Source organism: Daucus carota, chromosome 4 (genome assembly GCF_001625215.2).
Source record: "Daucus carota subsp. sativus chromosome 4, DH1 v3.0, whole genome shotgun sequence".
NCBI lineage: Eukaryota > Viridiplantae > Streptophyta > Magnoliopsida > Apiales > Apiaceae > Daucus > Daucus carota.
In genome coordinates this window covers 42,498,617-42,772,105 of record NC_030384.2, presented here as the reverse complement: position 1 = coordinate 42,772,105, position 273,489 = coordinate 42,498,617, and the positions used below count along the sequence as shown (strand labels likewise).

Below are 273,489 nucleotides of genomic sequence, written 5' to 3'. Positions count from 1 at the left end.
GTGCTAAATTATCAGTTTCAGTTCAAGTGTCTGCAAGCACTTGTCTTTTGATCAAAGAAATCATGCAGTAACATCATTATTTTTGCTATTTTTTATGTTTTCTGGGTCCAGAAACCTTTTAGCTCTAAACATAATATTATAAACGAGGCCAATATGACATGCACAATTATCTTATCCTGTACAGTGAAAAGATAGATATAAAGGAGGGGCTACTGTTCTTGTGGATATACTACAGCATAAAGCTGCTATTTTAGTTGAGTTTGAAGCAGGGATGCAAATGCTTACTACATATCTGAGACCAGAGAAGAGGCTGGAAAGATGAGATGTAAATCTTATCCGGTTTTGTATAAAGATATCTTTTCATATCAGATATGGCTATCCACTATAGTTTCTGCAGTTTCATCCTCGACACTGATTTTCTTATTCTTTAGTTTTAAATTTTAATGTATCATTGATGTAACTCATATAAGAAAAAAGTCATTGATGTAGTAGCTAGAGTGCACGATTTTACAATACGCTTGGCTAGAAGGTGACATTTTGAGGATAACTATTTGCCTATTTTGTTGTATATTGTAAGTCTATGTTTATTTAAATGAAATACAATGAGCTGAGAATATAATATATTTTTTACTAGAAATTTGGAGTGATTAGATGAAATATTTTAAAAAAAAAATTTCATCATTTCATTTCAAATTATTAGAATTATAAATTTAACACATATTTCGAAAGGAATTTTTATTTCATTTCATCTAAATTAACACAACCCAAGTGTTTGTTATTCACGCACGAGTGTTGCAATAATCTTTGTTAATCCACCTATATTTATATGCATTGAAAGGAGAAGCTCTGTCTCTTAAAGAAATAGAACATGCGTAAGGTTGACTTGTTTGAACTCTCGTTTTTAAGTAATGTCAAAACATTAATCTATAGTTACGAAACTACTTCCTCTCCCCTCATTTCTTTACGTTACTTTTTGACACATTTTTCAATACTCATTTAAAGTATAATTACATAATACATTTTTAAAATTTTTTGTTCTGAATAAAAATTTGATATATAAATTTTTATTAAAAATTTTTTTTTTTGAAAAACGATTATGAAACTATATTTTTTAGGAGCATCAAAATACGTGCAAACAGTGAACGTAAACAACCTAGAGGGACGGAGGTAGCACTTTCTGTTATTCAAAGCTTTAGACCGGAGAAGATATCAGACAGCCACCAACCCTGCAATCATCTTTACTCTTTAGAAGCTAGAATGATAAACGTGGGTGTTGAGATATTACAATGGAGGCTCTTTTCTCTTAATTTCCAACCCCTTATTATGAGATCTAAGACTCCTATATATAATATCCTATTAGTTCTAGAACCTTCCTTCTTTGTGGGCTTTGCCTTCTTGGGCTGGAGGCCCAACATTAGTCCCCCTCCAACATAGTACCAGATCTTTAGATGTGGATTGTCGGGCTTATCTTTGGAGGCGATGTCATTGGGCAGATGAAGCCTTGGGGCGTGATACCTAAGACCAGTGTGGAGCTGTTGAACCATTTTCCTAAAACTCTACTTAATAATTGTTTCGATAAATTTCACGGGATATCTGAACAACTAGGAAGTCAGAGCCACCCGGTGACACGTTGCAAGCTTTCGAGAACTTGAGAGTTGGAAGTAGATTGGAGCTTTGAAAGTCGCAACTAATAAGAATCCTCCTATGAGGCAAGGAGCTTCATAACCTTGGAAATCATGGACGACTAGAGCTTCGGACGTTTGAGGAGCCGATGAAGTAAAGAGGTAGAAGCGCTGAAGCGAAGAGGCGATTCGACCTTGAAGGTCAAGGAAGCTGTTGAAATAATGAACTAGAGCCGCTGAAGCAAAGATGCTGATCATTGAACCATTTTAGCGTCGACTTCCCGAGACAAATGTAGAAACATTTTCAAGCTTCATTCAGGTTTAGGGCTTCCAACATCTTCTAATAAAGGATTATTGGTGGGGACCTTGAGGCCTCCCGGAAGTATACAGATCTTTAGATGTGCTTTCCAATATAAAAGGAGTAATGTTCCAGCTGTTACAAAGATAAAAAATGTCATCGCCATGATGGAGAAGAGTACTCATGTCATCTTCACAAAGAGTCTAAAGATGTGATGAAGCCTCGAACTGAAGAGGCGGCGAAGATAACTCTTTCTGGATTTTATTTTTTCTTGATTTCTATTGAGGTCTCCACAGTGTGACTTGGTGAAGTGTTTATCCACTGTAATATCATCATCTAAGAGAGCTCTTAGAGTCCAAGAGTTGGGCGCTCCAAGAGTTGTAATTTGTATTGAAGGATACGTCAAAAACGTGACATTTAAGAATTTGTAATTTGTATTGAAGAATTGTAAGTTGTATTGAAGAATCGTAATTTGTAATTTGTGTTGGAGAATTGTAAGTTGTATTGAAGAATCGTAATTTGTAATTTGTATTGAAGAATTGTAATTTGTAATTTGTATTGAAGAATTGTAAGTTGTATTGAAGAATCATAATTTGTAATTTGTATTGAAGAATTGTAATTTGTGTTGAAGAATTGTAATTGGACGCTCAAAGAGCCATTAATGATGCTTCAAAAATTGGACGCTCAAAGAGCAATTAGTAATGCTTCGAGAGTTGTATTTAAGGACGCTTCGCAAGCAGGATGCCTTACAAGCGGGACTCCTCACAATCGAGACGCCTCACAGGCATGGCGTCTCACAGAGGAGCGCTTTAAATTTTTGGACGCTCAAAGAGCAATTGATAATGTTTCAAAAATTGGACGCTCAAAGAGCAATTAATAATGCTTCAAAAGTTGGACGCTCGAAGAGCAATTAATAATGTTTCAAAAATTGGACGCTCAAAGAGTTAGTGGAGAGAGCCGAATTACGAATTCGTGATTTTTGTAGTCCCATCGGGATATATGTTTGTTTCTTTTGGATCCAGATGGAATTCAGTTTCTGTATGCTTCAGGAGCCGATGGAGTGTGGAGTCAGATTATTGAACTTCTTGAAGGTTGTATTTGGTACCTTTTTTTTTTCAAAGGACTTCAACGCTTCACTGATTCCACAGCTCAGCGCTTACTTCTTCGAGTTAGATACATGATATTTTATTGTGAGTTTTAAGAAAATTCTAGGAGCTGGATTTAAGGATGCTTCACAAGCGGGGACGCTTCACAGAGAGACGCTTCACAGGTAGCACGCTTCACAGACGGGACGCTTCTCAAGCTGGATTTAACAACATTTTAGGCTCTGACTTTTAAGGACGCTTCATGAGCAAAATTTGAGGACGTTGATGAACTGCTTCTTTGAGTCTGGTACTTATTTCGGATGAATTCAATACTTCATTGGTTCAATAGTTCAGCGCCTCCTTTTCCGATCAGATCTGAGAACATCATCTCTCTGCTCAAACTCAATTGCAGCTCCTTATCTTATTCATCATATCATCAATTTAATATTTCTTGTGCAGCCTGAGAGTATTGAAGTACTGCTTCTACCGTGGTTTCACTTCAAGCAGCCTTCACTTCATGTATGTCCCTCTTTCAGATCTAATTTTCCTCATGTAGTCTCTATCAAACTTGGTGGCGTCGGATCTCTTAGCTTGGCAGCTCTTATATCACCCACCGTGGTAGCGCATAGATCAGCCATCGTAGTGGCGCCTAGCTCAACAACAATGACAAAAGTATCTGAAAACAGATCGCCAAACAACGTAGAGCATACAGGAACAGAGCTTCTTCATTGGAGATCTCAAATGTCTTCGTTGAGGTCTCGTTGGTGCTCTCTCCGGCGGCAGATTTCTTCATCCTTTCCTCCGGTAATGGCATCGTCGTGATCAGCGGCATTTTATCCAGCCAGCGGGGTCAGAAGCCGTCGGGCCTTCTTCCTCACTAACCTGCATCTCGTCGTTTTCATCAAACAAACGCCTGGAAAAGAAATTTGAAAGAGAAGTTTTGTTTGCAAGACATGGCTTCTCGGGAACAGGGAGCATCTCTCTCGTCGCCGGATCTGGCGGCGATTTGTAGAGCTCATCCTCGTTTCCGGTAGTAGCGTTCCGATCGGAGATATGAGTTTTTGTATGCTCCAAGAGCTGATGGAGTGAAGAGGCGAGACGCCTCATAAGCGAGACGCAACATAAGCGAAATGCCTCACAAGCGGGGCGCCTCACAGGCGAGACGCCTCACATAGGGGCACTTCAAAAATTGGACGCTCCAAGAGCTGTTGGAGCGAAGAGCCGATGAGCTGGTGAGCCGATGAACCATGAGAGGCGATAGAGCATTTGGGCAAATCGTTGAACCACCTAAGGCCTGTGCTAGATACTTTTCTGAAAATTTTAATGCTATCTCGGTTCAATGGCTCCACGCCTCCATTTTCGATCAGATCTAAAGAGATCAATTCTCTGCTCAAACTCGGTTATGGCTCCTCATCGAAGATTTCTTATGCTTTAACTCACACCTGGACAAATCGAGCTCTTACTTGCCTTTACTCCTTCTTTTCCGATTGTAATAGATCCACTTGATTTGGTTGATCTACCTTGCTCTTTATAAAAATTTTGTATGCATACATATAGTTATATCTTCCAACTGAATCTGAATATGCATGCTCGTTGTCCGAACTCGCTTGCGGCTCATCTTCGAAAAGCTCCGTATATTGTAATTCATGTGTGTGATTTGCCTTGAGAGATCTTCATTTTTGTTTCTGAAAATAGCTTTTGTTCACCTTTTCAATCGGAGCTTCCATCCTAGCCATCCTTGGTTGACTCGTATCTATATTTCTTGTGTGTATTGTTTATGTGTGTGGTTGGATGAAAAGAGCCCCCTCCTTCTAGCGCCAAATGTTGAGATATTACAATGGAGGCTCTTTTCTCTTAATTTCCAACCCCTTATTATGAGATCTAAGACTCCTATATATAATATCCTATTAGTTCTAGAACCTTCCTTCTTTGTGGGCTTTGCCTTCTTGGGCTGGAGGCCCAACAGTGGGATGACAAAAGAGATCATACAGCTCAATACTCAATGTAATGCAGGGTGCTTTATTTCTCCGAGCACGAGCATGACAATGTTACATCAATCAAACACTATAATCATCAACTTACCAATTATATGTGCAATCCGCACATATAATTAAGGCAAAATCAAAATATGATTTTATTAGTTTTAAACAGTATCTTAAAAATTCATGATTTAAAAAATCCCTAATTATTAATTTTTATCAATTTCTTGATTACACTCTGATTTCACTAAAAATCCCCGATAAATTTGTTTAGGCTAGATAGAGTGATAAGTAGGCAGGTAAAGAGCATGCAGGTGTGAGGAGGCTAGATGGAGATGATGACCGTTTGTGGCATATGCCTTGAAAAGCCCATCAAGGTAAAGCCCACAAGCTACAACACATGAGCAAGCAGTATAAATAACACAGGAGTAGATCGGGAAAAGGGGTTGGAAACTTGAGGCTACCTCCTCCTGTAACAAACTATGAGATATAATATATACACACAACATATTTACTCTTTTATGTCCAACATTTGGCGCTAGAAGGAGGGGGACTAATGTTGGGCCTCCAGCCCAAGACTGAAAAGCCCATCAAGGTAAAGCCCACAAGCTACAACACATGAGCAAGCAGTATAAATAACACAGGAGTAGATCGGGAAAAGGGGTTGGAAACTTGAGGCTACCTCCTCCTGTAACAAACTATGAGATATAATATATACACACAACATATTTACTCTTTTATGTCCAACATTTGGCGCTAGAAGGAGGGGCCTCTTCATCCAACCACACACATAAACGATACACACAAGAAAATATACATACAGAGCCAACCAAGCATGGCTCGGAGGAAAGCTCAGATTGAAAAAGGAGACTCACACACTTTTTATCTCTACAATGGAAAAGCAAATCGGAGCAGTAGATCGAACACCTGTAAGACAGCCTACAACAATATCATCGGAAAAAATGGAGGAAGATGAAGCTTTGAGATCTGAAAACAGATCGACGCCAAAAACACATGAGATCTGGACTATACGGTCGCCGGAGGTAAGTCGACAACGAGAACTTGATCCTCGGAGGTTGTTTGACGACAACACCATCCAACACGCTCAGAGATTCGGTGTGTGGACGCCGCCGTCGAACTCCGAAAATGACGATCTAGTACAACCGGAAAAGAAGGAATAAAGGCAAGATAGACTCGATTTTGAGAATGATATTGGAAGCAACAATGAAATCTCCGGTACGAATTAAAGCATAAGCAATCTTCGATGAGACGCCGCCAATGAGTTTGAGCAGAGATTTGATGTACTCAGATCTGATTGGAAAATGAGGCGTGGAGCCATTGAACCGATATAATATTGAAATTTTCAAAAAATTATCTAGCACGGCCCTCAAGTGGTTCAACGATTTGCCTCCATGCTTTATCGCCTCTCGTAGTTCATCGGCTCACCAGCTCACCAGCTCATCGGCCCGCCAGCTCATCAGCGTCCTTAAATCCAGCTCCTAGAACTTTCTTAGAACTCACAATGAAATATCATATATCTTACTCGAAGAAGGAAGCGCTGAGCCGTGGAGTTAGTGAAGCGCTGAAGTATTTTTCAAAAAAAGTATCAATTACAACCTCCAAGAGGTTCAACAATCTGGCTCCATACTCCATCAGCTCTTGGAGCATACAAAAATTGAATCCCAACGGGATCCAAAGGAAAAATACATATATCCCGATGGGATCGAATCCAAAAATCATCAATCTAGAATTCGTTCCTTCGCTCCATCAGCTCTTGGAGCATCCTTGAAAGTAAAAGGCATAGCCTCAAATAACTCCATATCGCCTCTTCGCTCCATCAGCTCTCGGAGCATCCTTGAGGCCCTGATATAGAGTGAAGGCTGCTTGGAACTGATATGGAGTGAAGGCTGCTTGGAGTGAATGTTCTCAGATCTGATCGAAAAAGGAGGCGTGGAGCCATTGAACCGAGATAGTATTGAAATTTTAAGAAAAGTATCTAAAACAGCCCTCAAGTGGTTCATCAGCTCACAAGCTCATCGCCTCTTCGCTCCATCAGCTCTTGGAGCATACAGAAATTTAAATCCTAGCGGGATTCAAGGGAAACAAACATATATCCCTATGAGAATCCAAAAAAAAAAAAAAAAAAACTTGAATCTAGAATTCGCCCCTTCACTCTATCAGCTCTTGGAGCATACAAAAATTTGAATCCCAACGGGATCTAAAGGAAACAAACATACATCCCTATGGGAATCCAAAAAACATGAATCTAGAATTCGCCTCTTTGCTCCATCAGCTCTTGGAGCATCCTTAAAAGTAAAAGGCATAGCCTCAAAATGACTCCATATTTCGTCTCTTCGCTCCATCAGCTCTTGGAGCATCCTTAAAAGTAAAAGGCATAGCCTCAAAACGACTGCATATTTCGCCTCTTCGCTCCATCAGCTCTCAGGGCATGCTTGAAAGTAAAAGGCATAGCCTCAAAATGACTCCATATTTCGCCTCTTCGCTCCATCAGCTCTTGGAGCATCATTAAAAGTAAAAGGCATAGCCTCAAAATGACTGCATATTTCGCCTCTTCGCTCCATCAGCTCTCAGGGCATGCTTGAAAGTAAAAGGCATAGCCTCAAAATGACTCCGTATTTCGCCTCTTCGCTCCATCAACTCGGAGCATCCTTGAAAGTAAAAGGCATAGCCTCAAAATGGCTCCAATCGGCTCTTTGCTCCAACAGCTCTTGCAGTGTCCAATTTTTGAAGTGCCCCTCTATGAGGCACCCCGCTTGTGAGGCGTCTCGCTTGTGAAGCGTCTCGCTGGTGAAGCGCCCTTAAATACAGCTCTTGGAGCGTCCTTAATTGCTCTTTGAGCGTCCAATTCATGAAGCATTCTCAATTGCTCATTGAGCGTCCGAGCATTCTTAATTGCTCTTTGAGCTACCAATTTTTAAAGTGCCCCTCTGTGAAGCGCTTTTAAATCTCTCTTAGATGATGATATTACAGTGGATAAACACCTCACCAGGTAACACTTTGGAGGCCTCAAGGTCCCCACCGATATTCCTTTATGAGAAGATGTTGGAAGCCCAAAAAAAAACTGAAACTTGAAGATTTTTATACATTTGTCTCGAGAAGAGGACGCTAAAGTGCCTCAACAACACGCATCTTCACTTCAGCGGCTCGGCTTCATTATTTCTCCGGCCTCTAAAGTATTTTAAGTTCTAGTTGTCCTTGACCTTCAAGGTCAAATCGCCTCTTCGCTTCAGCGGCTCTGCCTCCTTACTTCATCGGCTCCTCCGACGTTCGAAGCTCTAGTCATCCATGACTTTCAAAGCTAGCAAGCTCCTTGCCTCATAGGAGGATGCCTATTAGTTGCTTTTTGAAGAGTTCGAGTAGAGAGATGATATTTTCAAATCTGATCGAAAAGGGAGGCACTGAAATATTGAACCGATGAACCAAGTGGCTCTGTTGTCTGCCTCCTCACTACATCGCTTCACTAACTAGGCGAGCATCCTTTAAATGGCAGGCAAAACCCTACAACGGATCCCAAGTATCACGCCCCCTCACTACATCGCTCCACCAGCTCGGTGAGCGTCCCTGAAATGGCAAGCAAAGCCCTACAACTGATCTCAGGCATCATGCCTCCTCACTACATCGCTTCACTAGCTCGACGAACGTCCTTTAAATGACATGCAAAACCTTACAACAGGTCTCAGGTATCACGCCCCAAAGCTTCATCTGCCTAAACACATCATCTCCAATGTAAGCCCGCTTCGCGGGCAAACAAGTATGTGAATCAAGGTAATCTCTACAAGATGACCTCTTATTCATGCTGAAATCGATCATCAAACCTAAAAGCCTGAAGTAACAACATCGATATCATCACCGAAACGGTTCTCCAAGCTCACAGCTAACAGCCCCTCTGCTTCACTGCAAAGATGGTTCCCTGAGCTAAGCTCACAGCCCCTCTACTTCACTCGGCAGTTTATTCTTTTAGCCATTATGTTCTTTCAGCAATTATCACCATCATCAGATTGGCTTCGATTGTTTGGTAGAAAGCAACTAGAGAGGAAAGAGACTCTTTGTCCGCAGGAATCTCATCAACCTTCACGACAAGTTCCAGCTCCTCAACTTCTATGCTTCAATCTCTTCCCCAGTTTAGTACAAGTTTTTCTACAAGTCAACAGTCCTCGCCACAACGGTCACCATCAACCTCACCACCTCATGCACCTCCTTACAGGAATGTCACACCGCCTCCACGCCACAATAAACTTGTCAAGCAACAAAAGTCACATGCGATAAAGATGCTTTCCAAAATAATCCAATCCACATCTAAAGATCTGGAACTACTTTTGAGGGGGACTAATGTTGGGCCTCCAGCCCAAGACTGAAAAGCCCATCAAGATAAAGCCCACAAGCTACAACACATGAGCAAGCAGTATAAATAACACAGGAGTAGATCGGGAAAAGGGGTTGAAAACTTGAGGCTACCTCCTCCTGTAACAAACTATGAGATATAATATATACACACAACATATTTACTCTTTTATGTCCAACAGTGGGATAGATTAAAATGGGGGTGGTTTGTGACAATGAAGTTGCACGATTCATCGTTCATTTATTCTTGGACATGGCCCTTAACCAGCCAGCCACTCTATTATTTCTTTGCCTCTTAACACATCACCCTCGCTTCTCCATCATTGTTTTCTAGATTTTCACCACCGCCCCTCCTTTTTAGGCTTTCAAGTCTGAGGCTTTCAGCAATTACCAACTCACTATCAACCACGCACAAACACGTAGATGACAGACCCTCCTTTTGTACGGATGCATCCATCCTCGTCTTCACGCCGCTAATTCAACAAATTCATCGTTTAACGCGGATCTAAAGAGGAAGTATGGTAGTATTCAGATTTCTGAATACAATCTCGACTAGACCTCAATATTTATCGACATATATATTTTTCTTAAACTTTAACTTGTAACTAAAAATTATGCTCACATTGACCATCTACATTTTTTATATTAGAGATGGAGGGATTATCACACATTTTAATGCTCGTAAAATATAATATTATATATATATATTTTTTATTTTTTGTCGGTATGTATAATGTTTAAATTTTTTTATGAAAAAATTTAAAAATAAAATATGAAAAAATTATTTATAAAAGTCTTGAAATATGTACTGAACATTGGAAAAAATTCATAAAAAAAATGAGAGAGACAAAGGAAATAATTTTTTTAATCTTAATTATCATTAAAACTTACAATTATACTTGTCGAAAAATATAGATGTAGGTGTTGTTTGGAGTTGCTGTTGCAGACAGCAACAACAGCTTTTTGCTGAAAAGCAGCTGAAAAACTGTTTGGTAAATCTAAAAGCAGCTTTTCTGAACAGCAGTTTTTAGTTGAAAAGCTGCTTTTAGAAAAAGCAGGTCCTCCCATACTTTTGGAAAAGCTGTTTTTTGCTTTTGCAGGAAGCTGTTACAAATTTCATTATCAAACCTCACCAAAAAAAATAATTTGTTTTATATTACAACTCAAAATAAATAAATATCAAAAAAATCACCAAACAGTTATCTGATTTCTACAACAGCATTTTTTTTACCAGCACTTTTTCTGACCGCACAACAATTTTTAACAGCACTCTCAAACAGACCCGTATTGTGTTGTGGATTCATAGGAGGTAGACAGCAGGTATTTTAAAGTTGAATCAAGTGGCGTTGTACTCTCTGTCTCTGGTCAGAGTGATAATATAAAATGGAAGAGTTATAATTTTAGTACTCCCTCCGTCTCTAGATACTTTTCCTATTTGTACTTTTCACGTTTGCCAATACACGTTTTTGATCGTTCGTATCTTTCATTTCGTAGTAGCATTAAATATAAAAACTTCACCGTATTAAAGTACTTGTGAATACGAATCTAACAAGATCACTCATGACTATATTTAGTTTTATAGATTAGATGTAAATTAGTAATTTGTCTCATGTTATGAACAGTACCGACATCCCAAACAGGAAAAGAAAAAAGAAGCGGAGGGAGTATAGGCAAAGAAAAGTGGTGGTTGTACACTGTACTGATAGCCACCCCTTCGTTGTTAGCATGAGCGGATTTAGGAAGAGACCCGGGGACATGTGCTCTCTGATTTTTTTTTTTTACATTTTTAATCACTCTAAATTTTACAAGATTATAGAAGTGCTCTTCAAAATTTGAAAATATACCAGTGTTTTCCGAAAATTTGCTCCGTGTCCCCTCTAAGATTTTGTGTCTAGATCCGCCCTTGCTTGTTAGTAATAATGGTTTAATCAAAATAGCGAGGCATCATTGTCATGCACACAAAGTACCCCCGATTCATCATTCGCCAAGGCAAGTAGCCAACATATCCGACCACTTGTCAATTAGAAATGGGTCCAAATTCAACCGCAACATGATATTCTCAATACTTGATTACAATGAATACCGTAATGAATATATTTAAGTGAAGTTAACCTAAACTATAAATATGAGCTATCGAGTACATTTATATACATATGGCGACTACACGATCGTACCTACGAGTAGATGTGGGAACATAGGTCAGCGAAACATTCGGGCTTTGTTTTGTTATTACTCCTAACTTTATACTCCCTCCGCTTCTTTTTTCTTTTCCTGTTTGGGATGTCGGTACTGTTCATAACATGAGACAAATTACTAATTTACATCTAATCTATAAAACTAAATATAGTCATGAGTGATCTTGTTAGATTCGTATTCACAAGTACTTTAATACGGTGAAATTTTTATATTTAATGCTACTACGAAATGAAAGATACGAACGATCAAAAACGTGTATTGGCAAACGTGAAAAGTACAAACAGGAAAAGTATTTAGAGACGGAGGGAGTAGTAGATTAACTTGAGTGAAAGTGAGGTACGTAGCAGAGGCCAGAACCAAGAGGTGGCTTCATGTCAGCGTCTTTCCTTGACCGGGCCAAACTCCAATGGCCTGTCAACTTCGTGGTGCTTCTCTATGTTGGCCCATAGGAGTTCAATCCCTCAGCTATTTTCGTTTTTCCAGTAGCTAATTTACCATTTTATTAGCTATATACATTGAAGCAGAAGCTTCACAATATGGCTAGCTGGTCAAAGATTCCCACTACCTTAAAGCTAGAATCTTGGTGATGATCATTCAAATTCCTAACCGGTCTTAGAATTTAGAAATCGAAACTAATCATTGACTATCGAGCATTTTTCAATTTTTTTTGATAAATATGTGATTTTTTCACAATCTTTTTTAAAAACACATATTTCTATCCTGTAAAAAACTGCTTCTACAAAAAAAAAATGATGTAATTTGACATTTGTATAAACTGAGTGGGGACTGAGTGTCTTGAAAAGGTTTTGTAATGACATCAATCTGCGAAACTTTGCAACAACTTTTAATGAATACGAAAGGTCGGAGTTGTAGTGTCTTCAGCGGATGAACCGAATCTGGTAGACATGCAACAATATTGGTATGCCAACGATATTGCTATGTCATTTTAATACCAAACTCTGTACATGAATTATTTAAGTTATCCTGCAAAACTATACTCTACTAGTATTTCTTTCCTTCCATTAAAGAATTCCATTCATCCATTCGCCCCTTTCATTCATTGCTAGTGTCTGTGGACAATGATTTCTCATCTTTTATACTATTTGTTCTCTCCGCATGTTTTAAGACGATGGATACATATATTTAGGGTTAATTATCAAGTTGGTCACTGAAATGGACTTAATGTATCAAGTTGGTCACTGAACTCAAAATGGTATCAAGATGGTCACTGAAGTGGCCATAATTATCAAGTAAGTACCTTGAAATATGAGTTCAAGTTGTAAAAAAATTATTTATAAAGTTTTACACATTATTTTTAAATGTTATCACAACCAACTAAAAGGTTATGACTTCTATTATTTAAAATAATATATTTATATTTTACCACGTTTATTTATTATTTATATTTTATTATATAGTTATTTTTTTTATTTTAATTAAAAATAAATAATAAATAAACTTGATAAAATCTAAATATATTATCATAAATATTAGAAGTTATAACCTTTTACTTGGTTTTGGTAAAATTTAAAAATAATGTGTAAAATTTTATAAATAATATTTTTACTGCTTAAACTTATATTTCAAGGTACTTGTTTGATATTTATGGCCACTTCAGTAACCATCTTGATACCGTTTTGAGTTCAGTGACCAACTTGATACATTAAGCCCACTTCAGTGACCAACTTGATAATTAACCCCATATATTTATTTCAAGTTTCAACGGATCGCTTGATTATCATTCATGAAGTAAGTTTAATCACCAATATAGTGTGTTCAATATTTATTTAACTCGATTATTTTTTAAATATCGTATAATTTTTTATTATTGAATTACTTTCTGTTAAAAGGAGAAGTCAAATATATATTATCACCTAGTTAAAGTTTTGTGGAATTACAGGGTTTTTTAATTTGAATTAATTAAGTTTACTCAAGTTCGGCGAATGTTGAATTTTAGGCTAACAAATCACAGGAATTTAAAATCCAATGGTTCCCGGCCGCCTCCCTCCTCTCTTCATCCTCCATTAGGGTTTGTCATTTTTCAAGTAAATCGAGGGGTTTCCACCGGTTTTCTCCGGTGGAAAGCCCCAACCCTTTTATTATCTATCTTTTACTCTCGTTAATTTTTTTTTAATAAAACTCAATCTTTTGGGTGTTTGCGTGTCTCTCCTCTTGGAGTGTGTGTTTTGTCTCTACTTTTGGAGTGTTTGTTATGTTTTTATTTAATCATGATTGGGTTTATTACGTGTTGGATCTGTTGAGAACGAGTTTATTGATATTTTTGGTGATCTACAAAAACTAGAATTGTAAACGAACCGAGCTGGTCGTTAAGAAACTCGACTCGGTAAGAAGCTCGACTCGGTTCGGCTCGGCTCGTTAACGAGCTCGAGTTCGAACAACGAAATCTATTCGATAAGCTTAACGAGTCGATCCGAGCTTTTTAGATGTCCGACTCGACTCGACTCGATTTTGACTCTAACTCGAGTTCGACTCGTTAAACTCGAACTCGAACTCGACTCGGTAAGCTATATACATTAAAAAAATAATATTATTTATATTATTTAAAGAATGGATTAATAATAAGATTTTTGGTTTTTGTTTTTTTTATTTTAAACTTTTAAGTTTTAATATTCTTTAAGTGTGTAGACAGAATCAAAGCCAAGAAAAGAAAAAAAGTTAGAAATTTTTATCGATCAACTCGGTTTCGACTCGACTCGGTATCGACTCGACTCGGTTCGTTAAGAACTCGAACTCGACTCGGTCGTTAACGAACTCGAGTTCGAACCAAGAAAAAAGATCGATAAGATAATCGAGTTTGGCTCGACTCGGTAAAAAAAAGCTCGACTCTAGAGATGGCAATTTGTACCGAACCGGTGGATACCCGACGGCCGACCCGTACCGACCCGATTGGGTTTTACCGAACCCGAATATTTCGGGTCTGGGTTCGGGTTTGGGTTTAATTTTTAAACCCGAACTATTTTCGGGTCGGGTTCGGGTTTATGCCATACCGTTTCGAACCCGACCCGAAAATCCGAAACCCGTTCAAACCGAACCCGAACCCGAACCCGAACCGAAAACCCGTGTATATATATATATATATATATATATATATTATTAATATTAATATATTACTAATTAATAATTAATAATATACTAATATGTACATACGTTAATAATATATTTATTTATTAGACTTGGTCTTGGAGTCGGTCAGATCTCACAACACATGAGTCATGAGCTCAATACCTAAAACCTAATTTCTAAATCCCAGTATCCCACTTCTAAATTATAATTTGCTTTCAAATTTTCCGACTTTGTAATATTTTTGTTCTAAATTATTGAATTTTTGAATTTTCATCTTTGCTAAACAAATATGTATTTCGGGTTTCGGGTTAACCCGAACCCGAATAAAACCCGATGGGTTCGGGTTCGGGTTTACATAATTCGGGTTTTTTCGGGTTCGGTTCGGGTTCGGGTTTACTATGTAAAATCGGGTTTGGGTTTGGTTTTTGTAAAACCCGTTTCGACCGACCCGTTTGCCATCTCTACTCGACTCGAACTCGAACTCGGTAAAACTCGACTCGACTCGGTTCGTTTACAGCCCTAACAAAAACTGTATCGAATCTGGGACGGTGGTGATTATTGCAAGAGCTCACCTTTCACAATCAAAGATTGTTCATCATTCACAGGTTTACACTTTCGGCATGTCTATAGCTGGTATCCGGCATGTAGATAGCTGTGATGCCACTTCTCCAATCTCGATTTATGCGATTGGTGTTTCTGAACATTGGGGTAACAATAGTTTTAATGTGATATGGTCAATTGCGATGTTACTGTTTCCAGAGATTTTGGTGCAATTTGGATCGCTTCGGATGTCTTTGATTTCGTTTTTAGCTTCAAGAATTTTTAAATTCTATGTGTTAAACGAACAGGAAACAAATCATCTAATTATTTTTAGCATTATATTTGTTTTACCACCTGGTTGTATCGACAGTTGGGGGTTTGTCCCGACTGTATTATATTCAAGTTAATGAAATCTTCTTGCATTTGTCAAAAAAAATAAATCACAGGAATTTGAATGGCCGACAAATAAATTGATAATTTAGACCCTATGATCTTGTACATATTTGATTATGAAAGCGTGTTTGTGTTAGTTATTTCGTGCGATCAAGTGTTCATCCTAGGCATCTCAGATTGAGATGGATCATCGTATCGTAGTGGGTCTTCGGGTCCAGGCTTACAAAGATCGATCATTGTATGTATTTATTATTCACAAAAAGAATAAAGATATCTCTGATATGAGGTCAATAATTATAGTAAACAAATTATCTTGAAGATGCCAGAGACTGAGAGAGCGAAGAATTTACACACAACTGGAAATCGCTGTTGGATGTGGGCATCGATGATCATGAATTGCAATTGCGAATAGTCGAGTGACCATATGTAGCCCATGCCATGTCTGTTTCCAACGGGGCTTTTAATCTCATATTATGCCGGACCATCAAACTTATCATTCTTCAATAATGTACACAACTAGCTACTTAATCTACCTCTATTTTACTAGATATTAAATTCCTTCAAATGCAACTTGCACCTTCTTCTTCTTCTTCTTCTGAAATCTACAACTTGCTCACGTTCTCTGCTCTTACCAACGTTATCAGCTGGTTGCACTCACCTTAAATGTAGGTAAGCACACGGACAACCATAATTTCATGATAATATAACATTATCTTGAATTTCTTAATTTATTTCCATACATATCACTCGAAGTCTTATATATTACTCCCTGTATCTTGAAACATATGAATTGTTTGATTTTTTGACGCGCCTTCTATGATTGTTAAATTTATTATTGTTAAAATTTTATTTTTTAGAATAAAAATATATGGCTAATATTATAATTCAAGTTTTATAAAAAATAATAATTTAAGGTGTGCAATCATAAAACTTAAAAGTGCGTGTCAAAAAATTAAGCGATCCCTATTTCAAAATGAAGAGAGTAATACAATTTTTTAGTTACAATTTTCCTTTTCAATTATTTCTTCAAAAATATGTTAATTGTTGGGATTATCTATCAATACATGTATGTTAATAGTATACTCCCTCAGTCCCACTGAGATGTATATAGTTCCACGATGTTTTCTATTTTTTTTTAAATAAAAAATTTAAATATCAATTTTTTATTAAAAAAATTTAAAAAAATTATCATAAAATTATATTTTAAAGACATCTTAAATAACGTGTCAAAAATTAATGTATAAAATTCAATGGGAAGGAGGTAGTATGATGTAAAATATGGGGTCTTGTAACACATAAGTAAAGAAAGCACATTTTGTGACGGGCAATTTGTGAGCCAAAAAGTAAAGAGAGTAGAAATTGCGAGCATGGAGGAGGAAATGAAGGAAAAGGTGGGTGAAATGAGGTGGCTTGTAGGACAACATGGCCAGAGGAAAAGGTGAGTGCGTCAGCGCACAGTGCCGACATGGAACAATTATATTATAGAATAATCAAAGCAAAACCACGTCATTTCATTATTACACCCTCACTCTCAGGCGTCACCACCGTCCCCGCCTGACACGCGTCGCCGGTTTATGCTGCAATTTGCATGGCCATCCCCTCTAATTCGTTTCTTGCAATTTACGTTGTGTAACATGTGCAGTTGTTCGAAAATAAGTCGAGTAAAATGATATAAAATACGTGAAATTTAATTGGATGTTGTGGATAATAATTAATATTATGTTAATTATATATTACAATAATATATTTTCTGTTCTCCTCATTTGTTTACATTTTTTTCTTTCAAGGCGCATATAAATCTATAAATTATTTTAAAATTTTTTCTTTTCTATAAAAATTTAAATATCAAATTTTTATTCAGAAAGAAAAGTTCAGAATAATTTATCGAACTACATTTTACGAGAGAATTAGAATGTGTGCCAAACCCCGTCCCCCAATGTAAACAAATGAGGGGGGCGGAGGGAGTATTATTTTTTTCAGAAAAGTAATATATTATTATTCGAAGTTATTATATATATGTTATAATTTATTATCGTAATTAATGTTGTTGAAGCCACCACTAGATTGACCAGTAACTTCTTAGACAATGAAAACCCGTGTTTGAAGTGGAGATTTTTTTTATATAATCTATATCATTTTTTTACGATATTATTCATATAATTTTAGTTAAAGATTTTGGAGGGCTAGAGATGATTTAAGATCACATTTGATTTATATTATTTTTTAAAAATATATTATTTAGTTTTAATAAATATATGTAAATTTGTATTATTCATTTTTGAAAATAAGTTATTCTAATTTACGTCAATATAAAATGTTAAATATATATTTATTATTTAATACTAAAATTATTGTGTAATGTAAATTTCTCGCAGAATAAGTCCGGCTAAATTCAGCGAGACACGGGGAAACAGTTTTCATGTGTTAGTGTTTTTTTGGTTCGAGTTAGTTTCTTATTTTTCCTTTTTTCCCTATAAAATATCAACAATATAAATATTAAAATAAATAAAATTTAAAATTATAATTTCTGGCAATTTTTTTTAAAATTATAATAATGCAATTGTTTATATTGAGAATTTGATTTTTCAGTCTCCGTTTAAAATAATCATTTAAGTTACATTTAGATGATTTCATCAATTATTTTTTATTAAAATTCGGTATATAAATTTATAAAAAAACTTAAATAATTATAAGAATAACATTAAAATACCTTCCTATAAATTTAGCCGAAAACTATTCTTGAATTTACTTCTCAAGGTAACACACTAAAATATTGATGAAGGACTACTATAGCGTCATATGACGTGTGTCCTTTATATTATTGCAACCGTCTTCGTAGAAACATTAATTTCACATGATCAAAACAGAATGCAGCGGTCTAAGAGCATCTACCAAGGTGATTTCTAAATTTGTTAGCTATAATGATTATGTAAATTGTTTATATAAGTTTGGGATCTTTTTAAAAATACCCATCTGTAAAATTATTTTTTTAAAAATACTACCATCTTTTTCATTGTTTTTAAAAATACCTTTTCATAAATTTTTTTTTTCAAAAATACGATTTGCAACTTATGCAACCTCATTTGCAACCTTGGGCGGCGCAGCCGTAAAAGTTGCAAATGAGGTTGCAAAAGTTGCAAATGAGTTTGCAAAAGTTGCAAATGAGGTTGCAAAAGTTGCAAATAAAAATGGAAAGTTGCAACTGTTGCAACTGCAATTGCAACTAGTTCAACTGAAAACTGTAAGTTGCAAAAGTTGCAAATGAGGTTGGAAAAATTGCAAATGAGGTTGCAAAAGTTGCAAATGAGGTTGCAAATGAAGTTGCAACTGCAGTTGCAACTTTTGCAACTGCAGTTGCAACTTCATTTGCAACCTCAGTTGCAACCAAATGCAATTGAAAACTATATATAGTTGTAAATGAGGTTGCAAAAGTTGCAAATGAGGTTGCAACTGCAGTTGCAAAAGTTGCTACTGCAGTTGCAACTTCATTTGCAACCTCAGTTGCAACCAAATGCAACTGAAAACTATATATAGTTGTAAATGAGGTTGCAAAAGTTGCAAATGAGGTTGCAACTGCAGTTGCAACTTTTGCAACCTCAGTTGCAACTAAATGCAACTGAAAACTGTAAGTAACAACAGATGTATGGTGTGCCCCTGGCGGGGCCATTAGATTACAATAGAATCAACTGAATGCAACCATATGCAACTGAATACAACCATATGCAACCATATATGCAATTATATATATATATATATATATATATATATATATATATATATATATATATATATATATATATATATATATATATATATATATATATATATCGATTCCGAAAATGAGGTCGAAAATGACATTTGAAAACTGGCACTTGAAATCAGGTTGCAACACGGCTGGCGCCGCCTGTAGTTGCAAATGAGGTTGCAAAAGTTGCAAACAGTATTTTCGAAAACAATAAAAGAAAAGGTAGGTAGTTTTGTAGATTTCCCTACAAGTTTTTGGCTAACAGGTGAGAAAAATTCTCTAATAAGATTATGTATAAATATGTCAAGTTAAAATTATACATAATAGCTTTACTAGTTCAACAAATTTATTGAAACAAACATGATTATCTATATTTTAGTTCAACAAATTTATTGAAACAAATATGATTATTTATATTTTTTTTACTAAAAGATGATGGTTGGAGAACATTTTTTTTACATATCATCTAAAAATGCCACATGACACGTGAGATGACACATAGATATTTTAACTAACAAGTCCCAGCTCTTGGAGATGCTATAATGACATTTCATCCTTAATTACCTACGACAGTATAATGACCCGAAACAAAATTCAATTTCTCGGGATAAATGATTGTTCAATTATTGAATTTGTTCGGATCAAATCAAAACACAGACAAATACCTACGACATCTTAATTTGAACGGTCTTTCTAATTTCTAATGTGTGCCCATGGGCACACAATAAGCATCAACTTTCATGAAAATGGTTTGTTTTGATTGGTGGAATTGATGTGAATGCAGGGGGTCATTTACATTTATTATCCATCCACCAATCAAAAGCTAGTATTCTCATGAATGTTAGTGACTATTGTGTGCCCTTAGGCACACCATAGAAAATTTGTAATTTGAATTTGTGATGTTTCCTACTCCCTCTTCCCTCTTATTTCTTTACGGTTACTCCCTCCGTCCCCCCATTTCTTTACACTTTCCATTTTGGGATGTCTCATTCATTTCTTTACATTTCAAAACTTACCCAAAATAGTCAACGAGTCCCACCACTTCTTCACTTTTCTTTTCTTTTCACACTAGTTTTACTCCACTATCTTCTTTTTATACATTAAAAATCAATAGGTTCCACCACTTCACCCACTTTTCTTTCTCTTTTCCACTACTTTATACATATTTCTTAACCTCCGTGCCCAACCGAAATGATAAGAAATGGGAGGGACGGAGGGAGTACTATTTTAGGATGTAGTTCTCATTTTTTTACGTTATTATAAATAGTAAGTTTTTCCCATCATTACACCCACTATTTTCCCCCTACTATCTCATATTTAACAATAAAAACTACTATTACACCCACTATCTCAAATTTATTATTAAATATTGATAGATCCCACCATTTTACCCACTTTTCATCTAACTTTACTCATTTTTTATACATTGTCTTGGTCTCCGTGTCCCCCTCCAATGTAAACAATTCCGGGGGACGGAGGGGAGGGAGTATTACTTTGCGTAGATAAAAACAAAGGATTGATTCAGTGCGTTGAATTAGAATTTTAATCATTTATGTACAAATTTAACAAATCATAATTTCATTTAACGTCAAGTTTTTTGCAAAATTGAATAAAATGGATGCCGTGTTTGACAAAATTCATCCAAGAATTATCAAAATTTAAAATAAAATATGTTAAATACATGTCCAGTTTATACGGCGTTATAAACCAGAGCTGAAGATCTGATAGCATAAAGTAAGCTCCCAATTAATTTTTGGAATTTTGAAAACTCCGGTGCTTTTTTGTTATTTTTGTGAGATGCGTATTGAGAAAATTAATATAATCTTTTACTTTTTTCGAAAATGAAATATAATTTTACAACATAATAACTTCCAAAATAAACATGCAAGCAAAGTTAAATTGGATCTTTTCATTTTAAGATATTGTATTGGATTACATTAGTTTGCAAATCCTATAAAAAATTTGCTTTGAGTTACAAAATTTATATTGCCATAGTTTTTGAAAAAAATAATATAATCACAAAATATTTAAAATGAAACATGATATTTAATTGGTTTTTTTTAATTTAACTTTTAAAGTGTTAAATTGATCAAATTTGACCGTAGTTTATAATTATATTATATAACTGAAATATATATAAGATATATCAATATTAAGTATATCTAGTATATTTTAAAATATAATTGTTCATGTTTTATAAGTAGTAAAAGAATAAATTTAAATCTCTGACAGAAATATAGGTTAATTTGACTAGGAAAAGTCGATTATTATTTGAGACAGGGAAGTATTTTGATTTTTATTTTTTGAAGTAAGACAGGGAAGTATTTTTATAATTTCACTTAATTTTTAACCCGAACACCTTGAAAAAAATATTAAAAAATGTAATTATATCTTTCTTTCACAGGATTCTTCCTCATCTTCTGAATTGTGCTATAAATAGCTAAGCATTGCCACCAAGCCATGTGTTCATCTGCCTCTCACTCTGCTCCCCTACACAGTACAATACCAACTCATCTCCTTCTCTTAGTTCCTCATAATTCTCTAAACCCTCATCATATTCATATTATCATTGCTTATTTCTCATCTTCTTACAATACTTATCCAACATGGTACTCTCACAGCTTCAACAACAAGAGTTCGATGTTGTCCAGTCCTCCATAACTCCTACAGTGTTCCAAGGCATTCCTGTCATCGACCTCTCCAACCCGGACTCTAAATCTTGCCTCGTTAAGGCCTGCGAAGATTTTGGCTTCTTCAAAGTTGTCAACCATGACATCCCAACTCAACTTATTTCCAATCTTGAATCACAAGCAATCCAATTCTTTTCGTTACCTCTGTGTGAAAAAGAAAAGTCAGGCCCTCCTAACCCTTTTGGCTACGGGAATAAGAGCATTGGACGTAACGGAGACATCAGTTGGCTCGAATATCTTCTGCTAACAACCGGCCCTGAATTTGATTATCACACACTTTCCTCTGTTTCTGCTCAAACACCCCAAACCTTTAGGTAATATTTCATATATATAATTAAATGCAACAAGTTTCTTTTTTAAAATGCAAGAAGGTATCATAATAACATGAAATTGTAAAGGGTAATGCTACGTAACCCAAATTCTGTCCCAAACAACGTGTCAGATAGATGACTAATTTTCCTTGTGTTATATTACTACTACTAGTATTATAAAACTCAACATTTTTATAAATATTGTTGGATTTGCGTTGCAGGGGTGCTGTGAATGATTATGTATCAGCTGTGAAGACAATGGCATGTCAGATACTTGAGCTTTTGGCTGATGGTTTGAGGATTGAACAGAAGAATGTGTTTAGCAAACTTCTGATGGATAAACAGAGTGACTCTGTTTTCAGGCTGAATCACTATCCTCCATCTCCAGATATAAACATGATTGGATTCGGAGAGCACACCGACCCACAAATCATCTCTGTTCTAAGGTCTAACAACACCTCAGGCCTGCAAATCTCTCTGAGAGAGCACGGCTCCTGGTTCTCCGTTCCGCCAGACCAGGACTCATTCTTCATCAACGTTGGTGACTCTTTACAGGTACTAATTAATATATCTTTGTCACTTTCACGTATTCAAAAGATGATACTAGAAGTTCCCAACATTCTGCACGGGGTAAAATTAATGTAATAACAACACTATCTCACTATCTGCATGGTGATTTGTAGGTTTCTTTACTTGCTGTAGTTGTCGAAATTTCGTTTTCTTGAAATGGACTATTCGTTGCCTATTTAACGATGATTATGTTAATAATACAGGTGATGACTAATGGGAGGTTCAAGAGTGTGAAGCATAGGGTTTTGGCAAATAGCGAAAAATCAAGGGTGTCAATGATTTATTTCGGAGGACCACCACTGAATGAGAAGATAGCTCCGTTGCCTTCGTTGCTTATGCAAGGAGAGGACAGCAGCTTGTACAAGGAATTCACTTGGTTTGAGTACAAAAAATCTGCCTATGAGTCCAGGCTTGCTGATAACAGACTCTGCCTCTTTGAGAAATTTGCAGCCTCATAATATTTTGCTAGTCGTAAATTAATAAATCTCGAAAATATTGTTCTTCTTTCGTATTTGTACATGATTGTGAGTTTTTCTAAATATATTGAGAGCCATGTTTTGCAGAAAATCATCTACATACACCTGTGCTACATCCATAAAATTGGATACAAAATTTTACACAAAATGATGACAATTGAGATGAGATGTTTTAATCAACGCTATTAATGCTTATAGGGTTAATTATCAAGTTGAAGTGGGCTTAATGTATCAAATTGGTCACTGAACTCAAAACGGTATCAAGATGGTCACTGAAGTGGCCATAAATATCAAACAAGTACTTTGAAATATAAGTTGAAGCAGTAAAAATATTATTTATAAAGTTTTACACATTAATTTTAAATGTTACGGCAACCAACTAAAAGATTATGACTTTTAGTATTTAAAATAATATATTTATATTTTATCAAGTTTATTTATTATTTATATTTTATTATATAGTTATTTTTTTGTTTTAATTAAAATAAATTATAAATAAACTTGATAAAATCTAAATATATTATCATAAATATTAGAAGTCATAACTTTTTACTTGGTTTTGGTAACATTCAAAAATAATGTGTGAAACTTTATAAATAATATTTTTACTACTTGAACTTATATTTGAAGGTACTTGTTTGATATTTATGGCCACTTCAGTGATCATCTTGATACCGTTTTGAGTTCAGTGACCAATTTGATACATTAATCCCACTTCAGTGACCAACTAGATAATTAACCCAATGCTTATATATGAGGCCTATTCGGCTGAAAACTTAAAGCATGTCATTTTGTGAAAGATTTTGTACCTAATTTCGCCATATATGTATGTACTGCAATTCGGTAATAAAGAACAGTGTATATTAGATTAAAATTGGAAAATTATAACTAGTATATATTTCAGGCGAGATTAATGAGGTAAAATTTCATAATTTCACAGTTAGAAAAGATCTGTGAAACATGGAATTATTACATGAGATGTCTGATTCAAAGTATGGGAAAGAGAGGAGGGACCAGAAATCTGCAAAGGAATATAAATTTGAAGAAGTGTTGAAACAGTGGTGGAGTACGTACAGTACTAGCATTGTTTATGAAATGAATGAGAAATGGATGAACTGGCATGGAGATGGATGAATGGAGTATGGTATATTGGTATGGGGCAGAGTAAATTTTCATTCGAGTCCTGTACTATCCAGTCTTGTAACTGGATAATGGTCCCTTTGAACAAGTAGAGCTCTGGCTTTGGTTGGCAGGCATGGGCTTCACTTCAGTCTCTGTGCTTTCAGTCACTCATCTTTCAGAAATTTGCACTCCACTCATGGACACTGAATGCGAAGTTTCATTGAAGCCCTCTTCTTCATCGTGTACTTCCTTTTTTGATATTTTTTGAATAAAATCCCACAAATATCTAGCATCTCTGGTGGATGTAATATTTAGGGGCCAGTTGTACTTTCAGTTCTAGGAAACTACCTTTCTGCTTGAGGTGAGATTTGCCTACTATTAACCCTCTCAAGTCTCAATTTTTAAACCCTACTTCCGTAGTTGACTAGTGAGATATGTCGGATATGTTTGGTTTCTGGGTGGTTCTTGCGGGATTGATAAAGAGAAGGGCAACATCCTAAGCAATGAACTACGATAGTATATATTCCGACTAACTCCTTTTTCTAGCGCCTTAAAATTTTAGAAGAGTTCGTAACTTAACATGACATTAGATTGAGACCATTTGTATTTCACAAATTGTCACGCTGATCACAACACATGCAATGCCGAAAGGTAAAGGTTCTAAATGCAGATTTGTGATACACATAACATATTTATTTTGAGCAAGCGGCCAATTTCATTACAAATCAGTAAACATGCAGTGACAAACTAGTAAATATGAGTTTTACTTTCTTGCCAATGAGATAACTAAGTGCGAGCTTTTTTTTTTCTAGGCAACTATGATCATCCTCACTTTTGGCTCTTCTTCTTCCACAAGTCTCCGAACATTCTAACACCTGAACTTTTCTTCTTTCCATTTCCATAACCATCATCAGAGTCATTATCTAATCCTTGTGAATCCAGAAATCCAGCATATCCACCAAGTGGTGGCTCAAACGCGCTGCAGTAGTGCTTATCCATGGATTCAAACCTTGTAGACAGACCTCTTGCATTCATCTCCGCGTCCCCTGCTAGTACTAATGCAGCAGCATCGGCTGCTTTTCTCCATTGCTCCGTTTGCACTCTGAGCCTCGTCATTTCTGTTTCCAGTGCCTCCTTTTCTCCTTCCACCGTTTCAAGCAACGCATTGGAATGAAGAATTCGGCCTTGCGCACTTCTCAGCTCTTCTTCTACTTGTCTCAACCTCAATTTTAGCTCCTCTTCCTTGACGCGAGCTGATGATATCTCCTCAGTTGCCTCATGCAACTGAGTTTTTAGCTTTTCATTTTCTTGAGAAACAGAAGCTAGTTCACTTTCCTTCTCTCCCATTTTGGCTACTAACAAACTTATCTCCTCATTCTTTAAAGCTAACTCATTGACTATTTGTTCCCCTGGTTCAGAAATGGCTGTCGTTATTGTCGATAAGTTGAGCTCACTATCTTCGTTTGGTTGGCTGATTCCAAGTGACTTCTCTACTAGAACTTCGAAAACATCAGTTTCCTGCTGACAAGCACTATCATTCTCATTAGCATCTGTTTCATTGGATTCTTCAATTTCAATTGGAGGGGAATGTTCTTCAAGAAGTTCTTCAGCCTCTGGAATAACCGAATCTGTGGCTTTATTCTCCAGTTCCTGTTGAGCTTGTTCCTTTGCTGCCTGAGCAAAGGTTAACTGATCTTTCAGATTCTTGAGCTCCTCTTGCGCTAGCTGGAGTTGAGATTCCAAACCTGCAATACGACTTCCAAATCGTTTCTGATTAACAGGATCAGACTGAGAACCTCGAGGGGATCGACCACCTCTCAACTTTGAACTCCTTTCACTGACAGTACTCCGACGAGAAGGATCTAATTCAGAGTTAGATTTCCTCAGTTGAGATGAACCTCTGCCATCCCCCAAGTTCGGGCTCCTTTGAGTCAGTTCTGAACCTCGGCTGTACAAACAATAAATTTTAGCTACTCACAATCAGGTACATTAACGAAGATGGATAAACAAGTATGTTTAAATTGAGGCTATATACTAATCCGATCTTGCAGAAAAGTTTCTATGATCTTATTAATTATTATCAGCGAGAAACTATGTGAAATTCTTTTACACATCTTTTTGACCCCTGAAGCTCATAATTCTAGTACAGAATTGCCGAAAACTACATCGTAAAGCAGAGAATGGGGATAGATCTCAGGACTACTTGTGTATACATCAAAGATGAATACATGGAGCGATTTAGCAGAGTTTCCAACATTATAACAGCATCAAACACAAAATATTGCATGGAAAAATAATCTCATTTTCATATCACGTTAATGTGACTAGTACACATCTACCGCATGAATAATCTGCATAAGTATGAAGTATGAACCAAGACGAGTGAAACTCTAACCTTAATCTTGGCATTTGATCTGCTTATACAAAACTCTGTGAGGAGCAAAATGAATGGGAAACTCGAGATCTGCAAAACCAAACGAATGTTACAGTTAAACAAGATAATATGTATAGACGAAAAGTAACAAAAGTTGATCACATACTGAAGCTGTGGAGTCACAATGTCTTGCAGATTTGGGTGCATAAGTGGTACAGAGAGATCAAGAATGCAAGTGAACAAAAATATATGACCAAACCAATTAAATCACAGACTATTTTCTGTCAAAACTAGAGTAGATTATAGTGGTAAAAGCCAAGAAACATAGATTGAGATATGCAAAGACAAGAAAACAATGAATCCATCAGTGATGTTATGCATGCGCAGTGTAAAAGTGTTTTTATCCACTTTATTGCAAATCTCTGTACTTGTCCAGTAACATACTACAGCATATTAAAAGATGTGCAAGCTCATTCAACCAAAACTAGCAGTACTAGTAGTCCAGTACATAATTGTTGGTTCTGATAATTCTTTACGATATCTAAATTATTTTCAGCAACATAAATCTTAAATAACAGACACACAACACAAGTGAGTTGAAAGATTTCACTATAAGAGATGATTTTGAGGAAAATATGGAGCTCACCTTCAACTTCTTTTCTATGAAGAAGCTTCAGCTAATGTTATAGAGTAGAGACCTCTTCACATAAATGTGAATGCACACACAACGCTATATAAATGGCTTTCTCCGGAACAGGAGCAGAGGACAGGGTGTGAAGTTTGAATTTAAAATGGAGGTGGAAAGGTGGGGTCAAATCGCAAGGAATTTACGAATATATCAATCTCTCCAAATTACATTGTCAATCTCGAATGAGGCCTATACTCCGGAATGTTAACTTGTAAATCAAAAGCAGTTAAAATGAGACGGATATAATTTTATTTTATAATTGTCCTCACTTTGTGTTGGCATTTAATGGACCCGAGAGGGAGAGTTGAAAGAAATAACTCTGTCCTGTGAGACAAGCCAACGGAGAAGTGTTGCGTTTGGGAATTAGCATTAAATAGAGACACATAGAGTGTGAGAGATTGGTAGAATTTTTCACTGCCTATGTTCCAAAATCCAAACTACAAAAATACTAGTACTAGTATTTGGCTTTACAACTCTCATCATTTTCAACTCGCTTCTCTGATCACACCAGGCAGATGAAACTTGTGACCCATACTATTCAAAACTCCACCCACAAAATTCAATACCACCACTACTAATAAATAAAAGGAGATCCATCTGCATGTGATTTTTGCCCAGCCAAATTTAAACGGTGTCCTTCACCTACCTCATCTAACAACCTTATTGCTCCTCCTCCGTCACTCTCAGCTTTTAATTCCTTTTTTATCGCACCACAATGGATTTAATACTGTGTCAATAATTCATATCAGCTTTCCTTTTTCCACATGCAAGGGGAAGGGGATTTTAAAATTCATTCATCATGTATGGTCTTTTTAGTTACAGGCCACCCCAGTGAAGTATGTAGCCACACAGAGCCTGGGTCAGCCTGCAACTCCAATGACAACACTGGTCCAACCAATTAAAAGGTAATCATGCATTTTATCCTGTAAATATTTATAGTAAATTAATAAAATTCAAGCATCACGTGAATGTATTTAAGGAAAAAGAATAGCAACGACCTTGAAGAAGTTATATCTGGGATTATATATTTTAAAATTTGACAGTTTAATCAGCTAAACCAAGATATTGTAGTGTACAGACTTTTGTGATACTGTTAGAGGGTAAAAACGTTTTGGGTGAGAATGCAAGGAGGATGTTGGATCTCTGCTTTGTGAATCAGAACCAGAACAAATTTTAATATTTACTTATAATCAACCTTTCTATTACATGATTACACAGACCAATCAACCTTTCTCTTTCATGATTATGCAGACCTGTATACTGGAGAAGCAGAAAGAGTGTGGTCAGTGGACGGAAAAATCCAACATTCCCTCGATCTAAGACCTAATACTGCCATGTCACGCTAGGGGAACTGGTGCAGGCCCGAGCCTCAGCTAGCGATACTGCCATGGCCAGCATCATCTGCTCCTCGAAGCTCTCGGGAACAACGGCTGCAGCTGAAGTTTGAGAATTACTTCCATTTTCATCCTGTTCTGGGAAAGAGTTATTGTTCTCGACCATATCTTCGGCTGCGTCATGCCCTGCATAACTCGGTCCAACTTCAGTCCCCCATTCTTCCCTTATAATGGGGGCCACTTCGATGGAGCTTGATGCAAAATACTGATGATGCACCGGCTCATTTATATTCGAAAAGCTGCTGCATACAGGAACCGTATTGAACGTCGAAGTGTTTTCGTTATAGTTACCGGAAGAATCTTCACTTCCTTGCTGACGCTCTGCTAAAGCAGCAATTGCACAAGCTAGACCACCCGAAGGGGACGATGAAGATGTTGCTGTCTCAACTGGTGCTGCCACACATTGATCCTCTGATATGAATTGTTCTAATGGAGCAGTATCCCCGGAGGTTGGATTCCCATGTCTGTCATTCCCCTGTTTGCATCATTGATTTAAAATTAATGAGCAACAAAGATTAGGAAATAAGTACATCACAAAATAATAAAGAAAAAAACGTCCACTCCAAACCAGACGCCAGATGGTAAAAGAAGGATAGCATGATCATATATTTCTAGTACATAGAGGAATGCATGCTAAACAATATTAAGCTAGCAATATACACTACCAACAACCTGAGACACTTATAGATCATTAGCGTGATAAAGGACTTGTCAACTTAACATCCAATTTTCGTGTTTCAGATTCCAAAAGTAATGCAGATATGTGCAAAAACACTGCGGTCTGAACTTCCAGTGACAACGATTGGAAGTAGAAGTATAGAAGTAATTTACTTCATATAGTATACAATTTCCACCAGACCTAATTTCAAATTAAAAGTACATCAGCAGAAGGTCACTAAAATAGAAAAAAATAAGAGGATCTGGGGTTAAAACCTGAATGGACAACCAAATTGCTTCCATGATCATTATATCCTCAAGATCAAGATCAAATTCATCTTCCCTGTATACAAAGTCAGAATGTTAGTAATAGATCATCATGACAATTATCGAATTTTAAATGTATGATATCCGCATAGTGCAGGCAGAAGTGGTAACAGACTAGCCAACATCAAATAAGAGCACTTTCAATCAACAATTATTGACCGAATTATTATCCAAATATTTTTAACTCTACAAGAAAATCCATTCAATGCAGTGATACTACATACATGTTCTTATTGAGTGCACATGTTGTAACTTGCGACCTGGTATCATATAGCAGAAGCTATCCTGCTTGATGGTGCATGGAAAGAAAATAAAAGGAGTCTTTTATTTTATTAGTTTATGGTCTAATCCTATTTTAGTGTGTGGAAATCAGTGTATTTATTTATTTTATATGGCGAGGCTAGTAGATTATTATATAAGTAGTTTACTTATAAAAAAGCCCAATTGTTTGTGGGCCGTAGCCCCTTAGGTTATAAATTTAGGGTTTCCATTACCTAGACAAACATTGTAATCCCCACATTCTTTTAGTCTTGACAATTGGAACATTTTTAAATACTGAATCGGGTCTCCTTCATGCGTTTCGATCCATAGTTTTTATTTCTTTCACGGTTAGGAAACCCTTGGGGTAGTGGGTGTTCCGCGGTTCATGCACCCAAGATTATCTTTTCATTGTTTTTTGTTCATATAGCCATTGTTTTACAAGCCTCCTGCATCACTACTCTTCCTGAAAAGCACTTACAATATTCCATGACATGATTTGTCCAAGTACATAGTAAAATAAACCAATAAATGACTCGTATAAGTAAATTGTAAGTAGTATATAGCTATATGAGTAAATAATGTGATACTGCACATAGAAATGTTAACACTAACAGAATTATAAATATATAACAATGACATTTGATAAACAAGGGTTGTAGTAATACAATTACATATCCTAAACCCCCCCCCCCCCCCCCCCCCCCCCCCCCCCAAAAAAAAAAAAAGGAAAAAAGAAACAACTTTCTTATAACGGCTCTTGTAATATAGTCTTCAGTTATGAGTTTTTTTAGCCATATGGCAACTAGAAGTTATTCTACAGATATATGCAGTCAAACTTTATCCGGCTGGAATAAATTTAAAACTCATTAAGCTAGGCACATGTACAGGACAGGAATATATCGCTAAATAGGACTCACATATTACATCTCATCGCACATGCATAGGCACAAAAATGAATCACAAATAACTGAACACTCGCTCGGATAAGCCATTTACATGATGCGTTGCTAGATTCAAGTGTTTCTACTTCAAATCTTTTTACCACTACTGTGCTCTGAAACATCACGTTATCTTATGATGAAATCACAGATAGATCATTGTTATACAGAATACTAAATAACAGACCATGCGTGGAGGTTTCACTTCCATTAGAAAGATAGATGCTTCATATGATGCATTTAGCTTAGATTGGTACTACGTCTATCGGATTCTACTAATTTGCCGTCCCTAACGTTGCTAACACAACAAAACATGTCATAAGATTTTCATTTGGGTTTACCAATAAATTTATAATAATCTACAAGGTCAGGAAAGAAGCTTTGCAGAGCCATACTAGAAAACACATAAACTCCTCAACAGTTGCTGTCTCCTACTGCATTTCAAGTACAGATTATAATTAATTTTAACTTCCCCAACTCACAAACATCTAAAATCAGTGAAAACATTATCCCAGTTCCCTACTTCCAGCAATATTATCTATAGCCATATATGGAGTTTCATAGGATGAAGGTCTATCAGCACTGGAGAAGTGCATATGAAGCACAAAAATAGCTACTAACATCAGAAATACTAGCACTAGAGGCTCAGATAGATAATAAACACTTCAAAAATGTAACACACCATAATAACACAATGCAAAGTTTTCTTGAGTGCTGTCCCAACTCAAAACTACTACAACATGCTTCTCAACATAAGTAAGCAGAAGGACTGAATTTAAATAATTTGACTACACAGTCTACCCTTTCTATGCCAAATACGTCTCGATGCCTAATACTTTACTTTCTCCCTTAGCTCCTTTGTTTTTCCTCGACGGGGTGATTACTATTACAGGTAACAGTTAAAGCTCTTCAACATGCACAATCAATCAAATAATGCTACTAAAGAAAAACTTAAGAGGAAACAAAGGGTCAGTAATTTCCCCCAGAAGTATTAGTTTCTTGGATGAAAACAGTAGGCAAAGACAGACACTCTAGTTACATAACTATACAAAAGAAATAACAAAAAGAAGGTTGACATCAAAGTGTCCAGATTGTTTATAACAAGTACGAGGGGTGGTTCGTAAATATAACTGTAATTGATACACAAAAGGTCATGGAATAGAGTGTACCTATTCTGCCTAGGGGGTAAAGGCTGCCTCATTGATGGCATAGCAGATAGGTATTGAGGAGAATTTGTTCCCTCACCTTCTACAAAGGATGATGAGTCTGCCAATAAATAAGAAAAGAAAAGAGAGCAGCCAATTAATTATCGACTAGAAAGAAGACAAGTACAGAACAATGAAAAGGCAAATCCATATATAAGAAATCAGGCACATAGTTGCAGATTATGATTAAGCCAGGGATATAATACAGTACCTGCTATTGAGCTATACTCAATCTCCCCCGATCTGCTTCTGCTTGACGAATTTACAAGTTGGCGTTTCTGCATCCTCTCCTCTTCATCCTTTAGTTCTTGTTGTCGCATTCTTATATTAGCTTCAATCACTCGTTGTTCTTCCTACATGAAAGAGTTATATAATTGTCATTGAACACTGATAGTGAATGGCTTTCCACTTTCCAGGAAATTGAAATGCACTTGAGATATCCAAAATCTCACAATTTGTTCGATGCCTTTTTCCTCCTTTGTCTTCATACCCCGATACTCCACAGCATAGTTAGAGGTCTTACAGAAGGGACACCTTTTGCATAGTTATAAAACAAAGAAGCTATAAATTGCCAAATTCTAAAAGCAGGATAAGGAAAGAAGGAAAATAACATAGTCAACTGACTTCAAAACATACTGTGTAGGACGAGTAGAATTGGGAGTTTTCATCTGCAGAAAACACTCTGGTTCAAAAAGGAAGTTAAGAATTAGTCAAACTGGTAGAAACTACTGACCTATGTAGAAAATAGACTGCAAATATATATTACCGGTGCATATGCCTTTGGAGCAACATCTTGAGCGATTAAGACTTGGATAATACTGTAAGATTTTGAGTAAAAAAATTAATTGGCTATCCGGACTCAAACTATCAACTACATATATAAACATGTTTTGAATTGCCATTAAACAACATATCCAATAGTTACTTTTATGTAAACTGATAGTCTTCAGATAAGTAAAGAGCTGGCTAAGTCAAATTATATATACAATACTCAATTGGGAGCATAAAACAAATGGAAAAAACAAGAAGTAATAGGACACAAACCAAGAAGCAAATTGGGCATTCCTCGAGATCAAAGGCATTGTGATCATCGTCACCGGGGTAACATGGGGCAAGCTTAGAATCAAGAATAAGCTTTCTAAGCTTCTTCTGATCCACATCTTTGTGCTGATACAACCCTTGTGGTTTTGTGTACTTCTCATCCACCGCTTCTCTCTTTCTCCCCAATTTATTCCCCATTTATTATCTTAAACAATCAATCCAATCCCTTAAAACAACAAATATTCACAATTCAAAATCAATACAACTGCAATTCAAGAATGAACTTTCAAGAACACCCAAAAATAAAAACAAGAACTTGGTAACAAAAGATTAAAAGAATCAGAGAATTAGAAAGAACCTTAAATAATTGACGGCGGAGAAAGAAGAAGGGGCATGGAGATGGAGCGACAGGAAACAAGATCAGAAGTTTCTGTGCTGTTGATACATATAGACAATACAGACATACATGTACGTATAAGTATGTGTAAGAGTGTGTGATAATGATCTGTAGATGTTTTGTCTGAACGTAAGATGTTTGTATCTTCCGGAAAACCTAAGTTAATACACAAGTATTTAGTAGTTGTAGTTGTGTACTGCCGCAGGAAAGAATCTATAAAGCTTTCGCCTTTAATTAATAACGATGCTCTTACATAAATGGATGTATCAATGTATGTCTTCACACAAAGTCTTTCTTATACTTGTTTAATAATGGCAAAATAAATTATAGGACGGCAAATGAACTACCCCATTTTATAATGTTATTTCCTATCTTTTGAAATTTTGTAAGTGATTATTATTTTTCTTGGCTCTTCTCATTTTTTATGATTTTTTCATTATTGACACGTATTTAAAATATATAAAACAAAATTTTATACTTCAAGATTTTTTCTTATTGACACGTATTTTAAAATATATAAAACAAAATTTTATAATTCAATTTCTAAATTTTTTATAAAATATTTAAATACTAAAATTTAACAAAAAAACTAAATAATCATAAATTATTCATTATAAAACTTTTAAAATACGTGTCAGATCCCGCAAAATAAACGAGACATGGAAAAGGAAGTTGATATTCATAAGTTACCAGTTTAATCTAATAAACCAAGTTTCGAAAATTGTGGATGGGGTCACGCTTAGTTTGCACGGGATGGTTATATACTCAATTTTCTTATAGTTTTTTGGTGCGTGTATTTGGCAATAACCGATTTGTCCATGTATAAACTTGGTTGGTTGTTTTGTTTATTTATAGATTTGTTGCATTTTTTTTTCCCTTGTCTTGCACATTAAGTTCCATATATGTTGTATATATGTTGACTTTTTTAAATAATATCAACACACGGATCATAATATTGTTAATATTTAATCAAGTGAGTCGTAATTTCTATGGGGATCACAAAGACTAGACAGGCCTGATTAATCGATAATTATATACATTGGTAATTTATGTACGTTTTCTTAAATAGTGACAGTAATTGATTAAGTATCACACACAACTTAATCTAATCCCTCACTCAATCTTCTTCTGCGTCATGCTTGTTACTTGCTCGTTGCTTCCTTCCAATCTTCCGTAATATAATATTATAGTACCCTTTTATGATTTAAAATAAATTTAAATTTCTATTGAATAGTTTATGATTTGTAATGATCATATATGTTTAAAAATATACTGTAAAATGCCTGACAAAAAAAATATACTGTAAATATATTTAATTTATAAATAACTATAAATTTAATTATTTATAAAATAAACGAAACAGACGTGAGCCGGTCCCTTCATGTTTTGTTAAGAGTATGAAAGTCCAAATTCGTAAGACTGCCCAGACTAATTAGCTTACATAATCAGGTGATTAATTAGTTTACATGTGGAATAAACTAAGAGAGTTGTATGTACTTTGATTAGGTAAGCGTTTGGTTCAACCGATTAGTTGGATAGTGGATGACCCATTATTCAACCAGATTCAATCTATCAACGTATAACATCAGGATGTTTGTTTGCGGCTTTGCGCATTACTATAGTACCGACTTCTAATTGCTGAATATTTTACGCTGATATATAGAAACTGTTGGAAATTTGTCATTTTGAGCACCAATTTGAGTGAGGCTCGGCTACGTGCTCGTGGCGGGTTATGCTTGGATTATGTTCTCCTCCGAGAGAGCTTTCCAATGCATGTTTATTCACTCAAAACGACTAAGGAATGGATGAGTTGTGATGATCCAAAGTTGCTTCCTTGGTAGTGGAAAAATGGAAAAGAGAACTAGTATCCCACGTAGAAAAGAATATGGGCCTTTAATGGGTTTATATAGTAGAACACTCTTGTAGTGTTTAACTTGTGTTAGTGTGTTATGCTCCACCACCTACGTGCGCGCAGGGGGGGTGCAAATTGTGGGATTTCGAGGCAAATCTCGTGGCTTCGCAAGCCTCGGGCTTTTCCGCGTGTGCGACCTGCGGACACGAATGCAGCAAAATCTGGGCCCGAAGAATTACGGACTAGTTTTGCTGAATTTAATTTTCCACTGGGCTTGGGCTCAATTAAATTGACAGAAATTAATTCCGATTTGATTTCGGATTAATTGTTTGGTTTTAAATTAATTCGATTTGATTTCGGATTTAATTTATAACCGTGTGAATTAATTAACGCGTCTTAATTAATTACAAAGCGTAGCGCACAAGTCTTGCATTACCTATATATATTCATTATAGTTTAGGGTTTGCACACACGAAAAATACACAGCCTCTCGCACCAAAACCCTAGCCGCGTCGGTGATAGTTTCAGTTCTTGTTCTTGTTCGTCGAAGGTGCTTACTGCATCGTTCAATCCGTTTTATCCTGGGAGGCGATCGTTCATCACATACGGTGAGGGCGAAATACGCTTTAAGGAGACAGTTACGCACTGGACTCGGATTCCGTTTTTGTATCCTTCGTTTTGCTTTGTCTCCTTACTGGTTTTGTTTTGTCACGCACACACAAACGCACGTATTGTATTATTGGTTTTTCCACAGATTGTATAACAATCTTAAAGCGTATTTGTATTCTGTTTTACATCTGTGGTTGATTTGATTTGGTTTGTTTGCGTGTTGATTCACAGTATAATGGAGAATGTTAACAATGCTATCCCCACGAGCGGTACGGCTGTTGATCCCAACGCACTGGTTAATCCAGATGGGGGTCAGACGCAGCAGTCGCAGGCTAACCCCAACGCACTGGTTAATCCAGATGGGGGTGTGCCATCTGGTTCTGGACCTACGCCTGCGGGCTCTGGTTCTGGACCTACACCTGCGGGCTTCGGCTTCGGGACTACGCCTCCGGGCTACGGTTCTGGGACTACGCCTCCGGGCTATGGTCCTGCGGGACAGATGACCTTTGGTCAGTTCAGTGTTCCACTTACACACTGTCCGGCAGGACATGTTCCTCAGCCGATTGGGACTGCTGTGCATACAGCGCCTGTTGCGCCTGTTGCGCCCTTTGCGCCAGCTGTGCCTCATGTGCCTACCTCTCACGCTGAAAGGCCGGAAAAGTTCAACGGAACGAACTTCAAACAGTGGCAGCAGAAGATGTTGTTCTACCTGACCACACTGAATTTGTCTCGCTATCTGAGAGAAGAGACACCTATGCTCACTGCTGAGAGCGATACGCAGGCGGTATTTGCCGTTGATGCATGGAAGCACTCCGACTATATCTGTCGGAACTATGTGCTTAATGGTTTGACTGGCCCGCTGTATGATGTGTACAGTTCGAAGGTCACATCTAAGGACTTATGGGAATCACTTGACCGTAAGTATAAAACCGAAGATGCCGGGGCCAAGAAGTGGATTGTTGGACGCTTTCTTGACTACAAGATGGTGGATTCCAAGACTGTTGACAGTCAGGTGCAAGAGTTGCAGCTGATTATTCATGAGATGCATGCCGAGCGGATGGGTCTCACGGAATCTTTCCAAGTTGCTGCTGTGATAGAGAAGCTGCCTCCTGGATGGAAAGATTTTCAAAACTACCTTAAGCATAAGCGAAAGGAGATGACTATGGAGGATCTGATTGTTAGACTTCGCATTGAAGAAAATAACAGGGGATCCGGAAAGAAGCCTATTGTTGGTGAAAAGGCAAATGTGGTGGAGCATGCACAAAGCTCCAAGTCCAAGAAGACCAGTTCCGGGAAAGGGGCTAAACTGGCACCCAAAGGAGGAGTTTCGAAGCCTTCGAAGTTCCAAGGGAAGTGCTTCAATTGTGATAAAGTTGGTCATAGGTCTGCTGACTGCAGGAAGCCTAAGAAGACAAACAAGAAGAAGGAAGCAAACATGGTTGATCATATCTCCAAGGAGATAGGTGATATAGACCTCTGTGCTACGGTCTCTGAGGTGAACCTGGTTGGATCTAATCCGCGAGAATGGTGGATTGATACAGGAGCATCTAGGCATATTTGCTCCGACAAGGCGACTTTCTCTAGCCTTGTAGCTTCTGATGCTGGTGAGAAGCTCTACATGGGAAACTCTGCGACTTCTACCATTGAAGGGGAAGGCACGGTGATTCTGAAGATGACCTCTGGGAAGAATCTGACTTTGAAGAATGTACTTTATGTGCCTGATATTCGCAAGAACCTTGTGTCCGGTTCTTTGTTGAGTAAACATGGCTTTCGCATTGTAATAGAGTCAGATAAAGTTGTTTTGTCTAAGAGTGGTATGTATGTAGGCAAGGGCTATGCTAGTGATGGGCTGTTTAAGCTCAATGCAATATCCGTTAAGGAAAATAATGAAATGAAGAATTCTTCTGCTTACTTGCTTGAGTCTCCTAATTTATGGCATGCTAGATTAGGACATGTGAATTATGACACTTTACGAAGATTAAGTGCAAAAGAATACATACCAAAATTAACTATCGATTCAAAACATAAGTGTGAAACTTGTGTTGAGGCAAAATTAACGAGATCATCTTTTAAACGTATGGAAAGAAACACCAAGGTGCTGGACCTAATACATAGCGATATATGTGATTTAAAATTCGCTCCAACAAGAGGAGGAAATAAGTATTTTATTACATTCATAGATGATTGTACAAAATACTGCTATGTATATTTGCTGAAAAGCAAAGATGAAGCTATAGATAAATTTAAAATCTATAAGGAAGAAGTCGAGAGACAACAAACTGAGAAAATCAAAAGGATTCGTAGCGATCGTGGAGGTGAATATGTTGAACCGTTTGGGGAATTCTGTTCACAACATGGTATAATCCATGAGGTCACTGCACCATACTCCCCTCAGTCAAATGGAGTGGCTGAGAGGAAGAATCGCACTCTCAAAGAGATGATGAATGCGATGTTGCTAAGCTCTGGACTTCCGCAATCGATGTGGGGGGAAGCCATCTTAAGCGCAAATAATATTTTAAATATTACGATGCGCAAGAATAAGGATGTGAGTCCTTATGAAATGTGGGAGAAAAAGAAACCGAGCTACAAACACCTGAAAGTGTGGGGGTGCCTTGCTAAGGTACTGATCCCTACACCTAAGAAGGTGAAGATTGGTCCGAAAACCGTGGATTGTATCTTCATCGGATATCCTCCGCGTAGTACAGCATATCGGTTTCTTGTGTATGATTCTAAGATTCCTGAGATTCAAAAGAATACGATCATGGAATCAAGAAATGCCTCATTCTTTGAGACTACGTTTCCTTGTAATCCAAGAAACGAGTACCCTACGACATCTAAACGAACTCATGAATCTGTAGATGATGAAAATGAGAATGATGAAAGTGATGATGAAAATGTGGGGGTTGTGAGGAGGAGCAAAAGACAACGAACGGAGAAATCTTTTGGGTCAGACTTCATGACCTATTTGCTCGAAGAAGGTGATCCGAAAACCTACAAGGAAGCAATCACCTCACCTGATGGACCTATGTGGAAAGAGGCCATCAAAAGCGAAATTGATTCTATATTACAGAATCACACTTGGGAATTAGTGGACCTGCCACCTGGTTGTAAAGCACTAGGCAGCAAATGGGTTTTCAAAAAGAAATTGAAACCTGACGGAACCATTGATAAGTATAAGGCCAGACTTGTAATCAAAGGATACAAGCAACATAAAGGCCTTGATTATTTTGATACGTATTCTCCTGTGACGAGAATCACGTCTATAAGGATGATGTTTGCAATCGCTGCGATGCGAAACTTAACAGTGCATCAGATGGATGTGAAAACAGCTTTTCTAAATGGGGATATAGATGAGGAAATCTATATGGAACAACCTGAAGGGTTTGCTGTCCCTGGGCAAGAAAGGAAAGTCTGTAAATTAGTGAAATCACTATATGGCTTGAAGCAAGCGCCTATGAAATGGCATGAGAAATTTGATGAGGTCGTGTTAGCACACAACTTCAAGATCAACGAATGTGATAGCTGTGCCTATTACAAGGATGACGAGAGCGGTTATGTCATGATGACATTGTATGTGGATGATCTACTTATTGCCGGAAGCAATGAAAAAGTGATCAAATCCACAAAGGACATGTTAAAATCAAGATTTGACATGAAAGACATGGGACTCGCAAATGTAATTCTAGGAATCCAAATTTCTAGAACATCAGAGGGTCTCGCACTAAGTCAACCTCATTACGTTGACAAGATCCTTGAGAGGTTTCTTAAGGATGATACTGAGAAAGCTAGGACACCTGTGGATATGACTTTACATCTATCCAAGAATAAAGGTGAGGGGGTCTCTCAGTTGGAGTACTCTAGGATAATTGGAAGTCTGATGTACTTAATGAGTTGTACAAGACCAGACATTGCGTACTCAATTAGCAAGTTGAGTAGGTTCACGAGTAATCCTGGAGATGATCACTGGAAAGCGATCATAAGGGTACTAAGGTACCTAAGGGGAACTCGAGACTATGGATTGCACTATGGCAGATACCCAGCAGTATTAGAAGGATATACTGACGCAAACTGGATATCTAGCAAGAAGGCACTAAAGTCTACGAGTGGCTACGTGTTTACACTAGCTGGAGCAGCAGTATCATGGAAATCCTCCAAGCAAACGGTTATAACTCACTCCACAATGGAAGCTGAGTTTGTGGCTTTAGATAAATGCGCTGAAGAGGCTGAATATCTACGCCAATTTCTGGAGGATATTCCAAGATGGCCGAGGCCTGTGACTGCAATAGGGATACACTGTGATAGTCAATCCGCTATTGGCAGAGCACAGAGCACAATGTATAATGGAAAGTCCCGTCATATACGACGACGACATAGTTCCATTAGACAACTAATCTCAACCGGAATTATCACTATTGACTATATACCGTCAAAGGATAATATTGCGGATCCGCTAACCAAAGGGTTACCAAGAGAAGTGGTTGAGAAATCATCGAGAGGAATGGGTCTTAAGCCTATAGCTTAACGGCATCATGGTGGACACCCAACCATTGCTGACTGGAGATCCCAAGAACTTGGTTCAATGGGACAACTAAATCATGATGACCTAATCACTGTGGGGGTAACCCCTGGCCTGTTCCTATGATGAAGAAACAGTGAGACCCGTAAGGTACGAGGTTAAGCCTTGAGCTTTTAATGATCTTTGGTGAATACATGGAGTGGTACACGCATGGAATTCAGTTGAGTAAACGCGGGTTACTCTATAAGATAAAGATCACCTATGTAGGAGAGAAGTGGGGCCGCTTCAAAGGAGAATTGCAAGGCACAATTCTTTAGAAACTCCCGCAGAACCAGGACGATGTTCCATGGCCAAAATGGACATACTCATGAGAACTGAACAAGTCAGAACGGATATAGTGATAAGTATATCATCGTTTACACAAACGGTCGAACAGTTCAAGGACAAGCACGTCCACTGTCTACCAGTAAAGTCGATGTGCTTAATCGAGCGAAGGTTCAAGGAGCATTCTCTACCTATCGTATGCTATATCTGATCGCAGAAACTATCACCAAAAGTCAAACCCCGTGTCTGTCTGTCTGGTGTGTGCTACTGAAAATCATCAATCTCACCCATGTGGGGGATTGTTGGAAATTTGTCATTTTGAGCACCAATTTGAGTGAGGCTCGGCTACGTGCTCGTGGCGGGTTATGCTTGGATTATGTTCTCCTCCGAGAGAGCTTTCCAATGCATGTTTATTCACTCAAAACGACTAAGGAATGGATGAGTTGTGATGATCCAAAGTTGCTTCCTTGGTAGTGGAAAAATGGAAAAGAGAACTAGTATCCCACGTAGAAAAGAATATGGGCCTTTAATGGGTTTATATAGTAGAACACTCTTGTAGTGTTTAACTTGTGTTAGTGTGTTATGCTCCACCACCTACGTGCGCGCAGGGGGGGGGTGCAAATTGTGGGATTTCGAGGCAAATCTCGTGGCTTCGCAAGCCTCGGGCTTTTCCGCGTGTGCGACCTGCGGACACGAATGCAGCAAAATCTGGGCCCGAAGAATTACGGACTAGTTTTGCTGAATTTAATTTTCCACTGGGCTTGGGCTCAATTAAATTGACAGAAATTAATTCCGATTTGATTTCGGATTAATTGTTTGGTTTTAAATTAATTCGATTTGATTTCGGATTTAATTTATAACCGTGTGAATTAATTAACGCGTCTTAATTAATTACAAAGCGTAGCGCACAAGTCTTGCATTACCTATATATATTCATTATAGTTTAGGGTTTGCACACACGAAAAATACACAGCCTCTCGCACCAAAACCCTAGCCGCGTCGGTGATAGTTTCAGTTCTTGTTCTTGTTCGTCGAAGGTGCTTACTGCATCGTTCAATCCGTTTTATCCTGGGAGGCGATCGTTCATCACATACGGTGAGGGCGAAATACGCTTTAAGGAGACAGTTACGCACTGGACTCGGATTCCGTTTTTGTATCCTTCGTTTTGCTTTGTCTCCTTACTGGTTTTGTTTTGTCACGCACACACAAACGCACGTATTGTATTATTGGTTTTTCCACAGATTGTATAACAGAAACATTGGTTTATGTTTAATGAGTTTGGCTAAGCACACAATTTCGTAAGTGTTTTGATTAGTTAGTTGTTTGCATAAAATTTGAATCTTAGTCTTTTTAAATGGTTAAATCATATATTTTTTTATCACTTTGGTTTTCATAACATTCTCGTTATTAATCTCATTTTCATATTTTTGTTCTCAGATCGGATTTAAATGTCCCTTACTGATAGTTAGAAGTTGCTAGTGAGATATGTGAGCCATTTTATCCTAAGGTTCTAATCTCAATAGAATCCCACATGGTAATGCCTTGAAATCAGCACATACACAAGTACGTATGTAGATGTGGTCACGGTGGCCAAACCGGAACAAGAAGGGTCAATCTGCACTCTTAACAGAGATTTTTTTAAAAAATTGTTTTTCAAATTCACGACATGTTTTTTTTTTTTTTTTAAATTTGGTTCTCTGGACTTGTGATTTCCATCATTGTGGCATTGCAAGACAATTATTAGAGTGGTGGGGGTATTGAAGATCTGCTTCGCGGGCCGGGGAAGCAGTGAAATGAGATTATGGTTCATACATGTTCTGTGTGGCAACACGGCAAGTGGTGTGGGCTGGCTCCAGGAGCCCACTCTGTACTCTGCATAAAGGGCCAAGACATCAGACACCAAAGATTACTTGTTTAGCCTGAATTTCTTAACATGTTCTCTGCTGTGATAATTGAGTCCATTTACAACATTTTTTCAATTCTGAATCCGTCGCCAAATAGAATATCTGAGATGAAATGTACACTCGTTTTTGCTCATGTAAAAAATAAAAACTTCTCATGAGTGAAATTACACCCGATAAAATTGTACACAATTTAAGACGTCCGGTTTCATCACAATTCGCAAGTTTGACTTGCTACCGTTTCGTGATAGCTTTGTATCACTAATTCAATTTATTTCGTGATAGATGAAATAGTTGTATATTTAGTTGCCAGTCCCATTTTTTATACTTATTTCTATTTAAAGTAAAATAAAATGAATAAATCTGAAATTTAGTGACTAAATCTAAGTAATTTTAAACTCTCTATAAAAAAGATCGTAGAAACATGAAGAAGTGTACTGAGCATTCTCCCGTGCGAGTTACTGAAAAAAGAATGAAAATTTTAAATATTTTTTTTTAATAAATGATTAAATGATACACAACTGAGAAAGCTCATTCCATGAAGGCAGCTCCTCCACGACTAGTCCATCCAAGTCGTTAATCGCAACTCCACTAGCACCTATTCCTTCTTCCCCACAGCCCGGAGCCACTTTCGATTGCGATGGTGGTGCGAATCTTCGACGTACCGCACGTTTCGGATGCGGCGGTGGCAAGTCGTGAGAATGTTTTCCAGTAAGGCTCTGAACAACGGACTTAAAGCTGGCCGGGTCAGTCTCAATGTATTGAGTGCTTACTATCACCACCCTCACAGGCTCCCTTCCGATATTTCTTCCTTCTGCTGCTGACATGACAAGTTACTTGCTTATGTGTTTGTGCAGCAACTGCAACAACGTGTGTTTCTCTGTCTGAATGACTAATGAGTGCTGGTTCATATGATATGAGCAGCGGCTGGGGACGGGAACTATATATGCATGAGGAAGTGATCAAAAGATGGACTTTGTATTAAAGGAATTTTAAAAAAATTAATGTGCATGGGGTAGCAAGTTTAGATTTTTTGGATGATTGGGTCAGTGTGTCCTAGAAACAGTATATGGATGCTTGGAAAATTTTACATCCAATTTAATTCAGAAAAGTGATATGATTTTATTTCATTTTTTATAATTAACACGTTCACATACTCGCAACTTGGTTTTTCAAGACTCAAATCTCTCATGCACCATCTTTACAAGAAAAGTGGAGAGAGGAGATTGATTTAATTTAAGATGATCAATGTATATGTGGACTTTGGTGTAAGGATAACAACGAGAATTAATTGTTTTAACTTTTCAGTAGCTAAACCTTAAAAAAAGGTTTAAGCAGTCGTGGATTGATAGCATCGTCTTCCCTTCCCTCCTCTTTCAAATAAATGATACTTTTGAATTAAAACTATCTGTATCATAAATTGTTTGGAATAATCATGAGAGATACTTTAAAATCTTGCAGCATCACTCTGACTACAACAAAACTGGCCAAAAGCCACCAATTAAAAGCCACTAAGTATAAAAGCAACCGCTAGCGGTTGCTTTTAAAGTCAATTCAAATTTTCAGAGACGGAAGCATAAAAGCGAACGGATTCGGTGACTTGATCGCTTTTGTTTGGTCGCTTTTACTGTTGGTCTTGATTCTCTTACTAATCCCAAAACAGATCATTCTTAATTTTTTTTAATATATGACTGGATCACTCCTAATTCTGTTAATACTGAATCTCATAATGACTTGGCTATATAAATTTGAAATTTGGAAGGTGGAGCTGAAGAAATATTCCAACATTTGTCACACCCGTATACTGGACTGCTAGTACATTCTGCAAACTACCTATTAACAACAATTTTCGGCGATTCAGACTTTAATTCGTATGTACGTATTGCATGGACGAGCTACACTAGCGTGTGATTCGTAATACTACATTTATTTATTGTGATGGTTCTCGCCAAGTCTCTTCCACTTTATTTGACTATTTACATGTTGTGATTATATGTTTACCTGATTAGAAAACGACTAATAGAAGACTTGCACCTTAGCAGCAGATACATAGAGCTAGAGAATGACATAGGCCGATTTAACAAGGCGTAGATGAGCTTACCAAGATTGACCTAATACTTACAGTAACTGTTTTACAAGGTCAGCTTCGGCAAAACATTCTCTGGAAGCTGACGTTTTCAACTCCGAAAAAATAGACTCATGTTTTCAACTACGTATAGAATCGGAAGGTTTTTTCTAATGTTTGAGTCGGGTTGTTTAAGCTACCAGCACCAGCAGTAGATTACGTGGAAATGTTTGAAATAATAAAATCAAAAACGAGAAAGAAATCAACTTCAGATATATGGTCCCCTTCAAAACTTCGAATGAGGAGCAGGGCAAAACACAGGATGTTTCGATTTTGTAGAAAGTGAAACCATTTGGCGTTTGCTTTAGGAAAGATTACAATAACATAAACAACAAAAAAAGGTACTCCCACCGTTTCAAATTAGATATTCATTTTAAAAAAATCACACAGTTTAAGAAAATTGGATATTCACAAATTAATTGAATTAAATGATCAAAATATGTGGAGTGAGATTAATCTAGAAAATATAAATAAGAGATATGTGGAGTAGAATTGACTATAGAAATATGATTTTGCATTGAAAGTTAAAATGGACAAATAATTTGAAACAAAATTTTTTCTTGAATGTGAACATGTAAATTGAAACGGAGGAAGTACCAAGACCAATTGATCACTGAAAATGTCTCCCCGTTCTTTCTATTTCCGGTGGTTGGACTACTTTGTATTTCATATCATTACAAAGAGCATCTTCGACCAATATTATATAAAATTTAATTTAATTTATACATCAAATCTCATATAGTAATCTCATCAAATCGAGAGTCTCTTCGACTCATCTATGCCAAGTTATACACAAAAGATTTTTCATGTAAACTGGTCATATTACTTGAAGAAAAAGAAAACTGTAAAGTCCGTAGTTTACTTCACTTGGCCCATCAGCGTTGGGCTTCAGAAATAATGCCTAGAAGGCTTGAAGTGACCAAACCGTGTTTCTTTTTTGTTGTGAACCAGCTCTTATAAATTAGGTATCCTTTTATATTAGTTTTCAAAGTTAGTTCTAGTTATTAGCAAAAAAATCAGTTGAAGTTCTAGTTCGTTTGTTTAGTTTGTTTTTTAGGGATCTATTACAAATATGGGAAGATATTAGCTAATTTATTTTTATATTCTACTTGTATTTAAAAATATTAAATACAAATATAATAATATTCTAACATACCAATTCTATTATAATAAGAAGTGCCGAATGTAATAAATCAAACAACAATATATATTCAAATTGTTGAATCTTTTGAATCGACTTGTAATGAATTGACTTAAAATTTCATAATTTTAGATACTTTAATTGTAAAATTATCTTTTATTCGCAACAACATAATTCTTTATTTTCCGTCGTCACCTTTTCGGTTGCTTTTCTCGATTAGCGACAAAAAATACTTGAGAATTCTTATAGGTGAATATTCTGAGCTATGAATTCTATTTAATTAAATAAAAAGAAATCTTAAAATGGTGTGTTTGCCAGCTTTTAAAAAAATGGCTAACAGAGAAAAAAAAAATACATTTTGAACAAAATATCCAAAAACACGTAATAGAAATACAATCAATTGCTTTTCTGACGAGTTTATCATCATCCACAAAAATCCTCGATGACATGAATTACATTATTTGTGTATACAGAACTGCCACCCTAAAGGAAAAGCGGGCAAAAAAAAAAATAAAAAATCAGAGACTCGTAGACGTAGTGACGTGTGAGGTCATTGCAGATGTAATAGATCGTGTACTTTAGTTTAAAAAAGCTTAACTAACTATCTCGATTTCTTATTTTCTTCGTCAGTTTCGTATGCGGAAGTTTCTCACCTAAAAAAAGAAGATGCATTCATTACCTAAACAGGTTTAATTATTTCAATTAAATAATCAGACAAGACGGTTAGGTAATTATAATCCAAATTCAAATCCTCCTGGAAGATTCCAGAAACATAGTTGTGGTGATCTTTTCCACCGAAAATATTACTCCAGCATATGTAGAAGACAAAGCCTATTTGTCGATTTATGTTTTACGCGTGCAAGTAACTGTCACTGGTAGGCGTTTACTTATGATCAACGACGCGCCGTCGAACACGTGTCACTACTTTTATTTATGAAACTAGTGAATCAATTGCATGTAATAACGAATAGGAGTACTAAACACGTTGTAATCAGGTAGGTGCGTGGTTGTGATTGTCGCCTACATTTACAATACGTGGCACGATTATGTACAAAAAACCTGGAATGCATAAAATGACAGTGTTAATAGAAATATATAGGTATGTATTTCTAACGAATTGATCTCGTTAGAAACGAATTTATGACCTAAGAACGGAAAAGATTAGTTCAATCTATTATGCTGTCGAAGAACGTAAGCAATTTCTTTAAGGTACGCATGCTTATAGAAAACTGTCCGGACGTCAAAAGTTTCCGTTTTAAGCATGGTTGAAGTATTTTATTTGAATAACTAGATGTGATTATTACCTAATTATTATCCAGGATAACATCTGAATTTATGACTTCAAGTTTCTTTAACAAATTAGTCAAATGAGGTTACGGGGAGGAATGAAATTCATTTTATTCATTTTGGAAGGTGACAAGGATTCCATAATTCTAAATTCTTTTAATTAATATAACGTAGTAGGTATGTAAAGTCTTCAGAGGTTTTTTCTTTAATAATCTCAATTTTCGCTTAATACAAATAAATTAACATGAAATATATAGTAGATAAACTTTTATAGGTCTAAATCAGTTATATATGTAAGTTGAGAATGAGGAATATTAATGATTTGCCACTTGGTTGTTTTTCTTCATGGACATCGATAATTAGAAGGAAAGCGTCCGAAGCCACTTGTTGCTTTATGAAAAATTTGTCTGCATTTATTTGCATTACGGAACTATTTGTCCCAGTTGCCATGTTATGTTATGCAACAAGCCTGGATGGTGCTGACTGCTGAGCCATTATACACACTGAGATTGATGGGATGATCGAAAAATGATGCCTAGGGCTACCTACACCTAGCTCCCTGGTTTTGTCTTGGTCCTTGCTCGTTTTTTCTGGAGATCGATTAGAACGGCATCCCTTATTGGATTCAGATATTTCCCATCGGTTTTGTGATTTTTTTCTTTCTTGAAAATATCACGATTTCATGCAATGCAACCAAAATATCATAATCACGTACAAGGCTCCAACTTGTTGCATGCATTATGTACACACATGATATATTTGTGTGTATATGAGTTAGGGCTGTAAATCGATACGGACTATCCGGTGTCTCGGCTCATATCCGGCTCGAAAATATGATACATGTCTCATATTCGTTTTGAAAACGATCCAGATCTGGCGGAAAAATTAAGCCCGTATAATATATGATCCCGGATACGAGCACATCTATACCCGCTCAGATTCGGGCTCATATAACTTTTCATAATATGATCCTACCCGAATATCCGAATATGATCCGCGGTTCATATTCGATTCAAACTCATATACATATTATATTTTAACACCATCATATTTGCAAGTAAATAGTTATCATTTTATAAAATTTTAATATCTTATTTAAGTTTATATCTTCATAAAATATGATTTATTTAATGTGATCATACTTATTATCTTCATATATATTTAATAAATGATATATATCAATATATAACTATAAGTTTTAATTTAAAATTATTATACTTTATAATATTATGTTTACTTAGACTAATGATAGTTATTTGAACAAATGAAATAATAATGATACTTAGTGTTAGTGGATCATATCCGGCTCATATTCGATGGATCATAAACTATCCGGTTAAAAAATAGAAAATACGATACTGGATCATATCCGGTTCAGATCCGAATCTCAAATACCCGGGATCGGTTTAGATCCGAATAAAACGATCCCGAACCCAAATCTGGACAAGCTAAAAATAATATGATCCGGTACTTGAGCAGAGGGGTACCCGGGATCACCCGGATCATTTTACAGCCCTAATATGAGTATTCATTGCATTATCCAGATGCTCAATGATTGTCCCATTGAATATACAAGCAGCTCATCTCAATTTCGTTTTCATTAATAACTTGATAGATAAATGATTAATTTTAATTTAATAATTTATATGCATGGTCAACTAGATTTTTCATGAATTCGTTTCATTGTTATTGTTATTAGTGTGGATAACCAATTATATGTTGACAACTAGATTTAGAGAAAAAAAATTGAAAACATATTTCAAATACCTAACATTTTTCAATATTTCATGAACGAAAAATCTATAATTGCGGCTTGATTTTAGATTTAATGAACAGATATCTTAAATGAAACTGGTCACAATAAGCAGCAGGCAGTTTATTTATAAATTTTTAAGGAAAGAAATCGGAGCAGAGTAAATTTGCGAATGAAATGGGAATATTATATCAGGTTCTTCATGTATGCAAACAAGCTACTTTAGATGATGCAAACTAAACACAACTTGCTGAAAAAAGTTGGTCTGCAAAGTATGAATGACAACGTCGTGTTTAATTACATGTCTACTAGTCCCCTCGATCGGTCCCGTATGGCCATTATTATTATTTATTTATTCTAACTATATATTTCATGCATATTTTTGTTCCATTCACTTGGTTTTAACTTTTAAAAAAACGAGGGATAAATAAAAAGAATATCCAACTCATACTAGTAGTCGTGCTCCGTTAGAGTATATATAGAGGCCGTTTGTTTTCAAAAACCAGAATCTGCTTCTTAATTGTGTTTTTTTTAACCTGTTTGTATAAATATGTACAAGCATTTTTAAGAAGATGAGACTAATCTTAATTTTTTGAGTTCTGTTTTTTTCCCAAACACTTTATTAATTTAAATTTTACTTTTCTCTTTTAAACCGCTTCTTATTTAAGAAAGAAATCAATTTTTTAATTTTGCCCTAACGGCCTTAGAGCATCTCCAACCATCTAAAACCCTTGGCTAAAAGGTGAGTTGGCATACTTAAAATAGAAAAATTTAGCCAACAGCTCCAAAAACTCAACTCCAACCATGCTCACATGTTGTCTATAAATTTAGCCAACCTCCTATGGATGACTAAATTTGTCGAACCTCTACATGTCTGTAAGAAGATTGTACATCATTTATTATCATATTGAACGGATATATTCTATTTTAACAATTTAAAATATTAATAACATACTATTTTTAAATTATAGCCAACCAATATAGCCAATACCATTCAAGCAAAATGTCTCACAGTTTCAGCAAATTTTACATAATGTCTTGCAGGTCCAATTTAGCCAACGATTATAGCCAACGCCGTCGGAGATGCTGTTATGGTGGTAAATGGTAATAACGGAAAGCACTGTTTTAGTGTTAAGAGAAGATTACTGATTAGCGTCTTTTTGACAGTCAACTCCAGACCAACATACCTGGGCCGGAAATCTGTGGGCCACTAGACAAAAAACCGACCGTGAAAATAACTTTAATATTGTCCATTTCATACGAGTCGAGTCAAATATACATGGAGTCTCCTATTATTTTTGTTAATCATGGTAATGTTGACGACTCTACGTACCAGCTTTATAATTTCCCAAACTATAGGACCCAGGAATTCCACCCCATTCTGCCACCCAATCATCGCCAGACAACGCATCACCACCTTAATTAACTAGTTTTCGTTTCTCTATCATTAAGATTTTTAAACAACTGAATTATACTGTATACACGATTGTCCTTCTTGCAAAATATTGAATCAAAATTTAGTTATTTTTCCTTTGGCCAATAGTATCAGAGAAGTTAATGGGAAAAAGAGAAGATTACTCCTTCCATCCACTCAATTGTTTATACAAGAAAAGGGTGCTCGACACAAATTATAATACTCTCATAAACTATATTTTGATAAAGTATTTTGAATTTTTTTTCAAAATAAAAATTTATTATCTATACTTTTATATGAAAATGAAAAAATTCAAATAAAAGTTATGAAACTATGTTTTATATGCGCAATAAAATGCGTGTCAGAGTAATGAAAAAAGTGTAATGAAATGAGGAGAGAGTAAAATATTAGGCAAGGATATGCAAACAGATTCATCAAACATGAAATTATACTCTCTCGTCCCGGTCAATTCTATACAGTTTCTTTTTTGAGATGTCCCATCATTTCTATACACTCTCAAAATAGCAACTTTTTACAATCTCCATTCTATAATAACAAAAACACAATTACACCCACTGCTTTGCTCCACTATCTCAAATCTATTATTAAAAATGAATTACCCACTTTTCATCTAAATTTACTTATTTCTTACACTTTTTCTTCGTCTCTCTATCCAATCCCAATGTATATTATTCATCGGGACGGAGTGAGTATAACCTTTTGAGAGAAAGTCCTACGAATAAAAAGCTAAATAGCTAAAATTCAGGAGTCTTTTCAATAATTGTGGGCATATACACATCATATACACATAGGCCTGGCAATTTGACACGTAACACACTAACACGAAACGAAACGACACGAAAAAAATGGATACGGGTTTTGATTTTCGATACACGAAACACGAAAGTACACGAACACGAAATTACACGATAGATTTCGTGTCGGATATGGGTTTTCATTTGGGGTACACGAAATACACGAAAGTACACGAAATATTTGTAGATTATATATCTTATATATATGTAATGATATATTAAATATATAATTGAGTATAAAGTATATATTTATATGTATGTGTGGGTATATATTGTAGATACATTAACAAATTTATAAAGAATTGTATATAAGTATAATATATATTATTCACATTTAATAAATTAATAAAGGAAAATATATATTAAATCCATTTTTTGATTAAAAAATATATTAATATTTATATATATAATATACACGAAAAGTATACGAAATATACACGAAACGATTCGAAACGGATACGGGTTTCAAATTAGGTACACGAAATTAATAACAGACGGATACGGGTTTCACCTTCGAGTACACGAAACACGAAAATACACGAAATGAAAGTACACGAAACGAAACGATTGCCACCTCTATATACACACAATACACAAGTATACAAAAACCTTTTTTCACACCGAGTAAGCAATAATAAATCTTGTGTTTTTTTTGCCAGAACAAATCCTGTGTTTAGTGAAGTGAGAATTAAAAATGAAGGGAAATAATACACGGATGGGTAGAAAAATGAACTGACTATCTGAAAATACATACATGTCGATCATGAGATAGAACATTATTGGAGCGAAACATGACCAAGAGCGATGCATGTGTCCATGATTGTAATAAAGACATGAAATGACTGCATGCAGCAATATGGACGATTAAGCGATGCTTATAATTTTGTACAAATGGACGATCGATCTCACTTCCTATCCATATGGCCTACGACTCGCCTGCCACGTAACCACATTCGCAGTTTCAATCATACTTATTTCCATGTAATTCACGCAGTGATCGCTTCCTATAATATACTCCCTCCGTCTCTAAATACTTTTCATGTTTGTACTTTTCACGTTTGCCAACACACACTTTTAATCGTTAATATCTTTCATTTCGTAGTAGCATTAAATATAAAAACTTCACTGTATTAAAGTACTTGTGAATACGAATCTAACAAGATCACTCATGACTATATTTAGTTTTATAGATTAGATGTAAATTAGTAATTTGTCTCATGTTATGAACAGTACCGACATCACAAACAGGAAAAGAAAAAAGAAACGGAGGGAGTATCCTTTTCGACACTTTCTGCAGTTTCGAACTTTCGGTGAACTCTGACGTGTCCAAAAGCTAGGGAAGCAGTACTTGAACTATTTATACGGTGTTCTCGTAATCTCATTGTCTTCTTTGGAGTAAACGTCGACCGAGTTGAAGTTGGAAGGCATAGGTTAATCATTTGTAAGATAAAACTATTTAAAAGTAAGAAAATAATTATCCAATTCATGATCGTTTGAATTATATACATTGAATTTTGTATACCAGAGTAAAAATTGAGTAGTATTAAATGAAAAGTGCATAATATGATGAAATTAATTTTTATTTGACAATAGATTTCAGATACTGAAGAAGAATAGTAAATTTAATATTTTAGATATTAAACAAAAATGAATGTTTGTTATCAAATAATATTAGAGTAATAAAATTGGAAGTTAATTAGATAAAATATCTACGACGGTTTGTCGAAACAGACAAAACGTCCGTGAATTAAAAGTTTTTTTCTCCCTGTGCATCGTCATTCGTCCATGTGCCTTGCGGATGGTTCTCCATGTGCCTTGTGGCGTGATTCCCTTGGAATGGGATTCCTAAAGGGCGAGGCCACATCCATCTATTTCTACGGATTCTACTTACAAATTAGAAGCCTCTGATAAAACATTTCATATAATCTACAGACGTCGCAGGTAGATAATCGAAGGAGTTCTGACAAGTGTTGTTTAAATGAGGTCTGTATAGTAATTGTATGCTTTAAATAAAGAATGAGTTTTTGTAATTAAATATGTGATGTATAACTGGAAATAGTTTTTTCTTGAGGAAATATGGGTGATCTGTTTTCTCTAAAAATTATCAAAGAAAAATGCTATTTAGGAAAATTATTTTTTGATTTGTCAAAAAGAAAAATCAGTTGTTGATCAATAAAAAATGTTATTATTGGTTACAACATCAAAAGGATTCTCTGGGAGGGTTCCTGGCTAACTAATCCAGTAAGTATAAAAAAAGGGTTTTTCAGTTTCTACTCTTCCTTCTTCAAACGGAGGAAATTAGATATCCTGGGACTGGGCAGTTTAACGTTGAAAAGGCTGGAAGAATCTCAACGAAAGAACATGATCAAGCCAATAATCAGATGTGAAGTAGAGGCTGCACTCCATAGCATGGCAGATGACAAAGCCCCAGGCCCAGATGGACTGAATGTTAGAAGTCTCAAATTTTTATGGCCTCTGATTGCACCAAAGGTTATGGATTTTTTCGAAAAATTTCATTCCTCAGCCTTTATACCTTCAGGGCTGAATTCATCTTTTATAACTCTGGTTCCAAAGTGTGCATCTCCGGAGTCAATTAAAGACTTCAGACCCATAAGTCTCATCAACACAACGTTCAAGCTGCTCAGCAAGGTGTTGGCTAACAGATTGGCTAAACACATAAAGATTCTCACAAGTGATACACAAACAGGATTTGTTAAGGGTAGACAGGCCTCAGAGGGCATTTTGATAGTGAAGGAAATAGTTCATGCCCTCCAAAAAGGGAGAAGAAAGGGGCTGGTGTTTAAGCTAGATTTTGAGAAAGCTTTTGACACAATAAATTGGGAGTTTCTATTTGAGGTCTTGGCACGAATGAATTTCGATCAAAAATGGATTGGATGGATGAGGGCCTTGTTAAAATCTTCAAGAATTTCTGTGCTTGTTAATGGATCGCCTTCCAAGGAGTTTGAACCAGGTAGAGGTTTGAGGCAGGGGGATCCACTATCGCCACTGCTCTTCAACTTAGCTGGAGAGGTCCTCAGTGCAATGCTTACTAAAGCTGCTGGAAAAGGTATTTTCTCAGGAATTCCCTTAGGTGACTCATCTCAGAATATCACCCACCTGCAGTTTGCAGATGACACGGTAGTTTTTGTAAACAATTCCTTAGAATCTGTAAGAGGGGTCAAATCAGTACTTCAATGCTTTCAAATGATATCAGGGCTCAAAATAAATTTTATGAAAAGTGAGATCTTTGCCCACAAAGATTGCATGGATACTCAGCTTTTAGCTTCGCAAATTCTAAGGTGCAAGGTAGGAACCTGGCCTATGACCTATCTAGGAATTCCCATTGGGATCTCGAGCAGAAGACAAATCTTTTGGAAGCCCCTGATTAACAAATTCTCCCAAAAGCTAGCATCCTGGAAGGCAGACTTTCTAAATCTAGCAGGAAAGACTACGTTGGTTAAGGCTGTATTGGATAGTCTGCCTCTGCACTGGCTTGGAATGCACTTACTTCCAAATATGGTATGTGACAGGTTAGAGCGAATTAGGAGGGATTTTCTTTGGGGAAACTATAATACTCAAGGTGAAATAAGGAGGAAAATCCATCTTGTTAAATGGAGTAGAGTGTGTGCTCCAAAAGATCAGGGTGGACTTGGTCTGGTCCCCATTAAAATCAAGAATCTAGCCTTGTTAGGTAAATGGTCTTTCAGATGGGAAGTGGAACGGAAGAGGAGCTGGAATATCTGGATCAGAGATAAGTATGGCTGCTCAAATCATGAAAGTCTGCAAGAAAGTTTGGAGGGTTCTAAAGCTTCCAATAGTTTACAAGATATGGTAAAAGCTGCTAATCATCCTGCTTATAAAGGAAGTCTGAAAAAGAGATGTTTTAAATGGATCATTGGTGATGGCATGCAAACGTTATTCTGGGAGGACAACTGGTTTGAGGATTGTGCTCTAATGATTAAGTTTAGGAGACTTTATGGGCTTTCAACTCTGCAGGGAGTGTCAGTGTCTTGCTTTCTAAGGCATTGGAGTGAGCCTTGCCCCGAAAAGCCATTGTGGAAAAGAAACCTCAGATCCTGGGAGGAGGAAGAGCAGGTTAAGCTAAATCTGGTGGTAAGTAGCATTAAACTCTCCAAAAAGATTGATAAGATGGTGTGGCAAGTCACTGGTAAGGAATTCTCTGTCAATAATGCTGTAAAAGAAATGACTGCTTCCCATGGCAAAGTTAACTGGGAGTTCATCTGGAAGCTTAAAGTGCCTCAAAAAATCAAGTTTTTTCTATGGAAAATGCATTTAGACATTCTAACTACTAGAGATTTCTTCTCTAAAAGAGATATATTTCTCCCAGGGGATGACAAGTGTTTTTTATGCGGAAAATGTGAAGAAACTTCTGGGCATCTCTTCTATAATTGCGATATTGCTATAGCTCAATGGAAAATGATTTCCAGATGGTGGCTAGTCTGTGAAGTTTGGTCTCAGGATTTCAACTCGCAGAAGCTGTGGGAAAGCGCAAAGCTATTTCAACATAAGAAAGCTAAATGTGCATGGAAAATAGTAATTGGTGCAACTCTTTGGGTAATTTGGACTTCAAGAAATGCAGTGGTTTTTAAGGGGGAAAAAGTAAATATCGGCTTCATGATGTCAGCTATCAAACAGCATGCGAAAGAATGGTGCCTGGCAGCTGAACTCATTACAGATAGCTCCCTGGCTTGGTGGGATTGGAATCCCATGGGAACAATCACAAGGTCCGAAACACTTCAATTACAATCACTTACGCAGGTCAAATGGGATCTTATCGGATTTGTTGATGGCTCATGGAAAAATAAGCAGGGACAGTCCTTAGCAGGAATAGGGGGATTTATCCAGAAGAAAAATGGGGATTGTATTTTTACGTTTGCAGGGCCGTGTGGTGCCAATGGCGCATTAGAGGCTGAGTGGCTCGCTCTAACGTATCTAATCCAGAATTTTCTGACTTCCAAATGGGCCAGCAAATCACTTATTATATACACAGACTGCAGTGCAGTAATTCACAAGTTCATGGACTCCTATGTGGATAGGAGTGAGGAAGCCCGCTGGCCTTTTGATGGTCTGGCCCAAGTTCAGAATATCCAAGTCAGGTGTATTCCCAGAGATCTTAATTCCAAAGCGGATTTTCTAGCAAAATCCGGAGCGCAAAAAAATCAAATATCCCTATTCTGGGCCCAAGTCTAGCGTCATCATAAGCTGCCTGCATGGGAACTGTAATTTTGCTGCTATCTATGCTAAGCTAAAGATATTGCTTGGGAGATGAAAGGATTTTGTTCACCCAATTAACAGGCGCGCGTGCCACTAGTGTAGTTGCATGCTTCTCTGGTGCGGCTATATAAACTGTGTAACCCTCTCATACCTCCCCATAACCACAATACTTTAGAGTCCCAGCCTTTTCTGCAGGTGCTACCTTCCCTTCCAGATGGAGCAAGTGGAGAATGTGGACGCAAGCCCTAGATGGAGAATGCCCCGCAAGGGCATGGTTAAAATCAACGTGCACAGCTGCTTCCTGGTCGAGCGCCTTCCCAATGGCAACATCTCAGGTATTGGTGTAGTGATTCGTAACAGCAAAGGTAAAATACTAAGAATGCTTTCAGGGTCTCTGGGAATTGAAGACCAGCGTCGCAATGAGTTTCAAGCACTCCTTGAAGGCTGTAGGCGTGCTTATGCGGATATCTGGGAGCACTACTATCTGGAGACAGATCATTTTGAGGCTTTCTGGGAATGGCGCAACTCTCCTATGGAAGGAGCGAACCCAAACCATGCTGATCTAGTCCAGCAGCTTAATCAGCGTAAAGCTGACCCCAATGTTGAGCTGATTCCAACACTCTGTGACCCAAATGCTAATGAGTTGGCAGCCTATCTTGCACTCCATGGAGCCCAGAACTTCAAGAACATGGTGATCATCAGCCAGCCGTTTGGTGAGATATTTGAACTTTGGAACCGTGATATGGGTTTGGGTTCGGCCGATCCTCGTTTTGATGCTATCCTCGAGGATGACCTAAACCCAGCAGTGGTAAATGAGGAAGATGCTCCTCCAGAAGTGGAAGATGAAGTTCAGGAGAATGCTGCTGATGCGTTAGTGGAGGTGATCGAGATTGATGACTAGGCGTGCTAACTTGGGACGTGTGATCACTTGGGAAGTGATGCTACAATCTATCTGCAGCTTTTATTATAGTCTTGTAGTCTTTTTTTAGACCTAATGCTGTTATGTTGGAAGTTAGTAGGGTGGAGTATGTTTCTATCTCTAAAGCTGATTGGTGGGCTTAGTTATTTTGTCTAAATATGTCTAGTGGTTTGGCTTCAAAGTGTGTAGGCTTCGTCAGTTCTAGTTGCTAGGAATCTTTTGTATCTTTGATTATCAATGAAATCCTTTGTCTTCCAAAAAAAAAAACAATATTAACATCAAACACGACTCATATGTGACTATAAATAGGTCCAACGATAAACTCAATTTTTTTTTGACAAACTGTTTTACTTCAAATCGATAAATATAATGACACTATTGTTGTGAGTTGGAGAAAAATATAATGAAATCATATTAGAAAGTAGCTCGACATGAAAAACCAAATTCAAAATGAAGAGAATATATAGGATCATATTTGTTTATTTATCAAACACATGAACAAACATGATTGCTCATGGTTCATTGAACTAATGGTAAGTTCGTGGTATATTAAGGAAGTAGGTGCCGTTAGGTAATTAAAGATACGCAACACCAGCTTTTGTTCCCCTGATGAAGACTAATTTGAAAGTTTTGTTAAATTAAACTAAACTAACAGAAATGTCGTAGTTTCTTTAAGCTGATCTGTCCTATTAGGATTTCTTAATTGATTCATTTGCTCGATCTCAGGAAAAACGTGTCTTACAATTGGATTTGGCTCTAGATTCTGCCGACATTGACCGTATGTTCAGGTATCTGTTAATTTTTTTTAAAAAAATTATGTATGTGCCGGTCTGATTGAAAAACAGCCCGAAAGATATTCAAATTTTAGGAAACAGTACTCTTTTGTTAAAAAACATTTTTCCGTTAACCTGATATATTCAATTATATTATATTAGCAATTTTGATGACTAATAAATCTGCCAGTTTTAAAATTATTAATTTCTCGATAATTTGTTATTATTGAGATTTTTCTTTGTGAATTTAATATATAGAAAAAAAGGAAGACACATAATCATAAAATTTGTCTATGTACTAATACAATTATTATTCTTGAATCCACAAAAGTTTATTTAATGATTAATACAAAAGGAGTGATAGAATGAAGAGCTTCGTATTCCTTGAAAAGATAACATGCCGAAGAGCGGTGCACGCTCAAATCTAAGACCCAGGAACCCGTTTGTCAAATATTAAAGTTATGAAATTATTGTGTTAACAATTTGAAAAACAACTAAGAATATTTTTGTTAAATTTTATAGATTTTTTCCTTTGTTTGATAAAGTTATATCATTACTTACATTCAAATGCAAAATTTAAACTTTAAGATTAATTTTTTTTTATAATATCTTAACTCATGGGCGATATGTGATAATATAACTATCTCATGAGACTTTAATTCAATATCAATTTTTTTTATTAATTTAGATATATTAAGTGGTTAGCTGTTAACGAATTCAATTAGATATTTTGACTAATTTATTGAAACACATGTTTTGACTAGCGAATTAAATTAGCGATTTTTTGTAAACTGTTTGATTATCTTTTACGACACATGTCAAAAGTTCAACCCAAAAAACTCCTCAAAATAATTTTTTGAACACAAACTCTATTTCAAACTGCTAACTATCAAACATTAATATTAGAAGATTGGAATATTCAAACATCTAATAACACCCTAAATATCTAACTTTCAAATACGATCTTTTTCTAGATTCATCCTGACATTATTATTTTATATATGTTATTAATTTAATCTTATATAATACATCCACATGTGTATGCTTGAGTATAATAGAAGATAATAAAAATAGATCTTATTCATTTATATGCATGATTTAAATATGAGATTCGAGATTTGACATATGAACTTCTTTATTACTCGGAAAAAAGTCTAAAACGAAATGAAGAAAAATAGCAATAACAAGCAATGACACAAAAATTAAATTTATCAGTTATATAAAATATCCCAGAAACACTTTACATCTTCAATTTAAATTTGTGTTATTTAAAAAAATTTAAGCCACGTCATGTTAGTATCTCTGTCTCGTAAAATTTAATATAAACTTATCGATTCTGGTTTGGAATCAGCATAAATCACTACACGACTCTCATAATCTTTACTTAATTATTAGTGAAAGCAAAAACAAAATATAAGACTAAAAGTTCATGGAATGTCTAACGAGGAATGAAGAGTGTTAGAGACATATGAAACACGACCACCACCGAAAACTAAAAAGAGACAAAAAAAGCGCGTTGGGATAATTATATGACGTGACCTTATTAATCAGAGGATGATTTGAGTGGCCACGAAGCCATAAACGCGGTATTTAGGCATTTAAGTTTCGAACTCATTTATTATTTTATGATTAATTTTCCCCACTCGCACCGTCCAATCTTTCATTACCTCTAACTTTGCTTACTCTGCTCATGTAACAATCCAATATCTTAACTGATCTTCAAACTACTACCTAACATAACCACCATTCTCTACTTATCTGGTAATCTCTCTAATCTCAAATTATTGTTTAATTAATCTTACTTTTATATAACTACGCAGACCATATCATCTCCTTAATCTTGTTTTAATGACCTTCCCTAGGCCCTAACCATCTTGTCTGATTTCAAAGTCATTTCCAATTTTTAAGTTAAAAAGCGTCTGTATTATATATCTAAAATTGTAAGTTAGTAAGATGTGTTTCATTAATATCATTATTTTTCTTTTTAAATCTGTTATTAATATTATCATGTTTTAAGAACTCGTACACATAATAAAAAATATTTAAACACGTAATCTATTTTATGATTATTATTAAATCATAAATTATTATTTTAAATTAATCCAAGCACCCTTTAGTTCAGAAGAACTATTTTTTTGTTGGATAATGTCTCCCCGTAAAAAGAAGTCTCCTTCATTTGCCTTTCTTAACAGTTCGTATACATAATATTATTTTTTTTTGATTTAACGGATTAATTCCTGATTAATCTCTCCAAAGAGACTCCCGATTTGATTTTTAAAATTTAATTAATTACTATAAATTTTATTAAATAATACTTTAATCAGTACGTGCCGCGTCCCCGTCCCCCTCCCCAATGTATATAACTCAGGGGAACGGAGGGAGTATGTTATATAGCAAATTAAATTAATATCAAATATGATTATAATATTATACAATTTTTAATATGTTTAATCTCTAATCAGCACCTCCACCAAATAATCCTTTTTATAATTATGTAGTATAAAATCTTAAATTTTCCATGGTAATTTTTTTTGTGTAATCTAACACATTTCTTTATGTTCTAGTTTACAATTTCTTGTCTCTAATGTTGCCAAACCTAATCAACCTCACGTATTTAATTATTATCAGGACGTTATTTAATTTGTTATGTTAATAATAGTGAAATGGAATATGTTATAATTTTAGATTTTTATATTCTTAATTTTGAAGGGAGGAGGGTTTAATTGACGCCAAACCATGTAGGCCGATTAAAATCTAGTCATAAAAAATTAAATATAGTTTTGATCATATTTTAAAATTAATAATTTATAAATTGTTATAAATTAAATATATCATTTATTATGCTAAAATAGTTGGTGTGAAGTTTTTCTTACATTTATTAATTCCTTATTAAATTAGAGTGATGAATTGTTTATAACATGTATTTTATCCTAATTATATTGTAGTGAAAAACTCCACACTTGAGAGATTGAAGTATACGTTCCCAATTTCACGACAGATATTTATACCAGACCTAACAATTCACTACCATTTAAAAATGCTAATATTTTGATATATATTAATTATTTACCTGTATAAGGTCAGAATATTTTTATATAACTAATGTGAGATGTTATAAATACTCTTTTATATGCTCGAAGTTCACGTCAAGCCGCAATCAAGCTTACGGTCAAGCCGCAATCAAGCTTACGATAAATATATGTTGGGAATTATTTAGAGAAATAGTTTCCTTTCTAGTTATCCCATCTTTTGAAAGAAGCCTTGTAAACAAACTTGTTAGAATTTTCTTCTTAATTTAACTTTCTTAGAAAAACAAGAGAAAAATTTGGCATCGATACTGAAGAGATATTTCTCCCTGCACCTGGTGTCTATCAAATCAAATACCAACAATTATGGCACTAATTCAAAAAAATAGGGAAGAATTTGGTCACATTGTAAATACGTAGAATTGGTGAAATGAATGTGACTTAAAAGAGAGAAACAGAGTATATTATTGGTTGATTGAGAAGGAGAGTGAAGTGGGGAGGTAATCGTGTCAAAGTGTGAAGCATCTAATATACCTTCACTTGGTTTATTGGTGCTTCTCTTTTCATGAATCTAACACGTGGTATTCTCCTACATCTTTGAGCTGTACATCTCCCCCACTATATATACACTCCCACTCTCTCCCTCTATATTATCACTCCCTTCAACAACGTTAACTCATCCCATCTCTCTCCCTCTCTCTCTCTCAAAATCTCTCTCATTTCTTACCACAACTAAACTACCAAACTCAGCTTGTCAAAATAGATACATAACACACTCATCATGGCTGCTTCTGCCACTTCTGCAAGTACATGGGCTAAACCCAAAATCTATTCTTCACAGAGAGATTCACCTAGAAAAACCAATGTAAATTGTGCTATACAATCATCGCCTTCTATTCTTCATTTCCCGAAACAATCCAAGCAAAAATATCAAACGCCTTCGATTCCCACTACCATTGTACAACCAAAACATCAAGATTCTTCATCTTCTGCGACCCCAAAATGGAATTTTCTGCAAAAAGCAGCTTCGATGGCCTTAGATGCTGTCGAAAACATAATCATTTCACAAGAACAAAGCCACCCTTTACCAAAAACAGCTGACCCACAAGTACAAATCTCCGGGAATTTTGCTCCTGTACAAGAACAACCAGTCCAGCACCACCTCCCTGTCACCGGGAAAATACCCGAATGCATTTCCGGTGTCTACGTTCGAAACGGGGCTAATCCTCATTTTGAACCAACCGGAGGGCACCATTTTTTTGACGGGGATGGCATGGTCCATGCCGTCAAATTTAAAGACGGGGAAGCTAGCTATGCTTGCAGGTACACTGAAACAGAGAGACTCATCCAGGAGCGTAATTTGGGTCGAACTGTTTTTCCCAAAGCCATTGGTGAGCTCCATGGCCATTCAGGGATAGCTCGACTTGCTCTGTTTTATGCTCGTGGCCTTTTCGGACTTGTTGATCATTCTCAGGGCACCGGAGTGGCTAATGCTGGCCTGGTTTATTTTAACAACAGGCTGTTAGCTATGTCGGAAGATGACTTGCCTTATCATGTTCAAATCACTCCTAAGGGTGATCTTAGGACTGTCGAGAGATATAGTTTTGATGGTCAGTTGGATTCTACTATGATTGCTCACCCGAAAATTGATCCTGAGACCAATGAGCTTATTGCATTAACATATAATGTTATTCAAAAGCCTTATCTCAAGTATTTTCGGGTTTCGCCTGATGGTGTGAAGTCCTCGGATGTGGATATTGAATTGGCTGATCCAACTATGATGCATGATTTTGCAATTACGGAGAATTTTGTGGTAATTCCTGATCAGCAAGTTGTTTTCAAGATTTCAGAAATGATACAAGGTGGATCGCCTGTTGTGTATGATAAGGAGAAAGTTTCGCGTTTCGGTGTGTTGGACAAGTATGCGAAAGATGGGTCGGGGATCAAGTGGGTTGAGGTTCCAGACTGTTTTTGCTTTCACTTGTGGAATGCTTGGGAGGATAAAGAGAGTGATGAAATTGTGGTGATTGGGTCTTGTATGACTCCAGCTGATTCGATTTTTAATGAATGTGATGAAGGGTTAGAAAGTGTTCTTTCTGAAATCAGGCTGAATTTGAAGACCGGAAAATCGACCCGTAGGGCAATCATTTCGCCTGAAGATCAAGTTAATTTAGAGGCAGGGATGGTGAATAGAAACAAGTTGGGAAGAAAGACACAATTTGCGTACTTGGCTATTGCCGAGCCGTGGCCTAAAGTGTCTGGTTTTGCAAAAGTAGACCTTTTTAATGGCGAAATCAAGAAGTTCTTCTATGGGGACAACAAATATGGAGGCGAGCCTCTTTTCCTTCCAAGAAACCCCAATTCGGAGAATGAAGATGATGGGTACATATTAGCTTTTGTTCATGACGAAAAGGCATGGAAATCAGAGCTTCAAATAGTTAATGCCATGACTCTAGAGTTGGAGGCCACAGTGAAGCTTCCATCAAGGGTGCCATATGGTTTCCATGGCACTTTCGTAAGTGAAAAAGATCTAGAAAAACAAGCCTAATCCCCAGATTGGCTTGTTACAGTTAGTTTATTAGTTTGATTGTGATTGCTTGCAGCCGAGATTTACCAGAGGGATTGATCACATATTTGTCCCCGGAAATCTCCGAGCTGTTATAAATACGAACCTTCTTTGTCACAGAAGCGTTCTGATAGTATTAGTGTTTATTTGTAATGATTTCATGGGAAGTTTTGAAGCGGCAGCTTGTAGCTTGGGGTGTAGGTAGAATTTGAGCTCAGCTGCTTTCTTCCTTATTCTTTCCCATTGTTGTTGTGCATAAATTACAAGTACTATATGAAATATGATAATTTACTACTAAGTTCCTGATTCTTACTTTTAGTCTCCCCTTCCCCCGTCAAGATTAACCGGAAATTTAAAAACTCACGCAATCACAGCGAAGACTCAAACCCTCAAGCTCGCCGCTTTGACAATCTCAGGGTCCTGCCATGTGAGACTAAACTTTCTAGAATCACTATATAATATAACCAACATATAATTTACAACAAAATATGTCTGATTCGTTTATAAAGAATTAAAAAAATCCCGGACCTTGGAACTTAATTATATTTCTGGGAACACAAAAACGGCAACATCACATGCCCTGAGAAGAAGGCAATTTATATTAGTCACTGATACCAACAGAGCAGTGTTTGTGTTGTAGAATTGTAGTATTTTTATATATTATATATATTATAGTCGAGCGACATATTTGTCCATTCTAGGATGATACCCCGACAAGCACTCTACTTCTAAAATCAATAATACCCCATATATAACAAATGTCTCTCTCACACTCTCTCTGCTTCTCCCCTCTTTGTTTATATTATAATATTAAATAAATAATGTACATACTGTTTGTAGATAAAATTATGTTGCAACAGCAAATTATTGGCTGTTGGAATTGTAAAGGGGGCTTTTTAAATGAGGGTGATAGCGGGTTGTGTGGCAGGAGATGATTTGAATACGTTCAAATCAGTGAGATTGGGGGTTGTTTTATAGCTTGTGATGAATAACCAATTAGATTTGCACAACAGGATACTACAGGTTATGTTGTTAAATTTACTGGAGCTTTATTTGAAAAGCTCATATCAAGATATTATTAGCCTTCAAGATTAAAGATGTGATTTTGACATCTTACCGGTTTGTTCATTTCTAACAATGTTATCATCAACTTTTTGCTGCTGCATTTATTTTGTTTATGTACTGTAGTGTATAGTTTTAACTATAATTGACGTTATGCACATGGAGATGTGCGCATTTGTCCCTAAGTTATTTTGCTATAGGGCGACCTGTGTCTTAGCTTCTATATGTTCATGGCAGGCACAGCGAACTTCGATCCCACGGGGTTCCTTAAGGACCCCTTAAGTTTGATATGAAGATGACTTGTGCTTTATATGCCTGGATTACATCCATATGGCTAAATTGTTTCCCAAGCATTTAAAAGATAATTATAAATTTGGATGAAACGGATGAGAAGAGAATTGAATGAAAAATTATAAAGAAGTTTTACGAAGAAAGAAGAATATACAAGATAGTGACCGAATGAGTGAGTGTAAAAGTTTATGATAAAAATTGCTGGAAACATGATGAAGTGGAACGGTATGTTCCTTCCAAAATGATTGAAGAATTAAAAATTATATACATATACATTTTCTAATCATCCCGGAATTAGATAAAACTTTCATTTCATTCTCTCATCATTCTAGTTGACGCAACCAAACTGATTTCAAAAAATTTCCCAACTACATAGGATATTGGATAGGATAAAGTACAACTACTTCATTTATTTTCACCGGCCATATTGTGATATTACTAAGCTACATTCCTCAAGAAACTAGTATGTGTAATGTGTAAATACAGGAGTCCGTGAAAAAGACACATGACTGCAGTCTGTAGGTTTCCAATAATAATTACTACTGAATAGTGACTACATAAAAGTTGGATTCTCATCTGAAATTGATGTCCCCTACCCCGAGCAGAGAATGAATGCAACAGTCAGTAAGCTGCATGTGAGCGTCCCATGAAGGACCATGACCCCATCACCTGTTTCTAAATTATATACATTGTTCTCTATAGCCTACTCTCATGAATCAGATTACTAATCACCATATGGTATAAGACTTTACTGTGAAAATGAGGGACACACCATTACACGAAGCCCCCTTCGACTTTAGATTAGAGATAGGAGAATGAAGGGCAATGCATGCGATGCCCATTTTGTAGCCCATGCTACGTCATGTGGTCTCATCTGTAGGGGGAGATATATAGATGATGATGATGAAGAAGATAAGCTAGCCCTTGGGCATCTGAAATGACCTTTGTTTCATCCTATACCATTCCTTTGCCAAAACTAGTAAAAACTATTATCATATCCACAACTTCAATGTCTGTCGGCCAAAACATTACTATTATGAACTACATTACACCGCCTCAACAATATTGGAATTTGGAATAATTGTACTCGCTACTACTATTTTGTTGCAGTACATGTCTATTTTCAAGGAATATGCTCATAGTTATCCTCTCCACATTTTCGAAACACTATGTACCAACGATAAGTAACAATTTTAGTAACAGTTGCTATTAGTTGCACTTCTCTTAGACAAGGTTGCATGCACTAATGCATGATTGAAGGACCAAACCCAATCAACATCACCAGTATTTTTCACGCTCTATGTGAACATTATCAATATAAAGGGTTCTCTTATGCAGTCGCATATGCAACTCTTTATGATCACTAGAGTAGATATATAATTCTTGTGGAAATTTCAGTCTTTTCAATGCTCTTGCCTATGATTGAACCCCACTATATAAATCAACCTAGTTCTAAGAAAGCAGCAAGTTAATTATCGAAACTTGAAAGTTACTGGAAAAAAAGGCAAGGTGCTTGATTTTCCAACAAATTGAAAGAAATGATGTGGATAGTCCCAAGAAGAGATCAATTGACCTTTAAATAAGATTAAGAAGCTGCAGGTTTATGCACTATCATACACAATACTATATGTATGTAGCCAACATTTTGCATAGTAATTAAGGAGTACTAGTAAATAGTATAGACCAGTAGATTCCCTAAATTTCTGTAGCTCCTTACTGCCTGCCTGCTGTTATCACCCTGCCTATAGTTTCTCTAAATCTGCATATACTGCAATCTGCAGCAGTCAGCACTTGGCTTTCTTGTACATATCACATGGTCTGTTCTTCAATTCTACACCATTTGTTCCTGAATCTTATCATTTCCCGCTATAATTTCAGAAATATATATATATATATATGTATATATTTAGTTGATTATAAATTTAATTTAAGTTTGTTTGTATATTCTTTAAACACGTAAATCATTCTTAATCATCTTTTTATTTTTTTGGGATTCATTTAATAACATGGGAAGACTTGCATTAAATTTTACTACTTTTTAAAAACGAGACGGTACTTAAATTATTTTTGTATTATTTTTCCCAGATTTGTTCAACCTGGGTTAACCTTTCATGTTTCTGCCCAGACGAAGATAGTCTGAAGTATTCAGAGTATTGTAAACATGGAAAAGAGGATATAATCTGTACTTATAAGTCAGAATATTAGAAAAGCTTGCTACAACATAAAAATATTTATAATAATAATAAGAAGTAGTGGAACAAAATTGCCAGGTAATATTATATGCCTTGTTAGCATCTACAGCTATATAATCTCTTGAAAATATAAATGTTCAATCAATGGTAATCCTAAATCTTCCATATATTTGTAGTTTTCGAGATGATCTATTAAAATTAGTACAGCAAACCTCCAGCTGGCGAAGTAGTTACAGCCTTACAGGAATTCAATAGTACTAGATACAAAAGAAAAAAGAGGTAAGTTTACCAGGTGAAGACATAGGTGTTTAATTCACATACAAAATCTAACTGCAATTTCTAGACCAAAGCCCAGAATCTGCTGGCACAAGAAACACTATTATGTCTACTCACCCGACAAGAACCACAGAGACCTGTTTGTGTTTTTATTTATTTACAAAACTTTTTAATATCCATTCTTTTAACTACCTAATAAACGAATAAATATTGGGGAAAAATGGTCCCCGACTATTGTCAGAATATAAAATATTGGGAACTCCTATGTCACTCTCAAATAATGGTCACATGTTTCTTTTATTCATTCACCTTAGCAAGTATTGTCTAGACGAGTGCGTCAAAAACCCATGAGTTACATTTAAGGGTTATCTTGAACAGGTCAAAAAATTTGTGCCAGTTTGATCTGGATCTGGATCAAGACTACTATATTTGCATTATGTTTGATCCGTAAAGGAAACACAATCTAACCTATTTGACTCAACTGACTGCCCGATTTTTTTGTGTAGTCCAACATGATCTTATGTGAATGCTTCAGCTCTAGGAACTTAATTAACTATGCACATCAGATGACCCAAAATGAAGTTTTTTGACTAAACAAGATTAACATGCTTGCCCGGAAACGTTTCAGCTAAACTAACTCGGCTTGTTTGACCTACAAATTAAATTTTTTGATACAATCTAAATATATAAAAGAGAAATACAGAAGATCTCTTTCCCAAACTCTTCTCAGCAATGAACTCATGACCTTATATGTTCTCAGTTACAATTCCGCTTAACATTCTAATCTTTACAAGAAAAATACTTTACAAGAGAATATAACTTAATTAAACTTCTGGATCCATTTTCGATTATTATTCCGGACCTGAAAATGTTTCGAACCAACTTTGGACTGGACCCAAAATAAAGAGCCTATTACCTCTAACTCTATATCTAAGCTGTTGGGTTCACATATATTCATTCCATTCAGATACATAATAATTGAATCATACTTTAATTTATAACAAGAGAAAAAAGATTTAAATTTCACTCACAGCAATAGTCACATCTGCAAAGTTTGTGTCATCAGAAATTTCCAGAGATAACCTGCATATGACCCTTACGATCAGTCTTGTATTGTGAATCATAAAGAAGGTTTTAGCGAAAAAGTTGATCTTGCCTCATTTACTAAGGGCTTTGCTTTTGCTTCCCATTCAGTTTCCCAACTCACAGAAGACCTTGTTTCGTGTACACCTTTTCTCAACAACTTCAAAGCATCACATTCATCTGGATACCCCTTAAATAGCATCTGCATAGAGTTTTTGACGAAACTCATTATACATCAAAAACAAATTTTAAACCAACAGTAATCACTTTTGCATATGTAGAAACACCAATCATTTATTTTAATGAAAAGTTTAGTATACAACTGATCGTTATCTGGTCTTACCATTAGCTCATCAGCTAGCTCTGACGAAGACGAGAAAAGCAAACCATTTTTTTCAACTTTTACAAGCTCCTTGATGCTTCATATTAAAAAGAACAAATGTAAAAAAAAAAAAAAGACTTAATATATAGTTTAGTCATTCATGAAATCACAAAAATTGATAGAAAACGGCGCATACTAACTTAAACCCAACGTGCCAAACAAATAAGATATCCACAAAACCTTTACCATGAATATGAAACGGCACAAACAGGCAGCCCACAGCCAAACATATCAACAACCTGACAAATTAACAAGGACAAAACTTGTTATACTGGAAAATGATATATATCACTCAAGAATGTCCAACCAGTAAAGGCATCCAGAACTTCAAAAAATTATACCTTCATAGGAAGATCCAACCCGGATGATGAGGTATGCAGGCAAACACCCAGATCCGCTGATCCTACACATTGCAACGCAGAAGGGTAAAGAAGCAGTTAAAAGATGACCACACACACACACACACAAACATACACACACACACACATTTATACTTACCGAGAAGCAATGGGTAATCTTCAGCTGACAGCCACATAGTACGAAATGCTACACGTTTGAGTTTTAATTTCCGTAATTTTTCTTCATATTTTTGTTTCTCAGGTCCTTTACCTACAGGATACCCCAAAAGGGTTATTTCCTAGACTAACAAACCTGATAGATATACCATTAATGAGTCTAAGACAAGAAATCAAGTACCAGTAATAATGAATAGCAACCTAGGGTACAAGAATTGCTTCCCCTCACAATATTCCCTCGAAAGAACATCCTCTGGGGTTGAGTCATCCTCGTTTAATATTGCAGCAACACGTCTATCATACATAAGTGCTGCTTCGAGAAGTATATTAAAATCTTCATCTGGAGTCCTGGAAAAGGAGCATTATTTCTACATTATTCTATTAATTCAGATAACCTTCCTACAAGAAGTTGCTTCGAGTACATCACAAAAGACTTGCAAGGTGCAGGTTTGTTTCTTACTATGAGTTAGTAAAGAGGTTTCTTGGTTATAATGCCATGAAAATATGTCTAATGCCTTTTAACTTTTCTAGCACGACACAAACTATGTTAATGTTAAGGCGGTACTGAGGACCTACTTTAAAACGCAAAGCATTGCATGCTTTCAGGAAAAACCATTATGCTTTCCACTGTGCAGTAGTGCTTGAAGAATTAATTAAAGAATCCGACTTGATTTGGGTCCCAATCTAATTAGGTGTCCTACTTTGTAGATATTATCAATCATAACGGAGAAAAAAAAACAGTGGAGCCAGCTTGAAAATCAATTGATGCCAGAATCCAGAAGAAATTTCAATAGAAAGTTCTGAATCTAAACAAGCAGAAAATTTCAAAACAAAATAGACATTGCTTATACTCACATGTAATGAGCTGATATATGGATCTGAGAAGATATGGACTGCATGCATTACCGCATCTTAATATATTATCATGTTAAATATCTATGATCAAAGTATGTCCATAAGCAATATAATTAGTTTGGTAACTATCTGTGTGTGAGTGAGAGAAAGACTTCGCTTTTTTGTTTCTGATTAAGAAGGCATGGATAACTACTGTAATGCTTATATACTAATTTGAAGGACGGGTACTTAAATTTATTATTACATAAGTCTATCAATTTATCTTGATTTCCTAAGAATATCTTTACGATTTACGTTGTTTAATATATACTTAATATAACTAGAAACTCATGAGTCATGATTAGTTTATATGTAAATGGAATATGGAGCACGACCTGTTAGAGATTTCCAGTGTGAAAGTTAGTTTTGTGTTCACTGAGAACAGGGGCTAATTTTTTATTTTCTTTTACAATGGTCTTCGAATTTTGAATAAGAAAACTATTTTCTACTACATATCATTTTTGAAGGCAAGGCAAGAACAACATGAATTTTAAAATCATAGAAACGATGCCTACTTTAAAATATACAATGAGGAAGAACTATAGCATATAGGGAATGGATGTTTTTCAAGACACAGCCGTACAATTTTTTGTAGATCAATTCTTCTGCCACAGCAACATATTTTTATGTTGAAATTTATAACATATAGTACAAATAACCGAGTGGGAGAAGCAGCTCAAAAATTTGTCAAAATTGACATCTGTTAAAACAAAGAAAAGTAGGTAAAAATCTGCTACGCTAGAATGAAAAAGAAAAAGTTGATATGGTCAAAGCAAATAAAACAATTTAACTTTCAGTTTTTTGGCTCCAAAATTTATGGGGCTTACATAAAACATAATACTCCAACCATAGCATTACTAGAGACCATGATATATTTTACGAGAGTATGAAGGTACAGATTTCTGCTCAGTACAGACACTTCTTGTCGTTATTATCTTATTATTTCTCCTCATAGTATCACAGTATTCTTACTGTAGGTCATTGAAGAATAATAATTAACTAAAATTTCTTTGTAATGGCCTATTGTAGAAAAATAATGCTCGCCACAAGTGCCACCACTGAGGCCTGAACCCTCAACCTGTAGTTACCACAAAATGAGAAGGATCCACTAGGCTATAAGTGAAAAGAAATGATTCTAGTGGTTGGTCAAAAAAAAATATCACTAGCAGCCTAGCGGGAGGCAATGAAACATGTCCACAACAACAAAAAATAAAAAGTAATATGACAAGCTGCTACAATTAAGATTGTAGATATAGTAATGCCTAGTAATGCCTCACTAAAGCAAAACAGACTTGCAGCACATTCTGCAATATGACTGAAGAGAGATACATCACAGAGAACATACATAAACTAAAAAATCATTAGTTGCAAGATCATCAACTCACCAGCTTGTACTGCTAACAATAAGTGCTGGACGATTCTGATTCAATTTTATATCATTGCCAACCTGGGTAGTAAATAGAGTTGCATTCGGGTTATGTTCATCTTTACCTGTCAACCATACATAGTTTACACGTTCAGTTAGATTCTATCTTGCTCAAGCTTACTCAGCACAGAACCAAAGATTGGATTGGTTACATTACCATTGCTGATGCAGTCTCGATGACCGGAAGGCTCGTTTAGATTTTTCTCAATCCTACAAAACAGCTAGAATCCAACTCAATCATAATTTGTCAAGAAATGCGCTTTTGAAGATGTGTGAGAAGAAAAACAAGGCTTACCTTGTGTTTCTCTTCGAGTAAAGTAGGATGAAAAAACTCAGGAGGCTGATCATATAAAACGGTAGCTCTACAAATAGAAACACCGCCGATACTCAAATCTTTTATCATTACACAGAAATAAAATGTCAAAAAGCAAAATGCAAGAGACTTTGAACTGGTGAGCAGAATCCCATACTTGATTCCCCAATTTTGAGCCAATTCAAGTTGCATTGCCTGTGTCACGCATAGGGAACCATTTGCCATCTTTCCATAATGTTTCTCAAACCTATGAAAGCAGGTCATCTATATAGCATTTATAACCTCAAATTCACTATAAATTTTGTACGTAAAGGAGGTTTTACCAGCGATACACTGCCACAAAAGGACTACTTCTTCCAAGAGACAATGCAAGCAATGTATATCCAAAATTATGCCAATCAACTATGAATTTGGAGCGCCTCAGCCAGCTGGCCCATTTCACAGCCACTAAAGTAGGAACAGAAGGTGGATTCTAGAGAAGAAGAAAACATGTACAACATACTAGATTATGATTAAGGACAGATACTTTGATGGTATATAAATTATTGTAAAATTATCAACATAACATGTGCGGGAAGAATAAAAGACCATATTAATGTCACAGTATGATACTCCAAAAATTTGAAACCTTGCAACATTGAACTCACCTGTACAATGAAAACATCTGGAGCGGGTATTTTAACACAAAGAAACCAAAGAAGCATTAAAAATTGAAACACAGGCTTAAATAAAAGCATCAAAGGCTGAAGTATCTTTGGCAAATGAGGGATTGCTGGCCAGGGTTTCTGCAGAACCAGAAAACTCATATTAAGTGAAGGACATAACAATCCTTTGATGAATACACGAGTCTCATGTTAACTTGGTATAGTTATCGACAAAAAGCAGTACCATTTTATGAATATGGATAGATTGGTGCTCTAATACAGCTGAGTGAGGGTCTGAACCTATTCATACATCCAAGAAAAAAGTTTAGCACGAAAGATTGTTACAAAATTTTGAACTCATTTTCCAGATTGCTATGGTTTCCCTATAACTAAACAAAGAGATATATGATTTAAATTATGCATAAAAGTTAACAAAATATCTTATAATTTGGAAAGAACAAATTCTACTCCAAATATAATATATTATACCTCCGTATGCAACTATATCCACTTCTAAGCATGCCTGCAAGAGAATGTGAGGTCAGAAACTAATCAATATATATACATATATAAACTGGCATCATACTTGAATTAATCAAACTATTATACATCTTCACCGCAGCTTCTCAGACCAATTTACTTTCTGTTATGAAAGGAAAGTTCAATACATGACGTAATAGAACGTGATGACGACAGCTGGACATGACGGTGACAACGTGACAAGAATAGCTGAAAGGACGAGCTGGAAGCAGTCAAGAGCGTGGAGTAAATGTCGGAGCAGTTGAAACCGTGCGTGCAATAAGGGATAAGCATCAGGAAGGTGGGCAACGGGCTTGGATAAGGTCCATTTGAATTAAGAGATTTGTACTATAAATAGGACTCAAATGTAAGTAGGAAAGACACAAGTTACAACTCCACATCTGTACCAATCTCTTTCGATCATAGTGATTATTTTTGGCAGGGTACACCCCTCCCGCGGTTTTTACCTCACAAGGGTTTTCCGCGTTACCAACTCTTGGTCTTTATTTACTCTATTTCGTATTATATTAATCAAAAAATCACTTGGCAATTAACCCTAAAAAAGCATGTTCGAACACTTTCTTACAGAACAAAAATCCTCATAGACTTCAAAAATTCTAAACTTTCAAGGCTTTCCTCGAAAGTCGAAAGTCTTCCCCGAAAAACCTATTGTATAGAGTACAGTAGGTCTGCACATAACTCATCCTTCTCGACCCTACTAATTAATGTGTTATCCGGTAATTCAAATTTCTTCGCTCCTCTACATGATCAACGAAATACCGTCCCAATAAATCACTTATAAAGTCTCTTGGACATACATCGAAATCCAAATTAATGAAAACGACCAATACAGTTGTCAGGTGTAATTCTAATTATAAAACAACACAAGTACATTTATCAACTACATACACATACATACAACTGAGTGAGCACTTTTATGAAAGTAAGATCGGAAGTGACCTGACGAGCAAGAGAAAGAGCGTGATACTGCATACGAGGACTGCGACCGATATCGCCGAGAACTACCAGAGCTGCTCTCCCTCTCCTCTCACCTTTCCCTGAAATCACCATCAATTGATCATCAAGTTTCAATCTATATTCACTTAGATCACATGACCTAGCGGAAATCATAAGAATTTTGATTTCGATTCCGCGAATTAGGTTGAGTTAAAGAGTGAATCAGCAAAAAAGAGCGTAAGAACCTGGCATTGATCGACTTGTTATCGGAAAAGCAAGAATTGTATATACGTGCGAATTGAGAGTAATTGAGATGGTGATCAGAGGGTAGCGGCGGAGCTGTTAAACGGGTCAAGTACCCGGTTCTGTTTTGTTGCGACTTGCAAGTTGCACTGCAGTTCTGCGGCAAAAAATTATAATTATAATAAATCCAACCAAATATAATTTTTCATGATTTTGTCAGATTTACGCCTTCTGCAGTAGTTCTGCTCTATTATCTATTTATCTCCCTGTCCCCGGGTAGTTTGTGTTCCGCAAGTGCTCTTAAGAAGTAATATGATTCAGTAATTTATTTTTTATTTTTTATTTTGAATAAAAATTTGATATTTGAATTTTTTTTATAAAAAAAAAATTAAAAATAAGTTACGGAACTATATTTTATAAGAGTTTTAAAATACGTCTCGAGCAGTGGAAAAAAATAGTAAACAAATGAAAAGAACGAAGGGAGCAGTATTTTGCCTTTGTGAATTCACAAAAATTCATTATCAACCCATTTACTTTTGATTAAATTCACCTCAACATACAAAAGAATAGATTATCAAATTAGTCTTATTATAATTGATATTTAATTATTTATTTTTTTGTGTGATTATAGAAATTAGAAATACAAACTAGTTACTTGATTTATCGCTTTAGACTTTGCTAGAATTTTTTTGATAAATTAAAAATGTTTTAAATCAATTTAGTGTAATTGATAAAATAATTTTTAAATTAATCAGAAAAGTTTTAATGAGCTGGATAACGTTAAAATACTAGTGTATTAGTTATTTGTACTGAATAAATAATATACATTAATATATTATAAATTATAAATGACTAATATATATCACATGACTTTTCATCTATATTTAAAATATTAACTCAATAGTTAAATTAATATTTCTCATTTAATTTAGTTTTCTAATAATTTATGTGTTTCTTTTCTCACATAACATATTGTGCATTACTCCTTTCGTCCCCTTTTGTGTCGGTCAAATTGATCAAAGTTTGACTGAAATTTATTAATATTTTATTAATTGATAAAATAGAAAAAATATATCACCCGAAATAACTTTTAATCTACTTTAAAATGCAATTTTTAGTTTTTCAAAATTCAAAATAATGAAATAGTGTCCTGTAATCTTTGGTCATAAATTAGTCAATTTAACCAATAAAAATATAAATACCGAGGAAATATATTTTTGTCAATTTTAATTGAGTATTTTGCTTGAGCAGCCCTGAACCTGAGGCACTCACGCGCATAACATGAACAATACTCCCTCTCTTGACTTTAACCCGTTTTTAAGCAGCATTCCATTAGCATGATACAGTGAGCAGCAGTACTTAAATAGCGGCAGCGTTTAATCAAATCCCAGGAGAAACATTTATTGAAAATGGCAGAGGGTCGAATGAGAAGAATGGTGGGCAAAGAGTATATAACATATGCTTACATTCTCCTCTACATCTGCCTCTCCGCTGGTCAGATCTTCTTTAACAAGGTACCCCAAATCTATGTTGTACCTACATATTATCTTGCTATTGCAATTTTGTATCAATTGGGTTGCTTAATTTTTTGCAAACAAGAAAGTATGTTGGAAAAGTTGCCATTTTTATTGAAATGAATTTCAACTTGAATCGTGGTGTTGTTGTGTTTGATTAATGTAATTGCCGAGGAGGGCACTTTACGTTATAATCATACTGGTGAGTTCCCAGATAAGTCACTTGGCAATTTTGTGGTTGTGGGTTTTAAGGAGTGCTGATGTATCAGCCTCGGCGGAAAAAAGAACAAAAAATGATGATGGATTCATTACTAGTTTGTATCTTTATGTATTAGTAGTTTGTGTTTTTATGTAGTTATATCTGGCTTTTGTTTGCTTCTCTCTGGCCGATGGTCATGTCTTTTTCTATTGGTATCTGTTATCTATATCCATCTTTCCGTCCCCAATTCTAAAGAATTTTAATGGGGTTTTATGATCCCAGTGTATAAGATCCAATTTAGGGCTCTTCCCAACAATATAAGGTCTAAAATAGAGTCGCTTATTACCATTGTATGAGAGCATTGCTGTGAATATTGATATGGATCAGATTCCAGGGTACTACCGTAACAACTTGATCAATGCAACAACCAAAAGGACGGCAACCTTCCAACTTTATCTCATGGTGTTCATCCATGGGAATGCATGAATACAATGATCTAAGTATACTATATATGAAGTAGAACTCAAATAAAGTATCTGTAATGTGGATTAGAGCAACAACCTTACATTCAATAGTTTTCAGGCTTCAACTTCCATCATCAAATTTTAGACCCAACCATTCACACAATTTGTTCTAAGAAGCACTACAGAGCTAGGAGGCAGAAGAAGCTTTGGGAACCTCAGCTTGTAAGCAGAACCTAGGCAGCTTTAGTTCCAACATAAAAAATTTAATCAATCTATACGGTCTTGGAGTATTATGCGGAACCCCTGTGCATGATACCATCCATGGACTTGTTGAAATTTCTCCAACCAATGCACAGGCCTAAACTACAACTAATTTCTCTACCAATATATATAGATGCATCCACATCGGAAGAACTGAATACGTATACCGTTCACCGATAATGGAGTGCATGCAGCATGTGTGCATTTCTTGTTTGACAGGCTTGAACTGAAACTCACAAAAATTTTAAATTGTAATTTCAACGTTGGCTGAAGATTAGTGGTTAATCAATGAGATATGTCTAGCTGGTGCCAAAATTCCCTGCCTTTTGCATTTAATCAGGTAATTGTGACCCTGAGTACCGAGATTTGAACTTATGAGTTATGACCCTGAGTTCACTCATCTTATCGACAGACTTTTTTTCTTTACTATCATCCTTTATAATATTTAGCACCTTAAGCCTAGAGTTGCAAGAATGGCCCAGAGGTCTATATATCTATAGCAATAAAACTAGCACATAGTTGGAAGCTTTTACATCTGGCACGAGGTGTTCAACCCACAAAAATGACATGGACAATCAATTTAAATTATTGAAGTAGAAAAGAGCTCGTTCGGATGCACATTCTATCAGCAACTCTTTTTGGAAAAAGTTATGGCATTCTTTGGCTGAACAGGTATTGTAATATGTCTTCAGATGTTATACTGTGGAACCTTTGTATGTTAGAAGTTCAGGAGAGATACTTTTTATGGTCATCCTATGCTGTATCTTCTTACAACTAAGAGTAATGACCATCAAGAGAGCAGTAATTATGTTTATATTGCCCCTGAGTCTTCAAGTACGACAAATAGAAAGGATTTAGACGTCAGTAGAGGATATAGAGTTTGATGTGGCTTCTTATCGATGTCATTGAGTTTTTAGTGTGTTGCAGCCCATACATCAATGTTCAAAAATAGTCACATACTTGATTTCAGTAGTGTTGTTTATATAAGATACTTGCTCTATATTGTGATACTTACCCTGAGTTTTTAACTTGCAGTGGGTTTTGTCATCAAAGGAAATAAATTTCCCATACCCTCTTGGATTAACTCTACTTCATATGATCTTCTCCTCTGTATTATGTTTCGGTTTGACCAAATTTTTCAAGGTAATATTGCCAATTTATGACGCCTTTTTTCCCACCTAAGGTATACTATCTGGTTTTACAACTGTGTAATTTCAATCACACCTCCTTGCAGATATTGAAAGTTGAAGAAGGGATGACTGCGGAAATGTATGTACTATCTATGCAGTGATTTGCATTACCTACACATAGTACCTGCCATTGTTATTCTAAAAACATTAAAACTAACTGTGTGAAATTATATACAATCCTACACTCCTGGCAACTCGATTTCTCAAGAACCACTTTTATGCTTGTGCTAAGCGTATCTGGTTTCTCTTTTCTATTTATGTATGAAAGTTTGTATGAATGAATACCTCATAAACATTAGAGTAGCAGTGGCATTTGGGAAGAACATATCAATTACTTGTTTGTTATCATACATCTGTTTCTGCTTTAATTATTTAACGAAACAATAAAAAGAAAAAAAAAATTGATTGCATTTTGTATACATGCAGATATGCCACTTCAGTTGTCCCAATTGGTGCAATGTTTGCAATGACTCTTTGGCTTGGAAACACTGCTTACCTCTATATCTCTGTTTCATTTGCACAAATGTTGAAAGCAATTAGTAAGTAAATCTATTCTCTCAAATTTCGACTTAGTTTATGTTATAATGTTGCTTCCTTAGATATGAATCTGATAATCTGTACATGACATCTATATATCAAGGCACTACTTGCTTTATTTGAACAGTCTCCCGATAGCAACTAGTGATTAAGCATAAGGCTTTTTTATTAAAATTTGCAGTGCCAGTAGCTGTTTTCATTTTGGGAGTAGCTGCAGGACTTGAAGTAATGAGCTGCCGCATGCTTCTCATAATGTCTGTGATAAGTTTTGGTGTTCTGGTGGCTTCGTATGGAGAAATTAATATTAATTGGATTGGTGTTGTTTACCAAATGGGGGGTGTTGTGGGTGAAGCTTTAAGGCTTATATTCATGGAAATTTTTGTTAAGAAAAAGGGCCTCAAATTAAACCCTATATCTATGATGTACTACGTTAGCCCCTGCAGGTATGTACTTCCCTGGTCAAAGCTTAAGTTCTATAATTCCTGGCGACCATATTGTGTGTACATATATAATCATGTTGTTTTGTATAAATTTGTTCTCCGATGCAGCGCTCTTTGCCTGCTGATTCCATGGATATTTTTGGAGAAGTCGAAGATGGATGCACAAGGGTCATGGAGTTTTCAACCTCTAGTGCTTATACTTAACTCACTTTGTACTTTTGCTCTAAATCTCTCTGTGTTCCTAGTTATCTCCCATACAAGTGCTTTGACCATTCGTGTGGCCGGAGTTGTGAAGGATTGGGTGGTCGTTTTGTTATCAGCCCTTCTTTTTGCTGATACAAAGCTGACTCTCATCAATTTGTTTGGTTATGCCATCGGTAAGTATTTAAATAGAAGCAAGCAATTTTACAGCTCTCGGGTCAGTCAAGTGGACTTTTCTGTCATTGAAATGTGGTTTCATTTTAAGCTTCATATTCAGCGCTTGCAGATGCAAAAATAAATTAGCTTAGCAAAAAATTAAATATATGAATAAAGAGGCATTCTCTCTCTAGTGTTGTCAGTTAATATACTAAACCATGCATTTTAGTACATAACCATTGTAAAACTGACATCTACTCGTGTTTAGTTCTAGTTCTCCTGAAACCTTGAGGTGTTAGGACTTGGATGATGGCTTACCAGGATCATATGATAATGACACTTTATGAAGCTTGTGCTATTAATGGTCTACGATTAAAACGTAACTCTGATATTTTAACTGACAAAAGTATCTATAATTATAGGGTGGAGTCATATAATATTAAATCCTGTAAAATTTATTCCTTCGATCTTTATGTATAGATGTAGATGCATTTGGGCTTTGTTATCTGATACATTATGTTCATACTGAAATGAATTATCATTTCTATGCAGCCATTGCTGGTGTAGCTGTTTACAACAATTCCAAGTTAAGAAAAGAAGTTGGTCAAAGCACCCCTGATGAGTCACAGCATGATGAATCTGAACCATTGACTTCTTCGGCAGTCTCTACTAAATAGATGCACCGAGTAAAACCAGCTGTTAGGGTGTTTCTTCTCTGAGGCGGCATCATATAGCAGCATATACGCCCATTACCTCCAAGGAAGCCACAAATGTACTTGGAAGTTACTTTCAGTTACCTGACACTGTTCTTTTACCAAGCATTGCAGTTTTAGTTACAAATGCAGCAAGGAATCAGTAGAAATGTGGGTGTCTTCCCGTCTGAAATAGCTCAGAAAGGGTTGGACATTTTTCAATGTGTTTGATCTATTTGTGTACATTATACCGAACAGTTGTCACACAGATGACTTTGTGAAAAGAAAGATTTACAAGTATTACCATATACATCTTGTGGGCTGTGGCATATGATATAAAATTTAAGTGTAAAGCTTTCTTCTTCTTCTTTTTTCCCGCCAAGTCAAGTGTCTTAAGTTACCAGCTTACCATAACAATTTTCTGAGTCCGAATTTTCATGGTAACAAATTTTTTTAGGAGGTTATGAGAATGTTCACAATACTGTTTTTTGGCTGTAATCAAATCGAAATCATTTACTTAATATATTATTATCCACAAATTATAACTAAATTAAAAATTAACAGGGTGTATTCGATTGAGATTTTAAAAAATTGTTTTTAGTCCATTGATTTTAATGGATTGTATTTGATTTTGATTTTGTGCTGATTTTTGATAAAATATATAGCATTTGAACACAATGCGTCAAAAATCCATTGATTTTGGTGGGATTTCAAAAAATATAAAATACGCTAAAGAATACCACAAAATCCATCATTTTATGAAATCCAAAAAAATCCATCAGCATTTGAATACCATCAGATTTTAATGATTTTTAAACAATCTCAATTGATTAACATCGGATTTTAAAGCATAATTTAAAATCTTAATTGAATACCACCAGATTTTATAGCATAATTTAACATCCCAATTGAATACCTCGAGATTTTAATGGATTTCAAACAATCCCGATGGAATACATGAATGAAAAAAATGCTTTAAAATCTCAATCCAATACACCCCTATAAGAAAATACTTTTGATTATATTTCATATTATTTAGTATTTCAATTAAAATTATGAAAGAATTATTTTTGAAAAAATAAGGTGAAGTTTTTTTTTTGTTACACAAATATAAGGTGAAATTGTTTGTTTTTTTTTAAATCTAACAACGTGGATCATTTATGATCATGCTTAATAAAGTGTTATTAATATTTTTATCAATGATATATATTTTATTAAAAATTATAACTTGAAGATTTTATTGAATAAGAATTCAATTTGTTACATATAAATATATTATATACAATAAAACGATTTTTAGTTGATCGGGTCTATTGTAATATTCTATGGTTTGTCTATTGATATATTTGTTAGAGTTTAATATACATTAATTTAAAATAATGTTAAAATTATTTTTTTATTGTGATCAAAATTTGCATGTAAATGAATAAAAAAATCATAATTAATTTCATTATTTATATTTACGTCCCATATTCACCTTGACAAGTATTGGAATCCTGAAATTATTATATTAATAATCAAGAGGATTTGAATGAATTACTGAACCAGATAATATTTGTAAATATGTATTATTATTTATACAAATAAGTCAAATATTTTAAAACTTTTTTGAATTTACAAAGTTTTATAATAATTACATTAAGTCATAAACTCAAAATAATTCTACACAAATGAATTAAATCAAATTTAATAATTCATAAAATGTATTGTCTTTAAACATCTATTAATCTTTAAAAAATATTTAAAAAGATAATATTTTTATAAATCTAAAGGAATATTTATAAATATACCAATTATTTACAAAAATACTATAGAAATAAAAAAAATTCAAATTATTTACAAAAATACGACTTGTAACTTCCGCAATCTCATTTATAAAAAAATGATATTTTTAAAATATTGAAAATTTGCAACAGTATTTTTGTAAAAAAATTTAAGAGATCATGCGGTTATGAAAAAAACCCAAATGTTAATGTTAAACACCAAACAAGTTGAAAAACGGTAACACAAGTGAAGTGAATTTGATAGTTAAAAAGTAATTTAACAACATTAAATATGTAAGGATAAGAATATCGAAAATAATTATAAATTAGAAAAACACAAATCAATTCATTTTAAAATAATTTTATAAACTAAATTCAGGAATTGTTACAAGTTGCTCCGCTGAACCAACTCACAGTGATCGCACACTCCCTATAAAACAAACCACATCATTTATTAGTAACTCTATACAATATACTCCTATTCAGAAATGAAAAATACCCGTAATCTCTCTTTTACTTTTCAAAGTAGCCAAGTATATCATATTTTAAGATACGTAAAAACACACACAAACTCACAGAGTGCCCAACCAAACCAGAAGATTTCAAAACAAACACACAAACAACACAAAACCCCCTCTTCTCTGGACTCGCCTGAGTGTGTACGGACGGCGGAGGAGGAGCGTGGAGATCGGTAATCAATGCGGAGGAGTCCGGTGAGAGAGGTCGTTCATGGCCTTGCAAATGACTTGGCAACAACAATCTAATAATTCCAAGCAGCGCAAAATCAATCGCCCTCCGTTAGGTTTGAAAAATCTCGGCAACTCGTGTTATCTCAACTCCGTTCTTCAGTGCTTGACCTACACTCCTCCGCTCGCTAATTTTTGCCTCAAATCTCAACACACCTCTCTCTGTAAGCTTTTTTTTATGTTTATTCACTCTTTTCTTTTAATTGATTGATTTCGTTTTTGTAGGTTTAATTGATTGAATTGTGGGGATTGTTTAGGTGATTTAGCTGTTGCGGAGCGGGATAGGAAGAGTGATTGTCCGTTTTGTATACTGGAGAGGAGAATTGTGCGGTCTCTGTCTAGTGACCTAACCCTAGATGCTCCGTACAAGCTAAATAATTGCTTGAGGTTGTTTGCTGAGCATTTTCGTCTCGGGCGACAGGAGGATGCTCATGAGTTTTTGCGGTATGTTATTGATGCGTGTCATAACACGTGTTTACGGCTTAAGAAGCTTCAGCAGCACAGGCGCAAGGCGGTTGTGAATGGGGGGAAGGCGGTGGTGAATGGAGGTGGTGGCGGGAGTGACGGAATTGGGGGTAGTTCGGTAGTTAAGGATATTTTCGGGGGTGCTTTGCAGAGTCAGGTGAAGTGTTTGTCGTGTGGGAAGGAGTCGAATAAGGTAGATGAGATTATGGATATAAGCCTTGATGTCATGCATTCTGGTTCCCTTAAAGAAGCCTTGCATAAGTTTTTTCAGGCTGAGGTTTTGGATGGTAATAACAAGTACAAATGTGATAAGTAAGTCTCTCCTCTACTTTTTTAATTAAATATAGGTTGGTTGTTCATATGCATTCATAATTTACTCTGTGCTTGTTTAGTTGTAAGAAACTAGTTGCGGCAAAGAAGCAAATGTCAATTTTACAAGCTCCAAATGTCCTTGTGATTCAACTTAAGGTAGCACTCTTTTTTGTTATTATTATTGTGCGGTTTTTGTTCACATGGATTACCTGTGGTTAAAGGTTTTTGTGTATGATAATGTTGGACAGAGGTTTGAGGGCATATTTGGGGGGAAAATTGACAAGGCAATTGCATTCGAGGAGGTTTTGGTGCTTTCGAGCTACATGTGCAAAGCAAGCCAGGTGTGTAGTGCTTTCCAGCTACATATTGTTTTTTGTTTAGAATTCAGTTGTTACTTGATATTATAGTTTAGTATATAATACTTCAGTGTTTGTTATTTTTTAGTTTCTTGAAATGTCATATTATATCTGTATTATACAAGTATTTTTATGCTTTAGAAGCTGGGGCTTTTTAGGGAAGAGCCCCTGGAGTAGAGGTAAATTCTGTGTACATCTTACCCTCCCACCCTCCCTATACCTCCCTGATTTTCATAGACCTTATAGGAACAGTCTGTAGTGCTCGTCACAAAAAGAGGTCCGGACTAGTTGTCAAAAAAAAAAAACACTGGTCACTAGCGGGACTAGTCTTCCATCACAGAAGTGAAGAATTATGTCCATAGGCTGAGAATCATTTAAATGTTCAAATTCTTAATCTTTAACGAAGGCCAATAAATGAAGCTACTCCCATCCGTCAAAATTCACGCTATCTTTACACAATTCACAATCTTCGACCTCTCATGGGCAGCTTTAAATATTGACATATTGAGGGGAGGCATTGGTGGATGGACGTCCGTATCTTGGTGGTGACTGTTGATTTAGTTATGAAATTGTATTGGGCTGAAGTGGAGGATTGTTAGGTATCAGCCCATTACAATGGTAGCATGGCTTGGGTGATTCGAAACATATATGGATAATAATTGTATGTTTTAACAATTATTATAAAAGGTATGTCTTGGTCACAAATATGGGAAGGATTGTTGGATATTGATCCAATATGAATTGGATTCTGGTTTGAGTTAGATTTCAGAATTGGATTCTAATTGGAGTAAGGTATTTCAGAATTAGATTCTGATTTAACTAAGTTTGAGATGACTATATATACATAGTCATATTGTGTTTGATAGGTGTGCTCAAGATGTAGACTTAGGTGTCGCTTGTGAGCGGATGCTTGAGTGCTGTTAGGCTTGAGTATCCAAGTTTGGTTGATTGTATTATTGATAACGGTTTTTATTAATAATACAAGTTGGGACGTGGGTTTTCCGCGTAATATATTTTTGTGAGTGCGCTTTGCATTAGAAGCCGAATCTCGTATTTTTATCCCTAACAGTATGGTCTGTGTACCCAGACCCTGCTTCCTAGTGGGATATAAATAACAACTATGTTTGGTTTGGTTTAGTTAGGGCTTTAGCGTGAGAAAAACTGTTGTTTCATACTTCGATCCAAAGTAATTTACTGGATTTATCACTGTAATGATACTGTCTGCCGTACTTATATACTGGATACCGTGTTAGATAACTATAATTAAGCCATCATTTTGGCTGTTCGTGGTCTGTATTTATTGTAATTATTACACTAAAGTTGGTGTAATAGCTATTGCATGTGCCAGATTAATTGGTGTTGTACCATTCTGGCTAATCTGTTTATTTTGGTATTATGAATGGGTTGTTTTTCACTGAATTTCTTTGTAAGATGCATCTGAAGTTTTGTGTCTGATATGGTTGCTTTTGATCTGCTTTTGTCATTTATTTGGTACATTTTTAATACAATATACTTCTTAAATGCATCAGGATCCACATCCAGAGTATAATCTTTTTGCATCCATTGTTCATTCTGGCTTCTCCCCGGATTCTGGACACTACTACGCATACATCAAGGTCTTTAAACTGTTACTGATATATCTCATATTATTACGATATTTTGTGATGTAATAATCAGATTTAAAAATTTGCTTTCTTTATGTGTACAGGATCCAATGAATCGTTGGTATTGCTGCAATGATTCCTTTGTTACTCTTTCAACACTTAAGGAAGTGTTATCGGAGAAAGTTTATATTCTTTTTTTCTCTCGTACAAAACAGAGGCCAGTAACTACCAGCACGGAGTCGACTACCAATGGTATAAAGTACAATGGTATCAATGGCAATGGTACATCTAAAGTTCTAAAAGCAGGTCCACATAAAGTAGTGAGTATGAAACAAGCTGGCGATCCTTCTTGTGATGAGGATAAACTAACTCTATCCAAGGTCGATAATGCACCTTCTAGTCCAAAGATGCCAATTAAAAACAATGGGAAGTCCAATGTGAAGCAGATATCTACACCAGTTAATAATGTGAAACTTGTTTTTCATAAGAAAGAATCCAGTGAAAAGAATGGAGATGTGAAATCCCTAAATTTCAAGAAGAAAACCGAGAGTAATGGCCTACCATTTAAGGACACGAACGGTATCTCTAAAAGTTCAGATATTGTAATTGATGGTGAGAGAAGTCATTCAGTTTTATTACCAAATGGAAAAGATAGTATCGTAAGCACTAGCAATAATTCCTCTGCAGCGAAAAGTAATAGTCCTAGTCAACAACTATTGGGAAATGGCAGCATAAGTTCCCTTGAACCTACGCTGGCGTTCACCCAAAAACTTCAAGAAGAAAACTCTTGCACTTTGTCTGCTGAAGATGCCATGTCTAATTTGGGCATTGAAAACTCAAACTCAAATGAGAGAACAGCGGAATCCTGCAATGATGGCCAGACTCATTTAAACCTTGACAAAATGAGCTTCAAGAGAAAGTTACAGCCAGAAGATTCATACATATCATTAGCTGAAGGCAACAAATCCTATGCACGACCTGGAGAAACAAATTTCAAGAGTGAATTACAGGGTAATGACATGTGCATCTTGTTAGCTGATGATGCTGAATCTCGCAGAAAACTTCAAGAACTGAAAGCAACGTACGTTATTCTTATATATAATGCAATGGTTCTTTATTTTTTGCAGATATCTTATAATAGTTTTGGTCTGACATCTTGACATGTTTTAACTGAAATTTGGCCATATATATATTTTTATATTTGTAATCTACTTAGCTATAATTCTACACTTATATACATAAAGTCAAAAGCACAATGAGTAACATTGTTTATTATGTTATGTTGCATACATCATGGATCCACTTCTTTCCCACAACTGAAAAGGAAAAGGACTAGTATGGAGCATATTCATGATTTTATTGTGCATAGAGATGATTTTTGTTATCAACATGTAGCAAAAGAGAATGTGGTGCAGCTTATGGTTATTGTGTTTGCCAACTTGTCGGTCCGTCGTGCCTTTCAACTATTCGAATGGCTAATGGTACTGGGTGATGATGGATTTTACCGCTGCCTGGACAGAAAACCCAGACCCAGAACTAAAAAAAGGGTTCAAAGCGAAAAATTGCGCATACTATAGTTTGTAACTTATATAGACTCTTGATATATGACCTACATCTTCTCTAATATCTCCTCCATTGTTCTCTTTCTCCTCTCTTCTGGTCAGCACGGCTTCCTCTGCCGAGCAAATCTAAAATCGCATATTACTAGCGCTCTTTCCATATAATTTGTCAAATGATTGTATCCAATAATTTTCTATTTAGTGATAAAAGCATATCTATAGAAGTAATTCATAATTTTACACAGTTTTATACAGCTTGATTTCTATTTTATATTTCTAATTTTTATATTTGTATTATTGAATCAGGAAAAAATGTTTCATTTGCTAAAAATGCCTTATAAATATAATCTGATTTCTAGTATTATACTTGAAATGGAATTGCATTTCATTTACTAGAGTGCTTAAATTCAAGCACAGAAGAAGGATTGGTTAGAATGTCGTCTTGAAATGACTTGCTTGAAATATCTGAGTTTACAGGCTAAATATATTTGGTATTAAGATGTTATTAATGAGTGATTTAGATCTATTATAGATATTTGTTTAATTTAAACTGACATATATATATATATGTATATATATATATATATATATATTATTACTTTGATCTAGCCTATGAAAGTGATATGTATGCAGTTACATAATATGTTTGAATATATGTATATGAACAACTTGTTGACTTGTTGTGATGGGTGACTTGGCTCCTAGTTGTCTCAAAGGTACTCAAGCAACTTCTTTTTGACTGGGCTCTGTAGGATGTTAGTGTTTGGGTTGAATTTGTGTGTGAAGTGCATATATAGGATTGCCCCTCCAACTGTAGCCTGAGCTGCTCCAGATCTGATCTGATCTCTATTTACATGTGATCTTCTAATTGTTTTATAGTTCAACGTCTAGTTAAAAAGAAGTTACAATTTTTCCTGCTACTTTTTTGTACCAATAGTTAAACTAGTTCTGACACTTGTGGTACAGCAAGATTATTAAATGAAGTTATGTAAGTCCTCTAAAATACTATTTGCAGGGACGGAACTGAAGGGGGCACGGGTTGGCCGCCGTCCCCCCAAAACCTATGCATTTTTCAATTTTTTATATTTACAATTATGAAATTTATAATTTAGTCCCACCATTTTGTAAGTATTTAAGATGAGAGAAATAGTTAAAACCAAGTTTGATCTATTAATAATATAAAATAGTTTCTATTCACATCACTTAATAACAATCCCCAGGTTTGAAACTAGTGTAAAATGAAACACGAGAAGAGAAATAGGAGTAAACCCTCCATATTTTTCAATTTTGTTTGGCAAATAAGAGCAAATCCATGGAACTTTTTTTATTTGGCCCCCTCGTTATGTGTTTTTCTGGTTCCATCCCTGACAATTTGCTGTGCTTATAAAGAGTGAGGTGCTATGTGAAGTTACAAACATTCACACAAGCTGAACATTTTAATTTACCATGGGCAAGCTTCATTATGGAAGCAGTGGAATGATAAACCAGGTAGAATGTAATAAATGTGTGCATAAGTGTTAGGTAGCATGCCTACTATATATAAGTTATTAATTTGTGCAACCTAAATATTTCATAGGGTTTGTGGCTGAAAGATGATAGGTTAGTTGAGGCGGTGTTATACCTCATTATGATTCTGGAAACTTGATTGCTTTTCAAAATCTTAATGGATACAAATTTTGCTTTTGCCAGGGGTTAGAAATTAAAAAAATTGTTCAAGTCAAAATTGCGAATTTGTGACTGCATAGTTCAGTTTTCAGGAGTAAAAAGCAATTATAAGATATAGCTAGTCAAATTTGAGGGATGGTTGGGGTATTTTGACCCCACTGGATATGTGTATAACTAATAAGAATTGATCGACCAGTTCTAATTTCACTACTGGTTTAGGAAAAATGCTGGGCTGGTATGAAGTTTACAGGTCAAGAAAAAACAGAACAAGTCAGTCTGCGGTAATTTAGGCTACACAGATGCAAGTGTGGAGTAATTGGAAGCATTAAAGGCCATGGGTAGAGATCTGGGAATCGTTTTGTGAAAGAATGATGGACTGGTTTAGGAGGTCACAGTTGAAGAAAGAACAGAATGAGTCTTGTCTGTGGAAAAATAACTTGCACAGAAGCAATTGTGAAGTAATTGGAAGCATTAAAGAACCCGGGTGGAGAACTCTAAATCGTTATAAGCAATGTCAAAAATTACATTTAAGTAGATGGAATTGGTGATGTATATCATGCAAATATGAGGCTTTTAGGTTAAGTTCATGGATTTGGAGGTGTTGTGTATAATGGCTTTTGGGGCAAGTACATGGAATCGCTGATGTCTATCATGCAAATATGAGGCTTTTGGGCTTGAACGGTTGTTACTACTTATTAGGAATGGATTCTTCATTTAGGTGCTAGAATACTTTGGAGCTAGTGTTTCTATAATGGATTTATGACTGCTTTGATGTGGTCATCTTTTTCCAAAGCATAGATCATTTTTTTTGTTAGGATGCAAAGACTATATTTTCCCGCATGTAAGTTAATACTTCTCTGACTCCTTGAGTACCATTAGTCGGTGATACATGCCTTCAAAAGTTGATGCTCAGGGGTGGTCCTATGGGCAGACAAGACTTGCACCTAGGACCCTAAAATTCCTGAATTCTTTCTATAAAAAATGTATGAAATTCGCAGATTAAGGCCCCTGAAAAATGATTTTGACTTGGGCCACGTAAATCCCCAGGGCAGCCCCGATGCTTGTAAGTAATACTGGTGGCATAGGGCAGTGTTTAACTGTAACTATAGCTTAATAGGAAGAAACATAAACAGCAGCATGTGAGATGCACAATTTGCTGTTTCTGCCTCTGTAATGTGTATCACATTGTTATTTATGTGCTTTGATTGTCTTTTAATTTTTTATATATTTCCCTTTGACCAGATTTGTGGTGCTGTGTTTCCTTCACAAAATTTAATATGGTTCTGTTGCTTCTTGATAGTGCTTCCATAGTACCTCAAAAAATTCTTGATATGTTTTTTCTTGGTTTGTTTCAGTCTGGAGAAAGAAGCTTCTCAAGTTTTGCGATCATGTGGTTGGTCAGATGATGTTCATGATTTTATGCGATCTAAAATTTTTTGTGAAGCTGGTAGCGAATCAGTAAGCAGAAACTATAAGAAGTGAGTTCTCTAGTAGTATGCATAGATTCAATAGGTGTTGTGCTTTTTTTCATCCATTCTTTATGCAATTTTGTAAGTTCAGTAGCTATCACTTGAATATTCATGCTTGTTTATTAAATAATACTGAAAACTATGAAAAAACTCTTCGAGTAATTTTAAAATTACTGTTAAGTGGAGAAAGTTGAGATTATATATATCTTCGATTTGTTACGGGTATGCCTATAGTTAGTACATTTTGCAGTTTTGAGCATACTGTATTTAGTATTATCATTTATTGGTTACATGATCTTGAATTTTTTTTATGTGGATTGTGGAGCTCTAAACTACTTAACAAGTTTAGTCAAGGGTAGAGAAGTTAATTTGAGGTTGAAATTTCAAAACCATGTTTGCCTGTTATAGGAAATTATGGTGGCAGATATTGATTATTAATTTAACCAATTAAATGTCATTAAAATAAGTCTGATGGAAATTTAACATATACAACTATAAATTATATATTATAACACGAGGCCATAGGGTTAACGCATTCCGTTTCCGGCTCAGGGTACTGTTAGGAAGATTTGTAGATCAACAAAAAGGATTCTATTAATGATAGTAGAGAGCATGTATAGGCGGTACACGGATCTTAGTCTTCTTCTTATATTGATTACAGCAGTTCCGCTTGATCTTATTTTCAGCCACATATTGTACTCATCTTTTCTACTTCTGCTGTCATGCAGGAGATCTTTGATAGAGGAGGCCAGAAAAAAATTTGCCCCGCGAATTCCAGAGTCATTGAAAGGGAACCTTATTAAACGTTTAAGGTCATTCAGTGAGGATAAGCAATTTTCATGCCCTTGAATAACATGACACGGTATGTCTACTGCTTGCTTTTTATATACAGTAGTTTCCAAAAAGAATTGATTTATTTGAGACGATAAACTTGGGAACTGACTTTTTCTGGAACAACCTAAGAATTTTTTAGTTTAAGCTGTTGTGACTACCCTATTGACAATAAAGTGAAGTTACCCATCAAATCTTATGAAAAGTTAGTTTGTGATCTGCTACTCTCTCTTAGGGCTCTTAGGGCACTGGTCCTGAGTTCTACCCATTTGTATGCCTGTCAGAATTTGTCCACGTTATTTTATATTCTCACCCGCAATATATTATTGTCCTTCTTTTGTCTAATAAAACATTTTGGGTAGTTTTCTTATTGCACAGACAGTGTTAATGTTGATAGTGTAGTAGTAATAAGGTTTCATAATAATAAAATTCTAGGGTGATGAAAGGCAGCGTCCTATGCAAATGGTGAAATGCTGGTTTAGTCACCAAGTTGGGAGCTAAGGACCTAATTATATATTTCCTCCATTCCACTCATTTCTATACAGTTTTTTTGTTTTGCTTGTCACGCATTTTACGACTTCTATAAAATACTATAACCTTTTTTCCTTTTCTTTTTAAATTCTGTTTATGAATAAAAATTTAAACATTAAATTTTTATTCATAAACAAAAATATTTTAAAATAAGTTATAGACTATATTTTATAAGAACCTTAAAATGCGTGCGAGTCCTATGTCCCAACGTATACAACTCAACGGGATAGATGGAGTATCAATAGAAAAGAAAAGAATGATGTAGTACGTAGAATGTAGTTTATGGAAGTTTTGTTTTTTTAGTTTCTAATAAACTTCTAAGGTATGCATCTTTACACAAGTAAAATGAATTTATATACTGACTGGCACCCGGTATGTGTTACTTGCAGAGTTGCATGGTTTAGGTGTAATATCTGTAGTACTGAATGATGAATCATCTGTGGTGATTTATGCTTTAAGATGATTAGGGACATTTCCGCCTAGATCTCCTGGCAACTTCTGGTAGGACAAGATTATTGCATATAGAAATCCCTTACCGTCGACACGGTATCTGTACATGTCAATGAGAGCATCAGCCAAATTTGAGAGGGTTGTAGCTAGTTTTGAAACTTTTGGTCTTGAAATTTAATTTTATGAATTCATACAAATTTTGCATATTAAATGTGGCGGAGTTATTAACCTGATGTAAACGAGTTTTCCTTTATATATGAGATATAGCTTAATGTTTCTGTTCATCCACATTTATGAAATCCTCTTGAAAGGAACAGACGTGATTGGGTTTTTTGGAGGAATGCCCTGCATCAACCACCCTATTAGGACAAGCATAACTCTGTATGGTAGAAAATCTTTTGGTTCGAGCTTTTTAGACATTATGTATGCGTTTTCTTCGTTCCAACCTTTGGATTTTTTTCATTCGAAATTCATACCCAATGTTTGATGGAAAAAAAAATGTATTTTGAAACTCATACCTTAACCACACAAAATATGAGTTTTTCATGCCCGAATGAGAAGTTTCATTATTGGGTATAAGATATCAAAGTTTTCTTTCTCCCTTGTTTCAACTTTATTTAAATTAAACAGCTACATGCATAATTTTTACATAAAAATAAATCAACAGCTCAAATATATATATACATATGTATGTATATATATAAATTAATGTAATATTTTAATTTTATAAATATTAATCATTCAGAAATAATTAAATTAATATATATTCATTCTACACAAACAAACAAGTTTAATGATTTCACTCCCTACATTATCTTATTCCTAACACTTTTTTATTCACTTGTTTCACTCCATTTTATTCATATATATTTGGATTTGATAGTAAAATCTTAAATCATATGAGCGTGATTTTCCTTATTTTATAAACGTTGACTTGTTTGTAGAAAAATTTATATTTACATACATCTTTTTAGAATTTAGTATTTATAAAGCATTAATAGGTATTATTTTTTTTTGGATAGAAAAAGAACACATTTATACTTTTTAAGAGACTAAGAAGTAATTCTTTTTTTAAAAATGTTTGGAATTAAAAACAATACTACTTCCATCAATATACGTTCATTTTGATTTTTGACCGGTTAACTTGACTATAATTTGATTGAAGTTTATATGTATTATATAATTGGAAAAGAAAAAAAATGATATCATTTAAAAGTATATATAGTTTATTTTAAAATTAAAAATTTCAAAATAATAAAAATAGTTTTATTACTCAGTCAAAAATTGCGGCCAATCTTTTTTACAGAAAGTTGAAATATACATATAATAAATGAAAAAAAAAAAGGGTAAGCGGAAAAGAAGCCTGCGAGAACCCCACCTTAAAATTATGTAATTTAGAAATTATAAATGGTCGAGAGCAGAGAACGTGGTCAATGAAGAGATTAAAGGGAGATTAAGGCCATAAAGAGTTGACATTGGCCTTTCTTGTTATTTGTTGTCTTTCACATTAAGGTCTTAACAACTCTCCCGCGTGTGAAGGGGGCCTAGATCTGATGAATTTTGTTTTAGTCTAGTTTAGTAACTTGAGGGCATGTGAAATTTGGTCTAGTTTAATATTAATAATCTATTATATATCTAAATAGAGCAAGACTGAGTAATTTAATTCGAAATGCTAAATTTGCCCTTTGCCCATACATATATTTATATATATAAAAGGTTATTATTGACTTTTAATCCTAACGTATTTATTAGTCATTAATGTCTAATTATTAATTACATTAATTACCCTATAATTAAAACTTCAATATATATATGTATATTATATTTATAATCACGATTTAATAATAAATAAATAAATATCCAATGTTGTAAAAAGCATAAATCAGAAAATCTGTAATTTTAGTTATCGATTTAACCGATTTTTACCAAATCGTATTAAAAATCCGTCTATTTATCGATTATTCGGTTAATCGGCCGATTTTTGGAATATTTAATTATTATGATTTAATAAAATTATATATATATATATATATATATTAGAATAATTATAAATATAATATATAACTATACGGAAAAGACTCTGATTCGACAAGAATCTCATTTTTATATTAAACATTCTATAATTTTAGGTGAGTGATAATTTAATTATATAATAAAATTTTAAAAAGTGCATATTTTTTTTATTTATATTTTAATAAATTTCATCATAGTGAGGATATATGTACATTTAGACATCAAGATAATATGACTTAAAATACAAATAAATATAAATTTTAAATGATTTTACTAATTTAATATTATATATAAATAATATATATCTAATCATTTTTAAAATTTTAAACTTTCCCCGCAAATTTTGTAAATTTTAATATTCTACCCGATTTTTGACTTACTAATCCTGTTTTGACCAATTAACCATCGACTTAAGCGAAGTTTGCCAAATCGGATTAAAAATCCGTCTGATTATCGGTTATTCGGTTAATCGACCGATTTTTAGAATATATAATTATTATGGTTTAATAAAATTATATATATATATATATATATATATAATAAAACAACTAAAAATATAATATATAACTATACGATAAAGATTTCGATTCGGTTAGAATCTTATTTTTTATATTAAATTCTCAATAAGTTTAGATGAGTGACAATTTAATTATATAATAAAAATTTAAATAGTGTATATTTTTTATATTTATATTTTAATAAATATGTGAGGATATGTGTACATTTAGATATCAAGATAATATGACTTAAAATATAAATAAATGTAAAATTTAAATTATGTTTTTAATACAAATAATCTCAATTTTAAAAAAATAAACAAAAAGATATAACATACATTAAAAATATAATTTAAAATATCCCGTGCTTTGCACGGGTTAAGAAGCTAGTTTTGGATAATATGGTGATATGTGGCATGTAAATAAGTATTAATATTTAAATTTGAGAAGATAATTATAATTTACTGTCATTTTTAAAATATTGGATTCCTGTCTGGGTGGGAAACTGTGAAAATGAATGACACAAACCAAAGAAAGAGAGATGAAATTGTGATCTCATTGCATATGTCAGTTATGTTTTTTTTTTTTTGATAAGCCAATAATTAATAGAGAAAACTGGGCTACTAGCCCTACAGGAGTCCCAGCAAGGTCTCTACAACCTTGAGAACCTTGTGGAAAAGATAGAAAGCAGAACTAGACTAAAACCAGGCAAACAGAGAGACTAACAATACCAGGCTAAAAACCTAAACACATACATAGAAACTAGTTGGAAGCCAACTAGAACAACCACTTGGCTACAGCCCTAAGCAAGCGAGCTGGTAGAGACAGAAACCTCCAAAGGAAGGGGGGGGCATCCCTTTGGTCTTGACATAACAGGATGCGACCGACCACCTGCGGTTCCTCACCATCAATGACCTCACCCAGACCATAGTTGGCTGGAGGGTGCTCATCAAACAGAAGACCCATGTCTCTGTCGAGCATGAACTGCTTTTCGCCAAAAGAGCCAGGAGTTTCAGCAAAATGGTTCATGTGTTCCAAACCATATCTGGCAAGATAAGCTGCCGTACCATTTCTCGTTACAGGGATACGAGTAATTTCACGTTCAGTAGTCCCAATCTTGAAATTGTTTGAGTGTAACGTGTTATAGAGGCGAAGGACTTCCCGAATATCTTCCTGTTGATGCACTTCCTCTTGGAAGCTGATGGCTTCGAGGGCACCCCAATGGTCAGTTTCAATGTGCGTTTTCCATTCTTCCAGCTTATAGCACTGCAATGCACCATGATAGATGCCCCAAAGTGTTGCTTGGAGCTTAGATTTTCCTGGCATTGGGCCGGCAGCACTCCAGATTTCTTGACCTGCTTTGTTGCGAACCATAACTCCCACACTGTTGCTATTACCGTTGGGGAGTGGATCAGTGGTGGTGATGCAATGGACATTGATTTTCAAAGCCTCACCCTCGGGAGGATCCCACAGGTAGTCCATCAAAAGAGAGAAAAAGTTTAGAAAGGAGAGATGCATCTTACAGAAGTGCCAGAATAGAGCATTTATACACTAGCAAGGACGAGGGAAAACAGTCTCTGGACTGTAGAATAAGGAGAGAAGCCAGTATCCAACGGTTAAAGATCCAAGAATCCCCAAAAAGCTGGAAGGGCCATAACAGCTAGAATCCATCTCGCAAAGCGTGAAGATTTATCTAGTAGAGGCCTATATGAAATTAAATGTTATTCTGTCACCCAGAAGATGGCTTCAGCGTCTCTGGAGAGACCCTCCTTAGCCAACTCATCAGCCTCAGAGTTAAGTTCACGAGGAACAAAGTAGAGACTGACATGAGAAGCCAAAATGGATGAGTAGTCAGGGAATGGTCTACTCAACACTGCACTTTTATCATCTCCACTCCTAATGAGCTGTAGTGCTTCTGTAGAATCCGAGCAAACGGCTATACTAGGATATTTATTGAAATATCGATCAATTTGGTCTAGAATATAGAGTAGGGCCTCCACTTCAGCTTGGAGTCCATTCACTGCATTTACTGGAATCGAAAAAACATGTAACACCCTCTTCTTTTTGTTTAAAATACGACCACCTATAGCTCCCCTAAGCTGGCCATCCTTACTTGCACCCCATGCCCCATCAGTTGCACAAACTATATCATGTGTTAGGAATTTGTAGTTCCAAAAATCTGCATGCATCTTATTAAAGTAAATTGCCACTGCACCTGTTGGATTAGAAGTCCATAAAGGGTCTGAGGTGAATGGAATCAGTTTTGAGGCCTCTCCCCATTTGTTAATTCTGGTAAAGAGCAAGCTTAGTAACACTGATTTTTTCATGACTGACTGCTGAAAAATAGAGTCATTACGCGCAAGCCAGATGGTCCATATGCTTGCTGCAACAACTGTGTACCAAATTTTTGACGCTGGAGGGCGTTGTAATGCCAAAATAGTCTCAAGAGAGAAGAAGTTTAACCTTTGGAATTGTAATTTTAGGCTCCACCAGTTGGCTATAAATTCCCAAACCCACTTGGCATACTTGCAGTCCCACAGGAGATGATTCTGAGATTCAACTGAGTTTTCACAATTGTCACAGAACGGGCTTACTTCTGACATTCGCGAGGAGAGAAGTTGCTTAGTAGGCAGTATTCCCCATTGAACTTTCCACAAGAAGATTCGAATCTTCGGAGGAATCTTTATACTCCAAATTAGTGACCAAATTCTCGAGTGAGGTGATATACTGCAACCAGGATTTAACATACATTGCATGAGACCTTTCGACGTGAACGAGCCCTTGTACCCAAGCCAATGTAGAGTGTCATTCTGTTGTCTAATTTGGATGCCTTCTATAATCTCCTTGAATTGTGAAATTAGCACCCGGTCCGAGGGGAGGAGATTAGGATTCCATATACGCGTAATTGAATCAATTTCATGCCATAAAGATAGAAAGTTGGAGATTGTACTGAGTTTGAGCTTTGAGATTGAATATAACCTTGAGCAGCTCTTTGCTAGAGGTCCGTCACCCCTCCACCAGTCTTCCCAGAAATAAATCGAATTGCCATTTCCTAGGGTCCATTTGAAGTTTTGAGGTTTTAGCATTGATTCCACTCTTCTGTTTTGTCCTAGTTCCGCAATGCCTTTAATAATTGGGGAGATTGACGATCCCTCCACTAGTTGACAAAGGTTAAACCGGATAAACTCACCATATTTGCTCAACAGGATGTTGTTCCACCAGTGGCTTCTTTGCGAATAGCATCGCCACCACCATTTGGTCAACAGTGAGATATTTCTTGCTTCGAGAGAGGCAATTCCCAATCCTCCAACTGATTTAGGCTGGCAGAGACGATCCCAGTTTATTAGATGCAATTTCCTTGGACCGTTGGTTTTTCCCCCCCACAGAAAATGTCTCCTCTTTTTGTCTATGCTTTGGATGGACTTTTGCGGCATTTTGAACAGGCTGAACCAGTACGCAGGGGTACTGTCCAGAACCGATTGTAATAGTACTAACCGTCCCGCCATTGAAATATTGGAAGCATTCCACTTCTGCAATTTTGAAGCAATCCTAAGTTCCAGTGGTCTCCAGAAAATGGATTTTTTGGGAGATTGTCCTATAGGGGCTCCTAGATACGAGAACTGATCGGAACCGATGGAACACCCTAACCAATCTGACCAGAGATGTAGTTGGTCCGAGTTTTCTTTGAATCCGTATAGTTTACTTTTCCCGTAATTGATTTTTAGGCCTGAGATGAGTTCGAACACTTGTAAGGTTGCCTTCATACCTTTAACCGAATGTGTGTCATTTTTAAGGAATAAAATGACGTCATCTGCAAATTGGAGGTGGGTCACTTCCTCCGTTAAGCTAGCTATACTCACACCACTGAACAGCCCCTTACAATGTGCAGCTTTGATCAGACACGATAGGGCTTCCCCAATGATGTTGAACAGAAGCGGAGACAGAGGATCACCTTGACGGAGTCCTCGTGTTGGGTGGAATTCCTCCGTTGGGCTGCCATTCACCAAAACTGACACCCTAGTGGAATCAAACAAATTACGGATCCATTTGATCCACTTGACATCAAATTTCATGACCACCAGAACATGATACAAAAATTCCCAGTTGATGCTGTCGAAAGCTTTTGCAAAGTCGATCTTAAGAATGAGTCCCTTGCTTTTTCCTGTTTTCAAGGAATGGTAGATTTCAGAAGTAATAAGTATACCATCCGAAATCTGCCTACCTTTGACAAAAGCGGTTTGAGTAGGGGAAATAAGTTTGTTCATGCAAGCACTAAGTCTTCGAGCCAAGACTTTTGAGATGAGCTTCATACTGGTATTCATCAATGAAATTGGACGGAATTCTGAGGGAATAGAGGCTGAGTTAGATTTTGGGATGAGAGCGATGAAGGATGAATTGGAACCTGGTGGAATCAACGCCGAAGAATGGAAGGATTGAAAAGCATTGAAAATGTCACTCTTGATTGTGTGCCACATTGATTTTAATACCCCAGAATTGATACCATCGGGCCCCGGCGCCTTATTAGAGTCCGTTACTTGCAGAGCATCCCAAATTTCAGTTTCTGTAAACACCTCAACTAACTGCTTGCTCTCTTCAGACGTTAAGGATGGCAGGAATCCTGGGCTCAGGGAGAAAATGCGTGCAATTGGAGGCTTGCAGAAGAAATTCCTAAAGTGATCTAGAAAAGCTCTCTTGATGGTAGAAGGTTCTGAGATCCAATTTGATCCAATCTGAAGTCCATGGATGAGCCTGGTTCTGTTTCTACCTGCAATTGCTCTGTGAAAGAATCCTGTGTTTCGCTCACCATGTAGCTGCCAATTTAATCTTGAAATTTGACACATCATGCTAGCCTTTTGCTCATACGCTTGATTTAGTTCCATGGCAATCTTTTTCTTTATTGGCAGAGCTGCATTAGAGTTATCTGCATGACCTTGCTCTTTTTCTAGATTTTTGATCTTAACATCTAGATTGCCATTTGTAGTCAGGTTCCAAACTTTGGCATATTTTCTAATCTCTCTGAATCTGAAACTTAGAGAGGAATTTGGATGGTCTTGCCATATCTTTTTCAGGTTATGAAGAAGAGCTTCATCTTTTAACCAACAGTGGAAAAATTTGAAAGGGCGGGGACCCCAGTCAGTTTTGGAGTTCGCTAACAAAATAGGCCTATGATCAGAGGAGTTTCTGTTAAAGCTCTGAAGTGACCAACTGCCAGAATTGTTCCAGATTGTGTTGATCAATGCCCGGTCAAGACGACTCTTCCTGTGATCAGGTCCAAACCATGTAAATCTGCCGTTGCAGAGTGGGATGTCTAACAATTCATTTTCTTGCATGAATGACAGGAGAGCGTCCGTATCCCTGTGATTGTACACACAGAATTCCCTTTCGAGGTCTGAAAGTACCACGTTAAAATCTCCGATTAAAACTGTTGGTAGGTTGGATTTGCTAGAAAGAAAGGAGGACAATTCCGACCACAGCTCCTGCTTGGGCGAACTTTTTTGCGGGGCATAAATATTCACACATAGGAAGTCTTGAGGGTATCCTGCCGTAGAGCCTATGATCCACTGCCAGTGTTGGTTACAACCTGAATTTTTAGCCTTGATATAGGAGTTATCCCATACCATTAAGAGGCCTCCTGAGAGCCCTAGAGAAGGGGAGTCTATCCATTTTGCCTCTCCCGGCATCCCTAATGAGCCTATAGATTTATCACACCAATTGGCCCTTTTGGTTTCTTGAATACAGAGTATTGTGGCCTTAGTATCTGACATTAAAGCACGGATATTTTGTCTATTTACCACTTTGTTGGTGCCTCTCGCATTCCAGCTTAGTATATTAATCTTATCCATAAAAGAAGTTGAGTTGGGGAAGGAGGAGGAGCTCAATTACCCAGATTGTCTCTGATTAACTGGAGACTTTTCTCCTCAGAGTGTTCCGAGATGAGTCCCATATTCATGGCTGAATCGAACACAAACTTAGCTTCATCAAAAATCATCTTGTCTGCAGCAATCACCGGCAATCCCAGTTTCATTCCTCTGATTTTCCGTCTTCTAGGTACTTTGAAAGCTTTATTCTCTTTAACCTTAGCTTTACTTTTAGAGGGCCTTCCTCTTCTGCTCTTGATACTCATTTTATTGATGCTGCTGATTATTAGACTGTTCTCGACTTCCAGACTTTCCTCTACCATGTCATCTAGGATTGAGGATTTTTGTGATTGGAGGGATTGTGATGCAGTCGCTTCATCACTAGAGACATCTCTTTCTTGCCATTTGAGCCTCCAGTCCTCACTTCCTTCGTCTGCTTCTATTACATTTGGGTTCTTTGGAATGCTGTCCTTTAGTTCTGATGTTTGATCCTCTAAAAGTCCTTCCACCATCATTGCAGGGGGCGTGGTAGGGTTAATTAGGGACCCTGAGCAATCCTCATGATCCGAGGGATCTCTAAGTACTTGAACATTTTGTGTTCTTTGAGTCTCATTGTCATCATCCATTTCCTTGAACTGATCTTCGACCTTCCCCTGCTGTGAAGTAGTATAAACTGCCTCCACAGTGACTGACCCCTGGTGTGAAATACCATGAACTGCCTCCACATTGATTGTATCAGGCAGATTCAATATGGTGGCCTTTCTAGTGTTATGGACAGCTTCCGATCTCATAGTGTTGGCATTCTTTTTTGATGAATTGTCGTTGCTACTAGTTTCTACCTTCACTATTTCTTCTATCTTCAAATCGTCCTTCGCATTGTGATCCTTTGAAAGTGTCGGCTCCTCAACCTCCATCCCCTTCGCTTCCTCCAAAAAATGCTGGGAGTCACTTGTTAATTCCACAATTTGTATGTTCCAAGATTTACCTTCTACTGTAATGGTCAAGTGCTCCATTATACTAGAGGTAGAGCTAGTTTCCAGACGGATTCTGGGCACTTGATAAACCCCTTCAGGATCAACTATAGGGTAATAATTGAGAATATCACCCCATTTCTCAGTTAGCATTTGGCAGTTCTTATCAGTCCATGCAATAAGAGGTAACCCTCTTATTTCAACATCAACTCTTCTGCGTGGTACCGTATCCTCCCATTCTACTTTCTTTATTGATTTAAAGCCAATGTTCATGAAGTCTATATCTAACTCATCCAGATTATTCATACCAGGGAAATGAGCTATGAATGTATTGAGAGACAAACCTCTTATGATAGCTTCCCCAAAGCCTAAGCCGGCCATAATCGATTCAACAGAGTCCACTCTCATGTTAATTGCTGTTTCCAGTAGTAGGCTCGAACTAAGTTCAGATAAGAAGTCTCCATCTTTCCCCAGCTCACAATGCCTGACTTCCTCCTTACTGGCCTGATTTTCCTTCATATAGATGCTTCCTTTGATATGAGCATTCACATGACGTTCTTGACTCCTCTTGAATTCCTTTGAGATTTTTGGGGAAGGCTGGTCCAGTCTTGAGTTATATCCTTTCTTCAAAATTGGCCTGTTTCTTCTAGGCTTTGCAAACTCCAGGTGTAGTGTGCAATTGTTGACAATTTGCTTGTGGAACTTATCAATTAATTTTGAGGCTTGGAGTGGGTTTTCAGTGATTATAAACCCAAATCTTTTACCTGAAGTGCCCGTCTTCCTGGGAAGGATGATGTCCTTTATATTCACCATTCGCCTGAACAGGATCCAGAGGTCTCGTAGTTGCAGGCTATTTTCGAATCCTTTTATATAGACAGTATTGCTTTTGAAAGGGGCAGACTTCTCTTTTTGCTGTGAATCTGGGGACTTAGTCTGAGCTGAAGTCTGTGGATTGGACTTTGTCAAAGCTTCTTTAAATGAGTTGAAGGTGCTTTTCGAAGGGCTTGAAGAACTCTTCTCCTCAAGAGTCTTGTGATGAATTAGTCCTAGGGCGAAAGAGATTGCTCTGTTGTCCCCTTCTAACACTTCTTTCAGTATACTTGCTTCTATCTTCTCTTGATGACTTTTGTTATCGCAGTAACCAGATCAGGCTCTAGTAGGAACCAATATTTAAGGATCCCCTTGCTTGTGTCCTCTGCATCCTGTAGCTTTCCGGCGATGTCGTTGTCGGTCTTCGATTGGTGGGTGTCTTCAACGGTCGGCTTCTTTTGAATTTTCTCCATAGCATTCACTTACAGTCAATTTGTTGACGTTTACTTCTTTACCGTTAACCGCTAAATTCGTCTATTTTCTTAGAAAGACAAAACCTTTTTATATGTCAGTTATGTTAATAATTTATTTATTGATTGAACACGCCAGGCAAAAAGTAGATGCGACGATTAATGAAGCGATGACTAATGAGTAAAACAGTAAAATGTTTATTTACTACTGTGATAGAGAGGGGTGTATTGGATTGGGATTTTAAAGCATTTTTTTGCATTCATCAAATCCGAGGGTATTCGATTGGGATTGTTTGAAATCCATTAAAATCTTGAGGTATTCAATTGGGATTTTAAATTATGCTACAAAATCTGGTGGTATTCAATTGGGATTTTAAATTATGCTTTAAAATCCGATGGTATTCAATTGGGATTGTTTAAAATCCATTAAAATCTGATGGTATTCAAATGCTGATGGATTTTTTTTCATTTCATAAAATGATGGATTTTGTGGCATTCTTCAGTGTATTTTAAGTTTTTTGAAATCCCACCAAATTCAATGGGATTTTGAAGTATTGTACCTAAATCCTATCAACTCTGCGACATTTCATCAAGAATCCGCACAAAATCAAAATCCCATACAATCCATTAAAATCCATAGACTAAAAACAATTCATTAAAATCCCAATCGAATACACCCCTGAGAGTCTCGCTGTGGCGGCACCGCATATTAAAGGTCCAATGACATAAATAAGTTTCTTTTTTTTACAAACACGTACTCCCTCCGTCCCTATTTATTGGAAGTAAAAATTTGTTCTTATTTATCTGTCCATTTATACTTTCAAAATTAATTTAATGATAGTTTTTCAAATATATCTCCATAATTTCAATTTTCAAGGCTTGACTTATTTAAAACTTGGTTGAATTCATGTTTTCAAGACATAAAGTAGGGATATCCCACCATTTTAAAGATATTAATTAGAGGTATTTAATGAAAAAGTTTATACAATCAATTATTCTTTGATATGTATTTTTTTTTCCAAAATAGACAGATAAAAAGGGACGGAGGGAGTAGTATTCTTATCAAAATTTCTGACAAAATAAATTTTTATATTTAGTGAAAATAGACGCTCAACGCCCACCGACTTGTCCACATAGTATGTTGACTCATAGTGGGGCTGGACTTTCATGTTTGTCAATACTTATTTCACACCGTGTAATTCCTCCCTCTCCAACTTTATTTGCCGTTTCTTTGATTTATTTGACTTCGTTTGTTCTCACTTCTCACAAAGGTAATCAGTTATTTGCCGTTTCTTTGATTTATTTGACTTCGTTTGTTCTCACTTCTCACAAAGGTAATCAGCGTTTCAGAACCGTGTCAAAATACTTACTCCCTCTGTTTTGAAATATAGGTACTTTTTTACACGTATTTTTAAGTCCTTTAACCGCAGGTTAAGAATCATTATTTTTGAAATTTTCTTTTTCTAAATAAAAATATAAATCAAATATTTTTATTCAAAAATTTTTTTTTAAAAAAATAATAATTTTTAACATACGGTCAAAGCACTCAGAAATTGCGTGCAAAAAATATAAGCGACTTATATTTCAAAATAGATGGAGTATATCGTTTAAAAAGCCCATGCAAGTCTCAGGAAGGTCCTAGAAGCTTATGGCGCAATCAAAATTGACCATGTTTTACTTCCTAAAGTCTAAAATAAATTGAAAGTGAATGTCCTCGACTCTATAAATGCAGCACGAGCCATCCATATAAGTCACACTTAACTCTGCAATAACATTTATCTATATCTGTATTATTTCTTCCTCTCTACAACTTCAAACACAAACAATGGCAAACAAGGTTGTTCTCCTAGATTTCTGGGTGAGTATGTTCGGCATGAGGGCTAGAATTGCTCTAGCTGAAAAATGCGTTGAATATGAATACGTTGAGGAAGATTTGAGGAATAAAAGCCCTCGTCTCCTTCAGGCCAACCCGATTAACAAGAAAATACCGGTTCTTCTTCACAACGACAAGCCCATCTGCGAGTCTCTGATTATTGTTCAGTATATTGATGAAGTTTGGACCAACAAACCTTCATTGTTGCCTTCTGATCCTTATGAGAGAGCTCAAGCTAGGTTCTGGGCTGATTATGTCGACAAGAAGGTATCTTTTCGATCTATCTATGCATATATATAGATCAAGATTTGTCTCAATCATTTTTTATTTCATTCTTTGATGAATGAGTACTATTGAGATCCAAGACTTTTATTGGTACTGTTGTGTAATGATAGAACAGAAATTTAATCCATCATCTTAAAAAGTACTTTTGGCACTTGATACATTAAAGATTAATAACATAATTGTTTTGCTTCTAATATTAGTCAACTATTTGAAGAAAATATGTAATGCATTTTAGAATATTATCCTGTACTTATTGCTAACTTGATTAAGAAAATATTATGGGCAGATCTATGATGGTGGGAGGAAGACAACATGGTCCAAAGGGGAAGAAAAAGAGGCGGGGAAGAAGGATTTGATCGAAAGCCTCAAGGTGCTGGAGAAGGAGCTGGGTGACAAGCCTTATTTTGGTGGTGAATCTTTCGGGTTTGTGGATATTGCACTTGTTCCATTCTCCAGCTGGTTTGCAGCCTATGAAGCAGAGGGTAACTTCAGCATCGAAGCTGAATGCCCCAAGCTGATTGCATGGGTGAAGAGGTGTTTGGAGAGGGAAAGTGTCTCCAAGGCCCTTGCTGACCCCAAGAAAGTTGTTGACTTTGTGAATACTCTCAAACAGAAGATGGCAGCTTGAGTTTGCAAGTTGAGTTGATGATTTTGAGTGCTCTGGTTGCTGTTAGTTTGGTTGAGAGCACTAGTTTCTTTGTTTTGTTTTGCTTTGGTTGTTTTCTTGTTTAGTGCTACTTGAAAAGGAGATACTTGACTGTGTCTACTGAGTTGTAATGTTTTATCAATAAAATTTCAGAATTTCTAGTCCTAACTATTTCTATTTTACCAACTATATATTTTGTACTGTTTGAGATAATCATGTAACTCTTAGACCACATCGCTATAAAATGAATAATGTGACATGAACCAGACGAAACGCACTGGCTTTTCTAGAATAACAGAAGCTTTTAAGAATTTAATACGACTCTAAATAGAACAAACTTTTTCTTGCACGGACGGACTTGAGAGGGAAGGTAAAAGACTTGGGACTGCGTGGTTGAAGTTGCTTGCTATGCGTCAGCATCTTCAGACGCATCTACGATCATATAGAATCACCGTATAAAACTAGTTGATAATGGTAATATGACACATATAAATAAAAGATATAAAAATTATATTATTATAAATAAATATTATAGACATCACGTAAAACTAAGTATTACTCCCTCTGTCCCTCTCATTTCTTTACGGTTACTATTTGGGATGTCCCTCTCATTTCTTTGCGTTACTATAAATATTAAGTTTTTCTCATCATTACCCCCACTATCTTCCCCTACTATCTCATACTCCCTCCGTCTCTTTTTATCTGTCCATTTCGGGAAAAAAAACACATACCAAGGAATAATTGATTGCATAAACTATTTCATTAAGTACCTCTAATTAATATCTTGAAAATGGTGGAAAACCCAACTTTATGTCTTGAAAACATGAATTCAACCAAGTTTTAAATAAGTCAAGCCTTGACAATTGAAATTATGGAGATATATTTGAAAAACTATCATTAAATTAGTTTTGAAAGTATAAATTGACAGATAAATAGGGACAAAATTTTACTTTCAAAGTGGACATATAAATAGGGACGGAGGGAGTATTTAACAATAAAAACTACTATTACACCCACTACTTTCCTCCACTATCACAAATCTATTATTAAATATTGATAGGTCCCACCACTTTACCCATTTTTCATCTAACTTTACTCATTTTTTATACATTGTCTTGGTCTCCGTGTCCTCCTCCAATGTAAACAATTGAGGGGGACGGAGGGAGTACATATTAATTGACATATATTGTCAATAAATTATATATATTATAATGAAAATTATAGAGATTACATAAAAAGATATTACATAAAAATTTAAATCACATAAACCGTCTGGGACTCGTGACCCTTGAATTTATCTCATGCTCAATAGAATCTCCTCAAAACTTTGGCATGCCCGAATACATTTTAAACAAACAAAAACTAGCAAGTATCTGTGCGTAGTCGAGTCGGATAAGCCGATTTTCGAGTCGAGTTTAATTCGAGTCAAATTTAATTGAGTTGAGTCGAGCCAGCTCGTTTAGTTAATTGAGCTTGAACATCTGCACGAACTCGACTCGTTTAATTTCACGAGTCGAGTCGAGCTTCGTTTAGCTAAACAAGCCGATTTTAACGAGTAGAGCGAGTTAGCTCGTATAATTACCACTCATAAACGGAGACAATATGTAAGAGCATCTCCAACCAAGAGAAGTCCATAGCTAAAAGCTTACTTGGCATACCAAAAATAAAAATTATAACCAATGCCTTCAAAAACGACACTCCAACCAGACCCACCTCTTGTCCATAATTATAGCCAACATCTTGTGGTTGGCTATATTTGCCGATCCACTGCAGGTCTGTAAGAAATCTGTAAAAATATTATACATTACTTATTACGATATTAAAGTGATAGATTCTATTTATAACAATCTAAAATATTAATAACATACTACTATTTTTAAATTATAATAATCGAATATAACCAATACCATTGAAATAAAATGTCTTAGAGCATCTCCAACGGCGTTGGCTAAATTGAACCTGTAAGACGTTATGTAAAATTTACTGAACCTATAAGACGTTGTACTTCAATGGTATCGGCTTTGTTGGTTGGCTATAATTTAAAAATGAAATGTTATTAATATTTTAGTCTGTCAAAATAGAATATATCAATTTAATATGGTAATAAATGATATGCAATCATCCTACAGATTTCTTACAGATCTGTAGATATTCGGCAAATATAGCCATCCATAGGAGATTGGCTGAAATTATAGACAACAGGTTCAAGTGGTTGGAGTATGAATTTTTCAACAAGTTGGCTAAATTTTTTATATTTGAAATGCTAACTCATCTTTTAGCTAAAGATTTTGTATAGTTGAAAATACTTTTATAGAATTAACAAATTTTATATAATATTCATCCAATTTAGCCAACAACTAAATCGATAAACGTACAGTTTAATAACAGGACGGCATACCGGATATTAGGGGTGTACACGGTTCGGGTTGGTCGGTTTACCGGAATTGAACAACCCAACCCAATTAAATCGGATTTTCAAAATTTTAAACCAACCCAAATCGTGTAAACTTTAAAACCAAACCAATTTGTAGTGTTTCGGTTTGGATTGGTTAGTCGGTTTATTAAATATATAATAAAAAAAATTAAACAGATGCTCAACTCTCCTATTCATACTAGATTAAGTATAATCAGATCAGACTACTCGGTAAAACTAAAACATGTACGGTCAATATATTAAATATTTCATAATAAATTCTCTGATATATTCAGGTTAAGAAACTTTATCTTTGAAAACATTGCAGAAGATATACATTTGGTGAACAATAATCATATATTTGCAACACTAATCACTAATTTAGACAGCAGAATATATTTAAAATATATTTGAGGTGCTGGGCTATGCATATATATATATATATATATATATATATATATATATATATATATATATATATATATATATATAGAGGGTAGCACTCCATAGCATACCCTCTTATATGGAGTTACGTAGCACACCATTATAAATATATACATAATATATATTCTATTATATTTTTTATGAAATATAATTGCAAATTTTGATTATTAAACCGAAAACGAAGTTATACAATTTTTTTATTCCAAAGATCATCTAAAATTATGCAATTTCTCAACATGATTCTATAACAGAATAATAATCATCCAGAATTATTCTGTTGTAGAATCAGTTTCGAAAATATATTTTTTTTTAATCAAATTTTAAGTGTTAAATTACTTAAAATAGATTTATTTTATAGTATTCTATATTAGAATCACGTTTTATATGTATTCTATAACAGAATTTATAATAAAATTGATGATTTATAGTGGCGCACTATGTAACTCCATATAAGGAGTTCCTCTCTGGAACGTTGGCCTATATATATATAATATTTAAAAAATATATATATATAATATTTAAAATATTTTATTTTTTATTCGGGTTGGTTTGGTTCGGCCTAAAAAAACTGAAACCCGTAACCAACCCAATTAAATCGGGGTTATATTTTTTTAAACCAAATACATATCGAGTTAAGAAAATTCGGGTTGGTTCGGTCAAAAAATATCGGTTCGGATTGGTTTGGTCTGTTTTACCGAACCAAAGTGACAGAGACTAGGAAAGTGAGAGATGAAATATTATATCATTGCTTACGTCGGGGTTTCATCGACACAATAACTTTTTATATTAATGCTCTACGCATGGAGAAGATACGATAATGTAAACAATGAGCCAAGGACCCATCAAAAAAAATGTACAGTTCTGATTTCTCTGCTGTCCAGGGATGAGTATTCATCTCGTCCCGCTCGATCCCGACCCAATCCCCGTCTCGTTCGGGTTGAAAATATGGGAAATTTTTTAGGAGCAGAAATGAGGAAAGTTCTGAAAAAAAATTCGGGATCGGGGCCGGGCCGTGGATTCGTGTCTCTCCGCCTCCGATCCCCGACCCTGAATGTATATATAAATAATAATAAATATATTTATATATATTATACTAAATAAATTATTAAAAATAGATATATTTTATAATATTAATAAAATTTAAAAACAATTTGTTATTTTTATTGGTTGATCATAATTATATTGTAATATAATATATTTTAAAATTATAAAATGGTCTTTTATTTATATTATAAATTAATTTTAATATGGTTTGATATTGAAAATATGAGATAATATCATTTTATTAGTATATTAGGAGTTAGTAATTTATTTTTTATTGAAAATTATATTATATATTATAAAGTCATTATTTTTTTTATAAAAAAAAATTTCTCCGAATGTCGCGGGGATCTCTATTCGGGGCGGGGATTCGTGTCTCCCAGCCTCCGATCCCCGACCCTGATTGTATATATAGATAATAATAATATATTTATATATATTATACTAAATAAATTATTAAAAAAAGATATATTTTATAATATTAATAAAATTTAAAAACAATTTGTTTGGTGGATCATAATTATATTGTAATATAATATATTTTAAAATTTTAAAATCGTCTTTAATTTATATTATAAATCAATTTTAATATGGTTTGATTTTGAAAATATGAGATAATATCATTTTATTAGTATATTAGGAGTTAGTATTTTATTTTTTTATTGAAAAGTATATTATATATAATAAATTATTATTTTTTTATAAAAAATTTTCTTTCTGCGAATGTCACGGGGATCCCTGTCCGGGCCGGGATTGGGGAGGAAAAAAAAATCTCCTTTTGATATTCGGGTCAGAATCGGGGATGATTTTTGAATTTGAGATCGAGAACGAGAATAACACTCCCCTTGAAATGCCCAGCCGCCCATCCCTACTGCTATCCCACTGCCCACAGCAGTTGGTAACCAAAGCGTCTATCAGAAAAAAAAAAATGAGAAAATTACCAAAGCCAAGCCCACCGACCGACAGTATGGCAGTATGCGTCCTTATCTCCATACGAATAATTGTATTTGTACATGTTCGGGCTTTCATGTTTTATCTTTCACACTATTGATATAAAACAATCGCACATATAATAAAAAGAGGAAATTTTAAAATAAGTTAATTCTTTATTATATAATATTATAATATTTAATACATTATAAATTTGGTATTAAATCATTCATCTGATAAAACCTGTTGATAATTAATATTATCATGAAGTTTATATATTATATCCGAATTCATGTAATTTTGCCCTTGTAAAAATGTGATAAAATAGGTTAACTCTTATTTTCATGTGCAGATTAAAAGTAATTAAAATAATTTTAATACAATTAAAGATAGTTGAATAAAAATCGTGTGAACCCTTTAATTCCCTTTGACATGACGCAAATCCAACGAAGGTCCCAGAAGATTGTAGTTGTACCCAAAATTGACCCTGGTTCACTACTAAAACTCTAGAATAAATAAAAAATCTACAGAGATATGGCTCGAACGGTCTCTATAAATACACCTATCCCATGCATCATTGCATCTCACTACACTATTGCATTCATCAATTATTGCATTATCATTATCTCTTGAGAAAACACACACACAGAAACAAAAATGGCTAATGAAGTTGTTCTCTTGGATGCCTGGGTGAGCATGTTCGGCATGAGGGCTAGAATTGCACTCGCTGAAAAATGCGTAAAATATGAATACGTTGAGGAAGATTTGAGGAATAAAAGCCCTCGTCTCCTTCAGGCCAACCCGATTAACAAGAAAATACCGGTTCTTATTCACAACGGCAAGCCCATCTGCGAGTCTCTGATTATTGTTCAGTATATTGATGAAGTTTGGACTGACAAGCCTTCATTGTTGCCTTCTGATGCTTATCAGAGAGCTCAAGCTAGGTTCTGGGCTGATTTTATCGACAAGAAGGTATTTTCTTTTCGATCTATTTAACTTTTGCTATATAGTTAAAGCTCAGTTAATTAATTAATATATCCTGCAAGATATTTTTTTTTTTGCTAATTATCCTGCAAGACTTTGTTGGTTTAGCTGTGTGGTTGATATTACAGAAGGTGTATACATCATCTTTAAAGATTTTTTTTAGCCCTTGCATCAATATTAAATTATTACTATGCTAATATTATAAATGTTATTCTATACTTTGTGCTATCATGATTAAAATAAAATGAAATGGGCAGATTTATGATGCTGGGAGGAAGATATGGACCACCAAAGGGGAAGAACAAGAGGCGGCGAAGAAGGATTTGATCGATAACCTCAAGGTGTTGGAAAGTGAGCTAGGCGACAAGCCTTATTTTGGGGGAGAAAGTTTCGGGTTTCTGGATGTTGCGCTTGTGACTTACTCAAGCTGGTTTGAAGCCTATGAGACTGTGGGGAACTTCAGCATTGAAGCTGAATGCCCCAAGTTGATTGCATGGGTGAAGAGGTGTTTGGAGAGGGAAAGTGTGGCCAAGGCGCTTCCTGAATCCAAGAAAGTTGTTGACTTTGTCATGGGTCTCAAACAGAGAATGGGAATTTAAATCAGTGGTCCTAAGAAGTATGCAAGTTGATTTATGATTTCGAGTGTTTTGGTTGGTTGCAAGTATGGTGCGAGTTCCTTTGCTTTTGTTTGTGTTACCTTCTTGTCTAGTTTCCTTGGGAAGGAGATACTTGATTGTGTCTTCTTAGTTGTAATGTTGTAACAGTAATAATAATAATTATTATAATAATATGTTTTCAAGTAATTTTTGTATATAAAAGAATTATAAAAATGTTAAGTTACTATCTCAAACTAACTTTTAATTTTAGATCAGTTTTAGACTTATTTTTTATTTTAAGTCAATTATTCACATATTGCACAAACAAATATTTTTCAGTTTTAAAATAAAAAACAGCTTTTAAGTCCATGACTTGAAACGTAGATAAACAGGCTATGTTGCATGGATGGATTTTTTTACACTGATCATATCAAACACGTTGGCTTTTGTAGAGTTCAAGTAGAAATAGCCAACACAGGAATGAATAAACAATGAAGGACAATAAACGTGAAACCAACTCAATAGGACCAATTACTTTTTGCACGCACAAAACATGTGAATATAACGACCGTTAGATTAATATTTTCTTGTAGAAACCATTAGATTTTTTTTAAAAAATAATTCCTTTGGTTTGTTTTCATGTTTTATGCAACGGCTTTGTCATTGCGCCGTGTCCCTTTTTTTTTTTTATCTAACTTTTTTCAATAAAAGGTTTATTAGGAAGGAGCTTCAATCTAACACCCATCAATATTTACAACACAGATAGCATTGAACAATTTACCTACGAAGGGTCATTTTTCGGGACAAGTAATATATTGTGCTTTGATGTTATCCCTCAATTCCTAGTTCTTCAAGCACTGTTGCCATTGACGCTGATGCCTCTTCAAGTGTTCGGTGCTTCTGTACTGTGTTGAAAGCCTCCAGAGTGTCTCCAGCCTCCCAATCGTTAAAGCCATCAATTCCAATGCCACACTCTAACCCGGCACTTACCTGTCCAAGTTGGCGATTAAGTAGCACTCATTAAACTAAACACCAAAAGTTGAGAAATTCAAGCATTGTGCATCACAGTAGAAACGAAATATATCAACATTATTATTCAACTCTTGTTAAGAACACTAGCTTTTTCATTTTATTAAATAATGAATAAGATGTTAATGTTTGTGCACACTACAAAACACAAAATTTAAAACACAACCAAGGAAATAATGCAATATAGGTGATGAATTAGAAGGCAATGGCATCAAATTAAAATGAAATAGCAGTAACCACAACTGGCAGAGGCATAATATTATATTTAATGTTGAACATTTTTAAGTGCATTCCTTGACTTCTGGCTATCACACAGTATCAGTTTAAGCTGAAGATACAAATTGAACAAGTGCATAGTCTACAACTTATTTGAGGAACTGAGAAAAAAAATGAAATCCAGAAAGTTGCTGCTATCCATTTACAAAGCATAACAATTGCCTGCGTCTGAAGTATTATTAACTGGAGAGGAGTTTCAAATGTAACTGAAAAAATTAAGTTGATAGTTCACAAAACATATAGAAACCAGACAATCTTAATGGTATACAGCACCCATTACAAGGTGCGGAACAGCGGGAGGGAGGGGGATATTAGCAACTGAAATTTTCCTAAAATTATAGGATGCTGAATTTTTTATAAATTATAGACTGCTGCTATACAGTATCTTAAAGATGGAACTAAAAGTAAGAACAGATTCAAGATATACTGCAAGGCGGGCTAATAAACCACCGTATTTAATTTATTTATTTTTATGTAATTCTAGAGCAAAGAAATTGCAGACCTAGTAGTGTCATTAATCATGCTTAAAAAATGAAAAGAACAAAAGGGCAAACTTAAATAGATTTTACAAGCGTACCTCTCTGACAGTCTCCTTAATCCGTCTCAAGGAGTTGAGAGCTCCAACGATGACTGTTTTACCCTTTCTACAAACCCGAATTCCACAATCTTTCGCTACTTTTCCTTCTGTTACCATACATCCAGCAAAACGACCACTACCACCGCTGAATACAGCTCGTACTTCTACTGAACCAATTGGTATCTGATCCTGTTAAGGTAAAAGAAAAGTAGTTATGAACGTATTACTACCACAATTAAAGGCCAGAACATACAACAAGAAGTACACAATAATTGCACACTTTATTAAACCTCTCAGAAAGGAGGACGAAGGAATTCAAACTTTATATAATGTATATATACCTCAACAGTGTCCAAGAGTCCCTCCATTGCAGTTCGCACGTTGTCAACGAGTTCATATATAACTTTGTACAGTCGGATCTCAACTCCTTTATTGTCAGCATAGCTCTTCACAGAACCTGCTGCTCTGACATTAAATCCAAAACAAATTGCTTTACTGGCGACTGCAAGATCAACATCGCTCTTGCTGATATCTCCAGTTGCTTGCAGGAGGAACTTAATAGTGACATTATCTTGGGGAAGCACCTGTAGTGCCTGTGTGATGGCCTCAGTAGATCCCTAGACAAATTTGACACAACCCAAATTAATTAAAAATGATAAAAGAAAAAAAATGGAATATAAAACACAACATGCATTCGGTTAAAACTATATGCAGGTTAATTTGCTTCAAATGCAAGTAATATTAAGCAAGTATATTCTTCAAGTTTATTATCCTTTTAAAATCGATCTTACAATTAACTTTGCTGATAAAGAAGATAATATAAAATAACATTCAAACAAGTGCATCCCTCCAATCTCTAAAAAGATCAGTGGTGTCCTTGCCTCAAAGTGGTTCTATGTCTCCGAGTAACAAAATGATGATGAGGTAAAAAGATACTCCCTTAGTCGGCAAATAACATCAATACTTGATTATTGACTTTTTTGATGCATGCATTGTTTATGTATATGCTTTCAAGTCTCTCAATTGATGCTTTCATTACCTCTTTTGACAAAAGCGCAAGTTAACATTTTTCTGGGATGCAAATAATTTTAAGATTCCCTTAGCCATAAGTTGAATACAAATAGCTAAATGTAGTTTACTTCAAAAAAATAAAAAAAATTAGTTAAGTGTACTCTGTCTATGATGAGAGGCAGCAATTCTATTTTAACTTTGATACATATACAAGCTTTTTAACTCCATCCCAACTAAACGCATCATCATATGTTTCAGAATAAATTTGTCATGCTTACCTGAAGATCAACCTTCATTATGATAACCAGTTGGTGCAGATCTAACCCAGTATGCGTTCTTGATGAAACGGCGGAAGCAAAGGACGAAAGTGTAACCTTTCCATCTCCAGCTTTAGCTGAAATGCGTTCAAGTCGTATTGAATCAGCTCTTGACTCTGCCCTTTCCCGTGCAATATCAAGGGCACCAACAACCTCAAACTCATCACCAGCAAATGGAACATTATTTAATCCAATGACCTGGAGATGTATGCTAATTATAAACAAGTGCGTAGGAAAATATCCATTCACATATATGAATGCTATAGCAAGATAGATAAACTGCAACATCATTAAAACATGTGACGGGAACTTTCTCTACTCTCTCTCTCTCTCTCTCTCTCTCTCTACTCTTTAGGAGTAGAAGGTCTGTGTACATCTTACCCTCCGGAGACACTGCTCTACGAGCAGGATAAACTGGGTATGTTTAATGTATGCGACCGGATCTCTAATGAAGAGCTCTTTGCATGGCCATTTGAAGTTAGAGGCTCTCATATCAATGAGCAATTGAGCTTGGCAACTATAGAAAGAGGATCCTATTACATACAGAAAAAGATTTTAACATACTTAAAATAAGACGTACACACAAACTAATTGCTATTGTTATGCTTCTATGAAGATCTAAAGCTATTGTTCGTGTTTTGCATTCAGGGGACACCTAAACTACCCAACACAGCTCAGCTTCTCAAACAGTTACAAAAAAAATAACAGAAAGAATAAAAATACATAGAAGACTGCTATTTAAAAGCAGATCCAGCTCATAATTTCCCATATCTTTCTCCAGACTGTAAATAACATGAAATATCATTTTAAATGTAGTGGGGAAAAACAGAAGTTGCAGTATCCAGATTACGAACCTGTATTGGAAAGGAGGGACCAGCTTCACTGACTAGCTTTCCACCATCATCATATAATGCCCGAACCTGAACAAATACAAATTGACAAAGCACTTCTAGATAGGCTCGGTGTAAAATAACCATATAAATACTTTTTCATCCTAGGTGGAAAAAGGGATCATGTTTCCATCCAAGAAGGTTTACCTTTCCAAAAGCTTCGCCAGACACTATTATATCTCCTTTTTTGAGTGTGCCATTCTGCACAATGAATGTAGCTACTGGTCCTTTACATTTATCAAGACCAGCCTCAACAACTGTGCCTTTGGCATTTCTGTGAGGATTAGCCTTCAATTCTTGCAACTAGAATGACAATGAAACAGAATTTAGAATGCATATATTTCTTAGAAAGTAAGAAATTATTAGAGGCCATAAGAGCAGGGGCATTCCTTTAATCTTTTCTAATACATTGAGTAAATAATATGTTAGCACCTAGCCTAGTTCAAAGGCCTTCACAGATATAATACAGCCAGGAGACGATTAATTTGCTGATACCAGAAATCATTGCGTATGAAGTAGATCTAAAGCAGCTTGGAACAAGATTTGGAATGAAAAACAAGCAACTTACCTCCGCGACAAGCATTACAGTTTCCAGAAGGTCATCCACGTTATCTCCTTTAAGAGCACTGATCTATTCAAGTGAAAGCCCAAAACTAAAATTTTAATTAGAAGACATATAATAATGTCACCAGATAATTCAATTCTATTATATGTTCCATTTTACATACTTGAACCATTGGGATATCACCACCCCAGTCTTCTGGAATCATACCAATTGAGGAAAGCTCTTGCATCACCCGCTCCGGATTAGCGCCATCTTTATCAATCTGGAGGGAAGATGGAGGTGTGTGTATATAAAAAAAATGTGTGCGACGTTGAGATACTGACAGAAAGCTAATTGCGACATGTAAGATGCCCGGGAAAAGAAGAAATTACCTTGTTAATGGCAACCACGATTGGCACTCCTGCTGCTTTGGCATGAGCTATGGCCTCATTTGTTTGGGGGCGAATCCCATCATCAGCTGCAACTACAATTATAGCAATGTCTGTGACCCTGGCTCCACGGGCTCTCATTGCCCCAAATGCCTACGGGAGCAACAAAAACATATAGCATCTCTAGGAGAGTGAGACTACTTACTGTTATAACTAAATTAATAATTTCTTTTTCAATAAAGCCTAAAACAGAAATGACATAATACCTCATGTCCAGGAGTATCTAAAAATACACATGGTTGAAACCCTCCGTCAATTGGCACTTGAACCTTATAAGCACCAATTCTTTGAGTAATACCTCCAGCTTCAGAGGCCGCAACCTGTAAATGGCAGTCAAACTTTAAAAGTGGACAACTGTAGAACACTCAGAACATCTCCTTAGTTATTATACAAGTTACACAGCAATAGGTAAGATAAAACTGTAGAACACTCAGAACATCGCCTTAGTTATTATTACAAGTTACACAGCATTAGGTAAGATAAAATATATATATTCTACTATTCCCAACTTTTAGCGGGTGCATTGGTGTCTAAGAAAGCCAATGGATTTACATGCAATTCAAATATCATAATGACAAAGATACAACACAATATACCTTGGTATTTCGAATATGATCCAACAAAGTTGTCTGCCAATGTACAACATCAAAACGTATCAACATATGCCATATAGCAAAAACTTAACTACAAATTAGTAACAGACAGAGTTTATGATAGAATAGAGCCGAGTTATCTACCTTTCCATGATCTACATGGCCCATTATAGTGAGCACTGGAGGTCTCTGTTCTAATTTGTCCAGGTCATCTTCATCCAAAATTTCCTTCCTTTTTGCCATTTCCTCCACTCTAATTGGAGCAGCATCAATTACTTCTACATCATACTCTTTGCAGACCATTTTCACAATGTCTTTGTCAAGAGTCTGCACACCGTCAGGCTTAATCCCCTTCGAGTACAAAAACCCAAGAATTTCACCTTCACTGACAGCCAAGTTGTAGGCTAACTCCATGGTCAACATACCATCTTCCTCTACCTCCAAAATTTCAGCTTTCACTGGTTCGGCATCTCTAGCTGCCTGAAGTCTAGCTGCTTTCCTACTCGCCTTGCTCCATTTCCTGCCTTTCCTTGATGTAACAACACCATGAATAAAACCATCAAGTTCTGATGCCTCCTCATCAGGAATATCATTCTTAGCCATACGCCTACGTGATCCTCCAGATAGACCAGTTTTTCTACTGAAGTCATCCCTGAACCTCCCAGACGAAGAAGCTTTTTTAGGTTTGGGAGGTGCCAATACAGATTCTGCAATCAAAGGATCTACTGCAGACTTCTTAGACGCAAACCTGTCAATCAATATTGGCTTGTGTTCTTTTGTTGTTGCAGCGGAGGTGGCTCCAACAGCTGATAACGCTGTTGCTGCACCATCTTTCAAAATGGGTCTCTCAATTATCGGCTTTGGAGCTGCAGATGGTCTCACTTGCAGTTCTGGTTGGACTTTTAAAGACGATTGATCTGGTCTAAAAGGAGCAGCAAGTGGTGACTCAACCCTCACGACTGTTTTTGTAATTATTTCTCCTTTGTCAACATCCCCATTCTTTGGTTGTTTTTTAACCACCTTTATAACTGTGGCGACTGGGTTTCCCTTTCGCCACACACTCTTTAAAGTCTTTGACTTTTTAACTGTTCTACGAGTAACCGGTGCATTTCTCTGGTTGGCGCCTGTAAATGTTGGTGGCCTTCTAGCTGATGTGACAGCTTTCTTACTTGTTTCTAGCTTCTCAGCCTTCTCTAGTACCTCTCCAAGAGACTCAATCACCATATTTCTCTCTTCTTCTTCAACTTTTAACTTCTCATCCTCCCAATTAGGTTTTAAACGGTCCCACTTCACACCATTGATGCCCAAAAGGAGCTCAGCCTTAGGCCCAGATTCTAATACATGTCTAGGCGATGCATTCCTAACGAGATCACTTTCATCCACATTACTACCTCTAAATGTAGTATCAAGCGATACCGAATTCTCTTGAGCAATGCACTCAGTGGTGATCGAACATTTACAAATACACTCATACCTCCATTTCTTCCCAAACCTTACTTCCCGAAAACTACAAGAATTTCTAGAAAAGCAAATACGACTAGAAAACGAAAGGGAGCCCTCAAATTGGGCAGAAGAACAAGTACATCCTAAACTAGCTAATGAAGCAATAGAACTCATATTAACACTAAATAACATTCCAACATCAGCTTTCACCGACTAGTAATTTAACAATGCAAATGCCAGAACATAAATACTGCACTCTGTTCTTAATCAGATGACAAACATACTTATCAATCCGGTGTTATGAATGATCCCATGACACTGGCCTTAAATTCAACAAGCAAATACATGGGGCACATCACAGAAACTGAATTTTTTCACGGTAGATTAAGTGACACAAATATAACTCTAAAAACACACAGCCATTGAGTAGGAGTTAAAATTGAGAAGATTGAAGAGTAAAAACCTGACCTTTGAGATATTGGAATTGCGAGTTTCTTGCAGCGGATAAGAAAATAAAAAGGGGATGGGTGAAGTTTAAAATCAAGAATGAGGAGGTATTCGGTAAAAGCAGAGAGTGTTTTTCAGATTAATTTTTTTTCATATTTTTTCTTATAAGAAAATACATTGTATAGTGAAAGATTAATTATAATTTCTCACCAAAAAAGGTTTGAATATAGATAAGGATTTTTTTTGTTCGGACATATATCAAAAACTTACTTTTTGAGAAAACATCAATCAAATAAATTAATAAGAATATTTTCTTCCTTTCAAAAAAAGAAATTTGTGAAACACAATGTTAATGTTAACATCTTCATATGATATTATATGCAAAATTTTTATCATAATTTAAAATAGCTGAATATTTTTTTTGTTATAATATTAGTATTATAAATATATTGACATATTAAATTAAATTTACATATTTATTTATATATATATTATTAATTTAAATCTAAATTATTAATCCATAATCCACACCGATAATCCCCCCCTCCCCAATAATTAAAGTTTAGGTACCGATGAATAAAGTAAGTTAATATATAATGATGATTTTTGTACATTTATATTTTGATAAACAGATAAAGTACTAGCAATTACCAAACCACTACCTACGAAAATGCCACTTTGAGTATGTATACAACGTATGACTTGCTTTTTTACGAGTGCGTTAGAGAGCAGCAGACACAGTGTGAGGCATATGCGAGTAATTTTAGTTCTGAGATAGAGACTACACAGAGTCACACACTACAGTAGCAGTATTGTACAAATAGATATAAGGATCGAGATATGAACGAGATGAGCTCAAGTGGAGGAGGAGATCTATTAATGGCTCCGGCTAAATCTTCTTCTTCACCTCCTACCCCTGCTGCCAGGTATTTCCCCATACCCACTTCAATTTTGTATACTCACTTATTAATATATGTGTATTGATGTTTGTTAATGGGGTTTTAGTCTTTAACTTGTGCCAAAATCATTGCTTTTTTGGTTTCTTGATTGTATTTCGGACTTTGCAGATCTGTAAAGTTCTTGATTTTGTTGTTTTATATTCTTATAATCTTGGGTTTTTAATTAAGGTGGCCCCTTCTTGTTATATGTATAAAAATCAAATCTTTGTTACAGCTTATTATTCAAGAAACCTTGGTGATAGCCATAATTTAACCAATTTCATCCGTGGAATGTGTTGCTATTTGTAGTACGTCAATTACTGTTGAAGAAATTACATATTTTCTGGAATTTAGATTGATATGTAGTTTTGTGTTAAGCACCTAGGGTTTTGTCCGCTGCTTCGCAAAACTATTAAAATTCTGTTTTTTTGATTTTAGTTCTGCAGGAGCTTCATCTCCTGTCATTCCTGTAAATGCTGGCAGTACCGACTGGTTAGGCCATGGACAGGGTTCCAAAGCAGATTCAGTATCACATGTTGGTTCACAGCCTGTGCGGGCTTCGTTGAGTACGACTGCCGGTGGTTCAGCCATTGGATATTCACTGTCATCATGCAGACCATGGGAGAGAAATGACTTACTAAAACGGCTCGCAACATTTAAGCCTTCAAGCTGGTCTTCAAAGCCCAAGGTTTGGAACCACTCTTATTTCTTGTGGTGCTTAACCTAACCTAGTTTTTTGTAATCTTTTAAGTAAGATAATGGTGTATTTAATATTATTTTTTCAACGCGGAAGTAGTCTCTAGATTGCTAAAACTGCAGATTATGCCAAGTAATAGTGTAATACAATGTTATAGGTGGGACTTTTTGGCAAATGAGTTTAGGAAATGTTTTTGATTGAAAGTTCTTATATATCATACCCTTTAAATCATAAGCACCGGATCTGTGTTTCTTTTTTGAAATTTAGAAATTTTAAAGTTTCTTTACGTGGAGTCTTGGAATTTTGTTCCTGTATTCTATTACCCAATTTAGCTCAAGGAATCTAGTAAAATTAAGTCCCAGGCAAGACCGCAAGAGAGTAACTATTATATATATATATTCCTATTATGCTATCTGGAAAACAATGGTGATACATGACAGCTTAATAGGAATTCCCAACTTTTAGTTCTGATGACCAAGAATATTCACATATATCCTGTTTATTCACTTAAGGTTTTAATAGTCTAGAGCCTGTGATTGTCTCGTGCCTGTGATTGTGAGCTGGATCAAATCCAGGATCACTGGATCAGTGTTAAATTTACTTGAACTTCAGTTGCACACTCAATCTAATGAAGTTTCCTCACATCAGTAAGTCCAGTCTTTATACGCCGGAGTTGATTGAATGAAATATTGACCTAAAATTTATGTGGTATCCTCCAAACATAAAATAACCTATTTGAACAGCCTCATCTATACAAAAATAGCAATTAGAATATTCGAGTAACACTCCAAAGCAAGTTTACAATAAACAATTACCTCAATAAGCAGATGACCCAATTCATTATAAAATTTAATATATTATTATGACTTTACAAATCTGTATTTATGCAAGCATGATTCTTTATAGGCTTCCAGTAATTTGGCATGTGCCAGAAGAGGCTGGGTTAATGGGGATGTTGATAATATCGAGTGCGAGTCTTGCGGTGCAAACTTGAAACTTTTTACAGCTGCTTCTGGGAAGTCAATAGAAGGTGAATAATTCTGTTAATTTACTCGGCATGATATTGGTTTTGTTCTTTTTTTTCTTTTTCTTTTTTTTTGTTGGGGGGGGGGGGGGGGGGGGGAATGTGTGTTATATCTCCTACCGGCTTACTTGTGAATTAGATACAGAATATTTTCTATATTACATAAATGCCATTCCTGCATTGATTTAATGAAGTCTCATGACTTTCTGTTTGGATCAAATTGGGCTATCACGTGATTACTTACTCGTACCATTTCAAAGTGATTTTCGAACAATGCATGCAAATAGACATAATTTGTAGTTTCGATAATTAACTGCCAAGATTTTTCTGCATTAAGAGTTACCGTACACTTCTTAATGAAGGTTGTACTCATTACGCATTGCATATGACGTAGACTGATAAACAAGTTGTTAGCAGTCTCTGTGCTTGTATACATATGACACAAATGGGCTTTGCATGTTTTGTTAAATATTTTTAATAGCTGAAAGTTCTGGGGAAGAGTTTGCTCGGTTGCTTGATGAAGGACACAAAACCGATTGCCCCTGGAAAGGAAACGTATGTGCTGAGAGCTTGGTGCAGTTCCCTGCTACTCCGTCAGCGCTGATTGGTGGTTATAAGGATCGCTGCGAAGGGCTTCTACAGTTTCCTTCCCTCCCTATCGTAGCTACATCTGCAATCGAACAAATGCGAATTTCAGGCGGTCTGCAAATAGACCACTTTCTGGTTCACCTACAGGCTTTTACAGTTGAGGAATCTGCCTTTAAAGCTGACATTATGCCACATGAGGAGAAAACGAGAGAGGAGTTTGTCTGTAACTATGCTCGTGTAAGATTATCTATGATGGTAAATTAACAATGCTTTAATTCACTGTTCTTTAGATCACTCTTCATTTAACGAAGTTTCCTCGAACTTAGGCCCAAAAGCTGATTAGCTTATGTGGATGGGAGCCAAGGTGGCTTCCAGTTGTTCAAGATTTTGAAGAGCATTCTGCTCAATCTGCTAAGAATGGACACTCATTTGGTCCTAAAGAATCTCACCGTCTTCGTGGCCGCAAGCCTAGCAAGACAGCATTGTCTGCTTCAACTAACATTAGCTCTAGAAAGCATGAAGTGATGGGTCCCAAGTCGACATGTGAATCCAGGTCTCCACTGCTAGATTGTAGCTTATGTGGAGCAACAGTTAGGGTCTTAGATTTTCTAAATGTTGCTCGTCCCGCATCCATAGCTCCCAGTAGTGCTGATATTCCTGAAACAAGTAAGAAAATAGCATTGACACGTGGAGTAAGTGCAGCAAGTGGAATTAGTGGATGGGCTGCTACAAATGGTATAGAAAAAGAGCAGACCGAAGACCATGACTGCGCCGCGATTACAGATGAGGGTAAACTGTTGTCCAGTGCTGTTGTGGATCTTAAAATGGTTGATCTGTTATCCTCTGCAGAACTGCAGACAGCTGGAATATCTGAACACCATGATGATGTAGCTATTGGCAGAGATCTGATTATGAGGAAGCCTTCTAACAGTGAAGTTGGTGATCATGCACAATCATATGAGTCACGTGGTCCTACTCACGACTCTCACAAACGGAACTTAGAAGGTGGAAGCACAGTTGATGGGCCACATGTAATGACGAGACAAGTGGACCGTATTGCAGGTACTGTTATTGACCGTGATGGTCAGGAGGGAAAGATTGATGATCAGTTCTCCGGCGGCCCTTCCAAACGTGCTCGTGATTCTTATGCTTTCGAAACCCATCACCCGTCATATAAGCGGGATTCATCGGTCAATGGTCCTAGCCAGTCAGTGGCTTTTGAGATCGGTAGAGATCATAGCAGAGAATATCCTTCTCGCTCGAGGAATGATCAACATATTGGTGTCCCATCCACTATAGATTCAACACGTGCTTCCTCTGTTATTGCAATGGATACAGGCTATCATAGTGCGGACAATGATTCTATGGAAAGTGTTGACAATCGTCCTGGAGATATGGATGATGTCCACTTTCCCTCCATGCCTTTGTTTAGGAATCCAGAAATAAATGAGGCCTCAGAACTGAACTACAGTAATCAAGCACAGCAGAGTGTTTCTCCTGCTCCAGTGAGGTATGATGGTGAAATAGGTATTAGCAGCACCAACGAAGGGGAAGAAGTAATGAAGACAGACATTATGGCTGCTAGTGCAAGAGATAGGCCTTGCTTTGAAATGAGCGGTGGAAATCTTGGTATGAGGGCTAGTCTTGAAAATGAAATTCATTGTAATGATCTATCTATCCATAAAGTTGATAGTGTTGTTGGTGATATAGAACCTGGTGCTGAAGTAAATGAAAATCAGGGTCAAACCAGCGACTACGCCACAGATCCAGGCTTGATGGGTGATTTTGTGCCTCAAGAAATGGTTGTAGAATATCCTCAAGGTGGTAGCCAAGGTCTAGTGGCGCAGTCTGTAGAAAGGGCTGGCAGTGGCTTGAAAATTATTGGGTCTGCCAGAGCAGAATCTATTGAGAGTGGTGAAAAGACCAATGACATGCATCTCCTGCCTAATGAGCACAGTAACCATCCTTCTCTCTCTTGCAATGCAAATATATTTTCTACCTGTGAAGCCTCAAAAGAAGAAGTTACTCAGGTTGTCAAGCAATTACCCTCTGACGAATGTGGATACCCTAGGCCAGAGTACATTGCTGCAAATAACACTGGTATATATATTAAACTCCTCAACTTCAAAGCTGAACATCACCAAATATATTATTGTAGATTCTCCCAATGTTTAGCACAATGTCAGAGTCCAGCGTTTGTTTTGGACTGAAATTGACTTCTAATCTAGCTTCATATGTTACTGGCCTTTTACATATGTTTTAGTAATTATATATAATAAAATTATGTTGCTGTTTATATATATCCCTTAAAATGTTTTCAGGGCCTCCAAACTTTGAAAGCAACTATGAAGAAGCTGTGGAATTTGATCCAATCAAGCACCACAGTTATTTCTGCCCTTGGGTGAACGAGAATGTAGCTGGAGCTGGTTGCGGGAGTGGCTCCACTGGTGTGAGTGCTATACCTCTATGTGGTTGGAAGCTAACATTAGATGCGCTAGATGAATTTCAGTCACTCGGACATGTTCCTAATCAAATCCGAGAGTCTGAATCAGCTGCATCTCTTTTTAAGGTTAGTCATTTATGCTGGGTTGGCTAGTGAGTTACCTTTTCTTTCCCTTTTCTTTTGTAATTATAAGTACTATAATTTTGGTATGCACTTGTGTTGGTTTTATAGATTTCCTGCATACGTTTTCCCATTTAACGGTGGATTTTCAGTTTCATTTGTCTTGTTACCATGTCTGTATGTGATTAAATTTTTTTAGATATATATCTTGAAGTTATTCCATTTCTCTGTAAGATGACATGTCTTGACTTGGTAGCTGAAAGGTCTTGGATACTTCTTCCTGCCACTATACAGCCTCATATATTACTAAATTTGAATCTAAAGCTGTATCATTTTTTTTTTTAATATTTAAATACACTCATACACCCATACATCTTGTCTTCGACAAGATTCGAACCCTCGGCCTTCATCAAGTACAGCGAGAGTGATACCATCTGACCAAGTGTTTGAGGCTGATCATTTGATTACTGGTCCTAAACTTGTGACACACAACTCCTTTAGCAGAAGCCATGAACAGAACTGACTGAAAATATAGAGATGCAATTATTCAACTGGTATTGTTTTTCCTATCAAGAATTTACTTCTAACATATTTTAACATCTGGCTGGCTATATGTGATGCAAGTCTGTGGCAAAATCTTAACACAAAAAAATAAAGTCTGTGGCAAAGTTCTATGCCTGTGTTTCTGAGCAACAGGGATCAGAAAACATGCACACTGTGTTCCTGAGTTTTTTAGATAAAGAAAAACGAAGAAAGAAAATTGAAGTTGAGAGAGAACAATGGGGAAAAAAAAACTGTGTATGATTTTCTTTCTTATGTTGAGGAGTTTCTTGAGAGAAGAAAAGGATGTGGAGATATGTAAAATGAATTATACATATCATTGTAACATATCTCTCTCCTAGTCTTCCTATTTTTCAGGAAGAAAGTTTTAGGGAGAATCGAGTCGTATTTTTACCTGCCTTTCTTTCCTTAACAATAATCAGAAACACTAGAGAACAATAAATAATCATATTTCTTTCCCTTTCTCTACAACACTTTCTCGGGAATACATTGGTAGAGCTTTGGAGTATGCAACCTGGCTGTTAAGTGGAGCAGCCATCTTCCCTCTTATATATTTTTCTTGTTAGTGCAATGGATGGAGAAAATTGTAACTTGAACACTTGTGCTTGGTATATGTAACTTGTGAAGTGATTTTCTTTAAGGATAATGTAGTCAAAATTTGCAGCAGTGCAATGTTCAACTATGAACATTTGTTCGTTTACATGTAGAAAATGGTGTGCTCGCTCCTTCAGTGTTGTTTCATTTTTTCTTGCAGAATTAGTTGGGCTATGCCTGCCGTCGTTTGCGGTTGTAAGCAGTGCTATCTGTCTACTTGAGATGTGCAAGTTGTTACCATTAAAGTGTTGCTTTGTGTACAAACCGGGATTCTGCTGGCTTGTGGATCGAGACTTGAAGAATTGATAGATATCCTATTTCAACAACATTGTTGTTTCTTGTGGTTAAAAGATTTGGATTTTGGACATATTTAGTCAGCGCAAATAATTATATGTTGTCTAAAATTTGTAAACACCGAGACGAGAATGAAATAATTTGAATTTCATTTTTCGCCATTTGCTATTGTTGCTGATGGATTCTTTGTGACAATGTTTTATATTATTAAATGAGAACGAAAATATAAGAATCTTTGCTGGTCGACATTTGGAGTTGTATTATTTTTATTTAGCCCTAAGGGCTATCGGAAGTGACTGGAAATGAAATGTTAACTATCAGAATATTACGAAGACAAAGAAGTTGTTGGTTATATTCCAAAGGATATCAGGGTTTTACTTGGCAAGGCCATCATAGTTAAAAACTAAAAGGCTTGCTTTGTGTTGATGCTTCTTTATAAACAATGAGCATACATTATTACTTGCATGTCACTACTGTTTTATTATTCTGTTGCAGGGTTTAGCAAGTTCTACATAGCAGAAGACACATCTCCAGGCTAAATCATGTGCTCAGGCGCGGAATGCAGGTGTGATCTCGATTCCTTTGTTAGAGTAAGCAACTGGTGCATCATATTTGCTGAAGAGCCTGTAGGAAGACATGAGCGAGAGCAGGGCGTAGCAAACGACGACTCCAAAAGTGAGGATCAGTGCTGCTGTGGCTTTGTGACAGAAAATTCCGAAGGATTCACAAGCTGAACTCCATGTCGTCGCTGCATTTCCCTTGTATGCAAGGTATATCACCTCCGTCGATATTGCCCCAGCTCCCAGTACTATGTAAGTAAACATCTGTACATATGAGATACTGTAATCAGTTGATAATCAATTGCAGTTAGTTAAAAGTGTTTCTATATTAAGACTATGTAAGATTCTGTGGGATTCGATAAACGACGTAATTGAAGAACCTGGTCGAGGAGGAAGAAGGTCCAGGCTCTTGGCATGGTAGATGGACGAGGAACAGCTGATACAATTGCTGAGAGGAGGGAATAAGCTGCACAGACGCCATTGGCGTGTACCAAGTACCTGTAATTATTAGCAGGCCGGTTAATAAGAACTCGGGTTATTTCTCTCCCCGTCTCCCTCATTTCTATACCGTTTATTCCATTGTTTTGACACATATTTCAAAGTTTCTAATATCCTGACGTAAACATAATATATAAAAATTTTAAGATCGAAGGGTTTATTCCATTTCTAGTACCTTAACGTAGAATATGACACGACAAATGTTTGAACGAGTATTTAAATTTTTGTAATCGAGTCGACCTTGCCCTACCACAAAATTAATGGTTACAGAAATTTAACTAGAAAAGGGAGTTGCGGGGGGACCTGAAAGCGGCAAGATCGGAATAAGAGACGGAACCAAAGTCATTGGATTGGGAGTTTTTGAGCATGAGAACAAGAGCAGAGAGACAGAGAGCCATGGGCAGCAAACGCAGCAAAGTCTCCACAATATTATTATTCTTTCTTTCTTCATCTTGCCTTGATGCTTGCATCCCCATCCCGGCTGGTGAATTTGCAACAATGTTACTACTCTTGATGTCTGCCATATCAATGCAGAAAGAGTGGGTAGCGAATTGCTTAAGGAGGTGAATGAAGAAAATAGTAGAGGAGAGGGGGTTGGGGGATGATTAAAGATTGATGATGGAGTGTGGAGGTTAGTTGATAGCAACTTCAAATTATTAATGAAGGGGGGAGGATTTAGGTAGTAGGGGTGGGGGTGGTTGAGAGAAATGAATGTCTCATCATCATCATGTAGCATTGAATGCTAAACTTCACACTTTTCCATGCCATGCATTTCCTCCACGCTTGCTCGTCGTGCGCAACCCTTCATTCAATTTTCATCCCCTCTTGCTATACCCTCTGCTACGAACAATTGTCTTACACGTACTTCTCCGTCCCTTTTTAGTTGTCACATCTGGTTTTGTGCCGATCAAATTGACTAAAGTTTGACTGAAATTTATTAATATTTTATCAACTAAAAAAATATAAAAAATATGTCATCGGAAATAATTTTAAATCTACTTTAAGATGTAATTTTTAGTTTTTTAAAATAATAAAAGAGTGACTTGTAATTTTTGGTCAAAAATTAGTCAATTTGACCAACAAAAAAGAAAATGTGACAACTAAAATGGGATGGAGGGAGTATTTTATTTATAAAAATTTTAATGTTATATGATAGAATATAATAATAATAATATCATATATTTTTTTTCATGATTAATTTTAAATTGAATTATATTATTTTAACTCATATTTATTATTAAACATGTTAGATATTATTACTATTTATAATAAAGTAATTGATATAAAATCTGAAATAGAATATGATAAAATAGATGAATATATAAATATAGGTCAGTTGTTCGTGTCATAGGTATACCGTAGCATGCTATCAACGTTTTTTTTGTGTTAGATGATATTAATCTTAGATTTTTGATGAAAATACATAGATTTTTATATTTTCTCCGATATTTTTTAATAAAAAATATCACTCATTCTAGAATTATTATTATGTAGCGATCTTTTCGGCATCGTATAATCCATTACTGTGGACTAAGAGCATCTTCAACCATACAAACCCCTTAGCTAAAAAATGAGTTGGCATTCCATATATAAAAAATTTAGCCAACTTGTTGAAAAAATCATACTCCAACCATGTGAACCTGTTGTCTATAATTTTAGCCAACCTCCTATGGATGACTATATTTGTCGAACCTCTACGAGTCTGTAAAAAATCTGTAGGATGATTGCACATCATTTATTATCATATTAAACTGATATATTCTATCTTAACAAACTAAAATATTAATAACATTCTATTTTTAAATTATAGCCAATCAATATAGCCAATGTTCAACAAATTTTACATAATGCCTTGCAGGTTTGGTTTAGCCAACGATTAGTGCTCTGAGGAGTAGATCTTATTCTATGAAAACAAAAAGAGCTGTTTTCAACTTCGCCAACAAAGCATCCATGGCCGCTTTCGCTACAACAGCTGACAAATCACGTTCCAGAATTGCTACCATGTCCATAGATGCCATCCTAGTCCTAGCCGACGCTGCTGCCATATTAGCCATCAATATTTTTTTTTAACCGCTGCTTTGGACATTTTAGCTGCAAATTGCTGCTTCCTCAGGCTGCTCCAGCCGCCAACACTTTCACTTTTAATTCCAGGCGGAACATACACATCGAAGTTGAATTTATGTACCAAATCTCGTATTGTATCAAAACAAATTATCATAACATAAATATTTACAGCACACTTGACATAAAAAATATAATTACATACCACATACTGGTATAAAATCTTAAGAGCTAACATACTAGTTACAGATTTGTGACGTAAGTTATGAAATTCGACTCCTATAAACTGGATATTTTTGTGCTATAAATCGTAATATGACGGTTTCTTACGTAGATCTCCGCGAGACTATTAACAATGATGCAAACCTGTAATGTCAGGGTTGAATGGAGAAGCTGGCTCTATGAATGAAAAATAGATAAAGAAAATTCAAAACCAAGAAGTGCGAATAGTGATTTATAATGGGTCTGAGTGTGTTAAAGACATGAATGAACATGCACGTTGGGTCGTTCAACTTGAAGCCCAAAGCTCCCGTACAGAAGTAATACAGTATTGACAACTGACAAGGAAACACTTGTGCATTCCCTTTGTTTTATGTTTGGATGGATCTAGGATTGAGTTCTTCGGAGTACTAAATAAATTTTTGAAAAATATGTATATATTTAAAAAAATTTGAAGATAGTTTTGTAATTTTGTTAAACTAAAATTAATGAAATTGTGTCACTTGTTTTTTTTTCTAAAATATGTTCATGTGTTATTAGCTCCGTCCCTGTTCATGACAAAAATTTCACATTCCGTTCATCCCGATTCAGTATTATGTATTTCCAGATCCAATATAACATTTACCCGAGATAATGGCGGTTATTTGTGCTTTTAAATTATCAAATGACCATTTAGAAATATATATATGACTTGTGTTCATACTTTGTAGGAGCTCTAATCTATGCATTTCCTAACCACTGCCTGTCCATACTCAAAACAATAATGCAAGACGAAACAATATAGCCTAACCGCTGCCTATCCACACCAGCCAGAAGAGAATTGTTTCCAAATAAAATATCACGGAATATAACACGATCAAGCTACTACGTAATATTTTGATTATTCTTATGCTGCATTGTGTAATTTTTTAGTCTGCAAAGACCAAATTGGTGGTGTAACGTAAGGTACAACAGAATCAATGATAAACCCAAAAGTACGTACAATTGACTATTTGAGTTCAACGAAATTGTTTTCTGCCCAATTATTAAAAGAAAATTCCCAAAATGTATATACTATAGTCTATATATCAAGGTGCAGACTGCAGAGTCTGAAACTCCAAAATATACCTACATATATGATTCATAAACTTACACCCGTTCAGTAACAAGTTACTTAACAAAAAAAAAACTTAATACCATAAGCCTAGTTATATAGGTGACTTGTAATTTTTTTTATAAGATTTTTACAAATTCACGTTTAGAAGTGTAATTATAATAAGGTTCTGGATAGCATATTGAGCATTTATCTAGAACCTAATCGAGTCTAAACTCGCAAGAGCAGCCTATTAATTTGTTTAATTAGGGGAGTCCATAAATAAAATAATTAACATTGCACCCTGAAGTTAAGGTAACCCACTCATTTCATTTCTAGCTAATGCATGCTTCTCAACTCTCAAGGATAACAACTGCTGCTTCTCTCAAATCATTACAAAAGTCTCCCACTCAATCATTTCTTGTTGATATTCGCAAGAGTATAATTGGTAGACTAAACTCACCCCAACATGTGCTATATGTATGAACACACTTTGACAAATGCAAGTTCGCTTATTATATACACAGAAACAGTTATGGTTAGAGATTCATTCCACAATGATAACTTATCATGACTTCTGATTTTGTTTTTTAAAGTACAAAACAATCATGAGTACTATAATCGTACTCCAAAGGATTAATTGTTTCTCCGCGGCAGTTATCCCGTATAAATAGCCCCATGATCTGATCAACTCCCACAACTCAAATCTCTCTCATTCTCATTCTCATTCTCTCCTTATTTCAAATCTAACCTGCTGGAAGTTAAAGAATGAGTAGCACAGCAATAAGTTGTTTGGTTATGACACTTTGCTTCACTTTGTTCGCGCATTCGACTTATTCGCAAAATATATCATCTTTCAATGTTCAGAAACTGGGAGCCAAGGCCGACGGTACGCTAGACGCGTCACAGTTTTTTCTCACTGCTTGGCGCTTGGCCTGCGCTTCTAATAATTCCGCCCAGGTGTACGTTCCACCCGGGCGGTACTTGATCAGCACTGCCGTAGTCTTTAGCGGCTACTACTGCAAGAGGACTATGGTGATGCGCATTGATGGCACCATCGTAGCTCCCACGAATTATAATCTCATTGCCAATTCCGAAAACTGGATCAAGTTCGACAATGTCAGAGGACTGTATATCACTGGTGGAACCTTGGATGCTCAAGGAGCCGCGCTATGGGCTTGCAAAGCCTCCGGCAAAACCTGCCCACAAGGCGCAACGGTATGTTGAGCCGAATGAAATGTGCGCAAGTAGAATAAATAATGAATTATTTATATGTTGTGCATTTTAATTTACGATACGATATTTTGCATTGCAGAGCGTAGGATTCTACAGCTCAAGAAACATTGTGGTGAGTGGACTAAGGTCAATTAACAGCCAAATGTTTCATATGATCGTGTATAAATGCAATAACACGAAGCTACAAGGAATCAAGATTTCAGCCCCTGCGGATAGTCCCAACACCGACGGCATTCACGTACAATTGTCGACGGGAGTCAGCATACTGAGTTCTCAAATTGGTACCGGTGATGATTGTATCTCGATTGGACCTGGCACTGTTAACACATGGATCGAAAGCGTTTCCTGCGGCCCTGGTCACGGCATCAGGTACATATATATTTACATTATTTCTTCATTATTAGCCAGCAATATTTCGGCAAATTATTCAACACATGGGGGTAGACTGTAGAGATATATTTAGTGTATTGTCTCTAATGTAAAAATTGTTATTGCAGTATCGGGAGTCTTGGCTGGGATTTGCAAGAACCCGGAGTCCAGAATCTGACAGTCAAAACAGTTACTTTACGCGATACTGACAATGGTCTCCGAATAAAGACATGGGCAAGGTCGAGCACCGGATTTGTTAAGAACGTTCTATTTCAGCACATTGCGATGGGGAATGTCAGAAACCCGATTCTAATTGATCAAGACTACTGTCCTAACAATTTAAATTGCCCCGGCCAGGTAGATTTTGTTTAAAAAACATTTGCTAACCTATATTTAAAGGCATATATCATCATGGCTTAAAAAAAGTACTAATAGTATTACTCTTTTCATAAATTCTTATTCAAGGTATCGGGCGTAAAAATAAGCAATGTGATATATCAAGATGTTCACGGAACATCTGCAACACCGGTAGCATTGAGTTTGCAGTGCAGCAGAGATTATCCTTGCAGTGGAATAAGGTTAGAAGATGTGGTGCTAACTTACAACGGTCTGCCCACGACGGCGTCATGCTCTTATGCGGCAGGAACAGCTTCCGGCGTTATGAATCCCACCAGCTGTTTATAAATAAAGAAGCGGCTGAGTTGAATATATATATTTGTACAGAAAGATTAGGCAAAGTACAAAAAATAAAAAAGAAAATGATTAGTATACTCCCATCGGAATTCAGTTAGCCAGGTACAGGAGTATATTACATTTACAAGTTATTGTAGATTTCAATCGGCAAGTTTTAATCAACATCTTCAATCAACATAACACGAGCACATTTGATTGTACATTTTATACTTTGAATATATGGGGCCGTTTGGGTGAGTTTAAAATAAATGCTTATTGCTTAAAATAAATAAGTGGAGTAGAAGTTAGAAGCAAGATAAGACTTATAAATGATTAAAATGTTTAGGAAATAAGTAGAAGTCTTGAAACAAAACCTAGCATTCCTAGGTTTTTATAAATGCTTCTTATTTTTTACACAAACGCTACGAATAAGTGCTTCTAACTTATAAATCGAGAAGTCCGGCTTAAAATGGGTTGCCAAACACCCACATAGTATGATCACATTGTATTTCAAAAAATTTACAAACTCGTGATTTGCATATCACATCTTTCATATTAGTGATTCTTTGATCATCATTTTATTTTCAATTCTAATCATTTTTGGTCAAGATAAATGTAGTAATGAAATGTAGAATAACTAAAAAAGAAAGTTGGTTAAGTAACAAGATGGCCGTTGTAGAGATGAGGAAACATTGGTCGTGAAGTATTCAAACACATATGGGATGATTTTTCTCATTTTCATTAATATATAACTTAACTAAAAGATCGTTTTCATAACATGTTTCTTAATATTTGGATATGAATGTGAAAATACAAATAAATTTTTATGTGATAAATTTAAGTTTAAACCACACAACTCAAAAGTGAACCTCACTTATAGAAACCGGATTGTGCCAATAATTTTTGGTATGATTTTGATTGGTGGTTGCTACTTTTTAAAGTCTCAACTTATTGATTACGATGCATTTTAAACTTGAAACATATTATATTACACCATGTTATATATTCTCAGACTTTGGGATGCTAGATACAATGCCGAAAGTATTAATACTTAGATGTAATTTGCCAAAATTAAAGAAATATAATACTATAATTTTTTTTGATACTTTTGATGTTCCCATCTTTGGCAACCTAATATATGTCATATTGTAGATTCAAAAATCATCTTTAATGCAGGGATAGGTGTTGCGGATCTTATTGGGCACAATTGGATCTTATAAATTTAGTTTAGTTTACATGCGGGTTTTTCATATCTTTGATAGAGTATTTTAGTTGGGATGATGGATGATAAAGGTACATTTTATAAAGATTGGATTTTCGTATTTACGAAGATATAGATCTTTGATCAAGAGATTAATTTTCAAGAAAACACTCTCTTGATACGAGGATGAAAGAAGTATCTTGCAGAAACAAGTAAATTATTTATTTATTTTTTGCCAAAAAATTATGCATTTCATCAAAAAGACTTAATCCAGCTTGGACAGACCCCAAAACTGGTGATACGATCAGGCTGACAAACAAATAAACGAGCTAAATGAATAGCCGTTTTGTTTCCGGATCTCGTAACATACAGAATATATATATTCTTCAAACTGAAAAAAATTACAATAGTTTCCCTAGAAATCCATCCTACACCATCTCCAAAATCAATAGCATCACAATTGACCTTCACATAATTAATTCCAGTTGTAATCCAATGTTCAGAACTTATTGGAGGTACATATGCCCTCCTAATATGAACAATCATCCATTGTGAAAAGTGAGTTTTTGCGATTTTCACCACCGATTCAGACTCGATGCGAGCTTTCAAGATTTCCCAAACACCTGTTGAATCATTCTCAAAGATACAAACCAACAAGTCAAAAATACCAAAAACATACGGACCACTCCAAAAAGGAGGACAAACAACCACTCCAAAAGGAGGACGAAACAAGTAAATTATTAATTGCATGTAAAGAGAACATAGATTGTTACTCTAAGAAATCAGCACACAAAGATCAATTGTCTGAATACATAGATAATCATCAATGTTCTCAAGTTACAATCCCACAGTTCTTTGCCCAGTAAAGTTCAATCGAAGTTGCCTCTTTCTGATCACGAAACACACAAAAAAAAAAAGAAAAAGAAAAAGAAAAAAGGAAAGACAGGTTGATTCTTTCTGGATCTCATATCCATCGCTGACTGATGAAGACATTCTTTTTATCAGCATTCCTTAACATCTTGGTTTCTTTGGCCCCAGAACACGAAGGACATGGGGACTTAACCCTTTCACAACTATGTCTCGAAAATTTATCATGCTCCCTACACCTTCCTGAAGAAAAGCGTGCTTCCCCAGCTGCATTGCTGATGCTCTCTTGTTTAAATCAGCATCAAGACAGAACGCCAAAAATTTAGCGAAACAATCACTAAATCTTCCTTTCGCCACATTAGCCAACGAAGCAGTGATTGCTTCTTCATTGCTGAGCTTTCTCTTCTTGATTGGTAAATCCTTGTCAGCAGCTAACTCAGCAGACTTTAGCTTCAGATCCTCCCAGGTATCAGGCAAAACTTTTACCTGACATATGTACCTTGCGACTTGAAGCAATTCTTTGCGACTCTCCACGAGAATTTTTCCATAAGCCAACTCCAATGCCGCAATTCCAACAAGCCAAATATCAGATTTGGCCGTATCATAGGCGTGCACATACCCAAAGGGCTCATCAACTCCCTTAACTTCTGGGGCTAAACCCCAGGCCAGCATTTTATTCATCGAATAAACATTGTTATCATTCAGAATTGCACCAGATTCATAGACCGTAGCCGCATAAGACAGCTGGACGGTTTCACTTACATGATTAAAGACGATAGCATTGGTAGTGAGTTGCATGTGATGCATACGCTTCTCATTGTAGATTCTGTTGTGGATTTGTTGGAGGCCCCTCACGACTCTCACCATAGCTATCTTAATGAACGCCTCGGGTATTCCATCAGCGAATCTCGGGCCAGTTGACATAACCGATCTGAGTGAGATAACATCTGCTTTACAAGGAAAAACAATGCAGAGAGTTAGCTTGCCTCTTATCTCAGAGTAAAAAGAATTAGTTACCGGTAAAATATAGCCCCTGGCTATAACATCATCAGCAAGTTTGCGACTTTTGTGCAGATCTTCGAGAGTCATGTCATGGTACTCTTGTAAATCACCCATTTCTGGGATCATTTTGAGTGCGAAATGGGGAGCTTTCTCAAGATCATCATCGGCTCCGAGAACAGCTGCATCATAGACGATAAGATTCATTTGAGGTCCCCAAATTCCAACAGGTTCCAGAATTTTGTAACTTTTTTCACCGTCAGTGATAACGAGGCCAATGTTCTCATCCATTGTACTCTCGAGAGAAAATCAAGATCGAAAGATCGAAGAAGATTTAAAAAAGGTGGCGAAGCTGACGAGAAAGAGTGAATAGATGAGAGGGAGAGATTTGTTGAGGGTGTTTGACGATGGGGGCCACCCCTTATAAAGCCCAATATCGCATGAAAAATGATATCTACGAAATCTGTATCATAAAATTTAATACAAAAAAACAATTGTAATGAATATTTTAGTTGACGGTTGAGGCCCACTACTATTTTTTCAAATTAAGGGATACTATTATATTTAATACTATGAGGTTAGAGATAAGTGCAGTGGTGGTTGGGACAATGAGAGTAAATATGTGTAAACGGTAATAATTGGAATTAAAATTAAAAATGACAATTATTTCAGAAAAATAAAAAAATGAAATTTAATCATGAAGAAAGAAAACATTAAAAATTAATTGCATATAAAGCCTCATGTCGAATGAAAAATGATACCTCTCCGTCAGTTAACGTTCACTATTTGTATTTATTTTGAGACTCATATAAAATATAGTTCTATAATATTTTTTTTATTTTTTTTGAATAAGAATTTAAATATTAAATTTTTATTCGGAATTTTTTTAAAAAAATATGGTAAAACTATACTTGAAAGAAGTCTTTAAAAACGTGTCAAAATGTTAACAAATCAAGAGTGATCAGTATTTATGAAATATTTGTATTGTAAAATTTAATGTATAACTACAAATCTACAATCGCAATGTATAATTACAACCATAATTTGATGTATGGTGGAGTATTAAATATACTATTATTATATTTAATAGTATGAGGTTAGAGAGATAAGTGCAGGGGTGGTTAGGACAATTAGGAGTAAATATGTAAACGGTAATAGTAGGAATTAAAATTAAAATTTAATGAACTTTTAACTCTCGAAGTTTAGATGGATATTCTGATGCCGCTTCGATATTTAAAGTCGTTCGATTCAACTCTTAAAGTTTTACTATTGTACTTTTCAGTTTTTTTTTAAATAATGATATATAACGGAGGGTAAATTTGATAATTCATATTCAAGATAAAATTTGGACGTACCTTTTAATCTCTAAAGTATACATCTCGTTTTTTTTAACCCTAAATAATACATTAAAAACATTAAATTTTCCCTTTAACCCTCTATATTTAATGCCTTTTTTAACCCTCACGTGTGAAATGTCAACTTTGTCCACCCCGGCATTCGCTATAAGGGCTAAAAGGTACATTTACAAAACTTGGAGGGTTAAATCGAACGACTTTAAACATCGAGGCCGCATCGGAATATTTATCCAAACCTCGAGAGCTAAACGATCATTAAGCCTAAATTAAAGATGACAATTATTTTGAAATCATAAAAAATTAAAACCTGAAAAAAATAAAATCTAATGGTAACACCTGAAAAAAAATAATTAATTGCTAACAAATTCCAAATGGTAGAAAATAATCGGCGAGCAGCAACAAATTGGTGGACACGTGTCGTTCCCCACCACCGTCCAACCATGCTATCCAACGGTTCAAGTTTCCCACTTGGTAATTCATATATTTTTGTATCTATATACTTCCCGCCAGTTATCTGCTGTATATATAGACTAGAAACACCACCCTTCTTTTTTCATCCATCATTCTTCCATTCTGTTAATCTATACACAACAACCATCTCTCTCTCGCGCACAATCTCTCCTCTCTCAATCTCTCTCAATTTTCTTCTTTAATCTATACACATTACACAACCACCCTCTCTCTCTCTCAATCTCGTTCTCTCTCTCAAACACACAGGAAAATTCAAGAAAATGTCTGGGCGGCGGCGCCGCCCTCCCATAAATTGGCCATTCCCCACATCAAGATCACCACGTCCATCTACCAGCGCAAGATCCTCGCAATCTTCCCAAGCAGGATCTCCCCCGCAATCTCTCGAAAGAACAATGAAAGAACTCTTAGAGAAAGCAAGAGCAAAAAACCCACAAGCACCACCATCAGCACCCCCACCGACCACCTTTCAAGACCTCATTGCTCCACGAAACAGAACCACCCAAATTGAATACACACTCCGCACAAACCCTGTTAATGGCCACATGTACAAAGTTCACGACATCATCGGCTCTTCCACCAGTGGCAGAGCCACCGTTTACCGTGGCGTCTACTGCGTAACCGATACTAACGAGTTGGAAAGAATGGAGCACTATGATCTCTATATCGCGGTGAAAGTCACTGACATGGAAGATCAAGATGAGTATGGAAACTTGGTGGATCGGATGTATAGGTGTCGTGAAGTGAATCATCCTTTCTTGTTGCAAATGAGAGAAGAATTTGTTCTTGAAAACATGCATTATTTTGTGTTTCTTATGATGGAAGGATCTTTGAGGTGCTTGTGGAAATCTTTTTATACGAATGGGATTCCTGAAAAGTTTATTGCTATTGCTCTTAGAACCGTCTTGGAAGTTCTGGCTGTGCTTCATGAAGAAGGGCATTTGCATCAAGAACTCAATGCCGGTCACATTTACTATAAAATGGCGATCCCCGCGATCAAGATTGGGTTTCTTCCAAGCATTTATAGGCACAATTCAGGGGATGAAGGACAGGCATTGCCAGGGAATAATCTGCCTTTAAGTACAATATGTGAATGGGGTGCTGCGCCTGAGATTTACCATTTGAGGGGAGAGTATACTGAGAAGTGTGATGTATGGCTTGTTGGGATCACTGCATTGGAATTGGTGTATGGGGGAATTGAGGTGGAAGATCGGGAAGGATTGGAACGTTTGATTGCTAAGGCGAAAAGTGGAAAAGGGATCGCGAAAGAGAGAGTGAAAGCAGCAGGGAGATATCTCAAGAAATTGGTGATGAAGAAATTGAAGATTGGTGAATCTGGATCCGATTCAAAGAAGAGAAAAGTGATTTTGTCACGAGCTTTTAGGGGAATGTTGAAATCATGTTTGGCGGAGGATGCTAGAGAAAGGTCAACTGCTGATGAACTGCGGCAACATGATTTCTTCAGAAACATTGATTGCCTTCAGGACATTTACGCCTTCAGGGATGCTGTGTGGGCGTTAAGAGCTGCAAGAGATGCAAGAGAAGCAAGAGAAAGGAGTGCTGTTCCATCGGCAAGCAATGTAGCTGATCCATCAGGAAGCAATGTGGCTGGTCCATCAACACGAAGGAATGTGGCTGCTTCATCAACAGGAAGTAATGTAGCTGGTCCATCAACACGAAGCAATGTCGTAGCAGCTCCATCATCAGGACGCAGTGTGGCTGCCTCATCAACAGGAAGCAATGTGGCTGGTCCATCAACACGAAGCAGTGTAGCTGCTTCATCAACAGGAAGCAATGTAGCTGGTCCATCAACACGAAGCAATGTAGCTGGTCCGTCAACAGAAGGCAATGTGGCTGCACCATCAACAGGAAGCAATGTAGCTGGTCCGTCAACAGGAGGCAATGTGGCTGCACCATCAACAGGAAGCAATGTAGCTGGTCCTTCAACAGGAAAAAATGAAACCAAGGAAGCGAAGCCATGAGGTTGAGGAAGAGAAGCTATAAAGTTGCAGTCTATAGGATTTTTGTTAAGATACAGTTGTGAATCGCGATCTATCATGTTTTTTAGGAGGAACAGTATAGTTAGTTGAGAAATGTTTAGCTGGAGGTTCTGTAGTAAGGATTGCAGGTCACCTTATGTTGCCAAACGAGCATAGTACTACCAACATATTTTCTTTTATCAAACATGTTTATGTGCTTAAATTTCCATCATTTTGTTTGTCAAGATTCATCTTCTATAAGCATGATTAAAAATGACCATTAAAGTACTCTAGATTCTGATCCACACTGTATCAGGAAATATATGGACCTCAAATGCCAGGTCTGGCCAGTATATATTTCATGTATTGCGAGCTAAATCAAGTATGTCTTGATGTTTCAAATTGTAAACTTCAGGGCCGGCACTGATTGTAGTGCATGCTGATTAGTACTAACTTTCTAGATGATTATCCATATATGCCAATATCCATCTGTATGACATTTATATATAGATACAAAATTTCAATTGATTTGCGTCCTTTGATAATATTTTTTTGAGGTTATATAGATAATCCATTAGTCAGGCTGACAGAAGTTTTGCATGCTATAACCAAAAAAAGCCAGCAGATCCAAGAACATAACCAGTATGTACTTATAATCGATAAATTATATGGTAACAATGAGTTTGTGTTCTAGTGGTTCAGTTTAGACATGTTGCGGCCTTAATGGACCTCATATTGGAAATGTAATAACTTTTCATGTCAAGAAGCTAATCTGAATTATGCTGGCGGTTGGGTGATCTGATATTGGATCGAAAACATATAAATTTGAGTATGTGACCATTTCATTCACAAAGAATCTCAGATTCCAGTAAGATGGCAAATCCAAGTCACCAGAATAGGATATAGTAAAATATAAATTATTACTCAATATAATTGAGCATGTTTCATATCCACACCATGCATTTTAGTTATAGAATATGGAGGCTAGATATTTGCTAAATAAATGCCAGTTGTGCAAATATGATTGGAATATAACCTGATCCAAAATATACCTCTCTCGTCTCCTCCACAAACTCTCCATCAGGCCCACGGGCAAATATGTGGCTGGCCATTCCCTTATTTGCAGCACTTGATTTCATTTGTTTCCAGCACTAGCTTATTTCCAGCACTTGATACGGTACACAAGTGAGATGGCTACAGTACCAGTGCTGTCATCTTCATCTATCACCTCTTCTGCAGAAGCTGCAAGGCAGATCTTTGCTGCAAGACCAGCACAATCTTCATCCCGGAAAGTTTCCTTCGCTGTCAAGGCAGCTTCCACTCCACCTGTTAAGGTAACTTCACTCACACATCTCTATATCAATAAATGTGCATTAATATTAAGTTAAATTTCTCATATTACTGGTTAAATTAACAACTTATTGTTATATGGTTTTCAGCAAGGAGACAGACAATTGTGGTTTGCTTCTAAACAGAGCCTTTCTTACTTAGATGGCAGGTAACTATTAACTAATTACACTACTAGGCATGCATGCGAAGAACATGTTTATTTACTGATTGCTGATCATGACAATGCTTACACAGCCTTCCAGGTGACTTTGGATTCGACCCCTTGGGACTTTCCGACCCTGAAGGAACCGGAGGATTCATCGAGCCCAAATGGCTAGCCTACGGAGAGATAATCAATGGTCGTTTTGCCATGTTGGGTGCAGCAGGAGCTATAGCCCCTGAGATTTTGGGAAAACTTGGGCTCATTCCAGCTGAAACAGCCTTGCCATGGTTCCAAACAGGAGTCATTCCTCCAGCAGGAACTTACAACTACTGGGCTGATGGCTACACACTCTTTGTCCTAGAAATGGCTCTCATGGGATTTGCAGAGCACAGGAGATTACAAGACTGGTACAATCCAGGATCAATGGGAAAACAATACTTCTTGGGCTTAGAGAAAGGCCTGGCTGGATCCGGAGACCCAGCATACCCTGGAGGCCCATTTTTCAATCCTCTTGGATTCGGAAAAGATGAGAAATCCATGAAAGAGCTCAAGTTAAAGGAGGTTAAGAATGGGAGACTTGCTATGTTGGCAATATTGGGTTACTTCATCCAAGCTTTGGTCACAGGCGTTGGACCACTTCAAAACCTTCTGGACCATTTGGCTGATCCAGTTAACAATAATGTCTTGACTAGCCTCAAGTTCCACTAGAACTCTGGAACCTAAAGTCCTAAACGCACATTGTGAATTTACCACCTTTTCAGATTTATCTGATTTTTGCATCTTGTGCAGACTTTATGTTTATGAGCGTATAGTTTGTGTGAATTGACACTTGAGTTGTTATTTTTGTATGAACTTGTATAGAATCGGTATTCGTCGTTTTGACAAACATTATTGTTCGCATATGATTTTCTGAAAATCTTTTATTTTTGTAATTTTAAAATTGTATTTTGTTCAGAAAATGTTAAGACCGTGCTTTCGAGTTCTTTTATGATAGAAAGAAGGTGAAGCAAGTGGATCCAATTATAACATACTTTCATTCTAACAGTGGTATGAAAACAAAAGTTCAGCTGCTTTGAGTTACATTCGTCGATTTAAGAGCCTGTTTGTGTAGCTGTTTCTGACTTTAAACTGGAAAATGTCTGTTTGTGTAATAAGTTAGAAGCCGGCTTAAAATCAGGAATAAGCCAGAAACTGACTTAAAGCCAGAAGTTAGTTTGAGGTATTTTTTTAGTGACTTAAATTTTTTTGAACTTTTTCTGATAAAAATTAACCATAAGTCTTAATTTACCCATAAATCAGTTTTATTTTTATTTTTAAATTTTTAATAACCCATAAGTCATTAATAAATCAAAATTACCCAAACAAACATTTTAAGTTCCCAGCTTATCAAATAAGTCACGTAAAGTTATAAGTCAAAAACTCAGCCAAACGGCCTCTAAAAAACTCGATACTACAAATAAGAGTGCATTAAAGTTGCATAATTTTACTTCCACTTTTACTTGTTTTCCTCGTAAAACTTGAAATTTCATGAAAATTAAAGAAGATAAGTTCAAGCATGTGCCAGCTGCCAGCTCCAGCTTAAGACTTCCTCACTTTAAAAAATTAGAGGTAAAAAAAGAAGAAATTTTTGCACTAGTTATATCATGATTTTCTAAAGGGGTTTACAGTTGCATCTTTAATTATTTTCGATGATTAGAATAATTCTAACAGGGGTTGAAGTTGCCCGTCCTTATGTGTTATGACATTTTTGGTTGTTCTTTCGGTTCAGATGTAGGATACCTATCCAGAAGTTTTCGCAACTCAATCATATATGATGAAATCATCAAAGATTTGACCTTTTCAAATTCTATCTGTAACTCACTAGAGGTCCGGGAAACAAAGATAAGACGTGTACGAACGAGATATCCAGCAACAAGAAGAAGGAAAAGGATTGAATAGAGGAACTCCCGAACATTTGGCAATCTCAGGTGTGTCGATATCAACGGCGACTCATTATTCCGAAGAATCAATCTATTTGAAAATTACCGTTTATTCACTTAAAAAAATAATCAGATTTTTTAAGTTTTAATCTTTTCCACTCAAATTTTCACGATTTTTTCGAAGTTTTAATTTTTCTCCCCCAGAATTTTTAGCTTTTTCAAAGTCTTTACATTTTTCTTATTTTTCAAAAAATCCTTAATTTATAAAGTTTTTTTAAAAATTTTCAGATTTTTGAAGTGTTCAGATTTTTTAAATTTTTTTATAAAAAATTCAAATTTATATTTTTTTATTATATGTTTTTCAAATTTTTATTAGATTTTGTTAAAGTCAACTGATATTTAACGGCTGTGCGCTAACGACATTTACCTAAATGTAAATTTTTATTAATTCTGTTAATTGATTACAAGTTAAATCTAGTTCTGTTTATAAGTTTTTTTGTTGGATGATCCAACTACCAATTGATCATAGTAATTTTTTTGGTTATTAACCGTGAAGCAATAAATATTTTAGGGTTACCACCCAATTTGTACTGTTACATCTGCTTACCACTTGTGGATGTGGTATACTCCCTCCGTCCCGGTCATTTCTATACGATTTCCTCTTTGGGACGTCCCATCATTTCTATACATTCCTAAAATAGCAACTTTTAATAATGTAAAACACTATTACACTAACTACTTTCTTCCACTATCTTCATTTTATAATAATATAAACACTATTACACCCACTACTTTCCCCCACTATCACACATCTATAATTAAATATAAATGGGTCCCGCCACTTTACTCACTTTTCATCTAACTTTACTCATTTTTTACACTTTTTCTTGGTCTCCGTGTCCACACCAAATGTATACTACCTATTGGGACGGAGGGAGTACCTAACATGACCTTGTCTGTATTTCACGCATTAAATGAGAAATTCATGGTTCGTACCTAACATTATCGTGCCCTTATATCTATCTCTTCTCCGAGTTGAAATTTGAAAATATACAAATAATACTAAGCAAATCATGCTGTAAAAACCCTTTAAAATAGTACTCCCTCCGTCCCCCTCATTTGTTTACATTGGAGGGGGACACGGAGACCAAGACAATGTATGAAAAATAAGTAAAGTTAGATGAAAAGTGGGTAAAATGGTGGGACCGGCCTACCAATATTTAATAGTAGATTTGAGATAGTGGAGAAAAGTAGTGGGTGTAATAGTAGTTTTTATTGTTAAATATGAGATAGTGGAGGAAGATAGTGGGTGTAATGATGAGAAAAACTTACTATTTATAGTAACGTAAAGAAATGAGAGGGACATCCCAAAATAGTAACTGTAAAGAAATGAGAGGTACAGAGGGAGTACTAATTAAGCAAATCATTCTGTAAAATTCTTTCACTAACAAAATATACAAGGCAAAAATCTACAGTTACAACAGAGTACATAAATTCTATCAAAATATAAGATGCATAATATTCCTTATATTAGTTTGGCAAGATATTATCACAGATATTATTTTAAATATTTTTAAATTACTGAGCAACAAACGTAAAAATTTATCACAAAATAAAATTCTAATTTAAATGTCAAATGTATGTTTTATGCACTTTAGTTGTTAAAATAATAAATATATAAAATATTCCTACCTAACGCATCCTTGTCCGTATCCCGTATACATCTTCGGAAAGAAAATAAAAATAAAAATAGAACCCTATAAATGTCCTGCCAAGAGGACGTTCTGAAGGCATCACAACTTTACCCTTTACGTACCCTCCGATTTCAGTGCACTCAATTCTAGTTAGTAGTTATACTTCACAGGTAAAATCCCATCTAACATTCTAGACTAATTAAGTTACTTATTTTCGTTTGTGCGTTCATATATTAACTTTTAGTTGCTTAAAATCAATTGTAACATCTTGAATAAATACTATATGCAGAGAAATACGAGGTATGAATAGTGAGGCAATGGACAAGAAGCTTTATGGTGCATGCGTGAAAGGAGACGCAGAGACATTGGAGGCACTGATGCGAGAAGATGAACTCACTCTTGCTCGAGTTTCGATATCTTCTTGCTTTAACCAAACACCCTTGCATCTTGCTTCTATGTTAGGTCACTTTGAGTTTGCTAAATCCCTTCTCTCTCACAAGCCTGATTTTGCAAACAGATTAGATTCACAAGGTTGTTCTGCTCTTCATTTGGCATCTGCAAACGGATATGCGAACATCGTTAAACTGTTGCTGCTGCACAATGAGAAAATGTGCAGTGTTCCTGATGAGGACGAAAGGACCCCTCTCAATTTGGCTGTGATGAATGGCCAATATGATTGTGTTGACGAATTGATGAAAGCCCTTTCGGAGTCTAATGATCAAGGACTTGATACAGTATTGCACATGTGTGTTATGTATAATCGTTTGGATGTTCTGATTCTTGTTTTAGACAAGAACCCCATGGATTTGTCGGACGTTAAAGATGAGGATGGTAACACTATTCTGCATTATGCTGCAGGTTTACGACGTATGCAGGTACAATTTCTGTGTTACTGTGTTTAGCTGAGAATTTTTTGATGTAATAATTATAAGTTAAACTAAATTTACTTATAATTGTATTCGTCTAAAGCAGATAGTAAAGTACCTGATAGCAAATAGAAGTGAAGCCGAGATAAATGTAAAAAATAAAAAAGGTCTCACGGCTTTGGGCACAATAGAGGAGATGCTTAAAGATGTAAAAAGCATGGAAATTAAGGAGCTTCTTGTCTCAGCTGGTACTAAAAACACCCAAGAAGAAGTAGTAGGCACTGGGACCTATAATAAGCTGTTAAACATCGCCAAGAAGGTAAAAAAAATGACCTTATCTCAGGACAGAATGGAAACAAAAGATGAGACATTACTGGTAGCAGCATCTGTCATAGCCGCAATGGCTTACACATCAGCTATTAGCCCTCCCGGTGGTGTTGCTTCAATGGATGCCGCAAGTTATTCAGTCAGTGACCCTTGGTATTTTAGTTATTTTCTTGCACCTGGAAGCTCCCTTCTCGCCTACTTCTCCGCATCAGTGAGTAATGCATTTTGGGTATTCAACACCATCTCCTTTATAGCTGCTCTGAGTGTAATCTTTTTGTATGTGAGCGGTGCAAGTCTGAAGCAGAAGCTTTTCATCTGGTCTATTCGCGGTTCAATGTGGATAACTCTGTCAGCCATGATTTTCGCCTACGAGGCTGCAGTTAGAGCCACCACCCCAAAATATAATCAGAATAACCGAACACTTAAAACAGTTAGAATTGGACTGTATTCATGGTTGTTCTTGATGGTCATTGCCGTATTGGTTGTTCTTTTTCGTCTTTGCCGCTTCACGGTGAGGAGATTTAAAACAACGAGGGCTAGCAACAAGAAAAAGATGCCTCCATTGTCCCAAACCCAGCCTCAACACGAACCGAAATAATAATATCAGATAATTAATTAAGTTTCAAACTCTATCTGCAGTTCTTCAGTTTACCTTGCTTTATGTGTACTGAAAGTTGTTACTATCTTTATTTAAAAATTTAATGTTGTGTTTTATATTTCTACTGTCCATGTTTGATGTACAATAATTTTTGAACTAGCTTTGTAATCCGTGTTTGATGCCGGCATACTCTAAATATATCCATCTTTCCGTTGTTTCGGATTTTTTTAAATAATTTAGAAATGTAATGTTAAAATAGTCAAATACTATGATCTATTAAAGTGGATCAACAAAATCACCACAAACCAGTTGATGATGGCTCCCGAGAAAAATTAGCTAAGAACTAATGATATTATATATAGAGAGAGAGGGGGTAACAATCTATTGGACTCCCTCCGTCCCACTAGATTTTTTACGTTACTTTTTGACACGTATTTTAAGACTTTTATAAAATATACCTACATTATATATATATTTTTTTTTAATTCTTGAAAAAAAGTTTGAAGTTTAAACTTTTATTCAAAAAAGTAAAAATAAAAAATACGTTATAGAATTATACTTTACAAGAGTCTCAAAATACGTGCAAACAGCGTAAGTAAACTTCCTGACGGGACGGAGGGAATATACCCTCTTATATGGAGTTACGTAGCACACCATTATAAATATGCACATAATATATTATCTATTATATTTTTTATGAAATATAATTATAAATTTTGATTATTAAACCGAAACGAAGTAATACAATCTTTTTCTTCCAAAAATCATCTAAATTTATGCAATATCTCGACATGATTCTGTAATAGAATAAAATCATCCAGAATTATTCTGTTGTAGAATCAGTTTCGAAAATATATTTTTTCATCAAATTTTAAGTATTAGATTACTTAAAAAATATATATGTTATAGTATTATATATTAGAATCACATTTATATGTATTCTATAATAGAATTTATAATAAAATTGATGATATATAGTGGTGTATTATGTAACTCTATGTAAAGAGTATCTCTCGGGAGAAGGAAGAGATGAGAATGCACTCGAGGACTCTTGTTCTTCGATGCTTAGTTTTTACAACTGAATGGTCTGAACACCGCAACAGCCATGGAACTATTGTGAAGGTCAATTGTGAAGCTACCATTTTCGGAATTGATGTAGGCTGGATTACTCGAGAAGCCTTTGTATTCATTTTCAATTTCAAGAATCCTTGGATTCAATGTGTTAAGCAGTCTGGAAACAATGCAGCTATTTGTTTAGCTCGTTTTATTGTTTATCCACCTGATTGCATTGTCAGTTGGGGATTTGTCCCGATTAGACTTGTTTTAATTTAATGGAATGAATTTGCATTTTGTCAAAAAAAAAAAATGCAAATAAATGTTCTTATTTTTGAAATTGATTTTGGTTGATGAGTTACAGATAAAGTTTTAACAATTGCAAATCATATTTTTGATTATTTTTTTGGAAATCGATATTTAAAAAAAAAAAAAAATTTGTGCAACTCAGAATGTTTTTGAAAAGAATGTTCTTAACTTGATACTGAACTTTATTGTTGTCTTAAAATATTTGCTAATATTATCTTGTAATAAAAAATTTATTTAATGTATATTCTGACCGAAAAAAATAAAAAAATTAAGAGATCATAGTTCTCCATTCAGACCAAAATGAAAATAATCCTCAATTGTACAGAATATCGATAAGAATTAATTTAATATTGAGATAATATTTTTTGACTCTGAAGAGACAGTATATAATGTGTTATATTTAGATATAGTTGATTTTGTTACATAATTTAAGATATTTATTAAAATTATATATATAATCATATTGCATAAAAATCTAGATCTAAATTTTATTTTATAAAAAAATTGAATTTTGTTATTGACAGCGATTATTATACTTTATATTTTAATTTAATATACATGTCAGAATATTAAAAACCAGAAAACAGAAAAAGAGAGTATTCATTATCGAATGAATGAATGTCATCCGGCTTAGCACTGGGGCTCATATTCCAGATCTGAAAGATCCATCGTTACTTTTCGTGTAATTTCATCAACAAATGTGTTGAGACTTGAGACCGGTATTAATGCTGGTACTCCGTATCCTATCAGCAAAAATTCTCTTCGTGCCTCAGATCTACAACATCCATCTCTCTCTGGTACTCTCTCTCTCTCTCTCTCCGCGTGTGTGTGTGGATACTTAGCAATATATGTTCACTGCCACACATGGATTTGTACAGAACTTTGTAACTTAAACAATACACAGTCGTTGCAACCCTTTGCATCGTGTCTTGATCTCACCTTTTCATTTACTGATAATATTAATTGTTTTGTTTTATGTATTTGATTTTGTAAATTGTTTGATTGTTTGTGTGTTTTTGCTGTTTTGTGATCTTCTCTACACTATGCATCTCTTGTTGTGGCTATTCAAGCGTATTTTGTTTAGTGGAATTGTTTTCCGCAGGTTATATACAATATTGTCTTCATGACCGTACACCTCTTCTGCTTTCCTAAGTATCCAATAGTTTTTTTTTCTTTTTTGTCTTTGGAGTTTTGTTCTAGGCTAGGTTTAGAGACTCGGAATCTAATCAGGCGGCTTTAAGCGGTAGATTTAATTAGTTCACCATATTTGTCTCTCTGGTTTCGTGGTGAACTAGGTTAACATAAGTCATGCGCCTATTACACAGCCTACCAGGCGTTGGCGTATGTTTAATGAAATTGTGACTCCTTCTTAATGCGTTTAGCCAGTCGGACACAATTTAAAACTAACTTCATAGGGGAATCTGGCTGTTTAAATCGTAGTAAATGTGTGTTTATTTAGATAGTTATTTTTAAAACATGGTATTTATCTTTCACCTAGGTGATCCCAAAACAAAATACTAGAAGAAACGACAATTTAGCACGGGATGCACTTTATGCCACGATCTTCATGCATTTGGGAGATCTGTTTCTTGTTTTAGCAAGTCATGCAGCTAAAAAAGCACAACAGCCTCAGTTTTACCAACATCGCTAGTATCTGCGTGATCTGCAACCTGTTATGACTATATATTTGTTCAAAATGCACATCTTCCAATTGCTAGCTTATTGAGTTATATGGGATGTGCCACTGTTGTGGTATCTTAAATCATCTTTTTTGTTTGTGCTTATAAGCTCATAGAGTAGTATCCATGCTGAGATAATTGTCGAGCGAGGGAGAATTGAACCTAAGACATGGAAAGAGACTCTACTACTAGGATATCCCATCACCCCCTTCGCATATAATTTTTCAGTTATATAAAAGAATTCCTTTTGTTAATGGGAAAAATACCTTATTTTGTTTATGTGATTATAAATTTTTTTAGAAGACCTTCAATTGCAAGTTTATTCAGTATAGGCTTTTGATTTTATTACGGGTAATTTACTTTGAATTTATATTATTTCAGATTCATGCTTATTTTCATCGTCATTTTTGAAATATTTTTCTTTTGTTTGTTCACATAAAGAAATTGTACTTTACACATACTGCACTTGAAATTCTTTTTGGCTGCTGAAAAATTGGAAGTCCTTAATTTTCTGCTTGATTAGATCATATAAATAACATGAAATGAACATTAAAACAAAAGTTTGGAAAACCAATTGTATCCAAAAGGGCCAAATTTAGGGAAATAACGACTGAAAAATAATTTGTGTCAGATAATATTAATAAAATTGAAACATAAATTATGCACAATTTAAATCTCACTCACTGAATGACATTACAATAGTAGATCCCTGTTAAAAGTGATACTAAATGTGCAGCGCCCAATAGAGTATACGACTCAAATTCAGATAGTCAAATATCCATTAAATAGTGGGAATAACAGTAAAATTGCACCGCAGTCTGATAGGGTAGACTCAAGAAACTAAACCATGTGTAAATATTCACTGACAGAGACAAAGCACTATGAGAGTTAAGACGAACAAAGGTTTTCTTAAAGATTGTTTTTCAGCCACTAAAGGCTAAATTATGTGTAAATATTCTGAAATCTCATGATGCCCAAAGCTAGTTGTTGCAAGGTATTACTTTTTAAAGATATACCAGGATACAGATGTTAGATCAGGATAAGAGTTCTTATATAAGGTGATAGTCTGATAGAGGATGATCTGCAACACAGACTTTAAAGTTTAGCTTGACAAGCCGTATTGGAGAGACACACAAAGCACTATGAGATTTAAGATGAACAGAAGGATGGGAGAAATTTAGAATTAGGCGTGTGAGAAAGAAATGGAATCAGAGATCTAAGTTGAAGTTATACAAATTTAGTTTTTAATCTTATAAGGGTTTGTAATTCAGATTAAACTTTTATTGCTTAAAATTATTTCCAGATACCTAACATTTTACCAGTTTAATCAAACCAAGGCCATCCGGTGTTTATATACCCAAAAGTCAGAGCATTTTGGGGAGTTAGATATCAGTACATGCACCGCTAACTGTTACTTATTCTATATGCAGTTTTTGCTTAAGCTGGCAATATTGGCTTAGAGGTGTCAATTATATAGAGGATTTAGAACGAAGGACGATGTCGTTATTATTGGGAAGAACATACTGGGCTGCATTCATCTATGTTCTTCTGATCTCACATTCTTGTAATGGATTTTACCTGCCGGGAAGCTACATGCACACATATTCAACAGGTCAGGAAATATTTGCTAAAGTCAATTCACTGACATCTATAGAAACTGAGCTTCCCTTCAGCTACTACAGTCTACCATATTGCAAGCCTCAAGGTGGGGTAAAAAAAAGTGCAGAGAATCTTGGAGAGTTACTCATGGGCGACCAGATTGACAATTCTCCTTATCGTTTTCGTATGAATATTAATGAGTCAGTTTATCTTTGCACGACAAAGCCATTAAGCGAGAATGAGGTGAAGCTCCTAAAACAGAGAACACGTGATCTCTATCAAGTGAATATGATTCTGGACAATTTACCTGCCATGAGGTTTGCCGCTCAAAATGGGATCAATGTTCAGTGGACTGGTTTTCCAGTTGGATATACACCACCAAGATCACAAGATGATTACATCATCAACCACCTCAAGTTCAAAGTTTTTGTTCATGAGTATGAAGGGACTGGTGTAGAGATAATCGGGACAGGGGAAGAGGGTATGGGTGTAATCTCTGAAGCTGATAAGAAGAAAGCATCTGGATATGAGATTGTTGGTTTCGAGGTTTTTCCTTGTAGTGTGAAGTATGATCCTGAAAGGATGACTAAGCTTCATATATATGACAATGTTACATCTGTAAACTGCCCACTTGAATTAGAGAAGTCTCAAATAATAAGCGAGCAAGAAAGAGTGTCATTTACTTATGAGGTTGAATTTGTGAAGAGCGATATTAAGTGGCCGTCCCGGTGGGATGCTTATCTCAAAATGGAAGGTGCTCGAGTCCACTGGTTTTCAATCCTCAACTCGCTGATGGTAATATCCTTCTTAGCTGGTATAGTTTTTGTTATATTCCTAAGAACAGTCAGGAGAGATCTGACGAAATATGAGGACTTGGACAAAGAAGCTCAGGCACAAATGAATGAAGAGCTCTCTGGGTGGAAGCTTGTTGTTGGTGATGTGTTTAGAGAGCCAAACTTTTCAAAGCTATTATGTGTGATGATTGGAGATGGAGTTCAGATTACAGGAATGGCTGTTGTGACCATTGTATTTGCTGCATTGGGTTTCATGTCACCGGCTTCCCGAGGTATGCTGTTGACCGGAATGATTATTCTTTACCTTTTCTTGGGAACAGGGGCTGGTTATGCTGGTGTACGTTTGTGGTGTACTATTAAGGGGACTTCAGAAGGGTGGAGGTCTGTCTCTTGGTCAGTTGCTTGCTTCTTCCCAGGCATTGCCTTCGTCATCCTTACTGCATTAAACTTCATTCTATGGGGCAGCAAGAGTACCGGTGCCATTCCCATATACTTGTATTTTATACTATTGTCTCTGTGGTTCTGCATTTCAGTTCCTCTCACCCTGCTGGGTGGATACTTGGGGACACGAGCTGAGCATATCAAGTATCCTGTAAGAACAAACCAGATTCCAAGAGAGATTCCTGCTCGCAAGTATCCATCATGGCTCCTTGTTCTTGGTGCTGGAACGCTCCCATTTGGAACCCTTTTCATAGAGCTTTTTTTCATTCTTTCTAGCATATGGCTTGGAAGGTTTTATTATGTGTTTGGATTCCTTTTTGTTGTTCTCTTGCTGTTGGTTACGGTGTGCGCTGAAGTTTCTGTGGTCCTCACTTACATGCATCTCTGCATTGAGGACTGGCAATGGTGGTGGAAATCATTTTACGCATCAGGTTCTGTTGCCCTGTATGTATTCCTTTACTCTATTAATTACTTGGTGTTTGACCTCCAAAGTTTGAGCGGGCCGGTCTCAGCGATTTTATATCTTGGCTACTCACTGCTCATTGCAATTGCGATTATGTTATCTACCGGCACGATCGGCTTCCTCACATCCTTTTACTTTGTTCATTACCTTTTCTCATCGGTGAAAATTGACTAGGAAGTTCCCTCAGCAGTGCTCAATGATCATCGGGACAATAAAACGTCTTGGTGCACAGATTAGAGAATCTCCTACTCTGAACAATATTTTTAGCTAAATATATCTTTTAAGATCATGACATCATGTTGTACCATGTCAAAAGAGACTTGGCTGATGAGTGGTGCAAAAATCTCCTTTAATTTTCTTGCCTCTTAAAGAATATATACTGTGATAGAGTTGATCTTGGGATTTATTAGACTTGTTCAAACAACTGTAATCTAGTTATCCTCGTTGTTGGTTTTCAGAAATACAATACAAATTATTTGCCTTTTCACAGTATTGCTAATATGTCAATATATATCATCATACAACTCATAGATTATATGTTATTTGCTATATTCCTCAAGTCTGGCTAAATGCTGGTTACACAGAATTTAGTAAAAATAATATTGCTGGCTAATATTCTGTCACCGCTATTTTCCATCAGCAACCGCTGGTTCAGGTTTGGTGAACAGAAGACATTCCTTTACAGTTTGAAACATTAAGACATTCTTGATTAAATTAAGACATTCTTAATGTTTTAATGTTTCAAACTGTAAACTTCAGGGTCGGCGCTGATCGTAGCGCATGTTGATTAGTACCAACTTTTTAGATGATTATCTATATATTCCAATATCCATGTCTAGGACTTGTAGATATAAATTTGCAATTGATTTGCGACCTTGGATTATATTTTTTTTTGAGGTTGTATAGATAATACATCAGTCAGGCTGAACGAATTATTGCATGATAACCAAAAAAAACAGCAGATCCAAGAACTTACACAGAATGTACTTATAATCGATACATTACAACAATGAGTGTGTGTTTCTAGTGGTTTAGTTTAGATATGTTGCTGCCTTAATGGACCTCATATTGGAAATGTATAAACTGTTCATGTCAAGAAGCTAATCTGAATTATGCTGGTAGTTGGGTGATCTGATATTAGATCTAAAACATATAAATTTGAGTATTTGACTTCATTCACAAAGAATCTCAGAGTCCAGTAAGATGGCAAATCCAAGTCACTGAAATAGGAAATAGGATATAGAGGCTAGATATCTGATAAATAAATGCCAGTTGTGCAAATATGATTGGAATATAACCTGATCCAAAATATACCTCCCTCATCTCCTCCACAAACTATCCATCAGGCCCACGCGCAAATATGTGGCTGGCCATTCCCCTTATTTGCAGCACTTGATTTCATTTGTTTCCAGCACTAGCTTGTTTCTCTATTCCTCCAAACCCAATTTTTTGAGCACCCAACTGCTCATCTCGATACGGTACACAAGTGAGATGGCTACAGTACCAGTGCTGTCATCTTCATCGATCACCTCTTCTGCGGAAGCTGCAAGGCAGATCTTTGCTGCAAGACCAGCACAATCTTCATCCCAGAAAGTTTCCTTCGTTGTCAAGGCTGCTTCCACTCCACCTGTTAAGGTAACTTCACTCACATGTCACATATCTCTATATGAATTAAATGTGCATGTTGAATTAATAATCCGAACAAACTTTATACAAATTTTCACCTTACAAGAAGATATCAACTTAAATTTCTCATATTCCTAGTTAAATTAACAACATATTGTTACATGCTTTTCAGCAAGGAGACAGACAATTGTGGTTTGCTTCTAAACAGAGCCTTTCTTACTTGGATGGCAGGTAACTAACTACTACTGGGCAGTCTACAACTAGTCTTTTTTTTCTTGTTATTTTGGGAGCTACGCATGCATGCAAAGAACATGTTTTACTGATTGCTGATCATGACAATGCTTACACAGCCTTCCAGGCGACTTTGGTTTTGACCCCTTGGGACTTTCCGACCCTGAAGGAACCGGAGGATTCATCGAGCCCAAATGGCTAGCCTATGGAGAGATCATCAATGGTCGTTTTGCCATGTTGGGTGCAGCAGGAGCTATAGCCCCTGAGATTTTGGGAAAACTTGGGCTCATTCCAGCTGAAACAGCCTTGCCATGGTTCCAAACAGGAGTCATTCCTCCAGCAGGAACTTACAACTACTGGGCTGATGGCTACACACTCTTTGTCCTAGAAATGGCTCTCATGGGATTTGCAGAGCACAGGAGATTACAAGACTGGTACAATCCAGGATCAATGGGAAAACAATATTTCTTGGGCTTAGAGAAAGGCCTAGCTGGATCCGGAGACCCAGCATACCCTGGAGGCCCATTTTTTAATCCTCTTGGATTCGGAAAAGACGAGAAATCCATGAAAGAGCTCAAGTTAAAGGAGGTTAAGAATGGGAGACTTGCTATGTTGGCAATATTGGGTTACTTCATCCAAGCTTTGGTCACAGGAGTTGGACCACTTCAAAACCTTCTGGACCATTTGGCTGATCCTGTTAACAACAATGTCTTGACTAGCCTTAAGTTCCACTAGAACTCTGGAACTTAAACCCACATTGTGAATTTACCACCTTGTCAATTTTATCTCATACTAGGAAGTGTGCCCAACTACCGCGGGCATATTTTCCACAAGTCTATTTAGTTTGAATTTGAGAATATTTAAATAATCTATGTCAGTAAGTTATGTCTTAAGATAGGGTTTTCGTCATCACAAACTAGCCATGTAAGGGAAAAGGAGTTGTTTATAATGCAACCAAACATCAACTGCATTTTCACAACACCTAATATAATTATAGCAGCAACTTCAAAAACGTATATAGGAAACTCCCTGTATCACATTCAAATGACAGACTTGATATTATACTTGCATATCACATATCTCCTTCAATGATAGTGTCTATAAATAATATTAAACAGTAGTGAGTATATCTAGATCATAATCATAAGGTGTCTAACCTGCCATGAATCATAGGCCGCATTTAGCAGAAAGATTGGTGTTTGGATTTGCTGCACCATATTTTGGGGGGGAAAACACTGCAATTTTAATTTGATAACATTTCTTAGAAATTTTAATAGGCAACAGAGGACAAACATACAATATTGACAATTCTTACCAAACCCAGTTTAAGTCGTGAAGTGCAGGATGAAGGCAAGTTCTTGGCTGATCCCTGCAATAAAGATGTATATTTATTCAGAAACCAAACACGTAAGAGTATATATCTCCTGTAACATTTGAGGAATAGGATAAAATTTGTGGGATTGTGTGATTTAATAATAGATGGAGAGTAGCTGATTAGATTAGAGAAGCAAAGAGAAGAGAATATACATGTGTCCTGACAACGCCAAACTTTCAAGATTTGGATATATGATGTTCCAGAAACAGACTTGGAAGTTTGCTGAATTTAGACAAATCTTAGGGAAAGTTAATAATAAAGAAAATGTAACTGAGACTGGAAAGTTTGCTGCATATCTTGAAGCTGTCAACAGTATGCAAAATGGTAGAATGTAAAATTTCTAATTTTTGAAACATGACCTGAACTGTCTACAAAGCAATTTACAATGTACGTTGTTGAGCAATATAAAAGATCAGTGAATTTATACTAATAAATTTCAGAATAAGTAATCTATCAAAAAAGGTTATAGCAATTTACGAGGAGGCACTGGTACACTTGCATTGTTTTGAACTGCATTATACTTGGCTGAATCACAGGACTCCATTATGCTAGAATGAAGTTGAGTAATTCGAGATGAAGAAGATGACAATGTGTCTCTTAAACTTCAATCTGCGAAAAGTATACATGCCAAAGTCAGGTCAGCATCAAAAGTATTTTATAAATGTATTTACTCTATGGATCAAGCTTTGTTTTTCTTGGTTGATTGTTTTTCTTGGTTGATTAATTATGGATCAAGTTGAAGGGCAGTTGTGTGACAAAAAAGATAATTTATTACAAATGTATTTTACTTGGAAATAGAAAAGGACACTGGAATACCTTTATTGTATTATTTTCTGATGTAACTTTATCACACTCCTCAGACAGCCTCTTCAGCTAATCTCTGACCCTTTTTCTTTTCAATTAGGCTTGCATAGTTGATTACAACTAAGTTGATCAGTTAGAACTAAATCTACTCTTTGGTATTTTTATGAAAGACTTACCTGTGTGATCCCATCTGGCAATTTTAAGAAACTGCAAGAAAACCTCTGATAGAAAGACTACAAAAAGAAAAACAAAAGCAATGAGTCAGTTAATGAACCATAAGAGTAGCCATGTGTAACATGCTAAAGTTTTGTTTTTTTAGAATCCCTTGAATTAGCCAACCATCGTCTCTTAGTTGATTTCAAGCATCCGTAGAGACATAAGTACATAAATGATAAATCGATGGTTCTGAAATAACTAATACTGAATTCTTACCTATATAAGAGTTACAGTCAATTAGATACATTGTTAATAAAAGTAAAAAAGACCGCTACTTAACCGTCTTTTGCTTCTTCACAGCCAATCCGATAAAACATACAAACAATCAACTTAGTCTGTTGACATAGTAAATCACAGGTTATTAAGCACAATTTTGAGCCCTGACTTGCTATGGAAAGAAAGTGCAATTTAATTGAGCAAGTTGAAGCTCATAATATAAAATGACAGGGCACATAAACTACATCAACCTAACACGTGCTGAAGGTAGATAGATAGAGTATTTACGGAGGAGAATATGTGTCCAATCTCTTTTCATATACCCGAACATACATACCAAATCAAGACGCAACAATAGCTGTATGCACTTTATAAACATTGCTTGCAATAATGGAATTGCTTGGGGGTAGCTTAAGGAGTTATTTATATGCATCAATGTAAAATCACTGGAACAATCAATTTGATCTAAACTCAATAGTTTGCAGATATAGTGCTCAACAAATTGACCAAAAAACATCAAAGAGCATGTACAATGCATCATCCCAATTCAAATCCCATTAATAATACGCATAAGCAACCCAAAGTCCCACTTCCCACATAAACTAACATAAATAATTGCAACTAAAAGACATGCAACCCAACATCCAAGATATAAGGAGAAGTGGCTAAATTTGATATATGTAATATTTTTAATGCAATGGGCTTGATTTGGTCTGGTCACGGGAAAGAGTGACCATATAGATTTTGTCCTGGTAAAATCAGATGTATAGCATCAAACACTCATGCAATATGCAATTCTACTCCCAGGAGCTGTATCACCTCTGTGTAAAGTAACATATGATGCCACCAACAATTGTCCAGCTTCTGCACTAAGCTGTAATTAAAATTGTTGGTTATACCAAATAAAACTCAGTTTACACATCTATAAATAAAAACACTTCAATTGGGCAGTAGAGAACGTTGGAGAAATTGTTGTTTCACGCTTTTGATAAACTATAGCAATGTGGTAATCTGTTTGATCATCAGGGTCATTGATCATGACATACAAGATCAAACCTTGACAGGATAACAAGAGGAAGCACATCGGCCCTGCGAGTGGAAACAACACACAACATCCAGAAACATATATAGTTTTTAATATTTTATAAGTCTGGGGTGCTCAAATATATTTCAAATATATTTAAATATGATAGCCTAATTATCTATATTATGATAGTTAATTTGAACCTTCAGGGGTTTTGACTTGTCATAGCGGCCTCCAGTGGGATTGGCTGCAGCTCAAGTGGAAGTTCGTGTCTTGAAGGTTGCTTGCTTTTGTTATGGTTATTCTCTGTTGTTCCATTGCTTCGTAAATTGCAACCTATACAATGATTTACATATTAGACATCATACCTTGTGCTACGCACACTCTTGCAACCTAAGCAGAAAATTTAAGAATTAAAAATCATAAAAATGGTTAACTTATATACTTGTAAGTTGTACTCTAGCAGATTATGTACAATATATAAAAAAATGAATATGAATTATCATTGTATGCAAGAAGAAGAATAACTATCAAGAACAGCAACAAGAGCATAATCAAAATCAATGAGCATCATTTACGATGTTTAAACACATATATCCTTTTAGATCTTTTATCAAACACGTGCAGTGCAATAAATATTTGGTTACAAAAATCATATACAATAAATATGTAAATGTGTTGAAATTAGACCGTTGCAAGATAATTAACCAACAAAACAAGGGAAAAAATAAGAACATGCCACACCCTTTCATCTGAGTTACAAAACTCAGTGCACTGATTATATTCAACTTCAACAGCATTGTGAACTAATATAAACACCTTTACAAACAAAATCAGAATAAATATTTTAAAAGGATGTTATTTAAGCAATATAGCAAAAATTAGATATGCCAAGAAGGTGCCGTAAACCGAAAATAAAAAGGTGAATTAGAGCGAAAAAAGTTGAAATTCAGATTTTGAAATAATAAAAAAAATGCGAGAAGATGATGTACCATTGGAGAGTCGACAAAAATCTTTTTTGAATGAAACCAGTTTTTTTAGTTTGGGAAAAACGGGGGACAGCCTGTGGGAAAGAAGAACACGTGTACTATCAGAAAAGCATATAACGCGTGTACTATCAGATTTTAATGGATTTTAAACAATCTCAATTGAATATCATCGGATTTTAAAGCATAATTTAAAATCTCAATTGAATATCATCAGATTTTGTAGCATAATTTAAAATCTCAATTGAATACCTTAAAATTTTAATGGATTTCAAACAATCCCAATCGAATACCCTCGGATTTCATGAATACAAAAAAATGCTTTAAAATCCCAATCCAATACACCCGCATTATCTTTCGTAAATATGTAATTTGATACAAATATTATGGGCCTTTTGGGTGAGCTAAGTGTTTCTTGTTTAAAATAAAAAAAATGAAGTAGAAATTTAGTTAAAACTTATAAGTGATTAAAGTGTTTGGAAAAAAATAGAAGTCATGTAACAAAAACTAAAAATCTTAACTTCTTATAAATGCTTCTCAACTTTTTACACAAACGATACAAATAAATGATTCTAACTTATAATTTCAGAAGCCAGACTTATAAGCGCCCCAAACACCCGCTATATTCATGAGTGTGTAGTTTTATAAGTTGACACTTGATTTTTTATTTTTAATGAACTTGTGTAGAAAAGTATTTGTCGTTTTGAGAAACACTGTTTGCATATGATTTTTTTGAAAGAAATTATTTTTCTCGTTTCAAAAAAAGAAGTTATTTTTCTAATTTTAAAAGTGTATTACTGTATTTTATAGAAAAACAGTTAAAACTTGAAATTTTATTGTTCAAGCTTTTGTTGGCCGCCTTGAGCTTTACCTTCTTTTTTTTAAAAAAAATCGAGAAAAAAATATACAAGCATCTCTAACAGAGTTAGTTATAATGATGAATTAAATTAGAACTCTACTCAGTATATAAAATTTGTTGAACACATCAAGTTTTCGTTTTTTGTGTGATAAGACATCACGTTGTAATTATATTGACTGTTTTAGTTACTTATAATTTAAATATAATATGTTATCAATAATTTAGATTTTTGCAAATATAATGTCTCGGTAATATATGATGTCTAATTTTACTACATGTTTGTGTTTAGGTTCACTAAATATAATAATCCGTAAAAGTTCGACTTATATATAAAGCGAGAACATGATTGGAATATGATTTTTCAATGAATTATTTATATTTGAGATATTAACCAAAAAATCCAACTAACATGTCATTTTTTTGCCAATAAACCTTTAAACTTTTTTGCCAATAAACCTTTAAACTTTTTTTTTCCTTAACAACCTCATTAAACTTTACTCAATTTTTGAAAAAAATTTAACTAGAGTTAATTATAGCTGACGTGGACCAACCATGATCATCACAAATCTTACGTGGCAATATGATTACAATTAATCAAAACATAAAAAAAATAAATAAATTTTTTACTCAAGCCTCATAAGACTAGAGGACCGCCAAAACATCACCTAGGTAGCATTTTGGTGTCCAGATATTATATTTGCACCACGACCTCTTGTTCTCTGTGTAGTAAAGCTTCAGATACAACTGATTTTTATCTGGTCAGGACCTCAGGAGGCTGTTTGGGTAGCCAAAGGATTTGACAATGAATCTCCTTACTCTATTACGTTTGGCCCTCATAAACATCGAGTTACAAACAAGGGCCATTTCGTTTTGAAGCGTAAAAACCCCAAGACCGAAGAGTTTGTTGAGCATCATGTTAAGTTCCCACCATCTGTGTCGTCTGACAAATTAGTCTGACAAATTAATCCAGTGTGGACTGTAATTTTGAAGCCTAACAATGATTAAGAATCTTGGTTGATAGGGAAGAGAAGAAGAAGGTCAATTTCTTGTCTGCGGAAGATTTTTATACAGCCCTAATCCCAGCAAAGACAACTCCTGATTCAGATGACAAGAAACCCACATACTAGGACAGAGATAAAAAACCCTCGGATCTTCTTTGAGTTTATAAAATTAATTAAAATATTATAAATGATTAAAAGATAAATTATTACTGAATAGACATGATGTGGTAGACACGTGTAATGAATAGGCGTTATGTGGCACACACGTGTATAAAAAGATACAAATCATGGAGAGATACTTGACAACCCAGATTATAAAATATTTAACCATGGTTTGTTTTGTATTTTTTTATATGATTTTAATAAAGTTTGTTGGAGTTGTTAGTGAAGAGAAAAGTTTAAAGATTTTTTGGCAAAAAAATGACAAATTTATTGGGTTTTTTGGTTAATAGCTCTTTATATTTCCTCTTTTTAAAATACTAACTCACCTCTTGGCGGTCTGAGTTGCTCCAAAAGTTTTTGCACCAGTCAGAGTTGCATTTTTATATTCAGATGATCAGGGCAGTCGAGTTTTGTTATTTCACATGTTAATTATATTATTTACATACTTTGTGTTGTCTGACAATGGATCCGGTCGAAGGAAACGCATATTTATGTTTTTTGGCTGTGTATTCAGCTCCTTCTCAACAAAAATGATAATTCACAAAATTAAAAAAATTCAACTTAAATTAAAATCAATAGATTAGAAACTTGTTTTAATGACATTAGAATTTAAAAAGTTAAATATTTTTAAAGTCGGTGATATCTACACTGGGGTGATTCGATGAATTGGATTGTCCATCTGAGATTTAAGAATATTCATCAAAATACTTCAAAAAAGGATTATTCATTAAAAAGTTTTGATAGTCCACATCATAGATAATGATAACTTAGAATTTTAAAATATTTTAAGCTTAGAAAATTTCTAGGCTTGGATATTTATGTAAAAAAAACCATTAATGAATAACTTAAATTATTTTTAAGATTTTGTGATACTTAATCGAGATTTATATAATATTTTTTTTGATGATTTAGATATTTTTGTAAAAAGTTAAAAATTAATTAAAACAGAATTAAAGAGTATTTTTTTTAACGAATGAATGTCATCCGGCTTATCACCGGGAAATCTTATCGACTCAAATAGTTTATATTTATTAAAAGAAGGGGAAAAATATTATATTCCAGATCTAAAAGATCCGTTATTACTTTTCGTGTAATTTCATCAACAAATATGTGCAGAGAGTGGTAGCAATACTATTTCTCCGTGTTTTATCAGCAAAAAGTCTCTTCTTGCCTGCTATCTACAACATCCATCTCTCTCTCTCTCTGGTACTCTCTCTCTCTCTCTGTAACTACTTAGTAATATGGATCTGTACAGAACTTGCTAACTTAAACTATACACAGTCGTTGCATCACTTCGCATCGTGTATTCATTTCACCTTTTCATTTACTGGATAATATTAATTGCTTTGTTTTGTGTATTTGATTTTCTAAATTATTTGCTTGTTTGTGTGTTATTACTGTTTTGTGATCTGCTCTACACTATGCATCTCTTGTTGGGGGTTATTCAAGCATACTTTGTTTAGTTGAATTGTTTTTTGCAGATTGTTAGATACAATACTGTCTTCATGGCCGTATACCTCTTTGGCTCTTTTGCTTCCCTAAATATCCAATAGTTGTATATTTTGGCCGTCTTTCGGAGTTTTGCTCTAGGCTAGGTTTAGGGGTTAGGAATCTAATTAGGTGGCTTTAAGCGGTAGATTTAATTGGTTAACCATATTTTTCTCTCTGATTTCGTGGTGAACTAGGTTATGATAAGTCATGTGCCTATTACACAGCCTATTAGGCGTTGGCCTATGTTTAATGAAATTTTGACTCCTTATTAACAGGGGCGGATCTAGGATTCAAACTTTGGGGGCACCAAGCAAATTATCGGGAAACACCTATATATTTTTAAATTTTGTGGGGGCACATATATAATTTTGCAAAATTTAGAATGGTGAAAAAATGTAAAAAAAAAACAATTTTAGGGTAGGAACCTGCCCCCCCATGCCTCTTTCTAGATCCGCCCCGCTTATTAATGCGTTTAACCAGTCGGACACAATTTAAAACTAACTTCATAGGGGAATCTGACTGTTTAAATCGTAATAATGTGTGTTTATTTAGATAGTTGTTATTAAAACATGGTATTTATCTTTCACCTAGGTGATGGCCAAAACAAAATACTAGAGAAAACGACAATTTAGCACGGGATGCACTCTATACCACGATCTTCATGCATTTCGGAGATCTGTTTCTTGTTTTAGTAAGTCATGCAGCTAAAAAAGCACAACAGCCTCATTTTTACAAACATCGCTAGTATCTGTGTGATCTGCAACCTGTTACGACTATATATTTGTTCAAATTGCACATCTTCCAATTGCTAGCTTATTGAGTTATATGGGATGTGCCACTGTTGTGGTATCTTAAATCATCATTTTTTTTTTTGTGCTTATAAGCTCATAGAGTAGTATACATGCTGAGATAATTGTCGAGTGAGGGAGAATTGAACCTAAGACATGAAAAAAGACTCTATTACTAGGCTACCCATCACCCCTTCAGATATTACTATCTAGTTAAATTAAAGAATACCTTTTGTTAATGGGAAAAAATACCTTATTTTGTTCATGTGATTATAAATTTTTCAAAAGACCTTCAATTGCAAGTTTATTCAGTACATGATTTTGATTTTATTAGGGGTAATTTACTATGAAATGAAATGCACATTAAAACAAAAGTTTAGAAAACTACTTGGATCCAAAAGGGCCAAATTCAGGGAAATAAAGACTTAAAGATAATTTATGTGAGATAATTTTAATTAAATTGAAACACAAGTTATGCACAAATTAAATCTCACTCACTGAATGACTTGCAAAAGTAGATCCCTGTTACAACTTACAGGTGATACTAAATGTGTAGCGCCCAATAGCGTATACAACGAATCAAATCCAGATAGTCAAATATCCATTAAATCTCATGATGCCTAAAGCTAGTTGTTGCAAGGGATTACTTTTTAAAGATATACCAAGATACAGATGTTTAGTCATTAGGATAACTTATATAAGGTGCTAGCGGATGATCTGCAAGATAGATTTTAAAGTTTAAGCTTGACATGACGTGTTAGAGAGACAGAGACAAAGCACTATGAGAGTTGAGACAAACAGCAGGATGGGAGAAAAATAAAATTAGGCTTGTGAGAAAGAAATGGAATCAGAGATCTAGGTTTTAGTTATATAAATTTTTTTAAATTTACAAGGGTTTGTAATTCAGATTAAACTTTTATTACTTGAAATCATTTCCAGATACCCAACGGCTGACATTTTAGCGGTTAAATCAAACCTAAACCATCCGCTGTTTATACACCCCATAGTCAGAGCATTTTTGGGGAGCTAGATATCAGTACATGCACCGCTAACTGTTACTTATTCTATATGCAGTTTTTTGCTTAAGCTGGCAATATTGGCTTAGAGGTGTCAAGTATATAGAGGATTTAGAACCAAGGAAGATGTCTTTGATATTGGGAAGAACATACTGGGCTGCATTCATCTATGTTCTTCTGATCTCACATTCTTGTAATGGATTTTATCTGCCGGGAAGCTACATGCACACATATTCAACGGGTCAGGAAATATTTGCTAAAGTCAATTCACTGACATCTATAGAAACTGAGCTTCCCTTCAGCTACTACAGTCTGCCATATTGCCAGCCACATGGTGGGGTAAAGAAAAGTGCAGAGAATCTTGGAGAGTTACTCATGGGAGACCAGATTGACAATTCTCCTTATCGTTTTCGTATGAATATTAATGAGTCAGTTTATCTTTGCACGACAAAGCCATTAAGCGAGAATGAGGTGAAGCTCCTAAAACAGAGAACACGTGATCTCTATCAAGTGAATATGATTCTGGACAACTTACCTGCCATGAGGTTTGCCACTCAAAATGGGATCAAAATTCAGTGGACTGGTTTTCCAGTTGGATATACACCACAAAGCTCACAAGATGATTACATTATCAACCACCTCAAGTTCAAAGTTTTTGTTCATGAGTATGAAGGGACTGGTGTAGAGATAATCGGGACAGGGGAAGAGGGTATGGGTGTAATCTCTGAAGCTGATAAGAAGAAAGCATCTGGATATGAGATTGTTGGTTTCGAGGTTTTGCCTTGTAGTGTGAAGTATGATCCTGAAAGGATGACCAAGCTTCATATATATGACAATGTTACATCTGTAAACTGCCCACTTGAATTAGAAAAGTCTCAAATAATAAGGGAGCAAGAAAGAGTGTCATTTACTTATGAGGTTGAATTTGTGAAAAGCGATATCAAGTGGCCGTCCCGGTGGGATGCTTATCTCAAAATGGAAGGTGCTCGAGTCCACTGGTTTTCAATCCTCAACTCGCTGATGGTAATATTCTTCTTAGCTGGTATAGTTTTTGTTATATTCCTAAGAACAGTCAGGAGAGATCTGACGAAATATGAGGACTTGGACAAAGAAGCTCAGGCACAAATGAATGAAGAGCTCTCAGGGTGGAAGCTTGTTGTTGGTGACGTGTTTAGAGAGCCAAATTTTTCAAAGCTGTTATGTGTGATGATTGGAGATGGAGTTCAGATTACAGGAATGGCTGTTGTGACCATTGTATTTGCTGCATTTGGTTTCATGTCACCGGCTTCACGAGGTATGCTGTTGACCGGAATGATTATTCTTTACCTTTTCTTGGGAACAGGGGCTGGTTATGCTGGTGTACGTTTGTGGTGTACTATTAAGGGGACTTCCGAAGGGTGGAGGTCTGTCTCTTGGTCAGTTGCCTGCTTCTTCCCAGGCATTGCCTTCGTCATCCTTACTGCATTAAACTTCATTCTATGGGGCAGCAAGAGTACCGGTGCCATTCCCATATACCTGTATTTTATACTATTGTCTCTGTGGTTCTGCATTTCAGTTCCTCTTACCCTGCTGGGTGGATACTTGGGGACACGAGCTGAGCCTATCAAGTACCCTGTAAGAACAAACCAGATTCCAAGAGAGATTCCTGCTAGCAAGTATCCATCATGGCTTCTTGTTCTTGGTGCTGGAACCCTCCCATTTGGAACCCTCTTCATAGAGCTTTTTTTCATTCTTTCTAGCATATGGCTTGGGAGGTTTTATTATGTGTTTGGATTCCTTCTTGTTGTTCTCTTGCTGTTGGTTACTGTGTGCGCTGAAGTTTCCGTGGTCCTCACTTACATGCATCTCTGCATCGAGGACTGGCAATGGTGGTGGAAATCATTTTACGCATCAGGTTCTGTTGCCCTGTATGTATTCCTTTACTCTATTAATTACTTGGTTTTTGACCTCCAAAGTTTGAGCGGGCCGGTCTCAGCGATTTTATATCTTGGCTACTCACTGCTCATTGCAATTGCGATTATGTTATCTACCGGCACGATCGGCTTCCTCACATCCTTTTACTTTGTTCATTACCTTTTCTCATCGGTGAAAATTGACTAGGAAGTTTCCTCAGCAGTGCTCAATGATCATCGGGACAATAAAACGTCTTGGTGCACAGATTAGAGAATCTCCTACTCTGAACAATATCTTTTTGCGAAATATATCTTTTAAGATCATGACATCATGTTGTACCATGTCAAAACAGACCTGGCTGATGATAGTGTTAATCTTGGGATTTATTAGACTTGTTCAAGGAACTGTAATCTAGTTATCCTCGTTGGTTTTCAGAAATACAATACAAATCATTTGCCTTTTTCACAGTTTTGCTAATATGTCAGTGTATATCGTTATAGAACTCGTAGATTATTTATTGTTTGCTTCCTTTGGTCTGACTAGATGCTGGTTGAACAGAATTTAGTGAAAATAATATTGCTGGCTAAAATCGGCCTCTGGCTATTTTTCCATCAGCAACTGCTGGTTCAGATTTTGTCAACTAGAATGTTGACCACACCAGCTGATATAGACCTTTTTTCTCCCTGTAGCTGTTGTAGCCTAACATATGAAGTCTTGACTTGTACGGTGCCATTTTATGTAGCAACTCAAAATGGGAGGTTTTCTTCTCTTTTTAAAACCACAATTATCGAGGATTGAAGAATTCTCTGTAAAATCAAATCACATACATTGTGAATGTAAATTCTGAGATAATTACAAGCTTTCCAACATTTCCAATACATCTCTACAACATAACTCACGTCTCTGTTAGGAATATCCTAGTGAAAAGTTTTACGCTCAGAATATAACATATAATAACATTTTTCCACCCAGTATACAAATATATGAAAAATTTTAAGTTGAAATTTGCATGTGCCACATACGGGCTATAAAGCTAATTTAGAATCTTAGACAGATGTTAGATCATCCAAAAAGATATATAAATTCTTAACAATAAATATTTAATTTATTAATAAATTTGAAATAAAATGGCAGCGTTTTGCAACTGTAAAACCATATATGAGTAACTGGTAATTCGCCTGATATACATCAGTTGAACAGAATGCGTATTAACTGAAAGTTTGAAACCACGGAGTGATGTAAATGGGCAGTGTTACACTTGTTTTTTCTTAGAAAAGAACACAACTACCCGATGCTACACCCAGACAGACATTGCCTAGTCGGTAACACAGCTTTTACGCAGAGAATTGACCCTGTGCTCAGAACTTCAACTAGTCCGAACCTCTGAAATCCAGTAAGGTCTTGCAGAAACAAAAGTTTAACAGGAAATATCATATCTACAATCTACTAACAGCAAATAAATGAATATGACTTGTCTTAAAGTAAAGTATCAGAGCAGCATCAGATTATCACTAATTAAAGAAGATTGTAACTGGAATAAATCCAACAAGCATGCATCCCTGTTCATTAGTTTTGTTTCCCTTGCTGAATTTGCTGAAGAAGAGCTGCTGCCAACTGTAATGTAGCTTGTAGACGTTTCTGAGGGTCAGCATCTCCATCCTCTTGCGTACCAGCATTTTGATTCTGTTGATTCCCAGGTGTGACATTTGAAAGCTCTCTCGGAGGGGCAGCTGCAGGGACATTTGATGTCTGATGCTGCTGATATTGTTGAACCTGTTGTTGCTGACTGAACTGAGATGGTGGATAATCAGAAGCTACCTGATTGCTTGACACAGAAATATTCTGCTGTGGCCTATACATGTGCTCTGATTGACTTGTGCTGCTTGACTGCCTGAAATCTTGGCCTGCTGACACAACCCCAGTTTGCCTTTGCTGCCCAAGAAGTGATGATGCCAACTGTGCAAGTTTTTCTGGTTGAAGTGCCGCAGCAAGCAGAGACGAAGAAGATGGTGGATTTGTATCATGAGAGGGATTACTGCTTCCAGGGTAAGGGGTACCAGAAAACCCGGTAGTGTAGTTCGCAAAATTTGTCTGAGGTGCGGCCCTTGGTGTGGCAGGGTTGTATCCTTGATTGACAGAATCAAAAGCACTACTGGATGGTTGTGTTATATTTCTAGCACCAGCATTAGGATTCTGTGGATTGTGAACAGGCCAGTTCTGCCCCAGCGGCGGGTTTTGCTTATTGATATGCCTGTCATCATTCATGGTGTCTGGAAGAGTTCTATCTGTATGAATGAGGCCTGCATAAGATGGGGGCGGGGCGGGCAATTTTCCATGAAAAGGTAGATTATTTACTCCAGGGTTCACATGATTTGGATAAGGGGCCGTTGAGGCATATGACTCTGAAGGTGATATTTGCCTTGGGTAAGATGTATCCCCCTGAAAAGACCCAAAATTTGTGTCTTTCCTCTCATGCATATTATGAGAGTCAATACTGGGACCAGGAGTTTCTAATCTCAAAATAACACCAGAAATACTAAGTTTCCCCGGAACTTTAAGTACTTTCTCGGAGAAATCTGAAGGAGGAACAAGAAATAAAGTGGTGTTGTCGTCAATTTTAGCAACTGCAGCTCTCTGCTTTTCCCCCAAATAATTCATGAATTCATTGTAAAATGAAATATCGACATCAGTTTCAGGAACAAAAAATACTACCCAGGCACTGGTAGATTGATAGTAATGCTTTGCTAGCATGTCTAGACCAGTCCTTGCTGTGCAATCGAGAAAATCAGGCCTGCAGCAAGAGTCAATCTTAATGCAATATACAGATTAACAGTGTACCAATAATCACTGCCACAGATTAAAAAAAATGTCCTCCAGCAATTTTAAACAGGTTATGTTTGTCCAAATAAAGAAGAGTACAGAAACAGGAGCACAAATGCAGGAAAAGAAATCTTTCACACAACCCTCCACTTCTGTCAGTAGAAAATTTAAAATAATTTAAGTTGAACTCAGTTGAAGTGGTTTGCCTAGATATATGGTTGGACTTGGAGCTTTGTCCAAAAGGCCTGTTTTAATTGCTCTTATTTTCCATGACTTGATAGCATTGTGCTTTTACTACATCTTAAAAAAAATAAGAACGGCAAATTATTTGATCATATCACGATTCATGAGCAATGGGACAGAAATGCAGTGAAGACGAATTTAAAAAGGCAAAAGGTAGCATTTACAAGACATATTCATATTTCTGATGTCATCTACTAAGGAAAAATAAGGCAAATCCCTACATGAATTTACTAGTAAGCTACCAGGCAAATTTTAACACTTACAGTATCATATCAAGCATCTTCCCCACCGGAAAACAGCGAGCACGACAAACTGGAGTTCCTCCTTTTGCAATAGTTCCTTCCCATTTCCAAACTTCATTTGAAGAAGGCTGATGTAATTCAGGAGTTGGTCTCTTCCGATCAACCTGATTTGGAGGCAGTGGCAGAGATCCAACCTGCAAACTTTCATATGGTGTATTCCAGTGTTCGCTCCTCTCACTATATGGTTGAGTTAAATTTATCGCTCGATCAGGGATCTGTTCACCCCCAAAGGAACCAGAATCAAAACTCTTATCAAAGGCATCACGGCGGTGATAATCGGGTATTCTTGGTAACACGTGTTTTACTTGTTCAGGATCACGGAAAGGAAACTCCGGAAGTTCATGTTCATGCGGAAATGGATTGGTCTTTAGTTTCTTAGATTCATGAAAAAGCATTGCATCTTCTGGCAAGTCCCAAGCATCATCATATAGTTGACCCTGTCGGGGAAAATTTTGTGGAGAATAATCACGAAAGCGGGCACCTCGATCTCTTGGAGAACTAGCTCGATGTTCATATACACCCCGTGGAGGTCCCATTTCTGGACCCAGATCCTGGAAACCCTGTTCAAATGCACCATTATTAACTGGCCATATATTACCCTTCCTCTGGAAAGGTAAAATATCAGGATCCCTGGATTCCATATCGGATATAAAACGAGGGGACCTCATGCTGGGATCCCCAGATATGTTCTCATAATTTCTATCATGTCTGAAGTTCTCAGGCTCCATACGTCCATATGACCTTGCACTTGGGGAGGAAGGGGCATTCAATGGATTCCTTCCACTAGATTCATTCCTTGCGAAACAAATATGCACACGAGGATTGCCAAATAACTTTCCATGAAGAGCATCTTTAGCCCTGCAGGCTGACATCACATTTCTAAAGCGGACAAAGGCGTAGCTCCGACCAGGAAATGCTGTGATCTTTACAATCTCACCAAATGGTGAAAATGCTTTTCTTAAAATTATTTCATCCACCTTCAGTAGAGCAGGGAATCCAATCCATAACACTTCACTAGGTTCTACACTTTTATCATCCATCTTGGATTTGTTAGGGTAAGACGGATCAGGGCTAGAGCGATGTGCTCTAGGTTCCCTGTGATGATATGGTGATCCTCTAACAGCGGACCGTTGATCATCTCGCCGAAGCAAGTACTCTTCATCAACTGACGAAGATGATGACTTCTCCTGTGACATAAAGCAATATAAGGGAAGGTATTATTACAAGATATCAAAACCCCTACGAGCCATAGAGGCCATAGTCCATTATACACTAATATAATATTTAAATAACAGTAAAAAAAAAAAAAGCTAATTCACTAAGAAAAATAAATGTGACTTCCATTTTGCATGAATGAAAAACACCACCATCTTAGTATGAGATTTCTCATTGGGAGAACACTCGTAAGCACTTGTCAAAGCCAAAGATATGTTCAAAGAGAGAAATGTGAAAGCACTTAAAATAGGTAAAGCATAAAACGGCATCATAGTTTAGTGACTCGTCTCAAATAATACTCACTATTTACTAAAGACTTCCCATCTAGTAGCAATTGCTAAAAAAATAGCTATAAATATTTAATCAAATGAAAGCAGTGTACAAACATCCCCTCTCTTATTTTGTTTCTGAAAATTCTTATTGCTCATACACTCAAGTAGAAGTACCTTCAGCATGATGATAAACCCATAGAGGAGAGAACACAATCGACAGGAAGATAGATGTATCCAGAGAATGGATGACATGCCAAATAAAGGCACCAAAATCTCAAAGAATGCAAACTACATCTAATCTCTAGTTTTAGCAGACCAAAGTGAAACAACTTGAAAAGGATATAATAAATACATACTCAGAACAAACATGTCATCAATAAAGTTCTTAATCAAAATTCTAACACACAATAAAAACACCTTTAATTAATAATGAACCTGAAAATAATTAGAACCAATAATATTCAATGCTACACAACAAAAAAATATCCTTGGTAAGCTGTTTACCATGAAATATGTTCAGGGTGATCAGTGAAGCAACCTTCACCGTGGTGATTTTCTCAAGTACAAACCATAGCATGGCTACAAGTTTGCAGTACATACTAGCAATAAGTTCTGGCTACTTGCCTACGTCTCAAGTAAAGTTTCTCAGTGATATTTAGATACCACCAACACACACGTAAGAGATGTAATTTTAAACAAACAGAAAGGAAACTAGTACTTGCAAGTATCTACAAAGCAACATCCTTAGACCCAAAAACCAGGTTTCTCCGTCATAAGCAACGTTTGGTAAAACCAGAACTTTTTCACAAATCCTTTCTGCAGCTTTTGCAGAAAGCAACTTTCACAACTTGTCACAAAAAACTACTTATATTTATTCAAGTAAATAAAAATTTGACCTTCAACTTAATTTCAATAGAATCATAATTTATATATGACTATTTGACCTTAAGATTAAAACTTCAGCAAAGTTTCACCAAATGCTCTCCAGCTTGTTCCCCCCACCCCCCTAACATACTTTTCCAGCAGTTACCAGCACAATGGGCACAAGAGTACCAAACTGGCCCTAAGTTTTAAGAGAGATTTTGTTTTTTCCCTATTCCTGAGGTAAAAGTTATGTTTCTCCACAGCATTGTTCAGATGCGGTGGCCTTCAAGATGTTTGTAGCATGTTAAATTCACTTTAACAGTCTAAGAGCTCATATCACAATCTTTTAAAGCTTTAGGAATAAGAGACGTAAAGGTTAAATGATGATTTGGTGGCTTCACTATTCTTTGGTGCTTTTGAAATCTTTAGACTTTAGGAACAATTACATGTCCACAATTCTTCTTGGGTATGATATTTTTTTAAACACCACCCCCACCCACCCACCCCCGGGCGCAAAAAAAAAAACACTCTCTCTCTCCAACACTTTCTTCAGTGTGTTTTAACTTAGATTAGTGGAACTCTGCCTGACAAAAAAGAAAGATGAGTCGAACTCCGGCTTGAGGAGTTACTTTTATTTTTAAACAAAGATAAACTGGGAACTGGGAAGCGGTCTTGGTCTTAGTTCTTAGCTATGTGATAGATACCTGTCTTCAGCTGAGAGTATATCCCATCCTCCACATTATATGTTCGACAATAGGCAAACTACAAAGATGACAAAAATAAATAACTCTACATCTAAGAAATGGTTTGAGCTGCAAATATATTGTTGCTTCTAGCAGTAGTACTTCCCAGTATCAGATAGGTTCAAAAAGTTGTGTTGTTTCACTATAGGCTCTGCATATATTTGTGACTGCCATTTTGCCGTTAAAATCCTTTCAAATTCAACCACTATCAACTAATCAGGCAAATAAGTATCTTAAGGCAGCAACTAGAATACAGACAGAGGGCGAGCACAGATATGATAATAACAAAAAAGCTCAAAGTACTGAGTGCAACTCCATCCTCCAATAACTGTAAACTATTCCCTCAAAATACAAGTTGCAAACAGATCCATCAACAACATTTTCAAGAACTGATACAGACAAGCCACCATAAAATGCAGTCCTTATTAGAAAGAGCAACTTGGAACATGAACGGATGAACAGAGCAAAGCAAATTTCAGGGAACAGGTACTTAGGTTTTTGTTGCAAAACCTTCTATAATGTCTCCACAAATAGCAGGTAGACTCTCTATGTTACAATAAAATTATAAGAAAATCAGGTTCGTATGACGCATAGTTCTGGAAATCAAAAAATGAGTGTATAGGTTCTTAAACATATTTATGCGGCAAATACATAACTAGAAACTCTCAGGCATGCAACAAATAATATAAGTGATGCTTTTTTGCTTTGATGAAGTACTAATATTGGTTAAATTACACATAACTAAGATTCAGATTGTTATATGGGGAAAATTCATGCATAGTATTAACCACTGCAATAACCCTGCATAACTACAGAATATATTCTAATTACGAATCCTTTGCAACATCATATCCCGAAACTCTGGTTAGGAAACGCATAGCTAAGTTTTGGATTGTGAAGTCGGGGAATTAATAGATAGTATTAACAGCTGCAAGTACCCTGAAGAATTTCAGAACATGTCCTACTTGAAAATCCAAAGCAAGCTTCCATGTTTAAAATACCAAAAAGTTCTTTCAACTTTTCTCGACAGAACAGATTGTCTGCTCCATCTCAACTGCATTTTTTTCCTCTGACCCTGTTGTAATTCACTCCACATGCTTGGGAACTTCATGTGTTCTACAGCATTATGGTTTCAAGGGTTTTGACAGTTTTTTGCTTCTTCTTGTAGTTCAATATGCTTTTGAGAACTAAAAAGAACTACAGATAGGCCCCATATTTAACATTCACAGACTTCATTCTTATGCTCCTCTCTGTGGAAATTTACAGGGTTCTAAAATCATATCAGTCTTCAATATCCTTGGTATCAAACCTTGCACAAAGTACATATTCCTCCGGATGATTAATTATCTGTTGTCACTTCTCCCCAATATAACACGATTATTTAACTTAATGTTCAAGTTAGTTTCGGACCTGCTGTGTTATATTACTGCACCCCATATTTTGTCCTGAGATGTGAAGCTATAAGGTTCAAAGATCTGAAATTGTTCAGGTATTGAGGTCTGAGTATAAAGCTAGTGCTTATTAATCAAATGTTTTGATACAAGATTCTTGGTTTTGGCTGGGGTAGTGAATTTCATGTCAAGGGAACAGATACTTGCACACGAACTTTCAAAGCTTACAGCATTTAACAATGTACTCCCTCCGTCCCTATTTATCTGTCCACTTTTAACATTTTCACGCATATTAAGAAAATTTAAGTTTGATAAGAAACTTCCATCAATACCCTTATTTAATGCCTTAATTGTAGGAAAATACTAGTGGGATTACTTAATTATCCAATACAAATTTGATGAATCAATGAATAATAGTCATGATATTTATAGTTAAAAGAACAAAGTCAAAGACTCTTTAGGTTATTAAATGAAAAATTTTGCTTTGGTTATATAAATGGACAGATAAATAGGGACAAGTTTTTACTTCCAAAGTGGACAGATAAATAGGGACGGAGGGAGTATTATATATACCAGCATAACTTTTCGCTGCATAGTTTATGAACTTTTATATATTCTCAAATTTGAACATTATAATTTATTCAAAACTTTTATGAACATTATATATTTTATTAAACCTAGCCCAATAAGCAGAAAACTTAAAGGTTCAGTATAACAAATTTGAACTCTAGTAATAGTGAAGTATAATAGTAAGTTGCTAATGAACCTATGTAGATCATCTTCACTCCTTTAAAACCAACTTCATGCTACAGGGGATTGCAGAATTTCTAAAAGGGCTGGAGGTTTAAGCAACTAGGGCGAAACAGTCTGTCAACAGGCAAGTGACTGCCCTCTAGCAATTGTAACAGTGGTGCTCGAGTTCTTTCTTCAATAAAAAAAAATAGATTCTTGGAAACATATCTTTAGAGCAAACTCAGTTGCAGAATTTTATTGGAGGAATAGGCCAAGATATATAGCAAAATGCAAGATTTATCAATCTTATTGGCCTTGATGATTTCTATTATGTTATGGGACTTGGTTAATTTACGGGTCTGAGGATGAACATCTACGTCGCCTGCAATGGGGATCAATAACAATCTGAACAGCCTCTCTTAGTACATGGAAAATTTCCACTCAATTGTATTAGACCAGTCTGTACTGCTTTTGGAATTTATTATTGTCTCAGGAATAATGTAAGATGAGATTAAACTTTTAAGCATGAACTTTTCTTACTCCATTACGACAAAATTTCTGATAATTCAACGATTTGACCCCCCGCAGCTCAACACATTAGTTCGCTCATGTTGCAATTTGTTTATTTATTCCCTAAGCACGAAGACAGAATGCATCAGATTTGAAGGAGGGGAACAGAATATGTAAAGATGAGTAACATGTTCAACTATGCTTTTATTTGTTTTAGACTAAAGGACCTTGTGAGAAATTGAGAGCCTGTTCCGAATTTGCTGTAATTGTTTGAAGGAGTTTTGTTTATGTAACACAAATGCTCTGCATCATTATTTGGTATCAATTTCATCAAGAAATTCAACAACAAAAAAAAAAAGGTTCAATGTGACAATGCAAGTTCAAGTTCTGTGGGATGAATTTGAGGGCCTTGCAAGAAACCTCGCACCAAATATGAAAAGAATGTTCACTTTAACGCTTGATTTGGCATCGGCTGCCATATCGCTCTTACTTGTCAGGGTCTAATCAAACTTATATAGATTGTATACTAGGTTTAAAATAGTCCTCTCATGTGTTTATATGATTGTATACTAGGTTTTTTTAATCAACCCCATTTTGAAAATTAATTGATTAATTAATTAATATATTTATGATAAACATTATTGTTTACTTCATGTGATGATATTTGGAGCTGTTACAAGTAATGTGAGGAATGGCATTTCTCAGAGACAATGTTCGTAATTGTTACGATAACCATACAATGCTTTGGAAGTCCTTCAAATTTGTGCAGATTATATAGGGTACTGCAATTTGGAGTTTCACAGGACTTGTTACCCTACCAGGTGTAGACTTGTTCAAGCAATCAGCCTTGGCCTAGAGACCTATTCTTGTGGCCTAATTACCAAAACACTCTAGAAACTTTTGGCACGTTAGTGGTTTTTCGTCTAAAATCATCAGCAGCAACAGAGATCAAAATTTCAATGTCTCAACTTCTGTCCCATTTAGAACATCAGCAACCATACAGTAGGTCTAATAGAATTCTTACAGGATAACAGAAACTTGTAATAGAACGAATATCATTTATGGACAAAAATCAATCAGTATTTCTGCAGTACATTTCATTGTATATATAATCATGTCACTTGGATAATGTGCTCTTTGTATATTACTTCTCTCCAGTCCCTTATCATCTTAAACACGATATATATAATGATTGCCAGTAAATTAGCACATAGTATTCATTGAAAATACATATACGTATTCACGCCAGGGATACAGATTCTTATGCACGAGATCGTTCGTTTAAATAGAGCAGGTTATAAGAGGAAGCAAGATGAGTTTTCCACTTCGTTCAAATAGAGCAGGTTATAAGGGGAAGCAAGATGATTTTTCCACTTCCTAACGAGAGAAACTTATGGTTACGGACTATATGCTAGTCCCCAAACTAATGTAAAATCCTCTCACATGGAGAATTATCTTTGCTATGCTGACTGGTGTTCCTCAGTCCAAAGTCCCACTTTGAGTGCATATATATGCGTCTGTGACTGTGAAATGCACCAACAAGACTGCCAAAAGTGATTAATTTGCAGCTATTCGTATTGTTTTCTTAAGATGCCTGTTTGACATGCTAATCTCTAGTGAGAATTAATTAATCTTCAAGTTTTTATAGTAAAACCATGAACTAGGGGCTTGTCCATAATACTTCCACCAATACATTACTATAGTATACGTGGCCTGATCAAGTAACATATTATATGGAAGGACTGCTGGTTTTTGCTATATGGACTGAGCTCCAAGCTCAGATTAACATGGAGGACCTTGTAAATTAGAAGTGTTGTATGAGTAATATAGTCGGCCTTCGCCATTTTATATCAGCTCCAAGCAAAGAGACAGAAAAATGGAGTTCATTGACATTCATAGGTGGGTGTGAGTGATTGAACCATTTTAAGCTTTTTTACCTACAAAATTTGGTAACCGTGTCATTTTTCGAACGGAAGATGTTTTTCTATGACATTCTTAAGTGCCTGTCTTTTTTAACACTGAGCAATGGGCATCATGTGTTGAACACAAGCTATTAGTACCTTCATATAAATAATTAAAATCTGAGAGTACACGTAGACAAAACATTAAATAAACTAGTAAAGAAAGAAGCCAAAGGTTGGCAGGACTAACCCCCTTTGCAAACTCAATCTTAAGCGAATTTCCTGCTACAAAAAATCCTTGAAGTGCTCTAATTGCAGCAAACGCTTCTTCATCATGCTTATAGTTAACAAAAGCATAGCTACGACCAGGTTGAAAAGCAAGACTCTCGAGCTCACCAAACCGTAGAAAGTGTTCCTTCAAAGTCCTCTCCGATAGATTATGAGACAAATTTCCCACCCAAAGATGCCTTGACGGCGGAGCACTGCTACGACCATGATGACTCCTCTCTTCGGATCTCGAAGGATAGTCTCTTCTAGATCTCTCCCTTCCTCCTCTGCCAGACTGCCCATCCATAATCACATCAGAACTAATCATACCAGCACAATATCGATAAAAATACGGCCAATTTATAATTAACTTAAGTCGCAATATGTATAATCGCCCAATAGATATACATAAGAATTACAGGTCAGCAAAGAGTACAATCACAATTAATCAAGCAAGTAAAACAAAATCAGCGAAACAGCCCTAGATTAATCATCGATTAAGAAAAAAAAACAAATAAGAAGTGTGAAATTCAGGACATACCATAATTATCTGACTTCAATTCACGACAAAGCCGTTGAATTGCTGAGATCAAATCAGCAGATAGATACAAACACGCTGTATGTATAATTTGATTGATTTATAGTGCAACTGGTAGGGAGCAGGGGGTTATAAAGGAACGATGACAAGGGAGGGTTAGAGATATGAGGGGGTGGTTGAATTGAATTAGGGTTTGTGTTGTGTCATCGGATTCACCCAATCTGCGTGTATATACTGTTTTTTCAGATACGTTTTCGTTTCTTTTGGCAAAATAAACTTCTGTGTTTCGTAAATAAAAAAAAAAAATCTGTGTTAAAATTGTCAATTACTCCCTCAGTTTTATTATTTAGCGTTTTGATTTTGACACGCACTTTTAAATTCTTTGATCATGTACTTAAAAATAATAAATTTTAAATTTTTTTTCCTAAACAAAAATATATAATCACAATTTTAATTTAAAAAAAATTGATCAAAAATAATAATTTTAACTACCTGGTAAACAATTAAAAGTATGTGCGAAAAATCAAAGTGTCAAATAATAAAAAATAAAGGGAGTAGTAATCGTCATATGTACTTTAAATATTAAAAAATCCAATTATAGTTACAAAATCAGATAAAAAATCGGCTTCTTCTTTTCTTAACATGTTTATGTAGAAAGTTATAAGCGCTTACAAAAAAGTGAGAATACTATCTTTTATTTTAGGATTTCTAGTTATTTCCTAAACAGTTTAATGATCTTATGGGGGTGTTTTTGATTTAGATTTTAATGGATTATTTTTAGTCTGTGAATTTTAATTGATTGTATATTATTTTGATTTTGTGCGGATTTTTGATAAAATGTCGCAGAGTTAATAGGATTTAAACACAATACTTTAAAAGCTCATAGATTTTGGTGGGATTTCAAAAAATCTAGAATACACCGAAGAATTCACAAATTCCTATTTTATAAAATCCAAAAAAATCCATCAGCATTTGAATACCATTAGATTTTAAACAATCACATTTAAATATCATTGACTTTTAAAGCATAACTTAAAATCCTAATTAAATACCACCAAATTTTGTAGTATAATTTAAAATTCTAACTAAGTACCCCAAGATTTTAAACCATCTCAGCGGAATACTCTCAGATTTCATGAATGAAAAAATACTTTAAAATCCCAATCTAATACACCCCTCTAACAAATCCGAACGAACATAAAATCAGAACTATTAAATTTTTGCTCTCACTTTGAATTATTTTTTTTCAGTATCAAAAACACATATAAACTCCCGACAAAAAAAACACACACATATAAACTCTTGGGGATGAATAAGATAATTTGAAATACTTAAAACACAATCGGCTACTTAACAATACATAAATGTAAAGCAACATGATATATCGTTGTCCGAATCTGCTACTAATATATGCCAACGACACTTGAACATTAATGCCCTGCATGATGAGCAGCAGCAGCATGGTGATGATGAGCGGCATGAGCAGCGTGTTGATGAGCGGCTGCGGCATGAGCAGCGTGTTGGTGGTGGTGAGCGGCTGCGGCATGAGCAGCGTGTTGGTGGTGACGCCGACGAGGACTACTCCCACCCGAGTCACCGCAACCGAAAATGATCATCGAAATAATCGACAGGCTCATCACAACGAAGCAAAGCAGCAGCATCACCCCTGATGTGCCATCGCTAGCCAAAACGTGTAGATCACTTAATAGCCTCGCCATACCCAGATAAGATATTCAATTTCTTATATACTTGCGTGGAGTTTTGAAACTGGGACTAAACTGTAAACACAGACCTCAAATATGAGAGCTAAGGAAACAAGATGAGGATGACAGTATATATGTACAAGGTTAGCAAAGCACGCGGCTAGATAAATTGTTTTATACTAATAAAAAGTCGTCAAGTCGCGGTAGTCTTGACATAGACTTAAACCTTATGCACCACGTGTAGATAACATAAATGCGTGTTTGAATGAAGCTCTGCGGATTTCAGAGGCTATTGATTGGTTCTATTGAGAGCCGGGGGTCGCTGGATGGGATATTGGGATTGAAATTGGACCATTTAATACCTGTCGGCTAGGTAGTGAGACTCGGTTTGTCATTATCGTACGTAATGTAAAAGATATTTTTTCAATCTAATTAGAACAGTACATTTATTAATGGTTGGAACCCAAATTCCTTCAATGAGTATATGTTGACACATCATTCATTAAGAAAAGCGATAAATATCCAATTTGTTATTGATGATAAAATTAAATAAAAAAATTTGCATACCCGAACTCAGTGATTTTGAATTTTTTTCGATATAACCCAAAAATCGGGGATGAGTCAATAACGAGTTCGACGATAATTCATTATCAACATACAAACGTGTCAATGTATTATGTACTAACACTTCAACAAACCTCATCCATCATAATAATGGTGTTAGTGATGATGAGAAAACTATGATGATCACATTGACTACCACCAACATCTTTGCAACAAGATATGATTATGAAAATGGACTAAGGTTAGTCTCCACAACTAAATATGATCATGAAAAATAGACTATAATGATAAAAAATCACCACCAACACCCGATCCTCCAACCAAATATGATCATGAAAATGGACTATGATAACATAAAAACCCAAGTCTCCATAACAAAATATGATGATATGGACGACAATGCCAAGGACTATCACCAGCCCCGAGTCTCCATGACCAAATATGATCATGGAAATGATCAACCCTTAAGGGCATGCATAGCACCAATTGCTGCATCGGCGTCACCAGGTAAAACATGTAAACTTACCTGTTTCTTGGCGTAACCACAGGTATGCTTATAGTAGTAAACATTACTTGTAGAGATGAGAAATAAGAAAAAAAATGGTTAGATATTACAGGTACTAAATTATCAACCTGACACGCTTTAGACTTGCATATATATATTCCAACGTTAGTGAAGCACACAAAGCATCAACTCAGCAGCTTAAGAAACTTGTTAAAAGCTAAAGTCTAATAGCCATGTTACCACCTATACAAACTTCAGAGGAAATATGTCAAGTTGACATGACGACTAAAAGACAAAGATGAGAATAGAAATAGCAGTAACCAAGAGTACATAATCTCACATATTCTAACTATATGATAGTCTGAACCAAGTTACCGCAACATCTACGAATGTAATGAAATTACAAAATGGGGATCAGTTATCATATAAATTCCAAAAATTTTAAGAACATGTCAGACTGAACCTACACTATATACCTGCAAGTTAGTTGACTATTCCCAGATAATAGAAAAGATAACTTTGGCAAACATAAGACGCTATGCAATCCAGCTCAAGTAAAGCCACTTGATAAAGTAATTGATCACTTCATGAAAATGACAATCAGTGGCAGAATTTCATAACACTATATTGACTTTTCATGCTTACACTCTCTATAATGAAAACTACAACCTGTGAGGAGACTCCTTTCTAAGGTTGCTCATCACAGGCAGTCTGCAGTATCTCTGCTATCATTCAAGTTTAACTGATATGCTACTTTCAAGAAACTATACAATGAGACACCGGATCTTCAGAAGCTTTAATAGTATGAACCTTTAGCTCCTAACCGAGTCACCTTTTTCATGCCCTCAATCAGAATTACAGTTCATTGTTCCCCTGGAACCCTTCACACTGGGAGCCCATCATGATCAGCAAAAACCAATGGCATGATTTTGTAACGTATCGATGAATGCTCTTTTCTAGGGGCTGTCCTCTGCAAAACCATTGTTAATAGGCACAATTTCATCACAATAAGGATGCTTGCAAAGACAAAATTCAACTGGAAACATATAATGCAGATGAAAAAACAAATTTGAAGATCATTAAACAATATTTGCAGCTCAGTCTCAAGCTTTTGAATTGGAATGGAGCAACACACTTTGTTTCTAAATATTATTAGGTAGTTATGATTTGAAATTCAACGCCAACTCAATACTAGAATTACTTTGTCAAACCCAGCATGATCTGACCTCTATAAACAATCGAACACTGTAAAAACTCACCTACAGATTTAGGATCTTTATGTACAAAGAAACTTGCAGCAACTATCAAATAGCAAAGGAGGAGCATCAGTCCTTTCAAGTAATTTGAAGTTCCCTCCTACACATCAATACTCTTATCAGATTCAAAGAAAGATAAAATCATATATAAATATATAAATACACACACACACACACACACACAAACCTGACTATACAATGATACTCGGTCATATTTGAAGAAAAAGTGAAACGATTATACAAGTTAAAAGTTCAATAGCAGTAGTAGCAAAAAATCTTGCCAAATTTCAATCCATCTATAACCAAAAGCTTAATATTTCTCAAACAGCCAACTTCAAACTCAACTCTTTTCAACAATCATATGCTGAAAAGAATTCAATATATAAAGACAGCTGAACAAGTGCGATCTATGACTTCCCTTGTTCTTTATCAATAAATATTGAAAATGTTTTTTTTCTTAAATTATTTTTCAAGCAACTGTCGTTTACTATTTTGCATAGCAGAATGTGGGGTGCAATAGACAAGCAGGGCATGGACCCTCCATGTCTTGCGGCATGTTTAGATAATAGACTAACCTGCAGCATGAAAGCTACAACTATAACAGACATGAAAAGAGTAGCCGTCTCAAAAAGTTGAAAATTCAGATCCACCGGGTACCCTAGAATCCACCCAACAACCACGCAAAAGGGAATCTGCATTACAAAATGTAGTGCAACCTTATATGCAAGATAATAATATATACTACAGAGTTGAACCCCGAATATATGTGCGTGTGCATTTAAAACATAAAAATAGTTGTGAACAAGACACTCTAAAACTACCCCAAACATGGCAATCTGTGTTGATGAACCTATCGCCACCCCCAGAGATAGATCCTGCACAGACACCACATATATATTAAATGTTACTGGTATGTGTACAGAATTAACTTGTGACAAACAAGAAGGATAAATGCTCACAAGCTTGTCTTTCATGGCAAACATAATGGCACCTGCATGTTCTGCAGCATTCCCAACAATTGGAAGTAAAATTACACTTATAAATGCAATCGGCATGTTTAGAGAAACAGATGCCCCCTGAAAGTAAAAGCGAATTAACTAACAATAACTGCAACATGAATTACAATTCCATGACAAAGAAATTAGAATTGGAAATATGCAAGAGGAACCATTAAAAGGTACTTTCCTGGAGACAGTATTACACAACATGTAGTATTAGGGTCCAATAACAATCAAATTGAATTATACAATTAATTATGCTATAACAAGACGAATTAATAAAAGGCTATTAAATTACTTGTACCATCTTAGATCTCCTTCTGGGTTAGTGTACAGGGAAACAACTCTCTATCTATTTGTATACACACAGGTACTTGTGTGCGTGCGCGTTAAAAATGTAAACTTATAACCATATTATATATAGCATATTAGCACATATGTACAATGTACACACACACGTACACCATAGCCAAACTTGGTTATAGATTCCTATGATACTTCATTTTTAAATTATATCTGTATAACTGTAACCAGATGAATGTGATGTGTATTTTTGTTTGCCAAGTGATGTCCTTCCCATTTTAATAGTCTTGTCTGTCAAAATAAAATGTCCCATAATATTTGTCCTCTTATTTGTTCAATGCAGTTTTATACAATTTTCAACATTGACTATCATTAACTCACACAACTTCCATATTTTGTTAAGCAAATAACTATGAAATTTGGTTATATTCATGTGTAATTAATGCAATTTAATAATGATATTAATCAATAAGACATAACATTAATATTTCTTAATATGTGTGAAATTTGCAAAGAAGACTATTAAAATGGGAAGGAGGGAGTACATCATGAGTGAAAGTATTTATCAAGATTTGATTTAATATATTAAACTTTTCATAAAAAATTTGGTTTCAACCTTTCCAGAAATTCATTATGTGATAGACTGATAGTCATGACAAACGTATGATTTTAAAATTAAAAAGGACTGGGAAAGTAAGAGACAAATACCTCTATAGCATTAACTAGGTACTCTGAGAGTGCCGATATCCAAACAGTCAAAACAAAGAGCCATACTATTGATTCCCATCTTGAAATCCGAGGAGCTTCTTCGTCAACTAAGTTGCCGTCTTGGTTACCATCTTCCTGGTTTTAAACAATTTGTCAGTCGAACAAAAACAATGCACAATGGCCAGGAGATATAGTACGGAGAACACACAGGGGTGGAAATAAACAATAGCATTTGTTTTGTAACCTTAGCCATGCTTTTCCCACCTATACATACAGATACATATTTAAATATGTATGTGTGTGTATTTAAATAGGTTCTTAGCATGTATAATTATAACACATTTTTAATCCATATCCAGGAAATTCAGGAGACGTCGTTTTCAGGACTCTGGACCCAAGATCGAAACGAGAAGAAAGAAATATACACATTTTAAGTTTTATGAGCAAGAATCTGAAAGAAGGTGTTTGAGAGACTAATAATTTATGAACAATCTAACTATATGCTTTGGCAAAGGGATAATTTATGTGAAAAGAAAACAACAGCGAGTAAAATTCAAGACAGCATCTCATATATCTGAGGGGAAGCAACCGAAACGTCATAGAAGATGAGAACAATGTGCTACATTTATGAGATGATTTAAGGTTTGATGACCAAATGGACAAATGAACTTAGAGGGTTAAGATGTGACACCAGAACAAAACTCTGAGTTATAACACATGTCTAGAAAATAGGTTGAGTAACAGATGTGTTGAACAAGTCTTTCTAAAGAGAAACAGAAAATTTGTAATTGACCTCATTGATAGGAGAATACATATTATTCTGGCTGGTAAGCTGGAAATAAAGATAAGCGCCATATGCTATCAGCATGACACAGCTGCTAAACCTTGAAAGAGCTAATTCAGACTTTCCAGCATGCAACTCTGTGTGTGTAAAGTGGAGAACTGCTGGGAACAGAAGTCCCATTACTGCCATCATGAGTAACCCCGAATTCACCAAAGCAGTTCCCTGCCATCAAATCAGGAACTAAATCTATCAAGTTATGCACAGACAATAATGTCGACACAATATCTTATTTATCATATAATTGGTGCAAAGGTATTTGATTTAAGGGCACCAAGCCAGGGAATATATTTGACCCACCTTATTAAACACTTGTTCCTTATTATGATGAACAATTCCACCACTGAAAAATGCACACCCAAGCACGAGCAACATGTTGGAGAGAATTGAGCCCAGTAATGACTGCTGAATAACACGTAGCATGCCATTTTTCATTGCATACATGGAAATAATCAATTCTGTTGCATTCCCGAAAGTAGCATTTAGAAGACCCCCAACTGCAATTTCGCAACCGGATGAGATGAAAGGGTCACCATAAAAAGTTATAATTCGAGACATTATCTATTACATCTATGATGATAACAATTCATATAACTTATAAATTGTTGTCTGTAAAGTAACTGCACCAGTAAAACTGTGAAACATAATTCATGACTATTATGAGGCTTTGTTCCAGGTTGAAATGAAATAGGGTCAGGAAATTTCACAGCAAGCTAAGATAATAGAACCTAATTTAGCAAAATAATAATAATGATAATAATAGAACCTAGGCCCTGTAGTGCCAAAAAGCTAAGGAACAACACGCAGAGCATGTATAGTAACCTTATAGATCTGAAATCAAGCAAAGAGTAAAGACACCTGCACTTCATTATTAAAAGTAGATCAACCATGACTAACAGTGAGCCAGCCAATCAACATATTTTTGCTTTTCAAAAGATAATTTGAGAAGCACAACGCATTCAGGTAATAGTTTCAGTCTAGTCATTATAAGTATTACTCCCTCCGTCCCACTAATTTCTTCACAGTTTCTTTCACTACTTGACACAAATTTTAAGGTGTATATAAATTATAGTTTCGTGACTTATTTTTGAAATTTTATTTTCTGAATAAAATGTTAAACATTAAATTTTTATTCAGAAGAAAAAAATTTAAATAATTTAGGCAACTATACTTCGTAGGAGCATAAAAATGCGTGCCAAGCCTTCTGTGCCAAATTTAAAACATCTGGAGGGTGTAATTGGATAGAAAAATAATAGTAGTAATAATAGTAATAAAAAAAAAAATAATAATAATAATGACGACGATAATAAAATTATAATTATAATTTGAAGGCAGCCGCACTTGCACTAAGCCATTATACAAAACAAACAAATAAATGCGAACAAAGAAGCACAAATCTAGCATCAAATATCTTGACATACAAAACATTACGTTCTTGAATTTTTTTAGAAAAAATCAATGAGTAAGCCTTCAAAAACTACATAATTTAGAATGTGAAACCTGTATCTCCTGTGTAACAAGCCAGTTGCCTGCATTAGAAAGAAGCAAATTTAAGTTGTAAACTTGTCTACTCCACAAAAAGAAAAAGCCTCCCGCTAAACATGTTTAAGCTACGTAATTTCAACATGCAAGTCAACGTATTTTCCTGGTTCATCAGCACTTTATTTACATTACCAAATATCACCAAAAAGACCTGCAAGTTTTTTGTTTTTTTTTTGCATATTTATTTTCCAATCACAGAACTTAAAAAAACTGAGTGCCTTCTGCATTCTTCAGAATGCATATGTAAGTCCCGTTTGGTTTACCTTATCTTTCAGAAATAAGTACTTATTTCTAGAAAAAATAGTCAAAATGTACTTTTCTTCGTAAATAAGAAAATATTTTTATGAAATAAGTAATGTTAAACACCATTAAGTACATATTTCTAGAAAAAAGTAGGTAAATAGGTACCTTTTTTCTGAAAATAAGTCCTTATTCTAAAAACTTAAGTTTACCCAAGCATGCTCGTAATTGGAAAAGTATCTGCAAATGATATATAAGTTTAACGATACAGTAACATAAGAAAGAATATCAGGAACTTAACATCAAACCTAACATGCTTTCATCACCTTTATCGTGAAAAAATATATGTTAATTCAATTACGTAAGGACATTTTAGTCATAAAGTGATGGTATGGTTATTTTTAAGATCAAAACTTGAGAATACTAGTCGATTACATTTTTATTAATATTAACTTCACATTTTATATGTTTTAGACAGATAAGAACTTGTAGTATGTTACATGAATCCATCTTTATATATTTGTGGCTATAGAGGACAAGCATAGGGAATTACTCTGTAGCCCAACCCAGCCGCTCTGCCAAGGGTATGATGCCTAATAAACTCAGGATGAAGACCCAACCCTGAAATCAAATTGTAAGGTATTTATAAGAGAAATAATCTATACAAACATCTTAGAGTGTTGAACAGCATTTTGCAACTCACTTGTTGGTTTGACGAATTTTGAACCACTATCGCTAAAGGCCCAAAAGGTATAAGCAAGTTAATTTTGTCGGAGAACAAGACGATTTTTACACTTCTGAATATACGATTCATTATACTTCTCAAAACGAAATTTTCTACGATAGAAGAATCAGATGGTCTGTTGGGAGCTGTATCCAAAGCAGGCATCTTTCTATCAGTTGGCACAGTGCTGATCAGGCTATCATTTCGAGGCTGTAGTGATCCCATCTGTGGAAAGTCAGTAACTTTCAATCACCAGATAAACAGTAGTTTTAAACTAAATAACTTTGCCGATGCACATCATGATTAAAATGTAGTCCAATTTAATAACCTACATATATTAACACAAATTTTCGACTTATTTCCTTACTCATGTTACATAATAACTACTCAAGTACTTACTATAATTTTAGTTTTGCAGAATGCAAGAAGGGGAAGAAAGTAGGCACTCACTTGAATGTGGGAGTTAGTTTCAGGCATGTCTGAATAAATTGTTTGAAAGCACTACTAACGTTGTTGCCCAGTTCCAAAAAGCATACAAAAGTACATTTCCTAACATGTGCACGAGTCTCTGCTCAAGAAACAAAATTACTCACAATCCCAAACAAACTCACAATAATTGCTTCAACTAATTGCTCAATTCTATAAAATAAAAACGATTAAGACCCTTAATTTGGATAGAACATGATTTAACTATATCAAAAAAACAAATTAAAGAACATAATTACATGAACATGGCTGAGAAAGAAGGGGAAAGATTCAAACTTTATAACCTCCAGAAAACAAGATCAGGATTTTTTTTAATTGAAGTGAAATCAGAAACAGAACTAGAACTTGTAATTATCAATCTTACTTGGGAGAGGCGGCAACGCGATTACTTTACTGTCCGATCTCTCGGAGAGAGAGAGAGAGGGAGAGAGATTTAACTTGCAAAAGCAAGAGCGAAGAAATCAAGTTATTACTGCACCAAACTCGTTTGTTTTTTTGAGTAAAAATGAAACAAGAACATGAACAATATTTTGTTGCTTCTAGATGATAAAACTGTTTCTGCAGGCGGAAGATTTGTGTAACCGACTATTAAATAATCGATTTTCATCCAAAACTGGATTTAATGAAGTAAAAACGTTTTTCATATATATTTCCCAATCGAGAGAGATGATGATTTCTTTCGTTTTAGGAGTATATTTTTCTTTTGGTTTAACTTTTCTATATTTTTTAAGAGTGTGATTTTTTTTTGTCAGGTAAGAGTGTGATATTTGGTAAAATCAAAATAAAATAAAGATGTATATAGAATTTAATTTATTGTTTAATTTTTTTCTTTCAATTATCTTGATAAATTTAAATATTAGTCCATTTTTAATTTTTAAAGACGGATCGAGATGCATGATTATAAAATATTTAGACTTTAATGACACTCTCTATGCATGTAGTATACTATTATTAACATATAAACATGTTTATTTATGATGTTATCCAAAATTTATGCTAAAAATAATTTTAAATATCAATATTACACGAAAAATTTGATATAAATATTTTAGAAAAATTATTTATAACAAAAAAATAAAAAAGATCTTTTTTATAATTGATATAAAAAGTTGAATAATAGTTTAATTCAAAATTTTCCGGTCAAGCAAAAGCTTATCACCATGTTAAAACAGGCCTTATTTGACAGGTGACAAAGTGAAAAAAAACTTGTTCCGACAAGATCAAGAATCTGTTTACAAAGATACAATAGAAGGGTCTTCTTGACTTTCTTTTACAAGCCTGCAGAATCTTACAACCACAGATGCTATGTTTCCGAAATATTTTCGGATAGACAAGTCTTGTTTACTGTCCTTCTGTACAACCCCTGCAAAGCTCCTTTTCAGTATATTAATAAAAATCCGATATAAACCCCAGGTAGCAGAAATAAATTAACCGGCTTACAAATTGCATTTTACATCATAAATCTCTCTAAGTCATGTTTTCCGCTGCTAAAGTGAGGGGGAGATACACATTGAGCTCACTTTTTAAATGGAAGGTTCCCCTTCTTAGTTTGACAAGTTGGAGATGAATATGGTCCAATATGGATACATCAAGAAGAAGACCTTTAGATTACAGTGCCACAGGGGATCAAAGCATCTTTTATTATTGTCACAATTCAACTCTTTATAAAGTAACCATCGGTTTCTCTTGCTGCTTCTTGGACATTGTCGCTATTTATGATCTGAAATGACAAAGTTCAGGGGAAAATATTCAATTTTTGAATACGTAAAAATGGTGCAGAACATACAAGAACATCAAACACCAAACAATTACAAAACACAAACACCAAACAATTACAAAACACATCACTTATACGTAATGTAGTTTTTGTTTTCCATCTTCCAATTACAAAAGAGAGTAGGGGAGACAATTTAAAGGGTAGCTCCTCAGGCTTGCAAGAACCAAGATACATATTTCATTACACTAATGATCAGCAGTGAATCCTATTAATGATTTCCTTTACGTGAAACTATAGGGAGGCTGCCAGTTACCAAGTGATCCAGTGCTACACTTATAGTTTTTTTAAATACATTTCCTTATCCAAGATGGACGAGAAAAATAGTGTTCAGGTATTGCAAGATGGCTAGTGCTCTATAACAACCAACATACAATACAAAAATTCAGGTCCACAAGTAGTCGAGTACAATGTCATCGATCACCTTTGAACCGTAACTATGGTTTCTTGTAGTAAGTTTAGCCTGATTCTGTTAATGTACTACTCTTTTCTGTAGAGGTAACATATGGGTGATTTATACGACAGTGCAGATATAGTACAGTGTACGATAGGCTCTCCTAATATTGTAGTAATCATGTCACATTTGAAAGTTATTATGTTGTTGATTTTCGAAACTTATAGCAGAGCTCTCTTTGTTAGATAAAAAGAAAATTTTAATACGGGTATTATACAGAGCAGAGCTGTTTATTTTTAAAAGTGAACACATGAAACTCATACCTTCACATTATCCCCTATGCGAGCATTTTTGTCAATAATTGCTCTTCTGATGTGAGAGTTCTTGCCAATACCGATGGGGACACTACCCTTCGCAGCTAAAGTCTTTCTGTTGGTATTTTTAGCTCAACTCCCTTGGCAAATAATAACCACACATATGAGGTTTTCAACAATCCTTTGCTGTCTCCATTCTACGCACAATTGCTTATAGGTAAACTTGGCTTAACTGTCCAAGGACACTATAACCAGATATGACAAGGTTATCTACAAGCCTTTAACAGTCTCCCATTACCTTCTTTTGCTTCAGGAGAATGGAATGAATTGTGAACAAAATTGAAGGGGAGAAAGTGAAAGTAGGAAAGAAGACTTAAAAAATAGGGGAGCATAAAATTTTCAGATGAGCTGCTTGCAAAAAATCAGTAGGGTGGAGCATTCCTTCTCAAATTGCTAATTCTGAGTTTCGGATCATTTTGTAGGAATAGAATAGAAGAACTGAAAATTATAAATGTTTACTCATAATATGGTAAAACTATGATTTGATTCCATATAATTTCATTCTCTAACCAAACACAACATCTGTGTACTATTTGAAAAGGAATTATTATATTTAAGAAGAAGTATATTCAGCTCCTGGAGATGTAACTATTACCTCATAATAATCAGCTCCCATCAACAGAGTATCTTCAATAATTGCACCTTCTGAGATGCAAGATCGAAGGCCGACCACTGAATGGTGAATTTTGCAATTCTGCAAAAAAAGGATTTGTAAGAACGTAACTACAATGAGCCAATGGTTGATTACTGCTAAATACAACTTTGATGTCTTGATAAATTGAGCATAAAAGACAGGATCAACCAATATCTCCAAATTCAGCTACTGTTCCAATAGATTTTATCTATGACAATCTTACTCAAATAACACAACACAAAAGTTTGGAGCTGCATTTTGTAACTATATACCTTATTTTACCCATTCGGAATCATCATCAAACACAAAATATAACAGAACCTCAGTAAATTTCCCTGGATATCCTATGCAAAATACTTCTTGTACTAATTTTAAGATGTAATAGTGTTGCAACTTCAGAAAAAATGATGGACCCGAAGCTGGACATTTTAGGGTTTTAGTTTATGAAGGGAAGGGCTGTGCAGGATGTGTATGTACCATTTGGATCTGATTTAGGCAACTGGACACACAGTGCTCTGACAAGTAATAAAATATAACAGAACCTCTGTAAATTTTCCTGGTCTTTGCTCTCAGTCAGGAATTTTCTCTATTTGTCCCATATGGTACGTAAAACTAATAGTGTGTTATATAACGGTTTTCTAATTATCTTCTCTCAATATAAGCTATTATCTGCTATCTGTGGCAAATATTAGGGAAACAGTTTAAAGCTAAATTCTTACAATAGTAACAAAATCCAGTATTAGGAATCATTTAGGTATAATAAAATGTTGTACTGCGTCAATATTTCACCATAACTGAAGCAGATATATGAGATGCCAGGTTTGACATATATATACCTGGAACCAGTTTGGGTTCTCCGGACTCTGCTGAGCAGCAAGAACTTCAACAAGTCCTTCATTCTTGTAACTACTCAGGCTACTTGCATAAGCCCGTGAAAGGTGGCGATTGAGAGATGCAGAATTGAATTGTGTAAGAACATAAATCTTTGATATGTTACTGTTCAAGCAATTGCTAACAGGGATATCGATAAGCCTATAATTTGCTCCTAAAGGAACCGCAGGTTTTGCCCTCTTCTTTAAAAGAGGATAAAGACGAGTACCATCTCCACCTCCAAGAATAATTCCCAAGACACTCTGCAGAGAATCTCATATATAGCCAGATGTTGTAAGAATGCTTATATGTGAATCCCTATTCAATACTTATATTGCAAATCTCATTACTGAGCATGAAAATGCAACATGTTACAATGCACATGTAATCAACAGCGTTTCATCCAAACAAAACCAGTAAGTGGCACTTACTATCAAAACGGAAATCTGGGCTACTTAGTTACAAGTACCCAGTCTGCTCCAAAATCGCGCCATTAACCTAATTCCACATTCCAAAAAATTCCCCAAGTATCATGCTTAACCCTCCAAACAGTACATAATCAATCCAACTAAGATCATGGAAGTCTTTATCAAAATATTTAACTCCAATTTTTCTACCAATTAAGCAACAATGTCCAATCCTCTTACCAATCCACTCCCACATTTTGGCCAGAAAGTATAAATATAAACCAAACACAATTTTTGTAACATCATAAATAATCAATCAACTCAAACCCCTCCTATAATAATAATTAAAAAAAAAACGATTCAACTCATGTGAATGCGGTAATTTCAAGGCGAGGAACAAGAAGTAGAAGTAACAAATAAAAAGTACATTAATTTAGCTTTAAGAACCCGAATTGAAGTACTACTTAGTACTGCTATACTAATTAAATAATCAATGCTTAGCTTACTTCAAGAGAGCATAAAAATTGAATGAATGAAGCAACGAATACAATTAGATATAGAGAAAGAGCGAGCGTACTGGGCTAGCTTCAGGATCAAGACAGGTCTGAGAATTCTGAGAATCAGAAACAGCTTTTGGAGATACGATCATTGAACGCCTGTCATTTCTACATGTTTTAAGAGATGATCTACATTTTTAAGTGATGATGAAATGATCTTATCACCAGAAATGTTTGACGACGAGAATGTTAGTCCCGGGAACATGTAAGTTAACAGACCTGGTATTCACAATATACACACACTTGTTTGCTTTGAAACTAGAGGGAAAAACTGATATGCTATTTCCACTAACTGATAACACAGTACATGCAAAGAAAATTTAATAGTAACCTGATAGAACTAACTCCTACAAACTAGTTAACAAACTAGCAAAACACTGATTATGTACACCAAGGATAGTCATTAAAGCATTCACAGCAAAATGTCACCAACATACTGCCCTAAGAAGCAGCTTAGTCTAATAAACTAGTTTAACCAACCAGAACAGGCAAATGGAAAATAAAGAAAGAAACGTTTAAAGAAACAGACATTAGTTTTTGGTGCTAAATCACCAGAAAGATGGGAAATTGGCTCATTTCATGGTCCATGTGAACTCCGTGAGACGACCCTAAGTTTTTGCTTGCTATATCAGATAATGCTCTACTCTTTAAAACCCGGAATTTGCATCCATGCCAAGTAGCTTGAGCTCGTCCGGTGAGAAATTGGAATCTTCAGGCCTGCCAGGAAGTAAGAATTCCAGATCCTGATTATACCCTGTTTGTTCATTAAACATATCATCTGGCTTTATATCAGGATATTGCTGCTGGATACTTAAATCAGAGGGGTTCGCTATAAGCTCGTCATCTTGCAAGAAGTGCCCAATGTCGTGATCATTGTTGTAGAACCATTCAGTGTTGCTGGCCTGATCAGGGAGAGTATAGGTGTTTAAGCTTTGTAGGAGCTCATCAACATCAAACATTTCACCTAGCAGAAGACCCTTGTCAATGTTAAATATGTCGTTGTTATCCTCCTGCTCTTTCTTGATCTCCACTCGTTCATCCTTCACTTCAGTCATAGCTTCCACCACTGCAGGACTTCGGTAATTTTGAGTTTCTGAGGCTTTCGACTCACCTTCCACATCACTACACTTCATTTCCATAGCAGGAGCTTTCGACTCACCTTCCACATCACTGCACTTCATTTCCAAATCGGCAATCCCCACCTTCGGATCAGTATCAATGCAAGCCCCCGTGCGGTTGGAAGTAGTAGTAGTAAGCACTGAATCAGCACATGACATGCTAGGGGCAGCAGATCCCCCAGACTCCTCCTTGTAGGAACTAAAATCTGGTAAATTAAGTCGAGCACCAGCTCCATACATAGCTGTTGCAGCTTCATCATAGGCAAGAGCAGCTTCGACAGCATTTGGGAATGTCCCCAGCCACAATCTACTACCTCCACCAGGCTCGCGGATTTCAGCAACCCATTTGCCCCAAGTTCTCTGCCTCACACCTCTAAAATTAGAGCGCGTATTGTCAGGACCCCCTTTCCCTTTCATACATCCTTTCTTTGATCCCTTAGCATGAAAATTGCGAATTGGTTTAGCACTAGCATTCAACGCATCAAGCTTCTTATTATAATCCCTCCACATAGCTAGGGTCTCAGCAACACTTTTGGTCTTGGTGCTTCGCGACTTCCTCTTCCTGGAATCACCAATGCGCGGGGTTCCAGTATCAGAATCTTGTTTAATTAGACCCATCATAGAGTTTCTGCAAAATAAAGTGAACAACACTTCAGCCCAAAACAAACAATGTAACAAGGTTTTAACTAAGGATCACATCAACATAGAGAGCAATCTGCATAACCATACTCACACTCCTTCAATTACAGATACAGGTAATTAAAATACTCACAGTCAATTTTACACAACCACATTATATAATTCGGAAAATACAAGATTCAAGAAGCTTTCAACAAAATACTTCAGCTTACAAAGTACATCTAATCTAAGCATAGATTTTGCCCTGGAAAAACCTAAGCACTTATACTAACAAAGCAACACATATTCAAGCCTGGATGCACAATTCAACTATATGCATGTAATTTCATCAGCACAATCAGACTATCATACACCCACACACGATCTCCCTTCCTCCCCTACCTATCTCTCTCTCTCCCTCTCCCCTCCATCAGCCCCCTCTCTCCCCCCTCCCTAGCCCTCTCTCTCTCTCTCTCTCCCAAATCGACCTCTTTCACACACACCCCAACCTGATACATCAGTAAAAACACACAGCAAAAAGATCAATAAAACCATCACAAATAACAATCAATTAATAATCCCATTTAGCAAAAAAGATCACAAAAATCCCCAAACAAAACAAAACAAAAAAAACACAGATCAACCACAAAACCAATCCAGTAAACATACCTCTGCACAATATCAGCCATCATGATCCTCACGCCCACACCTCCGACAATCCCTAAGGTTCCTCACCCCAATCCCGAATCTCCTCTCCAACTGTGTGCGTTTCTCACCCTCAACTGTGTGTGAACCAAACGAAAACAACAAATGCTCGACAGCAGGACGTAAAACCAAGGTTATATAGCCTTCTCTAGACTACTCTTGTGGATAAATATCTTCCCTGTGTGCCAATATTTTATGATCAAAGCTCCGGACACGTGGCGCATTCTGGACACACACGGCTTTGTCATTTCGACGCACGTCCTTTTCCTGGTGCCGAAGTATTGCACATTTAAGTTTAGAGATATAAAGCTACTTGGTTCTGGCCGAGACGCGATGGTTCTAGCTAAACTCCGATTTGCTCTTTGACTCTTTGACTTTGACTACACTAGCTAAACTAATTTGCGTCATTGGGTTCGTATATATCACATTGTGATTGTTATCCTTTTTATTTTAATTTTTAATGGAACAGAACTAAATTAGAAATGAGAGAAGCTAAAGGGTGATAATTTTTGTAATTATGAAATGCATATCGATGAAAATAAATATTCGAATTTGATCACTACTGTATGAACTTTTTAATCGAAACGTAATTTAAATATTTAATATATGGAGAAAATGTTTAATGAGTTGTACACTATTTTTTGATAATTTAAAAATTAATATTAAAACAATATATAATGTAGTTTGTCTTGCTTTTAGATTAATATATATTTCTATGAAGTTTATCCACTAAATTAGTTATTCACCTACGTAGTCATGCATGATTGAGGAAGTCCTAAAATAAATTGGGCAGTTGATTAATGAGTACAAAACAAATATCGAGCTAACTGATGACTAAAGGCTGACGTTTATGAAATCTTCACAGACACGATGAATCCAATTCTGCCTTTTCCTCGGACCTTCTGCTTTATTGGGAGGAGCTTCGTAGGGCACTAGGGCTGCAAGGACAGTTGGATTGGGTTATCATATTTATACCTTTTATTATACTCGCTTGTTTTACTTACGGATTTTTTTTTTATACACATTCATTTTTTTATATTACAAAATTACTTTAAAATAGTTAATGGGTCTTGCAATTTCCCCATTTGTTTTTTGTCGTTTTCACACTACTTTTACTCCACAATCCCTCTTCTATATATATTAAAATTCAATAAGTCCCGCCAGTCCACCCACCTTTTTTTTCTCTACGTAAAAGAATTGGATGTGACAGAGGGAGTAACATTTTTCGATTTAATCACATAACACGAGGTCATTCACCAATTTAAATATATTAAAATGTTGTGAAAATAAAAAAATTATTCCCGCTTCTGTTACAAAATTTACATGATTGAATATGATTTATTTGATAATTATGTAGGGTTAATGGCGTGATAAATATATATAATTAGATAATTAGTAGAGTTAATGGTGTGATATAAATAGGTAATTAATTTTTCAATAACAATGTAAGTCAAAAAGATACGTATATATTCATTACATAACAAGGGATAGGATCAAATAAAAACTTTTTTAAGTTACAAATTTACAAATTTTTTTTTATTCTCCCATCGTGTTAATCCTTAGTTATATAAAGTATCCATGTTGAAAATTCGTCAAAAAACATCACAATTTTTAAAAATAACGCATAAATAAATCGCGTTTTCAACACATTTATAACTGGGGTTCAACATCGGGTGTTGAACACTAATTATCATTGTGTTGAATATATCTAAAAAGATGTTTAAACTATACCTCTGGGGTTTGGGTAGGGTCTAGAAACATAAATATTAGTTAAATAACATGTTTACCTTAGTTCTTACATTTAAAAATTGGTTTATGTACTTCTCCACCACTATTTTAATCGATGCTCAACAAAATATGTTAAAAAAATGTTGAACTCAAGTTATATATGTGTTGAACAAAAAAAGTTTGTAAGTTTGTACCAGAACCCTCCCCTACATAACAAAGCCTACAATGTCCTTGTTTGGATAAAGTTATTTCATCTCAATTAAGAATTTATTTCGGAAAAAATTTAACATTCATATAATATTAATAAAAATCCGATATAAACCCCAAGTGGCAGAAATAAATTAACCGGCTTATAAATTGCATTTTACATCATAAATCTCTTTTAAGTCATATTTTTCCCTGCTAAAGTGAGGGGGAGACGTACATTGAGTTTACTTTTTAAATGGAAGGCTCCCCTTTTCAGTTTAACAAGTTGGAGATGGATTTGGTCCAATACGGATACAACAAGAAGAAGACCTCTAGATTACAGTGCCACTGGGGATCAAAGCATCTTTGATTATTGTCACAATTCCACTCTTTATAAAGTAACCATCGGTTTCTCTTGCTGCTTCTTGGACATTGTCACTATTTATGATCTGAAATGACGAAGTTCAGGGGAAAATATTCAAATATTAAATAGGTAAAAATGATGCAAAACATACAAGAACATCAAATACCAAACAGCTACAAAATACATCACTCATACGGAATGTAGTTATTGTTTTCCTTCCAATTACAAAGAGAGTAGGGGAGACAATTTAAAAGGTAGCTCCTCAAGCTCGCAAGCACCAAGATACATATTTCATTATACACCTTTTCATGAAACTATAGGGAGGCTACCAGTTACCAAGTGATCCAGTGCAACACTTATAGTTTTGCTGAATACATTTCCTTATCCAAGATGGACGAGAAAAATAGTGTTTCAGGTATTGCAAGATGGCTAGTGCTCTTTCACAACCAACATACGATACAAAAATTCAGGTCCACAAGTAGTCGAGTACCATGTCTTCGATCACCTCTAAACCGTAACTATGGTTTCTTGTAAGTTTAGCCTCATTCTGTTATTGTACTACTCTTTTCTCTAGAGGTAACATATGTGTGATTTATACGACAGTGCAGATATAGTACAGCGTACAATAGGCAAAAGCATTCTTATCTGCTGATATTGCAGTAATCATGTAATTGTAAGTTATTATGTTGTCGATTTCCAAAACTTATAGCAGAGCTCTCTTTGTTAGATGAAGAGTAAATTTTAATACTGGTATTATACGGCGCAGAGCTGTTTATTTTTAATAGTGAACACATGAAATCCATACCTTCACATTATCCCCTATGCGAGCATTTTTGTCAATAATTGCTCTTCTGATGTGAGAATTCTTGCCAATACCGATTGGGACACTACCCTTCGCAGCTAAAGACTTTCTGTCGGTATCCGTCTGTCACGGATATAACGAGAAAAGGTTTACAATTAGGAAAAAAAGTGCAAGAATATATATTAGATAATCTATTGCACCCACAATACATAACTTTAGCTCAACTCCAAAGGCAAATAATAACCACACAGTATGAGGTTTTCTACAATCCTTGGCAGTCTCCATTCTACCCACAATTGTTTAGAGGTAAATTTGGCTTAAATGTCCAAGCATACTATAACCAGATATGACAAGGTTATCTACAAGCCTTTAACAGTCTCCCATTCCCTTTTTTTGCTTCAGGAGAATGGAATGAAAAATTGTGAACAAAATTGAAGGAGAAAAAAATGAAAGCAGGAAAGAAGACTTAAAAAATAAGAGAGTATAAATTTTTATATGAGCTTTTTGAAAAAAATCAGTAGGGTGGAGCATTCCTTCTCAAATTGGTGATTCTGAGTTTCGGATAAGTAAAATAGAGGAACTGAAAATTATAAATGTTTACTCATAAAATAGTAAAAATATGATTTGATTCCTCATAATTTCAGACTAACCAAACACAACATCTGTGTTCTATATGAAAAGGAATTATTAAATTTAAAAAGAAGTATATTCAGCTCCCAGAGATGTATTACCTCATAATAATCAGCTCCCATCAACAGAGTATCTTCAATAATTGCACCTTCTGAGATGCAAGATCGAAGGCCGACCACTGAATGGTGAATTTTGCAATTCTGCAAAAGGATTTGTAAGAACGTAACTAAAATGAGCCAATGCTTGATTACTGCAAAATACAACTTCTATGTCTTAATTTTAATTGAGAATAAAGACAGGATCAATCACTATCTCCAAATTCTGCTACTGTTCCAATAGATTTTATCTATGACAATCTTACTCAAATAACACAACATAAAAGTTTGGAGCTGCATTTTGTAACTATACCTTACTTTACCCCTTCGGAATCAACATCAAACACAAAAACATGTCTCACCGCAGTATAGAATCATGTTTGTCCACCCATTTCTCAATTTCCCACAATGTACTAATAAATTGTGGGATCACTAAGAGCGGAGCCACCTTATATTTTTTCAAACGGACATCTGTAATCTAAAATTCACGCACCTTGATTACACAACCTTCGCCGATAACGCTATCCGTGACATCAGCATCAAGCATCTTAGAAGGGGGTAAATATCGAGGTTGTGTATAAATAGGTGATGATCGGTCGTAGAAGCTGAAATTAAGACGTGCATCACTTTCGTAGAAAGAAGCTTTTCATATAGACATTCAATAAAGGTACATTACATATGTTATTGACTCTTATCTGAGCAATACCTAAAATCTGGCACTGGTTTCTTTGTGATCCCCAAATTGGCATTGTAAAATGCTTCAATTGTACCAATATCTTCCCAGTAGCCATCATACAGGTAAGCTTGCACCTACGCAATTTTGTAAAATATGAAATAATAAATTTGGCCCCAGGAAAAGAACAACCAGATAGGTCGTCTAAGCAGATTACATAACTATAACCAATTCTCCTTTTCATATTCTTCTGGTAATCAATTAATTCATAACATCATTGTAAACCTGGAAATATAGTCATATAGATCAACAAAGTTCATAAAATTTCACCAATCATACATAGGTTCAAAATGATGTTTTAAGCAAGTATCATCTTCAAATCTTGCCGTCATGTATGTTGAAGAGAAAAACAAAGTCACCAATGCATAGGTCAAATTTAGCCGATATATTCTTTCTGTGTTTTTTTTTTTTGCCAAATGATCAACAGATATATATACATGATTAAATTAAAAGAATGCATAAAGAATGGCCTCTTTTACTCAGACACTACTAGTTAAAGGTACATTCTGGATATACTAGGTATATAAAAATGAAGAGAGATAACATATGCATACTCTCAATCCAACAGAAGTTGCACCAGGAATAACTTCACTTCCGAAATCATTAGCTCCAGGGAACTTATCTCGAAGCAAATTTAACATTACATCTTTACTGACAACATATATACCCATACTTGCAATGTAGGGCATCTCTTTGGCTTTCTCGTCATCAAGACCCAAGATAGTCGTATCTACCTAGAACAAAGATCAAACACAAAGGACAGTATTATTTCACTTGCCAGACAGCAAGATTATGACTAATAGATAGAAACAAGGAAGGAAGCTTTCAAAACACCATCTCACAACATTGTCTTACCTTCATAGATTTCAATTGCTCGCCTTTTGGTTTCTCTGCAAATTCAATTATGCGTCCTTCTTCATCGATCTTCATCAGACCAAAGGCAGTGGCACGTTTTTCATCCATTGGCAGGGCAGCTACGGTGATATCAGCATCAGTTTCCCTGTGTGCTTGTATAAATCTTTCATAATCCATTCGGTATAAATGGTCCCCTGCAAGAATCAGGTATTCTAGAACATTGTGCTCCTCAAAAAGCCACAGATATTGTCTCACAGCATCAGCTGTACCCTGGAGCCAATTCAAACTGAAATCAAACTAGTGTTCATAAATTCCATAAATTAAACTAGTAGAGTAGAACGCATTTCATCAGAAGAAGTGATAGAAAGTTGGATCATAGGCCACTACTAAAAACATTAATAAAGTTGCTCTACATTTGCAAGCTCTGACCAAGGGACCAGTATAAATTAATAAATAAAAAGCATGTCACAAAATGCATTAAAGGTAGAAAGGAATATTTCATCAGTAAACAAACACAGCACCTAAAACATGAGGTTCTTGAGATTATCGCTCAAACATATACATTGGCTCTAGTAAGTGCACATTGTTTTCAGAACCACAGTTCCATAATCAATTTGACACTAGGTTAAGAATTTGAAACCTTGAACAAGAAATAAAATATAACAGAACCTCAGTAAATTTCCCTGGTCTTTGCTATGCAAAATACTTCTGTTGTACTAATTTTAAGATGTAATAATGTTGCAACTTTAAAAAAAATGATGGACCCGAAGCTGGACTTTTTAGGGTTTTAGTTCATGAGGGGAGGACTGTGCAGGATGTGTATGTACCATTTGAATCTGATTTAGGCAACTGGACACACAGTGCTCCGACAAGTAATAAAATATAACAGAAGCTCAGTAAATTTCCCTGGTCTTCGCTCTCACTCAAAATTTTCTCTATTTGCCCCATATAGTAGGTAAAACTAATAGAACATCATAACTTCTTCAGTTATATAACTGTTCTCTAATTATCATCTCTCAATATAAGCTATTATCTGCTATCTGTGGCAGATATTAGGGAAACAGTTTAAACCTAAATTCTTACAATAGTGATGAAATCCAGTATTAGGAATCATTAAGGTATAACTAAAATGTTGTACTGCGTCAATATTTCACCATAACTGAAGCAGATATATGAGATGCCAGGTTTGACATATATATACCTGGAACCAGTTGGGGTTCTCCGGACTCTGCTGAGCAGCAAGAACTTCAACGAATCCTTCATTCTTGTAACCACCCATGTTACTTGCATAAGCCCGTGAAAGGTGGCTATTGAGAGATGCAGAATTGAATTGCGTAAGAACATAAATCTTTGATATGTTGCTGTTCAAGCAATTGCTAACAGGGATATCGATAAGCCTATAATTTGCTCCTAAAGGAACCGCAGGTTTTGCCCTTTTCTTTGTCAGAGGATAAAGACGAGTACCAGCTCCACCTCCAAGAATAATTCCCAAGACACTCTGCAGAAAATCTCATATATAGCCAGATGTTGTAAGAATGCTTATATGTGAACCCCAATTCAATACTTATATTACAAATCTCATTACAGAGCATGAAAATGCAACATGTTATTATGCACAAGTAATCAACAGCATCCAAACAAAACCTGGGCCACTTGCTATCAAAAAGGAAAATCTTGGCTACTTGTTTACAAGTACCCGGTATGCTCCAAAATTGCGTCCACATTCCAAAAGATCCCCTAAGTAACACGCTTACCCCTCCAAACAGTACATAATCAATCCGAATACGATCATGGAAGTCTTAATCAAAATATCCAAGTCTAATCTTTCTACCAATTAAGCAAAATGTTCAATCCTCTTACCAATCCCCTCCCACATTTTGGCCAGAAAGTACAAATATATAAACCAACCACAATTTTGGTAACATCATAAATAATCAAGCAACTCGAACCCCTCCTATAATAATAATTAAAAAAAACCCGGTTCAACTCATGTGAATGCGGTAATTTCAAGGTGAGGAAGAACAAGTAGAACTGTAGAAGTAACGAATAAAAAGTACATTAATTTAGCTTAAAAAAACCCGACTTTAAGTACTACTTAGTACTACTATACTAGTAAAATAATCAATGCTTAGCTTACTTAAAGAGAGCATAAAAATTGAATGAATGAAGCAACGAAAACAATTATATATAGAGAACGAGTGAGCGTACTCGGCTAGCTTCAGGATCGAGACAGGTCTGAGAATTCTGAGAATCAGAAACAGCTTTTGGAGATAAGATCATTGAGCGCCTGTCGTTTCTACATGTTTTAAGTGATGATGAAGTGATCTTATCACCGGAAATGTTTGACGACGAGAATGATAGTCCCGGGAACAAACTCGCCGGCCGGCCGTTTGCGCCGGAATGTAGAACGATGTGTGAGCTTCCGATAGCAGCAGCCATTGGGAATTGTGATCACAGTAGAGGAGCAACTGAGTGAGGAAAGAGTGAGTTGAGTGTTAATAATGTACGCTGTGCATTACCAATTTTGATGTGATGTAATTACTTTCTTGTCCTTGAGGGGTTTCGTTATTTACAGAAAATGACGGGAATGGACGGGGGTTTTAGTGTGAGTGAAGGGTAGTTTGGGGGTTTTCGAAGTTTGAGATAAAAACAGGGAAAGTGTGACATGTTGAGTCACATGTGTCATGTGGTGATGTGGTCTGTGAATGAATATGGGAGAAAGAAATTGCTTTTAAAAAGAACTTCTTATTAAAAATTTACGAATAAGAGCTTCACTTGCTTTTCTAATTTTTAAATGCTCCTAATCATTTTTATATTATATTTGTCGATAAATCATTCATTTTATTTATTTAAGATATTTGTAATTTATAAATTCAAAAATTAGTATTAAATCACTTTATTTGTATCAAATATCAACATTAACACATATGGTGTATTAATATTGACGTACATACAAGCTAAGTTGTTTAGTTTATTTTGTTTTTGTCAAATGCGGAACACATACTTTTTTATAATAAAAATAAGTGCTTATTTTCACTAATCAATAAATATGAAACAATTTTATATATATATTTTTTTAAAGATAACAAAATATGTATTCATTCTAAAATTAAAGCATTGACCCTGTTTTACATACTTTGTGAAAATTTGAAATTACTGAATATTTACTTGTCAACAAACAACCTCTTCAAAGCCATAAGGACACCGGACACCTTTCGGTCTCTTCACCATCGGTCACTTACTCACCATCAGAATTACTACCTCGACTCCTGAAGCCCTTTATACTTATCAAAAGCCCAAAGCATGATCTCGCATTGAAGCTAACTGATAGATATTTCTAGGGGTTGTCCTCTACAACACCATTGTTAACAGGCGGCACAACTACATTATAACAAGGATAGTTATTCCCTAGCATTGAATGTAACTTTGGCATTTAATTCAAAATCCAAGCTTTGATTAAGTTGTCAAACACAGAATGATCTGATTTTCCCTATAAAATTCAGACTGTGACAACTGACCTGAAGATAGAGGATCTCTATGTACGTAGAAAGTTGCAGCCAGTATCAGATAGCAAAGGAGGAGCATCTGTCCTTTATAGTGATTTGAATTTCCCTCCTAAAATACAATGAGTAACATAAAAGATAGAATTATGATAAATATATGTTAATACCTGATTGTATACAACAAAACTTGATATATTTGAGGTAAAATTAAATATTATCACACGGAATTGATGTGCTGGATGACAGGCATGACAGCAGTAGCCATAGGTATCACTGTATCACCATATTACGACTTATCTATAGCCAGATGCTTAAGATTTCTTAGAGATTTGGACCTATAATTCTGCACTCTATTCAACACAGACACACGCTGAAAGCAATTCTACATATGATGCCCAAAGCTGTATAACTCAAAAATCAATGATATTTTTTATTGCTCTTCAGAATTCAAAAGTACACAATATAGACTGCTGTTATATCAATATCTCAAGCTTCAATTCTCTTGTTAGAAGTTCAACAAAAGTTTCTACAAAAGCCGTATATTACCATTTACTATAAATTTCTAGACAATAGACTAACCTGCAGCATGAAAGCCACTGCTATAAGAGTCATAAAAACAGTGGCAGTCTCAAAAGGTTGAAAGTTCAAATCCACTGGATAGCCACAAATCCACCCAAAAACCACACAAAAAGGAATCTGCAATAATTGTAACAATCAGTGCAATGTTTATGTTTCAATTCCCCTAGGACTTAACACTTTAAAACGATGCACAAGACACTCTGAAACTACCCCAAACATAGCAATCTGTGTCGATGATCCTATGGCCATTTCCAGAGAAAGGTCCTGCACAGAGTGTAAATAATATGATACTGGAATTTGTACATAAACAATCTGTGAGAAACCAGAAGAATAGACTTACAAGCTTATCTTCCATAGCAAACCTAATAGCACCTGCATGTTCTGTAGCATTTCCCACTATTGGTAGTAAAATAACACTTATAAAAGCAACCGGCATATTCAGAGCAACAGATGCCCCCTGAAAGTAAAATCAGATTCGCTCTAAAAAAATGCAAGCCCACATTTCACAAATAGGTAGTACTTAAGATGGAAAATCACAAGGCAGAATTATAACTTTTAGTCAGAAAGAAGCCTACATTTCATAGTTAAAAACAATAAACAAAAAATTTATATGTTTAACCAGTGGGGTTAGACAACATGCAGTCTCGGGGTCCAAAGACCTAAAGTTGTATTAATATTGATTCTGCTACCAAGTCAAGCAAAACCACATGTGCCCAATTTAGCCACAAAAAAAAAACACGTGATTAGTATGTTCCAATTAAAGTTGAGTTAGAAAAGGTGAGGTATATGCAAACCTTAGAACATCTCCAACAGTGTCCTAATAAGGTTCCCTGAATATATAGTAAACAATTCAATTTCTAAAAAATGAGGACTCTATATTGAATGACAACTCCAACAATAATCCCTATCTGTGTTTCCTATTATTATTATTATTATTATTTTAGTATAATATTCAAAATCTATTAACAAAAAGATAATAAGAAAAAACATGGAAAGAGTGTGTAAAAGGTGGGAGATGAATATTAAATCATTAAAAACCAATTGAGGAATGAGCTAGCCATTACCTATTTATGAGGTATGAAAAGTAGATCCTTAATGTTAAGGGAATGACTAGGACTCTATTGGAGTGGATTTTTGTAGCATATTCATCAAAATAATAGTTTAGGACATCATCTAACTAATCTGTTAGAGATGCTCTTACACGTTAAAGAAACTTCAATGACTCTCATCCCTTATCTATATACTTCAACCTCTATGCATATTTAGAAGTTGTGCTCCAAAATTGCATCCTCCCACCATGGTCCCCTTCTCTATAATTATAATTTTTTAGGGAGAGAAAATCAAGCTTTGTTCCACCTCATCCCCCCCTCCTTATTTCATCTGTCCCACCAATGACATTGATAAATTGCATCAGCCATCATTAGTAGAGCGAGCTTCAACTTTTTATTCTTATGCATTTAGCTTCCTATATCATTTAGCATTGTGAAATGAATTCAAATAGGGTTAATAATCAAACAAGTCACTCAATAATATTATCAAGTTGGTCACTGATCTCCACGAGGTCTCACTCGACTCACTACAATCAATTAATGATATCATTTTGGTTGTTGCCGTTAAATTCATTCAAATATATGACGGAATTGTCAGTGACACGTGGCATGATTGGGATTAGGATTAGTTGGCAAGTAATGTTTAGATGGCCCATAGCATCTCAATCAACATATATAACTTTTGCATATATTTGTGTATATACACAATTTGTATGTAATTTTTTTTCAATTTCAATCAACCAACAAACTACCCTATGGCTCATCTGAATTGCACGATTGCGGAATTAGGGCGATGATGCATACATAAGAACGATTAGGTTTTTCACTTATTTTATCATGAAACACGTGAAGAATTACCATATTTAGCTCTTTGATTTAGGGTATTTTGTCCCCCAAATTTCTTTTCCAATCACACAACTCTATTAAAAGTGGTCCCACACCAGTTGTGGAAGGGGCAGATAGCTTGAATTTAAGTAGCCAGATAGCTCCAATAGTACCTTTTGGGAGGTACCCAAAAACAAAATCGTGCGGGCTAGGCCCAAAGCAGACAATATCATATTATCGTGGAGTTATGGCTCGCATAGTAGGCCCAACAAGTGGTATCAGAGCCAGGTTATGGCAGTCCGTAATAATCTCCGGTGAGCTCCAGAATGGAACCAAATGACATGCAAACGACATGTATATCGGATTATACATGCAAATGACTCTCTTCCCATCTATTTGTATACATGAAAATCTTTGTGTTTCAAAGCACGTTAACAATATATATATATATATATATATATGTGTGTGTGTGTGTGTGTGTGTGTGTATTCAAAGCACGTTAACAATATATATGTATAAACATACCGCAAATAACAAATATGAAATCAGAAAGAATTATATGTGATATGCCATAGCCACGCTTGGTTATTAAGGTTTATATTGAATTATTTCTTTTCAACTTTTCAAATACAGTATGACATGCATACAAGTATTTGCCGAGTTTCATGTGTTTTGAAATATCTCAAACCTTTAACAATTTCAATTAAACCGTTAGAGTAATTTTCATAAATATAATCATGTCAATTTAAAATATCATAATAATATAGAGCTAAGAGTAATAAACCAATACCTCTATGGCATTTACTAGGTAATCTGAGAGTATGGATATCCAAGAAGTCAAAACAATGAGCCATATAATTGATTCCCGTTTTGAGATCAGAGGGACTTTTTCATCATCGTCGTTCTCATCATCGCTGCTTTCCTCGTTGCTCTCTTCCTAAATTTAAACAAATTGTTAGTCAAACAATAATAATGCATAGTGGCTAAGAAATATAGCAAAGCATTATTTGATGCATCAGGCAGAAATAGATAATATGTTTTGGGTAGCTTATGCCATGTTTCTACTACAATATGTGTGTGTGTATTGTATTAGGTTCCCGAACATAGATACCAAAAAAATAATTTTTTTTTCCCTCTTTCTTCTTAAAATAAATGAAAAATAAAAAAAGTACACTAGAATAGAAGTTTGATAATAAGGAAAAAAGAAAATCCATACCATATAAGTCTAAAGAACAACAATTTACACAATTTTTTTGAGAGACTGCTAGAAGTTTAAAATGTTGTAATTAATAAGCTTCAATAGAGGGATATTTAATAGAAAAAACAGAAAATGGAGCATTAAACTTAAGAGACTATCTCATGTAATTAAGGAGAAGTGACTGAACACCGTTGAAATTGTACAAAAATAATGCATAACAATTTTTGTGATGACACATTATAAATGACATAAGAACTTAGGCCCGAAATTTACAGATTGGGAATGAAATGATACAAAACCAGAACACAAAACAAATTTACATGTCTAAATGAAAGGCTGAGCAACACAAGTGTTGGACAGTGTCTTTTAAAGTAATGTCTAGAATTGAACTAATTACCTCTTTGATTGGAGTATACATACTATTCTGGCTTGTTAGTTGAAAAAAAAGATACACGACATATGCTGTGAGCATGACACAGCTGCTAAACCTTGAAAGAACTAATTCAGAATTTCCAAAATGCAACTCTGATTGTGAAAAGTGGAGAACTGCTGGGATCTGAAGGATCATTACTGTGTTAAAGAGTACTCCTACATTCATCAGAGCCTGCCATCAAATTAAGAACATACATTATATAATCAATCAAGATTATATAAAAAATATTACTATATTAACTTATGGTGCAAAAATAAATACATATATTATTTCTTTATTCAGTAAGGGCATCAAGTCAGGCAATTATTTAACCCACCTTACCAAACACTTGTTGCTTATTAGGATGAACAAGTCCACCACTGTAAAATGCAAAACCCAGCATGAGCAACATGTTGGACAGAATCGAGCCCAGTAATGACTGGTGAATAACGCGTAGCATGCCGTTTTTCATTGCAGCAATGGATATAATTAATTCTGTTGCATTTCCAATAGCGTCTAGAAGACCCCCAGCTGCAATTTGGCATTAAATGACATGAAAGGGTCATCATAATAAGTTATAACTCAAGACCTTCTTCATCAAATTTATGGCGAAAATAGTACTCCCTAACCACAAGTACTAGTCATTTTTCAGCATTTGTCTCATCTATACCATACTATTAAAGCCGAAACACTGAAAGTTTTGGTCGGTATGTCGATCGGTGTTTGGGCCTACGAGCCTCCTTCATAACATGTTTAATGGGTCTTTTTGATTATAATTAAAACACATTCAAATATTCTCATTAAAATATATCTTTTCGGGTGAATTCTTAATTAGCCTTTTGACAGGCTTAACTATTAAGAATTTATTTAACATATTATATAAAAATACTTATTTAACATATCCAATAAAAATATTAATCCAAACATGTTTATTAATTATTAAAAAAATCTATTTTAATGAAAAGACGCGTATTATTCCAACATAAATTTATCTTTGAAATAAAATTTAATATTAAAATATATATACATTATGAAAAAACATATATTATAAGTCAACCGTGCATGACACGGGTTATAAGCTAGTAATACCTTATACATGTATCCCTATATTTACTATCTCAGCATCTCCAAATCTAACTCGGTTAAAATTCAGTAAATATAGAAATAATTAATTTAACTAACATTTTCTTAGCATACATAACATTTTAGAAGTATTTGTGATTGGGGATTAACTCTATATCTGTATAAGTAATTGCACCAACAAAATTGTGTGTTACAATTCATGACTACTATGAGGCGCTTAACAGGTTGGAAGGAAATATGATTAGAAGATTCTGTAGCAAAGGTAAATAGTTTTATGATAAGAACTATATATAATGCACACATGTTCTATTTTACATTTATATTTTTTGTAGTGTTCAGTAACTATTAATTTAAACATTTTTAAATTTTAATAGATAAATATTACGGTATTTTTTTGTAGTTGTACTGAACTGAATTTAAGATCTTCCCAAATACATATTGAGGGTGAACTAAGATGATGTGCAAGTAATAGCATGTATTGCTTTTTAAATAAGATCTGCTTTTCATATATTTAGTTGTAATTATACATCAATATCAAGGTCCCAGCTTCATTTGTCTACATTATTAATTAGGTGTTGGTATTTAGCAATCTCAATGGTTATGTGGTTAGGCAGTTAGCCAAGTTACTTAAAGCAGATGTTTCCTGTTTCGGTTTTTTATTGTAGTAGCTGGTCTTCTTTTGTAAGCTAATCCTGGGGTAAAGCCCTTGCAGTCTTGTACATATTTTTTGGTTCTTAATATATTTCAATCAGCAAAAAAATTGTAAAAATAAATAAATGTATATACTTATAATATACATATTCTAATGAAATAATTTCAATACACATATGATCTCATTCTGTAAAATTTAGTTATGAAAATATAATGACAAATTTTACGAGATTTCAGGAATGTGATGGAAAATTTAATATATTTTGTTACAACGTCCAACATATAATTAAATACAAAATATACTAATATTTGTAGTAGGAGGTCGTAGCTCCAAGCTAACTAATGAACTAAGGGAACTAAATGAAAACCATTTAAGTTCAATTCTCTTAACATTAACAATCAACTTGTTCTACAATTAACTATAACCTGACTACGAAACAGGAGGAAACACTTACATATGCTACTAAATAATATGGATATATTCAATATGCTAAACGCCAAATAATGTGCTGGACCTTAATATTTTTCATCAATTTTCATTTTATATGATTTACCTCTTAGGTGTGGGATTCTAGTTATATATGTATTTGTTAGTTATTATTAACTACTCGTATTATATTAGGATTTTGTTATATCAATAGTTAACTTGCAGGATTCTAATAAAAATAAAGAATAACTTGCAGCGGTAAACACATATATATGAACTTACAACAATATTAGAGGGGTGAAATCAATTATGACAGCATTGAAAATGTTTTCGACTTTTGATCAACAGCATGATAATATTCAAGACATGGTAAAGTAATAACTGAATGCCATCAAGGCATCAACACTTCAACAAAAACAAAAAATATTAAGCAAACTAAAGGTCAATACCATCTCACATCTCCAGCATGATATATTATCAACATAAACAGAATGGTCTCAAATTTTAAAATTTCAATGAATAAACCTAAGAGCCTATATGAACTAAAAATTAAAACCTGTTTCTCCAGTGTTATATGCCAGTTGCCTGCATACAAAGAAAGCCAATATTACTTAATAAATTTATACACTGCAAAAGAAATAACTATGGTGTAAAACATTAAAGCTGCAAACATACAACATGCATTTCAAGAGATTTTCCCTGGTTTATCAGCAAAACATTTAACGTAACCAGAAACAGATACAAAGGCGTAATTTTCTTCTAGTCAAAACAGAATAACACGGACTGTCAGCCTTAAATGTTTTAGAATTCAAATGTAGTTAGAAAAGTATCGGCCTTAATATTTAAGTTCAACGACACAAGTAAATTAAAAAGAATGTCCAAGCACTTGACAAAAAACAGAAACTGCTTTACTCATCTTCATCCGCAAAAAACTCAACCAAGCTAGTCATTAGGACGTAGGTAAAGTTATGGCAGCGTTATCTATAACATTATGACTTTAGAATAGTGTTTCACATTCCATCCCTATGTTTTAGAAGCAAAAGAAGTTGTGTATTACATATGTAAATCATACGTATTTAAGTTTAGAAAAAACAAGCATAGGGCATTACTCTGTAGCCCAACCCAACCGCTCTGCCATAGGTATGATACCTACTAAACTGAAGACAAAGACCCAACCCTGAAATCAAAAGGTAAGGTATATAAATATGAGGAATTATCAATATAAACATCTATGAGTTTTCCACAGCATCCACAACTCACTTGCTGACTTGTCAATCCATGAATCAGTATGGCTAAAGGGCCAAAAGCTAATAGAAAGGTCATTTTGTTGGAGAGAAGGACGATTTTTATACTCTGAAATATACGGTGTATGGCACTCCTCATATATAGATTTTTCATGCTAGCAGAATACGATGATCTTTTGGAATCTGTATTCAGAGTAGTCATCTTTCTGTCAGTTGGTGCCGTGCTGATCAGGCTATCCTCTCAATGTAGTGATTCCATCCGTAGATAATTGAAAACCTTTATTCACTAACAGTACTTTAAATGACGAAATCAAGTGTTTTCTCCTAAGAGGTGCACAACTACTATAAACAAACAATAAACAAAATTATGAAATTGTTCAGCAATTACTCGTAATTAAATATCACATAAACAAGGGAGAAACCAATTTACCCAAAGAAACTGATTCTATGTGTTTAAGTGAAATAAAACGATAGTAATAGTAATCATATTTTCTTATATATGTAATGTTGACTTGTTGTATGTACGATAAACATATTTTTTTTGTTTACTTTAGTGAACATTTGTTAAACCAGCTAATAATGTAGCCAAACTAAAATTTCAGTTCAGTAATAACGTTTATTTTACTAAAGTAACATGACACCACTAAAAAAGAGCCAACACCATGAGAACAATAATGTAGAGAATTTTTTTATCGCAAGTGACAAAAAAACCTTGTTTTGACCAGATGATGAATATATCCGGTTACATAAGATGGTTCCTCTAGTTTTTCTAAAAGCCTGCAGAATCTTTCCTACTACAAATGTTATATTTTAGTTTCCAATTGTTGATGTAAATTCAATTGACAACTCCTGTAGTACAACCTTTAGAATCTAAAATCTGAATATCAACTAATAAATATCCCATCAATCAGATACAAACCCATAATTGCAGAAACCTTTATAGAATTAGAAAATTACATTTACATCACATATTTTTTTACCATTCATATATCTGGCTATCCGCTATCAACTGCCTGAAGTGAAGGGGAGATATACTGACACCTAGAGGTGGATGGTTGTGCTTCATATAAGTAAATTTGGCCCAATTTTGCAAACATATAAGAACCAGATTTGATGAGGTTGTCTATAATCCTTTGGTTTCTCCAATCACTTTGTCTTTTAGTTTGCACCAAAGTTAATTTGATTTGACAAGAAGTATATTCCAAGCCTCCTAAGGATGTATTACCTCGTAATAATCAGCTCTCATTAACAGAGCATCGTAAATAGTGGCACATTCTGATATGCAAAATCGAAAGCCTAGCACTAGCTAGTGAAGTTTGCAATTTTACACAAAAATTCGTAAGTCAGTCGACTACAATGACAATCTTACTTACGTACTAAGACAAGACTTTGGGAGCAGCTCTAAGTTTGGTAACTAAATATGTTTCACAAGAAACAGGTCTTACCACAGTGTTAAACTATAGTTATCCACTAATTTATCAGTTTCCTAGACTGCTGTAATAGACTGCCAAGATCCATGCCACCTTAAAAGTTTTCCAGAAGGACATTGGCAATCAAAAATCCATGCACCTTAGTTGAACAACCTTGACCAATAAAGCTATCACATCAAGCATCACAGAAGATGGTAAAAAAAAAATAATTGAGGTTGCGTATTATAAGCAATGATCTGTCATTCTGTCTTGGAGCTAAAAGAAATATATCCAGACCAAGTCTACATTACTAGCAGAGGAAGTTTATAAGACATTAAAGTCTGTTATCCCACCTCTTCATTTTGCCTTAAGTACCCTTGTCTGACACTCGGACATGGGCATGGACACTGAAATCTATTTTAGGCTAACAACATGTAATAATATTTATGAATTATGCATTACTGAGTCAAAACTTGAAGACACTTCCAGACTTGGTTAAAAAATACACTAAGGTCCTATTTGGCTTTAATTTCTGGTTTTTTTTTCTTCCAGAAAACAACATCTCCACATCTTCTGTTCTATGTTTTTAAACTGTTTTCTAGTTATTTAAATTTTCTGAAAGCTGTTTCTAAAAACAAGACCAAACATAACATCTGTATTCCAAATTAAAAATAGTTCTTTGGTTATGAAGCTAAACATGGACTAAATAAAGGCATGTTAAGTATTTTATTGAATTTGATGTGAACAATACGGCAATACCTAATATCTGTGCTGGCTTCTTTGCTTTCCCCAAGTTGGCATTGTGAAATGCCTCAACGGTGCCTATATCTTCCTAGTAGCCATCATACATGTAACAGTAAGCCTTATATTTGGCCTCAGATACTACTACCCGCTATCCTGGAATATAATGTATTCTAGGCATTAATTAAAAAAGAGAGATAAGAAAAGCATACAATCTAATAGAAGTTGCAGCAGGAATACCTCCAAAATCATTAGTGACAATGCATATACCCATACTTGCAATGTAGGCCATCTCTTCGACTCTCCGATCATCAAGACCCAAGATAGTCTTATCTGCTTAAAACAAAGCATATTATTTCACTTGCCAGACAGCAAAAGTTTGACTAATAGATAAACACATTTTTGCAAATATTGTCTTACGTTTATAGACTTGTCTCTCTGCAAATTCGTTGCACGCTTTTCATCCATTGGCAGGGGATATCAGCATAGTTTCTCTGTGCGCTTGGATAAATTTCTTATAATCCATCAGGTATTCTAGAACATTCATATGCTCCTCAACATTTGACTCAACAGTGCTAACCAACTTAAATTGAAATCAAAGTAGAGTTCGTAGAAGTAAAAGGAGCAAGACACTATCAGAAGACTCTAAAAAGTACACGTTGTTTCAGAACCACGGTTCCATAACAATTTTGCATGTGGTCAAGAATTAAATCCTTGACAACAACTAAGATATGACAGAATCTGAGTGAATTTCCGTGGTGTTTGCTGCTGCGGGAACTGATTTCGGGCTGACTTTAAGGTGTGATTATGTTGCAACTCCAAAAAATTAGGGTTCTCAATTGTTATGAGATAATAACAGGGAAAGTGTGTGATGTGGCCTGTAAAACTGCGTTTTGTTCTCGGTCTCGATTGTAGCTCGGAAAAAAGATCATACTCTCATTTTTTTATAAAATTATTATTAATTTTCGAATTAATAATTGAAAATATCATTCTTGATATCTAACAAATTTTAACAGGAAGATTGGCTATAAACTATAGGGCGATGGTGAAGTTAAACATGGGACATACGGAGGTGCGTTATAGAATTATAATATAAGATACGTGTTTAAAATTGGAATAACATAAAAATAAAATAAAAAATATTTGTTTCCAAAATGCTTATCACGGGATACTTGTTTTAAAAATAGGTAACAAACTCAATCTAAATATATAAAAAGCAAAGCAAGGACACAATATTTTAATTATCACACTTGCAATAAATAATAAACATTTTAATTTACATATTTTACAATTTATAATTTTACAGCTGGCTGAGAAATAAACATGTATATATTTGTTTTTGTTTACTTCCGATTTCAAGGAGACTGATCTTTTAAAAGAGACTGATCCTTTAAACCAAAAGAAGACATACACCAAAGGGACAGTTTCAACAATCAACAACCAGTCTCTAATTTCAGCTTTAAACAATCCATTCCACTGAGAAAAGAAGATAATCCGTTTTCAACTGCAACATCCACCTGCTTGAGAAGAAGAACCATCTCTTCCTCCTGATGTCCCTTGTATGCCACCGTATCCAACTTTTATCCCATAAGACTGTAAAAAAATAGGAGCAAAACATTGACCGGATGAGCAACTACAAACTATTACAAGTGAACAACTATCCGTCTTCAGAAGCTATCAAAGCCCAACTGTTGTCAGTATGTACTTGACAGTAGATGCATATAAAACTCCCCATGTTTGTGCCTTCACTTATCTACATATCAATGAAACCAGAAAAAGAAAATACTTACCTCATTCGATACGTCAAAAATTCCATCCTGGATCTTCTTATGAATTGTAGCTGCAGTGCTTATAAATGCCTGGCATATAATGTCATTTTTATTAGATTAAAAGAGAAGGAATAGATACTGAAGTGCATTTGTTGTGATATTATTTGTACACCAGAATAGTAACGAGACACACCTCTTCAACATTTTGAGCAGTTTTTGCAGAGGCCTCCATGAATATTAAGCCATGTTCCTTGGCAAATTGTTCGCCTTCCTCAGTGCTTACAGCCCTTCTATGAGAAAGATCAGATTTATTTCCTATCAGCATAATAGTCATATTCGCATTGGCATGCTGCCTAGCATCCTCCAACCAGCTCGCAAGATGATTAAAAGTTTCTCTCCTGAATTGGAAAAATGTATACATCGAGTACATTATGTTTCCATAATAGATACAGTAGTCAACATACCTCAATACATTGACCAACAATAATAAAAACTTTCATGACAGGTTGCCATGCAGTTAATATACCAACATCATCAGCTAAAGGCCAGAAGATTATTTGACATTCTAATGTACATGTTCGAAGACAGAAATAATGTCCACTTCTTTTCTTTATGAAGGAAAATAATGCCCACTAGTGATACTGCATCTATTATATACGTTGCTGAGTACAACATGTACGAATATGAGTTCTACTGAACTTTTAATGATGGAGACATCGTAGATATCTCTTTTAACTGTTTATACCATCTTTATTAGTGAAATCATATCTCGTTATACTATCATGTTTTTCTCGATAAGCAGTGCCATTGCGGTAGCACCAACGATACATTTAAAATTATTTATGTAAGTATATAAAACAGTATCTTATTATTATCATTAACCTCTGCCTCTGCTGCAGATAAGAGCTCAGTAAATAAGATCCAATTTTTGACACAGTATATCTCTCAAAGGTTACAACATACAAGAACCTCTTTGATACCTTTAAATGATTATGAGACTAGCACTTGCATATATAAGTATCACTAAATCTATATTACCATATTCAAAATGTGAATAGATTATTTTTTATAGATTATAAAATACCATCATATTACTGTCCAATTCTGTATTGTTCAAGAGAACTCCTGTAGTGTAAAGCATCGACGCAGATAATACAATATATGGTTTTGGTGAAAGAATGATCTTGACAAGACAAAGGAAAATATATCCCCATCACTGGCACTTTCTTCATTTTTATTAGGTATTCAATTTGTTTCTCTACAAATTTGGTATGTTTCAGTCCAGTAACTGAGTAAAATTTGTCATATGCAGTCAACTTGTTTGGTTAAAACACGTTAGCAGATCGTGTTATTTATAGCCAGGGATGTAAATAAACCTAGTCAAGCTCGAATAACACTGTGCCAGAGCTTTGCTCGTTAAGAACATATAGTCTTCAAGATTTAAGTAAAACCCCTGTGCTGCTTATTAATATTCCTTGATTGCAGGGGCATGCACAAGGGCTCAGCACAGAAAGGCCGAGTGAAAATACAGTAAGTAAAAACATCAAATTACATCTTTGCACAACCAAAAAGAGCTTACCTGGTGATATCATAAACGAGCAATGCACCCGCAGCACCTCTGTAATAGGACCTTGTGATAGACCTGAATGATTCTTGACCAGCCTACAAGCAAATCGCAAATATCAAAGACCAAATTCCTTCGGAACACAAAAATGTTTCAAGACATGAATAATGTTTATGCCTCTTAACATATATTACATTCTTAAATTGTACATACACAACTTATAAAAAAAACTCAGTTATGTCAAAAAGTCGACAGAAATTAATTATACATAAAAAATAACTAAAACATCAAATCAAAATAATGACATTATAGTGTTTTTCTAACGTTGAGAATGATGTCAATTTTAATGTCTGGAAACATATTCAACTTGGTGAATGACGTCAATTTTAATGTCAGGGAAAATCGAACTGGGCTAGAGGCAGCACGTTATTGAGAACTTGGTAGTATATGAAGCAGATGATAATGAAGAGGGAACGAACTTAGGCCCTAGTGAGTACATATATATGTTACATGTTCAGAATTGCAGAAATTTGAGAAAAGAAATGCTTCGATTCTGGACAAGTCGGAGCCAAATGACAAAAAAGCTATGGAAAAATAAGAAAATATGACAAATAACTAACCGTGTCCCAGATTTGCAGCTTTATTGGCTTGTTCTCAATTGTGATCATTCTGGCCCCAAATTCAACCCCAATGGTTAAATCATGGACTGGCTGAAAACGCTTGTCTGTGAACTGCAAAAGAAGACATGATTTACCAACTCCTGCAAAAAAATAAAACCAAACATGAACATTGTATCTTGCGCAAGTTCAACATATAGTGCACCAGTTTACTTCGTAATGCCATAACACTCTTTAGTCGGAAGCAATGGAATGAAAAATGTGAAGAAGTTTAAACATGGGTGAAATAGAGGAGAGTGTAATATCTACCTAACAAAGTTTGTAATGTACGAGTAAGAGAATGAATGACCAGCCATAACTAAATTGCTGGAACCGAGCTCCAGTATACAAAAATTATAAAATAGAATAGAAGGAATGGACATCATGTAAATGCCCATCCAATAATACAAAGCTCTTTCCATTCTTACTCCATTTTATTCCATCTAATGGAAAAGACTGTAAGAGGTAGGGCCAAGGTTTTCTAAGATGGCTAGTGATAGAATAGAAAGAATAAACCTGGAGTGGGTGAAATCTTGGAGGCAACAGACCTATATGATAAAGAAAGATGAACAGTTTTCCAAAATTGTTAAATCTGATCCCAATAGGCACCAAATAACAGTACGTAAACAAATTCACTTGACATTCTTCCTTTAGCAGATCATTTGAACCTACGATGATGGGTATATTGGGATGCAAAGAGAGCATCCCGTTGAGTTTGCAAACAAACCTAATGTATCAAGAATTAATTCCAAAATGCAGCACCACATCTTAAAGACTTGTATTATTTTCCGAAGAAGACTTGTACTTTCCTTAATGACTTAAAGCTAAATTATAACAACTCTCAAGCTGCTTATTCCTCTCATCATGTACACGTGAATATGTTATACACTCAGGCACAATGTGTCAACATAAATAACACAAATATATGTTATAAGAACAGTGCTATAACAACAGGGAGAGAGAGAGGGGGAGAGAGAGAGAGAGAGAGAGAGAGAGAGAGAGAGAGATTAAATACCAGTATCACCGATGATGATGTATTTGAAGAGATAAGCGTACGACATAGTGGCGACGGTGATCAGATCTTACAAAATATAACAAGATTTAAAGGGTTTATGATTAAAGTTCTGCTCCGATAATGAAAATGAATATATTAAAACAAATAGCTATTGAATGATGGAATATATAGGGAGGATATACAGAAAAGGGGAGGACAGAAAGTTGAGTTGTTGACCTCTCTCTATATTTGATGATGAAGAATACAAATACCGGGGATGACAGGGAATAAACAACTACTGGACTCTCTTTTGAGGCCCTGCCTGAGCTGTAACCCCAGATATTTGTTCTACTTCTGTTCATCTTTTTTATTGACAGAACATATTTCAATTGTTTAAAATTATTTTCAGCAATGCACCTCTGTCATGTTAGTCAAAATAGTTAAATAGATGAATTTTTATAGTAAATAATTATTTTTAGTTTACTGCTAATACGGTTTACCAATCCCGTCTATTTTATTATAATTCCTCAATAATTTGACATTATTTTATTTCCCATCTTAACAATGCTATAATTGGATGTGTGACTGCTTTATCGTATTGTAAATTATATATTCGTTAAAATAAGTATTTGTATGAAAGGATAATGATATTTATATAATTATATATTTTATGAAATTCGGTTTTTCCAAAATTAAGAATTCATCTCCGTATATTAGTTCAAAAATTGGTTTTACATTTATCTAAAAAAATCTACTTTATAACAAAAAACATGGTATTATCCTGATAACAACACTAAACATATTGGGGTTGTAGTGACATATTATACATTTAATTCATTTTGATTAGTATAATTTTTTAGTTCATTATTAGAAAGTACAACCAATAAAAAAAATATAAATATTTCAGTGTTTAGTAGATGTCAATGAGCACACCCCATAAAATCCGTTATTAAAAGCCTTTTTTTTAAGTATTTTTTTTTACTTTAACCCGAATATCTCTTTGTGTAATAAGTCATGAGTCGGTTTTAAAATTAAAAATAAGCTAAAATTGATTAAAACCAGAAGTTAGTTTGAGATAATTTTTATAGTGACTTAATTTTTAAAATTTTTTATAAATAATTACTCATAAGCAGTGTTATAAAAAGCGGGAACCGGACTTATTCGGTGAAAGCACCGTCCAGCGAAATCGGAGATTAATCGGAGTGATTAATTGTAATCAATTTAATATTATATTTTAAATTATATATATGTTAATATATATATATATATATATTAATAAATCATATATACTATAAATTTATAGTCATATAAAATCAAAAGATTAATGATTTTATATAACACAAAACATGTCTTTATATACTTAAACAAGTCCAGTTATCTCATATATAAACTTGAATTTGATTGAATTTACGAAAGAAGATATTGCAAATTTATGTAATTAGAGTTTAGGGGATAATATTGAAAGAGTGAATGGTAATAAAAACAACTTTAATTTCTTGTATTTTGTCATTCCGTGTTTTTTGTTTTATTAAAAAAATTACTTTGTGTTTTAAATTTTTTTAAATTCACTGATTTTTGACCGACTTTTTCCGATTAATCCCGTCTTTTTGACCGATTAATCTTTTGACCGATTTTCAGAAAAAAAATGATTTTTTCACCGATTAAAGCTTATCGAGACGGTGGATTAATCGCCGACTTTTAGAAGATAACTCATAAGTTACCCATGAATAATTTACACACGAATGAAGAAGAAACACAAGCAAACGAGTGGTAAAATATAATCTCAAGGGTTATATAACTAACTAGCTATAACTTGTGTTGAGCCTGCCTTGACAGCAATAGGACTCTTCACATGATGTTTGCCATCCGTCCATGTCAAATGTCCAAATACATAATCTCTAGCTGCATCTTTTTGTCGTAGCTTCACAGTCAGATTAAAGCTCTTCTCCTCCCCAACCTTGTCGAACTTCAGATACTTTGGCTCCACAATCACAGATGTTCCAAGCGGAGACACGACACGTGCTCTGTAAGAGCCAGGAGAACCTACATTCTTAACAGTCCGAGTCACGGTTATTGTGGAGTTGAGATTAGGTACAGAGAACGAAGGATAGTTTAGGTTCGCAAGGGCTGTGTGTTTCGGGCAAGTGTAAGGTTCTTTTGTGAAGCTTTTTATTTGAGATGAATTGTAGCCGAGGCCGCAGAGAAAATTTAAGTAGTCTTTGACAGTTAAGTCGTACACGAGGCCAGGATCCGCAGCACGGTTTGGGCGGACATGTCCTGATCCGTAGCTAAACGGAGTTGCCTTTAATCCGGATGCATCGGTTACTGGATGCCTCCTGTTGTCCCTCATTCTTGCTGAAAAAATATGAATTGATTAGTAATGGGACATTTTATAAGAGCAGGATTAGTTGTCACGCGCTCACCTGTGGTCATGATTGCGGATCTGATAGCAGCAGGGCTCCAGTTCGGATAAATGCTTTTTAGTAGGCCAACGATCCCGGCCACATGAGGGCATGACATCGAAGTGCCTGATAGGATATTATAAGGAAACCTCCGCTTATCCTCATTTTCATTTGTTGGCGATGCTTCCAAGGAGTAAGCGGCTAGTATGGATACTCCTGGTGCAGTAATATCCGGCTGAAAGAAATATCATGAACAATATTATTAAAAGTTCGTGCAATTTAACCAAATTGTCATATATTAAGCTGTTTTTAAGACCTTAAGGATCTCTGGTGCAACGGAGCTCGGTCCCTGGGACGAAAAAGCTGCCATGAAGGGAGCAGGTTTCACTCCTAACTGAGTTGTGGGAGGGGTTATGTAAGCAACTGGAGACCTGCAAAGTTCCCGGTAAGATTCAATTAAGAGGTTAGTAACCACTGATAACATATACATAATCAGGATTCAAGACAATTGGAGTTGGGCTAGTTTCCAGCTTACTTGGCTGTGCGTATGTAACGAGCCACAGCAAGACCTTCAGAATATGTTATATGTGAAGCCGGGAGGACATGAGGATCCGCAATAATCTCGTTGGCTGACTCTTTATCGTTGGCAAGAATCATTGCAACTGCGCCTGCTATAAGAGCTTGATTGCCCTTGTCAACCCTTCCGTTGTCGCCTCTAAGACATAATATGATTTTTCCCTTCACCTTTCTTGGATCCAGAGAATTAGGTTTACAGCGCTCTCTGTAAGATTAGAACAATCGCTTTCACCCAACATTTCATTTTCTTTCATTGTTTGATTCTAGGATATAAATATATAGTATTGAATATGCGTGTCTGTGTGAACAAAACTACTTAATAGCTTGAGTATTTTATTCTTACGCATCTTCTATGGTGGCATGTACAGCTTTGGCACCTTTAGAGCTAATAAGTGGATAGAACAACTTGTTTGGCAATGCCTTAGATAAGCTTTGTCCCTGCAAAGAGCAATATTTAACTTCTGTTGAAGAAAAATACGGACCTGTTCTGTTTTAACAACAATACTAACATTTACAAAAGCGCTGTAATAAGTTAAACAACTAACCTTGAACTGCATTTTGTTACCAAGAACAACATAAGCTGGAAACTCACGGTCCATAGTGCTTGCTCCAATAGTGAATTGCCAGGGAGCTACATTGGCAACTGTACCGGCCAGAGGTCCTGAATTTCCAGCTGAGCAAACTACTGATATGCCATGCTTAGCAGCATGAAAAGAGGCGATAGCAATACCGTCTTCAAAAAATGGAGTACCAGGAGAACCTCCAAGTGAGGTGGATAACACATCCACACCATCGAAGATAGCAGCATCAACTGCAGCCAATACATCTGCATCAAAGCAACTACCTTCACCTTTGTAGAGCCAGCAGACCTTGTATGCCACCACCCGTGCTTTGGGAGATCCGCCTTTTGCTGTGCCATTTGCATACCCAAGAACATTGGCTCCAGGAACAAAATTACCAGCAGCAGTTGATAAGGTGTGTGATCCATGACCATCATCATCACGTGGTGACTCGTATGTAGAATTAAGAGGTCCGTATACAGAAGCAAAACCTCTATTAAAGTATCTTGCTCCAATCAACTTCCTTCACAGTGAGAAATATAGTAAAGTTAGTACCAGGAATCAGTTATTTATAAGTACACAATACCACTTAGGTGAACAGTCAACTAGAAACCGAGAAAGTATCTGACCTGTTGCAGCGAAAAGATTTATCAAGACCATTTACACAGATGCCATTCCACTTGGATGGTATTGGGCCAAACCCTTCATCGCTAAAGCTCTTTGATTCCGGCCAAACACCTATCTCAATTGCATTTCAAATGTTAGGATCTTTAGGTTTTGCCTCATCTTCACACCATTAGGAAAAATTACAAGAAAATGCAAAGTTTCTCTGAGAATTCTACGATTCTGTAGGCATCCTTCATTGCAGTATCAATAGTCTTTTATCTTTTGCAAGGTTCATGTCCTATATATTAATCTCTAAACGTGTGTGCATATTAGGCTAAATCAACAATAACAATCACAACGGTCTCTGTGAATTCATATAGCTTACTGACCAGTATCAAGATTGCCAATGATCACATCTTCTCCGAATCTAGCTTTCTTCCAGATGGAGCTGGGATGGATTACTCCATTATTCTCTAAGCCTAGGAATTCCCATGACCTGGTTGTGTGTAATTTCCTCGCCTTATTCAAAAACACCGAAACTACATCCGGATGGTCTGCATTTTTAACACGTTTTAAGGAAAGATTATGTGCTCTGAAGATGAGAAGGAATGAACTTGAAAACTCTAGAAAGCATAATAGCAACATTAGAAAATGCTTACTAGCTATCTGTGCTGCCTCTTCCTCTTCAAGGATTGCAGCAAAGCCATTAATATGTCTCGTGTAGGAGTAAAAGATGGCATCTTTAGCCTTGTTGCTACATTCACAAAGGATTTAAAGAATAAGGAGGATGAAGAATTGAAGATCGCGTTTATATCTAAAAAAGGATGATATTTTTCATAAATTATATTAAAAAAGCTTCTACTTCCATTACCTTCCCAAGAATGTTCCAAGAAACTCATAATGTGATTCAGTTACTCGATCCAAATCAGTTGATGAGATCTCTGGACCATGAGAATGAGATCCCAAGTAGACAACATACGAATGCTACCACACACACACACACAAATTAGTAATGCAACCAAAACAAACCAGAATTACCCCGTCTATCTCAAAATCAATATTTGAAAAAAGACACGGGTGCATGAGTATTTAAATCTCGAATAATCATTATCATTATAATAAAAAGTGCTTACTTTTTCACCGGCAATTGTGGTTACTTGCATCAGTGATAAAATAATCAAACATGTGAGATAAAAAGGATTGGTAATCGCTGCTCCCATTGTCATCCTCTAACAATATGATTAGTGTTGCTAGGTTAAGCACTCTGTTCTTAACTCGAAAAGCGAGTGTACATATGGTGCATGTGTTTATGTACACAAAAATCTTTTCCATAATGGAAATTTGCAGCTTGAATCTTTTAACTTTTGTATGAATATGGAAAGTTGGTGATACCAAACGGCTGAAAAATAGTTAAAAATATTAAGTGAATCCTTTAAATGATTAAGTAAATCAATCTATTAACGTAAATAACATAAGTTAGGTAATCACAGCATTAGACCACCAGGGCACAAATCATTCAAGTGAATCAAGAATTAGGCAGCCAGCATGGAATGTATATGAGTTTATTGTGCATATGTTTGATCATGTTTGATTATGCGTGATTATGGAATGTGTATGAGTGGATAATAAGATGACAACAATTCCGTGCCACCTCGTTTCCCCCTTCTATCACCGATAATTTAAAGACATATTTTTACTTATCTTCTAATATTTTATTTTTGATTTATTTTTACATTTTAAGGAAAAATATTAAAATATTATTTTTGAAAGTTACATTTCCTTATGCTTTTGCCTATTATTATATAATATAGGTTTACTTGTATTATTGTTATTATTAGTGTTTATATTAGATAGAATTAGCTTGTACACGGGATTCAACTTAATATGAAAGAAACCAATTATAAATTGTTGACAAATTTTTTTAACAAATTTTAGAATAACTCAAACTATGGACCGTTCATTAATATGTCAAATCAAGCTTATTAAACCAGAGCAAACACGAGTGAATAAGCTTTGTACATTAACGCTTTGAGATAAAAAACTTGACATCTAGATCCATAAATTTTTTATTAAATTTACTACGTTAAACAAATAAATGGATGTTAGAATATCCGTCCACCCCGCCCACATTAACGCTGTAGTTGTCTCATACAGTGGCCTTGTATCAAAGGAACAGTTCAAATTAACTTCAGTCGAGTCGTTCTTGCAGATAATCATTTCGTTTAAAAATTAAGTTTGCTTAAAAGGAGCTGATAGCTAAGCAGTAAGTGTTACGATGTGTAGTCGTGTAACAGGATTCGATTTTCTCTCATCCCGAAAACTATACTTAAAAGGAATATCTGGCAATGTATACACAAGGAAACATGGTTATACTGACAGTGTGGCAAATTGACAAATGACAAGGAATGTTATATTTAAAATGAGTTGATGTTCGGAGGGGAAATGAGTTTCGCTTTTTCCAATGATACAAAAGGCCAAAAATTAATAAACTTTCTAGCTCTTGGTTTAAAAATGGTGGCATCTCCTACTCCAACCTATCTTATCTACTAACATGGCTTAATGCTTCTTGCTTATTGAACTCTCCTCTGCCACATTTCTTGGATTTTCTCTTGTCATTTCCTTTCCAATGGTCCTTTAAATACCCACCTTCATTCTCCCATTTTCATCACATATCTTCATACATTTTCTCATAAATAAATGTCTTATTATATGTTGTGAATTGTGATAGGGATTGCAGTTGGATAGCAAGCAAGCTCTGCTGTGCCGAGATGAGACTGCTGAAAAGTAAGTCGACTGTAGTTTCTTTTTCTGGCATAGAAATTACATTCCTAGTTGCCTGATTGCGTTTAAGAAAATATATATGCTAGCTGGACTGTAAGAGTGATCAAGTCCACTGTCCACGCAATTATGATTTTCAGAAATGCACAACACATTCTGAGTACTTGTTTGCGAAGTTGCAGGGACTCTTGAGACGCAAGAAGAAGCTTAAAATTTTAATCAGACGAAGGCAGGAACTCAAGGAAGCCGTGGGAGTGATACTGATCTGCCTGGCTCCCTGGATGCCATCTAAGAACAGAAGGTCAATAGTATCTGTTTGGCTCTTTTTTAGATGGCATCAGTGGATACAGGCAGGCAAACATACACAGGCTTCCACGCCAAGCCTATACTGTACAGCTTTACTGGTTTAACCATCTTTAATTAACTCATGCTCATACTTAATTAAAGTCATATACAGTACAAATTAACATTATGAGCTTTTATCATATATCTTCATTTTTATACAAAAGTCACATTATAGTGAAGCTTATAGTCTCGCTTTGCTATAATGCAATGCAACCTTTGTTTAACTGATACTAGATGTGGTTTTCGCTTACCTGTAAGCCTATCTATATGCAAGAACGAAGCGATGACAAAACAAGTCAGGACAATTGCTTGGACTTGTGGAATTCCTTATAATATACCATGTGTTATGAAGGAGAACTCATATCCAATTATAATTTATTTTTATTTTTTAGTATTCACAATGGCACACTGTACTGTCAATTTTCTGAGATAAGGTGGCCACATCAGACTTTCTCAATTTCAGTAACTTGTTATGGTCAGCACATTCACTGTTTCATAACATAATCAAGCTCGTTTTAATATAGCTACTCTCCTAAAGACTAATTTAATTTAATCATACATGTTTCTTCGATTAATGAAGACCATCAGCTTAGACAAGAACTTGACCACGCTCCAATTAACTGGCACCCGCAAGAACACAGCTATGAAGTGATCTATGCAAGTTCAGCGGGATATATGTGAATGACGACAAAATTGCAAGACTGGAGAAGCTTCTGCTGCCATTTCTACAGATTGAAAGCTTTAGTTTGATATTGAGATCGAGGTTCTCTTAATTCTTGAGGTAGCGCCTGAGGTGCAGCTCAGCTCAAGTTGTGCTTTCTTCTTTGTGGCGTGTAAATTGTGATACAGTAATTTCAAGTCTACATTAGCCATACATTCTGTTGAAGATGTATAATCCTGTCAGCTTCTACACAAATGTATAATCCTATTGCAGTCTTTAACTGCTAGGAACAACAAGCGTTTTTTGCTACTGCAAAATTGTTGAATCTTTTTTTTTTTTTTAAATATATGATCGATTTTAAAATTTTATATATCCTCTTAAAACATAAAATTCGACCATCATGAAAAATACGAATTAAAATTTTAAATAATAATTACATATCTCGATGATATCGGATTGTGATTAAAATGCGATTAGTGAGTATTTCCGCCTCCACCAACAAGCAAGAACACAGAATTCTTGATATTCGTATATCAAAAATTAAGACCTCCTCTAAACACCGCCGGATGATTTTCTCAAAATCTAAACAAGGATTATCACCTTCAACAGAATATTCTTTTTTTTCTTAAAAAAATCTAAGGATTCTGACAACCACAAGGCTAGAGTGAAATAACCCAGTAGCAGATGCCCAGCTCCCACGAATCAGATTCGGACCCTAAATTAGATTATCCACTAACACACCCTTTAACCCTTTTGGCTCCAAAACTAATAAAACAATAATTCGGACTGCATAAATGTAAAATCACATGTATATATATCCCAAAAAACTAGCACCATGTTTGGTTAAGAATAGATTCAAATGAGCTGTGCAACAGCAGCAGCAGCAACTACTAGCACTAGTACTTGTACTACCACAACCTCAACTTGCAACCCAACAAAATTCATTAATTCCTCTTTCTCACTACATTCGAATTCGATTCGTCGGATAACCCATTTTGTTAAGGTTCCAACATGGGGTCTATTTAAGAAGAAACATGCGATGCGTATTCCCAAGCGTTCTATTGCTTCTTGCTTCTCTCTCTTCTCTCCTCTTGAATTAAATTTCTCCTTTTTCTCTCCTCATTCTTTTCTTGATTACCCTTCAAATTTTAGTCAGTTTGCAAGTAGAAGAAGGGCCGTTTGTGCCTGTGAAGGTTGTTTCTTGAACCTTTTTTTCCTTGAAAGCTTGGATTATTTTTTTTTGTTTTAGGTGATTTGGAGTGTTTTTATGTGATTGTTTTGGTGGTTTTAGTGATGGGGTGTTTTTATTTTACTCTTTTTTGCCCAATTTTTTTGTTGGGGTTATTTATATGTTTATATACTTGAAATATGATGTTGTTATTAGGTGATTGTTGGATTGTTTTATATGATTATGTTGGTGATTTTACAATCTTTTTTTTGTTCTAATGATTCTTGTTGAATTTCTTTGCATGCACACATTTGGGAATTCTGATTTTTGGAATTTTGTTCTGCACTATGATTATGTTGTTTGTGATTTTGGGGGACTGGTTGATTATTAATATTGGATTTGTTGACGCCAACAGGTGCATATCAGTTAAACACAAGTGTTATATTTGACAGAAAAATGTCGAAGTCTGCATATTCTGATGGAACACAAAATCCACTCATTTGGTCATCTCCGGAAAAAGGGTGTACAATTGAAATAGGCAAACAGATTTTCTGTAATAGGTCTTTAAATATGAAAGGTATTGTTGCTGTTGGCTTTGATATGGATTACACTTTGGCACAGTATAAACCAGAGACATTTGAAACTCTTGCATACAATGGAACTATTAAGAAGCTAGTCTATGATCTCGGGTATCCTAAAGAGGTTCGTCTAAAGTCTACAATTTAAAGTGAAGATTTTTCCTTTGTATTGCATATTATTTATAAAATAACATTTATTAACGAACACTGGTCTCAAAAGACATCCGTTAACAAGCATTACTCATATTCACAAAATCATTTGTTAACTATTTCTATTAATTACAGTTGTCCTTATATTTTTTTGTGCTCTTAGTCATACATCCTACTTTTTTGTTAGTTGTTGGAGTGGAAATTTGATTGGACTTACATGGTAAGAGGCTTGGTTCTTGATAAAAAGAGAGGCAATATATTGAAGGTATGTCTTGGTGTTTCGATTGTTTATCTTCATTATAGCTATTTTTTTTAATTTTCTTTATAATGTTATGTTGGTTGTACTCATGCTTCTTATCTGGTTAGGGGTTCTTCGATACTCATGGATTTGTATTCCACAGATGGATCGCCATAAGTATGTAAAAGTTGCCTATCACGGATTCCAGGAATTGTCCAAGGAAGATAAAGTTATGGCATATGGAAGCACATTGATACGAGATGCATTTGATGAGCCCGATTATGCACTTATTGACACCCTTTTCTCATTGGCTGAAGCATTTTTGTTTGCTCAACTTGTTGATTTCAAGGACAATAATCCTGGACTAATTCCAGAAGCGACAGAGTATGGGAATAATCTTCATTAAAATTTCAATTATTTTGCAAGTAACAAAATGTTTATCTATATGTGTTCTCTAAATGTTTGAAATTAATGATTTAGGTCTTAGCACATGAGCACAAAATTGATCTTCTTTTAGACGACTCACTAGGAAATAAGCTTTAGAAAAATGCCGCACCAAGATCAGCTTAGTCACTATTCAAGTCTATGATAAGCACATACTTTTGTTTCAATGATTAGTTCAGAGTTTGTTGGTGCATGAGACGTAGACAAATTCTTGTGCTATACTGAATAGATGCGCACTTCCTTCTGGCTTGAGTTCGAGTGTGTCATTTCAGTACTCATATTGTTGTTTGCTTGATTAATTGTTTAACTTTAGTGAGACTCAGCTGCCTCATTAGTTGTCTTCACCATTGCTATGTTAAACATGCCAACAGCTATGGTCAAATGTACAAAGATGTCCGAGCTGCTGTTGACCTGTGTCATCGTGATGGAACTTTGAAAGAGATGGTTGCATTAGATCCTAAGAGGTATAATATCTTTAAAGCAATTTGTGTGGTTGATGTTGACTTGGTTGATTATATACTAATATACATATACATATATGTCTGTGTGTCTAATATCTGCATCATGAAAATATAAACTGTCAATGCTGTAAATAATTGTGGAGTTCATTGCCATGTGACTGTTTTGTATCTCTGCTAGGTATATCAATGAGGATAAAATGATTGTTCCAATGCTCAAAATGCTGAGAGATTCTGGTCGTGCAACTTTTTTGGTGACAAACAGGTACTAGATATGTTTTCTCGTTAATTTGATTGCTTAATATGAGGTAGCTCTACAGTGAAGTCTTAATTGTTGATATATATATATTGTTTAGTAGTTATTTTTCAGGATTAATTGTATATTAAAATTTATTTCTATATTTAATATATTTTTTTATTGTTGGTACCAGTTCTTGTTTCTGTTTTTTGGGCGGAGCAGAGTGGAATTGGTTATTGTATAGTAATCAATTGATATATGTTCCTTTTCATATATAGAGCATGATTTATCTTATTGGCTTGTAAGTATCAATTGAGTCTGCTTTTTGTACAGGCTTACCATTTTAATTTGCTTATGTAAATAATTATTTTTTAATAGTTGAAATGGTTTTTGCTTTCCCTTCAGATTTGAACTTTTCAATGTGGACTTCTAGTTGTGGAGGGAACACATGACGCCATACATGTTTATTGTCTATTTAATTTACATTAAATATTATAATGGGGTGGGGTTTGAAAGTGGCAAGGTTACTAATACTGAGCTTATGTGCATTTTATGTGTTTGTTGCAGCCTGTGGGATTACACAAATGTTGTGATGAACTTTCTTTGTGAACCAGAGCCACAGAGTGGTAGCCAAACGTTAACTTTCGATTGGCTGAAGTACTTCGATGTTGTTATCACTGGAAGGTTATTTTCTTATCTAAGATGATATAACCCCTTTATGCAGTATGTACTTGCATGTTTGGTGACCATTGTCCTCATCATTCCGTCATCTTCCTTTCAGTAGTGACAATTTGACATGAATAGGTTGCCCAATTCTTGCATAAACTACAGACTTTCAATATTAATATTTAGGACCTTGTTATTTTCTTTGGGTTACACATACAATTAAGAGCTTGTTTGAAGAGACCATTGGAGATGCTCTGAGGTATTAGGTGACGGGCCTGAATGTTTTGACCTGCTTCATTTATTTAGTTCCATGCTTTTAAACAACTTTATGTGTTTAGTTTTAACTTCAAACAACTTTAAGCCATTCACTTGTAGCTGTAGCTTGGTTTAAAATATGTCTTATTGTGTAACCAGTGTATAATTGTATATGCTTGCGATGCTTAGCAAAAGTTTAGCTTTTATCGATACTAGAATTATCATAATTAAAGTTATTATCTGTTACAGTGCAAAGCCGGGCTTTTTCCATGAGAATCGTGCCAACCTCTTTGAGGTTGAACCTAAATCTGGCATGCTTCTTAATACTGACAATGGAACTCCTATGGTTCAGGTTAGTTAAAGGTACGGGATAGGTCAATTGTTACCTTATTTTGCTTTTATTAACTTTTGATCTTATTTGCAATTAATAAGGTAGGGAGCACTTCTGTAGATGTGCAGCTGAAAAGCCGTGATAAAGGCTTCAAAGTTTTCCAGGTTAATATTTGTAGTTTTTTATTTGAATCTTTTATTTAGTTTTAAATTTATATCAAAACTTTATTGTTTTGGTTTTTTATAGAATAAGAACTCGAACCGATGATTTTTACACTTTTTTTTTGCTAAACAATAACTTGTTACCTTTATTTTCAGGGGGGAAATGTTGGTCATCTGCACAAACTCCTTGCTATTGAGTCAAGTTCACAGGTATGTGATAAAATAGTTTGAATTGCTGTTTGTTTTGTATAAATTTTGACAGTATTCCTTTTACTCCTGTCCCGGTGAATATTTTCATTTGGGACAGAGGGCTCGACACATATTTTAAGGCTCTTATAAAGTATAGTTTCATAAATTATTTTAAATTTTTTCTGTTCTAAAGTATGTTTAAACTTTTATTGAAAAAAGAAAATTTTTAAAAATAATTTATGAAACTATATTTTATATACATCTTAAAATGTGTGCCAATCAGTAGAAAAATTGTAAAGAAATGAGTAGGATGGAGGGAGTAATATCTAATTTAGTGAAAGGGAAAAACTTCTCACTCAATTAACTTAACCTCTAGGGGAATTTTGTACTTACTCCAAGCAAAAAAGTTAGTCAGAGGTCTTAGAATTTTTGTTAATGGTATATTGCTAGTGTGAAGTGTCTATTTGCAAAACGAAGGACGTGAGATGGATCTATGGGTCATATTCTGCTGTAATCGACATGTGTATGACAGAAAACTGAATTGGGGAAATCAAGGATGCATGTAATGACTCTGGAAACCAAACTGGCTTGGACAAAGTCGTATTCATATATGTTTAAGTCCCAATCACATATGAAGCCTGTTACAGTGTTACTAGTCAAAATGTTATTTCTAGAGAATTTTTTGTTCTTTTCTAATTAAATTTATAAATCTAATATTTTGTTCAATTTTACAAGGTTCTGTATGTTGGAGATCACATCTATGGAGATATATTACGCAGTAAAAAGATTCTTGGTATAATGCTTAGATTCTTTTTTAATACATATTCAGCATTATTAGCAGCTCTCTTTATTGCTTTTTTTAGTTTGAGATGGTGTTGTAACTTTTTCTTTAAATACTTATTTAGCATGTGTATTTTTGTGAACCAGTTTTAAATGTTCAAAATTTGTAAAATATAATTGGTATCTTTAGAGTTTTTGCACAGTTTTTTTTTAAGGACAGTTAGATTGGAGTTTGGTTGGAATACCTTTTTCGTTCTAAAATGGGTGCTATCAGTTACCCAAATTCTAAATATCCAAGTCACTTGTAAAATGGCCTTCTGACTCCTGAGTTTCACAGTAGCACTTCCATTAAATCGTTATTATGGAAAATGTTTGTAAACATGAAAAATAGTAAGCGCTGGTTGCCACCAAGTCTGGGACCAAAAATGAAGTCTGAGTACCATAGTCTAGACTGGATATTTTAACATAATAAGCAATTGGCTTTGGCTCATAACTAGGTGCCTACTGGTGCACAAAAGGAATTTGTTGATGTTTCTTAATACCTTTGTTTCCCTTTTATAAATTGTTAATTTGGTGAAATTATTTGTTGGATACTTAACGATTTGAATTGTTCAGGCCGCTAAATTTCTGTAGTGTTTCTGTATGTCCAGCCTGATGAATCTTTTCAGTTCACATTCACGGTTTTTTGCCAGAACCTGAACCTATGTATGTTATTTATGCTATTTGAACAGGGTGGAGAACAATGCTTGTCGTTCCAGAACTTGAGAAGGAGGTCGAACTGCTGTGGGAGATCCGTGGAAGCCGCAAGGTACATATCTGTATAATGCATACGCTTGAGGATTAGATTCTCTAAATTGTTAAGCTGAGGCAACTAATTAATTGTTTTGAGTAAACCAATACCGTAATACGGGGAAGGTTCTTATCGTTAAAAAATGTACATTTTCTTGAGCAACTTCTTTGACTGGACTTGCTACTTGAATTCAAAATCTCAAAAATCTTTTTACAGTTTAAGCAGGTTATATGTAAATCTCTGTATAGCTCTTCATGTACATGCTTCTTGAGATATTCATTAGCCTCTAAACCTGTTGAGCTATCATAGTTTGAGTATCATTTGATTGTTCTACTGGCATTTATTCTTATTTTTAAGACATAACTAAGGAGTAATGACTGTTATTTTTAAAGTTGTATGAGGGACTAGTCTTGCCCAATGTGATGGGAATCGAAAAGAGAAACTAAATTATATGGCTCTTATCACATGTGTAGCCCTATCATTTCATTGATTTATATAATTTTTGGTAGTGGTGTATATTATTATTAATTAGGAGAAGGGGCAAGGAATGACCTTCTATTTTGGTACTATGTAAGAGACTATCATTATGTTTCATACTATGATATATCTACTTTTTTGGGAATATTGTATTTTTTCTCTATGTTTTTGTCATGCAATTGTCTTACAACCACAACAAAATATACCAGAGCAACGAGATTGAGTGGAAGAGACCAACTCAAAAGGCGAAAACAAGAAATAATAGAGTTGCTCCATTTGTCAGCCTTGGCATGCCCAATAGGACATAATAAGAACACCCTTTTTGTCAAAAAGCTTTGGACTTTTTATGTAATTATCTTAACTATGATGAGCCCATATTGGTTTATGGCTAACTAGCATTTCGTACTAAAAATATTTCATTGTCAGGCTTTTAAACAAATCATAACTTATAATGCTCCTTAAATATAACCTGTGGTCTTCTTGCCTGCACAGCAACTTCAGACATTGAGAAATGAACGTGACAGCATTGAAAACAAAATACACCGTCTGGAGTGGTCCCTCAAGTAAGTATCGAGTCCTTTATTTAAGAACTATTGCACACCCATAGTTTAGTCTCGACTTTTGCTCTACCAAAAAACAATGAATTGACATGAATTACCACTTTTAGTTTTCTGTTCAGTGGTATTTGATCTACTAGTTCAAGCACACTGAATTATTTGGGTGTTAAGTGAAAGTTCTTATTGTGCTATCTGAGAATATATTAAACATAGTAATTATCTTTATTTATTTTTCTATTTCCTTAATATGGCTCCAGGTTTGAAGGTGTAAATGCTGATGAGAAGCAAAAGATACATGAAGAGCTTGAAGAATTAACGGTATATCCATGTTATTTGTAAAATTGCATTATGATTTCCTTGTTTAGAGATGTATGCCGGGATGAGAATAATTGGAAATCTCTTAATTGGTAGTCTCTGTTGCTCATTGTGTAGTCTGAAAGGGAGCAAGTGCGGATCAGTCATCAACAAGCTCAAAGAGCATGCCACCAAAAGGTAGCTTTCATGTAATGAACATTTGACTCCTTCGAAGGGCAAGAAGGTTTTTCAGCTTACATTCTGAATGAGTTTACCATGTTCGTGTTAATCATAAATGCTAAAACAATTGAAAAGTAAATCAATTTTCTTGTGGTCTACTGATTTTTTGTGAGCAGTTTGCTTGCTTGTTTGTTCTGATCAACTGTAATATTAAACTCACTCGACCCGAGTATCATTCAAATCAAGGTGGCGAGACCCTGCTAAATGATATTCCTCTTGTCAGCAATTATATTTTTGTTTTTACCTTTTCAGTTTCACAAGGTATGGGGTCAACTGATGAAGACTGGATATCAAAATTCCCGTTTTGCTCACCAGGTTTGAGAAAATCTACCTAGTTGAATCTTTAAATTATGTTCAATAAATGCTGGTTAACTAATTTGTTTTGTATTATGCAGGTGGAGAGATTTGCTTGCCTATATGCAAGCCAAGTGACTAACCTGAGCTTGTACTCCCCAGATAAATACTATAGGCCAAGTGAAGATTTTCTGCCTCATGAATTCGATATCCTTGGATGAGGTGCTACTCTGTCAAATATGTCTTTGTTGAAGTGCTAGCTATGTTCCGGGGAAGGAAAAAACAGGCGGCCTTAGTCCTTACTAATTGCCCTTACATTTTTTGTTTGAATTCTATAATTTGGTGATTTGTTACAACAGAATATTTTATTTATAATCAATATATATCCCCTCTTCCTCTAAAAACTAAAACCCTTCCGTTCAGACTCTACAGATGATAAAGAATGCTTTATAGTGTTTGTGATTCAAGTGTCTGACATGCTCTTAAGTCTTATTTCAGTTATGGGCTGAGTCGCTCATCACTGGAACATAGTTTCACAAGTATATATTTCTGGATAGTCAAATTCGATATACAATAAATTATTTAGCTTTTAAACAATATTTATACAAGCGTCAATATAGATAATATGGGGAATAAAGCCCTTTCAGTTGAAAGCTAAAAAAAAAATACATTTTCATTTCAAGGCGAAACAAACAATTTTGTATTAACCCTCTGTGATTCTTTTGTGTAATTATGTAGTATTAATTCTGACCAAGACAAGCGCGATTAGATAATTCCAGTGGTGGATTTATACTCTGTTGTCCCAGTACATACAGGTTAGACTCTGGCTCATCCGAAAAATATTAGAACATATACTTATTTGTAAGGCATATAAGATTAAATTGTCAAAAACATAAATTAAAAAAATAAAAAAAAATCAGGGTTTAAATGACATACTTTGCTAGACATTTTGTGAGCCACAAAGGTTTGAACAGCATAATTTGTTTAGTAAAAAAGCTGCAATTTTTCGAATGAGCACAAACGTACAAGATAAAGATAAAGTTTTTACATTTGATAGTACTGAGAAATAATTTAGATACAGAGCTGACGAGTATGTTGTTGACTAGTCAATCATAGGGCCTCTCTAATCAGTCTCTCTGTAAGAGCCTTAGGAAGTCCCATCACACTGTCAGTAGTACCAACCTACACACGAGTGCAAAATTTAAGGATGCGTGAAGATCTAAAAATTAAAATTATATGTACCAAGTAAATGCATGAATTTAAGATCTGTAAAAATGAAACTTAGGGTCTAGTTTTGACCATACTAACAAAATCCACACTTTGTTACTTGGAAATCATTGAATAAATATGAGGAAGCAATCTAGGTTGTTACATAATCCAACACCCTCTATAAAGGATTTAACTATTATACGGGGAAGGAACAATAAGAAGGTCGGGATACCTTTGTAAAAAAGGGAGAAATAGTCCTAAAAAAGAGGGAAAAATAGAGATGGCTAACTTACCACATTTTTAATGTAGGGTAAAACCAAGGGATGTTCGATTATTAGGCCTCCAGCAACATAAAGCACCGTTCCCTCTTCGATCTAATGAAAATAGAACTACAATTATTTATGGGCACTTTTATGGCTGTTATTAATAGAATCATTGTATGACTGTAATGGTAGAACATAATTTACCAGGTTATCAATAATGTGATCCGGTATGTCATGGAAATAAATCTGCAAGAAAACACAACATTTATCAACAAAAAAGCAATTGTTAAAGGTTCGAGAAGCACAAAACTGTACAAGTAAAACAATTACATAATCAAGCTGAAAAGAAATTGTTTGATAGGCACACCACTAAACAAGTGTAGCTCCTAATATAATTATTTGCGGACCCAAATATGTATGCGTTAATATAATATGAGCAAATCAGTTCGACTTGACTAATGAAAATCCCACTTACTAAACACTTCAATAGTTTAATGTGAAGAAACATAAAATTCAAGAATTTATTACTTAAATTATGTATATAATTTCAATGCAAAAATAATTTCAGATTTTTCTTCACCCGTAGTATTGTGTTTAAGAAATCTAGATTGAAGATAAACAATATATAGTAAGGTGCAGCAATTTACAAATCACAATAATAAACTGCCACTCTCTACATTTATATTTTGTTTTATTATATAAATATTCACAGTTTAACATGACTTGATAGAAAATTTGGTCAATTTTAACTTGGCAGCATTTAGTAGTACTGTAGTAGTTGCTTTCAGGTTGGGTACCAAGTATATATACTAGGTACATACATAAAAACACCCAGAAGGTTAGTATTTTCTTTTCGCTTCTTACTAACATTCATATTATCATATAGGTAAATATAAGTTCTGCACATTTGTTTGTCTTAATAATCATGTCAAAATGCTTAAACAATTATTCGGAATGTTGTGAAGGTAAGCCAGTTTCACGAGGTATAGAGCATATCTATGCAGAAAAGATCTTCAGTCCTTAGGAAGATTCTGTTTAATTTGTCTGAGGCAGCAGAATGGTATCTAAATTTTATTTTTTTTAAATCCGCCTCAATTAAGGGCTTTGTTTTGCGAGACATTAACATAACTTATTATTCAGTAGATATCACTGAAAAATTAGTGGATCAAAATGGTACCTCCACTCTGTCCCAGTCTCCCTTCTTAAATCCAGTACTTAAGTTCGTTACAAGAACAGAACTTACTGTTGCTGCACGTGCGCCAGAGTAACCTGACAATATACTTGTCAGAAAATCAAAAGATCAAAATCACTACAACACATAGGTAGCACACAATATAACCAAACCTTTGATAAATTGACGTGCTTCTTCCTTGTTGGATGGCTTCTCCCTGATTATACCTTCATAGACGACCACCTCAAAAGATCATTTTAATTGAGCAGCGTAAGATTTTTTTTTACAGCCAAGTGTAAGCAATTTAGCCTATGAAGAAACTCAAAAGAATATCTCTTCTCGGGTAATATCTAATGCAAGTTTCTTCAACAAAAAATCTTAATTTTATTAAGTGGTGATACAATTACAAATATTCAAATGAACAATTAGACCGCGATTAAAGCTCACCATTATCAAAAAAGGTATGTCGTAAAACAAAAAATACATTATTAATTTGGCACTAACATGCACCACCCATCAGAAAGATTGATATGCTCCGTTGTTTACCATGGCCAAGTGGGAAAAAAAATGAGGTATAACAGAGGTTAGAAGAACTTCACCCATAACAGAAACTTATTAACAACATTCTTCACGACAAACTAGGATGAAATAACTTACTCATATCACATTCTCTTGTTCCATCCCTTCAAATGGGACCGCAGAAATTCAGTGATTTGGATTGGTAGACTCTAATTATAACTCCCTTTGTTTTTTATTTGACGTTTTGACTTTTGGCACACATCTTTAAGTGCTTTGACGGCATAGTAAAATTTATTATTTCAAAAAATTTCTTTTTATGAATAAATATAAATTCAAATTTTCAATTTCACAAAAAGATTATTAAAAATAATTATTTTTACTATGTGGTCAAAGCATGTAAAGACTATGTTACCCGGACTCTCCATTTTTGTGCCTATACCCGTGTCCACCGGACATGACATGGGTGTGGGTATGGGATCTGTGTCGGATCCTTCTTATTACAACCGGACACCTCACCTTGTAACATCCCATGTCAAAATGAAAACTTAGGTCTTGTTTCAACTTGTTTATAGAGATCAAGATCCATGAATGACTTGTTTCTATGTTGTTCTATTGATTTTATGCTTCAATTTTCAGCATATGTGATTTATGTGCAATAGACACTATTTTTATGAATGTACCATAAATCAGGCTATATTAAGTTTGACTTGCGTGGAGCTTAAGTGCCAAGTCCCCGTACCCGAGTCTAATTCCGGATCCACATCCACGAATCCTAATTATCCTAAAACTACGAATCTGACTCTTGGATCTGTACCCGTGTCCGATACCCATACCCGTGTCCGGGTAACTTAGTGTAAAGATGTGTGTCAAAGTCAACACATCAAATAAATAAAAGCATAGGGAGTCACAAATTTGATATCACGGTAGAGATACAGTAATTTATTCACGGGTGGTAAAGAATTATGATAAAAAGACATCTATAGTCTAAGCTGTTTAACAACAAAATATCATCAATAAATTTAGCAATAATCACTTATTAGTTAATTTGTATTAACCCTATGAAGCACGTATACAGAAGAGATAAAAATAGGACCCCGTCCTATTTTGGTAGTCAAATAACAAATGCAACTTGAAGTTGGAAAATATGCACAAAGGCAGTAATGATCCAAGTCTATTAGGATACATGAGTAATGTATAGGTAGTAAGCAACCAATTGCACAAGTAACATACTTATCACTCTCTGCAACATCCAATATTTTATTGCTTTTCTTCATGGTTCATGCTTCTGTACAAATTAATATTACATTTTTCAAAAAGTTGTCACTTAAGTTTTCTCTTTGTGTCTCTACCTCTCACGGGGGTATCCAGTATAGGGGCATACTCTTTCGCAAATTTACCATGATTCATAAATGAGAGCTAGAAGAAATTAGCAACCACGATCGTGCCTAGCAACAAGTTCTCTAGCTGAAGTTCAGTGCTCAACCAAGGATGATGAAGATGTCTTGGTAAAAGTGTGGACCAAACATGTGGCTTTAAAGTGGTGGTTGTGCTATCTATGTAACTTGAAATGCAGACGGGACCTATGATATTCTAATTTGTAGCAATAACATTTAGTATAAGGAGATGACTTATACTTGGTCACAGGTAAGTAAAAGTGTCGGCTCAGCATTCTTCTTGTGATCACCAATAGCAAGCTCTGGTGTGATGGCTTCTTCCTGATAACAAATTCTATCAAGTAAGAACACTCTAATAATATCAAACCTATTAAACTCCCCAAGGAACATAATACTATATATAAGCATATTATGAGAACATTCAAAAGGTAGACACTAGACATTGCAGTCTTTGGGCCTGTTATTCGTATCCAAATATTGAAATGGAAGGAGGAGAGCTAATAAAATCCTGCTCGAGCTACTCCGCTTAATCGCTTATCTTAATTATAAGTTAATTGTTACTTAAGGTATTTTATAACTTTGAGCAAAAAGTTTTCTTCCTTTTTTCTTTCTTAAGTTTAGGAATAGCATACACCTAAGTGACAAAAGCGCAACCCCCGCCTCCCTCGAAGCCTTCCCTCCTTAGACAAGGTCATGGTTTTACTAGCACTTCCCTCCCCTTGTACTTAAAAACGTTAACTACCCCCAATAAGTAATTATATGCTTACAAATTACTATTACTTGTTTCCATAATATAATTCATTATGAATAAGGTAGAAATTATTAATCACGAATAAATAAAATACCAAAAAAAAAAAAAAACAAGAAGAAGAAAACATACTAGAAGTTGATGTAGCAAGGGTAATATTAATTTCTCTCTCATACAATTACAAACTTCAAATACATCAAACAATATAATTAATTACAGTTATAAGCACCTTCTTTCCACTTAATTTCAGCTTATAATTTAGTTTTAAGTCATAAGTTATTACTTGAAAATTAAAATACGCACATTTAACCTGGACTTTTGAGTCGGTATGCAAACAGGCCCTCTGTTAAAATCCTGAAAGTTTGTATACTCTAAAGAATTTAGAATGGCGAACGGTATTATTAAAAAGCTTCTTTACAGAGTGGGCAAAAAAATCCCAACTGGGTCTAGGTCCGGTAGTTGTATATATACAACACACACAACACTGAGACAGATAGGCTCCAGAAGTTGAATCTCCCAGTTGGCGTCATCATTTGACCATTTAACAGAGCAAAAGTGACTGATACTATACAATGTACATGGCCACTCACAAATACTTAAAATTGTCAATGTAAGCTGTTTACGGATTCTCTAAAGAAATGACAATTTTTTCAGCGTAATGTCTTCTTTTTGCTCGCTCAGCTATGAGCCAACAATTCATCATGGTTCACTAAAACTAATCTTTAAAAAGTAGCATTAATATATTGTTGAAGCTACAAACAGAAAGTACTTTTAGCTCTTCAGAGATGAGAAAATATTCGCCAAACACATAATCACATACCTGCAGTGCAGGATCAATATATTTACATATTCATATGATATTGGCATCAGTACAGCCTTAACAAAACAGAGAAAGGTCACGTACTGTATCAGATGCAATCACAAGAGTTTGTTTATCATCCTTTGCTTGGTTATCAATAGTCCGAAGCTTTGATACAACAGCACTAGCCTGAGATGAATGATTGAACAAGATCCAATCATATTGTAAAATATAAATTTGCTGAAATCATGCGCAAAAAGTGTGGGAGATTATTGTAAATCCAAAAGGAGATATTGATTGAACTGGATGCAAATCCGACCTTGGTTCAATGATATACGCAACACAAATCATCTTATTTCACCATAAGTCATCACCAGAGTGTTGCATACCTTTGTACTAATAATTCCCTCTGAGGCCTCTTGTTAGGCGTTAAAAATTTTATGAGTTCGTTTCCGTAGTTCTCATTGTTTGTTTGCTAAGGAAATTTATACAAAAGGAGATATTGTGCAAGTCAAAGAAAAAACTCTGAGAAAGTGAGAAGTGATAAAAATGTTTACATCTTAAAAGTTTAAATTTTTTATTCCCGAACACCTTATTCTCCTTAAAGTTAAAGGTATTCTTAACGCCCTGCTTAAAACCTTGGACTTAACACGGGCTGTTCAATTGTAGCAAAAAGAAAATGTGCAGATAGGAACAGCTTTCTAACTCAAAGTTAGTATCATTGACAATCTATTACTGTTAATATCATAAAAAAACAAGGCCATATCCATAAGATGGCTCAAAGGCAACTACCTTTGCCTCCGCAAGAGCCATTACCAGTTCTTCAGGATTTTCCATCCGAATGCCTTTTTCATCTATGTCTGCAGACTAAATAAAGAGATACATTCAACTTCACTCACCCAATCACCTACAAATATAAATGTGACTAAAAAGTAATAATACCATGACAGTAAATTCATATCCCATGTCAGCCAGTATTTTTCTACGGGCAACTGAAGAAGACCCCAATATTATCTGCAAAATAAAAACACTAATGTTTATATATACAATGCCCTCGAATTACAAGTAACCAATTATAATCCAAATAAGCAAATGCACAAAAATTTCCAGTCCCTCAGGATTTGCAGAGTTTCAATATAGACATCGAACAAGCAGATACAATGCATATCTTTTCACCACAAATCACAATTAACAATGTCAAAATAATCTCTGGGGTAAAAACACTGCTACTAGCTACCCCATCAGTTACCCTAAAATAAATAAACAAAGCTGATTACAGGAACCATGTCTCGCAAATAACTATTTTTTTTATAAAAAAACATGTTATATTAAGGCATTTTATACATAGGATAATACAAAAATTGAAGAAAACGAAAGTGATGGGGTTGTGTATGCACCTTAAAAGAAGATGTAGCAGCTGTTTCCTCCATGAATTGAGGTGATTCAAGATGACAAGGGGTGAGTTGAGTTGTGATCTGTTCACTTCTGCCTTTCTATTTCTGGGTTTCTAGGGAAAAAGGGTTTTGCTGGGTTTTGACAAGTACTGACTCGAAAAATAATTAAATGTAAATTATCCTAACAAGTTGGGGGAAAAAAATAGCCGAAGGACGAGGCTTTTTGTGATAAAACCAATACAAGAAATTGTAGCATAAATTCACTAAATCGGTGGTGATTTTGAAATTTCAAGTTTACAGGTAGCAAATAAATTTGATTTTGATTGGCTGACCATTACATAAATCGGCAATCGGACATAATCGGTTAAGCTACCGATTCAGGGATTAATCGGAAATCGGGGATTAATCGGAGTGAAAATCGGATTTATTTTAATATTAAAATATTATTTAATATTTAGTTATTATTATATTAGGTATTTAGTAACTAATATATATATTATATTCATAAACTATATAATTATTCATATTTAAAGTAATATAGTATTTTAATTTTAATAATATATCATATATACTTCGATTAAGAGATATATATAAGGATTAATCGGATTTCAAAAATCAAATCGGTGGCCGATCTTGCAGGGGATTAATCGATTAAACCGGGAATTTTTAGAACACTGTGGCTGACTAGTTATTAATGAGTTGTTTTCGTGAGGGAAAGTGATAATATTCTGTATATAATTAAATTTTCAAATGTATGTATCTTTAAAAAACTTTTGTGAGTATGGCGGGAAAAAAAATAGCTTTTGTGAGTGAAATCAGTTTTTTACCAAGCTTATTTTTTATTTTTTTGGTAATGTTCTCAAGCTTATTTTTAAATATTCATATAATAATAATTACTAATATACATACATATAAGAATTGTGTTGTGTATATGGGCCTATGGCCGGTCATGTTTACTGTTTGCAGCCGTCTTCTCTTAGACTAAAGTTATTGGGCTTAATGAACCCGTAAAATATTTTGTGTGCGTGTGGATCGACTATGTTTTAAATGAGTACGTCGTTATCATTTTAGATGTTATATTATAATATATTATTTTAATGTGATAGTAGATAATTTGTAACACCTTGTCGGTCTACAGATAAAATTATAGATAACAATAATATTTTTATTGCTTTTTTATATAATCTATATAATTTTATTTATAATATATAAAAATTATATTTAAATAAAGGATTTATAATACTGGAGATATAGTGCTCTTTCTGGGCAAGACGACTTTCGGTTTTTTTCGACAGCAATTTCGGCTACTTTTCTTAATCCGTTTATATAAAAAACCAAAACACTCGTAAGAAGCTGAGAATGCTAACTTTTATTTCATTTTATATATGAAACATTTTCTCTTTAAAGCTCCTTATTTATAGAATTATATATTCATGTGGACTAGTAATATTATTAATTCAAAATTTTATTACTACAAGAACATATCCAACCAATATGCTATTCCTATAAAAAAGATCTCATTTCTTAAAAGATTTTGAGTCATAAATAACGAAGTGACGAACTATCTTTACAAAATCGATTCTGTAGATATGTGTGGACTGTGGAGCATGTGTTTATAGGAAATTGCAATTCCTTCAGGGAAACAAACGACCGTTAAAAATAGGAGTAATCTCTTCCGCATCTTTGTTTTTATTGTTCGAAAAATGGGGGACACCCCTCGTGTGTCACAGAATGAGCTCCTGTTACGGGCGTCTCTAATTTCAACCTGGTCAATGCTGGAAGGCGGGTTCCTCTTGCAGTGCAGGATAATCATAATTTATTTTACGCGCTTCTTCACATTTTTCCTCTACTTTTTTTTTTTCAAGTCCTCTGCTTAGTTTTGGTTCTTTACTTAGATAAACTATTATCTAACAGGGGTGTATTAAATTGAGATTTTAAAATATTTTTTTGCATTCATGAAATTCGAGGGTATTCGATGGGGATTGTTTGAAATCCATTAAAATCTTGAGGTATTCAATTAAGATTTTAAATTATGCTACAAAATCCGGTGGTATTCAATTGAGATTTTAAATTATGCTTTAAAATCCTATAATATTCAATTGAGATTTTTTAAAATCCATTAAAATCTGATGGTATTCAAATGCTAATGGATTTTGTGGCATTTTTCAGTGTACTTTAAGTTTCTTGAAATCCCACCAAAATCAATGGGATTTTGAAGTATTGTGCTTAAATCCTATAAACTCTACGACATTTTATTAAGAATCCACACAAAATCAAAATCAGACACAATCTATTAAAATCCATAGACTAAAAACAATCCATTAAAATTTCAATCGAATACACCCCGTAAACCTGGTACTGGTTGTCTAATTCATCACAAAGCATGGCCCATCTGGCCCTTTTATATCTTTTAAGTGTATATATTTTTAATAATATTTTAAGTGTATATATTTTTAATAATATTTATAAATGGCAGATATTTTTAACTTCTAAATTACAACGTGAGAGGTTTTACGGGGAAGAATGAAATCGTGTTTATATTATTTTTAAAAAAAACAAAAAAAGGTTTCGGAATACTTCCTTCATGTGGGAATATATTATTTTTTTTAAAAAAAACAAAATAAGATTTCGAACTACTTCCTTCATGTGAGAAAATGTCCCAATTGTCACAAAATCCATAAATATTGTTCAAAATAACATAGTCGGGAAAAATGGTCTCAAATACTATTTATTAACGTCGGATAATCTAGTGTTTTTGATACTTGGACGAAAACGCTTGATCATGTTGTGTTTTAGTCAAAAAAAGTCCTACAAAACACAAGACGATCTTGTGGATATAATTATTTCAGTTATATGATCAAATAATTTAGAAGTGTAAATATCATAAAATAATAATACGAATAAAGATGAAAAAAATGAATAATCGGTATGTTAACGTGTGTAAGTAGCATCTAAAATAGAACGGAACATTAAATTTCACTATTAAATTAAAGGGTTTGTCTAGTGTGTGTCTATGGGCACATGCTAAGCACAACAATTCATCAATTTGGAGGGTTTTGATTGGTGTAGTTGTTGTAATTGCAGGATGGTCCACCATCATTAGAGAGGGTAAACCAATCAAAACTCTCCAAATTTATAAATTTTAGTGCTCAGCATGTGCCCATGGACAAACATTAGAATAACCGTAAATTAAAATATTAAAATATATTAATAAGAAGGGGGCACTGAATTTCAAACGCAGATACACTAATGAGACCGTAATTAAAAAGTTGGTTCCAATCAAAACAATCTTCTTGATAGTTGATAATATTCAGAATCCAGTTGGCGCACGAAATCCCGCATATTACTTTATTCATCTATAATACTCCAACACATTTCTATCGCATCATCATCATCATTTACTAACTCTACTACTAGTTGAACTAGCTACACTCATCATTCCATATCATAACCGCCGCCATGGCAGACTCCGGCAACATTCCCGGCGGCGGTGCCGACGTGGCAGTCGGAGTCCAGATCCACCACTCCTCCTCCAGGCTCCTCCCTGATTTCCTCCAGACCGTCAATCTCAAGTACGTGAAGCTCGGCTACCATTACCTAATCTCCAATCTCTTCACTCTCTTTCTCGTCCCATTCATAATCATCACTCTCGTTCAAGCCTCACAGACGAGCTCTCACGACATTCACCATCTCTGGCTCCACCTCAAGTACAATCTCGTCTTCGTCATTCTTTTCTTCGCTGCTTCGGTGTTCGCTCTCACCATGTTTATCATGACCCGGCCCAGGCCCGTTTACTTGATTGATTACTCGTGTTACAGGCCGCCTGATGAGCTGAAAGCTCCGGCTGATCAGTTTATGCGGCATTCCAGGTTGACTGGCGACTTTGATGAGTCAGCGCTGGAGTTCCAGAGGAAGATTCTGGAAAGGTCGGGGCTCGGGGAGGAGACGTATGTGCCGGAGGCGATGCATTCGATTCCTCCCAGGCCGTCGATGGCGGCGGCCAGGGAGGAAGCGGAGAATGTTATGTACGGGGCGCTAGATAGCTTGTTTAGGAATACTGGTGTTAAGGCTAAGGATATTGGGATTCTGGTGGTGAATTGTAGCTTGTTTAACCCGACGCCTTCGTTGTCGGCGATGATTGTGAATAAGTATAAGCTGAGGGGGAATGTGAGGAGTTTTAATTTGGGGGGAATGGGGTGCAGTGCGGGGGTGATTGCGGTTGATCTTGCTAAGGATATGTTGTTGGTTCATAGGAATACTTATGCGGTGGTGGTGAGCACGGAGAATATAACGCAGAATTGGTATTTTGGGAATAAGAAGGCGATGTTGATTCCGAATTGTTTGTTTAGGGTTGGGGGTTCCGCGGTTTTGTTGTCTAACAAGACGGGGGATAGGAGGAGGGCTAAGTATAAGCTTGTTCATGTGGTGAGGACTCATTGTGGGGCGGATGATAAGGCGTTTCAGTGTGTTTATCAGGAGCAGGATGATGTGGGGAAGACTGGTGTGTCGTTGTCCAAGGATCTTATGGCGATTGCAGGCGGGGCTCTGAAGACGAATATTACTACTTTGGGGCCTCTGGTGCTTCCGATCAGTGAGCAGCTTTTGTTTTTTGCTACTTTGTTGGTGAAGAAATCTTTCAATCCTCGTGTAAAGCCTTATATCCCGGATTTCAAGCTGGCTTTTGATCATTTCTGTATACATGCTGGAGGAAGGGCTGTGATTGATGAACTTGAAAAGAATCTGCAGTTGCTGCCAGTTCATGTGGAGGCTTCTAGGATGGCTCTACATCGGTTTGGGAACACTTCATCAAGCTCCATCTGGTACGAATTAGCCTATACCGAGGCCAAGGGAAGAATGCACAAGGGTCACCGAGTCTGGCAGATTGCCTTTGGGAGTGGATTTAAATGCAACAGTGCAGTATGGCAGGCACTCCGGAATGTGAAAGTGTCTTCTAATGGTCCCTGGGAGGACTGCATCGACAAGTATCCCGTGAAGGTAGTCTCGTAGTACAAAGATCAGTGAGAACGATATTGCTCATTCGCTAGCCTGTTATATTTATCATGTTTTTATTCGTTAGCCTAGGTTTATTTTGATAAGTTGGGCAAAATTAGTGAGTCTGCTATAGTCATTGTTGTTTTGCCGTGTCTGTGATTTTACTTGCTACATTGTGCTGTACTATTAAGTTATAATGCAGTACTCTAATTGGAGTACTGCCAAATGACCATGGCCTGTTCTTGATTGTGTTAGTACCCTGTCAGCAACTTAATTTAAGTTGATCATAGTATGATATAAGGGTCCGAGTTGACATACGCATGTTAGTAGTATGATGAAAAGCAAAAAAGTGTTGAACAGGTTAACCTTAAGTTTTTGATGTATATACGGGGGTGCTACAATATCATTCAGCGGAAAATTATCTCATCCTAGGATTTTTCACGTCCAATGCTTTTTTTCCCGCCGGACTTATGCTACTCACATACGTATGTTCTGGACCAGCTGTCATAATATAAATTCCTAGACTGCAGTTGTGCAGACCCTCTGCTTGAGAGCTTAGACACAAAAACCAACAGAGTTTGACGATACAAGTTTCATACAATTTAAATCACGCGAGAAGATGCATAACTGAGTTTCATCACATATTGCTTTTGATATACATATTGATTTTTGTTAAGTAGACATATGATTGCTTTAATGAAATGTTGTCACTTCTCAGTGCTCCTAAATTCAAGTCTGAAAGCAATTGAAGAATTTATCCCTAAAGCAACCACAATTGCATTCACAAGTATTCATACATAACCAAAAGAATAAGCTGGTTCATGCTTGTAGAAATTATAGAACTGTCAGCAAAGAATACACAGAAGAGATTTCTGTTTCTATACATATTATTCAACACATAATACAAGAATTGTAGCCAAAGAATACACAGCAAGTACAATAAATACAAAAGAAATTTAAGGACAAAGATATGCGGTAGAGAGAAAAGAATCTCATCTGAAGGACGATTGTATCTCCTCCAAAGTTTTCCCTTTAGTTTCAGGAACCAAACTGGCCGCAAATGCCAAGGTGAAAGCACACATGAGCAAGTATATAGAAAAAGTTCCTGTAGAAGATGTCAAAAAGTGCAATTAACAAAAAAAATGACAAAAAGAACCAAACTAAGATGCATAATGATCATTCGTCATCTTCAAAGGTTGAGAGAATAAGTAAAACCTCCAGTACTCCAAGACAACAGCATGGGCGCACTCAGGGTAACCAACCATGCAATGAACCAGTTTGCCAGAGTTGCAATACTTCCAGCAAGGCCTTTAATATTAATCGGCAAAATCTGCGAGCCAGATGTAGAACATTAGGGAATGTAATTAGTTGAAGCAGGCTACATGACACAATTGGTGTTGGTCCTGTTGGATGCAAATTATCACGACTCGAGGGTCAATGCACAGTATGGCAGTAGAGTGCCACACCCCAGCTTTCTAGGTTATTTTCATATTAACTCATACTTCAACAGAACTTTTATTTCTCAAGACTTGAGCACAGATATGTCGCTAGTTCATAGTTGCATCTAACCAACTTTACCTCAGACATTATAACCCAAGGAATAGGCCCCATTCCTAGCGAGAAGGCAATGACCATTCCCTGAAACAGGATTTCAGAAACACAAACCAAATCAAACAGATGTAGTAAAGGAGATTAATTGTTTAGTAATCTAAAACTTACCACTACTCCAAGAAGTGACAAGTAGCCCAAAAAGCTATAGAGGGTAGAAGTTTCTGATACGTAACCCTGAGATTGACCACCAATGTGAGGGACAAATAATAAATCATGTAGGCATGAAATTGACATACACAGGCAACTGAAAAGATTATTTTACTTAATATTAGTTTCTTTTAGATCAATTTTTAAATAATACATCTTCTACTTATCCGTGCATATTTAGAAACTTCACAAGATATAAAATGTAGCTGGAGGGCTAAAGCACAAACGAACTTGCAAAAAAGAGTTAAGAAGAAATATGATTGTCAAATAATAGCTCAAATTAGTAAATAATGTGTAATGCTCAACTAACTCCTTGCTCAATACCTAAATTAAGAAAATTATTTAAGGAGATGATCTAGCTTACAATCTACAATAATTTAGGATGTCAACCTAAATGAATATTTAACTAAATCTATTTCCAATCATAAAATCAACATGATATGTTGTTATTATCAAGAACACAGACTTGGATCATTTCTCAATTGATGTTCTACATGCACACACAAGACCTTGTCAAAAAATGAAGTTTTAGGAATAGCACAACCTTTGCAAAGAATGCCACTGCAACAACTAAGAGACTGATAGTCATTCCAGAGGAGGAGACCTGCAACAAATAATAGAAGCTCAGTGAGCCATCTGCTATAACAGATTTTATATAAAAGAAAATCTCACGATTTTTGCACAAACTCACAATAAGCAGAATCCTACGACCAGTTTTGTCCACTAAAGAGGTAGAAACTGCAGTAGCTATCACCTGGTATGATTTAAATCATTGCTCACATTCAAACGAGTAAAGAAACTTGTTCATTGTCACATACTGTAATGAACATGCAAGGATATCATTCTGAGGGAAAAGCTTGCACGCTGTACCTGAATAGCACCAAGTCCAAAAGTAGCAACATTGCTTGATGAAATCCCTATAATTCAGTCAAACAGAAGATGTCATACTTAAATTAATCACAAACTCTACCTTTCAAATCAGTGGAAAATAATATGCATAAAAGCAAGTTTATGGTAATATTTACAGCATTATCAAAAACACAAAACTTTAAAATAGAAAAATTTGTTGGGAGCAAGAGGATTTTTCCCCCCTTAAAACAGCTACAGTATACAATGTCATACTTCAAGTCATATAGAGGACTATATATTTAATATTACATCATAATTCTGGAGGCCTGCACTAACAAAAATGAACTGGCTTAAGCATAAATTTAATCAGAGAAAAGGGAAAAAAAAAACTAACCGGCAGATTCAAAAATTGTGCTTGAATAGAACAGAACACCGTTAATTCCAGTTAGTTGTTGAAAGACAAGCAATCCAATTCCTATCTGCATAATATAATGATAAGTGGTTTCATTATATTCTATCCTATCATTTATCATGTCAGTTGAAATTAAATACTACAAATAGAGTTCATACTAAAAACATACAAGGTGTTGTATTTACCATCAGAGGAAACCAATATTTTCTTTGTTTGAGGTCCCCAAAACGGATTGCATTTCTTCTACTTGTTGATGCCACTGCCCTCTGCCCATTAAAATCACCCATAAATAATTAATTTTCTTCAGAGAAAAAATAAGAAACTTCCGACTTTGAGTTTGATATCCTCACTAAGATATAACACCTTCACACCAAAATAGCCTGATTATTTGATAGATTGCTTTCTCTTGAGTAAAAAGTAAACGCAACAGTCAAGGTTGGTGTGTTAGCATGACTTGTTTAGGAAAACTCACCTTAATATCATTCACTTCAACAGAAATGTCAGTTTCAAAACCACGAAGAACTTGCAAAGAAGATTCAAAATCCTCTGTCATACCCATTTTGGCCTGGATTTAATATACAAGTGGTTCAGTGACTACACACACACACAAAAACATATATACATTAGCATGAAAGAAAAACATATCTGTCGAGAAACTTACCAACCACCGAGGCGATTCTGGGATAAAAAAGAGTCCAGGAATCAGTACAAGACAAGGCAAAGTTCCTACAACAGACAAACGATTTATGTGTTAGACAAGTAGATACTAAATATCCGAAGAAAAACAAATAGAATACATAATCTATAAGAGGGAATAAATCTTTGAGTAGGAGCGAGAAATAGTGTCCTACAGATACCTAGAACTGCTAGCACTCTCCAATTCGCAAACAGTCCTAGGAAATAAGACAGCATAATTCCAATTGTGACCGAAAGCTGCACAACAAAAAATCATGAAAATTTATCCCAAGGGAACATGATGGCAACACATACTAGTACATCATGAGATGAAATATGCATAATAGTCAGCACACCTGGTTGACTGATCCCAGCCCTCCTCTGAGGTTTTGAGGTGCTATCTCAGCTATATATACAGGAACCTATAAATTATAATTAAAACAGGATGCATATGCTCTATCAATAAGCATTCCTCACAACATTCCGTCCATACAGCATATAGAAAAAAAATTAATAATTTTACCACGTAAGAGATGATTCCAACACCAAATCCCTCCAGCAACCTTCCCATGTACAAAAATGAAGAATCCTAAGAGAATAACAATTGAAAAAAAGAGAGTAGACATAGTAAAACATAGCAGAAAATAACAACTTCAAAAAATGCAGTAGAGCTTAGACTAATAGAGAATCTCACTTTGGCAAATGATATCGCCAGCCAACCGATAATATTTGGGATAGCGGCAATCATTAACGACTGTGAATCAAGAGCACAAAGCATATTAATAAATAGCAGACTTCATCTATAGTTAACCCAAGATTTAAGTAATGACAATAGGCTTTTTTGCAATAATCAAACAAACTTACCCCTTTACGCCCCATATACTCAGCAAGTTGACCGCTAGCTATTGCCCCCAACATTGCACCCACATTTGATAACGAACCAAACAATGAGAACTGACCTAACAAATGGAGTTAGTAATACTGAACAAAAATTACCAAAAAAATAAATACTGAATGAAAAAAGTAAAAAATCAAAAGCAGCATAAATCATCTGTACCTCAGACACAGTAAGTCCAAGATCTCGGGATAAAGCAGCCTGTGTAGGTGAAGAATATCCAGCCTACATATGGAATGAAATGACATCATCAAAGTAATCTACATGACTGCCTTTTTACAAGAGTCTAAATATTGTAAAAAGAATATGCAAGCAATAAGATGATCTCTGAGCTTCATTCTTATAACTTTGGTTGAATCTTTTTTCTTCCAATACTTGGCAAAACCTATTATCGTAAATAAAGAACACTCAAGAACCCACAGGCCACAGTTCAAATTTCAAGATATTACTTGCATTAATGAAGTAAACAAAACCCATTGGTTATCTAGCATCAAGATCGAATCTTAAACACATGGGCTATCTGAAAAACGATATAGAAGCAGGGAAGGAGAGAAATTACAGTGAAACCGAACTGGATAGGACCCAAAGCAACAATAAGAACACAAGCAAGAACAGAGATGGAGTTGTCACGAATGCCCTGTGAAGAGCTCATCATACTTGACTGGCGTGACCCCATTCGATACCAACTCCCTGTATGTAGAAATGGCTTCCTCAGATCTCTCCCATCTTCACTATCCTCTCTGAAACTCATCTTGCTCTATTTGAATTGACCAAATCCAACACTAACAAAGATTTGAAGTTATACTAATGATACAGTTGTGTATACATTTATTTCCTGTTTACAAACATCAATTCAGACAGAACAGAAATAGGGGGTTGGATGAGGATCAAGAATAAGCCACTAATAGATATTTCCACGTTCTGCTTTGAGTTCTGTTCTGATGCTGATTTGATTCATAATTAATTTCAAGCAGTTGGGTCTCTGTCAGTTTTATTTTACTATTATTTTTTTTGCTAAATTTCAACTCTATTTTCTAAAAAAAAAAATCTATAAATTCGTAGACAGTTGATCAGGATTTTTATGAAGACTCGGTTTGTCATAAGATAATGTAAAATATTGATTTTCTTTATAGGTTAAAGATTAAAACTGGAGGAATAAATCTACAAAGCTTCTGAAAAAAAGTCTTGCAAGAGTTGGTATTTTGCAAACTTGTGTATTAGAATGATGCACGTGAAGAAAATACAGTGTTGCAATTTGCAACCGACCATCATAATTGAAGATTTACTACTACTACAATAAACCCATAATTTGAATTGGCCTTTGCTTCCTGTCTTGCACCTTTGTTTACCATCTGGTTTGCTGTTAATGCATCTGAATTCTCAAGTCACTTCCATCATTCATCCACGCTTCTTCTTCCGCTCCTTGTTTTTGTCAGCTCACTCATTCACACTATTAAGTAGTGTCATTTGATTAGAAACTTTTGTGTTTACTGTCCATCGATTTTCTTCTAACTGTTTCCTTGCTGCATCTCTACCTGTTCAGAAAGTTATCAAGGAGGTTGCATGAGACTTCCTGTCTTACCACTAGAAACTTGAATCTATTCAGTCAGTGTCTGAGAATCTGAGACGTAAATCTTGTCTTCTTAACAGATATTGTTTTTAGGCCTACGACATATATAAGAACTAGAGAGCAGCTCGCAGGTAGCCTCACAGGCCTCAGGTACTCTAACATACATGAGGTTACAGACTTACAAGTAAATAGCTCTGGTGGGAATCTAGAGAGAGTTAAAGGACAAAAACAAAACAAAAAAACAAGCTGATGGATATATTCATTTAGGGGCATTTATGAGTCCCAAAAATCAGAACTTTTATCTCATAGGTTAGTATTTTGGATTAATCCATATTTGCCTATTTCATATTGTTCTCATTAGAATTTTCATACAACATTCTCATTCCCGATTCTTATTCTCATCTTTTAATAGATTGACAGAGGAAAGATTTTTCATAATAACCTCCTTGGCTGATGCAACATTCATAACGGGTATCAGTTTCAAATGAATTTCTTGCGAAACAGACATAGCATCTGCTCAATTGTCCCAACCTGCTTGCCACTTTATGAATAATAGAGATCCCTCAGAAGATATGCACAAACACGGGAGTACATCTCATGATAACATCTAGAACATTAGATCTGTCCATATACGCATCTGACTCTTTGTCTACGCATCAGTGCATGTAAATATGTTATACGTGCCATGTTAAATGGCGAGGTTTTAAATAAAATATTGTGTACTTATACAGCTAGTTTGGCTCTTCAGCCTAATGAAACAGTGAGAAAATGAGTAAGCTCTATGCAAAAGATAGTTATCGTGAACGCAATCTTTACATCTTTAAGTCGCAGAGCAATGGTTTCAGTAACTCTTGTTCTTTTGCGGCATTTTAAAGTAATAAAGAGACAGAGAGTCTTGAATATGAGGCTCTATTTTGTTTCAATGTAAATGGCGTAATGTATTCTAGTGATTTGTGATGTTTTAGCGTTGTAGCTATAGAACACGTCGATCAGTGAGCATATTCGGATATTCAAATGCCTTATTCGTCCATCCAGCCGTCTGGTATAAATTATTCATCCAAATAAAACCAACTCTGAAATCCTACTACAGTTTTTTAAGCATTTTGCAGATCGAATATTGGTCTTAGTATGAAAGATCAAGGGCTGTAGTATAATATATTAAACGCCAGTAATACGCAGATAGCCCTGGGCTTTACTGATTCCTATAAAGTAAGCAACAATAAATTGATAGGGGAGGGTAAAGACATCAACTAAACAACATTGTCTGAGCAATTAGTTATAGCATATTCTTACTACTCAAAGAATTATCCTTCAGTAAATCTTATTCTCTACTTGGTATTCTTCGTCTGTTGTCCTATATAATAAGCTCATACAGACTACGTAGCCTTGCAACCAAATGACAAACAGCATGCACACAACTCCTAGCATGGTCTACGAGAACTATGATCCCTACTTCCCCGACCAGCCTGTAGTTGATCGATATCTCCCAGTATGGGCTAATCTTCCTGCTTTTCGCTCAAAACCTGCATTCGTTTGGGCTGAAAATGGTCCGTATACTGTGACTCAGAGCTCAATTCTCACCTATGAGCAACTCAATAATTCGGCACAGTGCATTTCTTCCCAACTTCTCCTTTCTCTGCATAGAGGTGATACAGTAGTCATGCTATGTTCACCGGGGCTTGAATTTGTCGAGGTGCTTTTTGGCTGTCAAAGAGCAGGCTTGTTAGGAGTCCCTATTATCCCCCCCAACCCATCTTTTACTAACAATGATCACCACCATCTTGTTAGAGTTCTTTCCCAAACAAAACCTAAGGCAGCCATAGCGCATTCTGATTACATCACACGTGTCAGAAAATACATTTCCTCTCAGCCTTCTACAAATGAGAGGCTTTGCAAGCTGTTACAGAACATTCTTTGGATATCCACCACTGAACTTAAAGAGAAAAAAGTGAATTCAGGCTTGAGCTTTTCAACATATAATGGCTGTAAACAGGATAATGTGTACTTGATTCAGTACACTTCGGGTGCAACAGGGATTCCAAAGCCTGTGTTAGTGACAGCAGGAGCAGCTGCTCATAACGTCAGAGTGGCGAGAAAAGCTTATGATCTTCATCCAAACAGCGTGATCACATCATGGTTGCCTCAGTACCATGATTGCGGCCTTATGTTTCTGTTACTAACAATTGTATCAGGAGCAACATCTGTGTTGATATCTCCAAGTGCATTTATAAGACGGCCTAGGTTGTGGCTGGAGCTGATTTCTGAGTTCAAGGCTACTTGCACCCCTGTTCCCTCGTTCACATTACCCCTTGTTGTAAAGCGAGGTGGCATTGAAAAGGGAATTCCTATAAACTTGTGGAGTATGAAAAAGTTGATTATCATCAATGAGCCTCTTTACAAGGCATCAGTAGATGAATTTGTGCAAGTGTTTACGCCATTAGGCCTAAATCCATTGTCTATATCACCGTCTTATGGATTAGCAGAGAATTGCACCTTTGTTTCAACAGCTTGGAGAAGTGGTGACAATGCTAATCATTTCCCAACTTACAAGAGTCTCTTACCTAGTGCAAGGCTTGATTTAAGTGCCAGAGGTGAGAAAGAGGATATTGAAGTTATGATTGTAAATGAAGAGACCTGCGAGCCTGTTGTGGATGGGTTCGAAGGAGAGATATGGATTGCCTCACCTAGCAACGGTTCAGGCTACCTAGACCACCCTGCAATGACCCGAGAAATTTTTCAAGGGAGGCTTAAAGATAAAGTAGGCCGATGTTTTGTCAGAACCGGGGATAGGGGAGTTGTCAAGGGAGAAGAAAGATTTCTCTTTGTCACAGGACGATCTTCAGATGTTATAGAACTCCAAGAAAGTGGAAGGGAGATTCATCCTCATTATATAGAGACTGCAGCGTATAACAGTTGTCCAAATCTTCTGCGTGCTGGCTGCCTTGCTGCATTCAAGGTCTCTAAAGGAACAATAGCTGTTGTAGCTGAGATGCAGACAAGTGAAGTAAAAACTGAGACACTGAGGGCATTAAGTGAAGAGATAAGGAGAGGAGTGATGAAGGACGAGAAAGTTGAAGTTGGAATGGTGGTTCTTGTTAAGAGTGGGAATGTTCCGAAAACGACTTCAGGTAAAATACAAAGATGGTTAGCAAAGGATAAGCTTTTAGGAGGAGGGATGAATGTTGTCCTGCAAATTAAATTCAAGGATAATGATAAAACGGAATCAAGAAGCCGGAAGACAAATTTCAGTGAAAGTGAAGGTAAAACTATAGGAAAAGAAACGGTGGATAACCAGACTGATGGGGAGTTTCCTCCATCTTTTCACTCTTCACTGTAGTAGGAACAAAGCTTTTTCTCTTAATAAGGCTTGTTTGTTACACTTAAATCCAGTGGCCTCATCTGTGTTGTATTAAAGCTTCTGAGAAAATAAGCCTCTAGACGTGGATCACAATCGTGTACCACAGGGGGCTATAGATCTCATATTGCAAATGAAATTGACAATCAATATTCAATAGGCTTAATGTATTCAGTACCTGAAGGCAGCCTATCCAGATTCCAGGTGCTAAAGTCTATTTGCTGGAACCACTTAGTTCTGTATATCAGTATATGTGTAACTAGACAGGAATTGTATATAACAGTTTCCTGTCATCTGTAATTATGGAAACTTTGGGAAGACAACAGTAAAGGGATCGATATACATCTATAACATTAAGTATTAACACATAGAAGATATCAAGACAGATATTATAGTATTGACTGACTCAGCAGGGATGGATCTAGGATTATTTTCCTAGGAGGGCACCAAGCACATTTTCAAAAATCATCTATATATTTTGAAATTTTGTGGGAGCATTTCTATAATTTTATAAAATTTAGAATGGTGAAAACACGTCAAAAAAAATTTTAGGGGGGACACGTGTCCGCCATGCCTCTTACTAGATCCGCCCATCCTTGACTGCCAAAACTGTGTTCAACAGTTCAAGTGTTGATTCTTTTTGCTGACAGGAGTATTTGAGTATGATAAAGAAAATTTTACCTGTCTATAACAAAAGCAACAGGGGATCTCATCTATACAATTATAAACTTAATTATGCCTAAATTTCTATGATCCATAAAATAAGATCAGTCAAAAGACTCAAAACATAAGAGGTAAACTAACTGTTCTGTACGACAGAAAAATGTGCTTTACTCCAAAGTATTGTAATATCAAAAATGCAAATGTAAGTTGCTTTATAGACACATTATAAAGTAAAATTCCTTACAAATATTATTTGGTTTTGAAGGTGTAAATTCATGCTCTGTACCTACTAAACGTTTACATTACACACTCAGATTGCAGTAAAATCGTACAGCATTTGAACATAAGATTATTGTCACCTTACTCACCAATAGACCATAATTTCTGGACTTTCTGAGTTTCAACACTATACAAAGCAATAACTAGTCCTGCCAGCTTGATCGACATCAAGAATTGCTGTAAATCCTGACTGAATGCAACTGGCTGCATTCTTTTCTTGAACCAGCCTGATAATGAACTGCTCTTGAGCATAACAAGCCGCTTGAGTTCCCCGCATCAGATTGCAGTAAAATATTATTGAGTAAAGGATTATTCCATTTTACTTGTCGAACCCAGTATAAAAGGAAAAATATTGGACATGAGATTAATGTGACCTAGCTCGCCAATAGACCATACTTTGTCGAATCTCTGAGTTTCAAAACTATATGACACAATAACTCCTGCTGTGATGACCAACATATACAAACGTTGTAAATCCTCGTTGAATGCAACTGGCTGGGCTCTTCTCCAAGACAAGCCTAATTTTAAATTGTCCTTTACCATAATGAATTGCTTGAATTTCCACATCAAATTGTGATCCATGAAGTCATTATCACCGTCACCAACATAAGCCCATATGCAAAACCCCTGATTATCAGCCGCAGGAGCACAAAAGTGTAGTCGTCCATCTGATTCCCACAGAAGCTGAAAGAGGTGATCAGTATTATTTTTCTTCACACTTTCTGAGGATTTCGAGGTCTCTGGCAATTGAACAAGTTTAAAAACTCCCTTTTTGTCATCATAAATCAGCAAACACAAACTCCATATGCAGTATAATCTCTTTCCACTATAAACACTAGGCCTAAAACATTTTCCTCTGACAAAACCATCTCCTCTCAAGAGATCCGAATTCACCAATCGTGCCTCATGCTCGATCCACTCACCCTCCCTTGAATCAAAAATCATGCATTGTATTGTTTCAGCACCAAAATCTACCTCATTCAGAAACAAACACAGAATCTTGAACTTATCATAACTCAAACCATCAACCAATAACCTAGTGTAAACCAACCTCGAAACAGAATGAGCAGGAGGCAGCGCTGTAGGCAGCCCCACAACGCGATCAAAATGAGGTCTTGCCACATGGTACGTCCAAGAAACATCATCACAAGTCCCATACAGAAGCAAACCATTGCAAGAATCAACAAGATAAGGATAATTACTATGCAATAAACACGAATGCACACTTGCGCTATGCACAAAAGCCTTATCACAGAGTCGAATAAGCATCAATGACTTCTTGAGAAACACGACGAGCCCCGAGGAGCTTGTCAGAGGCATGGAAACACGGAGAGAATTGATGCAAGTCCTCCAGCTTCTCGAGACAGACTTGAGTTTGGTTCGAGATTTCAACGGCACACGTGAAAGAATCTCGTTCACCAAATCTTGATTCAAGTCTTGCAATCCTAACATCTTATCCTGACGCTTCTCTTTTAATGACAATGATGTTAGAAAATCATGATGATCAGACTTTTCGAGATCATGCAGCATTCTTGTGAATCTTGATTTTCTGCGTTTCTTTATATTTGAAGAATTCTTCAAAGAGTCGCGTCGATGAGGCTGACCCATGTTATGATCAAAGATTCAAAAGGCGATTGTGTATGAATATAATAGAGATTGCTGTATATATATAAAACCCTAGCAACTTGGAGACCAAGTAACAGGGGTTCAAGAAACTAGCTGTGGGAAAGTGACCATAGTTGTGGCGGCTACGCAAGATATTATAATAACCCCACGAGATTTAAGGATTTACTATAGTTTTTCACCCATGTTGGAATAATCAATTATACTTTTTAATCTAATTTAATACAATATAAGGAACATAAAATTACGATTGCTTGTCCTGCTGATTCAAATTTAAATTATGCATTTGATTTAATTTGAATAATTTTGATAATTAAACTATTTGCATAAAATTTTCAATTCCATCAAGTCTATATACTATTGTATTGTTTGAAGAAAAATGGAGTGAAGATTATGAGGAACTTGCCTTTGTACAGTAGTTGTAGGCTTGGAATTGGGGGTTGATTTTGAGGTGAGAAATTTTCGTTTGGTTTGGTATCAGTTATGAGTTTTATACATGAGGTTTAAGCGAAAAAAAATAAATTTTTAAATTTATACATCAAATCCCAAGCGATTCTTGAAATCCGAGAGGAGGTGAGTACGAGAGGGTGGAACAAGGAACAACAAGTCCTATTAAGAAAATATAACAATGTTGCACGTCTCTTGCTCACTTTGTACTTTCTACTTGTCTGATCATTCCCCAGCTTCTATATGTTTGAGCATTTCCTGGAAGAAGTGCGGCGAGGTATTTGAAAATTTTATAAAGCATCCTAATTTCTCTCTGTAGTGAATGAAGCATGGTCGAAGGTTCTCTTTTGCAGACCCTGGAATCTGCTAAAAGTGATCTACTCAGTTTTCAGCAAACCATCCATCAGACCAACTTAACAAGATTTAAATGAAGAATGCAGGCTTAGTTTGGCCATAGTCAATTTTTACCCTTGTGGTTGGCTAGGATGTGATTTTAAACAATCAATTTGATGAAAATGATTGCACAGGAAAAATTAGCTAAGTTGGTAAAGGTACTGGTTTGTATTCACTAATTCTACTCCGTAAAAATGAAGGTTCTCTTATTATAAGTCTCAACCTATACTTCTACCTATTTCTACAGAACAAGCTGATTGCAGTAACATCCGACACCAACATTCTTAGGTAATGCAGGTAATGACAGCTTTATCTATTAGCAGTTTTAAAGATTTAGAGAATTTTGAAGCCTCCAGCTGCTAACAAAGATACTACAGTAGAACCCGTATGCGCAGATGCATAAATTGCAGAGAAAGTTATGGTTGATGAATAAATAATATACTTGGTAAAAGAAGGGCACTATAAATCTCTGACATGTATCTTAAACCTTGGGAAAGCTTAACGGCTTTAGTTAGTATAATCTATTCCGGTATTTGAGTTATATTTTCTTAAATTTTAAGGAAAAAGAAAAAAAAGAACTGTATGAACTAAGCACCCTCCCTTCCTTCTCTAGCTGAGAATTTGCAATATTCTAAGCCACAGCTGGTTGGCTAACAATATACAGTGAGAACCAAACAGAATTGGTATGATTTTGTGATATAATTGTAACTTATTGTTTTTTCATTGCAGTGATAAGATTTTAGACTAAAACTGATATAGGGATGATCGGATCAATGGCCATTTCTACTTAACTCGTATCTCTCAAGTTTTTCGCTCCTACCTTTAATGTTCTTCACTGACATGTCCTGCAATTTTTTTAAGTCATCTTTTCTTCATTTATTCATTCCAACAAAACTGAACTTAAAATTCAGACTAAAAATAAATTGCACAAGTGAAATGAATGACTTCATATATAAGCCATATCGGAACAAGCATTCTAGTGCATTGCTACATTAACCTCCAACTTTCAGAACCTTTGTGAACGGTCCTAACTTTTGCTGAACAGAAATAGGAAAAATGTAAGTGCTAGGTGTAGAATTATTTAGGAAGTAGGATCTCCAGCTGAAGTCCTGACAATTATCGGCATTTTCTCTTCATAATAGATCATACAGTACTTAATTTGCTGTAGCATTCATGAGATTACCAACTAGATCCTTTGAATCTAGCTCTATTTGACAGCTTCTCTACTTTACATTAAACTGAAAATCATATCTTATAACGCAATCCTAAATCAATGGAATATAACAGAAGATTGGTCGTGAAGAGGAATCTAGTCCCTTAAAGATATACTGTAATCTACAACTGTATCAACTTAAAAACATAAATTTACCAAGTGAAGTTCTGCAATACCCATCGATTGGTTTGTGCTGAAGATGCTCTTATCTGATCCTTATCATTTGGAACATTCCATCACCAAAAGTACTTCTCTTTTCTACTTTCCCATGTCAATTCTGAGACCAGAGTTCTTCCTGTAAGCTTCACTTTACCAGAAGATTCTATCTTAACTAGAACCACACAAGTTGCTACAAAGTCAAATATCAGTACATTTACCATCCAAAACAGATTGCTTATTTTAAATAAATTCAATTATAGCAGAGGAATCGACATATTTATGATGACAACAACCAGGCTAATCCATTTTGACCAAGCCATTTAAATATATGTTGGCTTTAATCATGGGAAGGACCATATAGAATACAGATATTATTTTTCCTGAGTTAAAGGGGGAATCCTTCAATATCAATTTCTATGAAGCAGACTCCAGAATGATAAGGATTCGAAATATCAACAAAATGCCTAGTGTTGTAGAGATTCCTAGCGCAATTACCTCAATATCACATAGTAGCAGGGTCCTCCACGATCAGGTGGATAGTATCTTAAAAGGATCCCAGCAAGTTGTGCAGCCTCCAAATTTTCTTTTCCTTGTGATTTGACAGTTTTGACCAATATAACTTCACAGTGAATCTGCAGCTTATTATTTACTTTTTTTGCAACCAATCAAGTTAATTATTATGCACACTGACAGTAAATGTATTCTTGCATGACAATGTCCATATAGTCAAGTATAGAATATCATCCGAGATAAGATTAAAATTAACAGCTGCAATGTGTTAAAGAAACAAGCAACTCTGAATTAGCATCAGCTTACTGCAATTTAAATTATATTTTTTGTTTTAGCAAGGTCTGATATAACCAGATATGACGTTGAATGGGAACCCAACAGCTGGAAGAGAATAGACCCAGTGTCATGCCACTGTATTCAACTTAAAATTACTCTGATGGTCCAAATGAGACTAAAATGTGGAGCATCATGAGATGAACTTACTGATAAGGCTAACATTCCGAGTGATTCCAAAAAAGTGGATAAGTGATCATTCAGGAGTACTCACTTTATTAATTGCTGCCTTGATGGTTGGGCAGAATGTTAGCTGAGGAGCAGAATCCGACTTGAGGCTTATACATGGCTAATAGTTAATATGTAGTATTCACTGTCGGAAGTGAGAAAATAGGCAGATTTAGCGAAGAACAAGATTAATATAAACTACTTAGTTCTTTAATATGCTCAAAATGCTATGTGATTTAAGACTTGCAGCAAGTTTCTGTATGAAATTGGCAGCAATATGCCTCAAGAGCTGGCAGGATTGTTAGTCTTTATTTATCTAGCTTTCGGGGACACATGCTATGAGTTTGCTGTTTACTTCATCTGCATTAAATAGTAGGATTAAAATTCAGGTTCTAACCCCACAGCTAGGTAGAACTCAAGAGATCCACTTAATGATGATATAATAAAAGACACCGGAACTACTTTCTGAGAATTCATTAAGAGCTTGTCCTTTGAAACACTACTCACTTTTATCCACTACATATGTCCTGAGGGCTAAGAATAGTTTCATGTTGTGGCTCTAAAGAAAAAGAATCTCATCTTCTTGTACCTTCTTAACAAAAAAAAAAAAATTCCAACTTGCACCAGCAGACAATTTCCTCCTGTATAAAAGGAGCTCGAATGGCAATCAGTTAAAACATCCCACCATCCTCCTTGACTATTGTATACTCCCTTGACTGAAGCAGCTATTCACTTCCCTCCTTGTTCTCATCATTTTTTCACCATAATCCCCTTTGTTATTCATTCACCTTGACAATGGCATCAAACTTCATCTCCTCTTCGCGAAACTCTGCTTCTTCCTGGACGCAAAGGCAGAACGAGCAATTTGAACATGCTTTGGCAATATATGACAGGGACACCCCTGACCGCTGGCATAACATATCCAGGGTGGTGGATGGAAAATCCGCGGAAGAAGTTAAGAGGCACTTCGAACTCCTTGTGAAAGACATTATGAAAATAGAGTCTGACCAGGTACCATTACCCAATTACAGAACCAGCGGAGCCAATGGGAGAGCATTTGAGAATGAACAGAGGTAAGTTCTTTCCTTTTCATCTCATGCACAACATCACAGAATCAAACACATGATATGATCCATATAGATATGTAAAAGCAAACTACATTGTCTGAATTTCAGTTTAGTCTCACTCTCTTCCTTTTAACATATGACAGACTGTTCAAGAACATAAGGCTCCAGTAAAGCAATGCGGGCACTACTCAACTTATGCAAAATAAATTTGTAGAAGGAGCACAATTGTATAAAGTGGATGGTGCTCAAGCTTCCTAAATATTAAATGTCTATGTACTTAGTATTGTACTTCCTCCATTTCGAAAAAATAAGAGCTGGCTGTTGCCTATGTTATTTACATGGCAAAGAGATCAGCTTATGTCTAAATAAAGAGAGGAAGGATTATCTGCATTTCTGTAACAAAAATTGTACCAGAAACAACGTTTATGTCCATTTGTATTTGATGTAATCTTATCTTAGTTTTAAGTTCCAGCTGGTTTATCATATTATTTTGTCACCTCTGGTATGCATTATAGTTTGTTTTGTTGTAGCTAATCTTAACTTCAAATCTTCAACAAATTAACCACAACAGGGAAAAAATATTCAGCAATTGCAGTGTAATTCTCGTTTTGGTAAATGGTGGAGAGGTACGGTGAAATGGGATACACTGCGTGTTTGACTAAGTTTTCAAGGTGACATGCATTTTTGAACTCCTGAGCACAGGCCAAGCAGCCAGCACTCTTCCTCATTGGTCACCACTTATCCAACTTCTGTTTTATAAAGTGACACATGAACTTGCAGCTATCTTCCCAGTTTGGTAAGTTGAAAATACTATATTTTCTAGATTTTGACTTCACAAAAAAGTTATATAAGTATTTTAAAATAATTTATTATTAAATTGCTTACTTTCTTTAAGAAAATCGTCAAAAATTGTTTTTTGAACTTTTTTTTTGCAAATATACGATTTTACGATCACAGATGATCTTGCAAGTAAATGCACTGGTGGACCAGCTGCAGAACTTTGGTTTTTATCTAATTTTTTTTTTTGAAGCGCATCTAAAAATGGTGATTTGGATTTCATTTGTTCGTAAATTGTATTAAAAAAATTGTCTAACTTTTTATAATTGTGAATCATACTTTCTTTTTATATATTTTCGAAAATAGAGTAATGTTATAAAGAAACAAAAAAAGAGTTTTTTCATAAATTCTCTAACTAAAACTCATGTACTGTTCTTATTTTAATATAATAAATATTTTTAAACGAACAGTGAATATAAACAAAAAGAATTTGAAATGGCTTAAATCCAAATCACTATATAAATAAAAATATCAGATTGACCGAATAAATTCTTACAACATTCAATGATCAAGCCATATGCCAACTCCATTTATATGATTGATATCATATTCAATCTTACCTATTTTTTAGTAAATTAAAATTTAAATAAGTGAAAATACCGTACAGCTTACAAAATTATTGTTTGATCATGTAATAGAACCCAATACTAAAAATATTTGTTAGGGAAATTGTATATTATTGATAAACACTAATGATGAAATTTTAAATGATCTTTTAAAAGAAATATATATATATATAATCATAAATAATAATTGTAAAATCTTACAAACATTACGTAAATTATCAATTAATCCTATAAAATATTTTGATTTTATTATCTATAAAGGGTTTGTTATATTTTATATATTATATTATATAAAATCCTATAATAATGTGTATTTTTAAAAGAAAACTAAATATTATCCAATTAAAATTTGTGATGTTATATTATTATTTTGTCCAAACAGTTTATACATATTCAAGTTGTCCAAATTCATGCGCAACCAAAATCTGCAAAAGGGATTCTTGGACCTTATACTTTGCTCACATCTTAATTACTCATAAAAAAAAAGATTTGGCAATGTTAAGTATATAGGATGGCCAACTCATGTATACCACAGCCACTTCTTTGTGTGCGGATGTATATAGTATAGGCTAATGAAGAGAGAACACCTTTGTACACCTTTGTACATAAATGCTGTTTATATCGTCTTTGTGTTAAAGAACCTAAATTTAAGCTGATGATTAGTATAGAGAGGTCCAAATTAGAGGCCGCGTAATTAAATAGTTCATGATACCACGGCACTTATATCATCCATTAAACACTGTCATCATGTCATGCAAACTTACCTGAAATTCAAGATGTTGTTAAGCAAAAATTTGCAGTTTTTGGAAACAAACACCAGTAGATTCACAGATGCAGGTCGTTCCGGTCCTGCTCCCTCTTGTGTATAAGGGCCTTCTGTTAGTCACTTCTTACCTCTACTCAATATACTCTAATTTTCAATCCAAGTTGGCGAAAGAAAAAAAGAAAAAGAAAACTGCACGGTTCTGAAATCTCCAACTTTTATTTGTGAATTAAATAACAACAGATGAAGGCTAATAAAAAAACTTCTGGTACTTCAATTTTATTTACCTTCAAAAACAAATATGAATATTTGAATATTTGTTCTTTTGGTATCTGGTGGAAAAGCGAGCCCGAATATGGGCTTGCTGCACTTGGATATTATTTAAAGATTCTTCCGTTAATATCTTGAAAATTTTGCTGCATTCGGCAACTCTTAACAAAAATCTTGCCCAACTTTTCGAATCGTCTTTCAGCTCAAATAACACACATACATGAATATCTGTGTGTGTCGGACGAAACTGAGGATCTTATAGGTCCACATCTCCTGATCAGAGAATTTTAAAAAGTATTTCTAAAAGTTTGTATTTAAAAAAAATTCTCAATTTTAATTGGTAATTTTTGATTGGTTTCATTTTTATTAATAATTATAAGACCCTGTATAAATACAAATAATCCAATTTATATTGGCCAACTCATTATTCGAGAATTCTTTTGGGTCCACAGTGACTTCAGAATATTTTTCTCAACTTGAACTCGAATTAAAACTAGTTTTCCCTGTGCCGCATTAGCCCAGGTAGTTGCAACTTTAGGCATACATCAACATTTCGACTGAGAGAGGAAACCATAACACAGACTTGAGAAATAAAATAAAATAGCATGACATGAGAAAAATATGGCGGAATTTTGTACAGCCGTCACACTGATATTCCAGATACATTACTAAAATTTTGTACACAATTTGTGAACTTAGCCAATTGGTTACAGAAATGACAGGTGGAGATCAGAGTGCAGTTTAGGCAGTATGATATTGCTTAGGACCCGAACTAAATAATGTCCATGAGGCAACTTCCCTGCCACATATCAGCAATACATTGCTCATCCCTGCTGATTACTATATATATGCCTGCTGTTAACAACAATCAACCCACACTTGGTTATCAGCTAGACACTAAAACAAAGAGCAATTTATCTCTTTTGCTGCCGATTAATTCGAGCTTGATTTTGAGAAATGGCAGCTCTGAGCTTCGAACTGCTGGCTTTTATCTTCGGCCTCTTAGGTATATATAAAAATTTAGCATTAGCAGCCATGCATGCATGATTTCTTGTCAACTGAGCTCCTTGGACTAATGTCTAGTACCTTCATGTCCAATTAATTATTTGTTTTTGGTTGTGTGCAGGAAATATTATATCCTTTCTGGTTTTCCTGGCACCCTTGTAAGTTTTACAGATTTATAATTATAAATAAAATTTCAGAGTTATTATGGCAATATTACAAGTAGATAACTGTGTCTGCAATGCTCATGATCAGGCCAACCTTCTACCAGATCTACACGAAGAAATCATCTGATGGATTTCAATCAATACCGTATTCAGTAGCCCTCTTCAGTGCCGCCTTACTCTTGTATTATGCCTTTCTCAAGACCAACGCTTATATGATCGTAAGCATCAATGGCATTGGATGTGTTATTGAATCAATCTACCTCTTCCTCTATGTGCTCTATGCATCCAAGAAATCTAAGGTCCGGATCCAAATTAATCCCTCATTTTCACATCTACTTGGACTTGCTAATTAAATACATGCCAATCCTCACTAAACAATCGTGCAGGTGTTCACAATCGGGCTGGTGCTTATATTCAACGTGGGGGGCCTCGGTGTCATCGTGCTGTTCTCCCTGCTCCTGGTAGAGGGACCTGACAGAGTCACACTGGTCGGATGGATATGTGCTGCAATCAACATTGCTGTTTTTGCGGCTCCTCTAAGCATCATGGTATAATTCTATGTTGATGTATCGTGTAAATTTGCTAGAACAAAAATTCCCTTCTGCAGTATTGACAACATTAAGCATATATTTGGTGGTGCAGAAACAAGTGATACAGACAAAGAGCGTAGAGTTCATGCCGTTCACTCTCTCATTTTTCCTCACTTTATGTGCCACCATGTGGTTCTTCTACGGATTTTTCGTTAGAGATTACTACATTGCTGTAAGTACCTAAACTTACAATGATATGTATAATTCCCCCTTGGTGAGGAAATAATTTGTATGCACATATATAGCAGTCCTTTCTGATAGAAATCTGGTATGTCTTTGCATCCATGGACAGTTACCAAATGTACTGGGATTCCTACTTGGTTTTGCTCAAATGATGCTCTACTGCATATACAAGAACGCGAAGAAGGAAAGTGTTTATGAACTCGACGAGCTCAAGGCCAAGAACAAAGGCCAGTCTGCCGAAGGGAAGCTCTATACGCCAACCAAGATCCATAAGGCCGATAGTATCAACGGAAAAGAACTGGAACTGCACCAGGTCGTGGTTTCGACAGCACCAGATCATAATTAACTTTTTTAACACGCTAAGTACGTAATTATCATGTATGACTAAAGTTTTAATTTGTCATTGTTCTTAGTTAGAATCTGAGCGATATTAAAGGTCATCCGACCTGTTGTATGAGCTTTACAATAAACACTGTCGAAAATATGATCTGATGATTAACAGGTAGCCCAAATTGTTCAGTTTCTCAGTTGTTCTATGTACTTTGAAAGCTTTTCATCAGATTGCCATTATGAAAAGCATTACATATGTCAGTGGAAAACGCATACTTGACACGTAATGTTCTGCAGTTTTGCATGTCGTATATCATGTGAGTTTATTAATTAATTTTATTCGATTTTACCAACTAATTTATACATATGGACTTCGACAAAAACAAGAAAAATTCGACAAACTTACGTCAAATTTTTTCGTCCGATGGATCACATGTTCGATACAATGATTTTAATTGGTCACATAGATAAACACCAAACACCAAATGTAGGGTACATATGGCGCAGATGGATTGTTGTTGGTCTCTTGCATAGCATTCACATGGTTTCAGACGGAGTTATCTCCTGCCTGTTTTGTCGAGGCTTTCGATTTATTAATTACAGCACCTACTTTATTATGCCCCAGAGGTGAGAATTCAGAAACCAGAAATCCAGCTTCAGCAGTTTCAACTTTAAAAAATGACAGTAGTGAGAAACTTGACTAATCTTTGCAGATTATGAAAGAAATAACGAACAACATTATTCACCACAAAGGCGTCCGTAGTCATATGTGCAAAATGCAAATACATGGCGATAGTCGATACACGTAATTAGGCCCCAAAGCAGTGCAAATTAAGGCTGTGGAAGTATTTAGCACACGTTCTCTACATATGTGATTAATAGATTAGACCATGCATGAATTTGGCCTAATTAAGAGTCCAAATTTTATGAATGAAACTCATTAATTACTAGCAAGAACATGTATGGATTAGTCCCCAATAATCCAAAATTAATTTAATTATTTTGGCCGAGAGCCAAAAATACTTCACGAGACGAATTAATACACTAATAATTAATCTGATTAAGGAATCAACAGTATCAGGACATGATAAAATGAAACATTCTTCTACACTAGCTAGGCTAGATTATCTCTATTAACACAGACGACATCCCTACTTAATCTGTCCGAATAATGCAAATAATAAGCCAATTAATTAAAGCTAGCTAGATTAATTAGGAGGTGTACTTGAATCAAAGCATGAGCAGCTGTACCTCTGCCTCTGGCTCTAGCTCTAGCTAGCTCCATCATCAATCCCCATAAGTGGAGTCTTGAACCTGCTTATCTTTCATTACCTCACCACCACCCACAGCAGCAGCAGCCGCAGCAGAAGCATCAATGTTAACAATATGAGCAGGAGCCGCAGAAACAGCAGAAGTGCTCTTATTATTATGCATCCAAACCTTAAACACCTGTCTCTTCACTCCAATCTCGCCGCAAAACCTTTGTACTTGCGCGTCATCCTCTCTCGGGATTCGCCACCCGACTTTCTCGGCGAACTCCATCATCTTCTCCTTCTGCTCCTGTGTGAACTTTGTTCTGAATCTTTTCTTGGAGGAGCCGTAGGGCGGGGCCACGGCCCCGCCGGCATTGAAGTTGAGCTCTTCGCTGGAAGAGTCCGTGGCGGCGCCGCTTCCGCTCCCGAACGCCATCTTCACCGGCGGGGCCACGGGGGCCCAGTGGTTGGAATGCATATTGAGCGGCGTGTGGACGTTTCGGTGTCTGCTCGCCGACGGCGACGGCATTGGCGCGGGGAGCGGGAGGGGGAGCGGGTGGACGGCGTTGGTTCTCGCGAAGTCCGCGGTGTCGGCGGCGTAAGGGTTACACGACTCTTTGCGGTGGAAGTTGCGGTGGCAGTTGCATGCAGCGCATTTGAGGGCTTCTAGGGTTCCGTCATCCCCGCTCGGCATGAACTCGCCGCAGCCGTCGGTGACGTGGCCTCCGATGGTGGCCGCATGGTTCTTGAGGCACTCGCGGTACTTGGTGGGTAACTTGAGTTTAGATCCAACAGAAATAGGCATAACCTGAAACCGATCTGTTAGATCCTGATGATGCTGATCAGAAAGGTGGTGGTGATGATTAGCCGTAGCACTGTTATTGTTGTTACCATGATCTAGGGTTTCTGAAGACCATGAGGAACCAGGTGGCATTCTCATTTCCTTCTCAGTACCATTCAGTGCCATTGAATTAGACTCGATAATAATAAGCACTTAATATTGAACGATCTTAAAAGAAATTAGCCAGTAGGTAAAGAGATAAGGATAGGGAGTGGTGATTAAAGAGGGATGGAGATTAAGGTGGGGATAGTGAGAAGCAATGGGGTCTAATAAATCTCAGCATAAATTGTAATCTAGGAAAATTTAAGGAGAGTGAGGAAGATATATAAGGAGAGGCAACAAATCTAAGCTTTAAAAATGTAAATGCATAATAAAGGTTAGGAGAAGAGGTGAAAGAGAGGAAAGGAAAGAAAAGTGGGGAGAGGATAATAGGGCTAGGCTAGGTAAGAGGGGTGAGATGGAGAATGGTGGTGTTGCAGAGGTTCCAGCAGGGGGGCATATGGGGAATAGTAGTAGGTAGCAAGAGACAGCTTGGTTGCTTGTATTGAAGCTAGCTTTGCTTTAGGTTAGCTTAATATGTGTAGCTGTGGCCAGCTTAAGTATTTCTTACAATTACAAGTACTTTAATGGACCTTGCTTAGTTAGTTGTTTATTAAATGTACATTAGTACAACTGTAGATACATTAAACTGATGATTTAAGTATGTAGTGTAAGATTTTTAGTAGAAGTGGAAAACAAGCGATGATGTTAGAGAGAGGAGTGAGGAGGAGCATAAATCAACCGACAAAGTCATGTTCGTCCTCTTCCACGCCCTGCCATCCCACTTCAGCTGGTCCCATCTCCCCATCCCTCCTTCATTATTGATCTCTCTCTCAATCTCTCTCTACTACTCTTATCTTTCCATCTATCACGTACTCCTCCTTTTGTCACTCCTTTTGCTCTCTTTCTTTCAATGCTACGGGTAAATATATAGACTTCTGTGTATTATATTAATAACACTTGTTATTATATGTATTCATTCAATTATTTAATTATCTACATGCTTCTGACGTTCTTACAACATAATTGTTACATATTTTTTCTAAATAATTGTAAAGAGGAAAATCATGAAATCATCAACCGTTCACAATATCCTGGCTTTTTCACTTATACAGATTACTGATAATTTAACTCAAATTTTCATGATTAATTTATTTAAATTTAAAGAGTTTAGAGCTTAAAAAAAAAATAAAAAGAATACTATCCATAATTGTTTGTAAAAGCATTAAAAGTTATCTAGCAAAAAAAAAAAATACCAAACATTATTATCTACTCAATAACATTTTTCATGGTGTCCAAAACAAGTACTACTCATTTCTTTCACAATAAACCAAAACTAAAAACCTCATATTATTTCGTCAAAAAAAAACCTAATATTATATTTCTTAATTATATTAATAGTTTAAAATAATTTGGAAGTCTTTCCATATATTTATGTTACATTTTGATGATTTAGTTCTTCTAGGTTTTGAATTTTGGGCTAGTCTTAAAGTGAACTGAGTTGAGGCTAACAATAATAATATTCGGTTAACTTCAGATTTATTATGGAGTTCAATTATAGATACTTAATTATCAGTTATT

General features: G+C 35.4%; 37 protein-coding genes and 1 long non-coding RNA gene across 58 annotated transcripts; 20 read left to right on the top strand and 18 right to left on the bottom strand.

Moving 5' to 3' along the window:
- Nucleotides 1-21,773: 21,773 nt before the first annotated feature.
- Nucleotides 21,774-23,378, top strand: LOC108216746 (gibberellin 2-beta-dioxygenase 1). Its single transcript, XM_017389583.2, has 3 exons — nucleotides 21,774-22,308; nucleotides 22,527-22,860; nucleotides 23,079-23,378. The coding sequence occupies exons 1-3, from the start codon at nucleotides 21,911-21,913 to the stop codon at nucleotides 23,331-23,333; spliced, it is 987 nt and encodes a 328-aa protein (XP_017245072.1). The 5' UTR covers nucleotides 21,774-21,910; the 3' UTR covers nucleotides 23,334-23,378.
- A 1,786-nt stretch (nucleotides 23,379-25,164) lies between these two features.
- LOC108216657 (interactor of constitutive active ROPs 1-like) lies at nucleotides 25,165-27,598 on the bottom strand. Of its 2 annotated transcripts, none has more exons than XM_017389482.2 (3): nucleotides 27,494-27,598; nucleotides 26,869-26,937; nucleotides 25,165-26,421 (listed from the first exon to the last, which is right to left on the bottom strand). In XM_017389482.2, the coding sequence occupies exons 2-3, from the start codon at nucleotides 26,880-26,882 to the stop codon at nucleotides 25,302-25,304; spliced, it is 1,134 nt and encodes a 377-aa protein (XP_017244971.1). In that variant the 5' UTR covers nucleotides 26,883-26,937; nucleotides 27,494-27,598; the 3' UTR covers nucleotides 25,165-25,301. The 2 variants fall into 2 exon arrangements, with proteins under 2 accessions (XP_017244971.1, XP_017244972.1); XM_017389483.2 differs by lacking the exon at nucleotides 27,494-27,598 and adding an exon at nucleotides 27,014-27,156.
- Nucleotides 27,599-28,682: 1,084 nt separating this feature from the next.
- On the bottom strand, nucleotides 28,683-34,022 carry LOC108215621 (E3 ubiquitin-protein ligase DA2L). The gene is made up of 9 exons (XM_017388141.2): nucleotides 33,717-34,022; nucleotides 33,362-33,584; nucleotides 33,084-33,135; nucleotides 32,954-32,999; nucleotides 32,770-32,851; nucleotides 32,529-32,670; nucleotides 32,282-32,378; nucleotides 29,863-29,929; nucleotides 28,683-29,404 (listed from the first exon to the last, which is right to left on the bottom strand). The coding sequence occupies exons 2-9, from the start codon at nucleotides 33,554-33,556 to the stop codon at nucleotides 28,859-28,861; spliced, it is 1,227 nt and encodes a 408-aa protein (XP_017243630.1). The 5' UTR covers nucleotides 33,557-33,584; nucleotides 33,717-34,022; the 3' UTR covers nucleotides 28,683-28,858.
- A 9,441-nt stretch (nucleotides 34,023-43,463) lies between these two features.
- Nucleotides 43,464-43,784, bottom strand: LOC108217417 (VQ motif-containing protein 1). The gene has a single exon (XM_017390249.1). It carries the CDS (start codon nucleotides 43,782-43,784, stop codon nucleotides 43,464-43,466), a length of 321 nt encoding a protein of 106 aa, XP_017245738.1.
- A 10,117-nt stretch (nucleotides 43,785-53,901) lies between these two features.
- On the top strand, nucleotides 53,902-56,703 carry LOC108217416 (uncharacterized). The gene has a single exon (XM_017390248.2). It carries the CDS (start codon nucleotides 53,902-53,904, stop codon nucleotides 56,701-56,703), a length of 2,802 nt encoding a protein of 933 aa, XP_017245737.2.
- A 5,394-nt stretch (nucleotides 56,704-62,097) lies between these two features.
- LOC108216136 (9-cis-epoxycarotenoid dioxygenase NCED3, chloroplastic) lies at nucleotides 62,098-64,306 on the top strand. Its single transcript, NM_001329169.1, is given in 1 exon segment — nucleotides 62,098-64,306. A coding segment is annotated over 1 exon segment (1,767 nt). The 5' UTR covers nucleotides 62,098-62,226; the 3' UTR covers nucleotides 63,994-64,306.
- Nucleotides 64,307-67,579: 3,273 nt separating this feature from the next.
- Nucleotides 67,580-74,950, bottom strand: LOC108215574 (UDP-glycosyltransferase TURAN). Of its 2 annotated transcripts, XM_017388075.2 has the most exons (18): nucleotides 74,811-74,950; nucleotides 74,569-74,666; nucleotides 73,579-73,612; nucleotides 73,334-73,389; nucleotides 73,093-73,230; nucleotides 72,769-72,917; nucleotides 72,603-72,692; nucleotides 72,428-72,494; nucleotides 72,290-72,353; nucleotides 72,092-72,197; nucleotides 69,994-70,160; nucleotides 69,796-69,906; nucleotides 69,639-69,700; nucleotides 69,484-69,536; nucleotides 69,259-69,334; nucleotides 68,989-69,117; nucleotides 68,864-68,915; nucleotides 67,580-67,813 (listed from the first exon to the last, which is right to left on the bottom strand). In XM_017388075.2, the coding sequence occupies exons 1-17, from the start codon at nucleotides 74,815-74,817 to the stop codon at nucleotides 68,895-68,897; spliced, it is 1,428 nt and encodes a 475-aa protein (XP_017243564.1). In that variant the 5' UTR covers nucleotides 74,818-74,950; the 3' UTR covers nucleotides 67,580-67,813; nucleotides 68,864-68,894. The 2 variants fall into 2 exon arrangements, with proteins under 2 accessions (XP_017243564.1, XP_017243562.1); XM_017388073.2 differs by lacking the exons at nucleotides 67,580-67,813; nucleotides 68,864-68,915 and having other exon boundaries at nucleotides 68,933-69,117.
- A 1,124-nt stretch (nucleotides 74,951-76,074) lies between these two features.
- On the top strand, nucleotides 76,075-80,826 carry LOC108216196 (probable sugar phosphate/phosphate translocator At3g14410). Its single transcript, XM_017388889.2, has 7 exons — nucleotides 76,075-76,322; nucleotides 78,282-78,389; nucleotides 78,481-78,515; nucleotides 78,863-78,975; nucleotides 79,155-79,416; nucleotides 79,522-79,790; nucleotides 80,323-80,826. Exons 1-7 carry the CDS (start codon nucleotides 76,218-76,220, stop codon nucleotides 80,445-80,447), a joined length of 1,017 nt encoding a protein of 338 aa, XP_017244378.1. The 5' UTR covers nucleotides 76,075-76,217; the 3' UTR covers nucleotides 80,448-80,826.
- A 1,965-nt stretch (nucleotides 80,827-82,791) lies between these two features.
- LOC108219057 (ubiquitin carboxyl-terminal hydrolase 25) lies at nucleotides 82,792-92,497 on the top strand. The gene is made up of 9 exons (XM_017392305.2): nucleotides 82,792-83,135; nucleotides 83,229-83,748; nucleotides 83,829-83,904; nucleotides 83,997-84,089; nucleotides 85,634-85,720; nucleotides 85,813-86,789; nucleotides 90,288-90,410; nucleotides 91,130-91,263; nucleotides 92,153-92,497. Exons 1-8 carry the CDS (start codon nucleotides 82,955-82,957, stop codon nucleotides 91,248-91,250), a joined length of 2,178 nt encoding a protein of 725 aa, XP_017247794.1. The 5' UTR covers nucleotides 82,792-82,954; the 3' UTR covers nucleotides 91,251-91,263; nucleotides 92,153-92,497.
- A 12,073-nt stretch (nucleotides 92,498-104,570) lies between these two features.
- Nucleotides 104,571-105,804, top strand: LOC108216184 (probable glutathione S-transferase). Its single transcript, XM_017388876.2, has 2 exons — nucleotides 104,571-104,972; nucleotides 105,277-105,804. The coding sequence occupies exons 1-2, from the start codon at nucleotides 104,658-104,660 to the stop codon at nucleotides 105,616-105,618; spliced, it is 657 nt and encodes a 218-aa protein (XP_017244365.1). The 5' UTR covers nucleotides 104,571-104,657; the 3' UTR covers nucleotides 105,619-105,804.
- A 5,229-nt stretch (nucleotides 105,805-111,033) lies between these two features.
- On the top strand, nucleotides 111,034-112,251 carry LOC108218832 (probable glutathione S-transferase). The gene is made up of 2 exons (XM_017391954.2): nucleotides 111,034-111,436; nucleotides 111,706-112,251. Exons 1-2 carry the CDS (start codon nucleotides 111,122-111,124, stop codon nucleotides 112,045-112,047), a joined length of 657 nt encoding a protein of 218 aa, XP_017247443.1. The 5' UTR covers nucleotides 111,034-111,121; the 3' UTR covers nucleotides 112,048-112,251.
- Nucleotides 112,252-112,852: 601 nt separating this feature from the next.
- LOC108218831 (translation initiation factor IF-2, chloroplastic) lies at nucleotides 112,853-119,728 on the bottom strand. The gene is made up of 12 exons (XM_017391952.2): nucleotides 117,875-119,728; nucleotides 117,734-117,766; nucleotides 117,344-117,457; nucleotides 117,081-117,230; nucleotides 116,873-116,971; nucleotides 116,713-116,775; nucleotides 116,292-116,447; nucleotides 116,109-116,174; nucleotides 115,216-115,452; nucleotides 114,268-114,543; nucleotides 113,927-114,115; nucleotides 112,853-113,034 (listed from the first exon to the last, which is right to left on the bottom strand). Exons 1-12 carry the CDS (start codon nucleotides 119,363-119,365, stop codon nucleotides 112,873-112,875), a joined length of 3,036 nt encoding a protein of 1,011 aa, XP_017247441.1. The 5' UTR covers nucleotides 119,366-119,728; the 3' UTR covers nucleotides 112,853-112,872.
- A 561-nt stretch (nucleotides 119,729-120,289) lies between these two features.
- LOC108218516 (uncharacterized) lies at nucleotides 120,290-127,125 on the top strand. Its single transcript, XM_017391488.2, has 7 exons — nucleotides 120,290-120,546; nucleotides 120,997-121,246; nucleotides 122,162-122,285; nucleotides 122,761-123,104; nucleotides 123,194-124,967; nucleotides 125,189-125,436; nucleotides 126,746-127,125. Exons 1-7 carry the CDS (start codon nucleotides 120,461-120,463, stop codon nucleotides 126,749-126,751), a joined length of 2,832 nt encoding a protein of 943 aa, XP_017246977.2. The 5' UTR covers nucleotides 120,290-120,460; the 3' UTR covers nucleotides 126,752-127,125.
- Nucleotides 127,126-127,202: 77 nt separating this feature from the next.
- Nucleotides 127,203-128,592, bottom strand: LOC108218513 (CASP-like protein 2A1). The gene is made up of 3 exons (XM_017391486.2): nucleotides 128,241-128,592; nucleotides 127,820-127,937; nucleotides 127,203-127,703 (listed from the first exon to the last, which is right to left on the bottom strand). Exons 1-3 carry the CDS (start codon nucleotides 128,459-128,461, stop codon nucleotides 127,428-127,430), a joined length of 615 nt encoding a protein of 204 aa, XP_017246975.1. The 5' UTR covers nucleotides 128,462-128,592; the 3' UTR covers nucleotides 127,203-127,427.
- A 3,413-nt stretch (nucleotides 128,593-132,005) lies between these two features.
- On the top strand, nucleotides 132,006-133,746 carry LOC108218514 (polygalacturonase). The gene is made up of 4 exons (XM_017391487.2): nucleotides 132,006-132,507; nucleotides 132,605-132,894; nucleotides 133,023-133,251; nucleotides 133,360-133,746. Exons 1-4 carry the CDS (start codon nucleotides 132,058-132,060, stop codon nucleotides 133,576-133,578), a joined length of 1,188 nt encoding a protein of 395 aa, XP_017246976.2. The 5' UTR covers nucleotides 132,006-132,057; the 3' UTR covers nucleotides 133,579-133,746.
- A 4,973-nt stretch (nucleotides 133,747-138,719) lies between these two features.
- LOC108217414 (uncharacterized) lies at nucleotides 138,720-140,438 on the top strand. Its single transcript, XM_017390246.1, has one exon. The coding sequence runs from the start codon at nucleotides 138,720-138,722 to the stop codon at nucleotides 140,436-140,438; it is 1,719 nt and encodes a 572-aa protein (XP_017245735.1).
- Nucleotides 140,439-141,499: 1,061 nt separating this feature from the next.
- LOC108218283 (chlorophyll a-b binding protein 8, chloroplastic) lies at nucleotides 141,500-142,859 on the top strand. Its single transcript, XM_017391184.2, has 3 exons — nucleotides 141,500-141,769; nucleotides 141,875-141,933; nucleotides 142,020-142,859. The coding sequence occupies exons 1-3, from the start codon at nucleotides 141,626-141,628 to the stop codon at nucleotides 142,633-142,635; spliced, it is 819 nt and encodes a 272-aa protein (XP_017246673.1). The 5' UTR covers nucleotides 141,500-141,625; the 3' UTR covers nucleotides 142,636-142,859.
- A 2,769-nt stretch (nucleotides 142,860-145,628) lies between these two features.
- On the top strand, nucleotides 145,629-147,546 carry LOC108218281 (ankyrin repeat-containing protein BDA1-like). Its single transcript, XM_017391182.1, has 3 exons — nucleotides 145,629-145,710; nucleotides 145,830-146,415; nucleotides 146,513-147,546. The coding sequence occupies exons 2-3, from the start codon at nucleotides 145,843-145,845 to the stop codon at nucleotides 147,329-147,331; spliced, it is 1,392 nt and encodes a 463-aa protein (XP_017246671.1). The 5' UTR covers nucleotides 145,629-145,710; nucleotides 145,830-145,842; the 3' UTR covers nucleotides 147,332-147,546.
- Nucleotides 147,547-149,273: 1,727 nt separating this feature from the next.
- LOC108218280 (transmembrane 9 superfamily member 12) lies at nucleotides 149,274-154,156 on the top strand. The gene is made up of 2 exons (XM_017391181.2): nucleotides 149,274-149,490; nucleotides 151,803-154,156. The coding sequence occupies exon 2, from the start codon at nucleotides 151,870-151,872 to the stop codon at nucleotides 153,841-153,843; it is 1,974 nt and encodes a 657-aa protein (XP_017246670.1). The 5' UTR covers nucleotides 149,274-149,490; nucleotides 151,803-151,869; the 3' UTR covers nucleotides 153,844-154,156.
- A 796-nt stretch (nucleotides 154,157-154,952) lies between these two features.
- On the top strand, nucleotides 154,953-156,419 carry LOC108218282 (chlorophyll a-b binding protein 8, chloroplastic). Its single transcript, XM_017391183.2, has 3 exons — nucleotides 154,953-155,304; nucleotides 155,468-155,526; nucleotides 155,646-156,419. The coding sequence occupies exons 1-3, from the start codon at nucleotides 155,161-155,163 to the stop codon at nucleotides 156,259-156,261; spliced, it is 819 nt and encodes a 272-aa protein (XP_017246672.1). The 5' UTR covers nucleotides 154,953-155,160; the 3' UTR covers nucleotides 156,262-156,419.
- LOC108218284 (uncharacterized) lies at nucleotides 155,134-160,286 on the bottom strand. Of its 9 annotated transcripts, none has more exons than XR_010291548.1 (5): nucleotides 160,154-160,286; nucleotides 157,718-159,497; nucleotides 157,054-157,510; nucleotides 156,842-156,895; nucleotides 155,134-156,761 (listed from the first exon to the last, which is right to left on the bottom strand). It is a non-coding gene; the product is annotated as an uncharacterized LOC108218284 (long non-coding RNA). The 9 variants fall into 9 exon arrangements; XR_010291551.1 differs by lacking the exon at nucleotides 160,154-160,286 and having other exon boundaries at nucleotides 157,054-157,123; nucleotides 157,379-157,510; nucleotides 157,718-160,131; XR_010291554.1 differs by lacking the exon at nucleotides 160,154-160,286 and having other exon boundaries at nucleotides 157,054-157,123; nucleotides 157,401-157,510; nucleotides 157,718-160,131.
- A 2,938-nt stretch (nucleotides 160,287-163,224) lies between these two features.
- LOC108218982 (transmembrane 9 superfamily member 12) lies at nucleotides 163,225-167,822 on the top strand. Of its 3 annotated transcripts, XM_017392189.2 has the most exons (3): nucleotides 163,308-163,375; nucleotides 164,252-164,351; nucleotides 165,523-167,822. In XM_017392189.2, the coding sequence occupies exon 3, from the start codon at nucleotides 165,591-165,593 to the stop codon at nucleotides 167,562-167,564; it is 1,974 nt and encodes a 657-aa protein (XP_017247678.2). In that variant the 5' UTR covers nucleotides 163,308-163,375; nucleotides 164,252-164,351; nucleotides 165,523-165,590; the 3' UTR covers nucleotides 167,565-167,822. The 3 variants fall into 3 exon arrangements, with proteins under 3 accessions (XP_017247677.2, XP_017247678.2, XP_063947911.1); XM_017392188.2 differs by lacking the exon at nucleotides 164,252-164,351 and having other exon boundaries at nucleotides 163,225-163,375; XM_064091841.1 differs by lacking the exons at nucleotides 163,308-163,375; nucleotides 164,252-164,351 and adding an exon at nucleotides 165,286-165,307.
- A 694-nt stretch (nucleotides 167,823-168,516) lies between these two features.
- Nucleotides 168,517-179,466, bottom strand: LOC108218884 (flowering time control protein FPA). Of its 2 annotated transcripts, none has more exons than XM_017392036.2 (4): nucleotides 179,159-179,466; nucleotides 178,601-178,912; nucleotides 170,684-171,909; nucleotides 168,517-170,148 (listed from the first exon to the last, which is right to left on the bottom strand). In XM_017392036.2, exons 1-4 carry the CDS (start codon nucleotides 179,159-179,161, stop codon nucleotides 168,924-168,926), a joined length of 2,766 nt encoding a protein of 921 aa, XP_017247525.1. In that variant the 5' UTR covers nucleotides 179,162-179,466; the 3' UTR covers nucleotides 168,517-168,923. The 2 variants fall into 2 exon arrangements, with proteins under 2 accessions (XP_017247525.1, XP_063947910.1); XM_064091840.1 differs by having other exon boundaries at nucleotides 168,704-170,148; nucleotides 178,601-178,937; nucleotides 179,159-179,297.
- A 3,011-nt stretch (nucleotides 179,467-182,477) lies between these two features.
- LOC108218984 (vacuolar cation/proton exchanger 3-like) lies at nucleotides 182,478-189,619 on the bottom strand. Of its 3 annotated transcripts, XM_017392191.2 has the most exons (13): nucleotides 189,390-189,619; nucleotides 188,990-189,107; nucleotides 188,519-188,764; nucleotides 188,369-188,436; nucleotides 187,534-187,562; nucleotides 186,334-186,530; nucleotides 185,986-186,198; nucleotides 185,193-185,327; nucleotides 184,143-184,259; nucleotides 184,005-184,058; nucleotides 183,759-183,875; nucleotides 183,187-183,283; nucleotides 182,478-182,897 (listed from the first exon to the last, which is right to left on the bottom strand). In XM_017392191.2, the coding sequence occupies exons 2-13, from the start codon at nucleotides 189,014-189,016 to the stop codon at nucleotides 182,884-182,886; spliced, it is 1,314 nt and encodes a 437-aa protein (XP_017247680.1). In that variant the 5' UTR covers nucleotides 189,017-189,107; nucleotides 189,390-189,619; the 3' UTR covers nucleotides 182,478-182,883. The 3 variants fall into 3 exon arrangements, with proteins under 3 accessions (XP_017247680.1, XP_017247681.1, XP_063947912.1); XM_017392192.2 differs by lacking the exon at nucleotides 188,990-189,107 and having other exon boundaries at nucleotides 189,390-189,589; XM_064091842.1 differs by lacking the exon at nucleotides 189,390-189,619 and having other exon boundaries at nucleotides 182,656-182,897; nucleotides 188,519-188,867.
- Nucleotides 189,620-190,220: 601 nt separating this feature from the next.
- Nucleotides 190,221-196,866, bottom strand: LOC108215965 (dehydration-responsive element-binding protein 2A-like). The gene is made up of 4 exons (XM_017388609.2): nucleotides 196,441-196,866; nucleotides 193,038-195,781; nucleotides 191,517-192,261; nucleotides 190,221-190,745 (listed from the first exon to the last, which is right to left on the bottom strand). The coding sequence occupies exons 1-2, from the start codon at nucleotides 196,461-196,463 to the stop codon at nucleotides 194,683-194,685; spliced, it is 1,122 nt and encodes a 373-aa protein (XP_017244098.1). The 5' UTR covers nucleotides 196,464-196,866; the 3' UTR covers nucleotides 190,221-190,745; nucleotides 191,517-192,261; nucleotides 193,038-194,682.
- LOC108217413 (glucose-1-phosphate adenylyltransferase small subunit, chloroplastic/amyloplastic-like) lies at nucleotides 191,979-194,127 on the bottom strand. Its single transcript, XM_017390245.1, has 4 exons — nucleotides 194,056-194,127; nucleotides 193,038-193,334; nucleotides 192,163-192,261; nucleotides 191,979-192,005 (listed from the first exon to the last, which is right to left on the bottom strand). Exons 1-4 carry the CDS (start codon nucleotides 194,125-194,127, stop codon nucleotides 191,979-191,981), a joined length of 495 nt encoding a protein of 164 aa, XP_017245734.1.
- A 1,655-nt stretch (nucleotides 196,867-198,521) lies between the features above and the next one.
- Nucleotides 198,522-204,361, bottom strand: LOC108219060 (glucose-1-phosphate adenylyltransferase small subunit, chloroplastic/amyloplastic). Its single transcript, XM_017392311.2, has 9 exons — nucleotides 204,078-204,361; nucleotides 203,071-203,367; nucleotides 201,870-202,139; nucleotides 201,569-201,748; nucleotides 200,988-201,091; nucleotides 200,775-200,886; nucleotides 200,288-200,386; nucleotides 199,560-199,679; nucleotides 198,522-198,839 (listed from the first exon to the last, which is right to left on the bottom strand). Exons 1-9 carry the CDS (start codon nucleotides 204,306-204,308, stop codon nucleotides 198,723-198,725), a joined length of 1,530 nt encoding a protein of 509 aa, XP_017247800.1. The 5' UTR covers nucleotides 204,309-204,361; the 3' UTR covers nucleotides 198,522-198,722.
- A 552-nt stretch (nucleotides 204,362-204,913) lies between these two features.
- Nucleotides 204,914-215,892, bottom strand: LOC108216226 (vacuolar cation/proton exchanger 5-like). Of its 3 annotated transcripts, none has more exons than XM_017388924.2 (14): nucleotides 215,411-215,892; nucleotides 215,231-215,323; nucleotides 215,009-215,146; nucleotides 212,857-213,117; nucleotides 212,706-212,773; nucleotides 212,153-212,181; nucleotides 209,773-209,966; nucleotides 209,421-209,627; nucleotides 208,616-208,762; nucleotides 206,292-206,408; nucleotides 206,162-206,215; nucleotides 205,952-206,068; nucleotides 205,388-205,484; nucleotides 204,914-205,250 (listed from the first exon to the last, which is right to left on the bottom strand). In XM_017388924.2, exons 4-14 carry the CDS (start codon nucleotides 213,040-213,042, stop codon nucleotides 205,207-205,209), a joined length of 1,260 nt encoding a protein of 419 aa, XP_017244413.1. In that variant the 5' UTR covers nucleotides 213,043-213,117; nucleotides 215,009-215,146; nucleotides 215,231-215,323; nucleotides 215,411-215,892; the 3' UTR covers nucleotides 204,914-205,206. The 3 variants fall into 3 exon arrangements, with proteins under 3 accessions (XP_017244413.1, XP_063948373.1, XP_017244415.1); XM_064092303.1 differs by having other exon boundaries at nucleotides 212,857-213,023; XM_017388926.2 differs by lacking the exons at nucleotides 215,009-215,146; nucleotides 215,231-215,323; nucleotides 215,411-215,892 and having other exon boundaries at nucleotides 212,857-214,998.
- Nucleotides 215,893-216,172: 280 nt separating this feature from the next.
- On the bottom strand, nucleotides 216,173-220,333 carry LOC108216318 (ras-related protein RABB1c). The gene is made up of 6 exons (XM_017389051.2): nucleotides 219,995-220,333; nucleotides 218,944-219,083; nucleotides 218,339-218,421; nucleotides 216,953-217,157; nucleotides 216,781-216,849; nucleotides 216,173-216,583 (listed from the first exon to the last, which is right to left on the bottom strand). Exons 1-6 carry the CDS (start codon nucleotides 220,038-220,040, stop codon nucleotides 216,491-216,493), a joined length of 636 nt encoding a protein of 211 aa, XP_017244540.1. The 5' UTR covers nucleotides 220,041-220,333; the 3' UTR covers nucleotides 216,173-216,490.
- Nucleotides 220,334-221,771: 1,438 nt separating this feature from the next.
- Nucleotides 221,772-225,337, bottom strand: LOC108217412 (subtilisin-like protease SBT5.3). The gene is made up of 11 exons (XM_017390244.2): nucleotides 225,251-225,337; nucleotides 224,989-225,101; nucleotides 224,777-224,871; nucleotides 224,507-224,671; nucleotides 224,141-224,249; nucleotides 223,497-224,034; nucleotides 223,295-223,389; nucleotides 222,911-223,156; nucleotides 222,692-222,806; nucleotides 222,397-222,610; nucleotides 221,772-222,328 (listed from the first exon to the last, which is right to left on the bottom strand). Exons 1-11 carry the CDS (start codon nucleotides 225,335-225,337, stop codon nucleotides 221,772-221,774), a joined length of 2,334 nt encoding a protein of 777 aa, XP_017245733.2.
- Nucleotides 225,338-228,611: 3,274 nt separating this feature from the next.
- Nucleotides 228,612-236,676, top strand: LOC108219059 (uncharacterized). Of its 2 annotated transcripts, none has more exons than XM_017392309.2 (17): nucleotides 228,612-229,094; nucleotides 229,485-229,771; nucleotides 229,985-230,062; nucleotides 230,199-230,419; nucleotides 230,851-230,943; nucleotides 231,119-231,202; nucleotides 231,743-231,859; nucleotides 232,346-232,448; nucleotides 232,529-232,591; nucleotides 232,745-232,798; nucleotides 233,513-233,570; nucleotides 234,289-234,365; nucleotides 235,317-235,387; nucleotides 235,639-235,699; nucleotides 235,814-235,873; nucleotides 236,168-236,230; nucleotides 236,311-236,676. In XM_017392309.2, the coding sequence occupies exons 1-17, from the start codon at nucleotides 228,761-228,763 to the stop codon at nucleotides 236,428-236,430; spliced, it is 1,944 nt and encodes a 647-aa protein (XP_017247798.1). In that variant the 5' UTR covers nucleotides 228,612-228,760; the 3' UTR covers nucleotides 236,431-236,676. The 2 variants fall into 2 exon arrangements, with proteins under 2 accessions (XP_017247798.1, XP_017247799.1); XM_017392310.2 differs by having other exon boundaries at nucleotides 228,955-229,094; nucleotides 229,522-229,771.
- Nucleotides 236,677-237,080: 404 nt separating this feature from the next.
- On the bottom strand, nucleotides 237,081-243,874 carry LOC108219414 (uncharacterized). 2 transcript variants are annotated; one of them, XM_017392857.2, is made up of 10 exons: nucleotides 243,710-243,869; nucleotides 243,255-243,326; nucleotides 243,105-243,179; nucleotides 242,418-242,501; nucleotides 241,006-241,086; nucleotides 239,026-239,095; nucleotides 238,859-238,950; nucleotides 237,886-237,927; nucleotides 237,712-237,792; nucleotides 237,081-237,391 (listed from the first exon to the last, which is right to left on the bottom strand). In XM_017392857.2, exons 1-10 carry the CDS (start codon nucleotides 243,740-243,742, stop codon nucleotides 237,320-237,322), a joined length of 702 nt encoding a protein of 233 aa, XP_017248346.1. In that variant the 5' UTR covers nucleotides 243,743-243,869; the 3' UTR covers nucleotides 237,081-237,319. The 2 variants fall into 2 exon arrangements, with proteins under 2 accessions (XP_017248346.1, XP_017248348.1); XM_017392859.2 differs by lacking the exon at nucleotides 241,006-241,086 and having other exon boundaries at nucleotides 243,710-243,874.
- A 3,159-nt stretch (nucleotides 243,875-247,033) lies between these two features.
- LOC108218693 (3-ketoacyl-CoA synthase 4) lies at nucleotides 247,034-248,952 on the top strand. The gene has a single exon (XM_017391761.2). It carries the CDS (start codon nucleotides 247,166-247,168, stop codon nucleotides 248,711-248,713), a length of 1,548 nt encoding a protein of 515 aa, XP_017247250.1. The 5' UTR covers nucleotides 247,034-247,165; the 3' UTR covers nucleotides 248,714-248,952.
- A 499-nt stretch (nucleotides 248,953-249,451) lies between these two features.
- On the bottom strand, nucleotides 249,452-254,249 carry LOC108218694 (sugar transporter ERD6-like 6). 2 transcript variants are annotated; one of them, XM_017391762.2, is made up of 18 exons: nucleotides 253,847-254,249; nucleotides 253,450-253,512; nucleotides 253,257-253,346; nucleotides 253,087-253,146; nucleotides 252,916-252,981; nucleotides 252,749-252,814; nucleotides 252,575-252,650; nucleotides 252,379-252,443; nucleotides 252,190-252,282; nucleotides 251,903-251,983; nucleotides 251,700-251,784; nucleotides 251,327-251,373; nucleotides 251,148-251,210; nucleotides 251,001-251,060; nucleotides 250,418-250,483; nucleotides 250,277-250,336; nucleotides 249,914-250,028; nucleotides 249,452-249,803 (listed from the first exon to the last, which is right to left on the bottom strand). In XM_017391762.2, the coding sequence occupies exons 1-18, from the start codon at nucleotides 254,036-254,038 to the stop codon at nucleotides 249,691-249,693; spliced, it is 1,461 nt and encodes a 486-aa protein (XP_017247251.1). In that variant the 5' UTR covers nucleotides 254,039-254,249; the 3' UTR covers nucleotides 249,452-249,690. The 2 variants fall into 2 exon arrangements, with proteins under 2 accessions (XP_017247251.1, XP_063948804.1); XM_064092734.1 differs by having other exon boundaries at nucleotides 253,257-253,351; nucleotides 253,847-253,920.
- Nucleotides 254,250-256,283: 2,034 nt separating this feature from the next.
- Nucleotides 256,284-258,194, top strand: LOC108217411 (uncharacterized). Its single transcript, XM_017390243.1, has one exon. It carries the CDS (start codon nucleotides 256,284-256,286, stop codon nucleotides 258,192-258,194), a length of 1,911 nt encoding a protein of 636 aa, XP_017245732.1.
- Nucleotides 258,195-264,370: 6,176 nt separating this feature from the next.
- Nucleotides 264,371-265,515, top strand: LOC108217928 (protein RADIALIS-like 3). Its single transcript, XM_017390839.2, has 2 exons — nucleotides 264,371-265,073; nucleotides 265,211-265,515. Exons 1-2 carry the CDS (start codon nucleotides 264,796-264,798, stop codon nucleotides 265,236-265,238), a joined length of 306 nt encoding a protein of 101 aa, XP_017246328.1. The 5' UTR covers nucleotides 264,371-264,795; the 3' UTR covers nucleotides 265,239-265,515.
- Nucleotides 265,516-268,378: 2,863 nt separating this feature from the next.
- LOC108215646 (bidirectional sugar transporter NEC1) lies at nucleotides 268,379-269,971 on the top strand. Its single transcript, XM_017388176.2, has 6 exons — nucleotides 268,379-268,509; nucleotides 268,630-268,666; nucleotides 268,761-268,971; nucleotides 269,059-269,220; nucleotides 269,315-269,434; nucleotides 269,555-269,971. Exons 1-6 carry the CDS (start codon nucleotides 268,461-268,463, stop codon nucleotides 269,789-269,791), a joined length of 816 nt encoding a protein of 271 aa, XP_017243665.1. The 5' UTR covers nucleotides 268,379-268,460; the 3' UTR covers nucleotides 269,792-269,971.
- Nucleotides 269,972-270,811: 840 nt separating this feature from the next.
- LOC108217410 (zinc-finger homeodomain protein 6) lies at nucleotides 270,812-272,488 on the bottom strand. The gene has a single exon (XM_064090999.1). The coding sequence runs from the start codon at nucleotides 271,993-271,995 to the stop codon at nucleotides 271,063-271,065; it is 933 nt and encodes a 310-aa protein (XP_063947069.1). The 5' UTR covers nucleotides 271,996-272,488; the 3' UTR covers nucleotides 270,812-271,062.
- Nucleotides 272,489-273,489: the final 1,001 nt, after the last annotated feature.

What these genes read in the sequence shown, in the direction of transcription:
- LOC108216746 (XM_017389583.2), top strand. Translation starts at nt 21,911, where the DNA reads ATGGTACTCTCACAGCTTCAACAACAAGAGTTCGATGTTGTCCAGTCC. An exon ending in CAAACACCCCAAACCTTTAG is followed by an intron (nt 22,309 to 22,526) that starts GTAATATTTCAT and finishes TTTGCGTTGCAG; the next exon opens with GGGTGCTGTGAATGATTATG. An exon ending in ACGTTGGTGACTCTTTACAG is followed by an intron (nt 22,861 to 23,078) that starts GTACTAATTAAT and finishes TTAATAATACAG; the next exon opens with GTGATGACTAATGGGAGGTT.
- LOC108215621 (XM_017388141.2), bottom strand. Translation starts at nt 33,556, where the DNA reads ATGGGGAATAAATTGGGGAGAAAGAGAGAAGCGGTGGATGAGAAGTAC. An exon ending in AAAAAGGCATCGAACAAATT is followed by an intron (nt 32,671 to 32,769) that starts GTGAGATTTTGG and finishes TCTTTCATGTAG; the next exon opens with GAAGAACAACGAGTGATTGA. An exon ending in CAATTTGGTTGTCCATTCAG is followed by an intron (nt 29,405 to 29,862) that starts GTTTTAACCCCA and finishes TGATGCAAACAG; the next exon opens with GGGAATGACAGACATGGGAA.
- LOC108217417 (XM_017390249.1), bottom strand. Translation starts at nt 43,784, where the DNA reads ATGTCAGCAGCAGAAGGAAGAAATATCGGAAGGGAGCCTGTGAGGGTG.
- LOC108217416 (XM_017390248.2), top strand. Translation starts at nt 53,902, where the DNA reads ATGGCAGATGACAAAGCCCCAGGCCCAGATGGACTGAATGTTAGAAGT.
- LOC108215574 (XM_017388073.2), bottom strand. An exon ending in TCGAGACTGCATCAGCAATG is followed by an intron (nt 72,198 to 72,289) that starts GTAATGTAACCA and finishes TATGGTTGACAG; the next exon opens with GTAAAGATGAACATAACCCG. An exon ending in GTTGCTATTCATTATTACTG is followed by an intron (nt 69,907 to 69,993) that starts GTACTTGATTTC and finishes GGTATCCTGTAG; the next exon opens with GTAAAGGACCTGAGAAACAA.
- LOC108216196 (XM_017388889.2), top strand. Translation starts at nt 76,218, where the DNA reads ATGGCAGAGGGTCGAATGAGAAGAATGGTGGGCAAAGAGTATATAACA. An exon ending in GTCAGATCTTCTTTAACAAG is followed by an intron (nt 76,323 to 78,281) that starts GTACCCCAAATC and finishes TTTAACTTGCAG; the next exon opens with TGGGTTTTGTCATCAAAGGA. An exon ending in GAAGGGATGACTGCGGAAAT is followed by an intron (nt 78,516 to 78,862) that starts GTATGTACTATC and finishes GTATACATGCAG; the next exon opens with ATATGCCACTTCAGTTGTCC.
- LOC108219057 (XM_017392305.2), top strand. Translation starts at nt 82,955, where the DNA reads ATGGCCTTGCAAATGACTTGGCAACAACAATCTAATAATTCCAAGCAG. An exon ending in AACAAGTACAAATGTGATAA is followed by an intron (nt 83,749 to 83,828) that starts GTAAGTCTCTCC and finishes GTGCTTGTTTAG; the next exon opens with TTGTAAGAAACTAGTTGCGG. An exon ending in ACATGTGCAAAGCAAGCCAG is followed by an intron (nt 84,090 to 85,633) that starts GTGTGTAGTGCT and finishes TAAATGCATCAG; the next exon opens with GATCCACATCCAGAGTATAA.
- LOC108216184 (XM_017388876.2), top strand. Translation starts at nt 104,658, where the DNA reads ATGGCAAACAAGGTTGTTCTCCTAGATTTCTGGGTGAGTATGTTCGGC. An exon ending in CTGATTATGTCGACAAGAAG is followed by an intron (nt 104,973 to 105,276) that starts GTATCTTTTCGA and finishes TATTATGGGCAG; the next exon opens with ATCTATGATGGTGGGAGGAA.
- LOC108218832 (XM_017391954.2), top strand. Translation starts at nt 111,122, where the DNA reads ATGGCTAATGAAGTTGTTCTCTTGGATGCCTGGGTGAGCATGTTCGGC. An exon ending in CTGATTTTATCGACAAGAAG is followed by an intron (nt 111,437 to 111,705) that starts GTATTTTCTTTT and finishes TGAAATGGGCAG; the next exon opens with ATTTATGATGCTGGGAGGAA.
- LOC108218831 (XM_017391952.2), bottom strand. Translation starts at nt 119,365, where the DNA reads ATGTTATTTAGTGTTAATATGAGTTCTATTGCTTCATTAGCTAGTTTA. An exon ending in ATCATATTCGAAATACCAAG is followed by an intron (nt 117,458 to 117,733) that starts GTATATTGTGTT and finishes TGCCATTTACAG; the next exon opens with GTTGCGGCCTCTGAAGCTGG. An exon ending in TTAAGGAGACTGTCAGAGAG is followed by an intron (nt 113,035 to 113,926) that starts GTACGCTTGTAA and finishes CAACTTGGACAG; the next exon opens with GTAAGTGCCGGGTTAGAGTG.
- LOC108218516 (XM_017391488.2), top strand. Translation starts at nt 120,461, where the DNA reads ATGAACGAGATGAGCTCAAGTGGAGGAGGAGATCTATTAATGGCTCCG. An exon ending in GCTGGTCTTCAAAGCCCAAG is followed by an intron (nt 121,247 to 122,161) that starts GTTTGGAACCAC and finishes GATTCTTTATAG; the next exon opens with GCTTCCAGTAATTTGGCATG. An exon ending in TTGTCTGTAACTATGCTCGT is followed by an intron (nt 123,105 to 123,193) that starts GTAAGATTATCT and finishes CCTCGAACTTAG; the next exon opens with GCCCAAAAGCTGATTAGCTT.
- LOC108218513 (XM_017391486.2), bottom strand. Translation starts at nt 128,461, where the DNA reads ATGGCAGACATCAAGAGTAGTAACATTGTTGCAAATTCACCAGCCGGG. An exon ending in TCCGATCTTGCCGCTTTCAG is followed by an intron (nt 127,938 to 128,240) that starts GTCCCCCCGCAA and finishes TAATAATTACAG; the next exon opens with GTACTTGGTACACGCCAATG. An exon ending in CCTTCTTCCTCCTCGACCAG is followed by an intron (nt 127,704 to 127,819) that starts GTTCTTCAATTA and finishes TCATATGTACAG; the next exon opens with ATGTTTACTTACATAGTACT.
- LOC108218514 (XM_017391487.2), top strand. Translation starts at nt 132,058, where the DNA reads ATGAGTAGCACAGCAATAAGTTGTTTGGTTATGACACTTTGCTTCACT. An exon ending in CCTGCCCACAAGGCGCAACG is followed by an intron (nt 132,508 to 132,604) that starts GTATGTTGAGCC and finishes TTTGCATTGCAG; the next exon opens with AGCGTAGGATTCTACAGCTC. An exon ending in ATTTAAATTGCCCCGGCCAG is followed by an intron (nt 133,252 to 133,359) that starts GTAGATTTTGTT and finishes TTCTTATTCAAG; the next exon opens with GTATCGGGCGTAAAAATAAG.
- LOC108217414 (XM_017390246.1), top strand. Translation starts at nt 138,720, where the DNA reads ATGTCTGGGCGGCGGCGCCGCCCTCCCATAAATTGGCCATTCCCCACA.
- LOC108218283 (XM_017391184.2), top strand. Translation starts at nt 141,626, where the DNA reads ATGGCTACAGTACCAGTGCTGTCATCTTCATCTATCACCTCTTCTGCA. An exon ending in CTTCCACTCCACCTGTTAAG is followed by an intron (nt 141,770 to 141,874) that starts GTAACTTCACTC and finishes TATGGTTTTCAG; the next exon opens with CAAGGAGACAGACAATTGTG. An exon ending in CTTTCTTACTTAGATGGCAG is followed by an intron (nt 141,934 to 142,019) that starts GTAACTATTAAC and finishes ATGCTTACACAG; the next exon opens with CCTTCCAGGTGACTTTGGAT.
- LOC108218281 (XM_017391182.1), top strand. Translation starts at nt 145,843, where the DNA reads ATGAATAGTGAGGCAATGGACAAGAAGCTTTATGGTGCATGCGTGAAA. An exon ending in CAGGTTTACGACGTATGCAG is followed by an intron (nt 146,416 to 146,512) that starts GTACAATTTCTG and finishes CGTCTAAAGCAG; the next exon opens with ATAGTAAAGTACCTGATAGC.
- LOC108218280 (XM_017391181.2), top strand. Translation starts at nt 151,870, where the DNA reads ATGTCGTTATTATTGGGAAGAACATACTGGGCTGCATTCATCTATGTT.
- LOC108218282 (XM_017391183.2), top strand. Translation starts at nt 155,161, where the DNA reads ATGGCTACAGTACCAGTGCTGTCATCTTCATCGATCACCTCTTCTGCG. An exon ending in CTTCCACTCCACCTGTTAAG is followed by an intron (nt 155,305 to 155,467) that starts GTAACTTCACTC and finishes CATGCTTTTCAG; the next exon opens with CAAGGAGACAGACAATTGTG. An exon ending in CTTTCTTACTTGGATGGCAG is followed by an intron (nt 155,527 to 155,645) that starts GTAACTAACTAC and finishes ATGCTTACACAG; the next exon opens with CCTTCCAGGCGACTTTGGTT.
- LOC108218982 (XM_017392188.2), top strand. Translation starts at nt 165,591, where the DNA reads ATGTCTTTGATATTGGGAAGAACATACTGGGCTGCATTCATCTATGTT.
- LOC108218884 (XM_064091840.1), bottom strand. Translation starts at nt 178,924, where the DNA reads ATGGATGGGCAGTCTGGCAGAGGAGGAAGGGAGAGATCTAGAAGAGAC. An exon ending in AGATTGAGTTTGCAAAGGGG is followed by an intron (nt 171,910 to 178,600) that starts GTTAGTCCTGCC and finishes TTTATGTCACAG; the next exon opens with GAGAAGTCATCATCTTCGTC. An exon ending in AAGATGCTTGATATGATACT is followed by an intron (nt 170,149 to 170,683) that starts GTAAGTGTTAAA and finishes CTCTTGCTGCAG; the next exon opens with GCCTGATTTTCTCGATTGCA.
- LOC108218984 (XM_017392191.2), bottom strand. Translation starts at nt 189,016, where the DNA reads ATGCCTGAAACTAACTCCCACATTCAA. An exon ending in TTGTTACACAGGAGATACAG is followed by an intron (nt 186,531 to 187,533) that starts GTTTCACATTCT and finishes GCGAAATTGCAG; the next exon opens with TTGGGGGTCTTCTAAATGCT. An exon ending in TTGTAGCTTTCATGCTGCAG is followed by an intron (nt 183,284 to 183,758) that starts GTTAGTCTATTA and finishes ATTGATGTGTAG; the next exon opens with GAGGGAACTTCAAATTACTT.
- LOC108217413 (XM_017390245.1), bottom strand. Translation starts at nt 194,127, where the DNA reads ATGATCGTATCTCCAAAAGCTGTTTCTGATTCTCAGAATTCTCAGACC. An exon ending in AGAACCCAAACTGGTTCCAG is followed by an intron (nt 192,262 to 193,037) that starts GTATATATATGT and finishes CTTTTTTTGCAG; the next exon opens with AATTGCAAAATTCACCATTC. An exon ending in TGGGAGCTGATTATTATGAG is followed by an intron (nt 192,006 to 192,162) that starts GTAATAGTTACA and finishes TATAATTTTCAG; the next exon opens with TTCTTCTATTCTATTCCTAC.
- LOC108215965 (XM_017388609.2), bottom strand. Translation starts at nt 196,463, where the DNA reads ATGATGGCTGATATTGTGCAGAG. An exon ending in ATGGCTGATATTGTGCAGAG is followed by an intron (nt 195,782 to 196,440) that starts GTATGTTTACTG and finishes TTTATTTTGCAG; the next exon opens with AAACTCTATGATGGGTCTAA.
- LOC108219060 (XM_017392311.2), bottom strand. Translation starts at nt 204,308, where the DNA reads ATGGCTGCTGCTATCGGAAGCTCACACATCGTTCTACATTCCGGCGCA. An exon ending in AGCAATTGAAATCTATGAAG is followed by an intron (nt 201,749 to 201,869) that starts GTAAGACAATGT and finishes TCTTTGTTCTAG; the next exon opens with GTAGATACGACTATCTTGGG. An exon ending in GCATAGGGGATAATGTGAAG is followed by an intron (nt 198,840 to 199,559) that starts GTATGGATTTCA and finishes TCGTCATTTCAG; the next exon opens with ATCATAAATAGTGACAATGT.
- LOC108216226 (XM_017388924.2), bottom strand. Translation starts at nt 213,042, where the DNA reads ATGACTACTCTGAATACAGATTCCAAAAGATCATCGTATTCTGCTAGC. An exon ending in CGGTTGGGTTGGGCTACAGA is followed by an intron (nt 212,182 to 212,705) that starts GTAATGCCCTAT and finishes CTTTGTATGCAG; the next exon opens with GCAACTGGCATATAACACTG. An exon ending in ACCTAGTAAATGCCATAGAG is followed by an intron (nt 206,409 to 208,615) that starts GTATTGGTTTAT and finishes TTTTACTTTCAG; the next exon opens with GGGGCATCTGTTGCTCTGAA.
- LOC108216318 (XM_017389051.2), bottom strand. Translation starts at nt 220,040, where the DNA reads ATGTCGTACGCTTATCTCTTCAAATACATCATCATCGGTGATACTG. An exon ending in AGCTGCAAATCTGGGACACG is followed by an intron (nt 218,422 to 218,943) that starts GTTAGTTATTTG and finishes ATTTGCTTGTAG; the next exon opens with GCTGGTCAAGAATCATTCAG. An exon ending in CTCGTTTATGATATCACCAG is followed by an intron (nt 217,158 to 218,338) that starts GTAAGCTCTTTT and finishes TTTCCAATTCAG; the next exon opens with GAGAGAAACTTTTAATCATC.
- LOC108217412 (XM_017390244.2), bottom strand. Translation starts at nt 225,337, where the DNA reads ATGGGAGCAGCGATTACCAATCCTTTTTATCTCACATGTTTGATTATT. An exon ending in CATTGGCAATCTTGATACTG is followed by an intron (nt 224,250 to 224,506) that starts GTCAGTAAGCTA and finishes CAATTGAGATAG; the next exon opens with GTGTTTGGCCGGAATCAAAG. An exon ending in TTGCACCAGAGATCCTTAAG is followed by an intron (nt 222,611 to 222,691) that starts GTCTTAAAAACA and finishes TATTTCTTTCAG; the next exon opens with CCGGATATTACTGCACCAGG.
- LOC108219059 (XM_017392309.2), top strand. Translation starts at nt 228,761, where the DNA reads ATGAGCTGTGCAACAGCAGCAGCAGCAACTACTAGCACTAGTACTTGT. An exon ending in ACGCAGTAAAAAGATTCTTG is followed by an intron (nt 233,571 to 234,288) that starts GTATAATGCTTA and finishes CTATTTGAACAG; the next exon opens with GGTGGAGAACAATGCTTGTC. An exon ending in ATTCCCGTTTTGCTCACCAG is followed by an intron (nt 236,231 to 236,310) that starts GTTTGAGAAAAT and finishes TGTATTATGCAG; the next exon opens with GTGGAGAGATTTGCTTGCCT.
- LOC108219414 (XM_017392857.2), bottom strand. Translation starts at nt 243,742, where the DNA reads ATGGAGGAAACAGCTGCTACATCTTCTTTTAAG. An exon ending in TTGTGATTGCATCTGATACA is followed by an intron (nt 241,087 to 242,417) that starts GTACGTGACCTT and finishes ATTTGTTATCAG; the next exon opens with GAAGAAGCCATCACACCAGA. An exon ending in GAGACTGGGACAGAGTGGAG is followed by an intron (nt 237,928 to 238,858) that starts GTACCATTTTGA and finishes GTTTTCTTGCAG; the next exon opens with ATTTATTTCCATGACATACC.
- LOC108218693 (XM_017391761.2), top strand. Translation starts at nt 247,166, where the DNA reads ATGGCAGACTCCGGCAACATTCCCGGCGGCGGTGCCGACGTGGCAGTC.
- LOC108218694 (XM_017391762.2), bottom strand. Translation starts at nt 254,038, where the DNA reads ATGAGTTTCAGAGAGGATAGTGAAGATGGGAGAGATCTGAGGAAGCCA. An exon ending in CAGTGGCATTCTTTGCAAAG is followed by an intron (nt 250,484 to 251,000) that starts GTTGTGCTATTC and finishes GGTCAATCTCAG; the next exon opens with GGTTACGTATCAGAAACTTC. An exon ending in CTTGGGTTATAATGTCTGAG is followed by an intron (nt 250,029 to 250,276) that starts GTAAAGTTGGTT and finishes TCTGGCTCGCAG; the next exon opens with ATTTTGCCGATTAATATTAA.
- LOC108217411 (XM_017390243.1), top strand. Translation starts at nt 256,284, where the DNA reads ATGGTCTACGAGAACTATGATCCCTACTTCCCCGACCAGCCTGTAGTT.
- LOC108217928 (XM_017390839.2), top strand. Translation starts at nt 264,796, where the DNA reads ATGGCATCAAACTTCATCTCCTCTTCGCGAAACTCTGCTTCTTCCTGG. An exon ending in GCATTTGAGAATGAACAGAG is followed by an intron (nt 265,074 to 265,210) that starts GTAAGTTCTTTC and finishes AACATATGACAG; the next exon opens with ACTGTTCAAGAACATAAGGC.
- LOC108215646 (XM_017388176.2), top strand. Translation starts at nt 268,461, where the DNA reads ATGGCAGCTCTGAGCTTCGAACTGCTGGCTTTTATCTTCGGCCTCTTA. An exon ending in TTTTATCTTCGGCCTCTTAG is followed by an intron (nt 268,510 to 268,629) that starts GTATATATAAAA and finishes GGTTGTGTGCAG; the next exon opens with GAAATATTATATCCTTTCTG. An exon ending in TTAGAGATTACTACATTGCT is followed by an intron (nt 269,435 to 269,554) that starts GTAAGTACCTAA and finishes ATCCATGGACAG; the next exon opens with TTACCAAATGTACTGGGATT.
- LOC108217410 (XM_064090999.1), bottom strand. Translation starts at nt 271,995, where the DNA reads ATGGCACTGAATGGTACTGAGAAGGAAATGAGAATGCCACCTGGTTCC.